At 36.9% G+C, this 288,358-nt stretch overlaps 12 protein-coding genes, 1 long non-coding RNA gene, 1 other non-coding gene and 1 pseudogene across 29 annotated transcripts in view; 8 read left to right on the forward strand and 7 right to left on the reverse strand.

Annotated features, from left to right (window-relative positions):
* The window catches only part of pinx1 (PIN2 (TERF1) interacting telomerase inhibitor 1), a 21,062-nt gene extending 6,079 nt beyond the window's left edge, over window positions 1-14,983 (forward strand). The window contains exons 6-7 of the mRNA XM_043220498.1: window positions 961-1,046; window positions 14,148-14,983. Coding sequence (XP_043076433.1) covers window positions 961-1,046; window positions 14,148-14,810 — 749 coding nt within the window. The 3' untranslated portion in view covers window positions 14,811-14,983. The remainder of the gene's footprint in view (window positions 1-960; window positions 1,047-14,147) is intronic.
* A 5,210-nt stretch (window positions 14,984-20,193) lies between these two features.
* On the forward strand, window positions 20,194-23,757 carry sox7 (SRY-box transcription factor 7). Its single transcript, XM_043220297.1, has 2 exons — window positions 20,194-20,710; window positions 21,923-23,757. The coding sequence occupies exons 1-2, from the start codon at window positions 20,479-20,481 to the stop codon at window positions 22,882-22,884; spliced, it is 1,194 nt and encodes a 397-aa protein (XP_043076232.1). The 5' UTR covers window positions 20,194-20,478; the 3' UTR covers window positions 22,885-23,757.
* A 14,573-nt stretch (window positions 23,758-38,330) lies between these two features.
* Window positions 38,331-55,801, forward strand: rp1l1b (rp1 like 1b). The gene is made up of 3 exons (XM_043220521.1): window positions 38,331-38,828; window positions 43,298-43,475; window positions 44,087-55,801. The coding sequence occupies exons 1-3, from the start codon at window positions 38,331-38,333 to the stop codon at window positions 54,790-54,792; spliced, it is 11,382 nt and encodes a 3,793-aa protein (XP_043076456.1). The 3' UTR covers window positions 54,793-55,801.
* Window positions 55,802-63,610: 7,809 nt separating this feature from the next.
* On the forward strand, window positions 63,611-71,042 carry blk (BLK proto-oncogene, Src family tyrosine kinase). Its single transcript, XM_043220599.1, has 15 exons — window positions 63,611-63,830; window positions 64,133-64,169; window positions 64,366-64,463; window positions 64,575-64,662; window positions 64,918-64,954; window positions 65,186-65,279; window positions 65,564-65,662; window positions 65,872-65,975; window positions 66,817-66,966; window positions 67,347-67,499; window positions 68,519-68,698; window positions 68,779-68,855; window positions 69,487-69,637; window positions 69,949-70,080; window positions 70,182-71,042. Exons 4-15 carry the CDS (start codon window positions 64,576-64,578, stop codon window positions 70,382-70,384), a joined length of 1,467 nt encoding a protein of 488 aa, XP_043076534.1. The 5' UTR covers window positions 63,611-63,830; window positions 64,133-64,169; window positions 64,366-64,463; window position 64,575; the 3' UTR covers window positions 70,385-71,042.
* A 3,318-nt stretch (window positions 71,043-74,360) lies between these two features.
* Window positions 74,361-104,220, forward strand: fndc4a (fibronectin type III domain containing 4a). 3 transcript variants are annotated; one of them, XM_043218699.1, is made up of 6 exons: window positions 74,361-74,606; window positions 90,400-90,515; window positions 92,840-93,044; window positions 97,768-97,857; window positions 100,341-100,474; window positions 102,859-104,220. In XM_043218699.1, the coding sequence occupies exons 1-6, from the start codon at window positions 74,603-74,605 to the stop codon at window positions 102,898-102,900; spliced, it is 591 nt and encodes a 196-aa protein (XP_043074634.1). In that variant the 5' UTR covers window positions 74,361-74,602; the 3' UTR covers window positions 102,901-104,220. The 3 variants fall into 3 exon arrangements, with proteins under 3 accessions (XP_043074634.1, XP_043074632.1, XP_043074635.1); XM_043218697.1 differs by lacking the exon at window positions 74,361-74,606 and adding an exon at window positions 80,044-80,572; XM_043218700.1 differs by lacking the exon at window positions 74,361-74,606 and adding an exon at window positions 90,145-90,166.
* Window positions 104,221-104,505: 285 nt separating this feature from the next.
* si:dkey-71h2.2 (low density lipoprotein receptor adapter protein 1-B) lies at window positions 104,506-136,095 on the reverse strand. Of its 4 annotated transcripts, none has more exons than XM_043219946.1 (10): window positions 135,693-136,095; window positions 119,334-119,476; window positions 118,041-118,153; window positions 112,132-112,246; window positions 111,816-111,888; window positions 111,571-111,651; window positions 111,357-111,475; window positions 109,984-110,018; window positions 107,420-107,448; window positions 104,506-106,398 (listed from the first exon to the last, which is right to left on the reverse strand). In XM_043219946.1, exons 1-10 carry the CDS (start codon window positions 135,775-135,777, stop codon window positions 106,352-106,354), a joined length of 840 nt encoding a protein of 279 aa, XP_043075881.1. In that variant the 5' UTR covers window positions 135,778-136,095; the 3' UTR covers window positions 104,506-106,351. The 4 variants fall into 4 exon arrangements, with proteins under 4 accessions (XP_043075881.1, XP_043075883.1, XP_043075880.1 ...); XM_043219948.1 differs by having other exon boundaries at window positions 107,411-107,448; window positions 135,693-136,093; XM_043219945.1 differs by lacking the exon at window positions 107,420-107,448 and having other exon boundaries at window positions 135,693-136,092.
* A 1,103-nt stretch (window positions 136,096-137,198) lies between these two features.
* Window positions 137,199-153,587, reverse strand: si:ch211-278j3.3 (E3 ubiquitin-protein ligase RNF19B). 4 transcript variants are annotated; one of them, XM_043220173.1, is made up of 10 exons: window positions 153,235-153,587; window positions 149,779-150,171; window positions 148,360-148,820; window positions 146,026-146,228; window positions 145,793-145,940; window positions 142,782-142,944; window positions 142,221-142,335; window positions 140,690-140,821; window positions 139,523-139,766; window positions 137,199-138,827 (listed from the first exon to the last, which is right to left on the reverse strand). In XM_043220173.1, the coding sequence occupies exons 2-10, from the start codon at window positions 149,935-149,937 to the stop codon at window positions 138,629-138,631; spliced, it is 1,824 nt and encodes a 607-aa protein (XP_043076108.1). In that variant the 5' UTR covers window positions 149,938-150,171; window positions 153,235-153,587; the 3' UTR covers window positions 137,199-138,628. The 4 variants fall into 4 exon arrangements, with proteins under 4 accessions (XP_043076108.1, XP_043076106.1, XP_043076107.1 ...); XM_043220171.1 differs by having other exon boundaries at window positions 139,523-139,787; window positions 153,235-153,585; XM_043220172.1 differs by lacking the exon at window positions 153,235-153,587 and adding an exon at window positions 152,777-152,795 and having other exon boundaries at window positions 139,523-139,787.
* Window positions 153,588-154,204: 617 nt separating this feature from the next.
* On the forward strand, window positions 154,205-160,834 carry znf513a (zinc finger protein 513a). 3 transcript variants are annotated; one of them, XM_043219455.1, is made up of 5 exons: window positions 154,205-154,832; window positions 155,120-155,233; window positions 156,921-157,055; window positions 158,234-158,929; window positions 159,016-160,834. In XM_043219455.1, the coding sequence occupies exons 2-5, from the start codon at window positions 155,194-155,196 to the stop codon at window positions 159,792-159,794; spliced, it is 1,650 nt and encodes a 549-aa protein (XP_043075390.1). In that variant the 5' UTR covers window positions 154,205-154,832; window positions 155,120-155,193; the 3' UTR covers window positions 159,795-160,834. The 3 variants fall into 3 exon arrangements, with proteins under 3 accessions (XP_043075390.1, XP_043075391.1, XP_043075392.1); XM_043219456.1 differs by lacking the exon at window positions 154,205-154,832 and having other exon boundaries at window positions 154,839-155,233; XM_043219457.1 differs by lacking the exons at window positions 154,205-154,832; window positions 155,120-155,233; window positions 156,921-157,055 and adding an exon at window positions 157,141-157,964.
* A 513-nt stretch (window positions 160,835-161,347) lies between these two features.
* On the reverse strand, window positions 161,348-188,242 carry snx17 (sorting nexin 17). Of its 4 annotated transcripts, none has more exons than XM_043219462.1 (15): window positions 186,497-188,242; window positions 182,956-183,030; window positions 180,645-180,762; window positions 178,727-178,791; window positions 177,567-177,677; window positions 176,056-176,146; window positions 172,894-172,981; window positions 168,953-169,022; window positions 168,021-168,113; window positions 167,657-167,860; window positions 165,682-165,807; window positions 165,062-165,139; window positions 163,647-163,721; window positions 163,522-163,563; window positions 161,348-163,354 (listed from the first exon to the last, which is right to left on the reverse strand). In XM_043219462.1, the coding sequence occupies exons 1-15, from the start codon at window positions 186,554-186,556 to the stop codon at window positions 163,235-163,237; spliced, it is 1,416 nt and encodes a 471-aa protein (XP_043075397.1). In that variant the 5' UTR covers window positions 186,557-188,242; the 3' UTR covers window positions 161,348-163,234. The 4 variants fall into 4 exon arrangements, with proteins under 4 accessions (XP_043075397.1, XP_043075396.1, XP_043075395.1 ...); XM_043219461.1 differs by having other exon boundaries at window positions 163,647-163,724; XM_043219460.1 differs by having other exon boundaries at window positions 165,682-165,810; window positions 186,497-188,239.
* A 95-nt stretch (window positions 188,243-188,337) lies between these two features.
* Window positions 188,338-190,814, forward strand: atraid (all-trans retinoic acid-induced differentiation factor). Its single transcript, XM_043219463.1, has 7 exons — window positions 188,338-188,468; window positions 188,622-188,749; window positions 188,837-188,905; window positions 189,004-189,075; window positions 189,458-189,579; window positions 189,672-189,772; window positions 189,857-190,814. The coding sequence occupies exons 1-7, from the start codon at window positions 188,376-188,378 to the stop codon at window positions 189,959-189,961; spliced, it is 690 nt and encodes a 229-aa protein (XP_043075398.1). The 5' UTR covers window positions 188,338-188,375; the 3' UTR covers window positions 189,962-190,814.
* Window positions 190,815-190,822: 8 nt separating this feature from the next.
* Window positions 190,823-197,675, reverse strand: eif2b4 (eukaryotic translation initiation factor 2B, subunit 4 delta). 2 transcript variants are annotated; one of them, XM_043219453.1, is made up of 14 exons: window positions 197,561-197,675; window positions 197,047-197,084; window positions 196,606-196,789; window positions 195,774-195,971; window positions 195,156-195,238; window positions 194,982-195,023; window positions 194,446-194,537; window positions 193,735-193,849; window positions 193,560-193,636; window positions 193,343-193,445; window positions 193,138-193,265; window positions 192,880-193,057; window positions 191,650-191,830; window positions 190,823-191,565 (listed from the first exon to the last, which is right to left on the reverse strand). In XM_043219453.1, exons 1-14 carry the CDS (start codon window positions 197,607-197,609, stop codon window positions 191,366-191,368), a joined length of 1,668 nt encoding a protein of 555 aa, XP_043075388.1. In that variant the 5' UTR covers window positions 197,610-197,675; the 3' UTR covers window positions 190,823-191,365. The 2 variants fall into 2 exon arrangements, with proteins under 2 accessions (XP_043075388.1, XP_043075389.1); XM_043219454.1 differs by lacking the exon at window positions 194,982-195,023.
* Window positions 197,676-197,921: 246 nt separating this feature from the next.
* trnal-cag lies at window positions 197,922-198,004 on the reverse strand. Its single transcript has one exon. It is a non-coding gene; the product is annotated as a tRNA-Leu (tRNA).
* A 2,301-nt stretch (window positions 198,005-200,305) lies between these two features.
* On the reverse strand, window positions 200,306-202,734 carry LOC122325152. 2 transcript variants are annotated; one of them, XR_006247259.1, is made up of 4 exons: window positions 202,608-202,710; window positions 202,211-202,306; window positions 201,945-202,093; window positions 200,306-201,254 (listed from the first exon to the last, which is right to left on the reverse strand). It is a non-coding gene; the product is annotated as an uncharacterized LOC122325152 (long non-coding RNA). The 2 variants fall into 2 exon arrangements; XR_006247258.1 differs by having other exon boundaries at window positions 202,211-202,734.
* Window positions 202,735-207,581: 4,847 nt separating this feature from the next.
* LOC122324400 (nucleoside diphosphate kinase 6) lies at window positions 207,582-212,805 on the forward strand. Its single transcript, XM_043218774.1, has 6 exons — window positions 207,582-207,683; window positions 207,836-208,024; window positions 209,330-209,429; window positions 209,860-209,899; window positions 211,426-211,586; window positions 212,425-212,805. Exons 2-6 carry the CDS (start codon window positions 207,911-207,913, stop codon window positions 212,571-212,573), a joined length of 564 nt encoding a protein of 187 aa, XP_043074709.1. The 5' UTR covers window positions 207,582-207,683; window positions 207,836-207,910; the 3' UTR covers window positions 212,574-212,805.
* A 1,188-nt stretch (window positions 212,806-213,993) lies between these two features.
* Window positions 213,994-217,020, reverse strand: LOC122324479 (annotated as a pseudogene).
* Window positions 217,021-288,358: the final 71,338 nt, after the last annotated feature.

Consider the following 288,358-nt stretch of genomic DNA (forward strand, 5'->3'; position numbering starts at 1 on the left):
TTGCAGCATGAGTTATTGGTACAAAGAACACTCATGTTGCCAGAAGATCAAGGCAGATTTGATTTATCATGACCCTTTTAAAATTTAGTCTGATTTAGCAAAAAGCTGTCATTGGACTTTTTAATCCTCTGAAGGTTTCCGAAGCCATTTGTAGTTACACCCAAAACTACCCCTTTGTTAGTTGATAGATCTCTTTTTCCAAAAGTAAAAAGGTCATTTTTGGGCTCCACTTGTTGTCCACTGCGATCAGTGGAAAGCGTGTTCGGCCTGGCCTTTTGTTTAGGCTGCTTACAGGATACCTTGGTTACTTGAAGGCAAGGTCTCCCCTTTGAAAGCCATGCTGAAAAAGACCCTAGAGCAATAAATAAGCGAGTGTTATCAGGAGCTGCTTGGAGGAAGAGGATGCAGCTGTACGAACAGGACTCGCGGCTGAGACGGGCGCCCAGGCACTCCTGGAGCCTTTGAGCTGCTGGAAAACGGGAGGTGTGAGGTGGAGCCGTCCCTGCACCGTTTGTTTTTCCTCAGCCGTTTCATCCCCTGCGACCACGCAACGTGCCCTCTTTTACCTCTAAACCTTTCCTCTCGGCTGGAGTTCAAAACCGTCCAGTGACCCTTATCCATTTAAATCAATAGTTTACACAGTTGAACGCCACTAGAAAAATATCCATTTGTCAACAGGTTGCGACCGGAAACGTTTCCTTTTCATCTCTCCAGATGTTTGTGTGATGCATAATAAACACGGTTCTCTTTTTAAATGAAAGAGGAACTGTCAGTAACGTTTAAATCTGTATTTGGTGGGGCACGTTAGTTTGACACGTTTGGCAGAAGCGTCTGCAGCTTGAATAGAACCCTGCAGGCCTTATTGAAGCAGAACTCAAAATGTTTACACAAATGTCCTATTGTGTGGAATAATGTCAAAGATCTATAAAAAGTCTCCTTGTTTTTAACCTTTTCTCACAGGAAAGGACCTGTCCAGTCGCAGCGAAACAGACCTAGCTTGTATTTTTGGGAAGCGATCGAAACGACAGACAAGAGACCAAGATGAGGTAAGCAGTGAAAGTTGACAACACTTTTTTTTTTTTATTCTCCTCCATTTGCTACAGTAAAATTTCCAGGTTCAAGTAAATGTAATAATGTTGATTTACCAAAAATATCTAGCTACGAAAATTGCAAAAAAATCTAACCTAGTATGAATTTTTTTTTTTTTACAAAAATAATGATAATTCCAAAGGCAATGTGTAAACATTTCAGACAAAAAATTGAGTGAATACTTTTAACAGTTGTTCTTGTTGGCAAAAGTTTGCAATTTTTTTTTTTTAATAGGAATCCACACAGTCCACTGAGTTTTTTTTTTTTTTTTCATGACTGCAAAATAATATTTCCCCTTGCAGATTTTGCAATTTTCACAGATTTACCACACAAACCAACAGTATTAAACCTTCCTAGTTTGAAAGTGACTTCTATGTAATTTCTAAAAATATGAACAAGTTTCTATACATTTTTAGTGTTAATCATAACCAAGACTCAAATTCGCTATTTAAAGGGTTTCACCCAAAAATAAAACTTTAATTAATAAAATGTTAATTACTCGCCCTCATTTTGTTCCAAACCTGTAAGACATTTGTTGATCTTCTGGACACACATCGAGTTATTATTTTATTTTTTTTATGAAATTTGAAAGCTTTCTGAACCTGCATAGGCCCTTTTATAAAAACTGAAACATGAACACGGGTCTTATGGCTTTGAAACACAAGGGTTCCTTTTTGACTGAACAGACTCTTGCACTCAAATGTTTAAGATCCGAATGAGCCTTTTTGTCTGTGTTGAGCTGAAATTTAAAGCACTACATTAATCAGGAGTATAATGTTGAGATATAGCAAATCTATTGCAGAAGATTGCATGTCACCTTACGGTCCAGCCCACCTGTAAGCACCGCTGACCTCTGCTTTCACGTGACCCGCTCGCAGCAAGTTTCAGGCTGATAATGAGCCGTGTCATAGCGTGCGGTCTGACTCCACACACGAGTCACTGTAGGCAGGGATCCCGATTAAATCCCCTTAACGGATTTGCACCCTCTCTCTCCTCTTTCACCCCTGGTCCTGTCAGCCACCTCTGTGGTCAAATCAGGTAGTGTACTTCTGATGATGTGCTAGTGGGCACGATCAAACCATTTCCCCATCATCTCCCAGGTACAGGAGGCTGTGATAAAAGTAAAAAACAGAATTACTGATGATCCCTTCAAACCCTAGAAACTTGGTTTGGAGAAGTTGGTTTGAAGGGATTATTTAGTGGAGTTTTTGGCTTACACGGCTAGTTTGGATTCAGTTTGATGGTGGGCGGCTCTGCCAGCCCATGTTGCGTCTGTATTTCCTTTGTAATTCTACCTTGAATTCGGCATTGTAATTTATTTCTAAATCTATTATTTTGTGAGCAGACCCATCTTTTGCTTAGTTTTTTTTGTTTGTTGAAATGTAAATGCAATACTGCAGTTTTGGGGTTTTGTTTTTAGCGAGATTTGAATTTCCATAAGGAAACACCAGCGCTTGCGAGGCAGCAGAAGAATAGTTTTAGGTAAGCTTAGGTTTTAAGCTTTGGCTCGTAAATGAAATGCCGCATCAGAGCTGCTTTGCTGTTGTCATGACACTCGGCGTGTGCCTCGTTTTTTGGCTGCTGTGCAAAGATGGTGTTGTTATGTTGTTTCTCATACAGCAGGAAAATGGCTGCTTATTTTGGTGTTTTCCTAAATCGAGTGCATGAATACGTCTTTAATTTGCTAAATAAATATAAAAAAAAAATAGATGTTATGCAAAATAGATATTAAAGGAAGTTCAAATCAATTAATTCTTCAGTTTATAAAACGGGTAATTGCCCACATTGATGTTTGTTTGGTTTTTAGTGATCTAGTTGCTAAGTGCCATTGTATATGGAGTTACTCAACGATGAGCTGAGCATTTGTTGCAACATCCTTATGGGATTTATAAACTAATAGATGAAATACTGAACTAATCATATCTGCATTTTAGTTCCTTCAGTAATATATTGTTTATAGGAAAAAATCTTAAGCAAAAAGAATCCTCAAACATAAAATGTCAATGCATTGATAATAAAAAATGTTTCTCGAGCACCAAATCGGCATAATGGTATGATTTCTGAAAGACTGTGACACTGAAGACTCGAGAATTGATGCTGAAAATTCACCTGAGCGATACTGGAATATTTCTAAAATATTTTATTTGTTATTGTTAGTTGTTTCAAGTTTTATTGCCTTAGTGAGCAGCATAGACCTCTTTCAAAAGCGTAATGTTTTTCAAATGTAATAAAGTATAAACTTTTTTTACAAGTTATTGAACTGAATTTATATTTGGGATATTATGGCTAATTTAAGCGTTGCTTATTGTCCACCCTATTTTCTAGACATCCACATCAGCCTTTTAAAACCTATATTAATTAACACTGTATATATGTTTCAACAGTTGCAGTATGTGTATGTGCATATCAAGTTTGCCCAGTTACATTTTTTCCTTAACATTGACGGTGCTTTGTGACATGGCAGTTCCAAGTACCTTTAATGTTTAGTCTCCTCTTTACCGAGAAAGCAACACAATAGCAGCGGCTCATGCTTCGCTTGAATTTGGAAGTGCCGGCAGTATGCTATATTTTTATTTTTTTTTTCCCCTTCAGCTAATCGTTTTGTTGCAGTTTGTTATTGTCTTGCTCTGGAGGGACTTCATTGACCGGATTGAAAACCAATCTGAACAGGCTCACAATGGTATCCCAGGAGGCCGTGTGGCGAAGGGCTGGTGGCGAGCCCTTAAACGAGGGGCAGTTAGGCCTGCATAGGAAGCCAATGAGGGGGCGTTGTTTGTGTGCATTGTGTGCTTGTGCGGCGATATGGCCAGTGGAAGATTTTCGCCTCGGAGCATGCTGTAGATGCATCCTGGGTTCACCACGGGGCAATGTGAAGAGCTGATGCTTTAGTCTCAGCGAGGAGGGCGATTATATACTTGTTCCTTAGAGGTTTTTGTAACAGTCTTGTGTCATCAATGTCACTTTGGGGTTTTTAATGCATCGCACAGTTAGTGTTCATGCAAAGTGGCGTTCTCGCTGCTTGCTGTGTCTTGGCCGCCCTCACTCCCACCTCTTGCACCAGGGGTTTTCCTCCTTTCCCTCAGAGCTTCCTGCCAGTCCCTTATCTCTTGTCACAGTGTTCTCTGACACACACATGCATGCAGATGGGAGGCCGTTCCAAGTCTCCGCTGATCTCATTACCTTGATTTAAGAAGCTGTTATGGAGAGCTGTTTACCTTTTACTACCGTGGTAGTATTTTTTATTTATTTTTTTTAATTCAAGTTGCAAATTGATTTTTGTTTGCTGTGGACCTGATTTGAATTAATAAGCATTTCTTAATTTGTTTCATAACTCCTGATGATGGAAAAGTCACATCTCTGAGGAAGTTCAACAAAAGTGGAAAGTGACTAAATTGCTTCTCCATCTTTGTCTCAAAATACATTTTCCGCCTTTTTACTTGCATAAACAATAAATAAAATACTGTGATGGACAATAGATGAACACGGTGGTTGTCAACCAGTTTGATTTAAGGCCCTCTACTCACAAAGACCAGACATTTCTGGTGCATCTGTTATAATAAAGCTGCTTATTATTATTATTATTATTATTATTATTATTAATTTACAAGTAGGAATAGGAAAATAATGAAATAAGAATTTTAAATTATTTCAATATAAATTCTAGTTCCATTGTTCTTTATGCTTACTGGTCGCAATTAATTGCATCCAAAATAAGTTTTTGTTTTCATAACGGGTAGACACATACACACATATATAATTTGACAATATTTAAATATTTGAAACAGAAGATTACTTTGTGATTAATGACAATTATTCGTTTGACAGGACTACGCTTTTTTTTTTTTTTTTTTCTTCTCTCAATTTCACAGCAGAAAAATATTGTAGAACTTCACTTATCTGGGAAAAATTATATATATATATATATATATATATATATATATATATATATATATATATATATATATATATATATATATATATATATATATATATATAATTATTTTTTTATTTTTTTTTTTTCCTTCTTCACTTTTTCATTCCATTAAAATTCCCTCATGTCCAGTTTTTTTTTTTTTTTTTTTTTTTTTGGAAGACTGTTGGAATCCTAGTTCATAAATAAAAATGACAGTTGAGAAAACAAATTAAGATTATAATACACCTATATACACCTTAATTTTCAAAAAAGCATATTTTCAAACTTATATTCTCATATTTAGAGTAGTTGTAGCCCATTCCTGCAGCAGGAAGTTTGCTGAGGCCCTCTAGTGGGCCCCGGCCCTCTGGTTGAGAACCACTGCTAACCAGCATGTTTGAGAGACTGCATTGACCGCTGTCTGGAGGCCGTGCTGCCATTCATCACTGCCTTCTGCTCTGAGCGATGTGGGAAAATCTCAAAGGCAGGGAGAGTGATGCTTAAGACCTGCGCTTTTGGCATTATAGGTTTTTTTTTGTTTTTTTTGTGCTTTTCTCACAACTGTCTGCTTTACTCGATCGCAATATTAATAATTTTTTTTTTCGTATTTTTAGCTTTCAGTATTTATTCCTGATGTGTCTCTTATTATTGTGTTCCCTCCCCATCTCTTTCTGTCTCGTTGGCTCGTTCTCTTCTCGGGGGCCTTAGTTAGGCTGTAGGCTAGTGTGTACGGAGTCATGAGGAGTGGGTGTGATTTATCTCCCTCGGCCCCTCTGTAGCCCCCTCCACTTCGGCAGGCCCAAAGGAAAGAGCCGAGTTTGCTTGAACGTGGCTCGGTTTGCGAGGCCCCAGCATTAGCTGAAATAAACCCTCCTGCTGCTGGTGAAAAATGTCTTGTGATTGGCTAATTAATCAGTCAAAAGGGGAGCGTCGCGGCCTGTGACTTGAGGGACCCGAGCAGGCGACCGCTGAGGGCCCGCTGATAAATGGACTCCCTCCTGCTTCATACATCAGTGAAACTTAGTCATTTTTTACCACTGCTCTTTGCGTCAATGGTGGATCGCTAAGGCCTACACTTATATATTTCGCGTGAAACTCCATCTGTGTGTGTGGAATGCATTTCAGACGATCGTCTGATTTAGTCTGTGCTTTAAATTGCTCAAAAAATATTGTCTATTCAGCATAATCTTCACATCAAAGTTTTAGTTTCGATTTGTGTTGTCCCAGATTTTTAAAGCTGCAAACAGTAGAGTTTGAAAACCGCATTGATAAATTTGATATTTGTTTTTATTATAATATAGGCAAGTTTTGTATAATTTTGTATGCATATATATTTTGCTTATGCATATTTTGTACCTTTTGCAATTTATTTTGGCTAAAAGACATCCATTGCTACCTGTTGCTGGAATTCTCTTGCGTAAACAATATATATTACAACATACACAACTATTCAAGTATGGAGTCAGTAAGATAAAAATATATCAATGTATAAATAAATATAAAGATGAAGAAGAAGAGAATTTTTTTTTTTTTTTGTCTAAAGACACCGTAATGACATTTGAGGTTTATGCAACATCCAAATGTATTATAGCAAAAGCAATCAGCTGTTAGTAACATTTTAATAATAAGAAAAACATTTTTATTGTTTTTACCGTATTTTTAATTCCATGCATAAGACTTGCAATATCTTTGTATTGTACTTAAATATTTTAATTATAGAAATTATTTAACTTTTTTTTTTTTTTTTGGCAGAAATTGAATTACTAATAGTAATATTATTTCAAATGTAAACATTTTGTAAGGAACTTTTTCAGCAGAGAAAAAGTATTGAGAAACACTTCAATAAATATGTACTTACAGTTTATATACACGCGTATGTGTGTATACCAAAATTTTAGGATGATTATTACAAATTGGGTTTTCTTTTATTGTACTGAGACGGTTTGTGTCTGGGGTTGTCTCCATGGTTCCAGTCAGGCGGTCAGGCAGCTCCTCTCACTGTGATTTCAGGGGTTGGCGTGACCCCCTGTGGCCTCTCCCACTCCCACGCCAGCTCCAGCACAAAGCCTCAGACCGGAGGGTGGTACCTGTAGCTGTTCTGAATCAGCCCACGCCCGTCCTCATGAAGGATCGGTGGTCAGTTGACTCGCCCGTTCCCCTGATGCCCTGCCGCCTCACCAAATGAGGAGAAGGGGCTGCACCATTTGGCAGATGAAGCGGTGAAGGGGCGAGAGGCAGCGATGTCATTGGCCGCATGGGAGTCGGCTGGTGGGCGGAGCTGAATACTGAAATGCTGCTGAGGATGCAAAAGTTGAGCTCCAGATATGCCAGCAGGCTGATGTGGAGCTTAATCCACATTATACACATTACACACATTTAGGGAGGAATGTCTCTTATTTTATTGATTTAGATTTTTTTTATTATTAGTTTTTTAATTATCAAAATAAGGTTTTATATACTTATTACCATTACTACAAAAAATGTATTCTAATTCTATTTTAATTTTCTAATATAATTTTTTTTTTGACTAATTATAAAGCTGAATTTTCAGCATCATTACCCCAGTCTTCAAAGTCACATGATCCCTCCGTCTTATCACGAATGTAGAAAAATGCCTAATATAAAGGAAACTGGCTTTTTATTTTCTTTTTTTAATAGTATTCTTTGCATGCGAGGTTAATATGAACAGCACTTACTTAAAATTAAAGTTTTTTTTTGTCACTTTTGACCAGTTTAATGCATAATGTTGGACCCTGGCTTAGTGTTTAACATTGAGTTTTGGTGCTTTTGTGTTTGGTGCCAGTTCAAATCGGGCTTGCAACATCTTTAGGTTAAATTTTTCTATCTTTTTCATTGCCTGTACTTTTTTTTTTTTTTTTTTTTTTTTTTTTTTTTTTTTTTTTTTTTTTTTTACCCACATAACTGTATTATTATGTCTAGAGGACTAGTGCTCATTTAGGAGCAGACAGCAGTGCTCACGGGCACGTTGTAACCATGTGCTCCGGCATGTTTAACTTCTCAACTAATGCAGTAACCGACGCCTGTGCGCCAGTGTTCAAAGGCATGTTTGTTTTCGAGCGGGAGAGCCCTAATATGTTCTCAGATAACATCTAATTGCCTCAAACAAAAGCGCGGCCTCCCTTACGCTGTTGACAGGGCTACAGAATAATGAAGAAACGGACCAAAATGACTGCTTGCTACATACCCTCCGGCAACTGGCTTTACGCCCATGCCAACCCACTGACACGTACAAATTAGTGTGAAAATAAAAACGGCATTAACTAAAAAGGGTAACTGAAATGGCCAACTTCTGCAGTCATTGTTGGCCCAGACAGGGCTGCCCTGGCATGATGATTACAGTAGGAACAGAGGAAGCTAACCGCCTGACGCTCCTGAGAGCCACCACCGCTGCTGTTTTCGTGGGCCTCGGCTTGCATTTAATCACCGCCAGTTTAATCTAATAAATCACCGCAGGGCAGAGAATAAATGGTGTGTCCTCCATCTTGGGGCTGACACATCAGCTCCTTGGAGGGCACGGAAAGGCAAGCACTTTACAATGTAAAGCAAGCAGAGTTTAGTGATGATGCCCTATGCAGCGCATTGTCGCCATTTGTTACTCATGATAAGTAATGAAGTCTGGGGTTGGTGGAGAGGTCTGCATCACGCCGGCTTACTGTTTGCATTAGGTGTAGGTCTTTGTTATTCAAATACCTCTTCATCACTTGCACCTTCATTTGACCTGTTTTTATTCATTCTTTTTTGCATTTACTTTCATCGTTTTAATTATTAATATCGATCATCAAATAATTTAATTATTGCCTTAATAACGACAACAACCAGCAGTACTACTACTAATAATATCAATAACCACAACAGTAATAATACAAACATGCACTAAAGATTTGTTTTGGGATTGCATGTTAAATTAGGAAAAAAAAAAGTTTTAATTTTTTCAAATAGTGCAGTTTATATTAGTATTCTTATGCCAATTTTACAAACAATTTCATTGCTATTATTTGTTTTAAATTAGTTTCGTCTTCTTCATAATAATAATTAGTACAAATAATAATAGTAATGGTGGTGGTAGTAGTAATACTACCACTATTACTACTACAGTACAATTTAAATAGTACAACTTAAATTGTTATTGTTTTTTTGGTTTTTTTTACCATCTTTATTATTATTATTACTTCTAAATTGAAATGTTTTACAATTTTAACATACACAATGCCTACAAAATGTATTTTGGTGTATGTTATTATAATTATTAATAATATTCAAGGTTGTGCTTGTTTTCCATATCTGTATAACTTTTGATCCGCCGATATGAAGCTGTTTTTTGCAAGGTTCGAATGCATGCATTTTTGTTTGATTGCATGTGTTTTGTCTGAAGTTTTGAGTTCATGATTTACATATTGCGCTAAAGACCATTTTGTTTAACGTACATTTAAAGAACCTGAGAAACATGAATCAAAGCTTGTAATTGGACTGTTTGCTTTGTTCTACTTCGTTAAATTACATTCACGTAATGTATTATATCATGATACATGTTAAAGTGCTCATTAAGGCATGCAAAGCACTGTATTGCGTGGGTGCCACCTGTTTTGCTGTCCACCCACGTGAATGGTATGAAGGATGGTGCGGCGGGTCCTTTCTCCTCATCAGGGAGGGACAGCTGGGTAATCTGGGTCCCGATCCATAAGCCCAGGCCACCGCCAAATTTATAATAGTGGCAGGACAATGAGAACACACTCGCACAATCAGCCAACTTCCCAATATCGTCTCAATATTATCCATCGGCCTGTGAGCGTAATGGGCCGGGATCTATTTTGTTTAGAATATAGTTTAACCTAGAACCCTCAAAGGAGTAAATTATCTTCAAATACCTCCAGCTTTGAAAATTGGAGGATAAGAAGAGAAAAACACTGAGTTGATGTCTTAAAGAAATTTTTTTTTTTAAGATTGAGTGATCATTTAACTCCAGCTTTTACCGTGTCCTTATCTGAAGTTGATGCACCACCAAGATCTAAATGGATCCCGACTAAGTAAAATAACCAAAAAAACTAAACAAAAAACAATCAGCTAAGTTTAAAATCTTCTAAAAAAGAAATTTTGAACTTACCTGTACCTTGCTTGTTCTGCATGCCCAATTCTTTTTTTTTTTTACTGCGTCTATACATTTATTTTTGACGGTTTAACACCCTCAGCTGGGATTATTGTAAAAGTATTGCGAAATATCGGTTCTTGAAATAATCATGACTTTATATATAGCACAGTGTTATTGTACCATATTGCAGTCTTTAATCCCTGGACACTAGAAGTTCTCATTGCTGACGCAGCATTTGCAGTGCTAAACTAGCGTAGTCAGAGCGCCGTGTCTCTATGCGGGAAGGAATATTACTTTTGTGTTATAAATTAGGGACTCTCTGACATAGCACAGAGTGGGACAAATTAGTTGCAGTTTTCAGCAGCAAATTCAAGAGTGTTGTCACGATTTGGGTTTTTTTTTTTTTGGTTCATGAACACATTTCGACAACTACTACTTCTCCCCCCCCACCGTCCCTGGCTGCTTTGGACTGTCTGCTGCAATGTGTTGGCGTCAGCTGCGATGTCTTGTTCTTCGGTTTCCTCAACGCTGCCTTTTGAATGTCCCGACACCCCCCTCCAAGTCCAGCCCCGCTGCCGCGCCGCCCCCACCCCTCCAGCCGCCCATGCCTGGGGAGAGCGGAGCAGGAAAGAGCCCATAGCTCCTGCTGCAAGGGCCTTATCTGAGCACTGCACACAGTTCAGGGAACGCATCCTCTTCCTGGGGCCTCCCATCTGCCAGGAGCAGAGAAAGAACGAGGGGAATGTGGAGGTAGAAGAAGCCAGAGAGCGTCTGAGAACATTCGGGGGCCGTTTTTGTTGTGTTTACACCCTCATTAGGACGTCCAAGCACAGTCATGAAACCTGGACTTGCGTTATCTCCGTGTCAGCCTTCCTGCTCGCTTGTTTGTTTGTGTGCGTGTGCACGTATGTGCTTGCATGTGTGTGGTATAACCCAATCTGTGCTCAGCACTGTTGAGGGAATGCTACCAGCAGCACTTCTCTCGGCACATTAGAGAGATAAGCCTAATGGAGGTCCCCAGGCGGTGAGACGTTGCACCACACACACACACACACTTAGACACACACACTATCACCACCTCTCCGATGAAGAGGATTTCCCCACTCGCTCCATCTCTCTTCCTCTTCTCCTCGTTCTTTCTCTCCGGAGAGTAATTTCACAGTGTGCTCCAAAATGCCCCCCAGTCGTTTCTCTAAGTCCCTGCTACACGCTGTCAGCTGCATCTCCTCCGAAGACCTCTTTCGGTCCCCCTCCAAACCCGAAATATAGATTTTCTTTTATTTGGAGGGAAAAGTGAGACTTCTGTTTTAATGAGCCTACATCTGCAGTTCTCCACTATCCCTCTGGGCGACGTACAACTTATTAGGGACCTGTGGCAGCAACTTGTAGTAACCATGACCATCTAGAACGGTACTTCCTGGTCTACCACCAACTTTCGTGTGCTTGTCTTGAAATGGGAGTTTTAGATTAAAATATCCACTGGTCCTGGATTGGGAACCGCTGATCTAGAACATTGGATTTCAGAGATCATGTTCCTGCCATTTACTCGCGTCATTCCATTTAATTTTTCTGCTGAACACAAAAAGTGTTTTAAAGAATGTTTGTGACCAAATCATTTCGGGTGCCATTGACTTTCCTAAGTGTTTTTTGTCTCAATACTGTCATAATCAATAGGACGTGAAACCACTTAGTTTCACAAAAGGAAAGTGTTAGAACAACATGATAGTGTAGTGATCCTCAAGATCCATTTTCCTGCAGAGTTTAGCTTTAACCCTAATCGAACACACCTGAGCATGCTAATCAGTGTCTTCAGGATCATTAGAAAATCACAGGTAGGTGAGTGTTATCAGGGTTGGAGCTAAACTCTGCAGTGCATTGGACCTCCAGGGTAAGATTTGAGGAACGCTGTGATAGAGGAAATAATGATTGTTTTTTGTTGTTTTTTATTACATTTGTGACTATGGTCCAAAAAAAGACAATGCGGGTATAGCTGACCTAGTAACCTATACATATAAGAAGTGGGCAGTGACTTTTGCTGCGGTGCCCAGGGACCAATTGGGTAAAGGTGGGAAAAAAAGCGCTGTACATTCACTCCCCACACCTGCAGCTCCTGACACTATCGGTACTGTCTATTATAATATACAGTGTACCACAATATGACAATAGTGCTAATACTACTACTAATAATATTGTTTGTATGTGTTTAGTATATATTTATTTTTATATATTTATGCTCTTCAGTATTGCAAGCAGTCAAATGTAGTTTGTTGTTTCTTGGCTTACAAAAGCTTTGCGATCTGTATTGTTGTTGTTTTTTTTTTTTTTTTTTAAATTCCAGTCCCTCCATACATCTTTTGAAAAATGCCGTTTTCACTGGCGTCTCTGGCGTAATGTAGAGCACCGGCATGGTTTAACGCCGGCTACAGAGCGGGTATTCTTCACTGCAAATCATTATGCATTGAGGAGGCCATTAGCAAAATGAAGACGAATGGGAGAGAGAGTCACTGTGATGAAGTATTGGAGGACGACAGTTTAATCTAAAGTGTTCCTCTGTGGTCTTTCAACATAGTCAGTGTCGTGCTATGCTTTGGCCTGTTATGATTAAGCTGTATGTTATGCTAGAAAGTTTGTTCTTTCTCTTAAAGCTTATAATCACTGTCTTAGTTTGGCCAACTCAAGTGCTGACTCTCACTCATCAGGCAAGTTTTTCAGGAATCAGTTGTTTAATCCAGTCATTTATACAGTGACTTGTAGAGGACGCCCCCTTTTGAAACCGTTTCCTCTTTATATATACATGGTGATGGGGAATATTATACAACACGGCGTAAAGATATATTAGGACATTAACAGAATCAGATTCTTGACAGATTGAGAACAATAAATGTTTTCTCTTCAGACTTTTTTATTATTTAAACTAAGGGTGTTTTGTAAATGTCTTTTAGCAGATAGTTCAGATGAAGTTCAGTGACGTCAGTAGATACTTGGGACAAGTCTGAGCTTGACTGGAAGCTGATTGACAGCAGTTTAAGTATTTAATGACACGCATACATAAAGGTGTGTGCATAAAGGTACTTTAAATGAATTGAGGGGTTGTCCTGCTCATAACAGACCGGGTTCAGTTTCACTGCTGGATGGGATTATATTACCAGTTTGTTTCACTTTCATGTTACGTTTTTGTCTAGTCTTGAACATTAATAATAATATGAAAAAAAAAAAAAAAAAAAAAAAAAAAAAATATATATATATATATATATATATATATATATATATATATATATATATATATATATATATATATATATATATATAAATATACAATAATGTAATTATATACTAATATTGTGTTATAAAGTTTTTTTTTTTTTATATTATATGGTGCTGTTACACTGATGTGTTTATGATGTGTTAAATACATGTATTATACAATAATAGTAATACCAATAATATTGGCAGTAATTAACTTGTTGTAGTATTATTATTATTATTATTATTATTATTATTCTAAATGAATGATCAGCATTATTGTATTGTACATTTTTAGACTTTATTATATATTTAACCCTTTATTATTATTTACTTTATTATTATTATTATTATTATTATTAATAATAATAATAATATTATTATTATTATTTCATTGTAGATTTGGTAGCTGTTATACTGTACAGTTTTGAATTTTACTTATTTATTTTGTATCTTAGTATATAAATAAAAAATATATACTGCAATAACAATTTCTTTTAGATTGTTTTATTAATGTAATGTGTTATTAATGTAAACCTGTCCATCTTTATCATCATCCTAATCATTATCTAATAAACCAATAAATTAATTTATTTTTAATTTTATAGCACACTGTATTTTTTCATTTTTATTTTTTGCATTTGTTATGGTTATTGTTATACTGTATACCATTTGTTTTATTATATTTTAGTAAATTACTAATATTAGGTTGTATAATTAAGCTGTCCATCCTCATCATCAAATAATTTTGTTGAATTTTTCATGTCATAACTTTGTATTGCTTCTTTCATTTAGGGAAGCAGTGGGACTGATTCTCAGGAAGATGGAGAAGACACAGTTACTGAACCCAGTCCAGAGCCACAGTCAATCACAGTGAACAGCACACTGACCATGCAAGAGTACTTCTCCCAGCGGATGGCCCAGATCAAGAAGACTCAGGCAGCACGAAACCTAACCGTATCTTCTTCTGAGGTCAGCAGCAATACACCACCTCCACTGCCTACATCTGCCTCCATGGAGGAGTCCCCGAACACCAGCGATATGGAACAGTCCAAAAAGAAGAAGAAAAAGAAAAAGAACCGGGAGACTGATAGAGATGAGGTAGAGGAAGATCCACTGATCACGGTAAGAGGAGAGATTGGTGAAGAGCCAAATCACTCACAGAAAAAGAAGAAAAAAAACAAGAGTAAACGAGAGGAGCGGGCTGAGGATGGGACTGAAGTGTGCAGCACCCCTACAGTAACGGAGGGTGCCACTGAAGAAGACGCTCCTACCACAGGAAAGAGGAAGAAGGACAATAAAAAAGCTCTAGATATTCATTCAGATGAGCCTGAAACTATAGAAAATGAGAATATGGGCTCTACAGTTTCAGATAAAAAGAAAAAGAAGAAAAGGAGAGAAGAGGAAGAAGTGACTGATGAATCGGTGTCCAAAAAGAACAAGAAAAAGAAAAAATAGTTTTTTTACAATTGACTGCTCTTGACCTTGACGTTTTGATACCAATGTGATTTTTATTAGTGAAAACACCAAAATGAATGCCAGCCAAACCTATGAATTTAAAGCTATAATTGGCTTGTATCTCCATTTTTAAACTGGAGAAAAAAAGGAAAATAAAAATCATCTAATCTGTATGTGTGGTTGATGTTTTTCTTTGTATAGGACTGATGGTAATTCTAATCCAAATTCCAATTTGTCAAAGCAATAGTCCACCAACTATGAACATTAGCTACAGATATTAAACATTACATCAATTGTTCATAATCCATAATAAAGCGTCCTCCATTAAAACAAAGTTCACCCCATGTTGTCCTCTCATATTTTCTCCTGATTTGACTTTCTCATTGGAGAAGTTAATAGAGGGCACCGTGTATTTTGGCAAGAAATACAGTGTTCTGAATTATGCAGGTTGAAATTTTGGTCATATTAAAATAAAATTTGACCAATCCCAAACCAATTCAAATGACTACTATTGATTTTGTATTTAATCATATATATATATATATATATATATATATATATATATATATGAGTGATAAAATTGTCCAGGAAGGCTGAAAGTCAAACACTCCTTATATTCAGGTGTTTCGAATTATGAATGTTTTCTTTTTCCAGATAAAATGAGCCAAGAAAGAGATTGAACTCAGACTAAAGGTTAAAAACGATTAAAGGCCCATGAGAAGGATGCAATACTAATGCAATAAAAGAATGAGCAAATTTAAGGAATGACCATTGAGTCAGCAGCGTCAGAAAAAAACGTGGAGAAGGAAACGATTTTTAAAAAAACATCCTAAGGATGGATTTGTTACAAACACAAAGCCTTTGATTTAATTGATGAGCTGGGCTTCTGTTGTGAAATATCTTGATGTTTCTATCAGCTGTTTGGACTCTCATTCTGACGGCACCCATTCACTGCAGAGGAACCATTACTGAGCAAGAGACGTACTGCTACGTTTCTAGAAATATTTTTCGATTACCGACCCCAAAAGAAAACTTGCTATTTGACTTTTTAGTTTAACAGTACCGAGCGTTATTTTTTTAAATTATTTTTAAACGTGCGCTCTTTTAAAATCGTGTTAATTGCAATAACTGGAAATGACTAACAATATTCAAAACAAAGGTCTCAGTTCATTATTTTGCCATATCCGTGTAAACCTTTTCCAGTCACGGTCATGTGCAAAACACAAGAGTACTGTGTTTAAAATAACTCTTATTGTGTCTGGCGGTATTGTGAAATTCGTGACAGTCACCAAAGGCTCCTTTACACTAAAAAAAAATATTCACAAACGTAACTTATGCAATGCTGACAAACCGGCTCTGTGAATTTTGTTTGCACGAATTGTGTAAAGGTGTCTGCCCGTTCTCTCCCATTGTTCACTTTAAAACGTATACGACAAGAGATGACAGATTTAAGAAGTGAAGAGATATCCGTTTGCGTTGCGGTTCGTAATTAGTTTATAGAGTAAAAAAAAACCCTACTTTGTGTTTGGTATTTGATTCGCATCTGCCGTTTGCCCAGATTTGTCTTAGTCTTCTCAAAAAGAAGTTGACCGGCCCAACGTGTCAGCAGTGTTTACTCTCAGTATGATTTATGCAAATAGACGGTTTTGGGACATGGATCTACGGGCCTTAAATTTAATCTCACCTATTGTGCGCGTATCCTTAATGATGACGCTAAACAAACACATTTCGCTTTTTTAAAGCGGGTGATTAATAGTACACCGCTCGGCATGACCCCGCTTTTCTTTGTCACACCGATGTGTGGCTTTGAGGTCTTTTCATAATGATAATGTCGACCATTGAGGCCGAGCTTATCCGGTGTATGTTAAGTATACATGACTAAAGTCTTGAGCTTCTGCGGAGTAACTGGCAGCAAATACGATGCTTTTGTTTAAAACCCTAATGACCTTGTCGCACGGTCAATATTGATCCCCTTCGAAATCAGCAATACCAAAGGATGTCCTGTTTTGCCAGATTAATCAAATCCGATGAAACCGACGTTCTCGCGCGCTTTGTGCGACTCTGCCGTGAGTTTATCACCGAGTGACATTTTCAAAAATGCGGCGTTCTGAGAGGAGAGCGGAAAGCCCAACATTATCGTCTTGTTTGGAGTCTGAGTGGGCGTGTGGAGCAAAAAGAGGGAAAGGGAAACGGACAGCTTATGTTACTCGGAACAATAATTGTAGAATCTGCCGCACGGCAACGGCTTAGTTTGTTTATGTGTCATGACTGCCGCTATAAATGGCATCTGCTTCTGAGGTAAATCTGAAAGCATCGTCAAACCCGTTTGTGGTGATGAAATAATGGAGCTACATCCTACCTATTCCCACGGTCCATGTCCAGAATCCCTTTTGAGGTGCTTGTCAAAAGGGGAGGGATGAGATGAAGTCGTTTCTAAGAGAAGAGAAAATCGAAAGGCAGATTATTTTGTCAAAGCCTTGAATGTAGGTAGAGGGGGAGTGAGGGAGATGCGAGATGTGTCACCTTTTTATGAGATTTAAAATATATTAAAATAGCTTACAAAGTGGTCCAGTGACACAACTTGCCCCACACCGTCAGAAATACACCTGATATTTCAAATGTGAGGTCACCTGCCGATTTATGAATTCAGCTAACATTTTTTTTAACAGGCTACTATTTTATTCTGTCTTGTACGAATTAAGTGTATTGTTTTTCTTGTATTTAATATGGAACAAAAACAATGTAAAAAAGCAACTCCTTTCTGAAATGGTCATTAGATCATAGAGTGTTAACATACAACACGGCTCAGTTATATTCATAGGTTTTCTGCATTTCTGTTATGTTATGTGTGATGTCGTCCATATTACCGTGTTACAGATAATATTGTTGAAATTGTTGATTTCAATTTATTGTTAAGAGCCATGGTTGAGAATACTTCAGTTAACTGAGTCCACTGTATTTACTGTAAACTGACAGCAGAAAATGTCCTCATTAAGGTCAAAATGTATTCATATTTTAAGTAATGTCTACATTATTGAGAAATTTATCAGGAAATAGTTCTTACCCCAAAGTATCTGACACACTTTACCCCATGACTATTTAAGAGAATGCTTCATTTAATGATTCATAAAATCATCATTCATTACATTATTAATAAACGTTCTATTAACATAATTTAAAAAAAGAAAGAGGCAGAAAATCCAGCTTCCCCATCGCAGGAGTGAATAAAAAATTCTAATATATTTAAATAGAAAACAGTTATTTTAAATTCTAAAAATATATCGCAATATTACTCAATGTACGAAACTCATATACCAAAAATTACAAATGTAAAACATCTAAAAAAAATACATGTGTATTATTAATGCATATAAGTTTGCTTTGATATAAAATAAGCTACTTTTGACTTGTACGTCCTAACCAGGTAGGTGAGCATCATGGGCCCTTTATAAATGTTTGGTCATGTAACAAAAATAAAGCATTTCTCCTTACAGCTAAAACATCTCGGTAGGTGTTTGCTTCGACACAGATCAACTCAACACGCAGCAGTCTGCAATTCCCCCAACGTTAATCACACGAAACGGGAAATCATGCCTCAAAATGCAGAAGCAGAAAGATGATTATCTAATGAACGGCACAAATGAGTAAACACAGTTTACACGTCCAGTCTGTCGCACCCAAACACGGGCAGGTAGGACGAGGAGAGCAGGAAGTGTCGTTTTCTGTCGTAATGTTTTTGCAATCTGGGGTATCGAGCTCCTCCTTCCTGTTCCTTCAGTGAACGAATCCTTCATTTTAATGGTGTTCGTCCTCTGCTTGTTCACTGCACCGGAACAAACCATTCCTTTGAACTCAGGAAGAAATTCAAAGGTCAGTCATAAAATGATGCTTTTTTTTTCCCCCCTCTGTTTTGAGCTTTCATGAACCACAGATTGAGCTGTCAACAGGAACTCCAGTATCTGGTCATTAGGAGTTACGTACAGAACGGCAGCACTCGTGTAAGGGAGGATCTGAACTGTCAACACGTGAATCATTGTGCAGAACGACCGGTTTGGATGAGTAAGTGACGTAGAACCTGTATGGGGAAAGTTCAGTGTTATGTCTGATGGAAGTTAAATAACAGTTTCCTCAAGCCAAAATGAATAGCGTGAACCTCGTCACGATTTCTGCTGAAAGTTGGACATATATTGACGGCCATATCAAAACAGGTTTGAATATCTAAAAATATCCTTCAGCATTTCGACACCTTAAAGTCTTTTGTACAGCTGGTTGCATAATTTTATGAAGAATCTTATTGTTATTCAGGTAAAAATGGAAGCTGGTGTTGGTTCCCTTGTACTATAGTGCTGAAAGCTTTCATTTACTCTAGTTTTGTCAAGTGCTTAGGTAAAAACATTCTTTACAGAATATCTTTATTTTTTTTTTTAAACAAGACTAAATTTATTGCACATGTTTGCCAACCCCAACATGAATTAATTGTTAATTATTCTAATTTCACATGCGTATGCCAACTAACCCCACTCAGCCTGGCATCATCATTCATTACAGGCTTCCAAATTTTAAATCAAAATTCATAAAATGGATAATCCCGGACCTGGCTTCTGATTGCTATTTTTAATGCATGTTGCGCCTGTAATAACACCCTTTAACCAACGACACAATATAACACGGCATCTGGTGAATTAGTGGTTAAATAAGAAAATGTTTCTTGTATTTTTTAAAAGCTTCCTTTATGTTCACGGCAACTTCGGCTGAGGGATTGGTTTTCGTTTTGACATTCAAAAACTGAGAAGTTGACTTCATAATGAGAAGTTTTAATCATTTAATACATAGTAAAATCATTGTCGATAAAGAATGCACGCGAGAAACAAACATTCCAAATAGAACAAAATTGGATTTTCTCAGTTTGATTCTGAAGAACCTTTTCTCGTTCTCTAGTTCTTTAGAAAACCTGATGATGCTTTGAAGAATCCAGAAACCAAAACTCTGATCTTATGAACTTGTAATGTGACTCCAAGACCTTTTATAATCTACAAAGAATCCTGTAACCGACTCGAGAACTGCTAAACTTGAGATGCAGAGAGGAACAAATGAAGAACCAGCAGATACATCAACCGAAGTCTTGTGAAACCTTTTTTTTATAATAAAAAATCTTCCATCAATTGCATATGTAATAATAGTCCTCTAGCAAACGTCTACTAGACTGACTGAAAAGGCTCGAGCGCATCCATCACTATCGTCAAAATAACGTGTCATGAAAACAAACCCAACCAGCAGCTAATGACGTGATTTAGTAGTAAAGCTGTTGAAATATTTTTGTCACCTCAGTTTTTTTTTTTTTTCTGTCGTTGGTCTCAGGTTGCAGTCAAGGAGGAGCTGAGATCCTCCCGTGGGCCTGTGCTGGAAGCTGCTCCTCACATATAAAGCGCTTCCCAATGCCGGAGGAAACAGTGAATCACAGCTTCAGAGGGGGAGTCGAGCACCATCCACTCATCTCTCTCACAGTGCTCTTCAACCACCAGCTGCTCGGTCAAAGTCGGCTCCGATCGCGCGCTCACTTTAAACCGCTTTAAATTCAGAAACAGAAGAAAAAAAAAGCTCTCGCTCGCACTCGCGCCCGAGAGGCAAAGTTTGAGGAAGAGGGGAAGCTGAAGTTTTGAGAGCGCACATGGCTGCTCTGATAAGCGCGTATTCGTCCTGGCCGGAGAGCTTCGAGTGTTCTGCGGGAAACGCGGACGTACCTGACGGACACACCTCCCACAGAGCTCCCGCGGACAAGGTGTCGGAGCCGCGCATCAGGAGACCCATGAACGCCTTCATGGTGTGGGCCAAAGATGAGCGCAAGAGGCTCGCAGTACAGAACCCCGACCTCCACAACGCCGAGCTAAGCAAGATGCTGGGTAAGACTTTATCACTACACTAATAACCATTATTATTAACAGATAATATTTCTTAGGCTGTTATTATTATTATTATTATTATTATTATTATTATTATTATTATTATTATTATTATTATTATTACAGTAGGCTGAGTGATTCCTATTAATGGAACTAATTGGCAAGTTTTGTGAAACTTAATTTTTTTTGTATACTACACAGTTGTATTGTTTTCTGCGTTGATTGGAGAAAGTTTAATGTTAAAACATTTCTAAACAAATTGTAGACAACATTTAAAAAAATGTTTTACTTGAGAACACAGAGATCGTGTTAGAACCTGAACTGAAAATAAACTGGAACTGAACTAGGAATAAATGAAATTTGATACATCTTTAAATTGAATCTATTTGTATTTAGATCAAGAGCGCACTTTTATCATTTCACACGTTTGGGAGACTTTTTAAAAAAAAATCACAAATATTATACAAATATAGAATATAAATATAAAAACAATTTATACATTTAAACTATTTAAAAACGATAATAAGAAATAAACAACAGAAACCATTTCAAATGTATTCATTTTAAAACAGTCTGATCTTTGTGTTTGTATAAGAAATAACTGATAGAAATCCGTACAACTTCATGGGATAATGAATTAATAAGAAGTTTTGAAAATGATAAATTGTATATGTATAATTTTTTTTAAAATCAGTTTTAGTTGCTATACATAATTTTAATTGTGATAAACCTGTTTTAACAGTTTCTGGCATTTATAAGAAATTCTGTATTTCTCTGCTGCTCTAATTTTTAAAGGTTCCTTCAAATGGTTTTAAAAGCTCAAAATTATAAACTCAGTGCAAATACTGCCATTATAAAACAACATTATAAAATTAATGCCAAGTTACAAATAATGAAAACCGTTTAAAACTATCTTCAGCCCTATCGTTTATAACTGCCGTTATAGGCAGCTGTACTAGTTGTTGATTATTTATCTGTATTATTTCTGCTACAACTTTCCCCAAAATGCTTATGCAAACATCATTTAATTCTGCACAATATATAAGCAAACAAACTAATAAACCAGTTAATTTATTTATTAACTTATTTTTGTGTCGGTGCTAATATGATTGTAAAGGGAACAGTTACTAACTGGACAATCTCCAAAATTCCAAATAGATCTTTAAAAAATGCAGCATTAGGTCTCACGTTCCTGTTTTTTCTCTTCAACAGGAAAGTCTTGGAAAGCTTTAACTCCGCCGCAGAAGAGACCATACGTGGAGGAAGCGGAGCGGCTGAGGGTGCAGCACATGCAGGACTACCCCAATTACAAATACCGTCCCCGTAGGAAGAAGCAGCTGAAGCGCATCTGTAAACGCGTGGACCCCGGCTTCCTCCTGACCACCCTCGGCCCCGACCAGAACTCCCTCCCGGACCCCCGAGGCTGCTGTCACCCCCTCGATAAAGACGACGAGAGCGGCGTGAGTGGCAGCGGTGGCTTCGGTTCTCCCAGCGCAGCTCTCCCCGGCGTCAGGGTCTTCAGAGATCCGGCCAGTTCCAACAGCAGCTTCGATACGTACCCGTACGGCTTGCCCACGCCCCCCGAGATGTCTCCTCTGGACGCCGTGGATCACGAACACCAGTCCTACTACTCTTCCTCCAGCTCAGTGTCCACCAGCTCCTGCTCATCCTCCGCCTCTTGCCCAGACGACAGGCGTCCCACCCCGGTGCACATGAGCAGTCCACCCCCCTACCATCCCGATTACTCCCAGCAGGTACCTTTGCACTGTGGGAGCTCACATTTGGGCCACATCCCGATGTCCCACCAGGGAAGTGGGGCGACCCTTATCGCAGCTCCTCCGCTGTCCTATTACAGCCCTTCGTTCCCGCAGGTTCAGATCCATCATGGGCACCAGGGGCACCTGGGACAGCTTTCTCCCCCTCCAGAGCAGGGGCACCTGGAAGGTCTGGACCAGCTGAGCCAGGCTGAATTGCTGGGTGAGGTAGACCGAGATGAGTTCGACCAGTACCTAAATTCCACTAGTTATCACCCCGAACAGGGCGGGATGACGGTCACGGGACACATCCAGGTAACGCCGGCTTCCGTTTGCTCCAGCAGCGCTACGGAAACCAGTCTCATCTCCGTATTGGCCGATGCCACGGCAGCCTATTACAACAACTACAGCATTTCATAAACACCAAAACAGAGACAACTGACACAGACAGAGACTGTGGGCTCGACAAGGGTCAGCAATATGACTGGCAGGTGAAAGGAAGGCCGTGGAGGGAGCGGAAAAGAGAAGCTACAGGAAGTCAAAGGACACCTCAGGGATGCATAGATAAAAAAAAATCTTTGTTTCCAAAAGAAGAACGGAAGTAAAAGAAAAAAAATGGACAAACATAGAAAATGCTCTCATATCTTGCCACAGAAGCATGTACATATGCTATAAAGCTTATTTATATATCGAATTGCTTTGCATTAAAGCTTATTGTATTGCTTTTTTTCAGTCCAGATATATTCATTTGATTTTTTTTTTTTCAAACCTCAATTGTTTTACCTCAAGAATTATTTAAGCGAGGCTGGTCTTTTCCTTCATAGGACATAATTTTGAAGGATATCCTGCCCTTTCTTTGTCCCTTTACATTCATTCATTTCAAAAATGTATATGTATACTCAGTTAAAAGAATAATAATAATGAATACTATTGTATGCCAGTTTAGGTTTTCCATATTAATTTAATTCAAATACAATTTTGAGTTCATGCGTTTAGTATTTTCTTTTTTGATATCCACACAGATGTCAAGCGGAAGAATGTAGCTCAGTATTGATGTTTGTTGAACACCGTTCTGTTTGGCCGATTTCAACGATGAGGACTTTCATAAGATTTCATGATAAATTGCGTTGTTAATGCCCGTATAAGTACAGAGCAGTGATTCCGTCTGTAGGTCTGGACTTGAGAAAAAAAAAAATGTTGCAGATGCTGTTCATTTTGTGATATATTAAAAGTGAATGTTCTGAGGTCCCATCTGAATTAGATGCCGCTAAATAAAAACACAAAAGAAACTGAGGTGAAAAGACTCTTGATTTTGTAATGATTGAATGATTTTTTTTTTTTTGCTCATTGTTAGTAGTATGTATATACACTTCTTTACTGGAAGTTATGGGTTAATTTTCAGTTTCATTATGACAACCATTCAGCCCTTTTTTTTGGTAAAAATTTTTTTTATTCAAACATAAATAGCTTTATGGAAGTACAACATTTAGCTCTTTTCAAATTTTTCACAATATTATTTTTTATCATTAGTGACCACATAAACTATAAATGTTCCAGAGTTATTTCTAGATTTCTAGTTATTTACTAGATTGATTTTTTTCAATATTTTTCCCCCCGCATTTATTTTAGTACTGAATGCTACCGTTTGAGGTCCCTTCAAGAAGCTGACCTCTACATTTTTTTGTTGTTGTGCGTGGCGGGCCGTCACTATAACCATAGCCCTGGAAACCGGCGGTATCCACCCTACATTCCCAGTTTGCTATCAGCAACACCCATTATGCACTCAGTTTCACTCCTCCGCGGATCAGAGGATTAGTGTAAAACAGGCTCTGCTGTTTTTCTCCCCGCCTCCATCTCCACGGGCCTTTTGTTTCCCCTCATCTTATTCTGGGTGCGTGTCTTAAGCGGAGCGCTGGAACTCCCCTCCTACCCTACCTTCGCCCCCCTCTGCTGCCTGTCCTATCTTGCTGATGCAGACTTTCATAATCTCTGCGAAATAAATAAATACACCTCGTCCCGTCAACTGTTTTACACGTTCATCGTTTTTTATTTTTTTTCCCTCTCTCTCTCCCTCTCTTTTCAAATTCCTCCTCTTTTTTGATAAAAGGAATCTGAAGTGGGGGAAAGAGGGAGGCAGTGGCGGGCGTTTGACAAATCCTGGAGTCTGGCTTGGTCTTCCTGCGTTTTTTGGGAACGGTTGAGTCGTGTTTCTTGTAAAGAGGATGTGGCGGAGAAGCAGTGTTTCCTGCCTGATAAGAGTAAAGCCTCTCTCCGTCAGGATGTTTGGGCCCCGGCCGGTCCCCGCATTAAAAGAGCCCATGGCGAGGGAAAGGGAACCTGCTGTTCATTTTAGCAGGGAGGAAACATGGCTCTCGTTGATTAATATCTCACACCGTGGTTTTTTTAGGGCTTCGATTTGACCCTCCTCTGGTTTGGCCACACACCGGGCTCAGCACAGATTTTCTTAATCTGTCTCTGTCACCGGCTCCAAAGACAAGTGCTGGTAGCTTGTGGTTATGATGTGAGTTGAGGCCATGTATTCGCTTTTATGAAACGTTTCAGTCAAGGGACATTCATCATGTGACTCTAATTTCTTTTCACAAGTGAGTTTGTTATTAGCAGCCTGTGAGTGAATGCTTAAGGTTTGGGAGAGAGGGGGTGATTGGGGCCGCCAGCCCCAGGCCAAGGCTTGAATTGCGGTTTATGACCCAGACACCTCTAGGTACAGAGTAAGTGGACCCAATATAACCTATTCCCCTGGCCTTAAGGAAGGGCACTGTGTCATAGTAAAACACAAAACTCAACATCAGTATGTTTACATACGTTTAAAATTTTTGATATCATTTAGACTTCAACAATACATTTATGTGGTCTACAAATTGGCTTTGTTGCATGCTGGACAGAGGTGGTGTTCCTATTTTAATCAATCAAATATTTAGTTACAGATTGTATGTATAATTGCGTAAGCAGACTAAAATAAATATTTATATAAAAGATTATATTACAAAATCTATTAACAATGCAGTGACGATAAATATTAGGTTGATATCACAGTTTCAAATACGATTATTTACATAAACAAGCAGGATATGATCATACAGGGACATGGAGATTAATCATGTTCATCATAATTCGCCCAAAAACAAGTCTGGACTCGCCTTTCCACCATTACAAAGAGAGAATCGTTTAGAGTGAATCGAGTCATTAGAACGAACCGATTCATTCGAAATCCAAACAAGGAAAAGGATCGGACCGTGCGCGTGAGACGGTTTGATCAATCTCTCAGCTAAACATCTATATAGCATAGCGTTTAGTAGCTCCTTGCTGTATATTTAAAAATATTATCCACAGTCTTAATTATATTTCACATTAATCTCATAAAAATACGACGGAAAATTTGAATTAGTCTGTTTATTTACTCGCTCAGTTTAACAGCGACTCGTTGGATGAAGTAAAGTTAACAGCTTGATCGTTACTGGATATATTTCAAAGTATTATCAGGTATTTTAATTATATTTCACTGGATACGTTAACCTCAATAAAATAAGACCTAAAAGAGACTTTAGATGGAAGTGCTTATATTTAATTTCAGCTAAAACAGTATCAGTTATGAAAACGGATTATTTACTGGGCATATTTCGAAATTTTGTCACTCGACACATTACCTGAATTAAACGTAAGATATAAGTTTATATACCGTGACTATGACTAAGCTTTCTTTAGGGTTTTCACCGTACTTTTCATAAACATAGCCATTGTACAGCCCATTGTAGTCACTGTGGAGACTGCTGACTTTCAGGAAACCAGGGCAAACAATCAACTCATCTGCTACGATCCTTTCCTGTGTGAAACTTGAATAATTCTCCATGCAACATACTAAGAATACACCGCACTCGGTGTCACCCACAGAATGGCCTCTATTTCCATGTTCCTTAAATAGGCCAGAGTGTTGGCCAGCTCAATACAGTGCCTGAGAATTACATTAATGTGCAGAATGTGAATTGTTTTATGTGCAAGGTCATGCATTCATGATTTCAATTTGAATATGCAAGCAGCCAAGCTGACTATATTAAGTTAAGTTTGTGGACTACACTATCATGCTGTACTTTTCACACCTTCTTACTGCATCACTTCATGTTTGAATTTTCCATCCGTCTCACAGCAACCCTATAAGACATTTATGCTTCAAATGTATCGTAAGTTAAAAGATTTCCACTTTTTAATAGGCATGTTTTTTTCTCTCTCTGATTGCTCCTGGGATCGGCTGCAGTCTCAGGTCAGCTTTGTGGAACTTGGATGTCAGGTAGTCTCAACTGTTTCCTGTTTCCCCAGCAGTGACGTCACATCGACGGGCAAATATGCAAGAGAGTGCTTCAGCACGCGCCATCTTCCTCGCAGCGGGTATCTGATGGTGTGACACTGCGTGTGTACGACCTTGCTGAGCACATCTGGGTAAAGTATTAAGTGTCCTGAGGGAGAGGAGGTCGTGCATAATGACGCCCCGATCGGAGACATACTGGCTCGAGCTCCGATCGTAAGCCCGACTGGGTGTGGAAAAAAGCCACATGATAACGTCAGCCTAAACGTGCTAAAATGAGTTAGACAGCACATACTGTATACAGTAAAATTGCAAGGGTTTTCAAGATTAAGCAATAAAGTGCCACGATTTTTACGTTGTAAATTAATGCAGGCAGGTGCAAAGTCGTTTCGATGAAAAGAAATTACACAATGCATTATTCGATCAAAGTCACCATTGCGGCTTTTTGTATTTTTTTTGTTTTGAGAATGTAAAAAAAAAAAAAAAAAAAAAAAAAAGCAACTGCATTATTTATTTATGCCAGGATAGTATTCATACAGTCACCGAGACAGATTTTAGCACATGCTGCTATTATCACCATTTCCTGCATCTGTTTACTATGAAGTCACACTTTACAGTTAAACTAAGTTAAATTAAAGATATGCAAATTTAAATTAAATTAAATTAAATTAAAGATATGGAAATTACAATTATTTTTTAGTTATATAGTTTTTTTGTAATAATAATAATAATCCTTGTAAGCACGCCTTAAAGTAAAAAAAGAACATCTGAGATAAATTTCAAACTAACAGTAGAAGTAGTTGGAATTATGAGAAATAAATTGACGTTGTAAAATATGAAATCGTAATAATACGATCTGATATTGAGATTTGAGAATAAAATTTTAACTCTGGAATATAAAATTAAAATTGTCCCAATTGTTGCGATTACATAGAGAAATATTAAAATCAGTTATGAAAAAAAATACATATTGTGAAAAATTAAGTCACAAACATGACAATTAAAGTTGCAACTGGGATATAAAAATTGTGAATTATTAAATCACAGTAAAGAGATTGCAACTGAGAGTTGAGAATTAAGACTGCAGTTGTGAAATATAGTCACAAAATGAAATATTAAGTCACTGTTGTGAGATATGAAATCACACTGAAATATGGCACAGTTATGAGATACACATTCAAATTTTGAAATATGAGAAATAAAGTAGCAATCATGATTTACATTTTAAGTTGTGACATATAAAGTTACATTTGTGAGATATAAAGTTGCATTTATAAAGCTGTAATTGAGATATAGTCAAAATTTAATGAATACATTTTATATAACTTTACTAAATAATAACTGAATGACAGTAACTTTTTTGCAGATAACCTAGCTAATTCAAATCATCAACGTGCTGTCCCATGCGAGTCAGCTGTAAAGTTAAAGGGGAACAATGACGGTGACCTTGTTCATTTACAGAACTAATGTCTCATATTAGTCTACCTAATCACTATGGTATGTCACAGCTTCCAAACCAAACAGGAGTCTGTGTCTGTCAATATGGTCACTGCACATACCAGCATGTGGATGGAGAAGAATAATAACCTGCTTACTATTCATATTTGGCATCCATTACTGGTGGCTGGGGATTATAGGTCTAGCTGTTCTCCTGCATTCCTGCTCATTGTGGTAGAACAACAGACTCGGCAAGCAGATGTGGTGCAGGCGTGGTGCAAGGCCAGCTAAAGAATGGACCAGACCCGGCCCAGGGCCCTGTGCCATGTGGTGGAGCCAGCGCATGGGTACAGATGGGAACCCCTGGAAAACTTGAGGGATGCTGCAAGCAGCCAACGGCCACCCACCTGTACCTGCGTGTGAATACGCCAGCCGTGTTGAGTCCAGCACCTGTTTACTGCAGATACTGAAAGGTGCCATTAACTGAGAAAATGAGGCTGGAGTTCCACTGCCAACCACGGGAGAGGGAATACAGCTTCCTCATTTTCCTTCTCAGAGGTAAGCGATTCCAATATCAACATTTTACGCCTTGTCTCCTCCCGCTCAGCATTGTCAGGATACTTTCGCCATGCATACTAATTGTGTAATGCTAAATTTAATGTTTTAAATATATGAAACAGGTCGACAAATAAAAAAGAAAATCTCAAATCATAAAATTGTTTAAAAAGGCTGCTTTTTTATTTTTTATTTTAAATCAAATATGTTTTTGATGGAAACTTAATTTGCTCACAAAGACTGCGCTTATCAAAATACATTGATATTATTTTTTTTCCTGGGATTTTCTAATGAATATAAAGTAAAAAAAAACAAGCATGTATGTTTTCACTTCCAGAATAAAAAAAATTACTCATTCACCATTTCATTAAAGATGATCATGTTGCAAAGAAATTAGGATTTTTGAGAAAAACATTCCAGGTCTTTCTCCATATAGTGGACTTCAACAATGGCCAACGGGTTGAAGGTCCAAATTGCAGTTTCAGTGCAGCTTCAAAGAGCTCTACACGATCCCAGTCGCGGATCTTATCTTATCTCGGATGACATGGGGCTGAGTAAATTATCAGGACATTTGTATTCTGGAAGTGAACTAATGCTTTAACCTTTGAAGTGCTTTTCCACAGCTTTTTTTTTTTCTCAGAATAAAGAATATTTTTATAACTTAAAAGTCAAGGCATGGGTTTGTCAGTGCATTTTTAACCCATAAAGCATTCTGACAAAACACAAAGCTATAAGAATAGTTTCAGCAATTTATGGGACATCTGTGTCAGGTTCTTTCTTACTTCTGACCCACAACTCCCATACGGAGCTGACATGTATTGTAGGTGTAATCAGTGTCCTGGAGTCAGACTCGATGAAGCCTTTGCTGATACAGATCATCAAACCGTGGACATCCTACCAGGGTCAGTGTGAGTAGGCTGCAAACTCTACAGGCTTGTTTTTGTAAAGCACAGGAGCTCCCAGGAGTGTCATAACTCTTAACCCCAATGTGGAGGAGGATGTTCCTATTGTGCTTCCTAATTGCAATGTGGATCTTTCATTTAGTCTGTGTAAAAAGTCACGTCATTTCCTGTCCTGCTGCTGGAAAGAGTTTTTGGTGACGGCCCAACACTCTGGAATTTTTTGTTCCAGTGATCTATGACTTATATGAACTGCGAAAACGCATTAAGCCGTTGTTTTAATCATTTTATGAATCAGAAAATCCAAAAGAGGACCACTTTCAGATGTGCTAAACGATCAAGGTTCTCTGAGAATGAAAATGTCAGCATTACCTTCTGTTGGTAAATATTTATCAGGTTCGACAGCTCAAGAATGTTTTTATTTTTGTGACCCAACGTAGGCCCCAAAGATCTTCATCTTCATCTCATTCAGCATCTTGTTTGAAGTCATTAACTGTTGTGTCCGTGTTTACTCAACATTTCCTGAAAGCACAGTAATGATTACGGTGAGAGACGTTTTAATCTGTTTTGTCCTGTTACGTCTGGACTGGACTTTATACCTGCTTTGTAGACAAATCACACGAGTAAGAAAGCATAAGTGCTCGACGTCATTATTCAAGCATTTTGCCTGTGAAAACAGCAAAAGCTTGTAGCACCTCTGAACTCTTGCTCTTTGCCGGAGTAACAACAGTAATACCGAAAATCATTGCGTTTATCCTCAAATATGTTATTCTGACAAAAGAGAATTTCCGATGCCTTGATCCCATGTGTTTACAATGTGACAACGGGGGGAGGATCAGTAGCGGCTGACCTTGGCCACTGCACAAAGTAATATCATTTCCCCTCATGTGCGCAAACATTTTAGAGCGATGTTGTTTATGAGTTCGCAAGGCATCTTTTCCTGGTGGATAGTCAGATCTGTTTCCTTAAGACTTCACTTCAAATAAAAATCATGGAAATGAGTCATAGCGCCACTGACAGTTTGTCGTGACACATCTTGACAGGTGCATAACAGGATGTACACTATAGTGTCCGTGGATCATCATACAGTAGCCTATGAGCACGGACGATATTGAGGTATATAGGTATCCTAATCAAACCGTAAACAGTTATTTTGAGGCTAATTGCGATTTATTAATAGAATATTGCTTATTGTTAATTGACATTCGCTAGTAATAAATTAAGTTAACATATACAACTTGAAATAAACAATTTTTTTTTATCAAATCCAAGAGTAAAGGTAGTAAGGACATTGTTAAAATAGTCCATTTGACATCAGTGTTTCAACCATAATTACATGAAGCTATAACCCTGAAAAATTTCCTCTCTTCTGGGTCAGACTATGACACGCATTCAGGAGAAACATGACTTGTGCGTATGACTAAACAAAACGCAGCTCATCCAGCTCTGCCTTGAATGTGTCGAAGACTTAACATAAACATAAATTGCTCAATACACTTGATATTTTTCCTTTTTTTGTGCAAAAAAAGGATTCTTGTTACTTCGTGAGATTAAGGTCGATGTCGCATGGACTGTTTATTCGGTGTCCTGTCTTTTTAGGCCTAATGTGTCAGTTGTGTTGTAGGTCTTATAGGTTTGGCATTACATGAGGGCGAGTAATTAACGACAGGGTTACAGGGTAACAACTATCAGATTAATGTATTGTAGATTAATAAATGTTATTGAATTGAACCCTGATATATAAAAGTCAGAATTGCAAATCTGAAAGAAAAAGAAGATAAAAAGAAAAAAAGATGTGAGATAAAAAAAAAAAACAATTGCAGGACTTACTATACAAACGTCAGAATTGCAAAATGAATACTCGGAATTCAGAAGAAAAAAAGGATTACAAGATGTAAACTCAGAAATATGTGATGAGTGAAAAAATTGTCAGTCACTTTCTTTCTTTTTTTCCTTTTTTTGCAGTAGGACATCTTGGAAAATGGGAGCTGAGCTGACAGACAACATTACTATAATACATCATTAACCGGTGAGAAAACTATAGTAGAGTAAGGATCAGGTTGTTTCTTGCCATTTTTTTCTCTGTCTGCATGGTGTATTTGATCGTGCTGATGACGTATCATGTCTGTGCGACCCGGGTGCACAGAGATATGCAAATACATATGTTGACTTCTAGCCGGTGTAAAGAGTCCAAAGAGTCATGTGGCATATTAATACATGTACTTGGTAAAGATATGCTTCTAAGCAGGTAGGTGTGAATGCAACCTTGCATATGTGTCAGAATTAATTCAGCTGCTTATTTATGCAAGAGCGGTTGATTATGGAAAAATAGTGAAATTAGCATTTGATAAAGTGTCTCATGTTCACACAGCCCTCTTTTGAGATGCTCACATTCCTCTTTGCCATACACCTATTTTTTTCCCCTCTCGTTTTTTTTGTATAAACTAACCTACGGTAAAACACCATCTATTATTGCATCAGATCTTTTCTTCCATATTGTGACGTACTTCCGAGTGTAACGGTTAGTTTTTAACATGCAGATGTGGGTTGAGATGTGGGCTTGCAGCGGGGTTTGAGTGGATTAATTGTTTTCAGAAGTTCGAGGAAGAAGTCTGTCATTTAATTGGAATATCTAGTTAATGACATTTTGTTTAAAAATGACAAGGTAAAAACCAAAAGTAAAAAGAAATACAGACATACGCCAGTTGTTCAGACAAGATCAATAATGCAATCATGCATTTAAAAACAGATTCTCCATAGCCTGAACGATGAAATGAAAATTGCCTTTGCTTGCATTATTGTATGTTTCCGCAACAAAACATTTTGAAGCATGCGCCAGATAGACGCTTTCCAGATATTCTTTTCAATGAAATATCAATAAAGGATGAATAGAGATATTCAAAAAAACATAATAAACGTAGTTATTTGTGACTTGTATGCTCTACACTTACTGAAGCCATATGATAACAACCCGTGTTTCCTTTAAGAGTTTAATCTTTCAAGAATAACGTTTTACTTAATGTTGTATAAATGTAGCCTTAAAGACTAAATAGTCAAACATAGCCACAGCTTGTATCACAGCAGGTTCTGCAGTAATTAGGCCTGACACGCAGGAAGCAGCAGCTAAGCCGAGATGTCAGAGCTCACGTGTGGCCTAGAGTAAAAGGAGTCCTCCTAAGAGTGATGATCATTTATTATAACCTTTAGGTTCGGTTACTGCATCCTACCTTCATATATACCTGCTTAGAAGATCGTCTTTTCTAACAAACTTTTTATTTAGTAGAATTAGAGTTATAAGAGTTGTTTATCTTAGTTGCTATCTTTTATGTCCAGAAATCTGTTATGTTCTCTTGGAAATGTTTCAGCGATTTGGATTTTGGCTCCACGTCTTTAAGGAGGTTTTTTTAACTCAGGAAAGACCCAGAGGGTGGAGGCCGGGGTGTGAACTCTACAGGGGTCTTACGGCACATGACTCAGGAGAAAAACAATCTCATGTCCCCACTCACCCATCCGCTCAGCCAAGCCTCTTATGACACACAGACAGATGGCAAGACCGCAAGTTCAGCCTTAGTGCATTCGTAGAAAGACGCTCTCTCCGATGAATAAGCATCTCTACCCTTGCAATTTCCAGAAAATATGGTGTAACCGGGGCTGGGATATCTTCACAAGCTGCAGTTTCTGATAAGAATGACATTAGCAGTTGACTAGCCTTGAGTAGTTAGCTTTTTGTTTGTAGCCATTATTCAGCAACAAGCTGTTTCCTACCACCGATTCCCAGAAGCCTTAACAGCCTGTGTTCAGGATATATCTAAATATACAAGCAAACATTAAAGTATTTTCTCTTAAGAGAAAAGTTGAGTCACAAAAATGACTTGATTTAGCAATCAAAAGAGCAGATTTGTGTGCCAGTGGGCTTGACTCAGAACTGTGCAAAACGCTTGTGATTTTAAGTTGGCCTACTGGGTTCTTGGCTTTAAGCAGATGATCAATTGAATTTGTCATTGCCAGCAGAGCCTTGATGAAAATAATGCTGGTTCGGATCAGAACTGTGGCCTTAGGACAGCAATGTGATATGCATTGTTCTAATTACTGCTGAATAAGAGCCATTAATCCATTTCCATCTGGGCCACCCATCAAGTTAACTGGATCATCCCAGATACCCTCCTGAGCTCTATTAAGGTGCTGTAGATGTCTGACTGACTGACAGGGACGGAAATTTTGGTTTAGTAACCAAAATTATTGCTTCTCATTCCATCCACATTCTAAAGATTTTGACCATTGAAAAATTTGAGGTTAGTAAGGTATTTTTTTAAAGGAATTTTTAGTTTTATACGACAAGTATGTTAAACTGCTAAAAGTAAAGACCGTTAGAATTTTACAAAAAATATCTACTTCAAATAAATGCTGTTCTATGAAGTCTGTTTACCAAAGAATCCAGAAAAAATGTATCGCAGTTCCCACAAAGCTATTAAGCAGCATAACATTTCAACAATGCCAAAAATAAATGTTTGTTAAGAACCAAATCAGCACATTAGAATTATTTCTGAAGGATAATGTGACGCTGAAAACTGATAATGATGCAGAAAAATCAGCTTTGCTATCACAAGAGTAAATTACATTTAAAATATATTGAAAAATAAAGCAGAAAAACAGTATATAGTATATATACTATAGTATATTTCTAAACATATTATTATGTTTACTGTATTTTTGATCAAATAAATGAAACCTTGTTAAGCTTAAAAACATAAAAAAATTGTACAGACCATAGAATTTTGGCCAATAAGTTATTGGCCAATATTAGAGAGTTTTTAATTAATCAAAATTGAATATTACATTGTTCATGCTCATGTCCTTTATTTTTTAAATTTAGAATACTTTTGCATAATTTAATATTCAACTTAAAGTTAATCTTCACTAAAACTCCAATAATCTAGTAACTCTGTTAAATGTAATCTTCAGCACATCACAAAATGAATATCTGTTTTTTTGTACTGTACATTCTAATATATTGTAGCATTAAAAACAATTGATTTTATCGGTTATAAGTTTGATATAAATTTGATTAACATTCAAATACGTTAACTACATTGTGTCTTCTGAACTGTTTGATTAGGTAGGACTCCGGCATTCAGCTGAATGTTTGTTCATGACATACTCAGGCTGCTTAAGCTTTATTTATTTGTTCTATGGAGCCTGCATAAATGTAACCATGTGCTATCCACTGTCGATGTCCTCGAGGGTCTTACACTGACAATGTGCTAAGTTTGTCTGCTCTTTTATGCAATGGCCAAGTTCTAGTCATGTGTCCAAAGCCTCAGCAGATTCTGATGCAGTCTCAGAGTGATTAAGAAGGCTTTTCGTTCTATCCTTAGCTTCCCAAGGACCGATTAGAAGGTAGGCCCCCAGTAGGACAAGTGCTTTTCAGCTGGCAGTTCACAGCAGCTTCTGCTCCTTCTCAACTCTCGTTGTGTGGAAACTCAGAAGATGCTCTTGGTTTTCTCAACACTGAGATCATGGTTCTTATCTTGGTAAGTATTTTGCAACGGACAGTTTCAACCATCAAGGCTGTTTTCAGAGTCATTACCTTGACCTTGGCTAAACCTCATTGCTGCAGTAAAAGTAACAATTCCTTGCAGTTTTTGTCCTTCAGCTGGTGTTTTTGATGGTCTCGGTGTTCAGTAGATCTGAATTATGTGATTACAAGAATATCAACACAGGTGCATGCAATAATACTGGAGTATAATGAGAAACACCACTGCAGTTATCTGGGATGCATTAAAAGTATTGTGCCAGTCAGAGCTGAAGACTTCTCCCTGCATTTACAGTGTTCTGTGGATATCCATGATGTTTGAAACGTCCTTAGCTCAGGTTTGTTTAACATCTTTTTCATATGCTGTTTTGAGCTTACAGATCCTCTGTATCACAAGAATTTACTTGTTTTGGGTAACATAATTGACATCATATGATTTATATTATTTGTTTACATTCTGTTTTCTTCAAATGTTCTCATCAAAAGCAGATATTGGAACAGGCCTCTGGGTAATTTATCAGAACATCTTTTTTTTTTTTCTTCCTGGTTCCACATTTTGCAATCTGAATGACATCAGTAACACTGAATTACATCAGTAATACTTCAAATGTAACTTAATAAAGTAATATTTAGCTCTTTTTATGATATTACGATCATAAAGTTCACCATTTTGCTCTTTATATAATTTGCACGCATAGTCTCTTATGCTTACCAAGGTTGCATTCATCAGAATACTGTTAAATAGTATTCCCAAATGTAATTTATTCCTGTAAAGGCAAAGCTGTATTTTCATCTGCCGTTATTGCAGTTTTCAGTGTAACATGATCCTGCAGAAATCATACTAATATGCAGACTGCTCAAGAAACTTCTCATTATCAATGTTGAAAACAGTTGCACTATTTAATATTTTTACGGAAACTGATGTTTTTGTCAGGTTTCTTTAATGAATAGAAAGTTCAAAAGAAGAGCATTTGTTGTCTTTTGAACATTTGCTGTCATTTTTGATCAATTTTAATGCATCCTTGCTGAATAAAAGTGCTGATTTCTTGACATTAATTGTACTGACAACAAATGGATTACACAGTAGTGTATATTAGGCATTATTATGTGCTTTGCAGGACTTAAAGAGTCTGATTTGGTCCTGTTATGCAATAAACCCTCTAAGGCTATATCATTTCCTTGTTTTTGTTCTGATAGCTCGAGTGGAAAAAGGAGCTGAACTGAGTTTTTTTTTTTTTTTTTTTTTTGTTTTGTTGTCTTTTTCTGGGTCTTTTTTCAGTTTGTTTATATATATATATATCAGAGTATCAAAACATATATTGATGGTTTTGTGGTAGATTTAATTAATTTAATCATTTTTTCACCCAAAAGTTTTTAACCTGTATAAATGTCTTTGTTCTGCTGAAGTTTGTAACCAGGCTGTTTTGGGTCACCATTGACTTCCATAGTAGGAAAAAATACTATGGAAGTCAATGGTGACACAAAACAACCTGGTTACAAACTTTCTTCAAAATACCTCCCTTTGTGTTCAGCAGAACAAAGACATTTATACAGGTTTGGAACTACTCGAGGATGAGTAAATAATGACGCCATTTTCATTTTTTGGTGAGCTAGTCCTTTAAATCAAGTCTTTCTGTTTCTTCATAACTTTGCTTTCTTAAATCACATGACTTGGTAATATCGACTTCTCACATTTGTACGTGAATTAAAAATAACAATAGGCTTCCACTGCAGCTTCATCCTGTCACATGTTGCTTCCACTTTCTCCCTGCACTTGTAGATAAGCTCTTTAGTCTAATTCAGGCGAAGTCTGCTCTTTTTATCCCTGCTTAGTCTCTGATATCTGTCCATCATTTCTGTGTCTTGAGCTCAGTAATGCTCCCTCAGCTGTATCGTGTGCCAGGCACAAATGTGCTCTCATGGTGTGCCAGTGGGATTCCTGCAGATGTACCTGTTTAGGGTCACGTGTTAAATCTGGATTTTTTTCTGTTTTAGCTTCGGTTTGACATCAACTTTACAAATACTTTCAGTTTTAATAGTTGCAACAGGCATAAAGCAGTTTGACACTCTGTCTATTTCAATTTTAAGGGTACCGTGACTTATGTAAAGAAGCTTGAATGTGAAACGGAAGTGATTGAGAAAAGACCTTAATTAGATTCTGGTAAGGAAGGTTAAAGAAAAGTGGGCTCAGGTATTCAAATTTAAATAAAAAAGTATCAATTACTAATCCAAAAACTCTTAATTTCATGAGTCCACAAATGTTTCAGTCACTTAGCAGGGAATTTTAAATCCTGTTAAGAACAAGATCGAGTTAAAAGCATTCAGTCTGTTTTTAAGCTTTTGAGTTTATCCTTTTGTTTAAGCTTATTAGTTATGCCCAAGTTTATCAGGATCTTTTACACATCAATTACTAATCATAAATGGTCTTTATGTTTATGTTTTGTATAATATAAATGAGAACGTATGCAACATGCACTCATTTACAAGAGTGCGTAGAAAGGTAAGCAAAAAATGGGGTCCAAATCACACATCTGTAGTAAAAATGTTCGAATTTTTTAAAAACATTTTCATTTTTGTAAATATTTTTTTCCACATTGTTTTAGATATTTTATTATATACTTTTATTATAAAAATGAGAGTAATGCAGCTGAATGAATCAACACAAATTGCAAAATTCCCAAACAGCACCAGTGGAAGTGAGAACATCTGAAATATGGATAGTTATTAATTAAATCAACTGGACGTAGTGCATAATCTTAAATATTTCTTATTCACTTTACATCATAACATTTTTGTTTACATTTGCTTTTTTTTTGTTCCAGGTTTAAATTACATTTTAAATTCCAGCCCACCTTCTTCCATTGCAGTTGCATTTCTGTCCTATTTGTATAATTGTTAATGTTACCAGGGCATGACAACCTAATGGGCTTAACACAGAATTAATTGTTGGTGATATTAACCTAGGCATGTGTTTTATGCCTTTGTCTTTTACAGAGCAGAAGGAGAGGAGGAATGAGTGTGATCTGCTAGGCCAGAGAGTATAACCCTCCTGTGTTCCCTTTTTGGTCCCTTTAGAATGTGATTAAATGATCATCTGACATCTAGGCCTTTGGATGAAGTTAAAATGGCCTCCCACAAGCAAAGCTTTCAATGCTTTGACACCATCACTGATGACCCATCTCCCAAGCCCCCTTTCCCCCATGGACACTGCTCCTCAGCGTCCTTCAGGGGCCCATCCGGCTCGACTAGACTGGAGCCGCCTGAAGATCATGGATGCTATCTCTGTGCCGATCACCAGCAGGCCAAGGCGATGGCTTCAGAGGCCTCAGGAGCTTACTCGAACCCATGGTATCATTTCCCGACACATCCGCACTCTCAGCAGTACGCAGTCCGGAGGCCCGCTCGACCTGAGGAAGCTCCTGGGCAGGTTGAAGATCCCCACCATCACCACCATCACAGGCACTCCAGGAAGATTGTGCTCGTGAAGAACAGCGACCCCTCTGTCCGGAGGACCATCGTGCTTCATCGCAGGAGCCTGCGCAGCCTGGCGCTCTTCATGGATGAGGTTTCTGAACTCATGCAATGTCTCATCAGGAAGCTCTACACACTGGAAGGCTTCAAGGTGAGTATCTAAGATTATATTTCATTATTCAGCAATGGTGCATTAAATTGAACAAATGTGTCACTGTCTTTTAATGATTTCTTTTTTTATATAATATTACGCAGTGTAACTTTAAAATATTACGCAGTGTAATATATTTAGTTAAGTAGGTTATTTGTTCCTGTGGTGATAAACTGAATTCCCAGCATCACTATACTCTAGTATGATCCTTTAGAAATCATTCTAATATGCCGATTTGGTTCTCAAGAAACATTTTCTGATTATTATCAGCGTTGAAAACCGCTTCAATCCTTTCCGGGATTTTTGGATGAATAAAGTTTTTAAAAAGTACAGCATTTATTGGAAACAGAAAGGTTTATTGATAAGACATTGATAATAATCAGAACTGTTTCCTGAGCAGCAAATCAGAATATTAGAATGATTTCTGAAGGATCATGTGACACATAAGACTGGAGTAATGATGCTACAAATGTAAGGAATAAATTTAAATAAAATAATATAATATAATAAAATAAAACTTTTCATCTTAGAGGTTTAATACACAATGTTGTGTGTTTGTGTATTTATGTTTATGTGTGTTTAATTATTATTTTATTAGCACAATTACTTCAGAGAAAATTAAATGTTTGCTTTGGCAGAAATGTACAAAGCTTCAGAAGGTATGAATTGAATCCCTTTCTCTCTTAAATAATTTTATCTCTCAAGTTGAATTGTTCAATACAGATTGTGGATTTACGGGAAGTGAAATATTACTGAATTAAACAATCACTGTCAGCTAATTTTTTTCATGCGCACAATTTACCTTTAAACTTTCTGAACTTAAGGCTTGGTTATGCAATAATTTAAAGATTAATTTAATTTAAAGAATTTGGTATTCAGTTCCTATTCCAGATCTGCATATTGTTTTTTAGCTCACTTCAAATTTGTCATTGTCAACTTAAGTCTAAATGGCGCACAACCCCAGAAATTGCGGTCTAGTTCTGGTCAGGTCAGTGGTGTTCTGCAGATCATTTGATCAATCAAGACATTTGATTCGAACAAGGGTTGCACACAAAAAAGATACATTAAAACTTAAATGTCTCAGATTGTCAATAAAGTACGTGTAGCTATTTAAATGTATATTAAATTGACCCAAATTATCTAAGATAATGCTGCTGCTGGTTTACAGAAGCAGCAAATGTTGTAAGGACACAGAGGCCTCTAGTGGCTGAAATCGGAGGTTTTGATACAAATATTCAACAGGCTCTGGAGAAGTTAGGCTAGCAAATCTGTTGTTCCTTCACAGCTCTCACTTTAGTTAAAAACACATGTTTACAGGAAGCTAGGTATTTGTAAGTGACGCCACATCTGATCGCTGGAAAGTCCCAAAGCTGTGGGACCACTAAACTCTTCAATTTGATTTTTTTGTACATTAGTTATTTCAGTCAAGCAAACAAAGTGACAGTTGCAACAGATTGAGTCGTTTGATTTATGAAGCGCTCATAATGCTGAGAACAAGATAAGTTGAGCAGATCAGTCAGCGTAAAGTTCATTTTAGTTACTATCACTCCCACTAGCGCTTAAGGGCAAATGCCACAGACCACGGAAGAGGAAAAAATAAAGAATTACAGTCTGCAGGTGGTTAGGGCAGATAAGGGGTGGACAGGGTGGCCCGGGCAGTGTAAGAAATAGCCCCTCTGGGACAGAGCTATGGCAACCCTGATAAAAGGTGAGAGGCAAGGAGTTTATTCATCCGCGAGGGGCAACCAGAGGCAGTTCCACAAAATCAAGACACGTCTCAAAGTGTTTGCACGCAACGGGTATGACACAGCGTGCCACTGTGCTAATGGTGGCATCCCGCCGCACGCAGAGAAAATGCTGTCCCTTTAAAAGGGGAACACTTCTTGGCTTGGAGTCCACAGAATGTCTGGAGTCGATCCAGGCATTTCCTGTCCATCAGAGCTGGACTCGCTAGTCATTGCTGACTCTGGTCAGCGCTGCTGGTCCTCCGTGGGTCTGGAGCAGGCACATCCTATTAGCACTGCCACAGGCATGTACTTCCCATAGAAAACATGCTGTAAAGTGGCACACACCCCTCCACAGGGGCCTGACTGATACATGGATAACATTACGAATGGCACCGAGACAATGCCAGAAATAGTTCGACCAGCACCAGAGTAAAGGTTTATTTGTCACCGGCTGAAAGTTGAACATGTAAGAGAACAGGAACAAAATCCAGCTTGACCCTTGTGTGTCTTAGAAGATATAAAGTTTTGTGCTTCACTTCAAATTTTAGTATGCAGTTCGTTTTTAGAGCTCTAGACTGCAAATAAATTGTTGCAGAATGTTTAACAGTTTAATGTCAAAAACAGTTTGGAAAAAGCAATTGTGAAGCAATTATTTTTAATCAAGTTACTCAAAGAATAAATAAATAAAAATAATTCAAATAAATAAACATAATTCAAATAAAATAAAAAATAATCACAAAAACGTGGCTTGAATCACTGACTGACTTGAGTGTGACCGATTCCCCCCTGAATACTGAATTATCAATTATCATATAATTTGGGATTATAAATGAGCAAACAGGCATTATTATATTATGTATAAGGAATACATATTATTTTATAAAATACTAAACAATTCTAATATTTTGTAAACTATTATTTTGATTAGGCCCAAATATATATTAGATTGTCAAACCATATGATACAGTACACAGACATACATATACATATTTATCTAAATAGACAGTAATATTCATACTAAAAATAGTGACATTTATTTATGCCACAAATACATTTAGCATTAAATATGAACAACCATCTCATTCAAGTGATTTAGATATAAATTGTCCTTCTGTATACAGGCTGTTTGTAACATGATTTATCATAACCGAATTACTATTAATTATTATTTAGTTTTGTACTATTTTGTGCGTGCACCTTTTAAGATTTCATTCTTTTGATTGTAGCTTTCTCATCTTTGAAAGACTCTTTTTAAACGTCTTTGAATTAATCTTTCCTGCTGTTCTTGTTAGATATGATCAGGATATTCCTTTACTGGTATTGTTGCACAGCAGTGATGCACCAGCATCCAGAGAATAACTATTAATCTTGCTCAAATCAGAGCTATTTTGAACCAGCAGAAGCAGGTCAATGCCATGAAAACATACAGTTTGAGATGCTCGCATCCTCTACAGTTCCAATTAATTATCTTCAAAGCCGCTGGAAAATGTAAAAGTTTTGAAAATATAAAAATGCAGGGCATGCAGATTTAATATAAGGTTAGTATTGTGTGAAAGAGTGATATGTGATGTTGATGCGTGCTCTTTTACTCCTTATTGATTAAATTTGTGAGTTTAGAACCTGATTCATCATTAGATGTTTGTTACTGCAATTGTTTATTTTTTCTGGACATGCAAAAAGCCTTAATGCCTTAAAAAGTACAGTTATTTCTTCATTAACCTAATGAAAAATGTATTTGAAATGCATTTATTTCATACTAAGTATACTACAAATACATTTACATATTTATTTACTTGATTAAAATAACATACAACTATACTTTTAGTATACTAAGCTGGTATACTTAAAGTCTGTCGAATTGGAACCACAATTTTTTGCTTTCATTTGCAGAAGTACAAGACACAAGTACATTTGATTGTGCTAAAGTGAAACTACTGCAATTATAATTAAGGTACACTTTAAAGAGTATATAATATAATATATAATATTATATATATAATATATATATAATGTAATTCAAAGATCATACAGTCCTCATCAATAGTAACATTAAAACAAATATTTTAGACTTTACATGGCTTGTGCATTCCTGCAAAAGTATTACTCCAAATTATTGTTGTATCAGTATATCAATCAATATCAATAAGTCCCAAGTGATATGTCAGTAAATATGTTAAATAGATTTGAACTATACTTAGTTTGAAATAAATGTATTTTAAATATATTACTTTTTTTGCTAGGGTAAAACCTTAATAATTTTAGCACAAAACTGACCTCAAATGATCTCTGATACTATTTATTTTGCTAAATGATGTTAATTTGTTTTGTAGATGTAATCACAATAGTTTTTTAATTAGGGACGAAGGCTTTTTTAACTTGACCTGTGACCTATTTGTTTGTACATTGCTTGTTTATGCTGACCCATGGGTACTGACTCATGCGCCGAAAACACCCCACATAATGGATCACACACATTTTCAGATCACTGTTTTCATGATTAAAAATTAGTGTGGGAAAATGTATACACCAGATGGGTTGACTTCCCATGGCCGTTAACCTTTAATTGGTATGGCTTCAATCCATCATAACACATTTCCTCATCAGAACTTGGCAGTTATAATAATCCCTGCTGATTTAATTTCAGCCAGATATTGCTGATCCCAATCAATTTGATTCTGTCATCTTGTAATCAACCAGCAGCACAGTCTATGTAATGTAGCGAATGATTTGAATGTTTTTCAGATTGACAGTGTGCAAAGTCTGCTGCAGTGCCCAAGCATTTTAGTTTGTGTGGGACGGGAGCCTTTCCACCCACTTCTGTTGGCCAGCTTCAGGAAGAACTCTTACGACAAACTTCCAAGGCTAAACACAAAACAACGCTCTAGTGTCTGCAGTGATGAAAAGGGGGCCAAGAAAAATGGTAGGTCACTTCAAAAAATTGAAAAAATCTTACTTTACAGTACAAAATTAACTAAACATCATCAAAACAACATAAATTGGATTGAAGCTGAATTTGTAAACAGAAGAGAATATATTTTCAGTTGTATTTATTTTTTCTAACCTTTTTGGTAAAGTTCAATTTAATTGAATTGAATTCAGTTTATTTGACTAAATCCGTTGAAAGATTATGCTTAGAACAACACTGCAAAAATGGCTAATCTTATTTAGGATTTTTGTCTTGTTTCTAGAATATCAAAAAATTCATAGAATGTAAAAATTCTTAAATCAGAACACTTCTACTAGATAAGCAAAATGATTTAAGATATTTAGTTTTTCCCTCCTGGAAACAAGACTAAATATCTTAAGTCATTTTGCTTATCTAGTAAAAGTATGTAGTAAAAAAGCAAAAAAATGTTTACCAATGGAATAAGAAAAATAAACTTAAGAAATTTATTATAAGACTTGTGTTTTAAAGCCTACACAGGATGTTTTTATTTGTGTTTTAAATAGAAAACAAAAAAATCTATAAAATTATATTATGTTTTGTATATTTATTGTACATTTCTTTTTCTTTTCTTTACTTTCTTGTAGTCAACTTTGGACTCGAAACTAAGAGAAACGTCGTCCATCCGGGTTGTGATTCAAGCAACAGATCAGCAAGACTATCAATCTCATCTGAAAAGCTGTTTCCCACTGGACTTAACCCATTACCACCAGGGCACAGAGGTGATTGTCCTCATCCAGGAGAAAATACGATGGATGATGACATTGAAAAGCGAGTTCTGGTCAACAAGGATGGAAGCCTGTCAATGGAAATGAAAGTGCGCTTCCGACTTTTACACAACGAGACACTGCACTGGTCCACAGAAGTGAAGAAGGCAAAGAGCTCTTTCAATGAATCCCATATTGTATCCGATGATGCTTGTTCTCTCTCACATGGCAGTGCAGAGAGCTGCTCAGAAGCTGATTCTCTCTCTGCTGGTGAAGCAGATGAGACATACAGCACCAAACGTTACCAGAGACACTTTGAGGAGCCACATTGCCAGCACTGCTGCGCTCACTGTCAGGAATATGATATCTGGAAGAATCCTGTACCTCCTAATCAAGGATCTGTAAGACGCATCAGATCCTCAAGCTCAAGTGCATCCTCGCGGAGAATAGTCTGCAAAAAGGCATCTACTGACAGCATGCACACAATGTCCAGTGAGGAGTACACCGAGCATGTAGTGGAAAAGGCAACTTGCATTCAACGGACTTTCGGGCAGCAGGGCGACTCCACAGTTGAACAATGTACCATCAACCATTGCCACAGTCGAAGTGAAGTTCGCTCAATGTCCCCTAAAACAAAGAGCACAGAAGACAAGCCTGAAAACACCCATGTATCTGAAAATGATGAAAACAGACCTGATGTCATATCCTCTAATCTCCCCAAAGATCAATTAAGTGTTCAGATTACTCAGCCAGTGGAAGAAGAGGAGAGGCCTGTGTCTGTTGTAAGTTCTTCTTCTCAAATTTTAGCATCGTTGAAGGAGGATCAAGATGATGAAGATGTTGGCCAACAGGAAGATGAGGGGGGGAAAGATGCAGAACCAAACCCATGTTCTGGTACTCCCTGTAAATCTCCTGCACATTTGTCACCAAGGCCACCAAGCAAAGCTTCATCTTTAGGACGGTCTAAAAGATCCAGAAAGTTGGTCAGTCTGGAAGTAGATGATGAAGAGGTCATGTCTGAAGCATCTGCTTCTCCCAAAACGTCTTCTGCACCCAAAAATTCAAAAGTCACAAAATACTTAGCATCTCCAGGAGATTCTGAATCAGATAATCAACCAGAAGATATTGAACACACAACTGATGTGCAAGATGGGGAACAAGAAGAAAGGGCACTAAGTGCACTGTCAGCCAAGTCAAAAACTTCTGTGAAGTCACTGTCTGAGTTGTCAGCCTCTTGTGAGAATGAAAATATTGCTGAATGTGCTGAAGAAAAGAGTGAAATAATAGAGGAGCGATCCTCGAGTGCTATCTCTGGAAAATCTAATAAATCCAATGTTTCAGAGGTGCTTGAAAAGGATGGAAGACCACCCAGTGCCATGTCTCAGAAATCTGACAAATCAAGAAAAACTGACATCTCAGACAATGTGTCTGAGGAACAAATCTCTGAAGTAAGAACATCAAGTGCTATGTCTGTTAAGTCAAATATATCTGTAAGGTCAAAAGTATCAGATATTGGCTTTGTTGAGGCTTTACAAGACAATGTATTAGAAGAAATAATTGATGAAAAAGCTTTAAGTGTTAAATCTGGAACATCAAACAAGTCTGGAATCAAAGAGGTAACAAATGATGATCAAACAGTGGAGAGGGCTCCCAGCTCCATTTCAATAAAATCAAATATTTCAGCAAGATCTAAAATGTCAATTGAGCTGACCGAGCTTGAAGATCAAGACCGGGCCCCCAGCAGCATTTCTGTTAAATCAAATGTCTCACATAACTCAAAGTCTGACATTTCAGAAGCAGCATCTTTCCAAGGGGATGTATCTTTAAATTCATTGAAATTAAACACACCTGAAGCTGAAGCAGCTCCTCAAACAGAGCTACCAGGGGAGAGATCACCAAGCTCTGTGTCTTTAAAATCAAATATCTCTGAAAGATCTAGAACATCCAAAAATGTTGAGGTAGACCAAGATGAAGCACAGAAAAAAGATAATGTTCAGGAAAGAGCATCAAGTGCTATTTCGGTAAAGTCTACTACATCTGCGAGATCAAGGAAATCCGAAACAACACCAAAACCAGGAGAAGAGATTAAGGAACGAGCTCCTAGTGTTATGTCAGTCAAATCAAATGCTTCCTTAAAATCGAATAAGTCCAAGATAAAGGAGGAGGAAATGGAAAACAGAGCCTCTAGTGCTTTGTCTGTTAAATCTGAAGGTTCCACATTGTCAAAAAAATCAACTCAGTCAGACATAGTGCAAATGGAGAAAAGACCATCAAGTGCAATATCAGCTAAATCAAACGTTTCTGTAATATCTACAGGGTCGAACATGTCAGAGATGGCAAGTGCAGCAGCATTGCACACCTTTGAAACATCAAATGAATGCAGCACAGCACCAAAAGGAACCTGTAAAGACACAGAGAAGTCAGCAGACAAAGAGAAAAGAGCACCAAGTGCATTGTCAACAAAATCCAATAACTCGGCTAAATCCGCTAAATCCAAAATATCTGAAATGGCCAATGATATTGTACCTGGAGATAGAGATGATTTAAGATCTGCAAGTGCAATGTCCTCTAAATCAAATGTATCTGTAAAATCCGCAGTCTCCGAATTGGCGACAGAAGAGCCTTTAGAAGCACAGGACCAAACAGAAGAACGGGCTCAAAGTGCATTATCAGTACAATCCAATCAGTCAGGAGTGACTGTAAGCAAGGGTGTTGATGTTGCAGAAGAACGAGCACTGAGTGCCATGTCTTCTAAATCCAATGCTTCTGAAAGATCAAAGAAATCCAGTAATTTGAAAGTGCCAACTGCTTTGCCTCAAGCAGCAGAATACCAAACAGAGGAACGAGCTCAGAGCGCACTGTCAGCTAGATCAAGTGTTTCAACAAGATCCAATAAGTCCAAAATTTCAGATGTTTTAGCTGATGAGCTTGTTGATGTCAAAGACCAAGAAGAAGAGAGAGCTTCAAGTGCTTTGTCTGCAAAATCCGGCATTTCCACAAAGTCAAAGAAGTCAAATGCTTCTGCAACAGAAATCAAACCTTCTGACACAGAAAAAGGTGACAGAGTACCAAGTGTGATGTCAGGAAGATCTGATATTTCTACTAAAACCAGTATCTCTGCAAAATCCAAAGCATCAAAAGTTTCAGAAGTACCACCAGTAGAGCATGATAATGAAGCAAATGAAGTAAAAGCACCAAGCATTACTAAATCCAGTATTTCAGTAAGATCAAATAAATCAAAGCATTCGGAAATTGCTGCTGAAGAAGAGGCTCAGAACATAGAGAGACCTCCAAGTGCAATTTCAGTAATAACTGATGCCACACATGATGAAAATGAAATCACAAATGATGGTGAGATCCAAGAAAGGGCTCCAAGTGCTGCATCTGCAAAATCACGTTCCTCTGTAAGATCCAGAACATCAAAGGTCTCTGAAATAATCATAGATGAACCAGAAAAACAAAAAGTAGATAGGGTAGCAAGTTCTAGGTCATTGAAATCTGATGCATCTGGAAGATCCGGGCCAGATGACCCTGTCAATGAAGAAAAGGGAGCAAGAACAGAAAGTGCTTTGTCCACAAATTCTGTAAGATCAAAGAAGTCAGGAAATTCTGAGATAATCAGAAATGTGGAGCAGAGAGCATCAAGTACAGCATCAGTTACATCTAAAACATCTGCAAGATCTAAAAGGTCAAATATTTCAGTTGTTGCATCTAAAGAAATTGTAAACACAGATGTCCGAGCATCAAGTGCAATGTCTGCAAAATCTTGGGCATCTGAGAAATCAAAATGTTCAGAAATAGCTACTGAGAAGAATGAAGAAGCAAATAAAGTGGTAGACAGAACAACCAGCCCTTTGTCTGTGAAGTCAAATTCATCCATAACATCTGATGCCACTGTTAAATCAAGTGCTGTGCCTACTAAATCAAATGCTTCTGCAAAATCCCTCCTCTCAGAAGCTGAAGAGATTGACAGAAGATCAACAAGTGTGGCCTCTAATGCATCTGAGGAAACTAAAATGTCTAAAGCAGACACAAACACAAAAGTAAACTGTTCACCAAGCAAACTGTCAGTTAAATCAAATGTATCTACAAGATCCAAGAAGTCTAAAGTTTCTGAAGGTGAGGACCATACACTCACAAACACTGAAGATACAGAATTAAACCAAGATGAGAGTCTGTTGTCCGATCACTCAAAAGTATCTCAAACAGACAACTCAAATGAATGTATTTGTGGTGCATTAAACAAACCATCAAGTCCAGTGGCTTCTTCGGAAAAAGACTTTGACCATGAAGAGGTACCTGCAAGCCCTCTGTCTAAAAAGTCAACAAAGTCCAAGGTCAGTTCAGTTGGTTCTGTCTCTGAACGAGTTTTAACACCCACAAGCACATCAGTTTCTATTGGGATTGTTGAAGACCATGAAGCTGATGATGTTGAGGAAATCGATGGAGGTGCGGTTTCAATTAATTCAAGAATATCTGTTTCATCAAAGACTGGAATATGTGGTGAATCTGACCAGTGTTTGTCAGAATCAACCGTACAAATCACAAATGAAGCAATACAGACACCAGAGGAAAGACCTAAAAGTTTAACTTCAGCCAAATCAAATGTCTCTGTCAAATCAAAGTCCAAAAGCTCTCACTGTGGCTCTACATGTCCTACAGACACAATTCAGGACAGAGATGATGTAGCAAGCAATGAATCCTCGAAAAAAAAGTATTTAATGACATCTGAAAACCAAACATCAGCTAGCAGTTCAGTAAGGCAGAGCTCCCAAGAGATTCGCCCATCTAGCAAAGCTTCTGATGTATCAGTACACACTGAACTAGCAGGTCAAGAGAAAGCTGAAAGTCTAGATGTTACCCATAAATCTCAAAGTGTCTGTTCAAAATGCAGGTCTACAGAACAGAAAGGAAAAATTTCACCTGCTTCAAGTGCCTCAGCAATCTCAAACTCTAAAAAATCCAAAACTAAAGAAGGAAATACTGCAGAAATGACAGACAGACCAAAGAGTAACATGTCCAGTTCATCATCTCATTTGAAAGTAAATGGTCAAAAGAATGACAAAGCTACAGTTAATGAAAAAAGCAATACATTAAACACTGAGTCGACACAGAAAGTTGAAGACAATGCGCCCAAGTGTCATTCAACAACTTCTGTTACCTCAGGTAACCTTCTAAGCCCCAGCCGACTAAAATCTCCTAAAAAATCCAAAAAACCTGTTATTCTACTTGGCAGGTCTAATGATAGCATATTATCGCAGACTGTTCCTGATCCAGAACCAAAAGAAGAATATACTGACCATTTGAATGCAACAGCAGAAAAACCTCAGTCTTGTAGATCAGATACAAATGTCAGTGAAATTAAAAGTGAAAAAAGTAGCAAATGTAGGAAAAGAATCGGAAGTGGCTCTTCTTGCCACAAGATGGATGATGACATGTCTGAGCTGAGTCCTTCTTGCTTGCCAAATGCTTCTCCAACTGAGGTGGTGAATGAATGGCTGAGGAAAATCCCATCAGACACTACCTTGTGTGATTTGGGGGATGAATTCCATGACAATTATGATTCGATAGAGCCACTATCACATGTGCCATCAGGAGATGATAATGAGCAAGGAAGTTTGCAGCCAAGTGAGGGTACCAAGACTGAAAGACATAATGAAATGGAAGATGCTCATGTGTTGAATACAGAAGGGGCTACTGACAAAAAATCTACTGAAGATGCTGAGCACGATCCCTCTCAGAGAGGAGATGAACCAAAGATGTTTGATTCTTCAGTTTTGGTCATGAAAGTGTTGTTAAGCCCCAAACTTGACCGATGCAATAGCCTGCCAGAGGTATCTCCTGTATATGGACGTAAGCTCAGTGCATCAGCGCAAGGTCTTCTGGATTGTTTGGCAAATCTTCAGTTGTTAGACTTTGGTCCTAGTGATGAAGATGGGAAAAAAGAAAAATACCAGGAGCTCATGAGCATGCTCAAGTCTCTTTGGCTTTGTGACCCAAAAGACAGTAAGAACACCTCTGGGGAAAGAAACAAGCATTTGGATGAGGAATTCAAAGCCAGATCATCCTCAGGGGTAGATGTTAACAGTGGCTCAACAGGTTCAGGGAAAAGTAGTGTCAATGATGGCACCCAAGCCCAAATCAACACCGAATGTGAAGTCCTGGAAACCCTGACAAAGGTACAGGAAGTTGATGAAACAGTTGAACGGGAAGTTTTAGAAACGCCAGGATCAAAACAAGATTCAGCCACTCCAGATATAGCAAATCACGCTCAGTTAACCCCAGAGACAACAGACACAGTTGAAGAGAAGCTAAAAGATGATGTTCCAGGCTCTGAAGAGACGATCAGGAGTAATGATAGTCCAAGGGAACTTATTGAAACACCTCTTTCCTCAAACAAGAGTTCTGGGAATAATCCCAAAAAAGAGGAAACTGAATCAGACCGTCAAGAGGACACAAGTTCAGGCAGTGCTCCAAAACAACAAAGAGGTCAATTATCAAAAAGGCTTTCTCAAGACCCAGATCCTGTATGGGTTCTGAATTTATTGAACAAATTAGAAAAGCAATTCATGACACATTACGTTAATGCAATGGCTGAGTTCAAAGTCCGTTGGAATCTGGATGACAATGAGCAACTTGATGCCATGATATGCGAATTGCAAGATGAAGTCCGCAGACGGATACAATCGAGTATAGACAGGGAGCTAAGGAAAATCCAAGGCAGAGCTGGCAGACCAAGACCACCAAAAGACACAATGTCACGTGAATCTACCATTCAAACTGAGCAAAGGCGAAGACGTCTGAAAGGGATGCGCAATCAGTCAATTGATCCGCAGCCTGCTAAAAGTGATGATGATTATACAATGACAGGGACCGATTTTAGCGATCAACGTAGCGATGATGAATATTGTCCTTGTGATGCATGCTTAAAAAAGAAAATGGCGTCCAAGCATGTGTTACCTGTGGAAATGCTGAACTCAGCCCCTGTGATGATGGACTTTGATTTAAGACGGATTCTCCAGATGAAGAAATCCTCTCCAAACAATGACAAAATTGAGGAGACTGCTAATGAACAAGCAAGTGAGATGGAAGGAGAAAATGCAGGGCTTGAGGCTGTCAAAGAGGAGGATGAGAAAGAAGGGGCAAATAAAGAAATCCTTTCTTCCAGTGCTCAAATTGAAGATGAAAAACAAGAATGTGAGGAGGGTGAAGAGGAAGACAGTGCCCCTAGTTCTTATGTAGATGATAGCTCTGAGAAGCAATTAAATACACCCAGACATTTAAAGAAAGATGTGGATGAAATTGCGGAGAAGTCTGTTAACACAATGACTCTGCAACAAGATGAAGAACAAGAAGAGACTGAGTCTGATATAATGGCTGTCAAAGAAAGTTCAAGCAGTTGTAAAATAAATGAATTAGATGAAGACGTGGCAAATGATGACATTAGTGAATTTGATGACATAATGCAAACTGAAGCAGCAAAGGAGGAAGCATCTGAAGAAAAGCAGGACAAGACAGCTGATGATGAAACTGCTGAAGATGGGCAAAAGGCAAGAACAGAATCTGTTGAAGACGACGAGAACCCTGTTGAAGCAGCAGCTACTGAAGACACTGACATGGCTGGTTGTGACACTGCCGACGAAGGTGAGACAGCTGACGGTGAGACAGAAGAAGATGGACAATTGGTTGAAGCTAAAACTTCACAAGATGGTGAGACAGCAGAAGAGGGAGATGAAACTGGAGAACAATGTGAGAAAGGTAATGACGAGACTACAGAAGTGGATGAGGCAGCTCAAAGTGAAACTGCAGAAGAGGGACAAACTGCTGAAGATGAAACTGGAGAAGAAGGTGAGACAGTTAATGATGAGACTACAGAAGTGGATGAGGCAGCTCAAAGTGAAACTGCAGAAGAGGGACAAACTGCTGAAGATGAAACTGGAGAAGAAGGTGAGACAGTTAATGATGAGACTACAGAAGTGGATGAGGCAGCTCAAAGTGAAACTGCAGAAGAGGGACAAACTGCTGAAGATGAAACTGGAGAAGAAGGTGAGACAGTTAATGATGAGACTACAGAAGTGGAGGAGGCAGCTCAAAGTGAAACTGCAGAAGAGGGACAAACTGCTGAAGATGAAACTGGAGAAGAAGGTGAGAGAGTTAATGATGAGACTACAGAAGTGGAGGAGGCAGCTCAAAGTGAAACTGCAGAAGAGGGACAAACTGCTGAAGATGAAACTGGAGAAGAAGGTGAGAGAGTTAATGATGAGACTACAGAAGTGGAGGAGGCAGCTCAAAGTGAATCTTGCGAAGAGGAACAAACAGCTGAAGAGGAAACTGGAGAAGAAGGTGAGACAGTTAATAATGAGACTGCAGAAGAGCATGAGACAGCTAAAAGTGAAACTGCTGAAGATGAAACTGGGGAAGAAGGTGAGACTGTTAAAGAAGACATTGCAGAAGAGCATGAGATGGCAGAATGTGAAACTGCAGAAGATGGACAAACTGCCAAAGATGAAACCGGAGGCGAAGAGACAGTTAATGAAGACACTTCAGTAGTGGAGGAGACGGCTCAAAGTGATACTTCAGAAGAGGGACAAACAGCTGAAGATGAAAATGGAGAAGCACATGCAACAGTTAATGAAGATAGTCCAGAAGAACATGACACAGCTGAAAATCAAATAGCAGAAGATGGACAAACTGCTGAATGTGAAATTGAAGAAGAAGGTGAGACAGGTAATGAAGACACTGCAGAAGAGCTTGAGACAGCTGAAAGTGAAACTGCAGAAGATGGACAAACTGAAGATGAAACTGGAGAAGAAGTTGAGACAATAAACAACAACAGTACAGAAGAGCATGAGACAGCTGGAAATGGAGAAACTGATGAAGATAAAACTGCAGAAGATGGACAAACTGCTGAAGCAGAAACTGCTGGAGAGGATGATATAAGTGGAGATGAAACTGCAGAGGAGGTTGACGCATCAGCTAAAAATGAATCTATAGAAGAAGGAGAAACTGCTGATGCTGAAACTAAGAGCAATACAGGTGATGATGAAACTGCAGAAAAGAGTGAGACAGCTGATAACACCGTAGAAGAGCATGAGACAGCTGAGAGTGAATCTGTAGAAGATGTGCAAGCTGAAAGTGCAAGAGAGAGAGATTCAGATGAGGAAGATACCTCAAAAGAAAGTGAGACAGCAGTGGATGAAATGGCAGAAAATGGCAAAAATGCTGAAGCAAAAGGTGAGACCGATGGTGATGAACCAGCAGAAGATGAGCAGAATGCTGAAGCTGATGCAGATGAGGAAGATACAGCTAATAATGAAGCTGTAGATGATGAGCAAACTGCTGAAGAGAGTGAGACAGCTGAAGATGAAACAGAAGCAGAGAGAGATGCTGCGGAAGGGACATCAGTTGAAGTAAGAGGAACTGATGTACAAAGAGCAGATGAAGATGAAGACAACACAGATGATGCAGAAACTGCAGGAGGTGTGTCAACTGAGGAAAAAGAGACTTCTGAAGCCGAAACAGCAGATAAAAGGACCACTGAAGCTGAAACTGAGTCATCTGAGGAAAAAGCTACTGTTGAAGATAGCAATATGACTGAAGACGAGAATGCTGTGGTAGAGCTGACAAAGCAAAATCATGAGACAACTGGAGAAGAGACAGACAAGAGTCAGTCAAACGATGAGGAAGACAAGGAAACTGTCAGCTGTGAAGCAGCAGAGGAAGATGTTCTTTCCAATACTGAGGAGGTAATTGAAGATGAAACACCCCTTAAGAACAATGGGGATATTGTTCTACATAGTGTTGATGATAAAGGTGAAGAAAGTGGTAAAGAAGATGAGGATGTGGAGGTAATGGTAAACAAAGTTGGTTATGTGGCCAACACTGGTGAATCAGCTGAAGCTGGCGATGAAGCTGAGGATGATACAGAGCCAGATGTGGAGACAGATGAAGGGGAGCATAAGAGGAACACTCTGCCTTTACAGCCTCTGTTACAGCCAAAACCAAAAGATGACCAAACAAATGGGCCAACCTCATTTAATGTTTTGGTAAAGCACAACTCAGAGCTCGAAGATGGTGCAGATGCTGATGTAGAAGACTCAGAAACAGAAGAGCCCAACCAAGACATAGATTTGAGTTCTGAGTCAGAGAGCAAGCCAAAGAGGAAAACTGCACATAAAACTTTCAAGATGCTCATTCACACTCTGAATTTCCTCAAACTCTCAGCCGCTGGACTACCAAAGAGAATGGAAGAGGATAATGAACATGAGGTTGAAGATGAAGAAACTCCAGAGGACGGCAGTTATGATGCAGAAGAGAGTTCCTGTGTGGAGAAAGAAGAGGTGGAAGAGAATGGAAAGGAGAAGGGCAAACTCTCAGACATTACAGAGGACACAGCAGAAGGTGAGGAGGACCAGACAAATGAGACTAGTGATGATTCAGAGGATCATGTATGGGAATCGTCTGAAAAATCCTTGCAAAAGCAGATAACAAAGTCATCCATAGAATCTCAGCCAGGTTCCTTTGAGGAAGTTCATGAGGAACAGGCAAAAAATCTTAAAGGTTTAAATCATCTGAAAGCAAACTAGTATTTCTTCAACATGAAAGAAAAGAACCAAAAATGCTTTTTAGCATTCAAAAATGGTTCCTGACAGGGTATTATTTCTCTATTATCCCTAGACTTTATAATAATCATCATACATTTTTAATAGTCATTTGGGTTCCTTATTTTATTTTACCAAAGAGTAACATATAATGCACTTTACTTATTATTCACTTATGATTCTATATATATGCAAAAGCACAGCATTACTGCTCAGATACTGTAAAAAGGGAACTGCTTAAACTTGAACAGCACATAAACCTCTTCTAACTTGATGGAAAATTGTTTAGAATTGTGGTATATTTTCAAACAACATATTTAATTGCAGTTACTTATATAATTAACTCAATTGTAAGCCTTAGCAATTGGAGGGACTGTTGACGATAATAATGTATCATAGTTATTGTATCATACTGTATATGTGTGTGCTGCTATGCAAATGGTCCACAGTGTAAATGAAAAGTCACACATCATAGTGATATGTAATGGAAATCAGGGAGCATAAACTGTTTGTGAGTGCACGAGAATGAATGTATATTGAATATATTTGAGCACATTGTAGCAATATGAACTAGTTATCTAATTTACTTGTAGGCTACTTGTGGGAGAGCATACCTTTAGAACATTTTTAAAAACATTGTTATCCCTGCAAAAACACATAAGAGATGTCCATTGCATCTGACTTGGTCAGAATATGTACATTAATGCTTATTTTTAAAGTGCACTGAATGCAGTTGCATAGGCATGATATCACCAGTAACCACCAATATACAGCATATTGTGTATTATAAGAATTGAGGTGCACACATGAATCCATGCCTTAGATGTTTTGCCACATAAAAGACTGTACATCTAATGGACTATATTGGACTAAAACGCTAATATGAAGTGATGCAGATGCAAATGTGGTTCCTTCATTGCAGTTTCTTTTCTGCTGGTCAAACGCTTAATGGTTAACTTAAATACTATCAATTCCTTGTTACTTGAATGTACTAATTTCCTGCCTGAAATAAAAAATATATATATGTATGTATATTCAAGCTTAAATGGTATTTATTCATTGTTAGTTGTCAACAAAAAGGTTGAGTACTAAAAAAAGAACATTTTCCAGTTTTAAAAGAAGGCTCAAATCTCTAGGATGTACTGTACATGTCTAGATATAGAATCCTTCCAGAGGGACGTTGCATAATTGAATTATGGGGTCACTGTTATTTAAGATTGTCACTAGCAAGCATTAGCACTACAATAATACCTCCCTGTAAATACTTTTGGCCTGAGCCGGTGGTGAAATAGACTTTCATTACTCTCTCAATGGTACTCTAAGCTCTCTATTTTCACATTTCTTACAATGAAATGCATATTTTATGACAGACACCTGACACTCTTTTATTCTTCACCAAATCAAGCCGTCCAGCCGTTCCATTACGAAAGTCCTGTTGCTTCGGTCACTGTGCCTTTCGGAAGTTTTGAATAAGAGGGAAATTATTTCAAGGGAGCTGACTTTGTCTCTGAACCTTCGATAGATCATACCATGACATTCGTGACACAATAAAAAATACCCCCTGAAAATATTGAAGGTGAAAATCAGCAAACTATTAATAACCTGACCCACCTCATCCATCAACCACCTAGTTAAGAGTCAATTCCCAGCCAGTGAGACATCTGAAACAACCTGCATTTTGTTTTTGCTCTCTAACTTTGCTGTTTTTAACAGGCCGGTCGGTTTACTGAACAAGGGCAGAGCCCGAGGATCACACGACAAGTCCAATTACTCAAGTAAACGCCCCCCGAAACGCCGTCACTTGTCCAATCCGATACTCTGATATAGATATTTGTTGACTAAATGGTATGTATATTCAGGGACTTTTAATTACTGTCTCTTTCTGACAGGTAAGTGTGTGGCTGGTTATTTGAAACTGTCCTAAGAGACTTCATTCCCTGCCTTTGCTCGCTGGAGTCATAGGTATATACAGCCCCATTGGACAAGTCTGATGGATGGTCCTCTCTTGTTGAGTTTCCATCCTCTGCTTCCGGAGGGAACGTGACATAAATAATTGGTGTCACTCCCATCGACCGAGTGCCACACTCGAAGGCGGGGCTGAAGCCGCTGACAAAACACAGCTGTCTAATCTCACAAGTTCTCACCATATCCTAGAGTGCCTTCCATCTCCTCACAGAGAGAGTGAGACGATGAGATTTGCATTTTAGCATCATGTGAAATGGACTGGAGGAAAAACGTAAATGGCATGCAGGCAATACAGAAGCTAGGTTATTGCTTTATCGTTTAACCTTATTTGTAATAAAGATTTGATAACTTTATGCTCAACTGTTGCGACAGAAGCTGCTCAATAGCTTTTAGTCTTATAAAGGTCAAGGACAGAACGTTTACTAAATTAATGTTGGGGAAAATACTAAAAAGTGCAGTACATGCAATTAAAATAGGCCTTTCTCTCTCTATAGATACGTGTGTGTATGTGTGTTTGTGTGTGTGAAATTTTATTGAAACATGTTTCCACAGTCCTGTTGTCAAACCAACTAATAAAACAGTCTAATTAAAAGAAAATTTTCCATTTTCTAGAAATAATATCTTAAATTAATGTATTAATAATATTCTACATTAAACTAGAAATTATTATAAAAAGGGCCTCTAAAAACTCTCATGATGATCATATTTATAATACTCTAAAAATACTTAATAATTCAATCTATGGCAAGACAAGGTGGGTTCAGGCTGTTAATTCAAGGTGTAAAACGTTTTATATTTTGCTGAAAATAAACATTTTCAAAACCATATGAAATCAACACAAAGAAGCACAAAATTTTAAGTTGGCTCAACTATTTATTTGTTTATTTTTTAAGTGTACTTTTACTTTAACTTAAACTTCAATCAGTAGTTTAAGCTATATATGGAGAATATAACTATTTAATACATCATAATCAAAGTGAAGAATGTGATGACAAATGAAGAAGAACAGTTATATTGAGATTAATTTTTTTTTTTTTTAAGATCCACTACACATTCAGCCGCCTGCTGCGTGTGACAGATCAGATCATTAGACGCTTTTTGGCTGTTGTTGGCATCAAGAGGCTTTGAGGCTTGAACTTGAGCCCATGTCCATGGTTGCCCAAACATGGCTGTAAATGTGGATAAATAAGACGACTTGCTGGAGGAAGCACCTGCTCCCTGACGGGGGTTATTTCCACCCTCAACGCTGGGATATACAGACATCTATTCCGGAGGATAATGCGGGGGGTTTTTCCCTGTTTTTCCCTGTTTACCTCTGAGTGTTATGCCTGCAGCCAGCTGCAAAGACCCGCTTAGAGCGACTCCACACTCCCAGGATTCCAGATGTTCCAGGAAAAACAAGTGTGCCAGCCTGTCGGTCAGGAGAAGAGTCATTTTAAGCTGTGTGCCAGGACGTCCTGCCTCACACTACACAGGTGGATGTCAAGTTACAAGTGTAACAGAGCACACTTTTTAGTACTTTATTGAACCCCAGTCAAGAAGAGCAGCAATTATTCACAAGAAATAAAATTAAAAACAATTATATAGTGGATTTAGAATATTTTTCAATATATATCAATCAATTTATCTATGTATCTATAATATTTTAGATATTTTATACTGTATATATTTACTAATAATTTAATTTAAAGTTTTATATATATATATATATATAATATGACACACACATAGATGCACACATGCTAACACACTTTTCAAAATCAATATTTTCTTCAAAAAAGGGACTACTATTTTTCTCTATAATACTGAAATACTGAACCTTGCAGGACAAAATATAGTGATACAGCTAAAATAAATAATATTTAAAAAAAATTGCCAATACGACGAATTAAAATATCAAAACACTACGATCAAAAAGATCAGTTTATGTACATATAATGTGTCTAATGTGTGTGTGTATGTATTTGTTTTATTTGGTAAGTGGTTTTAAAAAAAAACCCAGCTGCGGTTTTATTTGAATGCACACTGACAAAAAACATGACTTTTCAGAATAAAATAATATTTCTATTTTGAAAAATGTTACAATAGGGAGCACTAAAAACATGCGAAGTATCTTTCCTGTTAATTTCAGGTATATCAGCAGTAATTCTTGAGAACACAAACAGGACACAAGTAGCATGCGAATGCGCCAATCATTGATCATTGTATCAATCCTGGCATGTCTTTTTACAGTAGGATATGGCTCCAGTGCCAAGGACATGTCTTTTCAGACCACCAACTCCTGACAAAAACTGATTCCACAGAGGAAGTGCCATGTATAAAGCAGTCCTGGAAGCCAGGGCTAAACAACAGGCCCTTGAGAGCATTGTTTGGTTTACTGCTATTGTGGCCAATGTGTCCATGGTCTCATTTAATAAAGGACGAATAAATGAGTGAGTCCCTGTCCGGCTCGATGTGTGAGAGGGGCAGAGGAGTTTTCCCACACGGTGAGAGGAAGAGAGAAAATGTTCTCACAGTAGGCTGCTCTCCCCCCTTCCATTGAGGAAGCACCCTACAAGGCTGTGAATAGGGGCTTCTCTCTCTCTTTTGTCCTCAGGTGCTGCTTGATTGGCAAAGTTAGAACTGGGTGCACGCAAACACTATGAGAGAGCAGACTCTTTCATCCGTGTAGGCCTGCAGTACCTGCTGCTCGGTGCGCAAGCTTTCACAGTCTAGATGCACAGTTGCTAGCCGTACTGACTTTGATATGTATAGAAGAACAGTTTTTGGTTCCCCAAAGAATCCTTCAGTGAAAAGTTCTTAAAAAGAACCATGTTTTTCTCACCTCAACCTTCATTTGTAAGACTATATTTATTTTTGATAAACTGGTCTTCCAGTGTGTTATTTTCGTATTAATTTCAAAAATATATACTTATTTTAGTGCTGACGAAGTGGTTATATTTATAGTAATAGCCAAAAATACGTTGCACGGGTCAGTATTATTGAATGTTCTTTTATTCCATCGTTAGGATATTAAGTAAAGATCATAATAAAACGTAATTTTTAATTATTAAAATGCATTGCTAAAGACTTTATTTGGACAATCTTAAAATTGGTTTTCTCAATATTTTTTTGATATTTTTTTTTCTCAAAATTTTCAAATAGTCATATTTCAAATATTGTCCTATTTAAACCATACATCAATGGCATGCCAGATCACATACTGTATAGTCGACAGATAGATAGATAGATAGATAGATAGATAGATAGATAGATAGATAGATAGATAGATAGATAGATAAACATATAGATAGATATTAGATATGAAGATGACTCATTAGTGACTATTTCTGTAGGCCGCCATTCACCATATTAATAGTCAACTAGATATCATTGACCATAGTAATCACAGAATTTTTGAAAGATGCTAAATATCACGTTATTATAGTCGCTTCAACCCGCGGACATGAAAAGCATTCGGGGAGACAGTGTTAAAGTACCTCATTTTTCGAATGGGTCATCTGTAAACGTCTATGGTTAATCCACCCCAAAATGAAAATCGCACCACAGGGATAAGATACGTTTTCTAAGTCAACTTACGCTTTTGAATTTTGATTCGAACGAAAACGGCTGACTCAGAGCGTACGCATTTTGCGTCCAGAGGATACGCTCCAATAAGTTACGCTATTCTCGTTCTTCGTGGAGTATTCTGCCGACGTATTTTTCTCACCCTTGAACTGTTTGCCAGTCAATAGGATAATCACAAGCCTCCCGGTTTTCATCCAAAATATCTCTTCCAAGGCGAACAAAGGTTTGGAACGACCTAAGTAAGTGAATGGATAAAGACAAAAAATATATATTTTGGGATGGAAACCCTTTAAAGTTTTATCCATAAAAAAGTTTTAACCCCAAAAGTAGTTGAGTATTGTCAGATTGTATGTCAGTTTGTAATGCGATGCTTACTTCTTTATTTAAACAGTTGACGATAAATCATTTTTATAAATAATAAATACACTAAGAAATACTCAGCAGGGTGTTTAAGTATGACAGCTGGTCCCTGTTCGGTATGAATGTATGTTCTCACACAATAAACACAATAAGAAGGTGCAGGAGGATTTTTGCAGGGTTAGCATATTGTCATGAATATGGGCAGGGCATGGAGGTTCTCTCGAGCCACAATCTCTCTCTCTCTCTCTCTCTCTCTGCTCCTTGGTTTCCACTGTTATTCAGGTTATACTGCTGGACAGGATGCAGTGTCTGGGGACCTGGGTTGTGGGGACGCAGTATCCGCAATCTCTGGGAAAACCAGAGTGGGAAAAAGATGAATGTGTTGCCAGGACACCCTCAACAAACTCCCATCACACACCTGCACCGCATGTCAGAGGGGCCCCGTACTCTACATCACATGCACAGGTGGTCCGCAGAAAAAAGCCGGCCTGACAGTGACGCTCTTACTCTCCATTTATGTGCAACCAAAAAGTGATTCTGACAGGAAAACAGGAACCCACAGGAAACAACTTTGAAGTGATTTAAAGTGAACGGTACTTCCTTGATACTGTTTATGCAGTTCTCGTATTAATATGATAAATGTCTTCCTGATTATATGGGAAAAACAGCGTTTGCTTATGATAAAATGGTTAATCAACAAGCTATTGTTTGATGTTTATAATAGTTCATTTCCTTTGTTTCTCTGAATTCTTCAAATGATCCAGCGGAATGATGTCATCTTCAGTCTCATATAGACTTTGTCATGAAACAAGGAGTTTCTCGCCAGGTAAAATCAAAAGAATCAAGCCGAATCGTAATTAGGAGAATGTGTAAGGTTAGATGAAAAAGATCGTAGGAGTAATGACATTTTACATTTTACATTAAATGAAAGAGAAAACAATGAATGTTAAACCATAGCCTTTCTGCTTAAAATAAATAAATAAACAGAATCACGTGAATTGAATTTTGGGGTAAAATGTATTTAAGTAGCACTTATATATTTGAGGAGCAGATAATATTAATTTAATATTAAGCCTATAAAAATTATTATTTAAATATTAATTTTATATATATATATATATATATATATATATATATATATATATATATATATATATATATATATATATATATATATATATAATCACATTGAATTATTTAGAATAATTAAAATATATTTTCACATATAACGGAGGTCTCATTCTTACAGCGTAACAGCAGTGAACTTTAAGCAATATGTGCTTTTAGGCATTAAATCGCCTGAAAAATAAGCTTTGGTGCTCTCAAGTGGACGTTCTGAAATGGGCACAATTTTGCATCGGTAAACATATTCTGCTTTTCAGTAGAGGTGCAATAAAGTAAAGAGATTAACAGTCAGACTCTGATTCGGTGAATAATGCTCTTATTAGGCCTTCTACAGAAGCTACCACGAAATACATTTCAATACTGTTTTCCCCACGCAAATCAGTGAGCTGCTTTTATTTTTAATTTCAGAATTTTATTTTACTCTAGCTTGACAATCTCACAAAAAAAAAAATATGCATGCATGTCTTATGTACAGTAGCAATAAGCAGTGTAAACTGAACAGCTAATGTAATTGTATTGTATTTTGAACATGTACAAAACCCTTTAATGCATGCAAAGCATCATCTTAGAGATTGTACTGCTTAAGCAAAACACCTGAGCTACTTGAGCCTTTTCCAGATGCCTCACTTCAAAATCAGCATCATGATACATACTGCTTCATTATTATGTTTCACATATGATAGATTTGTATAGATTATAACATTACATACATAACATACAGTCATCCATCTTATTTCCATCATGACAGTTGCTGTATCACGCAGCACAATGCCACAGATGTCACACGTTTAGAGGAAGCGTGCAGCTGGCATATTGACTGCAGGGATGTCCACCAGAGCTGTTGCCAGTGAACCGAATGTTCGTTTCTCTACCGCAAGCCGTCTCCAGAGAATTAGACCACGTGTAACCACACCATCCCAGGACATCCACATCCAGCCCATTCATCTTCACGGATGAATCCTGGTTTTCACTGTACAGGGCAGACGGCAGACAGCGTGTATGGCGTCTTGTGGGTGAGCGGTTTGTGAGTGGCCCGTGGTGGCGGTGCGGTTATGTCATGGTCAGCCGTAGAATTAGGCCTTTAGTGTGCTTGGAAAAAGTCAGGGGCGAAAACACAAGTGCTGCGCTTATAATGTTGTTCAGTGTATTTACGGCAGTACATTGAACGCGCTCTTTATCGAATATTCTAGTGATTTAATAAATGTGACCCGCACAATGTTGGCTGTTTTTGCATAAGACAGCTCAGATGTGCTCAAATCTGAACTCTAAAATCTAAAATTTACTGCCGAGTAAATGAACATGCAGAAGGTAGAGATCAGATTAACTGAAGTTTAACTGAAGAAAACCACAGTGCCTATAAAGAGAAACGTCTGTACGGGCTAGTCAACAACATCCTGTGTCAAAGCTGCTGCTGCTGCTGTGAGCTAACCATACGTCGGTTTTTACAAAAGTCGCTCATCTCATATTCTCATTCGACATGGAAAGATTTTGAGAGTTTTGCTCTATGTATGTTTCCAGGAGAAATGCCCGCAAAACTGCTCGATTTCCCAAATTCACTGCAACAGGTTTTGTTTCTTAAAGCCTGTTTTAAATAATTGGAATTGTTATTTCTGTATTTCTAAGAAATTATCGGCCTTCCCTGTTGGCAGACAGCATAAAGTAAAAATAACATTCAAACCGTAACTGAGAATGAGGATGTTAAAATATGTTGTGTATGGTTTCCAGGTCTGACATCACATGCTCATCATATGCGTGCTTTACTCGAAGGCATTTGCTACAGTTTGTGAATTAAGCACTGACGGAGGAAAGAGAGGGAGGGGTATGCTAAATAAACATATCTATTTATCTCTTTCAGCTAATGCAGTCTCTCAGGGCATGTGCCGGGCCTCACATGCAGACTGAGTGTGTGTGTGTCTGTATGTGTGTAAGAGAAGAAGTACTTCAGAAACCGAGAACCCGAATTTGGATTATTAAACATATTTAAATGTACCGAGGACACACAAAATGTAAGTACAAACTTATAGATGTATTTTACTTTAAATTTCGGCTTCGCTGTAATAAAGATGTTGCTTTGATTTTATTAATTAATTTTTTTTTTTGTTGAGCTTTTCGTATTTTGCTCTTTTAATGCTTTCAGGAAGTAGCCTATCTTTAATTAAATGTGTAATTATGCTTGTTCAGCCTGAAGGGAAATTATTATTTTAAAAAGTAGTTTGAAATCGTTTAAAAATAGTTCGTTTAGTTCAGTTTGCCAAGCTGTTAAAAGGATAAACACCTAAAAATCTGAAATTTTTATCTTCTGCACTAGTTAATATTTTCATCCAATGGAATCTGTTTTCATAAAGGTAAGCGATTTTTTTATTTATTTTATTAATTCATTTATTTATTTTAATATGTATGTTTCATTTGTGTTTGTGAATGTCTAACTATATTAATGGAAACATGACTGATCATGTTTTTTATAGACTAAGTGTGAACCACCGAGCTGTGGTATGATCCTGAGCATGTTTTAGCTTAATAATGTTTTCTTCTTTTATTCAGCACCCAGTATGAGGCTTTTCTGGACCTTTCTGGATTTCCTCTGGACTATTACTGATCTCCGAGAACAGAACTGGGGAGACTGACAGTGGTGAATATAGGTGCGATTACAGGAAATAGATACATCTGACTTCAAATATAAAAATAATAATAATATAAAATATGAGTATATGAACACTGATTAAGAAGATGATTCAATTTCATTTTTTAAGGATGGGTTGTGCTTGTAGTGACCAGAAACATCACAAAGACTCCAAAGGGCATGAAAGTTATAATTCATCAAACTCTAACAAATTTCATGTAAGTATTGCTGATTTTAGTATTTTTTTTATTTATATATTTTTTTTAAGACCAGCTCGATTTTGTTGAGAAAATAGTTTTTACTTTGTTTCGCTTTCGCTCAGCTACACAGTCACAAACAAGACTATTTTCATTTTAGCGCCATTCATTTTTTAAATATTACTACAATTTATATCACTGCAAATGTATACATTTTCTAATACATGTAAGTGTTTCAAAAATCATTAACATGAACATGAAATGTTTTATTTACAGTTGGCAAGAGATCCCAGGAAGCAGAACAACAATCTAGGTATTACGTCTTAGTTTTTGCCATGCTGGTTTTCAATTGAACAAAGCGTTTTTTTGTTCCAAAATCAGAATACATTATGAATAATACCATCCCTGGGTGCATATATTGTGTTCTTATTAAAAATAAGAAAATAAAGAGGCCATATGTGATGGCATATTAACGTTCGCATGTTATGCCCCAGAAGGAAATGCTAATCACATATTTGAATTGAATATTTTAATTTTCTTTCAGATGAAGATATTGTTGTTGCTCAATATGACTTCCAGCCTGCTAGTGAGAGGGATCTTCAGTTTAAAAAAGGCGACAGACTCAAGATTATTAAAGAGTGAGTAAACAATATACTTTTAAACCGATACTTTTTTTGCTAGTACGGCTATAAAAATACAGCATTTTATATTAAGGAAGGATCCCCACATTTAAATGTTTACAATTAATCAAAAGAAAAAAAATTGCTAATAACTTTTACTTAATATATCAATCCATTTTGCCGTTTTGCTAATCTTATTCCGTCTATACATTTATGTATTGTTTAAATTCGCTACGTGTTAATGTCAGCTGAAATAATCACACGCAAGCGACAGCGATGAACTTGTCCCATGTTTTTCTCAGGACTGGTGAATGGTGGTTGGCGAAGTCCTTGGTCACTGGTTATGAGGGATATATCCCGTCTACCTATGTGGCAAGAGCACACACACTGGAGGTGGAGAGGTACAGTAGTAACAAATATTACCTATATATGTTTCAGCAGTAGTGCAAACAGTAGGCTGTTGTTAGTTGTTCTGAATATTTCAGCCCAAGGCACTCTTGCTCTTAATAACGTCGACATTCTTGAGACGTCGCTCATAGCTAACTGTTATATACTTGTTAAACTTAATCTGTAAAGAGCGACATTATAAAGGCTCTGTTTTGTGTTCCAGATGGTTTTTCAAGGACATGAGTCGCAGAGACACAGAGCGTCTTCTGCTGGCACCAGGAAACAAACTTGGGGCATTTCTTGTGAGAGAAAGTGAAACAACCAAAGGTCAGATGCCAGTAAATTTTATTCCCTGTATTTTCACGATTCGTTGCAATCGTTGCATAAGCAGTTCACTACTTTTGTGACTCATGAGCACAAAAGTGCACAACACGGCTCTGGTTGCCAAAATGTGTTACTTTTATTTCTTTTTGAGCAAACCATTTGCTGATCAAGTGTGCATATAAACATTTTTCAGAGATTACAGAGTCTCATTCGCTGCTCTTTTTTAAGTTCAAATCATGTAGAAAGAGCAAATAAATGTCAACAAGGCACTGAGATCTGTGCTTTGATTTTAGTTTGAGATATTAATAGCCTTTTTTATCGTTTTATTTATCAACTTGTAGAGTGATGGAAAATGCAGAAACTAGTCTTCACTGGAACTTTTTCAGTAACTGAGGTTTCTTAGCGTACAATTTGACCAAATGCGTAAAGCATTAAAAGATGTTAAATAAGTTTTAATATTACCTATTCATTTATTAATTTAAAATATTAATTTAAAGGAATTTTTTTTTATTGTTTTAAGTTGCATTGCATTTTAGAAGGAAACTATACTTGATGCATGAAGTCATGTTCCTTCTCAAGTTAAAGTACCTTAGATGTTTGTGTTTGAAATGCTCTGTTAAATCCCTAACCGACGAGCGAGAAATCCTGAACATACAAAATGGTTCAGAGATTCTAAGAGCTGTCTTGAAAGGCATTGAATGCTTTCCTGATTATTATATTTTCTTTTTACAGAGGCTAGTACTGGTTTTTCATTTTGCTAGGGCACATATTTCAGTGATACCAGTCAGATGACATTTAATGCTCGTTACTTCAAAAACTTTTAACTGTTTCTGATCCCCTGCAGGTGCTTTCTCTCTGTCTATAAGAGACTCCAACCCAGAGCAAGGTGATGTAGTCAAGCATTATAAGATCCGAGCCCTTGATAACGGTGGTTACTACATCTCTCCCAACACGACCTTTTCTTCTCTTCAAGAACTAGTAAAGTATTACTCCAGTAAGTACTGGGAGCTGACTGACTGTTGCTATATTAGGGACCATTTCTGTTTTTTTCCACTGTATGCTTTCTGTGGTCGTAGCTGTTAGAACATGACAAACAGTTGCTTTTACCACCGGATAAATAGGTCGTCTTCAGTCTCAGTTCGTATTCTGCACCCTCGCCCCATTTTGGTTTTGTAGTGTCTTTTTATAGAACTATCTACGGAGTAGCAAAAAACCTTTCTCTACGTTTTGGTTTGAGCACAATTAGTGCTTTGCTCCAGACTGAATCAAAACCAGTAAAATGGTTTTGATTAGTCTTGTTTAATTCGAAATTTCTCTTGAGTTTGGGATATTTTCTCCTTTGAACGTTCTTGCTGTTCTTTCTTGTACATAAAGGGACGGCGGATGGTTTATGCCAGAGGCTTGGGAGTCCATGCAAAACTGATGCCCCTCAGAGGCCCTGGGCTCAAGATGAGTGGGAGATTCCCAGAGAGACTCTGAAAATGGTGAAAAAACTTGGTGCCGGCCAATTTGGGGAAGTGTGGATGGGTAAGAAGCAGAAGAAAGTTCAGTTGCATAATGTTGCCTTTGGGTATCAATTCTTGTTCTTTTTCTGTCACAATGTTTGGTTGACACATATTTTTGCTATTTCAGTTTATTAGAGAGTAATCTTCATTTTATGTAATATGTAGTCAGGTTCATTATCTTGATTTTAAAGCTACAAAACCTACAGTAGGAGTCAATTATATATGTTTATAAACACTAATAAAATTGAATTGCATTGAAAGATTTAATTTTTTGAGGTCAGAATGCTATAGTGAGACCATAAAATCTCTGAGTTTAATTTCTTTTCATTGTTGCACTGTTGCCTTGAGGTATAATACATAAAATTATTCAAAATCGAACTGAAACATTTTAATCAGACACTAAAAATAATCAGAGCAGTAATTAAAATAATTGTGTCTTTGTAGTTCTCTGACTTCCGAGTAAATTTCCTGGTACACTGGCCCTAAAGTGGTGTGGTCAAAGGTGTTTGTCAGTGTTTTGTGTGGTTTTGTTTGATATTGTCATATTTTAGCCACATGAATGATCATTTAATTGTGCCCCAAAGGGTTTTTTTTGAGTTACGTGCTCTTGCCGATCTTTACAACTTTTACATTTACTTGAGAAGCAGAATGGCATAATATTTGTTTTAATACCATCATTATTTGTTGGCTTTCTTCTTACAAAAAAGTATTATAGTTTTATTTTTATCCATTTTGTGCCCATTTTTTTATGATTTTATTTGTTTTATATAACCATCTTTAGTAAAGTATATGCTTAAAGCAAAAAACGGACAGCAAATATATCATGTTTTAAAATATGTTTACATATTTTCACCCTAACCTAGACAATTAAAAAAAAAAACTTGATCTCAATAACAGATTCTAGGCCCTTTCTTAAGAAACTAACCATTTATATGTGTCCTAAAAATAATTTATAAAATTGAGCTGCAAAAGATCAATTACGTTTTCTTCTTCAAGAGTTTATTTGATAAAGCTGCATGTGCCTGTGGCTCTTGTTTGTAGGATACTACAAAAACTCCCAGAAAGTCGCCATCAAGACTTTGAAGGAAGGCACCATGGAGCCAGAGGCTTTCTTACAGGAGGCTAATCTGATGAAGCAGCTCCAGCACGAGAGACTGGTCAAACTGCACGCTGTAGTCACCAAAGAACCCATATATATCATCACAGAATACATGGCTCACGGTTGGTGTTACCACAACAATATTAGAGTCCTAGTCTGTAATAACTGCCTTAACTATACACTTGTTTTTTTTCTATTCAAGGAAGCTTGTTAGACTTTCTGAAGACGGATGATGGCCATAAATTAATACTTCCCAAGCTGATTGATATGTCTGCTCAAGTAGGTTTTTTTAGGATTTCACTTCATTGTCTTACTTTAGAAGCAATTAATTATTCCTCAAGATTTGAATCTTCATGAAGCGGGACGCCTTTAAAAACACTTCATAGAAACCTGCACGTTAATTAGAGTTGATTCACACACCCCCTGCAGATCAGTTTCAACTTCTGTAACTATTTTTAGGATTGTTTTGCACCACACATGGACATGTAGAGGAAATGGTCTTTGGTCTTGTAAGCTCATGGTCTGAACATTTTTAGATCTGTACACTTGTAGCAACCACTTGTAGCAACCACCACAGATTTAGATTAATATCTTCAGGCAGGATATTGCGTTATTTTTTCCATCGATCGGAAGCCCCTAACACGTATGACTGCGATCTTGCTGTCTGTCAAACTTCCTGTTAGAGCCCACTATGTTGCTGCTAACTTTTTTTTTTTCAGTTCATCATGCAAACATAAATATTTTTGTGTTTGTTTGTTTTATGCCGTATCAACTTACAAGACAAGAACAGGGTAGAAACAGCCCTGTACTTGCCCTTAAATAATATCAGTGACAACCAAAAAAAACAAAATAATTACCATGTGTTTCACATAAAGCCTATACTATATTCAGTTTAATTTCTCTCTAACAGATCGCAGAGGGAATGGCTTTCATAGAAAGGAGAAACTACATTCACAGAGACCTGCGCGCCGCCAATATTCTGGTCTCTGAGTCCCTGCACTGTAAAATAGCAGACTTTGGCCTTGCCAGGATCATTGAATCTGAATACACGGCACAAGAAGGTGAGTACACTCATTTATTCCCACAGTGCAGTGTTTTTTCCACCAGTCAGTGCTGACATTTGATTTATAATTAATCTGACATATCTGACCTTTTAAGATTGGGTACGACCTACTGATATTCAAAAACGGCTTCTTTGCTGAAATTTCCAAGTTGTCTGTTTTTACCACATAAAGGCAGATTTTTCTTTACTTTAGGCTATATTTACAGTTTTTTTGGTATATTAATATACTTTTGCTAAAATGCTCATTTTCCATGCTTGCACACCACCTTCCTAAAAAACCCCATTTATCGCATCTTTTTTACTGATCAGGCGCAAAGTTCCCTATTAAGTGGACGGCCCCTGAGGCCATCAACTTCGGTACTTTCACCATCAAGTCAGATGTGTGGTCCTTCGGAGTTCTTTTGACGGAGATCGTCACATACGGCAGAGTACCGTATCCAGGTAATGGGTTTTTCTCTCTTGGGTTTCGTTTCCCATTCAGAGCAGCGTAGCATACGGGTAGATGTTGAAACGACCTGGCTGGACTTTCTTCACGTTTTCAGGCATGACGAATCCAGAGGTGATCCGTAACCTTGACAAGAACTACAGGATGCCGTGTCCGGATGGATGTCCAGAGGAGCTTTATGACGTCATGCTGAAGTGCTGGAAGGATAGGCCAGAGGACAGGCCCACCTTTGACCACCTACAGGACACACTCAATGACTTTTTCATTGCTACTGAGGGCCAGTACGAGATGCAACCATAACTTCAATGCAGAACCAATAGATGAAAACTGAGGGGATGAACAAAAACACAAGGAATGATAGGATGGACTGAACTCCGAACCAAAAATTTGGATTACGGGGAATATACTAAAGCAACAATTATGTATATACGTTTTTTTTTTTACATTTACTGTATGCAAGTAGTTTTTTCTTAGGTTTGTTTTATCTTGTGGGCTTCGTAAGGTATTTCTGAATTCTTTAAAGGTAAGTGTGCACTTTTTTAGATAAGTTATTTTCTTCTATTATTGCTGTACGTACGCCGACAACCGTGTAACGTTTGTTTGATTCCCTTGAAAGACTATGGCTTTGTGCTGCTGCCACACGCTCTGTTTGTTTGAGCATTTGACCAGCCCAGTACAACGTTATTGGCCTAAAAAAATGGTATGAGATAGCAGTTATCCCACCAATTGGAAGACCAGGGGAGCGTTTTACCAATCATTATTTATGCACTTAAATTAGTTATTTTTTCATAGAAATTTCGCACCTCTCTGCTAAAGCTTTTGGAAAACGCAGAGCTATACTCTCAGAGTGTGTGACACACATAGGTTTTTAACAGCAAGGAAACAAGATCCTCTTGTATCTTATTCAGATACTGAAATCAGACCATGCACAGATATTAAACATTATTTCTGCACATTACCTATGACTCATTTGAACTTGAATGACTTGAAGGTGTTTTAAATGAACTGATTGCATGATCAGTGAAGTTTCATGCAGGAAACCGTCAAATGAACATTCATTAGCTAGACTTCCTCCTGAGATAACAGACTGTGAATGTTCCGTTCATCGGGAATAGATTAAAGCGTTAGATAACGCAGTGAATAAAGAGTACACTTTTTTTTTTACGTTTTTGAAAAACCTTTCAATGCGTAGCAAGGCTGCATTTATTTAATCAAATATACAGTCAAAGCTAACATTGTAAAGCTGTATTACAATTTCAGATAACTATTTTAATATATTTTAAAATAAAATTTTCGTAAAATTACGGCCGAACCACTGATGTCACATGGAATATTTTACTGATGAACGATCTCCCAGATTTGACCAAAAATATCTTAATTTGTGTTCAGAAGATGAACAATGGTCTTCCGGGTTTAGAACAACACAAGGTTGAGTAATTAATTTACAAAAAAAATGTTTTTGTGTAAACTAACACTTTAAGTTAAGATTAAGTTTAAAATGTTAAAAAGCAAGAGGGCCTTAAAACATTAATTTCTTTTTAGCATTTTTTATCATTATGGGACCATTATTTTTTACATTCCTTTTTCTATGCAGCAAATGTTTTAAAACAAGTAGCTAAACTTTTTCAGAAAAAAAAAATCCATGAATGAAGCACGAATCATGTTCTTTTGGTAATGTTTTGAGAAAATCTGAAAACTATATGTGTGCAGAAAAATCTTAATATTGAGAAAATCGCCTTTAAAGTTGTTCAAATGAAGTTTTTAGCAATATCTTTATGGAACGTGGTCTTTATGTAATAACCTAATGATTTTTGGCATAATAGAAAACATTTTTTTAGCCATACAAAGTATTTTTGGCTGTTGTTACAAATATAGCCCAGCGACTTGACTGGTTTTGTGGTCCAGGGTTGCATTTGAGAACCTTGTCACGACCAACACTGCCAATGTTCTGAGTACATTTCCTCTTTTTTCGAAGTCACACGATTCTCCGGAACTTATTTTAATATGCTGATTTGGTGCTTAAGTGCCATTTCTTATTACCCAAAGAATTGTTCCGCTAAAAACTTTTGATTTTTTATATATATATATATATATATATATATATATATATATATATATATATATATATATATATATATATATATCTTTAATGAATAGAAAGTTCAAAAGAACAGTATTTATTTTAAAAACTTATTTTACTTTATTTTACTGTAATATTTGATCAATTTACTGCTTGCTGAGAAAAAAATGTTACGGCCCCCAAACATTTGAGCAGTATTGTATAGCACCAGTATTAATGCACAATGTACCAATCCTCAGGGCAAAAGTACATTTTTGCTATTTTTCTGTTTCATTTCTAAATTGACATTTTAAATAGCGCCCTTTAAATTTAAAATGCTTTGAGGGACGTCTCTCCAATTTCTAATTCTGGTGGCTCAGACGAATATGAGAAGCGCTCAGCATTCACGCAGCTCCACTCCCTGCCTTAAATTCACCCCTGGGGCTTTATATGTTTGTAGATAAACCGAGTGAGAACGCAACCAACACCCAAGAGCTGCTCCTGTGGTTTCCTGCTTGCCAGTCCGCAGCTGAAACAGGAAGCAGTGAGTCAGCATTCCTCTCAAGATAAGCACTCGATGGCTCGGAATTCCAAACATGCTTCTGAAGTTTTTTTCTCAGCATTCATGCAAAATCAAAGGTGTCCATTTAAGCAAAATATTTGTGGGAAGTGCATGCTGAAACCAAGTTTTGTTAATGATGCGGGAGGTGCTCACGAAAGCGTGCTTGGTATCTGTTCATATATCAAGCGATGTTCGTTTGATGGAATTATGATATTTATCAGAGGCTGATAAATTAACTGGCTCATCGGTGACGTTAGTGGCTTTGTTGACTGTGGAAATGAATCATTACACAGAGTGCATTTTACTGTCATACCCCTTAATAGGGTCATTATCTAGCTTTTTAATGCTATATTAGATGAATGCGTCATTAGATTTGTAAAACGCATGTGACTGTATTTTTTATTTTTTTTGTAAGACAAATAAGGAAGGTTAGACTCGTAGTCAGCAAGCTCTCTGTGTTGGCCAGCTCTCTTAGCTGTGTGATTTACGTATAGAAGACCAATTATTCTAATGCATCATCACAAATTGCTTATCTGCAAAAACCTCAACCCATTATAAAGATTACAGAAGAAGGTTTTCTCTGGGGGAAAAATACAATTTAAACATCAAGGCTGGCCGTGTTCCATCAGGTTGCAAAATCTCTTTATGGTTCCATTTACTCAACATCATCTCTTGGCAGAGCAAAACTGTCTTTTGGTAAAGTAAGTCCCTGCAAATGTGCGTGTGAGGCAAAAGGTGTCCTTTTTTGAAATCCATTCGGTCAGTGTGTCATCCACAATTCTTGACACTTCGAGCAAATAGCAGTTACAAGTTATTATTTGCAACACAGTTTCGGAGTGTGCTGGATCAAGTAAGATAATAATAATAATAATAATAATAATAATAATAATAATAATAATAATAATAATAATAATAATAAAAGGAACATTGACCAATAAAAGCTCTGACAACTTTTAAAAATAGGCCTTTGAGACTGACATCTGCTGATTTTAGTTGTCTAGTTTCAAATTTTCAATAGATTTCTGTTAGCTTTGAGGTGTTTTTAAAGTGTGAATCAGTAAGAAAAGGCTGAACATTTTAGTGGCTAAAGTTTGATGTGATGTATTCTGTTGGCGCACATACTTCATTTCCTCTTTCAGTCTTTCTCAGTCATTTCCACCAGGGGGTGGTCCAAGCACAGGATTCAGCAACGAACATCTGTAGACTCTGATAATGTGCCAGATCACATTATTTGACACAATAAATTATATCCCCAGTCAAACACCGCACTTTTCTTTAGAAACTGATGAATCATCTGCCAGACAGTGCGCCTCAATATCTTTTAATTAGATGCCGACCCGCACACTGTCTGAGGTTAATCATGACAAAACTAACTAGTCAGCTTTTCAATACGCTCTTTCGCTCAGACATCATCCATCTATATCAATATCTATATAACATATTCTGGTGATGTTCCCACCTATCATGTGTTCTTAAAGAAATCGCCTTTAACCTCATGATTGTATCCCAATCAAGTTAAAGGGATAAATGTGCATTCTGTCGCTATTTATTCACCCTCATGTCGTTCCAAAGTCGTATGATATTTTTTCTTCTACAGAACAACGCTTTGAGACGAAGGAACCGCTTTATAAATCGCCACACGATAGATTTGTGAAGAACAAAGCAGTCTGTCTCGTGAGACAATCATCGAGAAAAAAAAAAAAAAATCCAAAATCATGGCGGGTTCTCGGCGGTCAAGATTTCAACGTTTGTTTATCACAGAAATGTAGCGTTTGAAGACTTATATCCAATCATGAACCTGATGTACGGACTATTTTATGCTTTTTAAAGCTTAAAAGCCCCGGCTGTCGTTAATTATATCTGCACTGAAAACATCAAGCGTCACTTCTCAAATACAATGGGTGAGTAAACCAGTTTTCACTTTTACAGCCCTTATTCGCAGTAAAAAGTTTAGTACCAATTTGTATAACCGCAGTTATACCATGGTTAGTAGCCTGGTAGCCAGTGTTTTTTGTTTGGTTATTTTTTCCCGCTATCTTTGCTGGCGCTCTGTCTGTGGACTTGAGTGAACATTTTCCCTCTCATTTTTCTCCACAATCGTCTGCCTGTCCCGAGAAAGATCACTTGAGGGCTTCTGACCTCCCTGCAGTCATTCTTCCTTTCAGACAGAAATGCTCTTGTGTCATATCTCTATATAGCATTGTCTAAATTACTAACTTGCAGTCGAGTCAAAACCATTGAGAACAACAAAACAAAGATTCTGACTGACACGTTTCACAGTCCGAATGGGAGCTGCAGCAAACGGAGTCTCAGCCAAAATGGGCTTGTAAAACTAATTGCTGTTATTGTTTTCACATAGCAGAAGATGATAAAAGCGTAGAGAGACGACAAAAGGGTCTCTGTCAGACGCATTTGTTGTAACCTCTGTTCTTGGGTTGACTTTGCTGCGCTTCGTTTCATTTACTCACCCCAGATGGAAGACCAAAATATTCTCCTCACAATCACTTCATCCCTCCCTTCTATGCTCACCATCAGTGGAAAGAGAGTGATATGAATACAAAACAGTAAGGAAATAAAGAGGAACAAAGTCTGATTCATTGTCCCAGTCTAAAGATGGATCCAGGAGGGTATTTTCTTCTTATTTACAAACTAAACTCATCTCTTTGTTTAATGACTAAAGTGCCTTGCAAAATGACTTATTTTAATAGTAATTGTTTACTAAACTAGAGAGATACAGTTTGATGACAAACTTAGCCAAAACCTTGCCTGATAGCTTACAATATATATATTTAAAAGCTTGAAGTTTAAAAGTTACTCAGAGAAGGCCTAGTACACAAGATATTTTAAGAATGGATATTGAGAAATGTCGCCAGTGTTAAAAACATTTTTAGCGTGTTTTAGCAACATTGCTAACCTGTTTTAGAATTATGCTAGCATGTTTAAACAGCTAGCATGTTTTCGTGAATTGTCCACCTACACAAGCCTCATTAGACCTTTAAAAACCCCTTAAAAAGTCCCCTACTGGTTTGCTGGGAGCTGCTGGCATTCTCTTTTTTAAGCATGTTACTAGCATGTTGCTAGCATATTTCATGTTAGCATGTTTTAACATGTTGTTAGCATTTGTTTTTTTTTTTTGCATGTTTGAACAGATTTTAGTGCTCCACATTTACTAAAACAGGGGAAACGCCTATACCAGAATAATGATTAGAACTGGTATACAATTTATCCTATATATATATATATATATATATATATATATATATATATATATATATATATATATATATATATATATATATATATATATATAAATGAAAAAGTTATTTAAAAAGTAATTAATTTCCATTAAAATTAGAGACATTTTAATATACAGAGCAACAATACAGGTCCCTGGAGTGTAAACTATTGCAGAGTCAGGCCAGTGGATGTGGATAATTAATATCAATCTATAGGAGAAAGATCCTTGGCATAAATATTAATGTTTCTGTGACCTAGAATACTGTCTTTTCTGATGATGAAATTGACCATAGTCTCTCTCTCCCTCTCAAAGAAACAATTAGAAGGCTCTGGAGAGCTTGTTGCAGCAAAAATCAATAGCTGTACGTGCTTATTCTCTCTTTTTTTTTTTAAACAAACAAATAGATAAGACTGTTGTGAAGCTTTTCTTTCATGGTTTACTTCCTCAGCTATTTCATTCACTATTCCATTGATTTTGCAAACTATTTCATTTTGACTGAATCCACTTGGAAATAACATTTCTTTAACCACACAAAAGAGCTCTATGTACATCCTACAACTTTAAACGGTTCAGACTGTAATGCACTTTAAATTGCTAGTATAATTTAAAATGATGAGGCAGTCACTGCTTTTGATAAATTGTCAAAGATTAATTGTTTGTTGTATTGCGAAATACAATCTTGAAAAAGCAAATTGTTTATTCACTTCTTTTGTTCTACAAACCGCTTTTGATTTCTGACAACATACAGCCACTGTCCTGCTCCTATTATTTGCTCTCATCAATGTAACAGTCTTTGGTCGTTATTCACATTTTAATTTGTGTAAGTAATATGCAATTTGGAAAGAGACTTGTAAATTCTTCTTGGAGGAATATATCCATGTCTTAGCCAACTTTTTTCATCCCTCTCTGCATTTACTAATTCATTTTTATTTTAATGTAATTTCAGAGGAAATGTGCTGTTTCAAGTTTTATTGTCTTCACATTTGAGAAAATCAGAAAAAAGAAAACTAGTGAATTCATTTAAGTTTCTCTGTTTCTGATTATTCTTACCTCCATTATTATTTTAATCACTTAGCTCAATCATCTAAGTTATTCTATACACTTTCCTTAAAGCATGTTTCTAAGAGCCTGTGGGATATGAATATATGGGGGAAAACCACATACAGTTTGAAATGTATCCCCTGCTGTGCTTTTGAAAGGAGACAAATTACTTAACCATGCCCTGATTGCAGCCTTTTTTCTGCTCCACAGGCGTCTAAAAGAAAATAAAGAACCTCATTCCATTTAAAGTCCCCCTGAAATCAAAATCAGTTTTTTAAGCGTTAGTATCAATATGTTAGTCTTAAGGTTATCTATAAGCCAGTGTACTCTAAAACATACAAAGTTTGCGTTTAGAAGAAATAAGTGTTCAAAACTTCGGCTAAAAAGGATCAACAGTTTTTTGACGTCACCTTGTACTTCAGCTTGTCATCAAATCTTCTCACCAATCAAATGCTCTCTAGAATCTGAAGTGCCCGCACTTATAATAACACTATAATTAGATGCTGAAGCCGTGGCTGAGATTGGTGGTGAATGTAGGCAATAGGGACTGATTCAGACAGTGTAAATATGCTTTCAATGGGGGCAAAAGAGGTCTGGTTTCACATTGTGTCACTCAAACCGCAGCAGCACTCTGACCACTTTGTCTCCGGTCCAGAGACGCAAAGATGTAGGTTCGTAATAGCGAGCCAGTAAGTGGGAGCCAGGCCTGTGGCTGTTCTATATATACAAGCAACAGTGTCTTGAATTTGATGCAAGCTGCAACCGGGAGCCATTGCAAGGAGATATAAAGAGATGTAACATGGGCTCTTTTGGGCTCATTGAAGACCAGTTAACTGGTCACCAAAGATTACACCAAGATTTCCAACCGCAGTTGATGGGGTAATTGTCTCTTCCATGACGAGATCATCCAGCAGTTACCGTTGGATCACGTGGTTGAAAATAGAGGTAGAGCTGTGTGTCATCAGCATAGCAGTGATAGGAGAAACCATGCACCTGTATGAAGGGACCCAGGGATGTAGTGTTTGTGGAGAAGAGGAAGGGTCCAAGAACCGATCCCTGAGGAACCCCAGTGACCACTTGATGTGTTTTGGATACCTCTCTCTTTGAATATAGGATTCAAAGGTTAGTGTCCAGTTTGTTGTTCTGATGTGAAAGGAACAGTGATACCTGGCTGAAAACAACTCGTTCAAATGTTTACGCTATGAATTTAAAGAGAGAGAGACAGGTCTGTAGTTCTCTTTAAGAGAAGTAGGGGTTACTAGCTTGCTGTGGGAGGGATTGCTTCAAAAGGGTGAGATGGGATAGGATCCAGAGGACATGTTGTTCGATGGCTGGAGAGAAGTTTGGATACTTCTGCCTCATTGAGGGGACAGAAGGAAAAGAGGGGTGTATCAGTAGTGGATGTGGATGGTTGGAGACCCTGTGTGTGCATCCAACAACCACAAACAAAACACCATTGGCTGTTTAAAAAAAGATGCAGGCTGACTTTAAAAGAACAGCATTTTATCATTCTAAAATTTACTCTGAAAAAGCAATATAATCTCAAAGTCTTCTTTGCAAGTCTCAGTCTCGCAAAATAAGCTTTAAGCCATAATGCGTGGGTGTGCGTTACAATACATTTAGTTGCAACAATAGCTAAATAGCGCCACCTTGTGATCCAACTGCAAAAGCAATGATTAGCCATGCACGTCTACATTTGAAAATCATATTTTGTGGTCTAAGCATCTGTCACCTGAACATGTAAAACATGTTTGGGCCTGTCCTGAATTGTGTATGACTTGGGCAGAGGCTGAGCAAAATAGTAGATGTCACATGACTGAGTTATGCCTCAGCATTTATGGAGAACGTGTTGAGAGTGATGGTTCTGTCTGTTGCCAGGAGGCGAGCTCTTGATAAAGGAGAGGCAAAGACAGAGCGATGAGGAATTAACTCTTAAATGCCCATAACAAAATAAATTATTTGTTGAAAGCAATTATATGTTTATTTATTTGAACTAAACAAGGGTAAGTACACATAGCCGACAGTTACAGTTGCTTTTCATGTAAATGTCCGTATAATGTACTAAAATATATTTGTAGCCTATTCAGTAAATCACATTAAAACTTCAAATGATTCTTTCAAGCAATTTTATTATTCTACAATATTCCTAGACATCACTGATCCCTTAAGGAGGTAATGTACCTGAAAATGCATATTTAGAAGCTGATGCGCTGCACTGACCTTTAAAACCCTTCCCAGTGAGAGAGAAGACTGAAAATCATTGCAGAGCAACCCTGTGACACTCTCTAAAGTTTAATTACGTCAGAAGGTCGCTGTGCGATTCAAATACTATAGTTTCAGCCTTCAAGCTTTTAGCAAAGGCTTTTGTGAAGGCCAAAGTCCTCTAAATTAGCATTTTGCAGGTGGTCAGTGAAGTGTATACTAAGCAATTTTCATAACGATATGACCTAGTATGCCTACTCTGTTAATAAGAGGAATATTTCTGCATTGATTTTTCACAGGTGCTTTTCAGTAATTGCATTGTGTTGTATTTTAGGGTTAAAAGATTGTAAACTTTGTCAAATTCATTTGTACGTTTTCTACAAATTGATTTGTAGAATGATTTATTTTTCTTAAGGTTCAGTCTCTTAACAAGCAAAAAACTTCTGTTGTCCATTACTTTCGCAGCGACATAAGGTTTAAGTTAACTTGAAACCAAGCAGTTGTCTTTTGGCGAATTCTGGAAACCAAAAATTGGGGAAAATGCCATCATGCTACATGCTCCTTTTAAAATTTATTTCATAAATGTGAGCTCACCTTTAACGAGTGGCGGTATTTCTCCACTAAAAAGTACGTGAGAAACACCCTAGTCTTCTTGTGAAGGCTTACTTTTCCAAAACAGACACCAAAACAAAACACGTTTGAAAATAATGATCTTTGGCTGTCTGAAATCACTTTCAATAAGGTAAAACGAAATTACCCAAAATCCGTCAATGCTTCGTTTCTAAAAGGCTTTGCGATGAACGGTCTCGGTCACTGAGCGATGTGGCAAAGCCGAAATGTCCACACTGTCGGGATGCGCGCTCATTTATAAATAAATAACTGTGCTGTGTCTCTGGCTCGGAGCTGACCGTGGTGCTGATCGCCGCGCGCTCGCTCAACATCAACACTGACGTGCTCGAGCGTCGCTACCTGAACACCTCCGACGCTCAACTTGACGCTCCCTCGCAACCTTCAGTTTCGGAGGAGATCCTAAAATAAACCGAGCATGAATCTGAAGTGAGACGGAAGCGTTTTGGAAGTCGAGGGAAAGTCAGTAGCCTATTAAACCTGATGCTCACATGGACGTTCCGGCACGTGTTTTAGTAGGATTTGCGAATATGATGCCCATCGTGAGATTTTTACCGTACTTTATTTGAGATGTGCGTTATTTGAATGAATTCGCATTCATAATGTTGCTGTAAACATAGCCGTTTAGAAGCAAAAGAAGATCACTACATCTCATTGGATTCTTGGACATCTGAAGTGGAGATATGGCTCGCGTTCTTGTCCTTGTTAACTCAGTCGGACTGTTGCTCTTCGGTAGTGAAATGTTTCTGGTGGGAGCAAGTAAGTTTATTTGTCTAATAATCGGTGTCATGTCTTGTATTGGATGGATGCACGCGAGCTTCTGTAAATGAGATGAACCGAACCTTTGCGGGGTTTTTGCTTGGACGCTCTGTTTTGGGGGTCTTTGTGCGTCTGTTAGCAAAATCATGTCATGCAATAGGTTAAATCTGTATTTTTAAATTCTGAACGACACGTATTTAACCTCCATGTTGAATAGAGCAAAGACACGTGTTAAATGCATTAAATGGTTAGTAGAGAACGGCTAAGAACTGACTTTTCATCATTGGTTTTTCAATTTTTGACATTCAGTTGAACACTGAAACCAATTCAAATGAATTCTCATGGTATTTTTAGCAAGCGGTTGTTCTTTTAACTCTAATTTTTATAGTGCTTATGCAGTATATTACAAATTTATATCGCAATATATTAGTTTGATTTATAAAATATGAATAATAAAACTATCATCAAAAAAATGTATGATATATAATACTGGTCAGGTTGCAGTTGTTTTCTACAACATATTGCATTGGATAGAAGATTACATAAAGTTCATTGTGTATAACAAAAAATGTAAGAGCAAGTAATAACCATTCACATTCATGTACTTTTATTTAAAAAAAAAAAAACATTTATCCAAAGCGTATTATGTTGCATTCATGGTGTACATCCTGCAAATCGAACCCATGACTTTGCTGTTGCTAGCACCATGCTTTACCTTTTTAAAATTTCTACTAAACAGATTTACTAAACAGATTTTTCTTGTATTCCTCTATTTTTGGGGGAATTAGTGAATTTTCAAGCATGGCACGAAGGTATGGAAGCATGTCAGAAAAATGCTTTCCTGCATTGTTCTGATCCTTTCCCTTTTTTCCTGATTGAGTCATCTGGGATTTTGTGGTAGCTTTGATAAGGCAGCAGTTGGCACTTCTGTTCTCACAAGCACAGCGTTTCCGTCTGAAATATGAACACTTCCAATGCTGAAAGTTCCTTCTCAGAAACCAGGACATCTCTCCTTTTGCAAAATAGATTACACCTGTCAGAGGCAACATAACGGAGAAGCCCCATATTCATTCTCGATGGCTGTATATTAAAAGTAATCATCTTTAAATTCATCTTTTCCCAGCCTTGCATTAACATAAGTGCAGCGTTGACACAAATGTATTCACATTGTAGAAAGCCATGTCTGGAACATGCATGACACAACAGACACTTGATTCAATTTAAACTGAGGGATATGTGAGAAATTCTGATCATGCATTTTAAATTCCGTCCTAGTTTATGATCCCGAGCAGCTTCTTCGCAGAGATTTAGGACTGGAGAATAATTTAAATTCATCTTGGTATCTTTTCCTTGACAACAGACACCTGAAACGAGCTAGTTAGTGTCATGCAGAGCACAGCACTGCTCATAATACTACAGCAAAATCGCTCTTGATTAAAGGAATAGGTTACCGAAGAAGGAAAATCTGCTGAAAATTTGCTTATCGTCACGCCATCCAATATGTAGTTGCGTTTCATCATCAGCACAGATTTTGAGGAGATTTAGCCTTATATCATTTGCTCACCAGTGGATCATTTGCAGTGTATGCGAATAAAACATTGCAATAATCCACAGTCTATCATTTAACATTTTGTGAAGTTAAAAGCTATGTAATATACAAAACCATCAAGCCCTTTTTTTTTTCAAATGAGGCCTGAGGCCTCTATCTACAATAATAACCAGATGAAAAACCTTTCTCATCTGAGCCTGAGGAGGAATATGCACAGATCAAGGACCATTTACAAGCAAAAACTTTATCTTTACCATCTCTTAGTGGGTTTTATGTGAGACGCCGACAGGGCATGGATGTTATTATGGATTAAGGACTCATATTTTGGCCACGATAGACGTCTTAATGATCAATTTGTTTCTTATAAACACACAGATTTACACTTCACGAGATATTAATTAATGAACTGGAGTCATGTGCGTTCCTTGTGGGTTATTGTGATGGTTTTATTAGCTGTTTGGACTCTCATTCTGACAGCTGCAGACGATCTACAGGTATTACTGAGCAAGTGATGAAATGCTACATTTATCCAAACCTGTTCAGATTCAGACAGAGAAATAAAGTAGGCTATATTTATACATTTATAGCAAATGTAAATTTTTGGGCAAACTGTTCTTTTAGATCAAGACTTACTTTAATGTTAATAGTAACGAATTTCATGGAATGGCATCTGAAAGTCATTAGTACCAGATAAGATGCGCTATCATTTAGATGGAAAGCCTTCCTAGCAGAGTAGAGGAAATCTTCAGCCTGCACATATGTGTGCGGCGTTTGTGTTCAAATGCATTTGGCCATGTAGTGTATATCTGGAGGATTTGTGCTGAAATTGGCTGCCTGTTAAAAATGGTCAGACTTCTAAAACCTCATCTGGCCTGTAGAGAGGTGACAAGAGAATTGCATCGCCAGGCCGGACCTGGTGGACCGTGCTCACCAATTACATTGACCTTAAACTGCCACACCGTCCAATTCCACCTCTGGTGGACCCGGGGAGGGGAAGTGTTCACGGATCACCGCTAGACCCTGCACAAACCAATAAAATGAGTTTACATAGCTAGGAACGTCATTGACAGTGGGAAATGAGGTCGCACTTGTGCACAGGTGATATAGTGGAGCAGCAATGCATGACTGTGTCATCTCATTAGTATTATAAGGTATTTATCTGTAGAGTTAAGAAACCGCATGTACATTTTCATACATTTAAACAGACACTGAACGTGTAATTATTATCAAAATGATAGCATTTAAATGTTTGATCCTTTGGGGTTTATAGAACATATTATGAAATTAAACAATTTTTCTTATTGTATCTATTGCAAATGAGGTTATTTAAACATTTGAATGGTATTTTGATTGCATATTTGATTGGTATTTGATATGCAAGGTTAATGCATGAGCATGTTAATACACTGCAAAACCACATACTAATAATATGCATACTAATATGCTGTGTGGAGAATGACTGTTAATGACATTTAGATTGGAACAAAGAAAAGCAAAAATGTCTTTTACAAAGGGTTTCAACTTTTCCACACAAAAGAAGGATTCAGTCTCCACATGTCAGTTTGTTTGTGCGTGCAACTCTATTATGAGTCTTTGAAAAGTGCTCTGCCTTGAAATATAAGGACATAAAATTGTAATTATAAAGGAACATCAAGTGCGGGATACTAGTTTCAGAACTAATAAAAACAAGGCAATACTTCACAAGGGCAAGAATTAATTACAAATTATGCACTGTCAGAAAGATGTGAAAAACAAATTTGTGCTACTTTAACTCATGTGTTTTCAGCAGTAGTGATAGTGTTTTCAGTTATTCAGTAAGTTGTTAAACCTGTTTGTGGTAACATGTGACCATCTTTATGAGTTATTAATTCAGAAGATTCATTCAACAGCACTGATTTATTCCAAACGTTTGAGTGAGTCATTTAATCATTCACTCAACCACTGAATCATTAAAAGAATGTCACCTAAAAATGAAAACATCATACACATTTCCAGGTTTACACCATTTAATCCAACTGAATAGTGCTCAATGTAGACCATTAATAACAATTGTTAACAATATTGTAATACACCTACATCTCATGTGAGCTATGTTGTTGGCCAGGTTGTGTGGATTACTCTGAAGCTGCTTAAATATGTATTTTTTGGGATTGTCAAGAATAGGCCACTATTCATTTATGTTAGATGGGAAAAAGTTCTGAAGTTTTCCTCTAAATCTTACATTTTAAGAAAGAACTACTTATTGATTGGGATAATATACCACTATACACTTGGGGTTAGGTAAGCTAGAAGGACATATAGATGTATGTATGTGTGTATATATATATATATATATATATATATATATATATATACATACACTCAAACACACTCATGTTTGTTTGGTGAAAAGTGGGGGACATTCCATAGGCATAATGGTTTTTGTATTTTTGTGTTATTGCCCTTCATCAACCATACACCTAACCCTACCCCTTACAGGAAACTTTATGCTATATCAAATTTTTAATACACTCCATTCTTTGCAGTTTTGATAAGTGGGGACACAGGTAATGTCCTGAAAAGTCACCTTCTCTTTGTAATACCTATGTCGTATGAATGTCATAATACAAATTTATGTCCTCATTTGTCACGCACACACACACAATTGCGTTACTCTTTGTTGTAAAATATTCTATTCTTGAGTTCTCCATCTTGTCCTTAGAAAACCCATTGACTGTTCAAGGGCAGTGTGGGGTGTTCTGGTGTTACAGTGACACCTCGCTCCGTCGGGAAAGTGCAGTGTTCCCCTGAGGCCGGGACGATCTCCCTCTGTGGCTTTGTGTTGATAGAACACCCTGCAGCTCTATCTGTAAGTGCATTGTCTATCCTGAGAGGATCAGACAGATTTCACGAAATCTATCATGAAGCACTAACCTCTTACCAGAATCCATTGCATGCCCGGAGGTCATTAGAGCATGAGATAACATAGTGATGGACAGAGATGGTGCGGGGAGAGAGATGCCACGTTTAGGCTGTGAAGACAAATGACTTGTGTTGCGGTCTCTTTATTGCATCGCCCAAACAGACCTGCATGTAACAAGAGGATTCATTTAAATCCTCAATTTGGAAAAGAAAGCAGTTGTTCGAGCAATCAATATGCACATTTGCAATTTAAACTGAGGTTGGGAGGACTTGCATTACTTAACATTTGAAGAAAACATTTTAGTCTAAAAGTGTATTTTTAGCTAGCAGGATCAAAGCCATGCAAAATTCTGACTCGGAGCACACATGTTTATTCTGCTTTCATACTCGTGAATTGTGAGTTGAGATTGCATGTTGAAGGTTTCTTTGAAGGAGATTTTGGTCTGCTCCCAGATCATGAGGAACAGTTGAAATGCTGCTATGTGCCTATTTCCTGTGAATTACTCTGACAGGATGTCTGCGTGTCTCATGTGGCCTCTTGCTTTTTAACTGTATGCTCAGTGTTTTACCCAGGGTGACCTGCGCTCTTCTTTCTGTTATGTAACAGATTTGAGTGCATCTGACTTACGCTTGAGTGGCTGAGACATGGCTGAGATAACGATAGACAGTCTTATTTTACATAAAATGTATACTTGCTTTTTGTGAGTTTTACGATTTATTACAGCTATGAGCATCGCTTCTTGTCAGATGCTAATGGAAGCAAAGCTTGCATCAGTATATTCATCCACATTTGCAGTGCACATTTGCGAGATACTCCAACATCTGACGTGATGTAGTTCAGCAGCTAGATTTCACTAAATATATAGGTAACGGATTGATGCATTACGTATTGTCTTATATTTCATGTTACATGTAAATGACAGAGTTCACTGAAAAATTAAAATTTAATTGTTATTTTCCATTTATTATTCCATATTGTTTACTTTCCACTTAATTTTTCTGCTTTGGACACACAAAATGAAGTAATATGTGATAAGTTAGATTTAAGACATACCATATAAAATATTATTAAAAATAATACACGTTCTATATGAAGTTTAGCAGTAAAAATGCATGTTAGACTGAAACAAGATGAGGTCTGTGAATTATGTCTCCTTTATTTTTAAGCTATATGTTCACAGACAGTAAGATAATACATCGCAAATTCTGACGGTACCACCATAACTCACATCTTCCTTTATCTAAACAATTATTTTCCACATCACTTAAGAGCCTATGCCTGTCCATGTATCGCAGTCTGAAGCTACCTTCAGACACGTGTAACCTCTATTACTTCAAGGACAATGAGCTCTCGCTGGGGAAGAATGAGGTAAATGTCATGGCTAAAATGACAAAAACCTGATGAATTGTTTCATAAGAGCCTTCTATTCCTGTTCAGCGGAGAACGTTCATTATATTATTAAGTAAAAAAATTGGCAATTCATTATGTGTCATTAGTCCTTTCTGGACACTGGCATCAAACTGTGCTGTTAGCAGAATGTATTCTATGGTCACTGGGATTTTGTGTTTTCACACTGAAACATTTGTTCAGCGTACAAATATTAGCTGTTTTCTGTGACAAATTATCAGTTGTAATGATGAGACATAATTTATCAGACTCTGAGGTACAAATACATTTGTTGATGTTGCTAAACATGACCCTGGCAGATGTTCTCCCATGATATCAGTTTACGAAAATCTTTCATTTTTCACTTCAGTGAGCATCTGCTGGACAGATGGAGAGAAACTGGCTTGGCATTTAGTGTGTGACAACATATTATAACAGTTTTCTCTCACACAAATGGACAAAGCTATTAGCTTTTATATTACCTAACAAATTTGACAAAAAATGTTTGAAAGCTAAAAATATTAATGGAAATTCATTCCAACAACAAATATACAGTAAGTGAGTATGACTTCATTAATTAATAATTATCAACAGATTGTAGTAAACACTGCTATCTCTAGGTTTATTTGCAATTGTTTTCAATGTAACTGCTAAAAAGTTTGTGTGTGTGTGTGTGTGTATATATATATATATATATATATATATATATATATGTATATATATATATATATATATATATATATATATATATATATATATATATATATATATATATATATATATATATATACATATGTATGTATGTATATATATATATATATATATATATATATATATATATATGTGTATATATGTATGTATATATGCATATTGTATCAACACTAATCCTTCCCATCGCGTAGCATGTACACATCATTTGCACAAGTCATTTTTTACATATCAATATAATACGTTTTTTTTTATTTGGCACACTATTGATTCGCACTTTCATGAGATCGTGTTGTTTTTTCTCTTTCCCATGTTGTCTACAGCCGAAAGTGTATTTCCCCTGTCTGTTTGCCTCTAGCTTGTGGCCTTTTGCACACGTAGTATTGTATAAATATCTTATGAAACATATAACGGCCAGCATAGATGTAGAGCTCATAATAACCTCTTGCGCACAGAATTACACAAAAACAACGATGTAGCTGCAAATCTGGGAGCTCATTAAAATGGAAGGTTTGATGCATGTGACCCCGCATACGCTTTGATGTCACAGTCAGCCTTCACCGAGGTGGCTCTCTCCTTCCTCAAAATGATTATCGTTGGTGCAGAGCTGGAGTCAGACCTCTCTCCATCCAATTTACACAGCCATTGCTGAGGGCGAGGAAGAGCGGCATAATCAGCCGTGACCCCTATTGTGTATGATCATAGCTGCATGGAGATGAGTGCTGCCATACTAGTGACCTCCCAGGGCGTCAACACAGGGCATTGATTACCAGATACTGAGCATGATTCTCCCGTGTAGTGATGCATTATGGGTTTTGTTGCTGATGATTAGCGTTGGAGTATACTAGACAAATGACAAATGCAGATTCAAGCTCCACTGCTGGCCTTACTGCATGCTATATGCCAGTGCTCAAGAGGGATTTATTTAAGTGGAGATCTATCCATCTATTTAAATTATCTAATTTATCAGAGATGACAAATGAGAAACTCTATAGCAGGTGTCAAAAGTAGGACTTTTGCCTGGCGTCGCCTGAACATATCTGTGCATGTGGTTTTCAGAAAATAATACATTTTCAAGTTATTTTAATTAATGAATACATTTTTTATTTAATTGAGTTCAAATTTACATTCAACGATCCAGAGCAATAGAGCACACAATACAGCATATGTGGATCCGTTCTGTGACTGGCACAGATTTGAAGAAAATTACCGTTGTTTGCTCATTTATTTTACAGTCAGTTACATACATATCTCAGGGTTTTATTATGAAAGCCTTATGTTACATGTTTGGCTGAAATTATTTATTATGAAACAACCATGTTTGCTCTTTTTAAATCATAACGTTCTTAATACTGTGTATTGCCCCCCTTTAACGTCAATGACAGCTTGAAGTCTTTTGTGGGAGTTGTGGATAAGGCGCTTTATCTTCTCAGATGGTAAGGCTGCCCAGTCTTCTTGCAGTGGCTCAATGATATTGAGGACAGGAGACTTAGATGAATTCTGCTGAAAGACAATGACGGGTCAACTTGGCCTTGTGTTTTGGATCATTGTCATGTTGGAAAGTCCAAGTATGTCCCATGCTCAGTTCATGCTCAATTCTTTTGCTTTGAATTAAAGAACATTAAAGGTTCTTTACTTCTAAATTCAAAAGCATCAACTCACGTATTTCACGTAACAAACCATAATCCACGACAACAAAAAGGGGGAGAAACTGAATGATGAAGACAGGGAAACTAATGAGCAAACAAGTTGATTTATAAACAGGCGATAATGATGAACAGAATTAACTAAATGAGAACAAGAAAAATGAATAGGAAACAGGAGAATAAAGCAAAATACTGCGGATCCAGAAACTAAAATAATAAAAATGAGTATCTCAACAAATTACAATGTTGTAGAAACGTTCATTTATGTCAGTAATCTCAAATTGTGAAATTTGTGTACTAAATAAATTCAGTGCACACAGTCTAAAGTAGTAGTAATTATTCTGTTAATGTTGTGGTCCTTTGGTAAAGATGTGTCATACAGAACCAGAACTTGCACATCGTGCAACAAGCAACAACTTATTTCAAAACAGCTGTTATGTAACTCAGCTAAGAGACTGTATTTGTTATTGTTGATGTTATTGCATGGGTTCGGGTACAGGAACAAAAAAAACACCCCTTCCCCTTTTTGCAATCGCCCACACAAACACATAAAGTCCATTAGAGCACTTCTCAGAGGAGATGCTAGAAAATGCTCTCTCAGTTCAGTCTAGTTCACCACCTTTCTATTTTCTCCAAAGCGACAGAGGCATGTGCTGGAGTATTGAATCTGCCACTGTTCTTCTCTGCTTTTTGTGAGACTAATTAGCTCGTCTATTTCTTCCTAAATCATGATCGAGCACCCTACAGCTGAGCTGAATAAAAAAAAAAGGACCCACATAAAAGCCTCATATAGAACACAGTGTGCTCAATTCAGTCAATTTCAGAAAGCAGTTTTAATAAAACATAGTCATGAGCGGATCACTTCTGCTTTACAGTATATATTTTATTTCAGTTCCTTTTTGTTTTTGGATTCTTTGATTAAATCCTTAGTGATTTCTTCCGATGTCAGTCTGATTTTGGTTCAGTCGCCTCTGAACGCTGACTTTAATCACAAAAGAAGCGGTGAACTGGTAATATAGCAAACAACATAATGGACCCAAACAACTTTCAAGATACCAATTTAAACATGTCACCCAGAGGGGAATGTACTAGCATTAAGGAAAAAAAGAAATATAGCTTTGCATAAAACATCTGAGGGTGTTGTAGTGGGTTTGCTTTTAGAGAGAGCTGCAGCTCCTCAGAGAGCGAGACGGTGAGAAGAGATCAAGCCACGGAGTAAATGTTTTACATCCCAAATCTGATTGGTCAGATTGGAAAGCTTTCTTGGCAAGCGACTCAGACAGTTTATAAAAGGACAGCAAATGAAAACTGAGCACAGCAACATATCTTAAACCTGTGGATGTGTATTGTTGCGTTTTCATGGGACAGTAATAGCTTGTCCATGACGACATTGTTGTGAAACAGTAAGTTATTGCTTTAGTAGTTTTCTTGAATTGCATTGGCTGTACTAGTTTCTGCACTAAAATAGAGTGGAAGTATAATAAAATACCAGTGTAGTTATGCCACTAAATAATTTCTATCGCTATTGCCCTCTAATTAATAACATAGATTAAGTGGGCCTGACAAGTTCTGAATTATATATAAATTATCAGGGTTCATTGATTCAAAGTTAATAGCATTAATTTTGTATTTTCAGACCGTCCTCCTGCTCCAGTTAATGTGTCAGTCATGCACCTGAGAGCTGATTCAGCAACTGTGTCCTGGGAGGTGCCTGAGGGTGACATCATTATCGGCTTTTCCATCTCCCAACAGGTAAATCACTTTTCTAGGAAATACATTTCAAAATATTACACTAAATATAAACTGTCAGTTCTAATATTTCTGAGCTTATGTGCACAGACAGCTTGTGTTCTTTATATAAACAAGTAGAAGAGACATTTACACACTGTGTTTTGGATTATATCCAAACAATTTCGGTCTGACTTTAGCTCTGGCGTATTTAGGTATTCCAATTTTACAAATGCTTTTAGCCTGGAAATCACTTTTAAATCACTTAATTTGCACGTTTTCTTATTTATTTTCAAAATTAAAACATCTATTTCTTAAAAATATACAAAAAATCTTTACTAGACAAATAGCAGTATTTCATTGTCTAACATATTTTGTAGTGCTCTTCTAAAAATGAAGAAAATAATTAGTAAAAAAGGTAATTTGTTTTTTTTTTTTGTAAATGAAATCATACCAGTTTTAGCATATCTGGAACACTACTGACCAATCAGAAGCCACACCAGAACTTCTAAACCTTTATAAAAGTTTTGATTAAAATGCATACTAATAATTCATGCATTCAAGACTTTATACATAACTTATTCAAAGAAAAGTGAGGTAGATGTGAGTTTGGTCATATTAAGATGTAGAATTGATTACTGTCACATCCTCACAGCAAAATGTTAACATTGTGGTTTACTGAAATCAGAAGCTATTTCTTGTCTAAGTGACTGACACATTTCGCATTCAAACAATTACAGATATATCTGTCAATCATGTTATGCAATTTGTTGTCTGCATGTCTGTGATGGCTGCGCAGGCGATGCTCACAGATTAATGCATTATTCATTTAGCCAAAGACTTCTATCAGACTCCCCCACACCTAGAGGCAGTTTCAGAGCTCAAGGGCAGAGGAAAGTGCTTTGGATCTATTTGCAGACTTTAAAGACCAACCAAGGCAGAGCTAAATGCAACATTAAGTTAGAGGGCAGAATTATAGCTGAAATGAAAGGCTGTCGTGTTCGGCTCTCAGGGCTTCAAAAAGATCCTTTAGGCGCCCTAACTTGTGATTTATACTTATTAGGTGACCTCACGGAAAGCGCTTACTGTTACTGTACAGCTTGAGCCATTTGAAATGTCAGCAAATACCAGGTGACGTTTCATAGTTTGCAAATTCTACAGAAACCTCAAAAAGCAGGAAATTAGTTTGGGGCAAAATGTTTAGTTTGTCAAAATGGTTTGTTAATAGCGAGTATTAGACCTTAAAAAAAAGTGACCATTTCTTTGAAGAAAGTTGAAATATGGTTGTATTATAATGTTATACTAAAACTAAAATTAAAACAATAGAAAAAGGGTCATGGTCAAAAACATGAGTGTAGGGGGGTTAAAACAGGACAGATGTTTTTGATGTGTAAATTTGATAGCATTATAATTGGACCTCAGAGAGCAGTACAAAATAATAAAAAACAAACAAACAAAGGCACCTTCCTTTAAGATAACCTGTAAACACACACACACACACACACACACACATACACACTCACACACATACACACATACACATACACACTCACACACACACACATACACACTCTCACACACACACACACACGCACTCACATACACACACTCTCACACACACACACACACACACACACACACACACACACACACACACACACATACACACACTCTCACACACACACACACACACACATACACACACTCTCACACACACACACACATACATACTCACACACACACACTCTCACACACACACACATACACACTCACACACATACACACACACACACACACACACACACACACACACACACACACACACACACACACACACACACACACACACACGTATCTGAAGCATGCAGAATAATGAAAGTGGGGCTTTATTTATTTATTTATTTATTTAATTTTGGTATTGCTCCTTTTAACAATTACATGACTGTGGCACCCTTAACTGTAAATTGAAATTGAATTAATTGTGCTGCCCTGTTGTATGTTTAAAGTGCTTGTTTAAAGTCCCTGTTAGTGTAATGATCTGGTCTCCCAGTAGTATTGTTAACAAAGGTAGGTTGCTTGAAGCATCTTGGAGACATTGCCAGAGTTTGTTGTTCTTTATATTATTCCGGAAAGACTGGATGATGATCAGATCAGAAATCTGAAATCTCACTGAATTATTGCAATTAATGGCAAAATATTAGGAAACGTAAACTTATATTTTCTAATAACAAACCACAGCAAAATACAGAAATAACTGACCTAAAGCTATTTTTATCTGGTGAATATAGAAGTGTTCTTATAAATTGTATATATTCTGTTCAATATCAATGGTGGTTCAACTCTTTCAGAGAATGGACGGCAAAATGCAGAGGTTTATCAGGGAGGTGAACACCACCAGCAGGTCCTGTGTGCTGTGGGACCTGGAGGAGGAGACGGATTACATTATACAAGTGCAGTCCATCGGCCTTTACGGAGAGAGCCAGGCCAGTAAACGTGTCCACTTCAGAACCCTAAAGAAAACAGACCGCTTCCCCTCAAACAGTTCAAACCAAGGTAACAGCCCACCCCTGCTCTCATACGACAGTGCTATATCGTTCTTCCCACCGTTGGTGCAGGCCGGCACAGCTTGACATTTTAGTGTGTTAAAAATGTGAAACGTCAAACAGCGCACTGACTGTTTACATTCTCGGAGGATTCCGCCATTGTGTTCAACAGTTCCCTTTCCTACAACCCAATTAATTATTGATGAACGCTTCACGCATGAATGCAGGTAGACCTTGTTACTGCCTCTCATTTTCAGCTCCAATTTCTAATCAGCTCGCTGCCTCTCAGGGGGGTGTGCTGTGCGGAACAAGCGGGTGGTCCCTAATAGCAGGCCAATTGAGTGGATTATTAACAGCCATTTCAATGTTGTGTTGATACGAGATGTTTCTGAGAGATTTTCTCTCCTGCATGAAATCTAGCACTGAAAACCAGATAAATGAAGACGCTTTTGACACGAGAGTAGCTATTTTTGCCAGCCATGTTGAGATGAACAAAACATCCAGTCTTATGCACACCGACGCGGATGAAGTGCTTGAAATTAATCATCGGAGCATTCAAGGGTGCACGTAATTCGGAAACAAGCTCGATATGTCATTAATGCTCTCCTGCCTTGAACTGAGATAACATATTCAGCGCATTAAGAATGTATCATCAAATTTGTTTTGAAGACATCACGTTTAACTCTTCCTGATACAGGAAGTGTAATTTAGGTTCACTGAAATCAAATGATTCTGTAGAGCTTCAGTTTAAATGGGCTACATTTGGAAATATGTCTAAAGCTCCTTTATGATTGAATAAGTGTAAAAAAAAAACTTCCATACAACTTCATTTATGAAAGTGTGAATTTAGCTTCATTTTGCCTTTGAGCTGTGTGTAAGGCCGCAGTCTAAATTCATCCAAGCGAGGAGAAAAGGCCTGTCATTAAGACAGAAGCAGCCTAGGTAGAGCTTACACGTACAAGGAGTGATAAACAACATACTCTTAACTGATTCTAAGCTCATTTTTAAAAAGAAGAGATTTTATTGTCCAATGTTAATAAATTTCTTATCTTTTTTTTCATAGTGGCTAAAATTCAAGAACTTGTAAAACATCTCTCATTCTCTTTATTTTTTAGTCCTTGGCCATTATAGGTTTTCCGCATGCATTTATTTGATCTTTTTTAGTGGAATGAAATGTTACTCTTCATGCTTGTCACTGTACTGTTCAACTCTATTCTTCTGTGACATTTTTCCTTTTTAAAAATAACGTTTTGAAAAAACAATTGTTTGATCTTTCTGATTATATTTGGTTATTCCATGTGTTCACAGTTTAAAAATCGGTCATAAAAACACCCATACTGACCACTGATCTGAATATTAAAAGTTCAGCATCTTCAACATAAATAATTACATTCATTTTCTCAAAGTGAAGGTTAAAGTTTCTGCCAGAGAAAGAATTTAACAGTGCATCCTTCAAGTCTTAGACATTTGCATGATTGTGACCCAGTGATTTACTGCATGTTCAGAGGAGTCCCAATTAGTGTAGTCTCTCTCAATGCATCAGGGTTCCTATAATAATGAGTCTCATCATGATGCAAAATAAGTTAAATTCCAATTCTCCCTCCTCTATCCTGCGGTGCATAGATTTGAAATTGGAAGAGACTTAGACTTAGCAGGGAGTATTTGCCATCTGCTTACGAACAGGGAACACGATCCAATGCAGAGCTCTGTTTTTCAACTCTCAATGTCAACTTGTCATAATCGCTTGAGGAATCTGACCAGTATCCAAACAAATCCAAAAAGGAAAGAAGTCATCTTCGTAAAGACAACAGAGAGAGATAGGAAAAGTGTGCCAAGTCATTGAGTAATGTGTCTTGTTTTGTGACTCTAGACAGTTTCACTCGCATCTCGGAGGTATTTTTGGCCAATGCTTCTCATGTGCTGTCAGACTGCGCTGAAGATGATTCCCATTGGACTCAATTACTGTGATACTTCAAAGAACTGCGTCTGTAGAAGCTGAGTCAATATCAAAGACCAGGCCCTGCAGGTCTAACAAACAAACCTGTGCATCCTGATGAGGAAAGACCTATCATATTTATGACTAGAAAGACAATAAACTACTTGCAGCAAGCACAATGCTGTCTTTGTGACGATGCATACTGATCCACTTAAAGGGATAGTTCACCTAAAAATTACCCATGCAAAAGAAGATGCTTTGAAAAACGTCTATGTACGTTTTGTTCATGCAGTCGAAGTTAGTGGAGTCTTTCACTGTATGGAAAAAAGATTTTCTTTTTTAATCCACAGAAGAAATAAAGTGATATAGACAAGAAAAAATATGTTATTAATTACTCACCCTCATGTTGTTTTACACCTGTAAGACATCATCTTTGGAACACAAATTAAGATATTTTTTGATTAAATAAAAGAGCTTTCTGACCCTGTTGATGACAGAATTACATTTTTTTTGGTGAATTATCCCTTTAAGTTGTTCCAAATTTCTATAAGTGTCTTCCTTCTGTTGAGCACAAAAGAAGATATTTTGAAAGTTGTTGGTAATGAACAGTTGACGGCAGCTGCCAGCTTCTGTATTTAGTTTTTTTAAGGCAGTGGCTTCCAAATTGTTTCAAAATATATACTTAAAACACAAAATATATGATGTTCAACAGAAGAAAGAATCTCATACAGGTTGAGAGCAACTTGAGGGTTGGTAAAAGGTGATAGAACTTCCATTTTTGGGTTAACAATCTCTTTAAACAAGGTTCCAAAAGAAATAACCCAAATAACCTTTCACTGGACAGTTCTTAGAACAACTATTTTTATCTTAATAAAGAACAATTTGAAGACTCATTTTCCACTATAAAAGTACATTTTGTGCTAAGGAAAAGTTCCACGGATGTTAAAGGTTCTTCATTTAACCATCAATGTCAATAGGAGTGTAGGTTTGGAACAACATGCGTCGGTAAATGATGGCAAAATATGTGCGTCTGCAGTGATTCTCTTGGTGCTCTTCATAAGAATGTCACAGTACATGTGCAGCAGTGTCTTTGAACTGATTTCAGGCTTGTGGAACTAACGAGCAGATGTCTTGCTTTGGATCCTTACACCAAAGAAAACGCGAGAAAGCATTATGTTGTCTGGCATATAGCAGCTCTTTTTTAAAGTGCTCTAAACAGCTTCCCTGTTGGGCTTTTGGAACCTTACCAGTTAAATAAACAGCACTGCGTCCCACATGAGGCTCTTATCTCTGTTGAGAGATGTGGCAAGGGTAGGTTGAACCTTCTCGTGGAGCACAGGCAGCGTTCATTTTTCACACATGAGTGAAAAACCTCCACACTTATCGTCATAAATATTCATGGTGCTGATGAGAGGAACGTTTCGCTTGTCTTCTATCCTGAGTGTTCAGCGGCGGAGAATGTGAACGGGAGCAAGGGTTCATCTCGGTACTGTGAGACCACTAGTGGAAGTCACGACAATGCATGTGATATCCAGTAATTGGCTGGGTGTAATATCACCCTTCCCAACATTTCTTTTTCAATTTATGACAGCAGGTGTCTCGGTGGCATTGCTGCTTTAATGGAGAGATGAACAGCAATTGGGAAGAGTGGTGCTCTGGACCAACTCCACACAGGTTAAAAGATATTTGGAGGAAATGGGCCTGAATTCAATCCCTTTAACACTGGATTAATAATGAAGACAGATGGCTGGGTGGATCAGGCAGTGGTTGAATGGTGGTGCTGATTGGGATGCTGGGAAACTGACCACCTTCGGGACACATCCTTAGGGCTTAACAAAAGTAAAATTAATCACATAAGTGTCTGGCAGCATTCTACATTTTTTTTCCTTTTCATTTTTACACTCAGTAACTTTTGGCTCTTTAGTTGAAGCGAAAAATTGCAGAGGAACATTGTTTTGGTCATTGCATGAAGTCCATATTTATGGTTATGATGTAAACATGCTTGGACAATAAACAGAATAAAGTTTCCAGTGCAATCCATCCTGAAGTATAAATATTTATGAAATACTTTTTATAGTAGTCGAAGGTAATGCAATAACACAGTTTGGCAGATGCATGTATTCGCTCAATATTTACATATTGTTAATTGCAACAGCAACAACAAAAAATACAGTGTACCTTTAAAAAAGTTATAGTCACTTTTAAGGTATCTATTTTAAGTGTAGTATTTTAATGTTTAAAAATGTCTGCTATCCCGGTCTATAGTTAATGTTCCTGAAAAATGTGTTTATGAACATTTTGTTCTTTTTTTTGATTAAATGTTAATGGGTCTGGTAATTTTTCACATACACACACACACACACACACACACACACACACACACCATGAGTATGTTATAATTATTCTTATTTGATTTTGCATGTATTTATGTATATTTATTTATTTAAATATCCATAAAAAATGTAGAGGGTCATTCAAAATTAACAGTAAGAACATTTAATATGTTATGAAAGATTACTGTTTAAAATAAATGCTATTCTTTTATTAAATGCTCTTTTTTTAATTAAAGCATCCTGAACCAAAACGCTTCCAGAAAAAACTCCAAACTTTTAAACAGTAGTGCATGGAAAATTTATCATCACAATGTCTGATTCATGACCGCAAGAATGAAAATTGTGCACTTTTCAATTCTCACTTTTAATTTGAGAGCTGGCTCAGTAATGACTGTATCAGCTACAAATGAATGTTCAGTTTTGAGTACAATCAATCACAGACGACCCTCTGTCTCCTCTAACAGATGACCCGACTGTCCAAGGCCTGGATAAAGCTCGACACCTGCAGACAGGAGAGATGATCATCATTGTGGTGGTGCTTCTTATGTGGGCAGGTGAGACACTGATGTCAGTTTAAAGGAAATGTGTCGACTCTATTAATAACGTCCAAGTCCCGGAATTCTGTTCCGACTGTTTGTGCCTACTGAGAAAAATCACGCTTGCAAACATTACCTCATGAATTATTAACCTCCGAGAGAGATGAAAAGCAAATGAGTTTGAAAAAGAGAGAGCGTATCATAATTTGCCTCGGATCTTCTAATGGTTATTCATTTTTCACCTGAATTATTTCAGTGGTGCTTAAAATTCCGCTATACATGCCAGCTCTAAAAGCCTCGAAAAAACATAATATGCATTAAACTGATAAAATATGAAATGTACTGGCTGAATATTGAGAAGGGCATGGGAAAGTGAAGCACTTCTCTGCTTACGTAAGGCACTGAGCCAGTCTGCCTCACTGTCACAAAATAATTCATGCGCTCAATTGCAACTGCCACTCCAGCAAACAAGGAATGTCTTCGCACCGCTGGGCTTTGACTACTGAAAGGAATTCTGTCTGCCCCTCTCAATCCAAAGGATGCTGAACGTGTCCAACATAAAGAGCAGGGGCAGCCCCACTCGCTAATTTAAAAGTGATGCTGTCACCATACATTTACACACAGAAATGCTAAATAAACTATTTAAAAGAACCAGTTCCAACCAATATTGCATCAAGTAGGGGTGTAACGGCATGCAACAGTGTACTGAACAATTACAGCACTTGTATAACTTATAGGTGCTGTATGTAGGATTTTGACTCTACTAAACCATAAAAATATAATATTATTTAGTATATAGTTAATATACTTGCTCATCTGAAAAACAATGCTACAGTCTGTTATACACTTGTGCGATCTGGCCCAGAATGTCGGCCTCTATTTTGGTTTGTGAATCCCGCCCACTGTCAGTTTCCTCAATCGTGTTTCGGAATCCCGGGTTGCCAGTTGGTGGAAAACACAGCGTATTTAATTTCAGTCATGGTAGCTGGCAAACAGAAGAGGGTCTGGGCGGGACTCTGGCAACCTGCGTGTGCGTCAAGTCCGAGTAGGAGGGGCCTGGTAAAAAAAAAACCCAACATCTCCGATATTTTGAATTTGGACTGCAATACCTAGTTCAACCACTCGTGTTAATAAAACAGGTACAGTATACATACAGCACCTTTAAAGATATAGTTCACCCAAAAATGAATATTTGATCTTTATCTGCTTACTCTCAGGGCATTTGAGATGTAGGTGACTTTGTTTCTTCAGTAAAACGCAAACAAAGGTTTACACAAAGCAAACGATTTGTGCAAAAAACTGAACAGTATTTATATAATTTCTTTTTCCTCTAATACACCACTATGTTGACTCATTCACAACATATAAATACTGTTCAGTTTCATGCACAAACCAATCGTTTTGAGTCTTAGGACATCAGTGTATTGTCATGAGCCGCAGGGTTTAATTTGGATTTGTCTGTGGATGTTTTTTTGTTTTTTTTTCTCTCAGAGATTGTGTGTCCATTGACTTGCATTATATGACTGACAACGGTTTGAGTAAAACACCTTTGTTTGTATTCTAATGAAAAAACAGTGTTGAAAAACAACATTGAATGCCCTGGGTGTTAGCAGATAAAGATCATTTTTTCATTAGAACACAAACAAAGATTTTTTTGTCAAACCATTATCAGTCATATAATGCATACAATACATCTCGGATGCCCTGGGGGTAAATGGATAAAGATCAAAGTTTAATTTTTGTATGAGCTATCCCTTTAAAGGTGCTGTATGTAAGTTTTTGAGCATACTAAAGCATACAAATACCACAATATTTTTGCAGATATTTAAGAAACATTCTAAGTTAAAACAATTATCTAAAAAACAATTATTCTCCTTTGAGAAACTTTCTATTTTCTATTCTATTTTCCAGATTGTTCATTAAAACTCTGTTTAATAAAAAGAAGCTGTTTTATGTCTAGTTTTTTTCCCCGCTCTTCTGAAACCATACCAAATTAAGCCGTCAGAACTGAGTGTCAAGTTGGTGTACGATTACACCAATAATATTTAAAATGTTAGTCATTTGTGTTAATCTGTGAGTCAAATGTTAGTGTCTCTTATGCTTACCAAAGCTGCATTTATTTCATAAAAATTTTGTTAAAATGGTACATTTTAGTTGAGGATTCTTTGATGAACAGAAAGTTTAAAGGAACAACATTTATTCGAAACAGGCTTTGTTTTTTCCACTAAAGATGATATTTGAATAATTAAAGTTATTGAATGCATTCAGAATCAAGCTATCCAGTCACAAAACTTTAATGGCATTAGTGATTCATTTATAATTTTTCATTGATGGTTTTAAGAATATGGGCCCATGTACAGTAAGAGGCTGAGGCACAGTTGTTTATTCAGTAGCTGTCCTAGGGTTGAATGCTTCAGCGACTCTACTCTATCAGTCTGTCTCTCCAGAGGTTTGTAGAGTTACAACAACTCCATGTCACCGTGTCTTCTCTGTTTCTGCAGCCGTAATCGCCTTGTTTTGCCGGCAGTATGACATAATAAAGGACAACGATTCCAGCAACAGCAAAGAGAAGGTAAAACCATCGTCAGAGAGAAGCACACCAGAGCATCACAGCGGAGGTCTGCTACGGAGCAAGGTGGGACATCTGTGAACTTTTTTCTCAACATCAAACCATTAAGAACTCACTCTCTTCACTTGGGCACAAAAGGAAAAAGATTAGCAGAATTCCTTAAAATCCTCTCTTTTTCTTAGTCCATCTCACTATAAAGTCTTCTAAAGCAATGTGCTAATTTTGTGAGGAATAGTCTTAATTCAATAGAAATCTTGCCTTGCCAGTACCACGGTCACCTTTCACATTCGCATTGTGTGAAATAGAGAAGCTTTTTTAGCACCAGTACATTTTTGAAAGACATGGGGTGAATAAACGTAGTTTTTGAATGAACTTTTGAATGAATCATATTTTATCATTGAGGGCAAAAAAGATTTTTGATCATTGTGAAAGAAAGCACCCTTAAAAACTGCAGTGTTAGATGTAAAATAAGCTGTTACTGATATTAACTTTCAACTACATCAGACCAGATATCTCTGGTTTTGTAATTTACAGTGCAAAACAGATATGTATTTAGACTCCCCCTTTCCCACAATTCTCCCTAATCCTCAGATTGGGTTGAAATTGAGAAATCTATTTCCCTGTAAATTCAGACACGATACTTTCCATTAGCTCCTAATGAAAAGCGCAGCGTAAGCATTTAAAGCTATGGGACAGGGAAAAACAACCCAATCACTTTTAACACCTGCAGAAAGACTAAGACGGAAAGGAGAAAAGCATTTCGACTGCTATCCATCTCACTTTTCACAAAGACTGTCTGTCCCAGGAACTGCCGATTGATAAAACCTCTGATTGATAAAACCTTTTTGTTATTTGTCGGATGAAACCTGCCAGCAGTGAAGGATGAGACCGAACACTATAATGTCAGTCTGTCAACACTAGGCCAGTCCTCGTGTGAAAGGCTTCAGGGTCTCTCTCTCTGTTGTATTTCTTTTGAGACATCATAAATTAAGCCTTTGGAGCTTTGTATTTGAGCCGACGCTACATTTCACCGTTTGCCGTGTTTTTGGCTCTGATCGGTTTGCAAGAGAAAGTGTGTCAGTGTCCCAGAATCATTATTTTTGCTTATAAATAGTCTGACTGGGCTTCGATACAGATTTTCCAATTCATAAGCGCTTGAATTGATTTAAAGCTTACATCATTACACCGATTACTGTCAGACTTTCAAAGTCCTTCATCAATCGATTTAAGATTTTTAAAACCACCACAAAATCAGATTTTAGCACTTCTTTGCATCCAAAATAAACGTTTTTGTTTACATAATATATGTGTGTGTACTGTGTATTTTTATTATGTATATATAGTTATACACACATGCAAGAAAAATGTTATATTTGTACATTAAATATGCATACATGTAATATAAATTATATAAATGCCCACATAATAAGTATACACAGTACACGCATGTAAACTGAAACATATTTTTGATGTGATTAATCACAATTAATTGTTGAACAGCACTAAAATTATGTTATTATTTTGTCTTAAGGACTATATGCGAACGTTTATGTAAAACAGGTTATTCGGGACAGTGCTAAATAAAACATAACATGTAATTTTAATGATGCTCTTGTTCTGAAAAAAATACTAACATCTTGCATGTCCTGCAAGAGGTATGTAAATTTATGAACAACTGTAAATTATTAAAACATTTTTAAGGGCTCAGGTTATGAAGCGCTATACAAATACATTTGCATGTAGCCAGACCGATTTTGGGATTTAAAGAAAATCAAAATGGTTCAGATAAAGATAAAGCGGTTAATCCGAAAATCAATATTTTTTACCCAACCCAATGGAACAGCACCTAATTAATACTAATTATAACTAAAACAAAGGCCATCATAATATTTACTACTTTCTGTAGCATCCCTGAAGATGCAGGGTGGAGATTAAAGCGGAAAATATTATGCATGGCACTTAATTTTAGAATTGGAGACTTTTTAGCATAATAAGTTCTGTGGATCAAACACCAGAGCTACTGACCTACTTCTAAAATAAAATCTCAGGAAAACCACCATGTGCCTTTGATCCTTCCCATACTCCTGTAGCTCTTCGCTTGCCGCTTTCTCGGTGCAAGAAAAACCAGAGCGATAAAACAAGGGCAGATGCTTCCCGTTGCCACCATCACTCCTTATAAAACCATGCCTTTTAGACGCATGATAAAATCAATATCAGACCGTGTGATGATGTCATCTTTTGCGCCAAGACCCTAATGGCCTTGATTTCGACTTACTGCACTGCTACGGAGCAAAAAATGATGTGCATTCATTCGTCTCCGTGCGCGTTACATCTTAGTGCTCGCAGCCATATATACAGTAATCCCAAGCTGCAAAGACATCCAGCGGCGTTTCATCCATCCGTGTCCCAAACCATAGGAGGAGAATCACTCTTCTGTTTTTTCTTCGCAGTTCCACCAGTCTGTGCCATCGATCAACATCATCGAGGTGTGATGGGAGCATCTTAGATGTCAGTCTTGCCCTCCGCCGCAGTATCAGGATGACAGTATGTCAACCCTTTCATCACCACACGGTCAGAAACCCATCAGCTACACCACTGTATCGGCCCACACTTATACACATATTAAAGCAATCTACTGGGACTGTAAATAACGTTCGTTGCGTATATGACTGGATGTCTGTATTTTACAATGGATGGAGAATTCCCAAAACTCTTACCGCAATATATCAGACTCAAACTGGGATTTTTTTTTTCTTCTCTTGTATAGAAAAGGAAGGAAAGTGTATTTTTGTAATGGTACCGAAGTATGACAGGGTTTCTACTCTTTGTGTTTTGTTCGCGCATGCAGCTCTCGCGGTCTGATGGGACGTGTACAGAAGCAGGTCTAAAGGAGCAGTTCACCCAAAAATGAATCTGAGGCCTTTTAAAATGTAGACGAGGTTGTTGTTCCATCAGAACAGATTTGGAGAAATTTAGCATTGCATCACTTGCTCGCCAATGGGTCCTCTGCAGTGAATGGGTGCCGTCAGGATGAGAGCCTGCATGAACGGCTGTTAAAAACATTACGATAAACCGAAAGTAATGCACATCTTGTAACCTGCAGGTTTCTAATACATTTATTAAGACGTGCTACTCCAGTGAAAAAGGCATCTTGTCTGATTCAGGAGAGAAATATACACTGATCAAGCATCATTTACTAATGAAACCAGTTTAAAAAACACTATTTGATCCATTGGTGAGCAAGTGATATAATGCTACATTTCTCCGAAACTGTTCCGACAAAGAAACGCACTCATCTGTATCTTGGATGGCCTGAGCTTCCGTCCGTTTTCATCGAATTGTAATTTTCTGGGTGAACGGTTTCTTTAAGTTTGTGCTCTTATTTTCATTAGTCTGTAAATGTGGTGGAATTACATCTGTTCTGCTTATTAGAGAGAACAGACTGATGCCAAATCTCTCTGCTTGCAAGTAGTTTCGCCCTCTTCACCTTCCTTAACAGTTTTTATCTATCCTAACTATGGCTAGTAATATTTATTTGCCTAATTATGCAGTTTTGTTTCACTGTTATAATCTTAAAACGCGAATGTGCTGTAAATACTAATCGCACCGTGTGTGTGTAAAAAAAGAAAAGAAAAGGATATCCTGACTCAATCTGAATTGTCGTTTTAAAAATATAAAGACAGCAAAAACATAATAAAAAGTGCATGCATAGTTCTTCATCGATGCTCTCGGTTCATGGCTCTCATTTGAAATTGTTGATTTCCTCTTTTAGTTCTCTTTATCCGTTTTAATAAAGATAATGAATGACTTGATGTAGGTTTGTTTTTGTCTTGCTGTCTTATTGCCATTACAGCATACTTGGTGTACGAGAGAAGCACAAAAGCCCAAACCTAATGCTCGTTTCAACACAGATGTGCTAATGAAGTGGGAAGTCATTTAATGGTGCATTCAAGCACCAAAGAAAGTACGTTAAGAGTCATTAACATCGTCAAGACATCAGAGAATTAATCGAAGACACTCATATCTACATTGTCTCAATATAAATGTATCCTAACGGACAATTTTGTTAACTGCTGAAATCACAAGATATAAAACTATTGTGTTTTTGAACAAATATTTTATTATACATTATTTAATATCAACCGGTTATGTATATATGAAAATGACCTCTTGAGCTCATTTATGATTTCACAATGGTTTAAATAATAAAGATTAGTATATGTACAAAGCCAAACAGAGATTGCATAGATTTTTATAAAGCACCAAATTGTACTATTAAACGAAAACAAATTAAAACGCATTATAAAATCACACACACAATTCTTGTATCATTTCAGATAATAAAAATAATAATTTTACTACAGCTGTTAAAGACACTGAAAGTTGTCCGAATCCTTCCACAGAAAACAATTTCTTTTTTGTGAAATGCATGAACAGTCAAATCAGGACAAACATGAATAATTAACCCATTGACAGATTTAATATGATTTATTAAAATAACCAGAACACCACTTACTGAACTAAGACCTTCAGCTACAGCAGACAGTTATTACAGCATAGATTCTATCAAATTAAACAAAACCTACTCCACGTCCAGCAGGAAAGAAAATGGTTAAATATGTTTGATCTGATTTAAAAATGCACAAAAGCGTAAAACGCTGACGGAGCCCCTGAGGCTCAAAGACTGAGCGTTTAATGATTTAAAAACGATGAGAGATTTCTGAGCGTGCATTTTAATATAACGTAAAAAGGGTCGAATGGCCGTGACGCTAGCTGCTAGAGAACGATTGGACTCATGGACAAAAGGTTATTTTTATTTCAGAGTCTAATATTTTTTAGTCCCTACAAAAGCAAAGAAATGGCAGAACCTTTAGAAAAAAGCGAGATATAAACTGTTGTGCCTTTTCTGCTCAATATTTATTTGACAGAATATGTTTATTTTGATCCAAATCATGAATGTATTGAAATCGTTTAAAAAGAAAAAGAAAGTTAAAAAATCCAGTTCTGTAAATAGTTGCATATATTTAAATCATTAAGTTTCACTGACAACAACAACAATAATAATAATAATAATAATAATAATAATAATAATAATAAATCCAACACTTGTGGCTGGAAGCCAGTGTGAAAGGATTTGACGCGAGACTATTTTGGATCCTAAAGAGAAAAAGAAACTCAGAAGTGTTTGAGGCTTTTGTGAAGTATTTCAAAAATCCATGATCACAGAAAAAAAAATATTCTGTAATGATTGCTTAAGCAAACGTCACCCTGACCCACGATACGTATCTGAAATTGAATATCGGTCCTGAATAACTCTACGTCCTTCTATTTGTAAACGTTCACTATAGCTCCCTAACGCTCTAGCACTAGGTTGTTTACCCAGAGAGCTTTGCAGTGGAAAGTTCAGTCTGGGCTGTTTTTTGTGGAATGTACATTTGGTCTCCCTTTCAAGTACATGTTTGCAGTTACTGTATATTTAAATAATATAACCCAAGTATCTACAATATAGCACCATTGTGTGTTGAAAAAATGTACACTTTTTACAGATATATGTAGCAGACCTACTTCCACAAACGCTTGAATACAATATAACAACATGCAGTTTCACACATGTTGTTTTGTCAAGTACTTACCCTGAACTTGCGGTATTATAATGTAAGTACATTGGCGTTCAAGAGTTCTACAGTTGAATCATGCACGTCTATGCTGCTGTTTTGCGGTGCTGTTGCTGTTTTAAGTGGCAGTTGTGTGAATGAGTCCATCGCTGAGGCGTTCGGTGCACGTTGTGTGCGGTGCTGGGGTGTGCTGTGTGTACAGGACACTTTCTGATAGGCTGGTGACAGTGATCTGTGTGTGTGTGTGTGTGTGTGTGTGCGTGTGCGTGCGCGCGCGTTCAGTCTGAGTCTTCACTGCTGAAGGACAGGAGATCTTCTTCCGCTGGACTCACAGCTGCATCCTCAGACACGGTTCTGCTGCGGGATGTTGCCAGTCTGACAGAGAGGAAGAGGAAGAGGAACGTCTCCTTTGTTATTTTTACGTTTCACTCCTAAAGCTTTTAGTTTGTGGGTTCAGTTGGAAATTTTTAAATACAGTTACACTGAAAGATGTGAAAGGTGCACATGCACAAAAAACGAACAAAAGAAAACTTTAGGGAAGACAAGCAGGGTTCCCATAGTCTAAAAACATGGAATGCATTTGCATGTATTTATTATTTATTTGTTTTAGTACATTTTTAAAGGAAGTGAAGTGAAGTTTTAAGGAAGTGTCTTATGAATGTTTTAGTCGTATAATGAAAAATACAGTAAAAGCAGTAATATTGTGAAAAAAACAATTATAAAAAAATTCAAATTAATTTGTGCGGGCAACATATACATAATATATGTGTGTATAGTGTATATTCATTATGTATATATAAATATACACACATGCAAAAGTGTAATTTTATGTATGAAATATATTTATATATAATATAAATCATTTAAATATAATTATAATTCAATATTTTCTAAAGAGATCCTGTATGTGTGTGTCTTCAAATGTACATAATAAATATGCACAGTACACACACACATATAAACAAAAACGTTTATTTTTGATGCGATTAATTATTGCTTAGCATTAGTTTTAATACATAATTTATTCCTGTAATAACAAAGAAGAAACATTATTATTAATCCTGAAATTAATGCTTTTTTTATACATTTTCAGAATTCTTTTTGAAACGTTTTAAATATCTTTAATAGCCCTTCGACCCCAGACTTTTCAACAGTACTCTAGATACATCGAACAAGAAATTTCTGAGCAAATTGTTGGCAATCGTTCCGACTGGTGCAGAAAGTGAACAGAATCATTTATTAGCGAATCAGTCTGAATCGAAACACTTTTACGAATCATTTTCCGGTAATCGAAATGACAGTTGACCGGGGGAACCCCGTTGTGTGAAGCAGTGAGAATGAAGGACACTACTGTAAGTGTGAAGCTAGTCTGAAGTGGTTCTCTCACCTCACTTACCTGCGTCCATCTCCTCCACCTCCATATTGCTGCGTGGCAGGTGAGAGAGAGCATGACACACGCTGACAGTAAGCTACGGTTAAACAATCACATCCTTCCCAGCATCCCACTGTTCAAGCCTTTGTCAGCAAGTGAAGATCTAGATCTATTATTATGGTTTTTTACTGTGTTTTTTCTTTATGTTCAGTGAAAGGAAAGAGCTGACTATTAGGATTGGCCTCATCTGATTCACTTAGAGGATCATGGTCCTTTGGCCCATTACATTACGTATAATAATGGATTTCATTGGCAGGATGACAGTGCTGTTTCTGAGCCGCTGTATGAAAGGAATGAAGTCACAGTAATGCATTGGCATCACAACCCGTTACAACTTTATGGCGGCAGAGAATGTGGTAAACAATCATACAAGGACTTGATTCAGGTTAAAAATACACTGATCCCTGTGCAACTGTACATAAGAGTGCTTGTAACTCAGTAAGCAATCGGTTCCTAAACATTAAGCAATGAAACGTTTGTGATTTTATTGCTTGGTGCCCCATTAAACATGTCCATACAAACAGACAGCGAGATGAACTCAAAAATCGAACAGAAAAACAAAACTGTAATTAAATTAAAACAAATAATACTTGAATATTATTTAAATATTACTATTAATTCTAATTAATTAAACGTTTATTTATTTTATTTTAGTTATGAAATTCATCCAGTCAAAGAAAAAATATATACTTACATTAATATGTATTATTAATAAATATATATATATATATATATATATATTTTAATCTAAAATGACAGGTTATAATATATTATAATTCATCTTTATATTATATTTTACAATAAATTAAAATGTTAATGTTATTATTATTTATTATAAAATGTGTTTTAAATAAAATTAATCCAATTACAGAGTAGATTGTTCAATTAATTGTTCAAATAATATGTTTATACATTATAAACATAATTCATTATCAATAAAAAATGTTAAAAAGTATTATAAAATATGTATTTTAATCAAATATTAAAGAATTAATTGATAAATTAATCATTGTAAAACTCATGCAATGACAGAACAGATTCTATTTGTTTTTGTCTTTTTTTCCACTTTAATTTGTTAATCTGGGTAATAAGAACATATTTATGATTGTGGTAATTTTTGCTTTTATCAAACAGCTTGAACTATTCACAGAAAAGCTTGAATTGAGTCATTATGAACCCTTTACATGCCATCTGCTGCTGTCCTTGAATTCTAGCTCAACGTGAATAACTCCAACCTATCATTGCACTCATTTCCAGGGCTCTGTTTGAATTGATATTAATAACTGTGTATGGAGAGACACTCAGAATAAAATGATTCTCCACGTCCATTAATCTGAACCACAGCCACTGCAGTTAATGTGTTTCAACGCTCCTACTGTGCGCCGAATCTCGCTCCATCTCCACTTTATGAGACATAATGTCACACCTGAGGGAGCACGAACACATTAGCTGATTATATGAGGCAAATATTTTACAAATAGTTCCACATCGGCATACAGATGGCCTCAAAACTAACACAGACACACACGAATGATATGCTAGAACAACCCACATTTTGATTTCTTGGTGTCTTTAAGGAAACAAATCAGCCCTTTCGCTCTTGCTAATCAACAAAGAATTTTAGTGCATCTCGAGGGATGTCATCTCTTTTTAAACGCTGTATTCAGACATTTTCTGAGCCGCATTGCAGATAAAATGCTCTTATACGCACTCGCAAAAAAATTCCATTCAAACGTTTGTGGTCAATACTAAAAAAGAAAACTCTATAAAAAAATGTAATTGATCAGAAGTGACATTTAAAATTATAAAACAATATTTTATTTCAAGTAAATGCTTTTATTTCAAAAGAGTTTTTTTTTTCAAAAAATCCAAAAATGTTTTAGCCAGAGTTTTAAATGCTGATTCTTGAGCAGAAAATTAGCAATGATGCTGAAAATTCAGCTTTAAATGACATTTTGTCATTTTAACTTGCAATAATGTTTCAAAATTACTATTATCATTTAAACTGCATTTCTGATCAAATAAAGCCTTGAGAATAAAATACATTTTTCAAAAAATTACAGACTCCAAACTGTTGAACACACACACACACACACACACACACACACACACACACACACACACACACATATATATATATATATATATATATATATATATACATACATACACACACACACACACACACACACACACACATATATATATATATATATATATATATATATATATATATATATATATATACATACATACATACATACACACACACACACACACACACACACACACATATATATATATATATATATATATATATATACATACATACACACACACACACACACACACACACACACATATATATATATATATATATATATATATATATATATTATACACGATTGTACTTTCAATGGCAAGCAGTCATCAAAAAGCACTACTTCTCCCAGAAAAGTCCTGTAGTATCAGTCTCTGATTTCTTAGACAGGTTGACTGTGTGTGAACAGAAGGGGACACTAACTTACCTTGAAAATGCATCATCAAGGCCATCTTCTGCATCCTGAAATTAAGAGAAAAACAAACACCGATCACATCCATACAACACACACAGATTCAGAGAGTATCTGTTAGCACCAGCAAGCTGTAAAAACTTCATCGACAGTATCTTCTGTGACAGTCATTATCTGCCAGCAGCAGACTGAAGGTCCTAATTGGGTTTCAGAACCTGCCTGAGCAGTGAATGGAATCCAATCACAGCTGAAAAGTAATTAACAAAGGCACAGTTGAGCACGGTGTGCAGAAAGAGCTTGACAGATCCAATCTTTCATAAAACAGACCCTGGAAACTGAGCTGGAATGAGACAATCTCCACCTAGTGGTCATGTGTTTTAATCAAAAATGTTGTATTTAAGCAGAGAATGCCACTTAGTGGTGACCATGCATTATATCAACAGGACAGGATCTGCTGACTGACAGTATAAAGGCAATTAGCCAATGGCAATGCAGTAATTACTGTCTTGGCATGCTCTTCGGTTTCAAAACAACTGACCCTCTTTTTGGAGCTGATACTCTAGTCTTTCAGCAGATTAATGAAGATTCAAATCATCAGGTAGGTCAAAAGATGAACTAGTGCCATTCAGAAAGACTGCTTTGCCTTTCAGCCATGTTTTATCGAATAATACAGAAATTACAGAAACTTTTGCCTGGTGTTCTGCTCTAAATTATGTTCACTAGATCTATTTTTGGACATTATTATTTCTATTCCGTTAACACATTTAAGTGATCAATATTAAAGACACAAGTAAGACTAAATATTTATGTTAAAAAAATGTTTTGAATGTATCATAATTACTTCTGAAGAGATCATGGAAAACTAAGTTACAGATGCTAAATATATATATGTGTGTAGTAGTACATAGATATATATATATATATATATATATATATATATATATATATATATATATATATATATATATATTGTAATGTGTATATCTTAGTAGCATCTTAGTAACTTACAAATGTAGGTATAAATATGTATACTGTATATATACATACATATATATATATATATATATATATACATACATTTTATTTATTCATCTTTGTTATTTTAAGACTCAATTCGTCATTAACAAACTATTAACTATTAACTTTTGCCAATTTGCTGTTATTAATAGTTAGTAAGATGGTGGTTAAGTTTAAATGTTGGGTAGGCTTAGGGATGTAGAATATGATCATGCAGAATAAGTGCTTTATAAATAACAAAATAAACATCAAATATGTTAATAATAGTCAAGCTAACAGGCAGCTAGTGAATAGTGAGAATTGTACTCTATACTAAAGGGTTGCCAAAAACGGCAGCGTGTGATAAAAGTGTATAAAGGATGACACCGTACCCAGGAGTCGTGTTTGATTGGTCGTCTTCTAGCTTTGCTGCGTGGAGATGGTGAAAGGAAGGAAGGGAAGAAGGGCTCCCTAAGTTTGTGCTCCATCAGAGCCTGAGTCTTCTCCTCCTCTGACACAAGCAAAGAATACAAATGAAGAGTATTCCCACGAACTTAAGACAGAAATCCTGCAAACCTTTGCCTCCAAACCAGTAGCTAAATGTACCTGAAACAACGTTTGCATCAGATTCAGGCTGAGATTCAGGGTCTGAACAGGTGTAGCATGTGCGGGTTTTCTTACTTTTGTCTGCAAATGAAGACACAGGAATACTATCTTGTGTTACTTGATATATATATATATATATATATATATATATATATATATATATATATATGTGTGTGTGTGTGTGTATGTGTGTGTGTGTGTGTGTGTGTGTGTGTGTGTGCTTGACAAAAAGGCAAACACCTCACCTTCCTGTGCGACCTCCCACAGATCCAGAGCTACTTTGAACGCTTGTGCAACTGTCAGAGTCACAGCCTGAGCCTGTGGAGGACACGTGATCAGAGAGAGTCATGCTCTTGTCCACTAGATGACGCTACATACCAAACACAGATACAGAAGAAGAGAAGAGACTGGCTTTCACCAGTCAGTTTGTACAAAACGTGCAGCGAGAGAATAGCTGATGGTTAAGCAGGCCTCACATCAAGGCGGTGAAGATAGCTATCACAATGGAAAGATTTGATCAAAGTTCAAACGTTTTCAAGATGAGGGTCTGAAGACACTTACTATTTTCTTTTTTTGGCACAGGAAGGCATGGCACTCCAGAGTTTCGTTGAACTGGCTTTGGGAGACGTAGGCAAAGACCTTATCCTGAGTTTTGTCTGTTGTGCAGTAAGATATTCTGCAGAAGCAAGAAATACAAGCTTTTCACGGTTTACATTTCCGGGAATACTGACAGGGTCTTGGTTATGATTAAATATTTATCTTTCAGTAATATCAATGAAAGTCAAAAATCGCCAGCCTTATGTTACAGGAAAACTGCAACCTAAACAAGCAGCTTGGAGTTCAGTGACAGCTTCTTCTAGAAGAATGACAAAAGCTTAATTTGGGTTTTTATTGTTTCCCTGGACTGCTGTAATACACTGTCAATCTATACATTCTAGTTTTATTCTACTGCATTCACTTTTTGTAAAGAGAGATAGAAATCAACAATGCTGTGTAGATAGAGATTTTACAGCCTATCAGATATAACATCAGACACACTTATAAAATATGAACCATCCGAAATGAATCAGAAGTTGAATATCATTTTAGGAAAAGGATAGAAAAGCCCAAAAGGGCCTGTGTGAAATAATGAGATACATTAGACAAAGATTGGGGGGAGACAGAGCTCTGATCTCGCTTCATCTACAGTTGTTAGTGCACTGCTTCTGATGCTCGACCTAAATAGAAATGCCCAAGACTCTCTATTCCCTTTCTCCCTCCCCTTTCTGTCTCTGAACACGGGGGGGTGTGGTGAATTATCATTTATTCCAGTCTGTGGTGCATTGCACACTTTCATTATTGAAGAGTGAAAAGCTGAGAGGGAAGGAAACAGTAAATGGCCTGAATGTAGACAGTTTGTAGCTCAATTCAAACAGAAAGAAAGAAGGGAAAAAGCCCTCAGTATACTGACAAGAACTTTTCAATCTTTGCTTTCGTGAAAATCAAAGTTCCCGAACTTCACAAAATTCCACAAAAAGTAATGTATGGCGAAGCACTTATTTATCTTTGCCATACATGTTCCAGTCCTTGAATTTGATTGGCTGCACGGCATTACAAGTGTGCTGATACACGTCCAACAACAGTTTACTTTCACTCCACTCCACACGTGAATGTGTTTGTAAGTTCTGCGGGTGAAACATTTTTATTAACTCTTTCTGCAAGTTACATTGGTTACCTTTACAGGTGCATCTCAATAAATTAGAATGCTGTGGAAAAGTAATTCAACTGTTTTAAATCAATTCAATGCAGACAGACGGAAGTACTTAAACTCTTTGGTTCTTTTAATTGTAATGCTTTAGGCTTACATTTAACAAAAACCCATTCAGATTAGAATATGGGGACAAGCCAATCAGCTAATCAACTAAAAACACCTGCAAAGATTTCCTGAGCCTTCAAAATAGTCTTTATCATGGGAAGACTGCTGATCTTACAGTTGTCCAGAAGACAATCACTGACACCCTTCACAAGGAGGGTAAGTCACAAACATTTATTGCCAAAGGAGCTGGCTGTTCACAGTGCTGTATCCAAGCAGAAAGTTGAGTGGAAGGAAAAAATATGGAAGAAAAAGATACACAACCAACTGAGAGAACTGCAGTCTTATGAGGATTGTCAAGCAAAATCGACTCAAGAATTTGTTGTCGTATTCCTCTTCTTAAGAAACTCCGAGGTGTCTTACCTGGGCTAAGGAGAAGAACTGGACTGTCGCCCAGTGGTCCAAAGTCCTCTTTTCAGATGAGAGCAAGTTTTGTATTTCATTTAGAAACCAAAAGAAAGGGTGGAGAAGCTCACAGTCGAAGTTCAGTGTTAAGTTTTCACAGTCTGTTTGAGGTGCAATGTCATCTACTCGTGTTGGTCCATTTTGTTCTCTGAAAACCAACGTCAATGTACCCATTTACCAAGAAATTTTGGAGCATTTCATGCTTCCTTCTGCGGAACAGCTTTTTTAAGATGCTGATTTAATTTTCCAGCAGGATTTGGCACCTGACAAAAGCACCAAAAGTTGGTTAAATGACTAGGTGTTGGTGAGCTTAACTGGCCAGCAAACTCATCAGAAAAATGAGAAAGAGACCAGGAGACCAAAAAAATGCAGATGAGCTAAATGGCCACGGTCAAAGAAATCTCAGCAGAGCCACAAACTGATCACCTCTGTGCCACGCCGAATTGAGGCAGTAATTAAAGCAAAAGGAGCCCCTACCAAGTATTAAGTACATGTACAGTAAATGAACATACTTACCAGAAGGCCAACAATTCACTAAATTTACTTTTTTATTGGTCTTATAAAGTATTCCAGTCTGAGATTAGTGCGATTTGTTAAATATGTGCCAAAATCATCACAATTAAAAGAACCAAAGGCTTAAACTACTTCAGTCTGTCTGCATTGAATTTATTTAATACAAGTGTTTCACAGTTTCAGTTGAATTGCTGAAATAAATGAACTTTTCCATGACATTCAAATTTATTGAGATGCACCTGTACTAACAAAACAAGTGGCAAATGCCGAGATAGAGTAAAGTAGCAATGCACATCAAAAGAAGAGAGCGAGGCCGTGGCATGAAAGCTGTCTGCTTTTGGAGATTGGGCAAGGGGGCGACACGCTTGTTAAATTTTAACAAATGTAAATAGTGTCTAAGGTCACACACAATGCACAGAGAAAAAATAGAGGTAAGTAGCTCAAGGGTAACAAACAAGTCCTAGTGGCACGGACTACTTACTGTAAGACCTTATAGATTTTCCAAATGCAAACAAAGAAATGCAAAGTAATCATTACGTTGCATCTGTTTAATTTTCATTGAATTTAATATTTTATATATTTGTAATTCTAACAACATATATGTATTCATTTCTTTTAAAATAAAATGTAATATTATATTTATATACATATATATAAAACAATACATTGAAGTAAGTTAATCATTAAATAAATAACATGAAATCAGACTTGAGTACATGGGGAAAAAAAAGCTCTTGCTTATTTTAGCTTTGGCAGTGTTTGCATTGGCAGGGTCAGTGATGCCGTACTGGCTCCGCTCTCTTTCCGCACACATAACAGAGGAATATGACATTCCCAGAAATGGGAAAAACGCCAAAGTGGGGTTTAATCTTTTCATGAACCCCCTTTCAGTTAATGCGGGACCATGGTGAATCTCATTACACAAATCACTGTGCAAGATTCGCGGCTTAGGAAAATGATGTCTTGCACACAAATATAGATGTTTTCTTTTCAAGACAAGCTGGCAGTAGCGAAACCGATGTGTGTATTTAGATAAAAAGCCTAAATTGCAGTGAGCATTGACAGAACTGAAACAAAAGCCACCAAAAAAGACCCAGAAAGCCCTTCAAAACTTCTGATGTAATAAAGCTGACATGTCCTACTGAGCCTAGACAAACAACATCATCTCATATTTTTCACTAAAAATAGAACGGCTGTGTTTTTTTTTCTTCATCTTCATTATTTGTATATGCGGCTGTGGAGAGGGGGATGGGAGTCAAAGGAGTGAATAAAGATGAGGAAAAGTATTCATATCATCAGCGCTAATGTGTTTCCTTCTTTTCAAACCCCCACCACTTCATTCAGAATGCTCTCGTTTCCCTTGCTGTCAGTGAAAAGGCACAAAATACCCATGATTCTGTTCTTCGCCCTCCAAATGGCTGTCCAAACCCCTCCTCAGGGTCTGAGTTGAAATAGCATTTATTATAGCATTCCGACTGAACTCTGATTTCATGGTCCCCTGGTACTTGTGTTTATTCTCTAGCCTCCTTTGAACGTCAAACTGAGGCTGTGTGATCAAAGTCTACACTGATTACATTCTGCCATATAAGACGCTTCGCTCCAGGGTGTGTTCTTTTATCCTGAGGTGTGCTTTACCTGGATCAGGCCATTGCTACACTGTAAAAAAAAACAAAAAAACAAGCCGAAGCTCAGTGCTGTGGAGAGCGGTTTGTCCTGCTACGTGAGCTCTAAGCATTTCTCTGTCTTACACAGGAATCCATATGCCATCACACTCAAGAGCCAGAACCCCACAGAGCATCTCTGAAGGGTGCAGGCAGGACGGTCCCAAAGATGGAGGACATCCAGGTGCAAGGACAGAGTGTTTTGTTACAGACCTGATGCTCTGCTGGCATACATAGCAGAGTCATGGAAACATTTGAATTGGTATATTTGTCTTTATTACCACTGAAAAATACCTCAATATCTATAAATCTATATATAAGACTAAGAGAATATACACTATCTTAAACAAAATTATATTTCTTATATAATATGTAATAATATATATATATATATATATATATATATATATATATATATATATATATATATGTAATTGTCACGTCTTTGGACTTTGTTATTGTTTTGTCATGAGCCATGTGTTCCGTGTGACCTAATTTAGTTTATTGTCTTCAGCTGTGTGTGATTAATTTAGTGTTCTACCTGGTGTATTTAAGTCCTGTGATTTCAGTTCCGTTTGTCCGATCTCGTCTTTATTTGCGTGTGATTTTGTCCTATCTGCCTGCCTGCCTGCTTGTATTTAAATTGTTTGTTTCATCATCTGAGTAGATTAAATCTCTTTATTTTCGTTTATACTCGTTGTGTGCTCTCCTGCTTATCACACACGCGTGACAGTAATATATATAATATATATATATTAAATATGTATATATTACAAATAAGAAATATATTATATATATGATATCATATATATATATATATATACATATATAAAGATTTAATTAACAAAAACAGATATCTTAATTTTTAACAGTTCATGAAAAATCATATTTTTTCATTGTGCATTCCAGTTAATCTCAGTCAGCTGTTTTTGCAAATAAATTATAAATATATGTGTGTGTGTGTGTGTGTGTAACAAATAATTATAGAAAAAAACATAAAATCATATTTAAAAAAAATTGAATTAAATAAGGATAATAATCTTTAAACTAAGAATATACAGTTTTAAATTAAGGTTCTCTTACTCCTCTGTAAAACAGTTAGTTTATAATATATACATTAGAAAAAAATCAACAAACAGTGTTTTTTTAACAAAGAACTAAATAAGAAATAATGAAAAATTCTAAAAATGGTTTATTCTGGGAGAGTAGGAAGGCTGTGGAATAAGTTGTTAGGGTGGAGGATTAAAGAGATGGGTGATTCCTGTGCCTGTGTCTCTGGTGTAGCTGATAAGGGGGATCAGGATGGGGGTTTCTCTCATGCCCGCTGAATATACACCTCCCTCTAACAGACGGCTATAATACAAGCAAGACACACCACAATCCCAAATTCATGCATGTGGCATCAGCTCAAATATTAATGATTCACCGGTTAGTGATCTCAGTGCAGACTTCATGTTGATCTACAGACCTTGACCGGCTAAAAATCTTTAAACAATTGATCTGGACGGAGTGAAGTAGTGAGGCGTATTCCAATAATTGACTCAATGGCTTTTAAAATTCTGACAACATAACAAAAAAAAAACAACAGCAACACAATTGTATGTACTTCGTGTGGTTTAAATGATCTGGGTTTCTTCAAGACTAAAATATTATATTAAAAATATTACGCGATAAACAATTGTAAAGGTTAGATCAAGTGTATTTTTTAAAATAAATTCATATTTTTATTCATCAAGAATACATTAAATTGATCAAAAGAGACAGTTTTCTAACGTTCTATTCATTATCATCACGATTTCGACATTGTTCATAATAAGAAATCTTTCTTGTGCAAATCAGCATGTTAAAAACGTATTTCTAAAGGATCAAAGTCGTTTTCAAATATAATAAAATAAAAAACAAATACGTTATATTGCACATTATGATTCGTACTGTATTTTGATTGAATCTATTTATTTTCCATTACCACCGCACTGTGATTTTTAAATGATTTCACAAAAAATCCTTCATGATTTCAGTGTTTTGGTGTGTTTTTTTACCTGTAAATGGAAACGTCCTCAATGAGGTCGTTGGCCTCGGTGTCTGAGATGACGATTCCTTTGGGGGAGACGGTGAGGGTCACTTTTCGAAACTTCTTTGCACTGGCCCGAGCCTGCATGAGATGGCAAGCAAAAACAACAAGCGTGAACTTTGAACAAACATCTCTGTCATTGTCAGCTTTAAAATGCCACTCATAACTCACTGACCATAAACAATAACCTCAAAAGGTCAGCAAAATCCGTGTGGGCTATTAACACGAACTCCACAGGTACAAGAGCTGAAAAGAGATTACGCTTTATATAGAGAATTCAACTTCTGCCTTGTTACTATGATCCTGGCCTGTGAACACTGGTACAGCAATGCAGTGTGCTGGCAGGAAGAAAAGAGGCCAACATGGATGAGGACGAGGGGAAATTACGGTTGAAATGCGGAAGAGGAGAGAGAGGGGACTCGTCAAGGACAAAGGAAATCAGGCAAAGCATATCTGGAGGGTCTTTCTCTTCCCAGGAGACGGTAAACACTGATTTAAAACACAATGAAACTCATCTCAGTGATTCACAGTCTGACAGTTGGGAGAGAAATCTCTGATTTGATTGTGCAGCTAACAGAAAGCAAAACTCTTTTTCATCTGCTTTCTGAGAAATAAGGAATCATATGGCTTATTTAAGCCTGTAGAGCCTAAAATGTAAAAGTTAAAAAATATATATATTGTTTTGAAACTTAAAATAAAATGTAAAAATAAAAATGCATATATAATATATATATATATATATATATATATATATATATATATATATATATATATATATATATATATATATATAATAGATGCAGCATCATATGTATTCATACTTGAAAAGAAAAAAGAAAACTAAAATGAAGTAATAAGCAAGTATTACATTTTAATTCCTAGAGAAGTTCTGTTATCATAAACTAGTGATTATAAAAGCTTTTGGTTTCTGTTTTGTTCTGTTAATCTTTTCATGTCCCCAGTACAAAATAATAATCAAAATAATATATTTAATATTATTTTATAAAATATAAATGCATTTAATATTAAGAATGATATTTTACTACTACTACTACTACTAATAAGTATTATTATTAATTTTATTGCATTTAATTAATAATTTGATCAAATAAAAATATTAATTATATATAAAAATAAAAAAGTGACAACATCATTACAATTTGTCAGAGGCACATGATTTTGTGCCAACTTGGATCACGATCATGCCTTACTATTCTCAATTTCCCAAGTCCTTTGACCCATTTTTACTGAGCTGACTGACCGTGGCTACAATCCTCCTGATAGCAGCTGCTGCCATGTCTTCTCCTTTAGGCTGGCCAACCAGAGTCATGCCCAGATACTTCACGTTGAACACCATCCCTTCCAAGAGTGTCTCCTTGGTGTCCGTCCAGTTCTCTGGGAGTTCTAAAACACAAAATAAACATTCTCGGCATTCAAGTCATTTAAAAGAACTGCTTCAAAAATCGAAAACCCTGTCATTATTTACTCAATCTATTTACCTTCAAGCTGTTTCAAAGCTTCACTACTTTATATACACGTGGAGACACCAAATGACACCCCGACTCTCTCGCTAATGCTCTGTCTCTAATATTCCGTCAAGCATCTTATTTTGTGTTCCACTAAAGAAAGGAAATGGTTTACAAACTAAATGTTCAAGGCTTTGAAAACCAAAGGCTCGAAATGTAAATGTGTATTTATTGATTAACACTGCAGGATATCACAGGGAAGATGCGAGGCAGGCAGCGGTTATGAATGAATTACATTATTGTTGCAAGCAAAAAGTCCAGTGTTTGTTCAGATAAAAAAACGCCCATTCAACATAGATGACAGGTTTCACACCTTTCCATTAGGAGAAGCGGGGCTCATTCCCATGTAAGGAGAAATTCAAAAACTGTGCCACACAGTGAGCTTTAAATAGCTTTCTGGTCCCATTTGGGTCTAATACAAAGCCCTGTAGGAGTGCAGAGCCGGATCGAAAGATATGCAGAATGAACCCGACTAGACATCTACTGCCCTGCTAGTGCAATTCAGAGGGAAGAAATCTATATAAAGCAAGCACTGCCGAGTGCTGGACCTTAACCCACTGTTATATCAGTGTGAATTATTGATTGTTATGCTTTTAAAATGACAAAGATCCTTTATTATTATTTAATATACTACATTTCTTATGGAAGAAACACCATCAGAATTGAATGACGAAACCATTTAAAAGAGAGCCCTCTCGATAATTTATATATATCCTGAAAGACAAGCCAAAGTCTGGCTATTTCAAACATCACTAAACTCCATATAAAGTTCTTCTTGTGATGTCCAATAGAATACAGAATAAGACATTTTTTCTTATTTTGTATTCTATTGGACATCACAAGAAGAACTTTAAATAGAGTTAAGTGATTTTAGAGTTTAGATTTTAGAAAAAAATTTATAATAATGCTAATTATAATATTTAAATTGAAGAAAAGGACAATAATATAGAAGAAAAAGGACAACATGAAAAGAATATTTAAAAACTTCCAACTGCTCAACAGAAAACAAAATAAAACATATACACACACACACACACACACACACATATATATATATATATATATATATATATATATATATATATATACACAGGCAACATAAAAAGAAACATGATGTGTGAAAATGTGATGATGTGAAAAAATGTTATATACAAAATTTCATATGGAAAGAAAAACACACAAAAAAATCATCATGACATCAATTTTTGTTCTTCAGACATCCATAAACCCTCTACAAAGCTTATTGTGACCTCCAGTAGTGCAATCAAAAACAAAATAATAAGAGATATAACATTTTACATGAATAATAATGTGCATTAACAATATAATGAAGACAAACTGTAGAATAATGTTTTACTCCACTTCGCGTACAAGAAAAATGATCATAACTGCATGCAGAATTCTTCTTGTGACATCCAATAACTAAAAAAAAATGCTTTGAAGAATATATTACATGAACACGAAAGTGTAACAACAATGACAGTAATAATAATAACAATAACAACGTCAGAAATGCAGGAAGACAGCAAATAGCGCTCCCTTGATATCCATCGCAACAAGTGAGCTATTTTAAGCAAGCACTTATGCTGTGTGCCACTTTTCTACACACACAGTAATTGATTGCGTCTATGTCCCGTTGCCTAAAAAAGCAGCTATGGAGGACAGAAGCTCATCTAATCTGACAGTCCCGTGTCCTTCTCCGACAGCTCCGCACACAGCCATCTGGCCTTCCCAGCAGCACCAGCTGTTTGAGGCCAGGAAGACAATACCTCCATCACAGCTTTCTCAACAGCAAGTGAATTATTAACCTACAGAGACACAAAATCCATCTCTGCACTCAACAAGCAGGAAAACTAACCCTCAACGCTCACTCAGCACTGCAGCCATCTCTAAACGACATGTTATAGCCCATTTAGGGTGGGCCACGGGGTATGGAAACATAACCGAAGTAGCCAAAAAGCTCCGAGGGTGACTTGCTGGCATGTATAATCTCCTTGAGCTGTTGCAGCACATTTGTCGTGCTGAAATCCTAAACTGGGAGAGTGCTGACACACACAAAACCTGGGCCACAATAAAGCTGCAACTACAACTTGAGGGATGCGCCATACGTTCAGCAGCCTGCTAAATGAATAATTGATCAGATTCGTGTTGGTGCTCCAGGCCTTCGCTCAGATTAGATTGAAGTAGGACATGTTTATGTCCATAAAACTTTTTGACAATAAAGTGAAGCAAATAAAGCAAAAAAAGCCCTGATGGTAATTGGATTTTACAGGTTTGGCCCATGGCAGGATGATAGGTGGGGGGAAAACACAGCCAGTATTGTTTATTTGGTGTGAGATGGCATTTTTAACAGCGTAATTTGACGTCTGGGTTGGTGCATGTGTGCCTGTGTGATAGAGTGATCCGATTTGTGCAAACGCAAAATGCGATTACCACAAACGGCAGAGACGTGCCGTAACCGCATTTGTGTCTGCGCTACACAAAAGATGCATGGCATTTCTCCAGAACTGATCTTGTAGCACGTAAAGGTCTCTGTGATGCAATGCTTATGCTTTTGAAGTTTAAAATGAAAAGAAATCTTGTTAAATATGTTGTTTAGCATATTATTATTTTATCAGAGGCATCGGTTGGGCTTAAATCTAGAATCTAGGCTCTGTAATTATTTTCCAATTTGTATTTTATAAAGAAAAAATTTCAAAATGCCTTTCTATGGGATTAAGCGGGTGTTTGCTGTTTACACTTCAGAAGACATGAAATGAAGTGCGTTCGTAATAAAACACCCCTCACCTAGCAAGGCCAATTCCATGAAAGCTTGTACAAAGGCTCCGTTCGGGCAGTGTTACAAATGTGATGGAACTTGTCGTGTACAATGCGAAAAAAAAGAGAGTTTCCGTATCTGTCTATTTTCACTATGCTGCACACACTGAATGAACCTCACAGTGCATTGCTTACGGATCGATAGAAATGTATTAGTTACACCAGTATAAATGCAATTAAGCATGCCTAAGCATGGCTTTTTAGCTGTAGGGGCAAAGCAAGAAAAAAGTCTAAAAGCAGCAAGAAAGACAGCATTCGTGAAGTTAGAAAAACAATTGTTCGTGACCAGCAGGACTGTAATAATAATGCAAAAGAAAAGACAGAAAGATGGCTGTTTCTTTCAACGGTAAGTTTTTGTAATAGTAAAAATGTTTGTGATAGCCTATTTCCTTTTACGTAAGAAAAACGCTTAATTTGGTTTACAACTACCAGGAAGTTTTGGGAATCGGTGAAGACATCACTGATATCAGAGTTGATTCCAGTGAGAGTGGACTCCCCGTCCCCAGCTGATAGCGGTAAGAGGAAGATTTATTCACCCCCCGAGCCGTGTGTCTCATTACGGAAACACACACTTTATTTAACGTCTTCCGAGCTGTTCACAGCAAACACCCGCTTAGCCACATAAAAAGGCTCGGAGGGGTCTGGACAATTTTTAATATAACTCCAAATAGATTCGTCTGAAGAAAGAAAGTCACATACACCTAGGATTCTTCAAAGGTGAGTTTTTAAAACACAGGCTAATATACATTTTTGTGTGAACATATTTTTCACCAGAACAATTTCATTGACGGGGATCAACTTGTGTGAACTACCCCTTTAACCTTTAACTTTTGTTTTTCTTCAGACCTAAGAGTGTGTTTTCGCTGAACTGAATGGCTGCCTTAAACCGTTACACTGAAGAAAAGCAAGTGAGATGTCCAGTCACAGACCTGGTTATATATGATAAGGATACTGCATACTTAATGGTCTCATTTACACTCAAAAGTTACATGAATGCTCAAGCATGCTGAATCCCAGTGAATATAATGACTGCATTTACATGATGAGATGATTAATTAAAACATGAGCTCACACATGGACACACGGGCAGGACAGTTGCCCATAGCAACGAGTAAATCAAATGCCTAGATTCCTGGAATGCTTCTGCGCTGCCGTTTTAATGGATCACGTACATGTTAAATATAAAATAGCTCAGACTTGAATGGTTCGAGCCATCAAAGAAAAATAAACTGTTTTACTTTGTGCTGACAGCAGCTGAATAAAAGGCCTCTGATCTCTGCTCTGTCATTTAGTGTCTAAATAATGAGTGTTGGGAAGAATCTAGGACATTACCTTGACAGAATATAGGACATGATACGGCGGAGAGGGAGAGAAGAGGGGTTTGGGAATAGAACGGATTCCATCAGCCCAGAAGTGGAACTAAAAACTAAAGGCGCTGCAAAAAATATTGAAGAAGCGTAGTTACATGTGCATTGCTGCGTAGGAATAACAGGAAGATGTCAATATTTAATTTAGTGTTCTGTTTGAGCTGTGTTGATCATGCCATATATTCATCAAATGGCTCTGCTCAGGACAACCAGGCTAGTGTCAGACCAAGCGGCGTTGCCTAGCAACAAAAGTCACTGGGCATAAGACAGTCCTCCAATGGGCGATGTTATTAAACATCAGCAATCAGAATAGCACACACTAAACTCCGGGAAATAATTATAATTATTAAATTAGGTATGTAACAATGTTATAATGAATATTGCATTTTTAAAAACAATAATACAGCAGATATAGAAAATAAATCGAACGCATTTATTACAAGATTATCTAGAGGCATAATAATGCCTCTAAAAATAAATTAAAAATAAAAATACAAATATAAAGTACTTTTTGTGATACACAAGTGAATGAAAAAAAGTTATAACTGATATAAAGTTTAAAAAATATATAAATATATATATATATACACACACATTTTATTCTTTAAACTGATATTTAAAACTATAGAATTATGAGAAAATAATGCTCATTGATCTCTGCTCAGTTTGTTTCACTCCAAAGTGTTCTGAGTCTCAGAGGCTTGTAGTTACGAGTGTTATCACTCATATTCATGACAGCTGAATGGAATTAATGAACAGAGCGCAAAGTCTGTCTTACAGTATGACTGAAAGAAGAAAGACAACATCTCCTGCCTCAAGGCATCAAGAGGAATTTTCTTCCAAATCTGAATGAATTAATGACTCTCTTCTCGACTTGCCAACCAATGGGAACTAACACACACAGGCTGCCTTATCAGCTTACAACATACATTTACAATTACATTTCACATAAATAAATGAAATTTATGCATGATTGGAAATTATTGCATTACTGGAAATGACACATACAATTCTTTGCACATCACACATCAAGTAAACAACCTTTCAAAAAAGTGTCCAAGCTTCAGTAGAGATCTGCAAGAACGATAATTTCTTGCCACAAAACATGTCATTCTTCCTCCTCAAAATTATACTAAATGTTCACAACAAAGCATAAACGTTTATTATACAAACGTTTTTAACCTCAAATCCTCATACATAAAAATGTGGATTATTTGCTTTTTTTGATCTCAAATGAATCCAAATGCAATGCAAAATGTTTCTTTCTCGAAATCACAGAAGCTTTGAGTTTTATCAGCAGCACAACAGGGGCTCAGACTTTGTGCTCTCAGGTTGTGTTTACACTGAACAGCATGCACATTAGCATTCGGTTTTAAGAAAACGTAAACATGTTTTTTTTTTAGGTCACAAAAGGACTTTCTATTCATTTGTATCTGAAGCCAGACACACTGGATGCATGAAAAAAAAGCATGAGGTTTTTTGTGCTCACTATTTATCTGAGAAAATAAAAGTTTGAAACTATATGAGTTATGGGTGCTCCCTCAGCACTTTTTGAGGTTTTTGTCCTGATAGTAAGCGGGCAACACCATTGGCTATAGGTCATCTACATGCAAAGGTCATGTTTAAAACCATTCATCAAGGTCTGTTTTTCAGCAGGTTGTTTTCCCTGATAAGACAGGGCAGGCGAAACTAGGCTCTTTTACAAAATACATGAGTTTGTAAGTAGGAACACATATAGTTACAAGACAAATTATGCGGGAAACGCATGTAGAATCCTTACATTGGCTAAACCATATGAGATGTGTAAATCATAGTAGAAAATGTACTCACTCTCAGATTTGAGTTAGATTTTTCATGAGAACAGATTTGTATAAATTGAGCATTAGCATCACTTGCTCACCAATGGATCCTCTGCAGTGAATGGGTGCCGTCAGAAAGAGATTCCAAAGAGCTGATAAAAACATCACAATAATCCAAACTCCAGTCAATCAATTATCTCTCAACCATAGAAATCATAATCCATAACATTTCCTCCAGTGAGAAAGTCCAACCCATGTTCTCCTTTCCTATTTGTTTAAAACTGTTTTGGACTTTTATTATTTTATTAATTATCTGTGCATATTTCTCTTTTCTGATTCAGATAAGACAACCTTTTCATTCGAGAAAGCAATAACAAACTAATTTCTTTATAGTGTATTTATTTCAAACACACCGCTTTTCACTTCAAGAGATGTTAATTGATGGACTGGAGTGGTGTGAATTACTTGTGAATTACTGTGACGTTTTTATCAGCTGTTTGGACTCTCATTCTGACGGCACCCATTCACTGCAGAATTGCTAAAGGGTGAAAAAGTTACATAAAGACCTACAGTTTTAAAAATATAGATAAATTCAGAGTCAGAGTGATTTTTTTAAATTCAAATAGCTGATCAAAAGTAGAGAATTATGAGAAAATAACGCTCATTGATCTCTGCTCAGTTTGTTTCACTCCAAAGTGTTCTGAGTCTCAGAGGCTTGTAGTTACGAGTGTTATCACTCATATTCATGACAGCTGAATGGAATTAATGAACAGAGCGCAAAGTCTGTCTTACAGTATGACTGAAAGAAGAAAGACAACATCTCCGGCCTCAAGGCGTCAAGAGGAATTTTCTTCCAAATCTGAATGAATTAATGACTCTCTTCTCGACTTGCCAACCAATGGGAACTAACACACACAGGCTGCCTTATCAGCTTACAACATACATTTATTTGCAATTACATTTTTAACATTTTTTAGATAACACTGACTTTCTTGATAAAGTTAGCTATTTTACATATAAATAATTGATGGTTTACAAAATTACTGCATGACTGGAAATGACACATACGTTTTCTTTGCACATCACACATCAAGTAAACAATCTTTTAAAGTAATTCATAGTATCCATATTATTAACTGAACAATACAAGATGGGTAAACTGGAGTTAAAGGTTCACTCAAAATGCACTCTAAATTATTTTCTCATAAGTCTCTAGTTTAAAAAAAACACATTTTCATATTTCCTTTATGTAAGTAACTTCTTAACCCTAAATCAATTGTGCAGTGAATGGGTGCCGCCAGAATGAGATTCCAAACAACTTCTAAAAACGTTACAGTAATCCACAAGTAATTCTCACCACTCCAGTCAATCAATTAGCATCTTGTGAAGTGAAAAAAATGCATGTTTGAACTAAACAAATACATTATTAAATGCATTATAAGTCTTTTTTTATTATTTCAATTGTTTCAGTATAAGCCTTATATCCATAACATTGCATTCTCAAATTCTCAAAGGTCTAATTTGAATCAGATTATCAGAAATATTCACAGACCATTTACAAATGAAAAAAGTCCAAAATAGGAAAGGAGAACATGGGTTGGACTTTCTCACTGGAGGAAATGTTATGGATTATGGATTTCTATGGTTGAGAGTTAATTGATTGACTGGAGTTTGGATTATTGTGATGTTTTTATCAGCTCTTTGGAATCTCTTTCTGACGGCACCCATTCACTGCAGAGGATCCATTGGTGAGCAAGTGATGCTAATGCTCAATTTATACAAATCTGTTCTGATGAAAAAACAAACTACATCTACAGTATTCTTTTGAATATTTATATTGCAAGCTGGTAACTACTGTATATATTGTACTTTCAAATATGCCTTTATCCAATGGATTAGATAACACTTTAATCTCATTGTCCGGTGAACGTTTAGACACACCATCAACAGAGGTTCCTCCTATAGGAGCTCAGTAATAGAATAAAACTGTATGGGCTGAAAACGATGATGTCTAATTATGAGAAGCAGGCTCGTGTGTATCACAGGGCCTCAGCTGGTGTGTATGTTGTAAGTGGTGTCCCATGGGGGATTGGCACTAATGCAGCTCCTCCATGTGCCGCTGATCGGTGGGTTTCGCTTGGTTCTGAACACCCTGCCTGCACTCAGTAATGGCTGAGGTTAAAGGTCAAAGCACTAAAGACACTGCCAAACGATAGATGCAGTACAGCTGCAAGCTCTGCATGATGAAATGAACACTTCTTCAGCATGCCTTCTGATAGACAAAGGAGATTTAGTCATATCTAAGCTCTACACTGTATTTGTGATCAGAATTTATAACCTAAACAGCAGACTTTTCCGTCAGATTGTTGTCATATTTGGTTTGGGCTTTGAGGGACCCGATGACTACTGTAATACTTCGAAAGATATGCTTAATATTGAAAGTTCATTCTTCATTTTTCTTAATTTTTAACATTTTTTTACATTTGTCATCTGTAAAAAAAAAATTAAAAAGCATTTACATTTAAAGTTGCATTATATTTGGGGTCAAAGAAAACATGAATAAATGCAAAAACATGATGCTCTTATTCTCTGGCAGGTGTTACACTGCTTTATTCATTATTTATTTTCTTTATTCAGCTTTATGATTTTTCATTATGTTTGCTTAATTATTTTATTTTATTTTATTTGAAGTATTACAGTGCTTCAGCCAGAATCATTGACCCTATACATTACAATATAATATATAAAGATCATTTTTGTGCAATTAAAGTGAAATAACTGAACATATGTATATACATTATATATTTAATATTTTAAGGTTTACTACTGCTGAATAATTTTTCTGAAAACCGATATTTTTCAGGATTCAGTGAAAAAAGAACATTTATTATTATTAATGTTATTACATTTTTATATCATAGGAGTCTCTGAAAACCCAAAGCAGAAGTAGAAATAATAGAATTTGCGCCTCATAAAAATAGTTTTGTACAGGGACCAAATGTCATCAGTTATTAATAGAATATACATATGGAACTTTTAATGAAACGTAAAAGTTTAACTGGTAAAAGTGAAAGTCGTAGCAGGCAGCTCATCAGTCTGATCAGCTCTAGTTTCAGGTGTTAAGTCTGAGTGAGCGAAGCCGCTTGAATCCCACTGAGCCCGACAGCACTGATAAAACACACCAAGTGACAGACAGACGGAGCGAGACTATCAGTGACGAGGTTCACTAGGGGTAAAGGACTAAAATAGAATAAAAGACCGCTTTTTAACAAGGGAATATTTTATAGGAAACCGCAAGCACCTAAAATCAACAGAGGAAAAGAGAGCTGTCAGATGAGCAGGAAGGACAGAAAGAGAAACAGACGCAGAGAATGAGAAACAGGAAGAGAGACAGAACGAGTGTCAAATTCCTCCCTGATGCATGTCCAGGTTGTCAAACAGGAAGGAAGGTTTGGATGTCACGGATGGCTCTGTGGGAGGATGTGACGGCTCATTCTCATGCATCCAGTGTGTGCGTTACTCTACACCACGGGAGAGTTGTTATGCACCTTTCTCAAGAGAGAAACAGTAATATTGCAAAGAAAAGTGTTTGCAAATATAATTTAGGAATAAGAATATACTGTTGTCAACACATTCCGAGACTAAACTATGGAACATAGTTTTATAAGAGCAATCTCAATGCTTGTATATTACTATAGGATCAGTGTAATCTAATGCAGGTGTAAAATGCTGTTTAGTTTTGGTGAGCATGAGAAGAACAAAGAAAATCAATATTTGGGAGGACTGTATCATTGACCGCTCTCTCAGTCTGTCCGAGATAAAGCAGGTTCAGATTAATGAAAAATCCTATGCAACTTCAAAGAATGCCTAGAAAGAGACACTTTCTATTGTTTATGAATTTACAGCAAAGGTGTGTGTGTTGTTTGTGGGGAAACTCAGATAAATATCTGTGCAAATGCATGCGTTTATTAATTACACACTGTAAAACAAGCACTACGTTACCCTTAACTTCCCTAATGATGTTTTTTACCTGAGAATAAAACACTATTTATTATCCAGTACTTAATTCTGATTGGTCAATGCAACACTGATTTGTATGAAACAAGAGAAAGCTAGTTACTGGATAATATGTACACTGATATACATTGTTGCCACGGACGATTGTGAATGTTGCCCTGTATGTCCTAATGAACCAATCACAATCAAATATTCAACGAGCCACATACAGTAATGTAGATTTACTTCACTATCTGTCTATATGGCAAAATATTGGTGTTACTTTCTAAAAATAGTTGAACACTTCATATCTAAGTATATTCACTAACTAGTTCACAGAGAAGTCATTTAGATTACAGATTAATAATTTATAGATGAATACTATAGCATTTTTGCCATGTTAGACTTAGTAATTCTACTCATGGCAATATTTAATGTGTATTTGTATGTGTATTTAATTTGTACATTGCCAACGTATCACAGTCATTAATGGCATTAATGACAACGTCATTACATCTGTCGTAAACGGTAACACGAACTCAAAGTTTTATTGTATAAATACGGCCCCGATTCCTTGTTTGGTTTTTGAGGATTGCGTTTTGAGTGCGGCCATACACACATTGTGCATCCGTTTCTCTCTCCAAAATCCTTTTCTCCTCTTTTATTCATAACCTGCAGGGAACAAACCACAGGGAGTCTCTATGCTCACAGACACTAAGGAAAAATAATGACAAAGACAGAAGGGCCGAGACACAGATAGGGAGAGAGAGATCTATTCTGAGGTCTGAAGGGATTTTGATCCTATTTGTTAGTGATTTGAGAAATACATAACAAACAAATCAAAAGAAAGGGGGAAAACAGAGAGATTGGTTCATTTAGTTAAAAAAAAGAAGGCACGGGAAGCTAAATTTTTCTTTGCTGACAGATGTGAGAGCTGGCAGTTCAAACCGAATGCATTTATATTTGATCCAGGGAAAAAAAAAACTGTCTAAAGAAACTGTCAAAATGTAATATTCACTTTAAAACACATCAAAACAGCACAGTTCACGGCACTTCAAAAACCGACATCCAGATATTCACATCCACGGCATGTTTGGCTGAACTTATTGCACTGGATTGAAGAAGTTACGAATATTGAAAATGGGTTTTGAATTCCTGAAAGTGAATTCAGTTAGCAATGGCGCACATCAGCGATGGATGCATTCACAACACTGCAAACCGCCGTAATGTTCTGCGAATCTTTTGTTTCAGAATAATAACATGAGCTTCGATGTTATTTCAGTAAACAAGGCTTTGTTATGCCATGACTGTTTCAAAACGCTTTGAAGTTTCAGTGGTTTGGAGGTATATTAAGGGATGTATAAACCAGTATCTATATCGTGTCTATAGTTATACCAAAAACACATAATACCACTTTTAAAGCACGCAGGTAGGATTATACAGGTAGACACGATTTTTCACTATTGTCTCTATCGCAGTTCATGTGACGTTCCCGTGCTATGTGGAAATCGAAAACAACCTTTAAAACAAGTGATTTTAAGTCACTGAAGCACAATCAGCAGCAACACAGAAGTAATTTTACTAAATGTGCGTGCTGTCTGAAAACAGAGCTAAGTGCAAATAAGCTATTTACCCTAGCTCCGCCCACCAAGCTGTGATTGGGCTAGTCAGCGTAACAAAAGTCGGTTGCTGTCAGCTCCAGAGGCTTTTATTTTTACTGCTTTATAGACCTCCAACGGTTAAATACACACACTTGTAAGTGTCAAGCACCCAAGAGTCTTTGCAAGTACCCTCACAAGCATAGCAATTTGGGACTTAAGTGAAAACAAAACAGTAACCGGGCAGCTCTTAAAGTGACAGTAGACTAATATTCCGGCTGTATGCCATTCATGTTAATCAAACTAACAAAAGATAGAAATAACTAACTAGCTCTTGACTATAATAGATCACATTTGTAACTATAATAATTTAATTTATGTTAGTGTTTGTGATACTGACACTAGTGAAATTGATATTGTATTAAAAATGTTGGCAAAAAAATTGCTTTTGAGTCATATGAGTACTGTTCTTAGTCATACCACCAACCCTTACATGCAGGTAAAAGGAAATTTCCTGATTTCTAATTTCTGCGTGCAATGCCACATCAACAGCATGAAAAGCATTCATATATAGCTCCTCTCAATGCATTAAAGAAGCCTCTGTTTATTTAAATAGATTTCAGATAATTAAATCAGATTGCATTATTTTATTTTAATTAGGTAAATTGAGCAAGCGGCTAATTTTTGTTAATTGAAAAGTATGAACATCTGTTAGTTTATTCAGGTCCTGATTCACGGGCTAGGTTGATTTTGTCACCTAGGGCATGAGGTCTAATGTCTTTTTTAAGAAGCTCCAACCTTTATTGTTGAACCTGCGCAGCCTGTGCTGAGACACGACTAAAGGCAGACAGGCTGTTGAACACGGCTGTCACAGCGTCTGAGGGTGATCACAATAACAATGTTTGGGAGTCACAGAGGCCAGAAGTAATAAAGGAGTGTGTCTATTTCTCTCTCTCTTTCTCTACGTGCCTTCCAGGTCAGAACTGAGTCCTAATTAAGGGAGAGGAAAGATAGTCTCAGTCTTCATAAGCTGGCCATTGCTGGACACACTCTGAAATGAACCCTTTTAAAAACTAATAGGGTCTTTTCACACAGCACTGCACACCCTTGATTCAGAAAAATGGTTGCGTGTGTGCGTTTTCACCCAATTTGTATGAACGCCGATGCTTATTGTGTGGAAAAATACTACAAAGACTTCTTTATCACAAGAACTCCCATCTGAAAAATCTAACAGCCACCTCAAGCGCAGTCAGAAAGCACACAGAATAGCCTCTTTATAGCACATGAAACAATGAATTCACAGAGAAAAACAACAGCTTATAAGCTAACCTTGAACATAATAGATACTGTTGATCCGCAGCTACCAGAAGGAATTAATGAAACATGAACTTGGTCTTATTCCAAGCGTTTAGCAAAACAAAATCAGTATGGCTGAAATATCAAAAATAAATGTCAGCTAGAAATGAACATAAAAAATATGATATATGACACTTGCTTCTAATTTGTATGATTAATGATTAAACAAGCATAGGCTGAATAATAAAAAAAGTATAGGGAATGTTAACGAAATAGAAAAGAATCCTTCACTTTCTAGCAACTTGACACAAGAAACCATAAATCAAAAATAATGAGAACAGTAAATGTCCAAGAATACAAATTCTGCTTTTTCACAGAAAACATCCTTAAAACGAGCTCAAATGCACACTTCGTTCATTTAATGCTGTAAAGAAAAATTTCCTTCACTCTATGTGTATATGTACACTACTGACCTTTTGACCGATTTCGGAAAAATCACGTGACACAGAAGACCAGAGTAATAACGCTGAAAATTCAGCTTTGCAATCACAGGAATAAATGACAATTTAAAATAAAAACCCTTTTATTTGTATTTTACGGCACAAGTGACTCTTGAGCATGTGTATGCATATGTACAGCAGTGTGTGTCAGAATGTGCTGTCCACGCTGTTTGTGTGTCGCTCTGTGTGCACGGTCACCTTATCCACTTCAGATAATTGAAAATGACACATAGAGACCAGTTCCCTGATGTCAGTGTAACTTCCCTGTCCTTCACACTGCGCTTGGTCACAACATGATAAATTCGACATCCTTCCTGTAACTGGTTTATCCAAAGCCTGAACGTCTGCTCTGCTTACACGGACATAACTTTACCGCTCAGAGGATTTGACATACTGATTTACGATCGAACAGCCACGTATTAACAGCAAGTTTTGTTCATTTCTTTATGTCTGCATTAGATATGAAGAGAAGTTACTGCTCAGACCTGCTTCCACCCGGGGGTTATTACACTGGCAATTGCAAAAGCTTGCAGTGTAATAACCGGGAAGGGCGTCCAACACGTGCAGCAACTAATGTGACCTTTGGAACTGTCAATGTTGTTTAATGACACAACGAGAATCGATGGCGACTTCTCTTTTTGTACATGACATTACACACACCAAGTCTCTGAAGAAAAAAAAAATGACAGCACATATAGGAGCCCAAACACGATATTTCATCTTGAACTTTCTCTTCTGGAAACATAAAACATGAAATTTCACTTTTAATGAGCGCCAGTGAAAACTCTGACCTTCATCAAGTCAAACGCGCACTTGAGAGACAACACCAGCCTCCCATGAATATTCATCAGGCCAGCACAAAAAGACTTCATTATTCACATGTTTGTATGCCGTACTAGAATCTGCTCCCCTTTGAGTTAAAAATAGATAATTAATTTCGCCGTTTTGTTGTTTTGTATGGAAGTGCAAAAGAAAACATTTTTTCTGCTTTGAAACACTGAATCATTCGAAAAATGTTAAAATGCGAAACGTTATAACAGTCGAAATTTTTTTCTATTTTAGACATGTTTGCATTTTCTATTAAAATGTCATTTATTTCTGGTGACAAAGCTGAATTTTCAGCATCGATGCTCTAGTCTTCAGTGTCACGTGATCCTTCAGAAATGGTTCTGATACGCTGATTTGCTGAGCTGCTGAAGACTGTTTTGTGGAAACCATGATACCTGATTTTGAAGGAATGTTTGATGAATTCAAAGGAACAACATTGATTTAATGTTTCGTAACATTATGAATGAAGAGCTGAGATGCAAAAGGCTCTAAGCTTTTTTTTTTGTCTTCTAAAATGTCAATTTTTCTAATGTTAATGAAAAGCTCCTATTCACTGCAAACCCTCAACCTAAACGAAGGAATCAAACGATAAATGCTTTTGCATCTGAACTCTTCAAATGTCATTAGCGTTTCATTCCAAAATGTCTTTTTTATGTGTCCAGCAGATGAAAACAAATGCATATACAAGGTGAGTAAAAGACAATCAAAGTTATACTTTTTTACAATTCCTTTAAAAAATTGCAACTGAAATGATTTGAATGATCTTCAAAATAGTTTTCTATATAATATTCGTAAGTTATTTTTTGTCAAGTTCTCAACAATTAACCCTTGTGAGCTCGCTCCTACTCACTCTGTCTCAGAAATACAAAGCACTGCTAGCAAAAGACAGACAGCAATTACAGATCAAACCATTAAAATTTAATCTGGAGGGAGCATGTCTAAATTCCCAAGACACAACTGTTGATTTGAATAATTCATTATGCTGATTTTCTTGGTTTTTAGTAAATACACACACTCTCAGCAACAAGAGAGGGTCTGATTTCCTCCAGCTGTACGCCTGGCACTCAGTTCAAGTGGAAATAGGGATGTTTTGTCCCCAGAGTGCCTCGTGAACTTCACATCTCACGCGTCAGAGTGACAGCGCGTCGAGCCTCAGGCTCCTGCCTGTCACCCCTGATGTGACACGGCCTGTCTCATAAAACCACTGCCCTCTTTTCCGTACAAGAGCACTCGATTCTTCCTCCTGACGGAACAAAAGCTGACAGGACCGGCCAACCGATTCAGTCGTTAAAGCATAAATGGATGGAGTGTGATTTGGAGTCGGTGAAAGTGTGAAAGTTGGAGCTGTGATTTTCTTCGCGCGGCGTGGCCAGCTGTCTCTCCGAGCCTGACCAAGTTTCGACACGTTTCATAAAGCCAGTCAACCTTGAACCGTTCAGTGATAACATCTAGGAGATCTAATTGGAATTTCTCACGCACGGGGGAAAAAAGTGAGAGAAATAAAACACATTTAACCTATAGGGTTAGTATAGGGTCAGTATTAAGCAAGGATCCTGTATTATGCACACGAATGAATTGGAATGAACTAATTAAATGTACAGATGAATATCTCAAAAACAAAAGAAAAACAAAACAGAGAACAACAAAAGCTAACTAATCTATCTATCTATCTGTCTATCTATCTATCTATCTATCTATCTATCTATCTATCTATCTATCTATCTATCTATCTATCTATCTATCTATCTATCTGTCTGTCTGCTGTAACTGTGAAAGGACAAATGAAAGGTGTTGAGGTAGTTTGAAGAAGGCAGTGTTATCACAGCACGGCATGAACAGCAGCACTGATGCAGCTGTATTCAACGTAAACAGAGATAAACGCAGGTTACTCACTTTCGTGCTTGGACGTTCCCCATGTGTGCCGCGGAACTCCAGGACTTTTGATTATTGCTCTTCCGGCGGATTTTAACGCATCCATGCTGGAAGGCGTCTGCAGAGCAGGTGCAGAGCTCTTCCTTGGTCCTCGCTGAGGGGATGAGGAAAGTAGAGTAGCGCGCAGCGAGCAGTGGAGCGAGCGGACACGAGCAGCCTATAGACGCCGGCTCGCAGTCCGGGATCTGTACAGTAACGTTAACCCTTCACTGGCCGACCGACGGAGATCCACGAGCTGCTCCCTTCACTCACACACACACACACACACACACACACACACACACACACACACACACATGGCGTTTCGTGACTGATCCAATGAGAAAAACAGTCATGCGAAACTTGGAGCGACCTGCGTGTGGCCAACGGAAACAAAGGCTGTAACAGCGTGAACTGTGTGATCGGTTTGAAGCGTTATGTAGCCTAGTTGTGTTATCTATTGATTTGAATAAAACAACTCTTTTTAAATTGTTGTGCGACAAGCCCGTTAGCAATTTCCTCTCATTAACATTGTCCATAAACCCTAATAAAAACACCTGACCATTAAAAGCATGTTTTTTTTTTAGATGTGAACTTTCTTTTAAAAATCACTTTTCTGTTTTATTACTTTATGTATTGTTAGGTCTGTTTGGATGACATGACATGAAATAGTTATATTTATGATTATGTTGAGCAGTACACAATTTGCTTCAAATTACTATATATATATACATGCACATTTTATATGATTTATAACACTGGAGAGTTGAAACTAAAAACTATATATATATATATATATATATATATATATATATATATATATATATATACACACACACACACACACACACACACACACACACACACACATATACATATATATATATATATATATATATATATATATATATATATATATATATATATATATATATATTTTAACATCATTATTAAATTAATTTTGTTTGATGTCCATTGTTAAGTACAAATGACTTCACAAATGACAAAGTACAAATGACTTCACAATAAAACAACTTGAAAATAGCTTATATTTTAATCTATACAACTATCTTATTTTTCATTTTAAAAATATTTTATACTTTTTTCAAATTTATAGTGTTACTGTTCTGAACTAATTTCCAAATGACAATAAATGTCATTTTCATCAACAAATAAAGCATCTTCATAACATGCTCCTAAATCATATTCATGGTCTGGTTTAGTTAGTTAAGGTGCTCTGAAATTCTGGGTTATATTAAATACATACAAAAGCCTTTTTGAGTTAAACGTATAACTCTGAACTGCTTTGGACTCCAGATTCAGCAGAATGTGTTTTTAGAGCTCTATCGCCCTCTGTCTGAGTCTTATAGAAACGCTGACAAAAAGGTTTGAATACAAACGAAGGAAAAAAGTAACATAACATCCTACCAAAAATTTTTTTATGAAAAATATTGAACAAATGAGAATGAAACGTAGCAATTCTCCCAGTCTCCATTCAATACAAATCTTTTTTATTGACATACTGTTCCATTCATTGTTTCCAATCTGCAGTGCAGCTATGAAGTTTCAGCTTTGGAAACTCCTGGAGGTCTTTTGCACTTTTATACAGGGCTGTCTGATGCTCATTTTTTAAAATAATAACAGGGGGTAAAAGTTCGTATTAGAGGCCTGATCTAGCATTCTGAGTTCCTCCATTGATACTAAATGTCAAAAATACCAGTAGTCTATACTAAACTGTTGGCTCTGTGGTAGCAATACAAGGCATTACTTAGTAAGCGGAAGTCAGTGTAGATGTTTGAAATAAGGTGCTCTCTTTAGTTAATGGGCTTTTAACCTCTTATGTACTCAAAACAAAACCTTTACCGAAGAAATGAAAATCTACAAGTGAACAGAGGGAAACAGATGATCATAATCAGGACATAATGTGACCCTGGACCACAAGACAAGTCAAAAGGGTTGATTTGTTGAAATTGAGAAAGGTGAATTTAATAAGCTTTCCATTGATGTATGGTTTGTTAGGATAGGACGATATTTGTCTGAGATCTGGAATCTGGTGCAAAAATACCTAAACATTGAGAAAATGTCCTTTAAAGTTTTTTTTGCAATGCATATCACTAATCAAAAACTACGTTTTGATATATTCATGGTAGGAAATGTACAAATCTTGTCTTCATGGAACACGATCTTCACTTAATATCCTAATGATTTTTAGCATTAAAGAAAAATCTATAATTTCCACCCATAAGCTGTGTTGTTGACTATCCCTACAAATGGTTATGTGGTCCAGGGTCACACATTAAAAGCAGCATAATGCTGAAGACTAATTCTAGACCAAAATCCCACAGATTTTACTTGAAAATGCGACCGTTATGTAAAATAATATTGCATAATTCAAATGAATGAATACCACGAGGGAAAAGCCCATAAGCCAAGTTAGCATTAGCCTGCAGTACAAGTACCGCATTTCACCACGTTGCTAGTCGCACGACATGTCAGGCTAGCAACTGTGGCAGAATTAACCATGCTATTAATCCGTAGTTTAATGCTTTTTCCTTTTTTACCGACGAATAAGCCCGGGGACACGAACCATACGGTCATCAGATAAAAGGGTACAGCTAAAAGAAAAGCTAATTGAATAAATTAAACAGACCAGCATCCAAATAGGCAATGTTTCCTATAGAACACAGTATAAAATTGATTAGCACTCCTCAAACTCGTTGACAAACATGCGCTTGGTCATCTGAGTTTATACGATCGTCTTTAATCCCCTCCGTGGCATTTTGGCAGCAGCCCTGGCCTCTCATCCTCATCCCTCCCTCTCTTTTTTCTTTCACGCTCTCTGTGTTTGCAGGCAGAGGCTGGAAGCACCCGCCGGGAGTGTAGGTGGGCTGTGGAAGCAGTGGTTCGCCAGGATTTGCTCAGACGCTGTCTATCTCGGGAACTGGCACGGGGTCGGCGCTCCCTGTCTGTTGAGAGGCACACAGAGGTTCACGGGACTGGCTGAGCGATTCTGCCGACAGGCTCTTGCTGGACAGAACGCTGCTGAGACTCGGCTTCCGGCCGTCCCGTGGCTGGGCCTCGATCTCCACACGGACCTCAATATTAGTGCCTTCCCTGCTGTATAAACGACAGCAACAAACGCTTTAGAAAAAAATATGTAGGAAAAATAAATTATGTTACTGAGAGTGTGATTTATGTTAACCTATCTGGTCATTTAAAAATGAAAGATGCAATTCTCACAACTTTAATACACGTATTTACATAATGAGCTATATTAAAAACATTTCTGAGGAGATATAAATGTCAGGGCCTTTTTGATATCATTCTGAAATTAGAAATTATAAATAAAATAACTGAAGATTTGTAAAAACAAAACTTTAGTAGTTCATCATAATTTATATTATTATTATTATTATTATTATTATTATTATTATTTTATAGGAAAATACACTAAACTTCTTAATGTGAGATGTGGCTAACTAATTTTAAGAATATCTTTTCTGTAGTTTAACCACCCTAATATCATTATGAAATTAGAAACCATGAAAAAAAATAATTTCATAATTTCATAAAAAAGCATAATTTCTTATTATTTAATAGAAAAAAAAACACTGAAAAAGAAAAGGTTTGGGGTTAGCATTTTTTTAAAGCATTTTTTATGACAAACATACTGTAAGAGACTTATCTGATAATATTACATGCAATATAAAAAATCGTACCCCAAACTTTTGAATAGTAGTGCATATTTTTAACAGAACTGCTTTAATACTTATCAATAATTAAAGAAATAAAAGGTCCTGAAATTTGCTGACCTCAGGGCAAATGTTTGCGTGCTGCTGAAGGCACACTCCTCAACTACATCCACATCGTCTGACCGAACGACCTGCTCAGTGTGGTCGACCTGTCCGTCATTAGGAGGTTCAGCTGAGCCCTTTGCTCCAGATTGGACCACACTGGTGCTGGGAAGCGGCATCACTTCCTCCACATTCACGCTCACTTCCTGTACACTTCCGTCGGATAGAGCTGAGTTGGGCTGGCCGGTCCAGTGATCACTGACTACATGAGAAAATAGAAGATCTTCAAGAGAAGTTTAAATGTCATCAGATCAGGCCAAACCGTGAGCTTAATATTACAAAACTAATCTTTCTGCAATACAGTTACCGTGTTTTAAACACACACTCATACATAGCGATTAGCATGTTATAATAAAGTAGGATCATTTTCTAGCAAACAATGAATGTACAGTATAGTGTTGGGTAACCAGCGTTAAAACAGAACTAACCTAAAGCTACTCTTTAAAACTAGCAAGCTACACATGCTACTAACATGTAGCTGACTAAAGAGAATTGGTTAATGGCAGTTAAACTACAGCAAAAATATTCTTAAAAGTAGTTAGCTAAACTTAAAAACTCCCAGTAAAATTAGCTAACTATAGCACATTTGTTTAAGGTGGCTTTTAAAAAAAAAGATACGCTTATATTATCAAACAATGTAAAGAACTTCTTAATAGGAGGTGTAGCGAACAGATTTGCTGCAGTTTAACCACGCCAAACAGCTTCTTTGTAGTTTTTTGGTAGCTTTTAGTGTAGCTAACTACTTGTAAGAGCATCTTAGTTAGCCACCTTAAACAGGTCTATTGTAGTTAGCAACTTTTTTACAAGGAGTTTTAGTAAACTACTTCTAAGAACATCTTTGTAGTTTACTGTAATTTACTGTAATTAGCTACTTATTACCAAGAAGTATAGCTAAGCTATTAAAAGAAGTTAAACTAGCAAAGCAACTCAGCTACTGTACTAGATATACTTCACCCATGTACAGAGGGAAATATCTTTTGATGTTTTCTAATATATGTACTATATTATCTCTATATTACTATACAGCCATATTTTTGGCTAGATAAATAGCCTCTAATTCCGATAGTGTAGTTAAAAACCGTAAATGTATAGACATATAGCCATATTTTAGGGAGCTGAACTTACAGTTGGCCAGATCTTCCAGCTGTATGTTGCGCACATCAGGAGGTTCAGTTTGTGGCCTGCACCAGCCATTACGACACAACGACATGGGCACGACCCCGTAGACGTACGTCAACATAAGAGGCACCCCAACCCCTTCAAACACAAAAGATTTACTAAATTAGAATTACTTACGAAGGCACTGAAAGATTTCATTACAACAGTGTACAAGATTACACAACGAAATACTCAGATCACAGACATATTTAGCTCACAAGTCTGATTTTCAGATGAATTGTGTTGAAAAAGCAAAAAGGGCAAGAATGCACATAATAGGAACATAAATACACAGAGGCATAATGCAAGTAGCAAAGGCAAGGACAACACACAATGAGAGAGACAAAAGGCCATGATCCTCCTGGTTCTGGATAAGAACAGAGTGGCATTGTTGATTGGGACATTGAAGGGGACAAGGCCCCTCTGTGGCTCTCCTGAGGAGAGGTCAGAGTTGCAGAACAGACAGGGCTATTCAGAGGGGAGAATGAGAGGGAACACGGGCTTTGGGTTTGAGTAGTGAATGTGCTGCGCTCAGGACTTCACGTTATGCCATGGAGATCGCTCTGACATTTTAGTTGCAGCCGGCTGCTGTAATCTTCCCTTCCCCGCTCCAGCTCTCGCAGGAATGCCAAAGCAGAAGATAGATGAGTCATCAGAGACGAGCGGGGCAGTTGCCGCGTGTATGTGCGAGCATGAATGAAACAGCTGCATGCACATATGTAAGCTTAAATGCGTGCAATATGGACGTTAAAGGATTAGTTCCGCCCTCACAACAATATTGGTCGTTTACCCTCAAGCCGTGTGCTTTTGTGGAACGTAAGAACTCTTTAATAATGGGTCAGTTGCTAAATTTCCACACAGGATGTTTAAGCTTTGTAACAGATGCAAATGCGATATGGAATACATATCATAAATGTGGTCTTTCAAAGTCATATGATAGCCTTGTTTGATTAACCAACTTAAGCGCATGCTGTTATTCACCTGAATCCTGATGAAAGATCCGGCCCCAAAGAATTTCTTTACATTTCCAGTGAAAAACGTCTCTATTTCAGCCTGTTTAGGTGACCTTTCAGGCTTCACAGAAAACGTCATACAGGTTTGAAATGAAATGATGGTAAGTAAAAGATTTTTAGGTGAACTATCCCTATAAGTGTGTTTGTTTTAAGTTCCACCTTTTCTCATTCAATTTCTCAACTGAAAGGCAAATTAGCTTTATTTGTCTGAACTCATGCCAGAACAATCAATATGCTTAATTCAGCTTCTTTAAATTGATGTGACCCAAATTAAGTGCTCCTTAACTAAATATCCCTGTTCTCCACATTCATATTCAATAGTGTAAAAAAAGACAAAAGACTTTAGGGACAGTAGTGAATATTAAACAGAAAGCTTTGGGCATTTGCATAGAGGTATGTATAGAAGTAATAAGTACTAACCACAAGTGATTTACATGTTCACCATGTTATATGCAACCAGCAAGGTGGATGGAGGATTTTCTTACCCACAGTAATGGCTGCTATGACTGGAGACACAAAAACAGACATCATGACCCCACTGGCCACTGTCAGATAATGTTTACTTCCTGAGATATTGTTTTTCTTACAGCGACCATGAACCTGGCAAGCAAACAGATACAAACTTATAGTTTGTACAAGCATATAAGCATAAAATATAAATTGCAAATTATATTTTTATTTTGGAAAATGATGTCTTTTAAAAAGCAATGCTCATGGATAAATCGATTATAATAAACACTGTGTAAAACATACATTTGATGTTTGTATTTAGGTTCCTGAAGAGCATCATAAAGTCATGTCACAGTGAAACTCTCTACTTTCTTTGCAAACATTTTCTATATTCACATTTGCCGGCTGTTTGAAGGAGACAGGTCTGGTGGATTTACATAAATTTACATATATGCGTTCGGCGGCACTTTTCTTATAACGAGCATGCAGCCAAGGGCACGACCTTGTCTTATTATCATCCCAGGGCTATTTAACGGTCACTGGATCCATTTCATCACAGGGAGGACATAATAATGCAGAAAACTTTAGGTCTTTACCTTGCGGCCCATATAAATCGGGATGCCCACAATGATGACTGGTATCGCAATGCCCGCTATAAGTGAGATCACCACCGGAGCCCCGAGCAGCATGCCAACCTGCCACAAAACCTTGCGGGTCTGCGACCATGGCTTTTTTCCCCAGAACGTGCAGCCTGAGGGACTGTGAGGAAGATAAATGAAAGACTCACATAGCTGTGGCATGTAAATGACATGAGGTTAAAGATTAGACAAGGAGTATCAGCCAATAAAAGCCCGACACACCCACGCCGTCTCATTGAATCAATATTTTATGATCTCATCCTCGATTAGCCTCATGCACCGCCTGAGTGAATTACAATCCTCTACGGTCAATGTCACTTCCTGTTCTGTTCTGTGAGCTAAAGTACTACAGGCTACTAGCTTAAATGGATAGTTCACACAAAAGTGAAAATTCTGTCATTAATAACTCACCCTCATGTCATTTCAAACTTGTAGGTCCTTCATTCAACCCAAATTTGGAAATTTAGACAGTAAGGACATAACTTCGCTCACAAAAGCTATTCTTGTAGGTTTAGAAAATTACGGTACGACCTGATGTCACATGAACTTTTTTAACAAAGTCCTTACTAAATTTCTGGGCCTTGAAGGTGGTAGTTGCATTACTGGGTATGCAAGGTCGAAAAGCTCTTGATTTATAAGAATGATCATTATTTGTATACCAAAGATGAACAACATGTGGGTCAGTAATTAATGACAGAATTTCATTTTTGGGTGTACTACCCCTTTAAAAGCCAATCTGAAGTAAATATTTGAACACTTTGTTACTGATGAATGCTGATTATCAGCTTAAAAAAAAAAAATTGCTAATTAATCACTAAAATTTAGCAAGTGGCAACAATATTTTTTTACTGACGTATATACTAAACACGTCAATGCTTCAAATGACGCCTTTTTGTTGAAAAAACAGACTTTAAATCAAATAAATGTGATATCGCATGACAGAATTAGACATGTGTTGTCTTGTCTTAAAGGGATAGTTCACCCAGAAATAACAGTTAAAATATCACTGTCCTGTCATTCCAAACAAGTATATATTTTCTCTTTTTTGGATTCTATAGAGAAAGAAACAGGGGCACACAGGTTTGGAATGACATGAGGTTGAGTAAAGGATGACATGAGTTATTTATGTATTTTGTCATTTCATAAAAATCTATCTCCGCCCGACTGGAGCCCAGCAGAATGGGGTGTTCATTAAATTAAGAACCCTGCTTCTGGCAAATCGTGGGGGTTGGGTTGCATGGAAAGGGAAATATGAACAGAGATTTGTAGTGATTAATTGACGAAAGTCTGTGTTGGCCGGCATCCAAGAACGGAAAAACCTATCAGAAATCAGCTTTAGTGCAGCGATAGCTTACTGAAACGGGTAGCAAAGTCGCTATTTTAAAGATCAGAAATGGCTCGGCTTCCGCAAGACTTGTGTTTATTAAAAGTAATTAAGCAAATCTGATAATCTGTAACGTTCATGAAGTCGGCAACACAAGCAACTTGGCACAAACTCAGTATTGTAGGGCCAGAAAAACATATCTTGCATTCTTGTGCTGCAGAATTACCCCTGTTTAGCTTGGACTGAATGTGTCCAAGAGTAACTTAATAACAGATCACAGACTGCTGGGGATGAATGTGGGCTATGTGCTTGCAGGCAAATGTCCTATATTTGGCAGTGAAAGCTCTGCACGCTGGATAAATATTCTGTAAATGTTAATTAGAGATTGCACAATTGCCTACAGTTAACTTCATCAATTAATAAATGCAGGCAGATTTAAAAGCAATGAGAGTTTCACTCTACAATTCTGGTTAATATGACTTCCAAAGGTAGAACAGTTTTTTGATCAGTCTGCCTGGACATAAAGTATTTAGAAGGTACAGATTTGATACGGTGTGCATTTTTCAATGTTATACGGATCAAATCTCTGAAGAGGTTTGAGTCAGCAAGTAAACTAGATATATATGAACAAAACTGCATTGTCCCTTATTTTCAGGTTTATGTCTGTACTCATTTTTGTGGAACAGAAAAGTTATGAATACGTAAATTAATTCACAACTGTCTATTTTTTATTATTTGTAGTGTTTTCCACACTATTATCGAACTATTAACTTTAGTGTCATATAATCCTTCAGAAAGTTGCTCAAGAAACATTTTTGATTATTATCAATGGTAAAAACAGTTGCGCTGCTTCATATTTTAATGGAAATCATGATACTTCTATTTTAATTATTCTTTGATAAATGCAAATCCAAAAGTAGATTTAAAAGAACAGTATTAATTAGAAATTTTCAAACTTTTGAACTGTAGTCCATTTCAAATAAACCCACCTTTAAAGTGCCCCTATTACAGGTTATGAAACGTTCATATATTGGTTTTGGGAGTCCCCAACAAGTTGACATGCATTTTAATCGTCTTATAATGTGCATTTATTTTCACCTTACTTGCTCAAGAACTCACAAATTATTTGGTCAACAATTCGCAAGCATTTTTCCAAACCCCTCCTTTGTGTGCCTCTAATCTGCAGTGACTGTACTCATTTTCACTTCACCATGACCGTAATGCCTGATGAAGCAGAAGTTGTAAATGCACCAAATGCTCCAAAATGGGCACCTAGTGTCAAAGAATGAATTTGCATTTTCATTCAGACCAACCTGAAAAATGGGTGGGCAATATGCTAATATAGTCAACATGAAACGTTGGGTATTCGTTTTAAAAACGACTTGAATCAATGATTCTCCGAGAGACAATAACTTTATACACGGTGCACTTTCAGCTTTAAAAATTTTCATTCACTTTCATTTTAAAAATCCATAGAATATGTGTAAAAACCAAACTGACATTACATGTCTCGTCCTAAATAAGCATTTTTACACAAAATAAACTACAATGCAGACCAGAACTTATCCATTAGTCAAAGATCTGGCTACGTGCGACTTTTCTTACTGTAACTTGATGACCGTGTGTATTGTGTGTGTGTGTGTACCTGAGGTAGTGCACATCAGTGATCTCCTGCATGCACAGCCAACAGAACTGACAAGCGCACACTGTACAGTTCATTCTGTTGCAGCTGCCATCATTAGTCTTCATGATGTAGGCACCGCAACGTGGACAGGGCTTGATCTCCTCTGCATCTTCAAGATTAAAAGCAGAACAAAACATCTTAGCCAGTGGACGGCCAACAGATATTGGGTTAGTCCCTCAATGTTTGAGCTGTACCACCAGGCTCCTCGTTGAAGACGTAGAGCGTGGAAACATCATTGGCTCCTGACGTGTGGCGAGCGCGCTGACGCCTGGCTTGGTCACATGTCTGGTCCGGGTGCCACAGCTGCCGGCAGTGGTAGCAGAACTCGGTTTCACAGCCTTCCCGACCACAGCTCAGTTTGGGGCATTCGGCACAGCCGTAAGCTATCACTGCGTAGCTAATGAATGATAGAAATAAAACGAGGAGATTAATTAATTAGTATTTTTGTATATATATGGCAGCGGCTATTTTCCCTAAGTGTAAATAGCGCTAGAGGCTAGAGGACACAGCAGTATTACTTAAGTGCAAAAAGCATTTACTGATATTTATACTACTTATTGCAAGTGGAAATTATCTGCATCTCAGAACATTATAAAACAGAATGCAACTTAATAGGTGTAAATGTTTATTTTAATTTGAATTATTAAATAGACACCCTTATTGGGACAATAAAGCCCTCCCTACACCTACCCTAATCCTACCCAATACTATACAATCCCATGTTAGTGGGCGGAGTTAGTCTAAATAGCCATTGCCAACAGGACAAGCTATTTGAACTATATATATAACTATAGAACGATATATATTGTATATTTAAACAGTATACATATATATGTGTGTGTGTGTGTGTGTGTGTGTGTGTATTAGTAATATGCATTTCTAAGAAAATAATTTGGATAACTTTAAAGCCAATCTTCTTAATATTTAGATCTTTTTTCCAGATTCCAGATTTCCAAATAGTTGTATCTCGGCAAAATATTGTCCTATCCTTTATATTATATACATAATTATCCATTATATATAAATATACATAGTACACACACATATAATATGTAAACACAAAATGTTATGTTGCATGTGATTAATTTTCAATTAAATGACTTGATGGCACTAATTTAAAAAAATTAAGAAACGAAAGCTCAGAAGGGGGAACCTCTGGGTTTATTATATTAGATGTGCTCTATGTATGTGTGCTTATAATTGTGTAAATGAGAATACTGAACTATACAAAATACATATTGTCTCCATCCACAATATATATTTTTACATTTTTGTATTGTGACACAGCACTTTGTGACACCCATATTATTCAAAAATAGCTACCGCTATCATTGTTGTTATTTTGCACTACAGACTGAGTAGTAAAGAGAAAGGAAGCTTTTGGGTCCATGTGGAGAGACTGCGGGTGATACATAATACAATCTTGTTGACAAGAAATGGCAAACAGCCACGGGTTCCCATCACTAACCTGATCTGGTTACCATTAAGAAACCTAATGCGAGCCTAGAGGACTATACATAATGCACCACACAAGGGTGCGTGCTTCAGTGTGCGTGACGGGATTCTAGCAAAAACATGCTCCACATGGCGTTTAGTTGGTTTGACACTAGTTCAGATGGCTAATCAGCAGGACTACCTGCTGGTTTGGGTGAAGATTACCTAGTAGACAGTTTTTCTCGAGCTGATTAAAGCTGATAGACCACCTTGGCTAAACCAGTGGAGAAACTGTAGTCTGAGAAACTACCTTCCAAACAAAATTTTTATCACTCGAATAAAAAAAGTTTAATTTCAATTGTTTCTTGCAAGAAATTCCACTGAGTATTATTATGTGGTACCTCTATGTCAGCAAAAACATTTACCTAGCAAAAATATACAATATTTTTAAGTTAAAAAGTTTTTTATGGTTTTTATGTACCTGCTGTGTATGTATATATATATATATATATATATATATATATATATATATATATATATATATATATATATATATATATATACATTTATTTTTTTTTTTGTTATTATCTGACCCTCACATAAAAAAACAAACATTGTTAAACGTAATCTTTGGTAAATATTAAAATCTATTTTTATGCCATATATTAAAATCTTATGATGCTTAAATTCACTTTATATTTAAAACAACTGATATTTAATTTTTGTGTTTTTGATTATAAAAAATTTCTAAATTATATTTTTATCATTTAAATGACATAGTATATAATTTTAGTTTTAGAATGATTTATAAATAGAATATAGAATCATTTAGAAATATTTTTTTATATTTTTAATTTTTTTTTTCTTTATTTTAATTTTTAAACTGCAGATTTACCAAAAATGTTACATGAAATTAAGATGTTTTTGCACAGTAATTTAAAATGAGATTAATATGAGATTTCATTTAATATTACTCATTTATTGGTGTGGGTGTAAATCAACTGGTATAAAAATATCCCTCTATAATGGCACCAATGGTACAATGGTGGCTGTTCTTTATCATCATGTACATCCTGTCATATTTCTGTTCTAACCTGCAATCTGGCGCCGGGCACCAGCGCGTGTCTGGGTCAGCAGCCAAAAAGCGGCGCAGCTGAAACTCTTCGAAGCGCTCCAGCAGTGCGCCGTCATCCAGGATGGCACGGACATCGGGAAGAGCCAGAGCTTCGGGGCACTGCGGGCAGGCGATGCCCACGCGGCTCTCTGAGATCTCGATGCGTAGGTATTGGCGCAAACAGTCGGTGCAGGCACGATGCTGGCAGGAGGACAGGCGAGGGAAGTGTCCGCGCGGTTGACTCAGGAGGCAGAGCGGGCACTCGACCAGGTGCTCCAGCAGCTGCTCCTGACTGGAGGAGGACAAGGACAGTACTCCCATTGAGCCACTGCTCCCACACTCCGCTCCTCCCTCATCTTCTCCCACTCCACCTCCGTCACCTTTCCCAGGATCTCCTGCATCCTTGCCGCCCTCTAATCCAACATCACCGTGAGCCCGCTCCTGGGAGGAGAGACAAAATGACCAAGGGCAGTAATAAACATTATGACTTTTTCTCAGTCTAATAAAGATAAGCCACACTGTAAAAATGACTGTAATTTTAATGGTAAAAATCTGCTAATTGGTTAACGGCAAGTTGCTTTCCTATAGACGAGGAAAAACTGTAATAAACCTAATGAGGCATTTCATGTGCTGCAGTTTTTGAAAGTCAAAAAGAACAAGCCCTGTTTTAATTAAAAACTGTAAATTTATGGATTTGCCTGTTATGTACAGTAGGGTTTTATGATACATCTTATGTTAAAATTACGCTTGTTATTTTAGTAACAAGGTGGTGTTTTGTATTTTTATGTGAATGACTGTGCACTGTACATATATTATATATTTACCTCAATTTCTAAAAATGTACCTTCATGACTGGTTTTGTGGTCCAGGGTCACATATCAGTTAATAAAACACTCACTGGAAGTCTAAATTAAATCTGTAAAACCTAAAATGTTAATACCATATTTTTTTTACAGTGTAGCTTAATGACAATTGCGCGTTTTATCAAATAATAAAATAATAGTCTACTCACTCTGCTTCTTGGCAAAAGGACAAAGGCAGTCCCAGTAAAACAAATTAGATAAAATGGTTTGGGGGAAGGGATATGAACGTCATGGATATAATTTTTCCAGTCATTTTGAACACTTTGATACCCCACTGGAAGTAGTCCATATGGTGGCACCAACGTCCAGTGTGAGACTTATGCTCATTGCGTGGAAAAGAGCAGCTCGCACATTTCGATAAATATTTCCTTAGGTGTTTCATGATGAAAAAACCATGCAAGATTGACAGACGAAGACAGTTTAAAGTGAAAAGAAGTGAGACGGTAACACCTGGTGAAAGGAAACATTACAGCAGCTGCAGAAATAAAAGTGAACCATATGTACGGGTTACTGAATACATGTATTTGTCGTCTTACTTGTTCCACATGCTCATGCTCATTGGGCGTGAGAGTGATGGCCACTTCCTCCTTGTTCAAAGTCCCGGTGGGCTTCTCAATCCTGGGGTCGGATTTGGGCTTTCGGCTGAAGAAGCTGAGAAAACTGAGGGACTGTGACTGCTGCTTCGGTCTCTTCATTGTACAGAGCTGGACAGTCCAGCCAAAACAGCATGAGCGGATCGGGCCCCTTTTGTTTGTGTGTCTCTGTTAGTTGCTTACGGTCTGACGCTGAACATCGGCAAAGAGGCCATTGTGAGAAAGTACGAAAACTGTCCACAACAGAGTTCCCTGATCAAGGTCATCCTTGTTTTCTTCTCACATGAAATGTTTTCTTTTCCTTCGGTTATCCAAAAGCGCCGCAAATGTTCATCCCTGAAAAGAAAAACATGCACAGAATTATGAGACGTGAAAGTAAGATTGTTGCAGAAAACACCTCCTAGTGCACATCCATTTAAAACTTTTTAAGATGTTTTTCAATTACACTTCTTTTGCTCGGCAAGGCTGCATTTGTTTGATCAAAAAGTAAAAACAGCGTAATGTTATTGAAACGTAAAATAACTATTTTCTTTTTTAATATGTTTTAATATATTTATTTGTGCTGTCAAATGATAAATCTCGATTAGTCATATCCAAAATTAATGTTTTTGTTTGCATAACATATGTATGCGTGCTGTGTATATTTATTATGCATATATAAATACACATACATGCATGCATATATTTAAGAAAAATATGTTTTATTTGTGTATTAAATATGTTTTTACATAATATAAAGTATATAAATATTTTTATGTAAAAATTTTTCTAAATATATACTTTGTGTTTTTATATATACATAATAAATGTACACAGCACACACACATATATTATGTAAACAAAAACTTATTTTTTGGTCATGATTAATAATTTGACACCACTAATATATATATATATATATATATATATATATATATATATATATATATATATATATATATATATATATATATATATACACACACATACATACATACAAGAAGTCACATTAAAAAAGGTATTTAAAAATATCATCAATTATTCATTCTACATTTGCATTTTACAAAGGTGTGTTTATGTCAATTTATCTATTAATTAAATTCTGAATTAATTAACAGATCAGGACAAAAGTGAGCATCGACCCTGCAAACAATTTATAATATAATCAACCTTATAAACTATTTCCATCTTGTCTCTCGCGCCAGGTGTGCCTGACTGATAAGATACTAACAGATGTTTCCAAAGACCTTGATTATTTTCTGGCTTGTATTCCACCCACACACTAAAACACCTGCATACTGCACACTTTGACTGAGAGGGAGTCATTGTGAGCTGGGGAGTAACGTAACTCGTGGAACGAAGAAGTCTCTGCTTCATCTCGATACATGATCGTGTGAAATTAATCTCCCGACCGGACCACACACTATTACACTCATATCAACAGTCAACGTGTAATGGAGAAGATGTCAGACAGACGATATATAGTCCAGACTGACTTCTTGTCCCTATGGAAGGGTTTAGAGGCTCCAGTGTGGGGGGGATGGGGTTTTACTTTCAATTCTTACTGCTGCTCTCTTACAAAAGACACGCTCTCGTGGAGAACCGGACGCGAAGATGGACGGACAAGCACCTGGCAGACACCGAATCAGCAAACATCATTACGGAGGAACATCGTGTTCGAGCATTTAAAAATGTAACAGACATATCTGGTCTCATCCGGCCGGCGCTATCGTTTTTAACTAACGCTAAAACTACATTGAAAACTAGTAGCACAAAACAAAAAGACTAACATTTAAGCTAAAGTGAAAACCGACAATCTAAATGTGAAATCCCTCGTCTTCATCTAAAAGTAGCAGAATCGAACACAAAATAAACTAAAAGCAATACTGCATTTGACAAGTTGTTGAGTTCTTTTGCTTTCTGAGCATACAAACCGCTAAATGATTCGACGATGAGCACTGCAAAGGGAAAATGCTCACATTAAATCTGAATGAACTGCAGATTCAGTTCTGTGATACTGCCTATTAAGCCGTACTTTACGTGTTATTGTCATTAGGGTCGTACGAGTAAATCAGTGGCTTATTCTTCTTGTGCCCGTGGGTCTTAATAGCAAAGCATCTAGATTTCTTATGCTAAACCGTGCTAAAAAAACAATGTCAGGGAAAATCGCTTCTAGAGGAATACTGATTAAAAAAAACTCCCTGGGCCGAAAAAGCCCGAGATCGTCTAAAGATCAATATTTAGATCTCGGATAAACAGCATCAGCCCCCCCTCGGGCAGCATTACGTAATTAAAGTGAGGGTCTGTGTCTTGTCTTTGACTGCCCCATTACTCAACAGAACAGAAACCAATAAAGAGGAAAGACGTATAATATCAAGGTCATTCAACGCGCTGACAGGCAGGGTTTTAAAATGCACCAGACCAAGCGTTAAGCGTGAAGAAACGGTTACACCGTCGTAATGGAGGCCGTAGGAGCTTGATTTTAATGCGTTACGTGATCCATTAAACCTGATACAGAATACATTTGGACGTTCCGCTTTAAAATAACTTGTTATAGCCAGGCAGCACGGCTCATGTCATTATTACATAACATAATACGCCTCTTGCACGTATGGAAAAGAAGTACTTTTAGCATGCATACTGCAGCAGGCCTATACCATGTGGGCCTCAGTGATGAGACAAAGCTCAAACGTGTTTTATAGCTTCTCTGGCCATAGAGCAAAATCCTGTGGCTGAGATCTTTGGATTGGCTTCGATGTGTTTTCTTTCCCTCCGTTCCCTGGACTATTCCTGGACATGCACTCAACAGTTTTCTTTTTAAAACCGCAAAAGTTGGGCAACAACTTGGCAAACCATAAACATCAAAGACCGATGCAGCGCTATCACAGCTCCGTTTACAATTACAACAGGCGCTTCTGAAGAGGGAGGGGATCCCATTAATACCCTGACTAATAACTCTCACCAGGCAGGCATCGTGGCAGTACCCTTTAGGATGTTATACGAGGACACACCTCCGCATTTGGGCCACGAGCGCATCACTGATCCGACATTTACACCAACTGTTACTTTAATGACACAGTCCGGACCCTTATTTTACATGCATTTGCTTAGCCCACAGAATCGCATGCACTTCCCACGACCTCTCGATCACGCCGAAATACGTCCGTTTAGCGCCGCTTTGAATCCCGTTCACTAAAATCCGCTGCCTCAGAGCAGAATCTGTGATAATTATTCAGTAGGTCTGACCAGGGCATCTCAGCACCGCAGGGAGTGGCAAGGTTATTACGCACCGCCGTTCACGCCTGTCAAATCACACACTTTTATGCTTAAACGCGGCGTGTAGTAGACAAACGCAGGGAGAGAAAAACATCATCTGGCTAAAAGATAACGCGCAATAATTTAACGAAATCGGTCTCTTACCTCCGCTCAGTGCGTTATCAGCTCAGCACCAGCGCTCGGCTCCTCCCACCGAGCGGCTGAGGACTCGCGAGCTCTCTCGGCTCCTCCCACTGCTGTAAAACGTCGCCCGTTTGCTCGTCTTTCGGCGTTTTTCTGGTCCGAGACTCGCCGCGTGACGTTGGCGAGGAGATCCCCTGAACCTCGAGGTTCCCTCCTCTGCTGCCGGAGAGCCTCTCCGTCCATGTGCTGCAATCACTTACACGAAACACATTTCAGGAACGAAACGGTACCTGACAACGACCTCTGCCTCGGAAAACGACAACAAGCAGCTTTTGCGTCGTTTATGCATCTTTTTTTTATTACCCATTTATAACATAGAACGTTTCCGCTTTTGTCAATTGTATAATAAATAAAAAAGGAAACATAAAAAATATTAAAATGAAATGGTGTATATATATATATATATATATATATATATATATATATATATATATATATATATATATATATAATTGAAAATATATAAATAAATAAAAACCATGCCACTAGACTTGTTATTTGTTATAACACTTTTGTTGACTTTGATTTTGATTGCTTGTCCACATGTGAAGTCGCTTTGGATAAAAGCATCTGCTAAATGACTAATTGTATACCTCTTTATTTTCTTACCATTTACTTGTTCATTGGAATATGTTTGTATACACACACACACACACACACACACACACACACACACACACACACACACACACACACACACACACATATATATATATATATATATATATATATATATATATATATATATATATATGTAAGTATTTGTTTTATATAATATATATAATATATATAATATATCTTCTCTCTCTCTCTCTCTCTCTCTCTCTCTCTCTCTCTCTCTCTCTCTATATATATATATATATATATATATATATATATATATATATATATATATATCATATCTAGCCCAGTATCATATAGGCTATGGTAAGCATCAGATATATTATATATTAAAAGAAAATACTCTAAATATAGAATAGTAGGAGATGTTATCTCTGTGTAGTAAATATGCACATAAATATAAACATAACACTAATATGGCTGCATTACATACATTGGTCCGTGGTACAACATACTTTTGCTACAGCAAGAATAGTATAGAAAGAATATGTAACAACATTGATGGTTGTTGTAAAATAAATATATAGTATAATGCAATGCAGTATAATTTAATATAATACAACGATGCTGTCATAATAATTTAATATAGTAGGCTATGTAACAGTTAGTCATAGTTATTGCGCGCGCGGAAATAAATCAGAAGGCTTTAATTTTTTTTAGTCGCGTTATCCGACAACATTCCTTAAAAAGAGAAATGTAAAAATAGCGCAGATACTTCCCCGGAAACGCGTAGCGGGGAAAACGGATATACGCAACGTAGCGGAAGAAAATGTATACAATGGCAATTTGGAAATCAATTAAGTTCTGAAAAAAGAGCATTAATTGCCTTTCTTTGTGGTGGCTGTGTTTCGGCATGGCGGACTGAGAGCGGGAGCGCGCCGTCAGACGCCGCTGTTTCGTCCGGGACTCTTCTTTAACGCGTCGGGCAGAAAGAGCAGGTATATTTATGACATCTGCTGAGCTTGACAATATAGCTGGAGTTGAGTGTTTTTAGATTTGAGGGGCGCACGTCGACCGAATAAACACGCGCGCGCGGGGCGGAAAGAGTCCCTTCGGCTCGCGGCCACGCGTTTCGTCGCGCTACGAGTTTAACGCACCTTTTATTCGCCGTACGTGACGCGAGTCGCCTTTATCTTGTATGCCGCTGCGAGATTAGCATGTTAGCTCCCGGATGCTTGTGTTTACGTGCGTGCCAGTAACGTGTGCCGTGTCGCTGCTTTTGAAGGATACTTCGGAGAATGAGTTGATCGTTTTCGAGGGAATCCAGAGGAGGTTGCGGATAAAAAGGCTGACTGGAAGATGCCAAGAAGAAAACAACAGAATCCACAACCAGTCAAGTGTAAGAAGCTTTTCTTCTGATATTATTAGCTAGGACTATTCGAAACGCGTTCATTCCTCTCGTCTGGTTCTGCTTTGTATTTACTAAGTCAGAGAAAATAATCATATAAAGTCGTCGCGTGGCCTTTTAATCGTAAAATAAACTTGGGACATGCCTGTCCGAAATCACAGAGTGTTAGCTGTCTTTTAGCAGACTCTTTTTTTTCACAGTAATAACAGAGACTGGTTGGTTATAGTAATATAATCAGTTAATAATATAATTATAAACGGTCTATCTGTTTATCTCTCTATAAATAACTTATAGGAAATAACTTATATAGAAACATAAAGGCACTGCCATCTGTTTTGACTCTGAATTGTGATTTCAGGTGTCTGCTAGATCTTCTGATGATTGTGTGATGTGCATCCAGTGTCGTTTATGTTAAAATGTATAACGCGAATAAGAAAAGTAGGAGTTGTTTTGTGTGATTATGAAGAAGAGCTGCATTTAGCTACATGGTGCAGTTCAGTAAGTCATTTTAGGTTCTTCAGTCTTGCCTGGTAAATTAATGAAGAATTGCAGCAAACTTAGCCTGCTTCGAAAGTATTGGTTGTTTCGTTGTTTTTTTTTCTTATAAAGTTGTGATTGTTTTCAGTGTTGTCCAGCAGATGGCAGTAAAATTACAGTAAAGCCAGAACCCTTTACTGGCCAAGTCGATGCTGCATGATTGGCTGTTTCTTTAACTTATTTTTCATTTTTTTGTTACATGGAAATCACATTAAAACTGTCTTTGGAAAAAACGACATTGCCTTCTCTGTTTATTTTTACTGTTTCTATCCAGATATTAACATACCTATTTTTTTTTTTTAAATAGTAAAATATGAAAATCCATCATTAAAAGGTTAAAGGTTGTTTTCATTGTGACTACCCAATTTGCCGGTAGTAAAAAGGTTTAGTAAAATAAACCTCTGTCCGGTCAAGCTGTCATTATGCAAATCGTCGTGTGAAAACTTGATTTAGTTTAAATCATATTTTATTCAGAAATCGTTTCTAAAAGGATCCCCTTTAAGATGCATAAATTGTGACTTGGTTGAAATGACATGGAAAAAAAACCTAATATTATTATTATATTATATCAATGTAATATAGCAACTTTATTATTCTACCTGGTCAAAAGTGCTTAAAGTTGAAGAAACGCATGTTTGTTTGTGAGTAATGTGTATATTGATTAGGCCATTTATTTATCTTTTTGTTTGTACAAGAATGAAAGATTCAGTATGTCAGTACAGTACAATCATCTCATCTGGGTTTAGTACATATTTATACATATTTTATTATGATTAAATTATTATTTTTATTATAATTATTATTATTAATATTATTATTTTTTTGCTTTTGGCTATTTGTCATTCAACCAATGTCTTTTATATTTACAGAAGTTGGTGAATAAAATAATTATTAATAAAAAATAATCAAGACAAAAAAAAAATTTCATCCTAGCATGTATCCTGCATTTCCACAGGTTCTGCTTAAGGCACAGCTGAAATAAACACAAAAAATAATTTACAAAATACAATAAAAAACATACAGACGACATTACGAGATAAATGACACACAGAGGCGGCGTCTACTTTGAGTCAGGTTGCATGAGCTTATAAAGTTGTTTTTGCTATTGCTGCTGTATTTGACCATGACCCTTTGCTTTCAGTGGATTCTGAAGATGGTTTAGGCACTGTACGTCCAGCAAGCCTTACCTTTGAGAGCGACTTTCTCCTGGGACAAGAACTCGAGTTTTCAGATCCTGACAATGACAACAAGATCATAGGCCTTGACAAATTCTCAGGTGGGTTACATGAGTTTCTAAGCCTAACATCGGTAGGGAATGTTGAAGGGTTCAGACCGGTGTCAAAAAAAAATTGGAAATACTGAATAAATGTAGATTTTTAATTCAAAGTCAAAACAAATTATGTAGAAATTTCGTATTTTTATAAAATGATTTTTTCTCAATTACTTGAAAATATCTTTTACACGATAGCCACTGCTAAATCTCGAGGACTTGAAACATGCTTTAGTTTGCTGGCATTTGCTAGGAGACATATGGGCTCAATATGGGACATTAACTGCAAAGACTGACTTGTAATATTAGTGCTATTGTGCAAACGCGCTGCGTTTTGTCTGTCAGCAAGCAGTGTGATCTTTCATGGACAGATGGAAGAAGTGAGCCTACCGTTCTGGAATATTTCTCTGGTTTTGGCATTCTGACAGAACATACAATTTCAAAATGGTAAATCTGGAAAAAATACACTGTGCCACCACTATTATATAAGGGTCATCAAGTCAGTCATCACCATCAAGGACACATTATAATAAGGCATTTAGTCATCATCATCATCATCATCATCATCTCCTCTCAGGGTCTTTATCATAGTTGTCATCATCATCATCACCATCATCATCATCATCATCATCATCTTCTCCCCCTCATCATCATCATCAGCAGGACCATTATAGTCATCATCATTATCATTAGGCTGGGTAATCATCCACCTGGGGTTTCTGAAACGGGCGATATAAAGGCCCGCTCAGACTTCAGACTCACACATTTCTCCAAATTGCATGTGCATGAGGAGCTTGCGGAAGAGAAGCGACGTTTCACGGAAAGACAGTGAGCAGAAACACTGTAGCCTTGAGTTTTGTTGGAGCACCAGCTTTTATTTCTTGCATTACTTAACGTTTGTCCACTGGCTTAGTGGTAAGTATAAACGCCAAATATTTTTCCTATAACTTCAGCTGTTGATGTTTCGTGCAAAATTGTCACTTAAGACTGTAGATGCATGTGATTCTGCGTAATGGTTTAGCTTTTTTTGTGTGTCGTAAATAATTTCTAAAAGTATGATACTAATTTTACCGTCAGCTTATACTGAAATAGTCTTTGAATGCTTGCACACTATCTGAGATTGTAGAAAAAATATCTATTCAGCTGCATAATGTAATGCGGTTTCCTGCTGTGGTCCTGTACAGCTGACATCAGTCTGCCTGGCTTCCCCCTGGGAGACGAGGAGAGCTCCCCCTTCAGCCGCCTCAGTATGGAGAGTGACGCCGACGACCTGCGTGCGACCGAAAGCGAGCGTGAAGAGAGGGTTTCTGAGTCTGCCTTTCCCTCTTACCTCTCTTGCAGGGGCTGTGGTCAGCTCCTGGAAGACCCCCTGGGACCCGGCATGGACTTGGTGGGGCCCTTCTGCATGCGCTGCTGCAAAGGGAATGCGGATGGCGTTGTGGACAGGAAGCTCTGCTCAGGCTTAGGCTTAGAAGCGGAGTCTAGAGGGGGAGGGAATGAGGGCGCTGGTGGCGAGGATGGTTCCCTGAAGCTCCACTCATGCACGCTCTGTGGTTTCACCTCGCGCTACACTAACCACGTTAAGAGGCACATGAAGACGCACAATGGCGAAAAGCCATACGGGTGTCCGCTCTGCTCCTACGCATCTGCACAACTAGTGAACCTGCAAAGGCACTTGCGCATACACACAGGAGAAAAGCCCTATAAGTGCCACCACTGCACATTTGCGTGCAGTTCCTTAGGGAACCTGAAGAGGCACCAGCGTATGCATGCAGCTGTAAGCCCAGGTCAGAGTGCCCCTCAGCCAATAAGCGGCAACGGTTTAAACCACACTACAGCGGGTCAGAAGGAAAAGGAAGCGTCTCCTGCCTCCACCGAAGGTATGTAAATAAGGTTCTGCTTTGCTCCAAATGTTGCCCCGTGCATCCATCAGCCTGAAATTTTTTTTAAATTCAAAATCATTCAGTTCCAGGTGCTGTGCGGTCTGCCCCGCGACCCCACATGGGAAGGGATGCGAACTACTTGCACGCCCTTGATGGCCTCAGGCTTGCGCAGCAGTCATCAACAGGGGTGTTGCAGTCAGGACAGGCTGCGTCTGAACCTGCCCCCTTGCCCCCAATGTTCTTTCCCTTCACTTGTCGGCTGTGCGGCATGGCCCTGGATGACGAAGATGGATCCTCGGCCCAGATTTGCGCAAAGTGCACCCTGGAAATGCTCACTAAGGACACACCCGGATGCCCCGCTGAGCGAGGGGACAAGGTCTACACCTGTGCTGCCTGCCCCTTCCTCACCCACTACCCCAACCACCTGGCCCGCCACATGAAGACCCACAGTGGAGAGAAGCCATACAAGTGCCCGCAGTGCGACTACGCCTCTGCTCACTTCGACAACCTCAAGCGCCACCATCGAGTACACACTGGCGAGAAACCCTACAAGTGCCACTTGTGTGACTACGCCTGCGGCAACCTAGCTAATCTCAAGAGGCACCAGCGGGTGCATTCGGGCGCCAAACCCTTTCAGTGCGCCATCTGCAACTACAGCTGCAACCAGAGTATGAACCTGAAGCGGCACATGCTGCGCCACACAGGCGAGAAGCCCCATAAGTGCCAAGAGTGTGGCTACACCACTGGCCACTGGGACAACTACAAACGGCATCAGAAGAAGCACAGCCTCACTACAGATGGCTGGGTTAAAGTGCAGATGCCTGGAAATGAGGAAGAGGTGGAGGACGAGGAAGAGGTGTAGCCTCTTATTGCAAGACAGTTGTCCATATGAGATTTTACTGTCACTGCATAAGCATTGTTGGTTCCTCTTCTTTTTCTTTGTGCCCTCATTTGTTTTGAAAAAAGTCATTATTTTAGACATTCTTTGGAATGGTCCACAAGCTGCTACATGAAGTCATGCACAAATTAAAAGACAGTTACCTGAATGTCCTAATGCAGGGGTTGTCCAGTCCCACTCTTGGAGGGCCAACCTTCTTTGCAGACTCTAAATACACTAAACACACCTGAAACGGCTAATCAAGGTCCTTGGGATTACTTGAAATGTCCTGCCAGGTTTGGCACTAAACTCTGCAGGAAGGTGGTCCTCCAGGAGCAGGTTTGGACACTCCTGATTAATGCCTTTGAACAAGACAGTTTGTGTTACACAAAGCTCTCTAAGAGCATTCTGAGCCTGATTGGGGTTCATTTATCAGTGCCAAACTCTGCACCACTGCCATAGGAAGTCCTTCTTTAAGCCTTGAGCCGAATTGCATGCACTTAAGTTTACCTTGGTTGGCTCTTTTGAGGTTTTACGTGATTGATCATTTGTCCATCAAAGATATTCTCAACTCTACTGGTGAAAATGTCTTTACAAATAAGCATTATGTTGTGATCTTCAATCATCTTGTTTTTGCTCTCAATAATTCTGAGGGGTTGTGTTGCCTTTTTTTCTTGTGCGTATCTTTTTAACTGTGAAAAATGCCATTTGTCTGAGTTTACTTGAAGCAAAATGGTGCATAGTGGGTATTCGTGTCATGCTATACATAGAGCTTTTATTTTTTTATGTGATTTTATTTTTTATCTCTAAAGGAATGTTTGGCATGTATTTGCCACCCATGGCATTGTTAGCTATACTGAAGGACGACAGAAACCGGAAACCCTAATATGCAGTTAAACCTTCAGGTTGCCAAAAAAGACTGAACATTGATGGAATCTTGTAGGTGTGCATTGCTTGAGTGTTTTCTTGTTATTATGCAGTGGTTTCATTAATGCCTTAAATAAAAGAGTTTGTGTTGAAACTTCCTCCATCGCAATTCATTTGCCATCTTTTAGTCAGACAACTGCTCAGAAATAAAGTTACTAATAGATCAGCGGGATATGATAAGATGCCGAGACAGGCTGTGTGTAATCCTCACACTTCCATAATGAGAGCTGTAATCCTCTGCTGCGAACAGCTCTGGTAAACATGCTAATGAAGACAGAGCCCCGGGCAGCACTGGAGCACTAACAACTCTTGCAGTGATCTTCATGCTGTTAGATTGTGAGAATCAATTTTAGGTTGTTTTTATGAAGGTCTACAGCCTGTTTTGAGGCAAAAACTTGCATTAAACTGAAATTTGGCAATCTGTGATCGCTAATGGTTCAAATTGTAGAAGACATTTTATGCCGATGGTGTTTTTTTTAACCAGGACCTTTAGTGAGTTTTGCACAGTAGCTAAGCACAGGAGTCATCGAGTCTACAGGCAATCCCATATAAGATAATGACAATCATGCTTGCGTTATTAAACCAAGGAACAGAAAACAACACGGAGGAACGTCATTTGGCACCTAAATTTATTGAAACCCAGAAGGCTCTAACTTCTCCATTCTTGAATTTAAAATGAAGTGAGAATTTGAAAAATAAATCATACTGACTTATGAGCGATGTACACGGTTTAGGAGTATAGATGTTTATCCTTTTCATCCTAGATGCTGCTGCTGATGATGCTGGTGAACACTCTGAACATGGCAATCACAAATTACAGTCATCAGCTCAAAAATAATCAGCCACACAGCAGACATGAGCATTTTACGCATTCTGCACATGGGAGGAGATATATATATATATATATATATCTCTATCTGGGATGAAGAATATGGGAATTTCATTCAATAGGACTATGACTGCAGTCAAAAAACCAGCATAAATGTAAAATACAGCCATTTCCCAAGCACCATGTGATCACAGTCCTCTGAGATGATTGCCACAATGTATTTAGTAAAATACAGAATGGATTATATGTATATAATAAAAACAAAAACTGGAATGATATTCTTCAAAATGAAATACATAAAGTGTACTAAGACAATCACTGAAGCTTAGATGTGAAATTTGTAAACACTCTTTCAACAATTTTCTACAATTTTGTAAACACTGATAAATGTTAGTTTCTATATTTTTTTTTTACACAGCCTGGATTATATTTGATCAACTGTACTTGTTTGTAACATACTAAGATAATACAGATATTAGTAAATATTCTGAATTTTTTTTTTTTAAATTGCATGTACATTTATAAAAGTGACATTACCATGATTTTTGTGCAAAATGCTTTAGTGAAGTATAATTTTGGCATTTATGAATAACCTATTTTAAAATATTGGTTCAAGGAAAAAAAAAAACAAACCAAAAAAAAAAAAAAAAAAAAACACACAGACCTACAAACCTCTTGCGAATGTTCCAGGATGTTTTCCCACCGTTTTACTATCTCAATAAATACCCAAGCCATCTATCTTAACACTGTGCAAAAAAAAAAAAAAAAAAAAAAAAAAAAAAAAAAAAAAGACATAAGTTCAGCTAGTGCAAGCGGGCCCGCCGAACACACCAAAACAAAGCGAGATTTCAGGACACAGCTTAGGCCAGAAAGAGAAGATTTTTAGCAAACGTGCCTGGCGCTACATTTAATTTGAAATTTGAGAAGTTAAACTGTAAGGCGTCTGAATCAGCATAAGGCAGAGAGAAAGCAGGCCACAATAAAGATGTGTGTTTTCAACCAGGATATGCAATACGAATATGCAGTAGGCGTCCAGAAAAAAAAACAACAACAAAAAACCCCAGAAAGCTGCAGAGATCTACCACGCCATGGGTCGTATTGATGCTACCACGCAATAGTTTGAACAACATTGGCACACTGAACGATACGAAGCACGTCTCTATTAAATAATATTCTCAACTGATTTTAAAAGGAACATATCAACAGTTTGCTGGTATGGATTTTACCCTAGTAGGCAACTACTGTCAAGAGCAGTTGAATTTTGTGTCTGCCAGATGATGATATGAGAGGAAAAGCACAGTTTTGTGTCTCTAGTAAGGAAGTACGATTCAATAAAGCCTGAAACTTTCATCACAGCCTCTCTTGAATGTAGCGACATGCCCTGAGGTGCCTATGTAACCCTGTATTAACTTAAAAGTTAACGTTGTCTCTAATTATGCCTCATATTTGAAATTATCCCATTTCTGTTACTTTTTACTGAGCGAGCACGGAATCTGAGGCCTCTCATAAAAGTACTTCATTGGCTATTTTTGAGACCCTTGATTTTTTTTTTTTTTTTCAAAAGTGGATTACAATACTGCAGAACTGGGCATCTAATAAACTACACTCATCACAGAGAAAGCGCTAAATGAATCCGTCTCCTTTAGTCCAGTCTTTGAGGATGACTCCATCACAGGTCATCGTCCCCTATTCCTTCAAAGGCGTAGTTTCCATGGAAATCATTGCCACTGATGTCACTGGCTGAGTTGGAAGAACTAAGTCCTCTCAGGGAGACAGAAGACAGCTTGGTCTGTGGAAATAAAAACTACAGTTAAACACGTGAAAATAAAAGCCAACTCAAATGAATAAATACTATAATGGTGTGTAAATAATACACACAGTACAAATTTAAACAGTATGAAGGATATTTCCAAATGCAAGTTAATTAATCAAATGGATCAAATATTGACAACTTACAGAGAGTTTGACTACTTGTTCACGGCTGGGATCAGGGGAGTCCTGAAAAACAGTCATGAATATCACATATTAACTACATATCAAAACTAGAGGTGTCCTGCATTAGCAAAAACCTCGGTGCCCACCAGTAATGGAGGAGACTTCACAGCTTGCTGACTGTCAGAGCGCTGGAACGAGCCGTTCACTCGCTTCTTCTGCATCTGCTGGAAACACAAATCACACAAACATAGAGGAAAAGACGGAAAATACCCTTTAAATTGACCACATTTATTTTCAGAAAACATTCCTGAACTTTCTTTCACTTGGGAACTTTAAAGAATTAGTTCACTTCAAGTTGATTTACTCGCACCCATGTGATCCAAGATGTCTTCAGTCTCAAAGAAATTAAGGATTTTGAGGAAAACGTTCCAGGATTTTTCTCCATACAGTGGCCTTCAGTGGTGGCCAACTTCATCTGTGTACTTCGGCTCAAAAAGGAAGAGTAGGGCTAAAAACTCCTCATTTTCTCCTCCAATCTTTTACATTTTTTCATATGGGGCGTTTGACTTTGCATTTTCACTTTGTAAACACGGGTTGGTACTTCCACCTATGCCATGCATGACTTTTTCAACATGACTACGTAAGGTGTGATGTTTGGCTGGTGCAAAATGAGCTTTTGTGGTTTAAAAGTATATCAATTTTTATTGTTTAAAAAAAAAAAAAAAAAAAGGTGATGATTTCTCGACTGGGATCATGTAGAGCCTTTTGAAGTCTTTTTGGCCAGCCTTGAAGTCCACTATATGAAGAAAAAATCCTGAAATATTTTTCCCCTCATAAACCTTAATTTCTTGAAGACAAAAAGATACGAACATCGTGGATGAAAAGGAGATGAGTAAATGATTAAGAAATTATTAAGTAAAAAATGGGTTTGAAAATACTTTGTTGATTTAAAGTGAACTCAGTTTTGTACAACTAGATTTGCAGATGATTTAACCAACATGTAAAACCAGATTATCCTGAGAACCAGATTAGAGTTCTTCATTTATATCTCAAGTGGCAAAAACCAACTGAAGTCAGGAACACACTACATGATTTTTAAAACACTGGGCATCATACACTTACTGACCGAGGATCATACAAGTTATTCTGATGAAAACAAACTCACTCAGAAACGAGTGCCTTGTTGCTAGGAGACAAATGTGTTCTAAAATCAGCTGAAAATATCAAATATGTTTGATAACCTCCGACTGGATAGAATCAAAGTCTGAAGCTTAAAAAAAAATACATTACTGGATTTTCTGTGGAATCTATCAGCTTTAATCTGCACACTGGCTCTGACTTCCCTTTTCTGACTTTTCCTTAACTTGTTCAGACTGTAAAACTGCAGCAAAATCATGCAAAAAAAAAAAAATCACGTAGTGTATTCCAGGCTTAAGACTCAAGCTCTTGAACGAATCAAACACAGATACATCCACAGACTGATGGTCTACAGAAAGATATTTCAGAAACCCCACAGATATTTGGCAGGTCTTTATGAGAAGACGAACATAGACCTATTGACCTTTTTAATGCTTCCGCCAGATTTCTTCACCATCAGCTCATCTACCATAGACTGCAGACAGATACTCATCATGATAGCCTGGGGAAAACAATCAAAACTCCACTGATTCTCAAACAGACTAAACATTTATTGAATACTGAATATTTAATTAAGACTCACTATTCACTATTTTTACCTTTACACAAATAATTTGCTAACATTTAAAATTCCTAACCGGAAATCTCAAAATTAGTGCTGTCAAATGATTAAATTGCAATTAATCGCATCCAAGATAAAAAATTGTTTACATAATATGTATGTGTGCCATGTATATTTATTCTGCATAATAAATACACACAGCACACATTCTTATTTTATAAATGTAAACAAAAACTTATTTTGGCAATAAATCAATTTACAGCACCTATATATTTACATTCTTATATTTTATATTAAATTCTATTAATATATATAAACAATTATATACCTATCCTAAAACATTATATAATAAATAATATATATAAAATGTTTTTTCATAAATATATACACATGCATGCATTTCCATATACATAATAGTACACACTATTTATCTAGACAGAATAGTACTGAATTTCAGTATCATCGGCTGATTCTGCGCTGACCTGTGGACTGGTAATGGTGACCCACTGCAGACGGTCTTTGCTCATCAAGTACTCGAAGGCCAGCTCTAGTTTCACGTCACATTTACTGGAACTGCTTGGGTTCGCGGTACCATTCGCCACAGGCACCTGCTGTGGAATCAGGCCGGGTCATCACAAATACGATCATCATAATCATTGTTATTCGTGTCGAGGCAATTACAGAGGTCTTTTCTAAACTCCTCTACATGGCAATTACCATCAAAGCTCAATTAGTTATCATTAGCTCTGCTCTAAATGCCAACGTCCTCATAATTACATGGCATCATCAGCACAACAACAAAAAAAGCGTCTCATTAGAATTGTCTCAGATGACACAAAGCAGACAACTTCTTCACACAGACGCAGGAAACTCAGTCAGGCCCATTAGAGATGCACGGCGACGCAGTCCCAGCATCCTCGGCGTCGGGTCCTGGTCTCGGTGGATGGCCGTTCTGAGCTCATTAGCAACACAACTCTGCTGTTCCAGGGCAAAGACTAAGCCAAGACCTCCGCAGAGTGGAGCAAAAACAACTTCCAATACGCAGCGAAATGTTTGTATTGGATAAACTGAAAATACTTTTAGATACAGAGTGAACATTTAGATTGTATTCATTTTGTTACCTAATTCTGGTATACCAAAATGGATGCAGAACACCATGAAGGCATACATTTAGTATATTCCAATAAAAACATTAATAGATAGATGGGTGAGTGTCTGACGGCTGATAATTATAAGCAAAGAGACGAACAACACAGTCTCTTTTCCTTGCTGAAAGAGGCTTTTTTGGTCATCCCCGTTTCAACTTCCCCTTTCCGAAATAGACCAACCAGACATGCCTGAAGATGCAGTCACTGAAGGAATTTAGAGAAAAGAAGTGTCTGGAGACGGAAAGGGAAGTTTTCTTAAAAAGTAGTGCATAACATAAATAAATAAAATAAGGCTTTATTATAATAAACACTGAATCCAGTTTTCATACTGTGCATTATTATACTTAAAGGAACAGCTCACCCAAATTCTGTCATCATTTACTCACCCTCGAGAAGCTACAAATTGGTATGAATTTCTTTGTTCTGCTGAACGTAAAGGAAGATCATTTGAAGAAAGTTCGTAATCAGGCTGTTTTGGTTACTGAGTAAATGACGACAGAATTTGGGTGAACCATTCCTTATATAATAATGCACGGTACTTTAAAATTACTTGCAGCGTTTAAAACATTTACTTTTTATTTGCAGCATTTTAATTATTTATACAAAATGGAGTTTCAGATTTATATATTTTTACTTCAGAAAATACAATTTAGAAAACATTTATGCTTTTATTTCACACCATTTGTGGTTTTCACTTCATTTAATTTTTATTTTGCATATTTATTTAAAACCACATAGCTTTTTTTGCAGTTGTTTACATTCTTACAGCATTATTAGTATTTTTTATACAAATAAATATTTAGCATATTTGCCTTTATTTCCTAATATTTAACAAAACAAAAGATGTTTACAGAGATTCAGCTATTCCAGGCTAAAATAAAGCTGTCATTAAGTTATTTAAAAAGGTTTAATTTGATGTGTAATCTTTATGTCAAAGATAAAAGTAGTGTGGTTCTTTCTTTAAAAATTTGTCCTCATTTGAGTTAACCATTCACATACTTTTGAAATGAACTCAGGAACTGCTAAATAAACGTTTTTTTTGGTATGATTATGCTAAATGCATGGCTGCAATTGCCACGGTTCAGCAAAAATTAAGTAATATCAAAAGGAATCCATCTGATCAGGAGTTTCGCATATGGTGAAAAGTTCCCTATGCTGATTTTGCTAATGTTGGTCAAAAAAATATGCAATGTTAACCAACATAAGCAGTCGGCTTGCCTCATACATCAACAATGAACCTTTTTGAATGCACAATGATGCTTGCATTACTGTAAAAGACTTTTTTTTTTTTTTAATAAATCAAACTTACAGATGAGGTGACCCTCCAGCATCTCATGCGCGTGACTTTGAAGCTGCCCTCTTTCATCTGATCACTGGGCAATTTGACGTGAAAGTTGAGTTCGTTGTTGCCGGCACCGACTATAACATGACAGCCCTTCTCAGGAAAGTCCGTGATGCAGGGATCAAACTTGATATAGCCGTAGTACTTGAGAGTCTGAGCCAATCTGATGAACTGCAGGACAAAATATAGTTAGACACAAATTACTGGAGGCTTTAACATAATACATTCACGTCTGAGAATGGACTTCAGCTTTTATAGAAGTAGTCAATTTCTTTCCAGCTCACAGACGCTAGGGGGATCAAATAACGTGTGTGGCGGAGCTCAGCCGTACCTCCTTCTTTGAGCCTTTTTCCTGCAGGGATTTCAGCTGTCTGTGCTGCTCTTTGTTCACGAGGATCCATCCCCGCTCTATGTCAGACACCGTCTGAGTGGAAGAAAGAGGAAAAGAATCTGTTTCTCTCACTCTGAGCTTGATTTGTGCAGTTTTTCCATAATGAATCCCCCATTAGGTTTAATGCAGTTGCATTTTGTTTTTGTTTTTCAGTTTTTAATTATTTTTTCATTGTTGATTTTCTAAAATAATGCTAGAAAACTCATTAAATGGAGCACCATTTTTACTGTTTTACTTCAAGTTTTATTAGTAAAGTGCTTTTAAATTAATCTTACGGCTGCAGACGTTAACACTCAACAAATAAAGTTTAAACTAGCATTATTTTAAAATGTTTAATCGAGCATACATTTCTTATTTTCCATTTTATTTCAGTCTAGTCTTCAGGCAACCCAGTTGTGTTATTTATTTGTTGTATTAGTTAAGTGAGAGGAATAGTTCAACCGAAACCGTGTCGTTCCATAACCATAAGGCCTTTATTCATCGTGGACTATTTTAACAAGGTCTTTACCACCTTTCTGGGTCAGTTGTCTTGTTGTCTATGGAGGATCAGAAATTTGTGTTACGAAGATGAACGAAGGTCTTACAGATTTGCAATGACACGAGGGTGAGTTATTAATGACAGAACTTTCATTTTTGGGTGAACTATTGCTTTAATAAAAGAGTTGTCATCATCTATAAAAACTAAATGAAACAAAGACAACTGTAAAAAAAAAAAAAAAAAAAAGAGAGACTATTTTGGATGATTCCGACAAAGTCTAAATAAATGTACACATTTTATGAAACGTTTTCTTTGACAATCAGAAGCCACATAATTTGCCAGACAAATTGTTACAACTTGTGCGATGTATCTTTTAAACTAGTAGACTAGTTACCTGAGCATATAACAAGTTAAGTCCCACGCGGTCATCCATGACATCGCAGTCGTACGCTGTGTCCCAGTAGCTAAGAATAGGGCAGGAGACAATGATAAGTTATGTAACAGAAATGCTTTGATCACATCTTTTTTCGGATTGAACAATTTAAAAACCATCAAGCACTAAAGTGTCTAAAAAGCACGTGCACTGCACTTCATCATGCTATTTCTATACACTCGCCTAGGGATCCAACTAGACAGCAGCTTTTCAATAATAGCAAGAATTTTATTCAAATCTTACACTTAGAGAACAGAATGGTTCTGTCCTGTAATGAAGCGTCTGTCTATAGCTAGACAGCAATACTTGTGTAAAAGTTACTGAACAAATGCTACTGCAGTGTATGTCTCCATTTGCCCTAGAAGCAAAAGGACAATCTGGCAAATTATCAATCTCCAGCTCAATGGCCATTCTGACCGTCGTCCATATGTCAGAAACTATTCTCGTCACGCCGTGGGCAGAACGAGGTCTGTTAAATAAGTTTTAGCAGAGTTCCTAAGAGCACAATGATGTAATCTTGCATAATAATGGATATTGTTCACATAGCAGCCAAAACTGGATATCCGTGAAATCTCATCTGAATGCCTTTAGCCACTGATGTTGGCACATTTTTAAGTTATTCAAGTAAACATGACAGGCAAGTGGGCAGAAAAAGCATGGGAGCATGTTACGAAGGCTGCATTTATTTGCTCAAAAATACAGTAAAATTGGTAATATCGAGAAAATAACTTTTGTATTTAATCCTTCAGAAATCATTCTAATATGCTCTTTTGCTGCTCAAGAAATGCTTATTGTCATCAATACTGAAAACAGTTATACTGAATATTTTTGTGGAAACCCAAGATTTTTTTCAACCTTTTTTTGTTGGATTTCTAATTTTCATGAAAAGAAATTTTGAAACAAAAGCATTTGAAAAAAAATTAAATAAAATTGTAACGTTAAAAATGTCTTCAGTGTCACTTCCATGTAGAAGCCCATTTCTGCCAATGAACTGGCAGGAAAAAACCTTTTTAAAAAGCAATTTCCTCAGACTCAGAATTGTTAGGTATGAACTGAAAAAAAAACCCCAACTCAAACACAAGAAATTAGGGAGATTTAAACGGACAATTCTGGTCAATTAAGTCACTATATAAAAATAGTCTATTACAAGTCTTTATTACACAATTTGGAGAGAAAAAAAAATCTCCAAACTCACAAGATATAAAAAAGTATATAAAAAAATTAAAATAAACTTGCTATTATTTTTTTTCTTAATTCATTAACAAAAATCCAAACTTAATCGTCCAAATAATTTATTGCATCTATTACTTTCTTTACTGACACCAAACTGGTGTTTTGAACAGTAGCTGTGTTTTCATTTATCTTCATTACAAATATTCCTGTGCTTTTCTACTCTTTCCTGCCTGTCAGCAGCCAATCAGAGCAGCCAGATCTATATTCCATTCCTGATGCAGTGAACAGGTGGGATCTGGCTGAAGGCTGTCTGTAGTCTCCTGTAAAGTAGGTCAAGAGGCCTGCAGTCCCTCTGAAGGGACTGAAAAGAAAAACACGCCAGCATCTTGTGCACCTTTTCCAAGAGTATTAGATAAAGAGGTGTGAGATTTAGCTTACCAAGGATATATAAGTGGTAAAAGTGGAAATATTTTTAGCAAAATAATCTCTGCTAAGCTCTGCTAACGTGCTAAAAAAAAAGGGAAATTTATGTTCACGTAACACCGTCACACCTGCTTCCAATGCACATGGCGAAACACATGCTTTTTCAATGCCCTTGCTGGAGATTTTACATAAATAATCTCCCCCGATTCTCGCTAATTATTTCATTACATAAACCGCACACTCCAAAGGGCATCTGATGAATACTGCAGTTAATACACCGCTAGGAACATCAACATTTATATGCTGTACGCGTATGCCAGCACTTTCCAGCGAATAAATAGTTTGTATTGCTTTAACCACTTCAGAGATTCTGGAAAGCACAGCACTTCAGAGACGGTTTGAGTCATAAAAGAGATGTCTAAATCCAACTGTCTTCACATCCAAAAAGTCTAAAGTGCAAATATGAAAGCTACTGCTGAAGCACATGATCAGACCACTGTGGTAATGTTCATATCCACGTCTACAACAGGAAGTCACAAACTGCCTTTCTGGTCTTTTAAACAGTGAAGACTGAGCTTTGTGGGGCACCTCTTCCTAAAGAAAATATACATGTGTTTAATAGCCCTTTGAGAGCTGTTTGTTAAAACATTTCAACATTAAATTTATACTTTGGGAAGCACTCCTGAAGTTTCCTAGAAACAACTTTAAACTGAAAAACTGGAAGGTTTAAAGTCTATTCAAGGGATAGTTTTACAAAACAAATTATAATTCTATACCATTTAAAGTCTACATGCAATCAGAATTGATTCTATTTATTTTATTATCTCACATTGCTAGTTTTGATGTGAACAATTAATCCATGCAAGATAGTCCACTGAAAAAATTGTTTTGGTAATCTTTTATCCAAATGTCCAGTTTGACAGCTCGGGCAGAATATCCTTAAACTCACTCCAACCTTAGTTTGCTATCAAAGAGAAACAGAGACGAGGAGCAAAAAAATAAAACCCCACTCTCTACTCAATACTCAATACTCTTTTCCAGCTGGAAGTGTGTCACTTCACTGAAATTTCCATTTCACGCAGACTTTAAGGCCCTTTCACTACCAAAAATAATAAAAAAAAAATGTAAAAAAAAATTATAATAGCGATTTTAACATTCTGACTAGAGGTGAGTGATATGACCAAAACCGTATATAATGATGATTTAAGTCATTTTATTTCACTTCACGGTTTAAATGAAATTATTTCTTCTTATTAAAGTTTTAGTGAAAAGCAATTCAATATGTTCTCTCTTCTGTTGTTTGATTAGACTGCTGTCACTTTAAGAGCTGCGAGGATCCAGTATACGGTTATATGTGTGTTTTTAATTTCTCAGCTGAATTCTTTCACTTAATACCTAAATTGCTATTTACAAGGATACTTGCAAAGATGGACATTTTTGACATGTATTTAACGGTTTAAGCAGTAAAATTAACTATTTAATATTCTTCATAAGTTTCATTGCTGATTACACTTCAATGGCTTAAAATCTTTTTTTTAAAAACGCAATGCACAGCAACGCCATGTGAGTGTGTAACCGTGATAAAGACGATATTCCAAAATCTCTACCGATATATCACCCACCCCCTTGATCCTGACCAATGAATGCAGTACACTGTTCTATGTATTTTAAGCATGCGCTGCAATTATGTCATCTGCTGCTTAAATAAATAAATTAATTAAGTTTTTTAGAGCAGTGTGAATTTTGATTGTCTACTCTCTGATTTACTCTCTCTCCCCCAACATCTGGCAATTATCTCCCATATAATAAAAGTAATAACTGAAGCTATCAAACACAAATATGACAAAAAAGAAGCACCACAGAAGTAACAAAAACGTGGTCTATATGGGATATATTCCAGCTAATCTGATAACTCTGTGTGAACAAAAGACCAAAAAGCATTCAAAACGTATTCCGTGAAAATATTGATATTTGATTCAGTTCATAAAACGGATCAGAATGGTTGATTCATGAATAACAGCGTTTCTGTTTTGCTCTCTTCTTAACAGTACAGCTATCATACGGTGTCCGTAGACTTTAAAGTATACTTTCATGTTGCTTTTGCATCATTTTGAGGCCAAGGATTCCCACGTTGCCCAAAATATATTTTATGTGCCACAGAAAGAATATACACATGCAGGTTTAAAATGACAATACGTTGACAGAATTTGAATTTTGGTTTTAGATTTAGAAATACACGTGGCCTTATTGTACATTTTGCAGTAAGACCGAATGCTCAAGCATCACTTCCAAAATAAGTTTTGTACCTTTTACGGAGGACGATACGGTAGTCAGGGCTATGCAGGCTGGTGATGGACACGTAGGGCAGCTCAAATTCCTGCAGTTTTCTCACGTCTGGGGCACCGTGGGATGTCGGAGAGGTTTGGACGAGGGAATGAGAGACCAGATGAAATGTATGAGTGCCTTCAGACTCAAGGACATTTGGAGAGTAATAACAATGACAACAAACAAAGTGAGATGGGGGAGAATCCATCTGGCTAAAGCCATAGAGGGCACAATAACATGTTTATCACTTTGTGCAAGAGAGAGAGAAGGAAGAACAGAGGGAGGGAAGGAGGGAGGGAGGGAGAGAATAAATGCTGCAGCTGTTAGAAAAGACGTTTTTCTCTAGAGTTGGGAAAGAGGGAGAGATGGAAGCCAGGGACTGAACTGAAATGGGCACTGAGCTTTTAGAAACATTAAAAACAGGAGTGTGAAAAGAAGAAGAGACAACAGTTAGATTTATAGCATAGTGCATGCCGTCACAACTTGTCAATCTACTCTTTGGCTTACCCTTTCAGAGGTCTGACATTAGACAGCATGTTAAGACAAGAATGGTGTTATGTGATAGGAATGTCTTTACAAATACATATGTACTAAAACATTATCACCACGTTTCTAATTGGCATGGTTGTTGCTTATAGTTGTCACTGTAAAGATCTCAAGTGTTGTAAATGATAAAAAAGGATTGTGTTTTATTATAAAATATTACTATTTTTGATGGTAAGAGTAAGAATTATTAGTGTTTATTTCTAAATATTATTATCAATTTTCAATATGACCAATATACATTTAATATATGATCATACATTACAATATTCTAAATAGTGCAACGATAATAATAATTAAGTAGGATTTATCTGTTTTTAGCACCGACATGTTTTTGGCACACAGTTCTTGATTCTGGCTCCAATGGCCCTCAATCGAAAGTAAGGATTTGTTTGCACGCATTTATTTTTCTCACTTTTTTTTGTCCAATGAGCATTTCTGCCAAGATCGGGCAGGATGCCGGATTCGTTTTTGTGGAGGATTTTTCTGGGGACTGTTTTTCATCAAATCTGACAGGATGAAGCCTGTTTCAGGTGAGGATCTTGCAACTGAGTGGGAGGCACATAGCATGTCATTCCTCAGGGATGCGTGATGATTCCGTGCTAAAAGTAGTCAAACAATGACAGCTCATATATATAAAAAAAAAAGAAAAAAAGGAGACATGGAAAGTTCCACAAACAAAACAGCGACATAACATCCAGACAAGGAGAGCGACTGCCAGACATCTGCATAAAATCAGTGTAGAGATGCCCTTCAGTTTCAAGAACTGGACCAAGTCTGTGAAGTCTAAAAAAAAAATAATAATAATAATTCCACTTCCAATAACTCTACTGCTCTCCTAGGGATTCAGCCTTTGAAAGATGTTCAATTCCATAACACGATGACGGCAGAATTGGAAACAGAACAATCAAGGACAAAATGGCCTATTCTTTACAAATTGATTTGCTCTTTGTCCTAAACTAATGACACATATTGCAGGGAAAAACTCTGGAGTGAGGAAATTCATTTATTTTGTCCCTGAGGGGTGTTCATAAAACAAAACAAAAAACCCTGTGCTCTCCTGGTCATTTGAAAAGATGCTTAAAGGCAAAATTTCATTAAATATGATCTTGAGCAAACAACTCCTCGCAGTGAGTGTATAAACGGTTTAATTTCAGATGGAGCAAGTAATATTTCTCTGCACAAGGCATCTCAGGCCATACGCAATCAATCAATACAGTGACAACCAATTTGAATACTCCCGCTGTTGCATTTACTCCTGCCAACAACGTCTCAAACATTGTTTATAACAGACTAAGGAGAAAAGCACATTTATTTCTACTGAATCATTCTTTCATGTTGCTTTTCAACCTCTGGGCAACTAAAATGCAGCAGTTTTTCATCTCAGAGGCCATAATGCCTCATTTTACTACAAAGTTCATACAGGTATTATGTTTTATGCATACAAAAACATTATTGATAACATGTTACATGGTTGATATATATATTGCTATGCTCTTTCTGGGTAGTGTTTTACTGGCCCAAGTCAAAATGGCCAACCCTCCAAAGTAACTGGTCCCTTTATATGGATCAGGCTACTATGGGCACTACAGGCTACTTTGTTTGTGTATGTTATTATTGGCAAGGCAAAAATCAATAAATTCTAGGTTACAATAGGGTTTCCCCAAATGTGGTTTTCCATTAGGTTTCTAGCATTTTACAATATTTGTAACAAGTGGATTTTTTGTGTTAACTATACAGACTTTGTGAAAATCTTGAGGTTTTAATATTTGGTAAAAAACTGAATTTAAGAAATAAATATTAGTGTTGCAAATAAGAGACTATGTAAAATAAATTTAAAGTTATCAAATACTTTTATCTTTTTGTACAGTACAAGGTTATTACAGTTAACAAAGTAAAATATCCTAAAAACATTTTATTTAATAATTATTTTTAGCTATAGCAGTGTATCAATGATACTAAAATAACACTGGTACAGTACAACTATATAACAATTATTCATTTTTATAATTAGAGGTAACAACAAATGATATACAGCAATTGTATTAATAATAATAATAGTGGGCTCTTAAAATGTGGCGTATCAAAATAAAACAAAATATGTTTTTTTATCTGTGTGTCATCTCAGGGGGTAAATATTTAATGTATGAGGGGTTTTGCTGCATAATTTGAGGTATTAACCATATCTAGAGTTACGGGTTACAGACCAGAAGTTTAATACTTATGGTTTGGGTTTAGTTCAATCCCTAAGCCGGTATGAGCAATAATAATAACGGTGTTTGTCTAACATGCATTACAGGTCTACAGCAGAGCTGTGTGTGCCGTGCCAACAACAGCTTGACCGAAGTTTCATCTATTTGACCTCAGTTTACTTTTGTGGTGAGTGGGCGGTCATCTCAACAGAACACAGACTTCTCTTTTGAGCTGCCAGGACTGCTTTTTATATTCAGTGCAGAGGAAGTATGTTGACTTTTAGATACCATTTACTAATAGCCAAACCACTTTCCAGCAGGTCACATCTGATGCCAGCACATCTTACAATTTCTGCCAAATATTAAAAAAAAAAAAGAAAGAAAAAAAAGGTCAAATGTTATACTCACACGTGCAGCCCCCATCCCCCCTCTCCTGAACCAGGAAGAGGCTAAAATATCCCACCAACTCATCAGGAAGGTCGAGCTTTGAAGCCACAGCCTGACAAAAACAAAAACAAAAAATCATTAATCTACCTTGTTACCCAACAGGAGATGACAGTAAACCAATTTTGCATTCGCATATCCAAAGAACACGAGTCAGATCAATGTTATTTCATTCTTTAAAAACAACTGTTTTGTGCCCAGACTTTCAAAGCGTTTCGGATGCTTTTCTTTCCACTCAAGTGTTTTAGGTGTTAATCATTACATTCAAGCAGATCCCATGATGGGGTTACAGTTCACTACATTTATGTCCGTTTTATGTTTAACACTTGACTTTCTTACTTTCATCAGGTGTTACAGGGTGCTTTGGGCCATCAGTGTGCTTGAACAGCACAGCAGAAAGCAGTGCGTGCTGCATATGGGTGCATGGTGCATTTTAATGAGAGCTTGGATCGGCCATGACACGTGGGAAAGCTATGATCCACAAAGAGCTCCTTAAAACCCCAGTTTGCTGATTAAAGAGTAAAGAATCAGTGAAGAAACACATGATCTGCTTTCTATTTTTAACACAGGCTAAGAACAACACATATTGGAGGTATTCATTGAATTAAAAATAACTTAATGATTAATCCAAATGTTAGACTCGTAGTTAATGTTCTTTATTGCGTTCTAAATGTCTTGTGCATACATCTGATCAAAATATAGTAAAAAAGAATCAGTAATTTTCTGAAATATCGTCGGTCTTCTATTTGAATATATTAAATGTAATTTATACCTGCGATGACAAAACGTTAGCGTCATATAATCCTTCAGAAATCATTTCAGTATGCAGTATTTGATACTCAAAAAACAAACAAACAAAAAACAGTGCAAACAGGACTACTTGTGTGTGTGTGTGTGTATATATATATATATATATATATATATATATATATATATATATATATATATATATATATATATATATATATATATATTAATCTGTATTCATTTATAAATTCAAAATTTATAAATAAAAAAACATTTTGATAAAATATCTACCTTACCTGTTAAATTAAAAACTATCCTAAAACAAAAAAAATAAACAAAAAGAGTTTTGAATTGTGTGTGTATGTATGTATATCTCCATCCATCCAAACTAAGTTGTCCTTACAAAGAAATTTTGGCTAGAAATCACTCATCACTTCATATTTTGAAAAACATTATCGGATTTGTGAGTATCATAAGACTATACCTATTACTGATCAATAAGCAAATGTATTTAACAGTGTTACCTTTCAAGTACATATGTTTTTTGTGTGCCTGGCCATGAGCCTATGAATGTATTTATTGTTAAAAGACATGAATAAACCAGACTAATGAATAATTTTAGCTCACATTATTACAGTGAACGGTGCGAGTCGAAACGGCAAAGGCAATGAAAACAGGCCAGGAGGAGAACATGAAGCAGATGTGTGGTTATAAAACAACCTTCTCACCTCCAGAACATCCTCAGTCTGGTCCGATGTGAGGATGTTGACTTTAACCTTCTGGCCATTGGACAGGTATATTTCTAGCTGCACCTCCTCAGTGGGAATCTGCTGGGTCTCCTGAAGCACAGCCAAATAACGATGAGCTTTAAAAAAAAGGGTTTAAGGAAACACCTTCGTGCTGCACTCCAATTCAACTTCTGATGCTTCCTGTCAGATTCAGCTGACCTCGGAACATTTTGATGAACATGCAGTATGGATAACATTAAAAATCACACCCTTTCACACACTTCAAGAACAGAACAGAAAAAAAAAAAAAAAACAAAACCAAAAAGTCAGGGCAGTTTCATTTCCTGTGTATTCCAGCTTTCACGTCAGAGGGTGCGAATAAACAATTTTTTGAGTTTAGTGTATTGATAGAGCAAGATATATGCTTACAGAAGAGAAGCGGTTTTGTAGTGAATGTCAAAGCACCGCACTGCTGACATTTTTAATGAACAAGAAGTATCGTCACTGTTCTGTCACTACCCTATCTCTTGCTTTTTGCAAATTCATCTTTTTCCACCCCTCTTCCTGCATGATTCATCTCCCGCTGAGGCAGAGGGTCTCAGAGCAGCAGCTGATCTTTACAGAGATTGGAAAATGAAAACGCGAGGCCAAGTCTAATCTCCTATTCTGTTCCCGCAGACTGCTCTCTGATGGGCAGCAGGGGGGATGGACGGGATCTGACTGCAAAATTGCCAATATCTATGTGGGGTGGGAGTGAACTTCCTGAAGAATGAATGCAATCTATGTGATTCGGGCAAGAAATGTAGTACAGGATGGTGGAAGAATGTAAGGAAGTGAGAGAGGCACGTGGACTGGGTCTTCAATTCTGTACACACGAGCAACTTAATGAGGAAACGAGATAAATCAGACCAGCCGATGTTTAACCCTTTAATTGGATGACTAGGAAATGCGCGGCGTTTGGGATTCTTGTTTTTTTTGTTTTTAAATCACAGGTTCTGGAAACTTACAATACAATTTCTCATTTAGGTTTACACTATTTCAAACAGAACCAATTAATATACTACATTTGCAATTATGGTAATAAATTACGAAATAATATGCATAATTGAACACTTTTTTACTAAATAAAATTAGAATAGATTAGAATAGAAAAATTCTACCTGTTGAGCTTTCCTCAAAAAGCTGTTGAACATCTCACTGGATCCCAGAATGGGGTCCTGACGAACTGCAAGGGAGAAAATAAAGTCTTTATTATAGATATTAAAACCTGTAACTTGCCATACTGAATTAATCTATGCTTAATGCTAAGGAAATGAATGCCTTAAATCATCAAAGATGCATTCATTCGATAAAAAGTGACAGTAAAGACATTGTTACAAAACGTTGTTTTTGAACATTTTTTTTTTTTAAAGCATAAAAAAGTATTACAATATTAAGCAGCAGAAATGTTTTCAACGTTGATAAATGGATCAGAATCAATTCCGAAGGACTATGTGGCACTGAAGACTAATGATGCTTAAATTCACAAAAACAAAATTTACAGTTACATTTCGAAATATTACCAGTGCGATAAAAGAAATGTAGTACTGCTTAGCATAAAATGCTTTTAAAAACATTACAGAATCTTACAGACCCCAACTGTAATATCTCACCATCAAACATTACCAATAAAAATAACGGTCCGTCATTTGGACTTTAACATTGAGCGGTGAGCAAGTTCATCAACAGAAACCTCCCAAAGTATTAGTTTTAACAAACTGAACAGGTTAACGCTACTTGACAGCAAAGGCCAATGCACATGGCATTGTTTTTAAACAGACAATATTTGATGTGGTTAATCTATGACAGTCCTTTTAAACATTCAAAGTACAAATTTCCCTTGGGAGCGTTTCTAGAATGATTGTCTGAATGTTCTTTTCTATTCAATTAAGAACGTAGCGCAACTTTCTTTTATTCTTGTGTCTCAACTGAACCACAATGTTTTAGAAAGTGCTTGTCAAAATCATGCAAATGCAAACTAATCTGACTATACAATGCAGCCTTTCTTTGAAAATACCACCAATGCCTCCCTGACTAATAATAACTTCAGTTTTACAAAAATTCTGGCGGCGAACGGACCAACATAAACTATAATGCTTATTTTTACTTCCCATACAGCACACAAGCAAACAACCACAAGACATTTGCACAAACTAACGAAATATTCGCTCTGAACAGCTTGTGTGTTTGTGTCGGTTAATTTTCCATAACCATGTTTCTCAATGATGTAACTGAGGGGAGCCCCGGCCAAGAGCAGCTCCAGACTGTGAGCAAATAAGCTCAACAAGGCTTAGCTTGTTCGATGGAAAGTGCCAGTGCTGGAATGGATTAGAGCAAACGGCTCTTGGTGCTGCCAGCCTTTTGTGTGGAGAAAACCTCACTCATAACCTGTTAAACTACATGCATGGCAAAATCCTCAGCGTTGTACCACACTGGTGGCCCTCTTTTGTACAGTGTGTTTGTGTCTGGCGCTTTCCTGCTTAACATTAACAAGCTCTGTAGAAATTATAAGACCATATGATTTTTATTTTAAGGAAGTTGAATAAAAGTATGCATTAAATTAGCCAAAAGTGAGTTTTATAGCGTTGCAAAACTCAAATAAACGCTGCTCTTTTAAATGTTATCTTCATTAAAGAACCCTTACATTACAGTTACATTACCCTTATATTACAGTTCCAATATTAAGCAGTAAAATGCTTTTCAACATGGATGATAATAAAAATTGTTTGCAAAATGAGCATATTAGAATTATTTCTGAAGGATCATGTGACACCAAAGACTGCAGAAATGACGCAGGAAATTCAGCTTTGCCATCACAGGAATAAATACATTTGAAAAAAATAATAAAATGTGTTAAGCAGTAGTAATATTTCACAGTATTAATTGTTTTCACTATATTTTAGAGCAAATAAATGCAGCCTTGGTGAAAGTGACTTTTTTCAAAACTTTCAAACTTTTGTGTTTCTGTTTGTATATCTGTAAAAGTCAAGTTTCAAAACTTCTATGTGAACGTTTGAGATAAAAGACGGCGCTCCTCACCAGCTTGCATGTATTTCTCTAGCTGTTCTCTCCTCTGATCAACTTCAGCCGGCGTAAGGGTGAAGATCTTCTTTGGTGGGAAAGCCGGCACCACATTATTTCCATATTCTTTTTTTATCTGAAAGGACACAAGGAGAGAAGTTCATTTTAAATTGATGAGGTCAAACCCTGAAAACAGTGTGTTTGGTTATTCTGAGAGGACTAAATTAAACTGACCACTGCCTGCCCTTGGCCGCTGTGCACTGTCGTACACGCTGACTGCGGGTCTCTCAGGCACCAAGCTAATAAATCTGTTTACACTTCACAGCATCTACTAAAATTATGCCTGCTGTTGCTCCATCTGTGTTATTGGGACTTTATTCAACGGCACAATAAGAAAATGATACAGAAACATATTCAGCAGTGTTGATTAAAACTGAAAACTGCTAAAAATGGTTTCGATAATTGAAATAGAGCTGCAATAAGAAAAAATATAAATATTTAGGGGAAAATTCTGCATTGTTGAATAATTTGAATAAATATAGAGAATAATACAGTTAAGTTAGTTAAAGCACTAAAATTAAGATAACTAAAATAAAAAACATAAAGCTAAATAGAAATATTGAAACGAATTAAAATGAAAAAAGTAAAAACCTACAAATATAAATAAATACTAATATATATTTCTGTAAAAGATGCACTGATCATCGGTCTACCGATTCCAAGGTGACCCATTTTGACGTCACATCCACGTATAAACAAACAATTACTATGAAGGTTTTTCCCTTTTTTTTTGTTATAGGCTATGTGTAGGGCCTATATAAACAACAGGGCTCAGTCCATTTTTAAAGAGGCAAGTGAGAGAGAATTTACCCAACTGGACAAGAAGCCTGATAAAATAACAAAAAAGACTTGGCCACCAGCACTTTTTTTGCATAAGAATAATTCTACACACTTAGTGTAACTGATCATGTATTTATGTCACGTCAGATAGGTCTCACATGGCCCGAGTTAGACACTGATTTGACACCACGATTTCAATTGAATGCTAACAACTTGAATGTTTCTCATCCTAAATGAATGAATAATAATAAAATTAGTGGGGGGAATCATTTGCAGATAATTGTTATTTCAACCTCTTTCCAGTGGCAGAGCACATTAAAGTTATCTTTTTTTTGTTGCAAACATAAACCTGGACATCGAAAATGGCCCAAAAAAATGTAATTGCAATCATGCATCTCTAATAACATACATATACATATACATAAATATATATAAAACGACATGTAATTTTATAATGATAATATCATAATAATCATAATACTAATACAGAATATTAAATATGATATTTTTACAAAAGGATAGCTAATAAAGTTGTGATCATCTAAAGGCAGATTTTGGTGGTTAACCGCAAGCCTCACACCATGACAGCCTCTACGGATTGCATCATATGACCGCGTACGATCCGTCTAGGCCCTCAACGCCCTGTTACCTAGCAACAGTGACGGTGAAACAACATAACATGCTGTTAACGGTGAGATCACCGTTTTCCTCATGAATGAGAGAGAACTTCAGCGTCTGTGAAATTGTTAGGTGTTAGAACGGTAATAAGCAGATTCATTTATCACAACAATGAGTCACTTTCAGTGGGAGACCACTCAAAATATTTCCAACTATTGTGACCTATTCAGTATCGGTGAATAAGGTCACAGCTACACTTTTCATTTACAGTTTGTGCTTCACAGGCAGATCTACTGATTTTAAATGTGCCCGCCCCCTCCTTCACACAAGTACTATCTGAAGTAAATAATGTTTCCCGGGTAACTGCAGAGCATCCAAAGCAGAGCACAATACAACAGAAGTTGATATTAATAACCGTAGCATCCAATTCAGAAAGTGATTCATTTAAATCCACAATCTATTATAAGCATAGTATAAACATACTGTAATCAAACAGTCTTCAAAGCTAGTCAAACTCAAGTCAACATTAAATTACAGAGCAGTTGTTTTCATTTTAGTTATTTCAAACGTTTAATGCTGTGCCCATTCGTTTGATATTTAAGCCTAAACTTTAAATATTTTTTCCATGTCACCACAAATAACATGAAAATATATTTCAAATAAAAACACCCCAATATCTAGCTTAATATCTGTTCTTTTGCTCTAATTATGTTTCGCTTCCTCAGTTTCAGTGAAGCACTTCCATTTTAGAACATTTCACATCTAGCCAGTGATTTGTAAACAGTGTTTAAATATTAATCTGCAATAAACAGTTTTTCCATGCGGCAAGCCTTAAAGCGTTTTAAAAATATGAGTATTTTTGTGTGGTCACCTGTTCGTGGAGGCCCAGGAGTTGGCTGTAACGTACTCGACAATGCAGAACACCGTTCACATGGATATTGTAAGCCTGCAGAAGGAAAAACATTTATACGTTATAAAAATAAAAACTGGAAAAGTTAATTAATAACCAGACACTGAAATCTTTCTTTTCCTTCAACACAAAAATGGGAACATGCTAATCGTTCGTGAAACACATTTTGAAACTGCAAACAAAGACCTTTTTTTTTTAAGCCATACCACAAAAAAACAAGACGTTGCTAAAGTAGTTATCCCTTACTGAGGCCATTCAGTTCACCAGTTTCTTTTTCTCCTCAGCTTTCCAGCTGTTGCTGATATTGCGTCCATGCCAACAAATACAACCAGGAAGGCACAATAATCACATTTCGATATGCATGGATTCCTGCCACCATTTTTTTTTTTTTCAAAGGAAAGTAAGCTCACTGTTGTGGTGTTTGGGGACACATTTTTGCGCTATTTTCCGACTTCCTGGTTTGTTGTTGTTTTGACTAGTTCATGTCGCACATCTTTAGGTGTTGAGAAGTAAAGTGAGATGCTGGACTGTTGATTAAACTGCAGAAAACAGGCAATCCTTAAACAAATCAAAATGTGTCTAGGGGCCTCCGATTTCAAAACGGAGAAACCAAAAATGAAGGTTGCTTTTTCAGAAACACGGGGAAAACATTTCTTAAGGCATTCTTGTGGGTCGTGCGGTGTTTAAAATCGAGTAATTCGCATAAAATACCGAGCAGTTCTGACCCAAAATGTTTTTCTTTGTTTGACTTCGTTTCAAGAGGCTGTTGTGTAATGTTCTCCATCTTGCTGTAGATAAAACAGGGATGGTTTCATCAGACCTCACAGAGTTCGCATGCATTCAACGCTCAATGAAAGGCTTCTGCAGATATGTACAGCAGGCGATGACCCAATTATCGACAGCACGGCACGTAACTGCCTCTACACCACTGAAACATATGAGTCATCAAAGATACCAAAGCTAGAACAAGTCTACCGACAGAGGTAGGATGAAGCTGCCATGTTTTGACTTGTTGTGAAACACGAAAAAGGAAGAATGAGTATGCGAGTCTGCAGGAAATGCAACAATTCTCTGCCCTCGTCTTTGAACAGGAAGTCATTTAAATCGCAGCCCACTCTGTTTTGTGGCTTTTTGGCAAAATATGCTTATTTGGTTAAATAAACGGCTCTGAAGCATATATACGCGAATCCCTGTCAAATATAGCTCAAGGCAAATTTAGAATAAGATGAATATAGAGTAAAACAATATTGCGCTTTGGTCTGGAGAGAACCACCCACACTTGAGAGTGAATGCAGACAGGAACAAAGCACTTCTCACCGTCTCAGGTCTTTAAAGCAGTTTTATTGTTTTGAATGTCTCCTCTGCTAACAAATGTGGCAGTTATTTGATTAAAAATACAGTACAAATTGCAATTATGAAATAATATTAGAATTTAAAATAACTTAACTAAATTGTTAGCATCATTACTCCAGTCTTCAGTTGTGCTTTTTATGGACATTTGATTCCTTGAACAGAAATTGCTAAAGAACAGCCTTTTTTTTATATTTATTCAATACATATTATATTTATATTTTATATGAACATTATAAATGCCGTTATTGTTACTAACTGATCGTTTTAATGCATGCTTTATGAATTAAAGAACTAGTTCATTTTTTTCTAACTTTTGAATGTTGAGATATCATGGTTCCCTCATAATCCACTAATTTCAACATTAATAATAATAATAATAAAAATGTTATTAATTAGCAAATCAGCATACTACAATTTCTGAAGGATCATGTGACACTGAAGACTGGAGAAATGCTGGTGAGAATTCACCATTACATCCCAAAAATAAATTGCATTGTAAAATATAGGCATATTTTACACAGAAAATAGTTATTTAAATAATATTTCACAATTTTTGCTGTATATTTGGATCAAGTAAGTGTCTCGTGGAAGAGAAGAGACAAGCAGAACCAAAAAACCTTACCAATCCTCCTCTTGACCAGAAACTGGACGAAATCATTTATGCAAAATCTGTTTAAATTATGCCAAAACAAATATCATGAGCAAAAGTTATAAACATATAAATGCAGTATAAAGTCAGCGTGATTCATACATCTGACCAATGCACATCTCAGTGGCCTTGAAAGACTTATCTATAAAGAACGCCACTGATGATCTGCGACGAAGAAACTCTCTCTGAATCACAGTCACAGACGGACACGAACAACGTTTGCAGTCAATCTGTTAGGAATGATTCACAGCATCTTCAGGTCAGCGCATTAAAACGCGTGGGGGTCTCCTGGAGGTGTTTTAATGAAGAGCGCTGAGAGCATCCGTGCGCACAGTTGAGCTCATAAATAACCCCAGCCCTTATTCAAATCACTCGGTGGCAAAGGAGAGTCAACCCCACAGGCTGCACATCTGCACCACATCTGCAGACACCTACGAGAGACGATTCAGACGAAATACGCATTGTAAACAATCCACGGTTCAGCGCAACACAGATGTATCCTCAGGTGCCAAAGCGAAGCTGTCGATTGCCGATGGACCCCAGTCGCCGTTTCGTAGACAAATGAAGTGTCATGTCTTCATGGCGAGCCAGCTATGTTTCCAGTTAGGCTAGATAACTGCTGTGCTGAAAGAAATTGCAATCTTGCGCTGCATATGGCTGCGGGAGAGATGCCAGAAAAACTGAGACACTGTGAATCCAATTCACACAACAACAACAACTCTAGAAGATGCTAGCTGAACGTCCAATCGTTCGTGCTGCCTTATAAGAAGCTGCAAAGGAATGCGTATTAAATCTCGCAGTTAAATCAAATTAAAAATTAAAATCAATAAAATACACTGAAATGCAAGATGTAAGATAAAACTACAAATTACGTACATATTTTTTAAAAATACACTTCAGCTATACTCTTACAATGTATGAATACGAATATCTATTACATGTGCATATTTATTAGTTGGGTTTTATTTTTTTTTAAATCCATTCACTACAAAGATTCATTCAACTTTTTTTTAACCGAATTGTTATTCTCATCCTGCAAGAATGCACTGAGCGTAATGAATCATTGAATCACTCACTCGACCGATTATTTCAAGATTGAAACGAGTACTTTTATCCTTCAAAAAAAAAAACAGCATTTCTACTAATCTAGTGAGACTCCAGAAAGAGTGTTAAAAGCGTTTTCCCCTCATATGGAAACACAACCCACCTATCTCCGTTTTGTTAATTGTTAGGGTTGTAAAAGCAAACCAACGAAAGCAGCCTAAGTGAACTAACAAATTACGTTTTTTAATGCATTCATAAATCTTCCGCCTCTCTCCCGTTTCTCGGTGTGAACGAGACTCGTGAGGATCTGGATGAACCTACACGTTCCCTCAAATTCCGTCAGTCAGAGAAAAGATTCGTTCGCCGCAAAGATTCGTTCACATGGACGATTCAAAGCGCCGCTATCGCACGGCGTCTCCAAAAGCAAGACGCTTATTTGACCTCCGCCAGACTTACCACATAAGTCGAGCCGTTTTCGTCGGAGCGGACCTCCGTCTCGGGGATGGAGAAGTGCATCTTCCGCGGTAGAATCAGACGTCTCTGACCGAGTTAAAAAGCGAGAGTGTTCACGGAAAGCCCTCGGTGTCGGTCTGCTGTCATGCAGGAACCAGGCTGAATGACGGCGAGCCGCACTCGCTCCGATTCCCCGCGCGGTCCCGTCCGGTCCGGTCCGGTCCAGAGCCGAATTACGCCAGAAAAGTTCCTCTCCCGCGACGCGGATTATTTCAGAAACTTTCTCAATGTTCAGGGCTGAACTTTTCCAATAGACATCTAAGCAGCAGCCATGTTGCGACTGGAGGTAGTTCCACGTTCATTGTCGACGGCGTGTCGCAAAATCCGTCCCCTCGCTTCCCCGCGCGACGCGAAACGGCGTGGGAGTCGAGTCTGCGAAACACGCGAGCGTCGTCGCCAGGCCCACGGTCCAATTAACTTTCAGATTAGTCCACGGAAAGGTGCTCCGCGGCTGTCCGCAGCCCCCGTTTCCACCTACGTTGGTACGCACGGACGAGTGTGGAGAGCGAAACCAAGAGACTGTTTTGTCGCAGCATGCATCTCCAAATAGCGATGTTGTGCTCCAACTTGTTAGGGAGAACACGCGTCGGTCTGCGTTGAAGCGAAACCTTCGATCGCCGTGGATGGAGCAGCTCCGCTGTAATGTATTCAATATGTATCTGCGCTCTCCCGAAGCGTTGCAACAGTCTGGATCAAACCATTGTTCTGGAGCGGGGGGAGGGATTGCGTAAAAGTGTTCAGTTTGGCACGAGCGGGTCGCGAGCGTAGTTTTTTAGTAAACAAGCTCTCCGTAACGTTACGAACGCGCACGAGTAAGGGTTTAAACTTAAGTTTAACATTTGAGTGGGCTTTAAGGTGGCTGTGTGATACAAACAAAACAGACGGTGAAACTGCGTATTTAAATATTAGCTAAATCATTTGTCAGAGACAGCTGATTAAATCATCTTTGTGATGTGAGGTATTTGACGCCCCCTGTCTTTTTTCGCTCAAAAAAAAAAAAAAAAAAATGAAAGGAGGCGCTTAACTTTTGTATCGAAAGTTTACTCAAGGTGGTCAAACATAATTATATTTTCTATTTTTATGCGTGTTATGTCTAATATAATCTTTCTGCAACTCATAGCAATAAACATTGGACAAAAAATATAAAATTATTAATTAAAAAGCACCAAAATGGGCAATAAGATTGCCTAAATTAACTGAACAGGGCACCATAGTTTTTTTTGTCGTTGTTTTTAGGATTATTATGGATAAACTTAAAAGTCTCATATCTGAAAGATGTTTATTTGTTCGTTTATTTATTACAGTACCTTTGGTTTAATTAAATTTCTTTATATATTTAAATTCAATTTAATTGACTTTTTAAACATTTATTTTATTTTACAATTTTATTTCTATGCGTCACCCCTGAGTTGGAGCAGTCCAAAATCCACATTTAAGGGGGGGATCAATACATTTTTGTAGCCAAACTACTTGTTGTTATACGAGGTTAATTTTATGTTTGATATGTTATTCAAACATTAACTTATTTAAACAACAGGGGCTGTACGCCGTTAAATGAAAAAAGTCATCCGTATTTGTGGAATGTGTCTTATTTTAAATTTCCAGACTGAATATAAACGGCAATAGTATGGTCGAGAATGATCTATAACAGTCCAATACCTTGAATTTTGTAAAAGCAGCCTGTGATTTTTTTCAGTGTTTTGTCTCTATTGAAATTTCAGTGAGAATTGCAAAATATTTGCGCCGCCTTGTTGTCACGAACGGAGTCGCGGCAATTGGACGTCACATGATCTGTGAGTCACATGATTTTGTTTAGGCGAAAATGCCAGCCAGCGTTACCGCATCTATTTATGTATGTACTGTTTTTATTGTTTTTTTCGGTGCATATGTCGACAGCCAGGATACTGACGCGAAGGTGAGGCAATTCGCAAAATGACTGTAATGAAACAATACTTGCATGCTGCAGTAGATAAGTTACATTTGTGCCATTTCTCATCACGGTCGTAAAGTAAAACGCTGAATGTTTGACATAGAATGTTTGTAAAGCTTTCACCTTTGTTTCCGATAGTTATGTCAAATGTGTGAAGGGACTGTACAGCAAGACAGTCCTGTCTGGGATTTCTGCCTAACGAAAGGCAGCATTAAGGGTCGCTGCTGTTTTGGGAATAACACCAGCGATGTAGACAGCATTATAGGGTAGGTGAACTTTCTATTCTTTTACAATTGTTTTCATTATTATGACATTTATATTTCTATGCATAAATCTGCTCTGTGCTGTTTTAGGTTGGACTTGGCGAACTGCTCTATTAGTCATGTAGAGCACTTGTACAATTCATCCACAGCCTTCATAATGTACGTACCGGAGCAGGTTTATCGTGTATCTGTGTAAAAATCTGTCATTTTTATTTATTAATAAATCTAATAAATGTTGTCATTCTGTCTTTTCACAGAGACCTCTCCAACAACCCGATCTCCAATCTGAGCGATTTCATATTTCTGGGTTTCAGCCATCTTACCCAACTGTAAGTTACGCGTGATACTTTATACCATGCTTATAACAATCTGGAGATCAGGGGGTCCGTGGAAAAAGTTTAGAGAAAATACATAATCAGAATTAGTAAATGTATTTAAAAAACAAAAAACAAACATGCATTAAAACAAATAAAACATTTTTACATTTAAATACAAAACACATCTAACAGCATGCGCAGTGGAAATAATGTAACTATAATAAAGCAAAATATTTTGTGTATTTGTGATTGTTTCACAGAATAATTTGGGTATTGTGATGATATTGATTTACCCAACGGATGTATCCGTTGCATTTAAAACATTGAAAATAGCTCTCTTCTCTCTCTCTTCTTCTTCTCTCTCTCTCACTCTCTCTCTCACTTCTTTACCTAGTTTGCTTCCCTCAAAACTGGAGTGTCCAGGGGGCAATGCATCATGGGAGAAGGTTGAAGTGAAAAACAATGCCAAAATCTGCAAAGGACAGAAAAATCTTTGCAATCAGACTGTGCAGATGCGTGAGTAATGATTAAACTGGGATCTTAGTTTACTAAAGGGAAAAATATTCACGTATTTCAATGCATTTCTCGATTCTGATTTGCCTCCTCAGCCTGGGATTGCCCTGAAAACTCATTCTGCAGCCCATACGGGCCAGGTTTCTTTGAGTGTAGCTGTCTGCATGATTTCCATGGATACAAGTGCATGAGACAGGTGAGAAATTTGTCAGATCATCCCAAACAGGTTGGCCATTACTCTTTCATCACGCACACGTTCATCGTTCTTTAATAATTGCAGGGCGAGTTTCCTATAGTTAAGGTGCTTGGGATACTAACCGGAACCACAGTTGTGCTTTCAACATTACTCTGGTTCACACAAAGACGAAAGGTCAAGAACACTTGAGTTTTAAAGAAAACTGACCGTTGGGCTGACAGTGGAGCCACAAAAGCTCAAGTTTACTGAAAGTGGTGCGGGAGACACCGAAGAGCTTCATACACTGGACGGTATGAACCATCTGCAGAACATTTGAGTTTCTTGTTTTTTAAACTTGCCTTTTTATTTTTAAATGCACACGTTTGTACACAGTTTGCGAAATGTTGTTTTACTTTCCTTTCACCCTCAAGGTCCTTAAATGTTTTATTTATACATTTTTTAAAATCTTTCATGAACGCTGACACGTTTTTACAGCCTTGACGAGGCTGGTCTGCGAAGGAAAAGCTGCCGAAGTCACTGTGTTTGGAGGGCAGCCGCATTTCTGACTGATGTTTAGACTCTAAACGTGTCTAAGTGAAGCTGTATTTTAAAACTGATTAAGTAAAAATATTTTGTGTGCTTTAAGACAAAAATGTAAAGATGTTTACTTTGTTTTTTTAAGTGTTTATAGGACAATAGTGTTTTAAAAAGACAACTGATTTTAGAGATGAGGAAGTGGACGTCTTAGGTCTGTTGTTATTTGTGAATATTGTAGAGCGTTGCTGTCACATCCTGCTGTTTGCAGGTGTCAAATGTTATATCCTAACCGATGATCCTTAAACCTCTGTAACTGTATGCTTCTCTCTTTTTGGCAGCGTGAGAGTGAAGAATCTGTTTTATCTGAGATATGCAGACAGACACTAATAGTAGAAAACTGACATACGTAAATAACATTACGCAGGTTTTTGTCAGTGATACAGTGTTGTGGTAATGAATTCAGCATGTACCTTGGCAGCCTGCTACTTAAAATAAAGATTTGTCACAATATCACAAAGAATCAGCCGACAGCAGTTTTTTTTTTTTTTAACTAAACAATTTATTTTTTCTGTAGCGTTTCCAAGGTTTTGGTAATACAAACAAAACCTCTTATGCAACACATTCAGCTTTTGCATGATCTTACACACATTTGCACCGTGTTCTTTTCCCTTTTTTTTTTCCACATCTATGAAAGGACTTCAGCAACAGTAACTACCCAAAAAAGGACAATAGATGTTTCTTGCATTTATGTCCATGCACTGACCACTGCGGTGGGCCAAAACGTTAGCATTTACAGACACTTTCTTGAATTTGGTGGATCTGACGCAAAAACAAAGCTACCTTGAATGTTATCTTGTGTACAACAAGTGCTAATTCTCTTTAGGTGGACTTTTTTAGAAACTGGAATTGAACCAGTGATACAGTTTGAAATTAAATGGATCCCACTAGTGAGGACATAAACTAGCTTTATTTGAAAAGCTTGATCCATTTCATAGACATGTTTATGGGGTGCCAGAAACTTGTGTGCACAAAATCTTATGTGCAGATGCAAGAGGGAAGCAGAACCTGGTTGGCTCTTCACTGATCTACGTTCTTGACTCGCAGTACCACAGGCACGGAGGTGCAGGGGATCATGCCCAAGTCAGTGATGACAAGATCCACAAAGTCTGGTGGGGTCACGTCATATACCAGGTTCAGAAGCCCCAGTGATTTAACAGTCTGCCAGTTCTCTAGGTGGGTCTTCCCATTTCTGGTCACTATCAGGTCATCGGGGTCATCTGTAAAAAAATATATATATATTTTTTAGTGCATATACCTGTATATTTCACTCAGAAAAAACCCCCCAAACATGACAGAGTTACCTAATTCGTTGGATACAAAAGAGTCAGTCTGCACTCGTTCACAGAACTTGTAGGTCTCACAGCAGACCAGCACTGGTACGTTGTAGGCCTTTGCTACCAGGGCAATTTGGGAAGTTCCCACACGTGACATCACGTATCCATTAGCAAGGAGTGCATGGGCACCAAGAAATACCTTGGATACCTGGAAATAAGAGCGCAGAGTCCAGCTTCTGATTGGGCTTTCAGACAACAATCTGATTTAAATGACAACATAAAAGGCAGGATAACTTTAGTGCAATCACACTACCGTTCACGTTTTGTTAATACATTTATTGAGCATTTGTGCATTAGATTGATCAAAAATGGCAGCAAAGACGCTATTTTAGATTTCTATTTTTGAAAATACTGTTCTTTTGAATGATTCATCCTAAAAGACAAAAATGAAGGAACATGTGACACTGTGAAGTAATTCAACTTTGCCATCACATGAATGAATTATTAAATTATTTTAAATTCTACTATTACTCTGTTATTGTCGTTTTACCGTATGTTTGATAAAAGGCTTTTTCAAAAACATTGAACATACAAACATTTTGAACAAAAGTGCATGCTATTTTTAACAATTTAAACAAATCAAAACTTTGCAGTGCCATATAATCATTTGAAATAACACTAATTACCATCTAGTATGTCCGTAATAAAAGTACAGTTGTATAAAGTGCACATGCTGTTCTCAACTTTTAGGCCCAGTTTCATAAACAGAGCTTTAGTCTAGGCCAGGATTAGGCCATAGTTCAATTAGAACATTTAAGTAATTTTTTATAAACATGCTATACAAAAATGCGGTACTGGTGTGCATGTTAAGACAAAACAAAGGTGCTGACGTTTTTTAAGATCAGTCAGTGCAAGTTTCTTTCAGTTGAAACGGTCCAGATTTACATTTAGTCTAGGACTAGGCTTAAGCCTTGTCTGTGAAACCAGGGGTTTGAGTTCTTAAAGACAGTGTTTCAAACTGATAAACCCAAGCAGTTATAATAGTTCTATTAACACCATCAGTTGCTACTGTGTATTGTTAAGAACTAAAGTACCGAACCATAATTAAGCTGTATTTTTAGCCTCTGCCAATGTCACACACACACACATAATCAATCTTTTGAAGGCTCACGCACTTTAGTAAGAAATCACCTTACCTCGCAATGAGCTAAAAATAAAAAGTGCTTGCAAAAAGCTTTAGTGAAAAGAATGACTCACTTCAGGCAGAATGTAGGACAAGGCAGATATGAGCACATAAGTACATCGGATGCCTTTCTTCACCAGACGCCTCAGCGCCTCTCTGCCCTCCAGTCTGGGCCGACTGTCCACAACTATGACTCTGAACTTCCTCTGCTTTTCGAAAGCTTCGCACAGAATGTGGTTGACAAGCGAAGAGCTGGGAAAAGACGCCTGTTAAACCCTTCTGAACGAATCCAGACTATCACAGAATCCCGTAAATGAACTGAAAAATCTTACCAGCCATAAACAAGAATGACGTCTCCGTTACTTATCTTCTCGATAGCATACTTAGAGATGGCTTCAGAAGCCAAAATGATCTTCTCATTTATGTAACTATCGATGCATTCCTGCAGTTTCCCTTTGGCCTGTTGAGAAAACAGAAAGTAACAGAAAGAGTACTCTATGTTAAGGTCAATTAATAGTCACTCAGTGACTGTTTTACCTCTTCTTCTTTGCATTGACTCGGTATATTTGAGATTTCCTTCTTGATGTATTTGATGGCATTGCCCATGCTGGCTGAAAGGGGTCGGCACTGGCTGAGAAAACTGCAGGCATAATAAGAATTTGTTAAACATCCGTTTCCGTGTAAAATCAGAGATCAAATAAGATATATAGAGGTGAGCTCGTGCTTTATCAAGGTTACAAAGAAGAAGGTTTACCTGATATAGGGTGACAGCTTGTTCACAAGGTCCCTTGACAACTCCTCATTCGGAGGTGTGCTGTAGTCTTGAATAACCTATTAAAAAATATTTTTCATAGATGCTATAAATGAATATGCAAATATAAATGCTAACTTAAAATTAAGAACCACTGAGCTATTTTATTATGCATTACCTGTTTAAAGGCATGGAGTAGGGCCACAGATCGAGCATTGGATCCTGCTATAATGCCCTGAGAGTACTGCAGGCCCAACCGAACAATGGATGGGTGAATAACTGTGGCAGGGATGCTATAATAAAAGCATATTAAATTAGCCAAGCAACCGAATCATATAGGGTTTTGTTTTCCACTAAGGATTGCATATACTGTAGTTTAATTTTCATGATAATTTCCCAACTTTTTTTTTTTTAAACAAAGAAGCTGATGCATTCAAGTGATCGCAATACTTTTATATTGCAGCAAAAGATTTTTATATCAAATAAAAGCAAATAAAATAATTGTGAAAAGAATCCTGAAAAAAATGTGTAATGATTTTCATAAAAACCAGCACAACTGTATTCAATATTGATGATAGTAAGAAGAAGCATTAAATCAGCGTATTATAATGATTTATGAAGAAAGATGCGACGCCGAAGACTGGAGTTATGATTGTTGAAAAAGCTGTCATAACACAGGAATTACATTTGAACGTTTATTCAAAAGCAGTTATTTTAAATTGTAATAACATTTCACAATATCGCTTTCCTTAATGGATTTATGATTAAATAAATGCGGCCTGGATGAGCACAAGAGACATCTTCTATTAACATCTGACCAGATTCGCCCTTATATAAGCCCATCAAGACAAAATTATAACTAAAGTAGAATATAGATCGTTTATAATACCTGATCTGCTGGGTGGGAGGGTGTTTCCGGCTATATTGGTGTAGATGTGAGAACAGGCTGACCTTGTATCCATAATCGGACCTTAAAGGAACCTAAGAGAGCAGAAAGAAGAGCAGCACTGGACGTGAGTATCTCGTTTGCTCAAGGTCAAATGCTCTGGAGGTCACATCCTCCCTCCTCAGGTCAAGAGCTGAGGCTGCAGCAGAACACTGTGCATGAAGACATACGTGAACAATGCTCACAAATGAAGAAGGCCTCCACAGTAGACTTTGAAAGCTTTAAACTAGTCAACTAAAGCTACATCTAATTACATCCACGACTAAAATAAATCACACTCAAAAGTTCACCCACATAGGACATCTAGCTCATCACATGAACACAATGCAATGATAATAATCACAACGACATCACCTCCAGCAGACATTAAAGCCAAGAAGAATCAATAACTTTCACCAAGAATAAAAAAAAAAAAAAAAAACACATTACACAGAGAGGAAATTCAACAATACACTGCACACAAAAGTGTGGAGCCAGACCTTGACTCCAGTTACATTTAAACCGCATTCCTGCCCTGACTTCTGTAAGACATGGGAAGGACCCGGGTTAAAAGAAAACGCTGCGAAAAAGGATCTCAGAAAACACCTGGATGAATCCATCTTCTGTCGATGGGCAATAATCAGACGATTAGAACAGACAGATGTTTGTCTCACCTGCTGCCTCTCAAGCTTTTTGGCCAACTTCTTCAAAGCAGCAGGGTCGTCCACCTGAACGTGCTCCGGCAACCTTTTCACTACTAACAGGCAAGAAATAACAAGAAATTAAAATGAGGTTTGGTCGTTTTTTTTAAAAAAAAAGGAATATACTGAAATGCTTGGCCAAAGACTGGGCCAGAGGCACAACATCCCATGCATTTAGTCTTTTTTTGCACCATTGCGTAAATTAAACAGCCAAACAGATTTTTAAAACACTGTTACAAAACAACAACTTAACCTTAAAATTATTACATGTGTAAAAAGTATCATTGGTCATTTTTGAGACCCCCCGCTTGAATCGTGTATTTTTTTTTTTACTGTAGTATAAACTGCAGCCTTGCTGAGCAAAAGAGTTTTTTTTTTAAAACACCCAGTCTGAAGACTACGAGCGGGTGTTAGGACACATGCATTAAGGAGATGTCGGAATTATTATTGTCTTGCTTTTTTATTTTATTTTACAACACTAACATTACTGAACACTAAAGGACCTCTTGCACGGCTTTTATTTTGGAGGAACCCGCGTGTGTGCCGCCGTGTAAACGACTCAGGAATAACCTTTCAGAAGCAGAGAAGTACCTGGCTGAAGCTCACTGGGGGTAGCTTTAGGCTTGCTGGAGGCGGACTGCTGCCCCCCTTCTTTCTTGCCCTGTTTCGACGCTCGCTCCGAGTCTTGCCGTGCCCGGCGCTCTGCTCTCATCTCCGCTTTGCTCTTGGCTGGCTTCTCTGCAGCCGCAGACGATTCAGACGCGGACGCGTTCACAGGGGCAGGAGCCACTGGTGACATACAAGGGTCCAAATGTTAAAATGCACACACACAAAAAAACCGGACATTAACGGTTTTGTGTTTACACTTGGCAGGTTTGATTAGATTCAAATGAACTCTGGTGAGGTTCAACAAACAACCGAAACCTCGTCATGGCTTCAGAGCTTCATCTGTGTGTATGATGGAGGATTTCCTGACCCAATTTCACTTTTTATAACCTCTCTTGTAAGCTATCGGATGGTAAAAATACACACATTTATCCCAGCAAACAGGATCATTTGGTCCCATCAGGTTGACGCTTTTGTTTTGTATTTTTAAGTGAACCAGGAACTAAATACATGCCCTTTTGATTTAACAAACCACAAGTGGAAACAAATCCTAAAAGCATTTTACACCGTAATCATGCATGTTATTACATATAGCAGTAAAAAAATATTTGTTGTTGTTAATTTCTATCCTACGAAAAACAACAGACAAGTCTATTAATAAGACTATTAATAATATCAATTCAGTCTAGATCAGAAAAAATTAATTAGAGCCTCAAAAATAAATAATGTTTGCACAGTTAATACTATATTAAATATATTAAATTGAATTTTAATCAATGTAAAAAAATGTAAACAGCAGCAAAGCAGGCTGAAGTACCTTTATGTGCTGGGCTGTGTGTGGCAGGTTTTGATAAAGCTGGTACTGATGCTTTCTCCTTCTCCTTCTCTTTCTCCTTCTCCTTCTCCGAAGGACCCTTGTCATCCTTTTTATTCTTTTTATGCTGCTTCTTCTCTTTTCTAAGACGCTGCTTTTCTTCTTTGGTCAGTTCCTTGCCCTCATTCTAAAGAGAAGAAGAGGGGACTCAGTTCTCATGGTTTTAAACAGCCCAGGGTCTCCGTAAGCGAACGGACTGCCTCTTAAAACCTAGCCAGACACCTCGTGATGCGCAAAAAGCCGTCCACATCGCTAGGTTTTGAGAAACAGCCATTGTTTGGTCAATTGAAAAAAAAAAAAAAATCACATTTTTGTGCAATGAAATGCAATCGATTGAATAACGAACGTCGTTAAATTACATAGAAATAAAAAGACTTGACCTACCTTCGCCCGCACAATATCTTGCAACTTTACATCTTCCCCTATGACACAGGGAAACAGGGAAAACATTAAAACAGCTCTTCATTTGCATAAACACCAGCGATAGGAGACAGTAAGTGACCGAGAAGCCAGCACAAGTTTGAATGAGTAATGCCTATGATGACAGAAATCCTCTTTGCAGCGTTATTTCATCATGCCGCCTCACTCGATCTTGACCAAACTGGAAAAAAACGTCGCGGAGAGATCCAGCTCGTGTCGCACACACGTCCGGTTACACGCGCAAACGACGGAGACCGCCGCGGCCGTGTCTGTGCAGCTCGGCTTCGGTGCGTTTCAAACGACAAAAACGGCATGATGTAATTTCCACTATGCATATGTCAAGTCAGCTGTGTCACGGCGGAGTGACGGTCACACGGCCGCACGAGCTCTCCCTCAGCGGCCGAACGCCACCGCCCGCTCACGCGCTTAATTCAGCAACAGCACGCGCTAAACAAAAGTTCCGCTCCGCGTATTTTACCTGTAGCGTGGTTGATGCTGTCAACCTGTCTCCCGTCCGAGTCCGCCATGTTTCATTTCTTCGTGACTTCGCGCTGGTAAACTGACGCGGAAAAAGCGGTCGGGATGAATTACGCCGCCCTCTAGCGATTGAACGGAGCGAGACGCCTTTCCTTTATTTTTCGCATCGTCCGTGAAAGTATTATTTACGCACCATTGAAAACGGTACGAGCTGCAAGAAAATAGTAAAACAGCGAGTACGGTACTTGTTAACGTAGTTTTAGATGGAGTTTATTAAATAGACGGAAAACGGTCGCTTTCAACAGCAACATGTTCTCCTCGTGAAGAAAAGAGAAAAAAACGAATAAGAGAGAAAAGGTTGTTGTCAGAAGTGGGATTCGAACCCACGCCTCCAGAGGAGACTGCGACCTGAACGCAGCGCCTTAGACCGCTCGGCCATCCTGACACGCTGAGCGCCACCACGTGATCCTCTTAAATACTAAATACGTAAATAATCATAACGTTTTTAGTCCCGTTTTATGCGTTAACATGATTGTGATTAAAGGATACAAATGAGAGTGCTTTATTAAACTGACGTTAACTATTTAAGTCAGCGATAACTTGTAAAGATGTGATCAACAACTTGTCTAAGAATGAGTTGAAACAAGCGCTATTTAATAAAAGACAGTATTTCAACGTTTAAAACGCTGAAAACATCTAACCGCGACGATCACCGGTTTAACAGTTTAACCAACTGCGAAACATGTTCGCTAGGTTCTCTGTTAACGTTCCTACATGTTCATTTATGCACATTTTACCTGTTAGCATAGTTGACACTGTCAAGCCGTCTCCCATCCGGGTCTGCTATATTTCATTTCCCTCGAGTTTTATGAAAGGGATTTGGGAGCACTTCGCTCGGCTGTGTCCTTATCTCAGCTGCCTTTCACTCGAAATAATGCAGCATTTAAGTTACTACTAATTGAAGACGTCTTCGTTTGTTTCGAAGCCCCCAAGAGCCCTCTGCTGGTCAAAGAACTGTACATATAATGCAAAAAAGTGCAAAAAAGCAACATGCTGTAACAGATAAATGTTAAAGATAATGGTCTGAAATTATGGTCTGATTAGTTTTTACAAAGTTAGACTCCATTCTAACAATATGTTAATGTTTTATTTGCATACTGATGTGATGGGTATATTCTGGTAAAATACATCATGCTTGTTTCCTTGTTTCAGTTAGTTTTGGGGGACCTGGGTGGCAAGAGCCAATCTTTTTTTTTTCTGAGCTACATTTCGCTTCATGGCTTTACAAACGGCATAAAGTTGCGGGGTGTATTTTTTATGTTTACTAAACCCAATAAAATTATATTACAACTTTATACATTATATTATTATTTTTTATAATGGTTGTTGTTATGGATATTTATAATTTGTTTACCAGATTATATCTTTGGTTCAGCTAAATATTTAAAATTCTTATTTTTGCATAATAAATATATGCAAATTCAACTAAACACATAAAGATCACGTTGATTAAGCATCTTGATACTTTATTTACACATTTTTGGTGAAAATACTTAAAACAACTGAATACATAGCACACACATTAGGCTTTATACATTTTAGGACAGTTACTGTAACTCCAAAATCAACACTTACGTGACTTACGTGAAAAATAAATACAATTATTAAAAACATGTCAAGTTAATACAGGATGTGGTTTTGTAAACATACACATTTTTGCCTTCTTGAATATAGGTGTACCTGCTACACTAAAACTGTGTTTGGACTGCTTTCGCTTAGAAACAATGTTTGGATGCTCATTCCGACGGCACCCATTGACTGCAAAGGATCCATTGGCGAACAAGTGATGTAATGCTACATTTCTCCAGATCTGTTCTGATGAAGATAATGAATGCTTTTAGTTTAAGGACGGTTATTGAAACAGAGACAAACAGAGTCTGCCTGCTTCTGCTGTACCGTCTCCAAAGAAGCAGATCATTCCAGGCTCTGGGTATCATCCATAAACAGTTGAAGAAACAGTGAACTTCATCTTCTCATACAACCTCAGAAGCTCTGTCAGTCTCGTCTCTTCTCTGTTTGTTAGACACGCAGCAGCGTCAGAGAGCCCTGAGAGCACTTGTCCGGTAAAAACACTGCTTTCAATGCACTGGTTTTAATGTTTGATGGGGATATACATGTTTTTTACACTTTTTACGTATTTTTATTACCTTACCCCAAACCAATATCCTATATACAAAAAATATATTTGTTTGATTTATTAAAAATCACTTTGATATCAATATGATGTCAAATACTGATGTAATGCTGTAACATCTTTCTAAATCCAGTTTGGATGGCGATTTCTTCCCGTGGTAATATGTGAAAACAGAAAGCTAATCCCACACTAAAACTGGTTTAATACGTTCAATTTAAATGTTTTTGAGGTCAGCTTGATTTGAACATTTGATCTGGGTCTGATATCAATTTGACTCAATGTCACTGTGAAGCTTGTTTCCCCATGGGGACATAAAAAAAGTCCTCACAAGGTCAAAATTCACTGCTATTACTGTCCTTGTGAGGGCAATACCAGGGCCACTCAAACACATTAACTAACATGAAAATGTCTCCTACATTAAGCCACTTAAGGTCAGGTTCAAAAGCAAAGCTTAGAAAGCTGAGACATGGTACATAGTGTACAGGTACAGACAGACTATTACAGTGCATTCATGTTTGGTTTATTTCATCAGTACAATCATTGAGTGCTAAGGCTGGTAATGGACAACTTAAACCTGAAACTCAAACACTTCTCATAAACAGGGTACAAATGAAAACTATTTTGTTCTTTCAACAGTCAGTAAATGAAGCAACTTAATTTTTATAGTATGTTTATCATTAACTGAAACAAAAATGTAATACAAAATAGAATTAGATAAACTGTGTGTGCATTTTTTTAATGAAAAATGAGGACAAATGTGTATAATGACATGGGTATAACATATGTATGAATGTGATTTTTCAGGACTTTACCCCATGTCCCCACTTTTCAAAACGCTTATAATGCGTATTAAAAATCTGAAATAGCAGAAAGTTTCCTGTAAGGGGTAGGGTTAGGTGTAGGGATATAACACAGTTTGTACAGTATAAAAACAATTACACCCATGGAACTTTTCATAAAAATAATTGTGTGTGGCCTTTTATTTCATACATTTCATAGGATCTGCACAGTTACAGTTTCATGAAAATATACTTTTAAGATTTGAAGTACACGTTCAACGCAATTCAAAAATCAATACAACAATCAGTGCAATTACGCACTTATTAAGCTTCCTTTTCACAAGTGAAAGGCAACGAATGAAGAGCTCGGGGACCGAAAGATTAATATAGAAAGAATAATTAATTAATATCAGAATTAAGAAGGAGAAAATTAATCCAACATGAAAAAGGAAAAAACTTTATTGAATTTTAGAAGAAACAAAAACCATAATGAAAAAAATAGGGTTAGTACATTTTAAAAAAGCAGACTGAATGATTGTCTTATAATCTGTGCTCTATGTTGGCTGTATTCACGACGCAGTAGCTGGTTGAAGGGGACCAAACCTCGCAGAAACACCTGACTTGGTTCCATTTGACCAGCCACAGCAAGGCGTGCTGCTTCAGACAGAGAGAACGGCAGGAGCTTATGTTCACGAGTTTGGCAAATCACTCTCGCTGCTTACCTGTTGAGAAGACAAAGGACATTTAAAAATAAAACGAAATCAGCTTGGGAGCCCCATTTACAAAGAGTTTCTTCAGTAAAATATCCCAGTAGTTCCTGTGCCATTCAATGGTTGTGCATTACCACTTAAGTTTAGCATTATCGATTAATGCCTTTTTGTTTAATGTGCTGATGGTCAGGAAAAGAACGAGCGTCTTTTTTAATAAAACCCGTAAGGTGTGTGGCTCTCAGACAGCTGTACTCTGTCCATCTGCCCTGGATCTTCAGTAGCTACGGGTCAGTGAGAGATGATCAGGGAGGCCCCAAACGTGTGTCTATGTCCAGCCAGCTGACTACAGAAACAGCTTTACCTGATCCAAATCTTTTTGGATCATAGAATACAAATTTTTTTTTCACATTTTTGGTTTAGTTTAGGTTGAATGAATCATTATATGTCCACCATGATGTGTTTCTTTGCATGCTCCGGTCGTGAGGTGATGGATTCCCCCTGAAACCACACACTTCCTTACATTCCATAACTCGAATATTCATATGGGCATATAAGGAAGCATGTCATCACAAAGGGCAAATTTTGGTTTCCTCCCAGAACAAAGTTTTCAGCGAAATGCACACAGAAGAGATACATTTTTTACACTTGCATGTTGAATGAGTAATATTACAGCTCAAGTGCGACAAAAAAAACTAAATTTACCTGTATGTCGTTATCTCTTCCTTTTTCATCATCATTTTTGTTTTGACAAGTGTCCACAGACAAGGAACATGGAGGTTAGCCAGCCAAGCAGGAGAGGACTAGCACTCGAACACCTTCTCACATATAAACAGACCCGAAGCGTTCTCATTCTGCCACATGGAAAGCTTAAAATTCACAAACTGCCCCCTTTTTACTTCTGACTGATATACAGTAGATCAAAGACAAGCTATGACACCTCAGGTGAAACGCCAGTAACACGCTCATACCTCCACTTCCTTTAACAGCGCCATTTCCGATGGCAGAGGTGTAAAATCTTCCATTTGCTCCCCTCGTAAAACAGAGATGTCACCCAGCATCTCCGTCTGAATCAAAATGAAGCTATATATAACGTATACAGCGCTACAGTATGTAATTGAAAACATTCAAAGAAGCAATTTTAGTTCTGACGAATTGCAACTCGCTTATCCCAGACATGAAATGGGCTATCTGAAATAATTCGCAGACTTTTAATCTCAACTGCCTTGCCAATTAAAGGACGAGAAAAGACTTTAAAGCAGTCTCAGATGTTGTAATTAGCATCACGTACTAGCCTACTCTAGTTCCGAAAAAAAACACAGCCTAAAGCCAACTCAGTCTAGCAACGAATCGAAGCTCTCCCCACACCTTTGCGTTCCCATCTTTCCTCTTCTGCTGAGTGCTAAGTGTATCGTCCTCTCTGCTTGACTGGTGGATTCTGCCCAGGCATGGCCACATGCTCCCGGCCTTTTCAAGCGCTCGGCCTCCCTTATACTCCCCCCTCTGCCCCTGCGGTCCTCCACCTGTTGGTGTCCTTTAGAAGCCAGGGCCTCTCCTATGCCTGCTGTCCAACCCAATCAGGGCCGTGACAGGGGAGAGCGAGCCTGTGAAATCACACCTCTCAGCTGTTCACACTCGCCTCCAGACACCCTACACCCACTGCTCCCCTTTTTACACCGAATTTCAATGGCTCCTTTAGGGAGAGAGAAGAGAAACCAGGAAACAACTGCGAGCGAGTGACTTCTGTACGGTGGTGGTTAGTAGTCACAGGCAGCTGAAACAAGCTAGTGTTACTACTGTTAAATAGTTAAATAGGGATTTGGTAAGGTAGTGGGCTTTAGGCTCAAGGCTGTAAAGATTTGGGATTAAGATGCTTCACTTTACTTTGATAAATGGCAAGCACAGTTTTTCTGAGTATCATTAGTAGTGTTTAAATGACAACAACATTTATTTGAACAAAAATGAATTTGAACATTTATTTTGTGGGATTTTTCATGACACTGGGCCACTGGGCCAAAAAAGTAAAAAATCTCCTAAAACAAGAAGACATTTTCGTTTTAGGACAACTTAGAAAACGTTTTGATCGACTGCAAATGTTTACTAGTATGTATGCATATATATGGCAACAAATGTTTTTGAACATTTTTATGTAGTATTTTTCATAACAGTGAGGTCTAACTAAAAGCATATATATAGTGCTGTCAAACGATTAATCAGGATTAATTACAAATTAAAAGAATTTTGTTTGCATAATATATGTATGTTCTGTGTTTATTTATTATGTATATATAAACACACACACAGACTATATATTTTGAGAATTAGATTTATATTCATATAATTTATATTGCATACAAATACATTTAATATATAAACATATTTTTGAAATACATGGTATATACAGTATACAGTATATATATATATATATATATATATATATATATATATATATATATATATATATATATATATATATATATATATATATAAAGATCATTACGTTTACAAATATTTTTTTATTTTCAAAGTAATTTATTCCTGTGATGATAAATATCACATGACATATTCAGAAGTCCTTCTAATGTTGATTTGCTATGTGTTAAAAACAGTTGATCTGCTTTTTTGGAAACAGTGAGGCATATTTTTAAGATTCCTTGATGAATGGAAAGTTCAGAATAACAGCATATACAGATAAAGATATAGAATGTTATGTAATATATTTAATATAGAATTTTCAACTAAATTATTTGTATTGTAAAATCAAATAACAATCCAGGTAACAATTCAGTCTTATAACAGACATGTAAACGCATCCTAAAATATACAAACAACTAAACGTTATTACACAAACAGTTGTCCATTACATAATTTTCATTGTGGATTGTTAAAAATCAGTGATACTCATTTCCTTACACAAATCTTTGAACTGTCCGTATTTGCAAAAAGCTTGATAACCACATGATTCAATACCGAGCCACCCACAGAATGAACCCGACCTAGTTCTGTGGAGGAAATGGGAGAGGTCTCAGTACATTTTCCCCTGCAACAAGCATGCCAGTACCCCTGAAGTCAGCACCTGTGATCTAAAAGAAGCCCAGGCAACAGGAGACCCAGGGCCAGAGATGGGGCTTACTCTGAAACCCAACACTCCGCACCCTTTTAACAGCATTAAACCACCACAAATAGCCAGCAGCATTGCTCTCCTCAGGAATAGTACCATGCGTGCTCAACAATTACTGTTTCCTGTGGCTGCACATGACAGTAACAAATTAGACATCTCCATCTACATCATTACAGAGGATTACAACATATGCCATCAGTAACAACCACAGGTCGCTATACACCTGTCAGTAAAGATATCTTCGCTTCTAAAGCTAAGAATACGCCCTAATTTCTCATGATCCTAAATAGTTAACTGTTTAAATGGGCATCAGGTTTAAACCAGAATCCACTGAATATGAAAACATAAAGCCACCATGATCAGTTGTCATTTTCAGTAGCTAATCCCATGGAAGCTGTGAAACAATTGCAAGGGTGTGTCTTTAATGCTCTACGGAAACAATACGGAGCAAGTGTTCACTGGGGTCAGTGGCAAAATAGAGAACGAGGGAGAGAGAGAACGCTCAGTGTTTGAGGAGAACGTAAGCTCCAAATCTGACCGCTCTGTTTATTTTTAACACAGGCAGTCAAGATGGGCCCCACGGTGCTAATAACTTTGTTCCTCTCTGTCACTAGCATTTGGCCAGCAGCATCCCAATTTATTCTAAGAGGTCATATAGCTCTCTCTTTTTCCGGAGGCTGGCATATAATTTTCAGGCTGTGCAATTTAAACAGCTGATTCCCAGGATACAGACGAACAGCACAGGACATAGCTAGCTATCATTTTTATTTGCATTTCTACGCTATAAAACAGACACGACGATACTGTGGTCGTCGTGTTGAATGGAGCTTTAACCATAGATTTCTTAGGGCTCTAGATAGTCCCAGTTTGTATTAGGTGTTTTATTAACTAATTGTTGCAATACTGTTTTCATGTTGCATTGTAAAACACTTTTGCTGTTATTTAGGTGAAATTACAGGACTGGTGGTATGGTTAGGTTTAAGAGTGGGTTAAGGAGTATAAAACGTGTAATTACAGATGTAATTAGATGCAGATTTATTTTAAATGTACGTGCAATTTGAAAACATATATGTAAAGAAGAAATGCACTGCATCAAAAGATTAATCTAAATCTAGTAATAAAGTACACTTAATATGCAAACAGAAACATGGTTCTAGAAAGACCAAGGTCTGTACTCAAACAATAAAGTATGGCACTAACAACAGCAAGGACATTCTGTCAATTTCCAGGGGAGACGAGAACTGATAAAACAACAACAACAAAAACATGTAATAACTTGAATGCAATGTGCAAATAATTAAATGCAATGTGGGTGTTCTGTTTTGCAGATTGTCATAACCCATAAATGACATGGTTTCTTAAAACAATGGAATACTATCTGTTTAATCTAGAAAAGTAATTTAATGTTTACATAATTTACAAATATAATGTTTAAAAGAGACACAGGGATATCTTAGACTAAAAGGGAAAATATAAATGCAGTTTCATTCAAAGGATGAATTTGTATACTTAAAAAGATGGTTCATCCGAACATCACAATCATATTAACATTTACTCACCCTAATGTTGACCCAATCGGCATGACTTTCTTTCTTCTGCGGAACATAAAAGAAGACATTATGAAAATGTCTTTGTTTATTTCTCCCCCGCATACATATCGAAAGTCACAATGACTTTCATTATATGGAACACTTCAAGTATTCATCAAAATATCTTCTTTCACTGAATGTCTTGTAACGAAAAAGAAAGTAATTCACATTTTTAGAGTTGTGTGAATGTGTGTGTGTGTACTTGTATTCACTAGTATGTTACGGGGACCAAATGTCCCCACAAGGATAGTAATACTAGGCAGTTTTGACCTTTTGGAACATTTTTAGATCCCCATGAGGAAACAAACTTCAAACTGAAAGAAAATCAAAAAATTCAGAAAGTCGCCTATGAGAGGTGTGTTTATGTAAATGCTATAAAAACCATTACACCATGATATAAATACCTGTGTGTGTGTGTGTGTGTGTGTGTGTGTGTGAATGATACACATGATTCCTTGTGTAACGTGAAAGTCACCAACATGCATTTAAAAGTGGAGCTGATTAAGGCACACTATAATTCTTCAGCTTTAAAAGTGCTGTCCTTCCTTAGGACAGTTGCTCCCACTGAGGTTGACACAGCTGTCTGTGAGAGCCTGGTGCTGCTCTGTGAAGGATGGGAATAGAAAAGGTCAAAGGACACTTGCATTTCAGTAGATGTCAAAACAGGTGCTAGCAAATTGAGGTAAACAGCTTATTCCCTTCCCCGCAAAGATGCTCAAAATGAAGATAAATCACTTTGTATGATGTATTTCTGGTGGTAATTCATAACAGAGAAGCATTTCTGTGATTTTCTGTGAAGTGTAACTATATTTTTCCAGTCACAAGTAGTCTACAGCTTTAGTAAATGAAGGCTAGATATTACTGAACAGCAGACCAAATGGTCATACAGCAGGAAATGCACCTCTGACCCCGTCCCGTCACTCCTTAAAAGACCCACATGAAACAGGCAGGGTGTCAAAACGGGATATGCGTTAGTTCAACTGGTGTCAGCAATCTCACTGAAAAGTGGGGGGTTCCCAATGAATGAAGGTGAGCGTTGGTGGTCAGGGTAAAGTTGGGGTAACCAGGTCAAAACTGACATAATCACACCGACTGACAAATGAACAAAGGATTGCAGGTGTGTGAAAGTCGAGGATTCAACATTCAGGACAATTTCCTGCAACAATAAAAAGTAATATACTGCGATTTTGGTGTAGTCACGTCAGTGTTAAAAAAAAATTCAGATGGTCTGTATTTTTGTTACTGCATCGATATTCTGGGATTGAAGCAATTGTCATATGTTTGATGTCAGATCCTTTTACATTAAAACCCACCTCACAAAAGTAAACATGAATTATATTAAAAAAAATCCCCATTTTTATTTAAAGTTTTCCATAGTATTGCTACAAAACTGGTTGTTTTATACACGATATATTTGATCAAACATAATAGCTTATATTATATATCACTAGAATAAGAAAAGCGCGTTTAAACAAGCATCAGATATTATTATTATTATTTTATTCGAGGTTCAGTTTGTTTGATTAAAAACGATTGCGGCTAGGTGTCAATCTGTACAATTTCTGACAGCAATGCAACTGAATATCAGCCAGGGTTAGCTGAAATAGCAGGATTTTGATGAGAGTATGCGCTCCGTAACTTCCTTGTTTACTAGCGGCCAATATGGCGGCGCCCACAAAACCGACAGCGCGGGACACGCTCAGCGTAGAAATCAAGCTGTATTCTTCATGAGAAGTCAGTTTTAAATCAAACGTAAACGCCAGCTAAACTATCGAAAGTTTCTCTCTCTCGGTCGATCGCCTGCGCTGTATTGATTTATTTATCTTATCGCGCTGACGAGCTCAACTGCAGCTGTGAAATATTCACGAGAATTCATATTTGTTTAGGTCTGCCGGTTAAATACGCTTAAACACCGATCAGATGGAGCCGGAGCCAATTCACGGGAAAGCATAAGACAATTGATGCTTTTCGGGTCGTTAGCAGGCTGCGCCCCAGACATGAGGTGTGTGAAGGCGCTGCAGCTCACCCTTGCGGTGGTCAAACCAGATGCTGTGGCCCATCCGCTCATTCTGGAGGTGAGATCTCACTAGCCTCCACCTGTATACACGTATAAACAACAAAAAACCTCAACGGACTATGTGTGCCATGCGTCAAGTGGATACCTAGCGTTTGAGTCCCTCTTGACGACAGTCTTGGGAACTATGAGATTTTGATAAAGCCAAGTTACTACATAAACGTGTGTATCTTTTTTTGTTGTATTAGTTTATGCATGGAACACAGATTCTTAAAATGGGGTAGGTCTCCCAAATGAAAACGCAAAACAGATTTTTTGAAAGAATGGTCCGTTTAAATGCGACCGTTGGTTGCTATTGCTGTGGACAAAGAAAGAGACATTTCTTAAAATATCTTCTTTTATGTTCCGTAGTATAAAAGATTAGAGAATTTAGATTTTAATTCATAACTGTTGAAAGAATGAATTCAAATGAAATATTATAAGAAGTAATAATCTGTATACATTAAATATTGATATGTTTGTTTGTTGTGTGTTTTAAATCGACAAGTTTCAGGGCTCCTTCAAGTAAAGATGTTAGGTAAAAGGGGTTTGGCTGACAAAAACAGTTAGGGATGCCTGGCTTTCGCAGTCAAGGTTTAAGCCTAGTCCTAAACTAAAATGTAAATCTGAGCTGTTTCAACTAAGAGACTGATCTTAAAATATTGCACACTAGTAATTTAATTTTTGTGCATTCATAAAATTGCTTAAATGTTCTAATTAAACTTTAATAGAACTTTTTTGATCTAATCCTGGCTTGCTCTAAGCCCAGTCTGTGAAACCGGCCCATAGTTACTTACCTCGCTATAAAACCTATGTCTAGCCCCAGTCTACCCCCATACCCCCAGGTTAGCCTTTTGTTGAAGAAAGGTGTCTTGCAATTCAAAAATACGGAGGCTTAAAGCTACATAATAATTTGTCTTTATGATTAAAATGAACCAGTGTCTTGCCTGATTTAATTTCCGCTGCCTGTCGCCTCAAAGAGATAAAGGTGGCCTTTAATTAGCAATAATTTCCTCAAGCAGCGCGGTCTGAAAACTGATGCCCGTGCTGTTTTCTTTTCCACCACCAGATTTTAAATGTAATGTTTGTGTTTGAGTGGGATGTACTTTCGTTGCTCGGTCTGTAACCTTGTTCTTTTGGAGACTAAAGCTCTTAATTAACTCTTTGTCGTCTTGTTGCTGAAGGCAAACATGCAATGAAAAGACCTACAGCAAAACTGTAAGAGGGCTCCATCAGCGTAGAAACACATTTTTACCGACAATAAGTTTTGAGAGATGCTGATGGACATAGGAAACATTTGCATATATAATGTTTCTTTTTATTTCAGGCTCTTCATCAGAAGATTCTCCAAAACTTCCTTATAGTCAGAAAGAAGGATCTGATGTGGAGGACAGAAGAGTCAGAAAGGTTTTACGCTGAGCATGCAGGTAAGAAAGAGTCTTTCTTCCTATAACATCCGCTGCATGAATGAAAGAGGCCTGTGTTTGTAACAGATTGAATGGTTAAGTACATGTGTGGGTGGGTGTCAGTGTGATGCATGATTTTAAACAGGGTGAGTCATAGTAAAGGCTTCACACAACCTGGAGTTATAATGTTGACACAGCATGTGGAGAGAGAACACGTTACTCACTCTCAGCTTATCATATCCTGCGTCCAAAGAAAAGCAGCTGCCTCGCATTATATGTCTGTATTATATATGCAAAAACCTTTCAGACCACATTAACAGATTGAGGCAAAATCTGCAGCGTAAACTACATCACGCTTGTTGCCTTATTTCTGGCGGACAAACTGATCAAAAGTTAAATCAAACGATAAAACGGCAACGGTCGTCATCCTTGACTGTTTTTGTTTTTACAGGACGTTTTTTCTATCAAAGACTGGTTGAATTCATGTCAAGGTAAATGTTTATCGTCATTTCTCCGCAAATCATAAAAAGTGTTAAAAATATTGCTTTTGTAAAGAAATAAAATAAAATAAAAATTGTATATGTTTGTTCTGCGAAGGAGCAAGTAACAGGTTTATATACACATATATATTTTTATATACAGAATTGTGATATACAGAATGTGTGTGTTTTCGGTTTCATTTTAATTTTAGTAATTTTGTATTATTTGTTTATTATTATATAGTTTATTAATTTGATCACATTTCATCAGATTTCTATATATTTAATCCATGAATTAACTAGGTTATTTCAACCAAAAAAAAAAAAATATATATATATAAATTATATAATTATATATAATTATATATATATATATATATATATATATATATATATATATATATATATATTTTTTTTTTTTTTTTTTCTCAGGTAACAAAATGTTTTTAAGTTTAAGTTACAGTATATTCTTTCATGATTTGATTGGTTCAGATCTTTGGTTGTCATAGTTTTGTGTGCATTTTGCATGAATTGATTCTGTTCTATCCCGTTTCATCTGTTAAAGTTGCCCTTTCATTCAGACGTTGAAAATGTGTGTACATATGAGGAACTACTGCTGTAGAAATTCTTGCAATAACTGTGCGTTATTTTACTAGACATGCATTCATGAAGTCAGTGGTTAACCACGGTTGACTCTTAAAAACAATTTTTCCTCAAATTACCCTCTGAGCTGTTTATCCTCCAGCTTCACAGACGCTATTCATCAAAGGACCTAAATCGCTATTTAGCTTTTTGTTATACATTAATATTAATATACACTAGCATTCAAAACTTTAGGGTCAGAGTCGGGGGTAAAATCTTAAGACGCTGAAGAGTAATGGGCTGCTGAAAGTTCAGCTTTACCATCCCAAAAATAATTTACATTTTAAAATGATGAAAAGAGAAAATGGTTGTTTCAAACTGTACTGTACCGTATTTATTATTAAATGCAGTCTCGGTGAGCAAAAAAAAAAAACATTAATAAATGTTACTGACCCAAAACATTTAAAGTGGTAGTGTGTTTTAAATGAATGTGAAACTACAGATGCCGCACCACTCCACTTCCTCTCGAAAGGAATAATTAATGCAGATATATGATCTTTCATCTGTGGAGAGAGGGACATCAATGCTGGTTGTTAATGTAGTGGTTGATCCAGTTTAGACAGTGAGGCCGACGTTACCATGGCACCCTGTCCTCAGAACATGTCTTTGTCTGTGAAAGATAAAACATTAGCGCAGCGCTCAAACTGACCTGCGTCTTTTAGTCTACGTCAGAGTCATTTCGAAATAAGCAGCTGATTATCCCTATGCTTTTAGTCCCATTTGTGTTCCAGCAGTGCCGCTAAGCCAGCACTGCTCATCTTTTGTGGCTAGGCTTGTTTGTACTATTGTCGTCATAAAAGAACAAAAAGTCATATTTCTCTTTATCCATCTAAGCGAGCACGAGGTTGTCACAGCGCCTTGCGTAATCCTGCTGTTTGCTTATATTCCCACAACAGTGGCCCAATGAGAGCATACGTCCTAGCCAGGGAAGATGCTATCACTCACTGGAGGGGGATGATGGGTCCCACAAAAGTGTTTAGAGCTCGCTTCACTGCCCCGGACTCCCTGCGTGGCCAGTATGGGCTGACAGACACCAGAAACACTACTCATGGTTCAGGTGGAGTAACGCTTTTCACAGCTCAGCAGTTAAAGAAATTGTTCACCTTAAAGTGAAAGTCAGCAAAAATATACTGTTCCTCAGGCCATTCACTTTAGAGATCCATTTGTTTCTTCATCGCAACAGATCGAGCATTCGCTTTATTTGCAGTGGATCCTCTGCAGTATATGGGTGCCGTCACAGAGTCCAAACAGCTGATAAAAACGCCACAGCAATCCACTGTGGCTCAAGTCCATCAGTTAAAAATATTGTGAAGAAGATGCCTTTTGAAATTAGAACTCAAAATGCAATTTCTCTAACCATAATAATGCTTCCTCCAGTATAGAAGCAGTGGTTTAAAAGAGTTCTTAACGATGGATTTGTTTCTTACAGATATGCAGCTTTTCACATCTTGAGATGTTAGTTAATGTACTTGTGTTGATTTACTTGTGGATTATTGTTATGTTTTTATCAGCTGTTTGGACTTCTGTTGTGACGGCACCCATTCACTGTAGAGGAACCGTTAGTGAGCAAGTGATGTAATGCTACCTTTCGATGAAGAAACAAACTAATCTAAATCTATTAGGATGAGTGCGTTTAAGCAAATTTTCATATTCGAGTCAACTTTTTCTTTAACTAGCTAAATTGACTAGATCAACTGAATATCAACATTTCATTTGATCAGTTAATAAGCTCTAGTTATCTGATGTAATGCGATTTAATGTTTTTAAACTCTAAATAAATCCTAGACCATAACACTAGCACGTTTGATAGGCTGACTAGACTATTGTAAATGGAAAAAAAACCCCAAAAAACATTCCTCTAAAGTTTCAGCCTTTTCTTGTATTCTATCTTTCAGATTCTGTGCAATCTGCCAAGAGAGAGATTGCATTTTTCTTTCCAGAATTCAACGCAGATGAGTGGATGTTAAGAGAAGAGCCACGTTTTAGATTGGGTCTTACTGAATATAATGAGGAGAGACAAATTCATACGCTCCAAGACATGTAATGGTCATGATGGTGGTCGGCTGGTGCTTTTACAGTGCTACAGTAAATGTGAACGTTCACCAGATGTTTCAGCAGTTGACATTTTCTCTGCATTACCATGTTACTTTTTTGTGACCACAATATATTTCTACCACAGCTCTGCCAACACCGTTATATTAATTTGTATGTATTTATTTGTATGTATAAATTAATGTTTGTATTGGATGTCAATAAACTCTGTAACTCTAAATACAGTTCTTTTTAAGTTTACACTGTATATCTGTTCTAAAATACTGACGTGAAATACTAATACGAAAAAAAAAAATAAATAAATTAAAAAAAAATATATATATATATATATATATATATATATGAGACAGAATTCCTTTCCATTTAGGAAAATTTGTATATTACGTCTTGTTATGATTGTTCAATGTACATTTGACACTTTTAAGATTCCTTAAAACGATGGGGATTCATCTGAAATTAATTCATAATTATATAATAATAAATATTTAAATTTTTCTGGCAACCTCATTATTATTTAGATTAACTTTTCAGTTTAACGTTTCAGTAATTTAACAGTTTATTCGTTAGGGACTAGAAATGAACAATACATTTTTAAGTGGATGTCAGTTTATTGTTATTCATTGTTAGTTCACTGCATTATAATGCATTACCACAAAATATTTTTTATCTTTTATTAATATGATGCATATTTGTCAGTCATACATAAATGAAACCAGAATGGGATTTATGTAATGCTACGTAAAATAATTATTTAACCAAATTTGTTTTAAATGTGCAATAACCAGGTTTCTAAATATTCATCATCACTCAATTAAATTTATTAATCACATATGGTTTAACTCACTGAATCTTGCTTGTTCTTCAGCTAGCCATATTTAAACCATGTTCATGCTTTTTAACTATCAATCTATTTAATGCAGATTTTAAGGAGAAAAAAAAGATTCAAATTCTAATAAACTATAAAAAGTATGTTATTTAAAAATTCATGATAAAAGAAAAAACCCAGCCACATATTAGTATACGTAGAAATTAGCAACCTATGTTAATAAGTATGTTTATTTGTTTTTTTATAATACCTAACAAATTAATGTTCATATACAGAGCCTTACTGTAAAGAATTAATTCAGATAGTCAAGCAAGAGCAAGACAAGGATAACTGTTGTGCTTCCAATAGATATTTAATAACTCAACAATACACATCATTCAGAAAAACAGTGATATATCAAACAATGCTGAAATAACAAAACAGAGCTGCTTTATATTCTGGCACGCTACCTTTTTCAGTAGTGCTAGCTTGCTACAGAAACTGTAATAAGGTTGTGAACGTATGTTTGCGCTTGTACCCCAAAAAGCCGAAGGCAACAATAGTGTGGTAGTAAGAGCCCTGATTTTTAAAATCCAAAAAAGCGGTACATCGACTTCAAGCCACCTTTTTTCCGAGACAAACGTTTTGTTGGTATGTTTTTAAACTATTCAAGTCTGATTTTTTACACTTTTCACAAAATCAATCAGCCGGTCGTTAGTCGCCCCAACTGATGATTCGTTCCTGATCTATCCTTTGCTTTCAGTGTATGTACAGTAGATGCCTTTACTGAGATCTTTTAGCTGGCATCAAACAAACAAGACGTTCCAGAGAATAGATGTACAGAAAAATAGACGTTATTAAATTGGTGTAACTGAATGATGAAAGTAACAATTAACTGACCCTAGGAACCCGTTATCCACAGCACTGATGAACTTCTTCATTCAGGTCATCCCTGCTTTATACGTCTTTGGTCCATGACGCCTTCACCAAAGCTTTCAAGAAATCCAAGATACAGTCTTGATGAGGTCTTGGGTGAACACCTCATTGAGGCACTGAGTCAACCGCCGCGTCCATTAAACCATCCACGGGTTTCATCACCTCATAGGTGGTTTGTGAAGTTTCCTTGATCTTCCCGCTCTTGTCCACCTGCCGGATGCTTTGAGTCACAGTGATGGTCACTTGCTTGGTGGACATCCGGTTGTCCTGCCATTTGGTCTAATGGAGATAACACGGAAAGGTTTTGAGCCCTTTTATTACAGTTTACACTTTTGATTAGAAGGATTTTTGGAAGTCTATCACATTTGTCATATGAACAAACAAAAGGGGAGCATCATTATTATTAACAAAAACTAAAACCATAGGAAATTTGGTTACTTGAAATAAAATGTACACTAACTTACATTTTTGGAGGAAAAAATAAAAAAGCTAGTCTTCAAGGCATGTTCTCACGGTTTAATTTGTATTAAAATAAGGCTGAAATAAAAAATGCATAAAAACTGTCTGTTTTTCATGACCAACATCAACATACTTTTCAGTTTAAAAGTGTATATTACAGCCCACTTTAAGATTAAAGCCAGATAAAAACCACTGTGTTGAATTAAAATACTTACTATTTCCTCAGTTCGTAACACGCTTCTCCTCTGCACTGTGGTACCAGAAGAAGCAAGCACTTCCTGTTCTTGAGAAGAGAGGATTGCAGGGTGCTGCCGCTTTTCATGTCATTCAGACCCACCTCAGACATGGCAGAACACACTTTCAGATATGCCTGAGCCGGAGAAGGCAGACCATCATCGAAGAGATCTGTGGTCGGAAAAACAAATATGGAAGTTATTCGTTCAACAAAATCACTGCATCGGCGACCATCAAGCTATCTCTTTAGTAGATAGTATTCTACTATTTTTTAGTAGACAGTCCAAAGACGTGACAACCTAACCTAATGTTTGATCACTTTTGTTATACTTTTTACAATTCTGTTGTGTTTTACAATTATTGTTTAATGTAAAAAACCTTCACCTGTTCTTCTGTGCTGAAAATATAAGACAACTAGAGCTTTGTCACGAGGTGATTGTGAAGCTTAATTTTAATTTTAATTACTGATTTTGGCGTTCAGCTTTTTCTGTAAGGGGTGTTAATAACTGGAACAATTTTCCAATTAATATAAGACAGTTTTCCATTTTGGCACATTTTAAGCTACATTTGGGAAAATTATTAAATATGTGGAGGATTATACTTTATGTATATAGACTATCTAAATGATTATCTATATAATAAAGTACTTTATTATACTTTATGTATGTTTTGTAAAAAAAAAAAAAAAAAGCTTGCTGGCAGAGGCTATTTGTACTAACTCTGCCTACCAATGTGTGATTGTGATAATAGTCAACATAACAAAAGACAGTTGATTGTTGTTAGCTCCAGTGATGCAGATAATAAAATGTGTCACACATTTAACACGATCGGCCTGGGTTCAAATCTGCTTTTGCCAAACTGTTTTTTTTGTTGTTTTTTTTTCGAATTTCAGATCAATTCAGAAAAGCATTTATTTACAATAAAAATGAAGGAAATAATAATTGGACTAATAAAAGTAATCTTTAGGGTATCATGTACGGTTAGGGTAAGTGTAGGTAGGCCTTTATTTTGCCCCAATAAGGTGGCATCTATTTAAAAGTTATTATTGTATATATTTTAATGTACTAAAAGGTGCAGAAAATTGCCACTATTTGCAATAATAGTATAAATAGCTAAAAATCCTGCAATTTTAACAGTTTGAATAGAATCTATGGCTGTTTGCACTGTGTAAATAGCACCTAGCGCTAAAAAAATATACAGTTTCACTTAGTGTAAACAGCATCTAATTGCCAAAGATAACCATTGACAAAAAACCCTCATTGTCGTAGTAGTCATTGTCGGTTTTAATGTTATCCATTTATTCTGATGTGATCATTTACCCATAGCTGCCCTAAGTGTCACAATTCTGCCCAAAAGTGGTGAGCAGAGCTTACGGTGTTCATCCTTGCTCATATTGTTGTACTGAAGTACTAAAGGGACTTAACCATCACCATGGCAACAACAGGCCTACTTCAATGAATTGCTCACCAACGGCAGACTCGCAACACTTTCCCTGTCCTTCTGGCAAGGAAATATCATTTCAAGAGTTTGACAGGTTAAACTGGAGTGACTGCGGTGAAACGATACGTTCGCTAATTAAATACGAATTTCAAAAGCTTTTAAAAATGAGAAAAGAAGGGCCGCGGAATGTGATTTGGGCTCCGTCCTCACCGAGGTTGGCTGTCTTCTCTGACGGGAAGCCCGCCTCTGAAGAGTTTTCGGAGGGGATGCTCTGGATGGAGGACAGGGGGATGTCTGTGTCTGTGCTGGTCAGCCAGGTGGACTCCGTCTCTTTGGTCCAGCTCTCCATATATCTCGGCTCCAACACATCTGTCCTGGAGCCTCCACAGCCCATGATGTCAAGAACAAATCCACACCTACACAACCTTGGGTTTTAGGTCCATTACAATACCTCTCGAACAGCAAATGGTAGATGGTAGCAAGCAAGGTAGATGTTTGTTATATGGTGCTCGCTGAGTGATGGCATTTATTTAGTATGAACATCCACAACAGCCTCATTTTGATGTAAAATCAAGTCTTCCACTTCCAATCGTTCAGGAAGATCTGGGACTGATTCTGTGGAAGAGAAATAACAGGCTATAACCCCAGGCTTATGTCTGATTTAAAATGGTCATTTAATGTTAAAGTATTGAAGGAATTAAGACTGAACATTTCATAAATGCAGGTATAATAAGCTCTTAAAATCGCGCATTACACGCCACGCAACCTTAACGAGAGCGATGTATTCAAGATGAATCGACCCGATTCCGATTCCTCTCGAGGAGCCAGTACTCGTAACATGTAAACAAAGACAACTTTGACATTTCCTCCGGTCCAAACACTAATAAAAAACATGAATTGTGTTCAAAATCGATTTTCATTCAAATCCAACCACGTGCATTGCACAATTTCGCCTGTCGTGCAATCATTAGGCGATTGGTAAATTATTATACGAGCGCTTCGTTGTGTCGTAGGTTATTTACTGTGGTGTCGCGGCACGCTGATCTCTCTCTCTCTCACACACACACACACACACACACACACACACACACACACACACACACAGAGAGAGAGAGAGAGAGAGAGAGAGAGAGAGGATATAATAATGTGTAGAAGCATGCATTACGCTATTATGCAGTATGCAAAAACGTACTCAGCCTGTCAAAGGTGCCGGGAGCCTGCCTGTGCTCTTTCCCCCGCACGAGGATTTTTCGACATTACCTGAAGTCGACAGAGGAATCAGTGTCAGGACGGGTTTCTTCGGATTTATTACTCCTTTCAGATTTACAAGATTTACAGAGAAACCCTACCGCGACGAAAAAACCAAACACTGAGTGATGACACTCCCCCATCTCTCTCTCTCTCTCTCTCTCTCTCTCTCTCTCTCTCTCTCTCTCTCTCGATGTGAAGGATGCTGACCCTCCCATCTCTTGTCCCCGAGAGAGGAACAGCGACGCGAGGCACAGAGGGACTGGATCTTTTCGGTAGCACTTAAAACCCCACTCCTGGTGAAGTGTCACAGCATCGGTTGTGTGTTTGTTTACTACACACAAAATAACAGAGCTGTTCAGTTAGCACTTCTATAATCAATAACAAATTGCATGTTTTTGAGCCATGTGTTTCCTCGTGAAGACAGAGGCGTTTTGAAGGGGTTTTGTAAACATCTATTTGCCGTTACATGCTGTTCAGTCCATACGAACTGATGACATTTAAATCAAGGCGCTTTTTAGATAATGACTGCCTCCTAATGCTATTCCGATGAATAACTGGTATGACTCTAATGTGCAACAGTCCAGATTTCAGCTATTCATATTTACAGCATGTAAAGATAAGTAGACTACATGTTTGCACTAATGCATGCTCAATCTCTATTGCTTTTACCTAATTAATGTGATATGATTATCATAATATATTATATTATATCATGTATTATATATGTGTGTGTATATATATATATATATATATATATAATGTATATATATATATATATATATATATATATATATATATATATAATGTATATATATATATATATATATATATATATATATATATATATATATATATATATATATATATATATATATATATATAAACTAATATTAGGAATATGTGGTAATCCCTGTTAATAGGTTATTTTTTTAATGTTTTAGTTTTTTATTTAATTTTTTAATTTTGTGTGTGTATCTACTCTTATACTCATAGTTTTTTTCTTCAGTAGTCAAAGAGTAAATTATTGAAGTCTGTTATTCACTATAAAAATGGTTTAAAAATTATTAAAAAACCCTGTCTTATTTTACCTCATTTACGTTTACCTCAATCCCAATAGCAGTAGTTACACAATTTTTGTGTGAACTAGATGATTACTGTATCTCTGTTTATCCCAAACCCATTCACCATATCCCTGATGCTTGAAATTGCCAAAATGCACCGCATTTGTGTGTTAATGAAACCAGTGCAACTAATGAAAACCATGTATGTGTGAAAACTCTGCGTATATAAAAACAATTCATAAAAACATAGATTGCATGTCCCTTTATACGACCCTGATGTTCTATTAAAATGATTGTGCAAATCGGAAAACCAAAGGATAAAAGTTAGCTGCAGTGTTATAGTCATCAAACATCTGTCTGACAGTATATTACGTGCATATCTCAGCTGTTTTATGAGAATGTTCCTCAGTGCTGGAAGAAACAAATGACCGAATATGCTTGAACACTGAAATAGACATCATAACAGTGAATATTAAAGGCCAATAGGAAAATGTGGTAAACCTTTATTAATCACCGTAACTCGCAACACTAAAGAAGGATGTCATAAAGTGCTGATGGGAAGCAATTTAACTGGGTTTTAAAATCAGCACTCCGCCAGTAAAACACTAAGTGATGCATGGCCCTTAAACCACAGAGTCCTGTGGTGTAGTGATATTCCGCTTTTTTGCCAGATGGGGGCAGTGCAGGCACTGTTTTCAGAGGATCGGTTTATTGGCCTGGTTTTCTAGCTTTGAACAAAAATATACATTACAAACATACGCAAGCCTACGTTATTCTAATTTGTTGCTTAATAGTACATAAGTGTTAAAAGAGACACCGACCAACTGCATTGACTGCTCTTCCGGGCATCTATTTAAAAGAGTAATATTGAAATCCTAATGCATAATATTTCATTTGAATATATTTGAAAATGTATTCTGTTTCTATCGCCTTATCACTGAACTGCTGACACATTAGAATAATAACAAGTATCTATGCAAGACTTAATAGGTAGTATTAACTTAGTGAGCACTTAACTTAGAGAAGCAAGATTAACTAAGCAGTATGTAGTAGCAAATTGATGACAAAGGTAGTTCCTTATTAAAATATATTTTTCTCCTAACTTTTTTTAAAATCATATTTACAGTTGTCCTGCTTAATATTTATCCATAAATGGTGACACGTTTTTTTTCTGGACTCGTCGCTGAATACACTTTACTGCTAATTTAATGTTTCCTTGCTAAAGAAAACGTATTGATCGATTGATTTATTGATTGCTCCAAACCTTTTAACCTTTAGCTTCTATAACGACCATGAATAAGATTTGCTACTCACTAGTAGCGGTTGGTATGAAAAGGGAGAAACGCCGTCAGTCTAGTTTTTGACTGGACAAAAGTCTGTGTAGTTCGGGATGTTATATTATATCCGTCAGAGTTTAGAAGTGCTCCAGCGAGAGCTCAAAGCAACACACACTCGGACTACAAGCCACAAAACTCTCGTTTTGGTGTGATCGTGGTCTTTAATAGCATAAAAGCGTTACTCAAGCTCGTATCTGCTACTCACAGACATCCTCTATTGTATTTTATTTCTGTCTTGTTTTATGCCTGTTGTTATCCCTCCAAATACAGCCCCTTCTCGTCAAAGCGCATTCGTTGTGCTCAGCGCAGCGGTGCAGTTGACTTTGAAATGAATAAAGGAAACTTTTAGCTAAATGAAAGAGAAAACCATGCCAATTGCATTTCGAAGCTCTCTCTCTTTCCCATCTGGCCAGAATTGTTGCTTTTCTCACTTTATATGCGGTGAGAGCACACTGGATTTTGCTTTGTCAAGGTGACGGGATCCTGTTTTCTGTGTCAGCTAGGATTCCCATCAAGACTACTGTCTCCTGGCAGAATATACTCCACTCTTGTGATCCCACAATTTTTCGCTCAGGCGAGCCAAGTCCGGTCCACGCGACGCTGGGAGCTAAATCCACCTCATCAATCACAGCCAGGCCTGATGCAGTCAGCACACACATATAGTGTATATGAAGAGAGACCAAACTAAAGAATCTCACGGCCCTAAGACAGGGCTAAAAATAATCCTTGGGGACGTATGCTATATCGGTACCATTGGTTGTCAGCTAGTTTCGGTAGATGTTTTTACATTTAGATTACCTTCACCATCATCTAACAGATCTGATATAAATGACGTAGATGCGTTTGTTTCTTCGTCAGAATAAAATCGGATGTGAATGGGTGCCGTCAAAACAATAATAAATAAATGAATGTCTTGTATGCTCTCTTCATTTATTTCTTGCAGGTCAACTTTTAAAATCACTAATAATTGATTTTAGTTTTTAGTGTTTTAGTTTCAAACTGCATAGTTTTAAAGCTCTCCCATTTTTTGGTTATTAGACTAATTATATTAGTCAGAATATTATTGTGCCCCTACTGGGTTATTATGAAATGTTCATTTTTTGGGAGACAGGTTGACATGCATCAAAAAGGTAAAAAACACTGATATAATTAGCATTTATTTGACCTCCCATGCGTTTGGTTTAAGAATTAATTTTTCCGAATCCATAAAAGGAGCGCTTTAAAATCAGTATCTCCCCAGAATTATTACAAAAGACGACAGAACGCAGACAAAAAAAGTGTGAACTGTTTATCCTACCTTAAAAGAGAATAAGGGACTTGTTTTTCGGTGTTTATTTGGCCACTGCTTTACAAACGAATAGCTGTTCACTGTAGCTTTCAGCACATGTAAATCAGCTCTGAAGCGTCAGTCTGCTTTGGTTATATCCCAGTCAGAACAGAGTCTTTAACCGAGGAGGAAGAATCAATGGAATTCATTAAACCTTGATGGCCTCTTGTTGATGGACCTTTCGTCTGTTTCCTTTTACTACAGTAAATGAAATGAGGACAGCTTATTTAAAAATGCTGACCCTGCGCTGACTAAGGAACTGAGCAGAATAAAAGGACTTGGCATAAACAGTAATGTTTAACTTAAAGAGCTCAAGCATATTAGCATAATAAGAGCTTACGTGTTGATAGATGGAAGCAGCCTGTGGATGTCAACTAGCCAGCTGGCCCTTTCTGATATTTTGGGAATGTTCCGATTTATTTTTTTTTCTCGACTGACATAACGTTTTTTGGCTTTTGCGTTCACCGCTTTGTGCCGCTTCATTTCGCAGCAGACAATAGACAGTGAATGGTTCAGACTCAGGAATATTCCTTTATCAATAGCTTGTTAGGCAACGCTGAAAGGAAAGCCTGCATTCATTTAGCTCAATTCTTTAGCATTTCTGAGAAAACAAAACTTTAATGAACAAAAAGCCAGGCAAAGCTTTTCATTACGCAGGCGATGCACGGCAGTTTACTGAAGAAATGTGCTGCAGATTTGGATTTTGACAATATTAGCGACAGTTTCCACTACAAGAAGCACATAATGCTCAGCTTTACTTACAAAAGAGTCAGCAACAATAGTTTAGTTATGACTCTTACTTTCATTAAGCAAGAAATAAATAGACTAAATGAAATTCTTTATATATTATGAAGTAAATAATAACTTAAATTATGACCTTAGTTTCCTCTTATATGCAATATATACAAACGACATGAGTTATATGCTTTATTAAAATATATAGTATTTATGTCAGAGTAACATAAAATGAAAATATTCTTCCATTTAACATTACAGCTGTGGAATATATATATATATATATATATATATATATATATATATATATATATATATATATACTGTATATATATATATATATATATATATATATATATTTAAAAAGCTGTACTTGCATATAACATCTGAAATACATCTGATCATATAACATATGAAATAAATAAATAACAATGAAATAAAAGGCCATTTAAGTGTACTTAAAGAAAGTGCACTATTATGACTAATTAAACAATATTTCAATAATCTTTTGTGATGATTTAAAGAAGTGCACTAGAGTGTCGACTAACACCTAAAGTACCTGATTATAATATGCAGTGTTTATTTTATTCTGCATTTAAAGTTAATATATTTCACTTCATAATTACAAATGTTTAATTACAAATATATTCAAACACATGGCATACGAGCTTCAATAGAAACATTACAATATTTTAGTGTATCATAAATGCTTGCCAGTACATTCGGCAGTATGCTTTAATCATATTTCAAACACAGTAGTAGTAATTATGAGTCATGTTGAGTCATTCAAAAAGTTTAACTAATTGAATTTAATATATATCTAGGTTACACTTTCTTTTAAGGTTCCCTTGCTATTACAGCATAATTATACATTTAACTGAGTAATATTAATGAACTGCATGTACTTACTATATGATTAGAGATTAAATATATATATATATATATATATATATATATATATATATATATATATATATATATATATATATATATATATATATATATATATATATATAATGCTGATCTGCACTTCTTTATCATATGGAGAGGCTGTATATGTAATAATAAAAGTCCAACATAGTCAATAGTATGCTTTGTTTAATAGAGGTAAGTGTATGGCTATATACTGGCAGATGTGACCTGGAATCAGCAGTGACAAATGTGTTTAGATGAAAATATGATAAGAGGAGTAAGGTGTCTCTTTTGCATGATAAACTATCCTAAAATAATTGACAGTAAGAGCCGATATAGAGAGTCATATCAATCTTTCTAAAGCTTGTCAGCCGCATCGAGCGCATCACATTACCTGTATTGAATGAGTAGTGCGTATGAATTAAAAAGAGTAAAATGCATGTCTAAAAGCAGCCTGCTGCCGGGCATTCACATCACGCTGGATATAAATGAAGAAGAGAAGCAGCTTAACACATGGACAGCAGAGCATCCTGACTGACATTTCCATTCATCATTTTCTTCAGTCTTTTTCAGAAACCTTCCGCATTTTCTTCTACGACGGGATCCTGTTCATCCAGATGTTGCGCTTGAATTCAGGCAAGCAGGTTTTGGGAATAAGTTGTACAAACTGTACAAAACTGCAGGTGTTGCTGTCATTTTAATTACAGGGTCATGGAAAAAGTCGGAGTCCCGAGAGCTAAAGTGAAATTAATACATGTTCATTATTTCAATTTTGTCATTATGTTTCAGTTTTTTTCACGCTATAATTATGTGTATCCTCTGGTGATAAATATTAATGAAACTATGCAAAACGGTGGGAAAAAACATTGTATTGTCTCGGGTGCTAAAACAGCACTATTAGTATGATCTAATAAATCTGATATTTAATTGCTAGAAAAGATTTTATACTTTTGCAAACTTTATTCTGTCATGATTTGCTCATAATCATAGTTATTTATTGTGTTGAATGTAAAAAAAAAAGCAAAAACCAACAGTTTTTTTTTCATACAGTGAAAATCAACGGGGTCCAAAGTCAAGCTTGAAAAAGGACATTAAGAATCGCGGCGAGTTAATCCATTCAACTAAAAAAAAAGACAATAAAAAAAAAAACAAAATCAAAGGTACACTGAAATGTTTTTTTTTTTCTTCTCACTTTTCTCACAAAGCAGATTGATTAAGCATACACAGTACAGTGTTTCACATCACTTACGGTGACATGTAATAACATCAGTTATTATTGGTTTCTCACATGTCACCAGTGATGTTTAGTTACTTTATTGATTTGATTCATTTATGTCATTTGGAAACACTTAGACTTTTGAGACTTTTGACTTTTTCCAGATGAATTCCCACTCTTGGAATTCCTTCAAAACGAAGTATTCGCAGCAAATGAGAAGGTATTGTTTGTCTCGCTGAGCTCTTCAGGTGTTTTGCCAACACGGTGACTGTGTTCTGTGGCTATTTTGCTGATAAATGCTTGACAAAACTCGAACAGACAGGCAAGCTGACGACAGCGGCACTCTAGTTAACTAACCTCCTCTTCCACAACAGCTTCTTGTTTTGGCCTTGCTTTGGTTGCAGACCTTCGAAAACGGTGTATGTTGTTGCATTTGCATACATGGCTGACTTTTTGGCGTAACAGGAAAAACTGCGAATAGGGACAGATAGAGCAAGTAATTGAGAATGAAAGGAGGGAGAAAGAGCGCAATGATCCAGTAAAGAAGGGTATGTCTGTTCTTGATGAGTTGGCCGTGGACGACGGGTGAATGACCCTTGCTGAACTTGATATGCAGAGTCATCAGTGAGATCTGACAGACAGAGATGATTAATGCTCGTGAGGACAGTAGTGAAACTCCTCTTCTATTTGCCCTTTATCATCTCGGCCTGAGAGTTTAGTATAGTTTAGTAGAAGTCGGAGCTGATTTATGTGACTGGAGAAGTTGGAACCTGCAGTTCTCTGCTCCTATAGATATAGGGAGAGAATTACATCTGGAGCCTATAGCTTGTTGGTGACAGAATTGCCTGGAAAAACCTCCTAAAACGCTATTTCCATGCTAACACTGGTTCATTTATCTGCTCATACTGGCCAACTTTTTTTTTTTTTCTTATTGAACGCAATTTAAACGTTCACTATAAAAGATTCATTTCCGCATATTTAGATGGATTGTGCAAATTACGATGAATGAATGAATTAAAGAAAAACAAAAACAAAAAATATTATAAATATAATAAAATTAAATTAAAAAACTGCTAGCATTTTTGCATCCAAAATACATACACAAATATAATATTATATCTGAAATAATGCATAATTTTAACACTACAGATTTGGAAATTGGAATTCTGTTCAAACTGTATTTTTCTCGACACATCACTTTTCATATTTCATTTTAAACAATCTGTTTTTACTGTTGTCTCTTTAGGTTCAAATATTGTTTGATGTGTCAGAAATGAAGCAACAAGTACAGTTTTTATTGCATTAATGTTTTTTTATATATATATTTACTCATATTTTTGTAATTGAAAGTCTGGGTCTGGGCCATAGGCAAAAAAAAATGTAATTTTTACATAAGACATATTAGAATTTTTTTTTTTTTTTACAAATTCAAATTTGTTAATCTGTTAGTCATAACAAAATTAATACATGAGACACAAAAATTCCAAAAGGTGTAGAAACATCCATGTGTTTTTAACCTCCACTGCTGAACAGACTTGGAGAGAAATAAAACAGGAAGCACTTTCTGTACATGAAATACGCTGGCAGGGCTATATTGTGCTGTTGCATGTTTGACTGCACATTCTCAAAAGTACATTACACTTTCGTGACACTTCAGGACCTCAAGCCCACATGCAGAAAACTCAGACACAGGTTTGCACATTTATGAACATTTTGTCGACCACTTTGTGGCACATTTATTTAGTTGTTTATCATTGTTATCATTGTTAGTCATGTACTCTGTTGGATTACTACATTACTCATTTAAGTCTGAAAATGATTCTAATCATAAAATACCAATACTGTACAGACTGTCGAATACTGGAGATGGCAGGACACCGTGCACGAAAATCAATACAATACAATATATCAGGTTTCTTTATCATTTTGCCTTTGTCTATTTTCAGGAAAAGTGATGGTGTACTTATGTCAGTAGCTCACTCCAACATCCTGCGTGAAGAACTGGACGTGCGAGAGCTCACAAACCATAAACAAGCTCGATTTCCAGGAAACGACAGTCTCGGAGTCAGCTAATGACGACGAGGTATAAAACAGAGAGCAGCAGTCCATTTCTATTGCCTGCAGTGCAGTGCTGCCGTATAATACACAGCCTGTGAGTAACTCACTGAGCCATTGATGATTGGACACCCTCCATTTCAACAGAGTCACTGCCATTGTGAAGCATTATATAAAACAATCAATCTTTTAGGTTTCTCTTACAACACGAAAAGGTGAAATGTGCCTTCTGTATTCACTCCTGATTCATCATAAGCAAGGACAAAATCGTAGCTTTTTTTAATACTAGTTAGAATTATTTCTGATTTCATTCAGCTGACATTGTGCATGACTTTGCGAAGAACTTCCCGAAACTGTATTTATTTTTTTACCCCACTGTAACATAGCCGAAGCTTTGCAGGTCTTGTGGGAATTTCTGCTCCTGGAGGAGATTTTGTTGAGACTTGCAACAGCAGGTTTGGACAAGACGCTTTTTAGTTCTCGAGGGGGAATGAACTGCATGAAGCAGGAACATTTGGGATTGGGATTAGGGAGATTTCACGTTGAAAGATGTCAGATCTGATTAGAGAAAGGAACAGAAAGGGTCATTTGTGTAGGACACATTTTTGAAGGAAGAAAAAGGATTTTATTTCAGGTTTATGTCCAGATGGAAAAGCTGTTTTGGAAAATGATGTAAAGATGAAGAGTGCTTATTTAGTGCACATCAATGCATAATTTTACAGCCATTTACCAAATAAATTGTTATAAATTAACTTATAAAAAAGAAAACTTGCTGTGTGGTAAAAAATGCATTTTCCTGGCACAACAGGAAACATAACAAAATAAAGGTGCTTCACAAAGCCATAGAATAACATTTTTGTGTGTGTAAAGGGTTCCATAAAGAACCTCTAACATCTGGAGAACCTTTCTGTTTCACAAAGTGTTCTTTCTGGTGAAAGAAGGTTCTTCAGATTATAAAAAGGAAAGAAAAAGATGGCTCTATAGAGAACATTTGACTGAATGGTGTGTTGTGGAAACAAAAAATGGTTCTTCTACGGCATTGCTGTGAAGAACCTTTTTAACACCTTTATTTTTAGAATGTATTTGACTGCAGAAGGCCGTGACCGATCAAGTTAACCAAAATAGTCTAAAAAGACATGCGATAATAAATCATAATTCATAAATCACACAACCCTCAAGAAAATGTGTATAGAACCATCTCTATGAATTAACACAGAACATAATTGTATCTAAATGAAGCTACCACTTTTTCAAATTTATGCCACTTGGTGGCAATAGTAACACACATCGTAGACAGCAAGCGAACTGTGTTTGACCCATCAGTTTAATCAGTTGCTGATCATACTGCATAATACATTAATATACCATCGTGCGATTTCATTATTTTAAAATAAAATGTCTTCTTACTTCAGTGATGATACGCAGTTGAAAGGATTTGCTGTCTAGATCAGGTAGGGTTCAGTGACTGTATACAGTCTCACCGTATACAGTTTTCTGATCTGATCTGAACAAAAATGATTTTAAACATTTATTTTAAAGTTCAATTCTCACCATTAGCAAACCAAGACTTTATTGTTGCTTAGGTTTTGGGTAGGATTAGCGATGTAGAATTTGGTCATGGAGAAATATGCTAATAAACAGCCAATATGTTAATAATAAGCATGCTAATAAGCAACTAGTTAACAGTGAGAATTGGTCCATATACTAAAGTGTTACCCATTTTTGAATAAAAAAAGTTTTATTACTATTAGTTTATTACGTAAAATAAGGAAAAATATTCCACATTACCTAAAAAAGAAATAAAAAAACCCTGCGACATTAATCATGAGACTTATGCAGTAACTCAACATTATCTGGATCACGTGGATCATCAGGTTTTACAAAAACATTCATACAGTCTGCATTAAAAAAGCAAACCGAATGCTAAGACATTCTCGAGCTCATATTAATTTTTTAATGTACATTCAGAGTATTCAAATGATTATAGTGGTACAGTTTAACATATTAAAAATGTCTGTTTCACTTGTGGTTTCAGACTTTTGGACATGTTAAGTACAAATGCATAAATTGTTAAGTTAATCTCTAGTTATAGATTTTCATAAATTTAATCAACATCAGATTTACAGTCACAAGTAAACCCAGTTTAATGCATCATTAATACGAATCAGACTTCTGACATTTCTCTCCCACTTACTCTCATTAGCATAAAAATGTGTCATTATTTGCGGGAAATATCCAATAATCTTTTCTAATACAACTAATGGGATGACTGTAGCTTATTTGTCGAGCTCAGCGAGACGCAATGTTTCATATGAGGTTGCTCGGTAGGCTTCCAGTCACGGTGTGCTGCTTAATAAACAACAACCACAAGTGATTAAGGTTCAATAAAGATGTAATATTAATGTCGTGGATATTATGCAGTCATGGCTTCAGAAACCATCCTGCAGGACCGTGGCCTTGATTACAGCAAGATCACCTGTACAAATGACCTTCATTTATGCAAGGTAGAGTGAAAGAGCATCTCTGCACACTCATAGGCCCGCTGTGATTAAAGTAATCAGTTTTCTAAATGTTAGTTACATAAAAACAAAAATGAAAAAAGGCTCCCATTAGCATACAGCACTGTATGCTGAAGAATTTAAGAGTGCTCTTGAGAACGGATTTGTCTTCTCGTTCACTGCTCCTTTGAAAATAATGTGCAATGGTCCCCTAATGATTGCCGGCATCAAAATTTGTTCAATGGACAAAGAAAAAGAGAGGCACGAAAGGAGAAATGCAAATAAGGTAGTACATAAGGCTAGCGGTGTATGACAGCGAGTATACCATGTGTCATATTTAAGTCCATTTTCAAGCAGGGATAGTAAATATGCACATACGTGTGGGCTATTTACACTTTGAATATATATAGCATATTTGCAAATATGATCGCTGTGACTGAAATGTGATTTTCAGAGGACAAGTTCATGCGAAACAAATTTATACTTTGTTTGCAAACGCTCGCGGCAAATGTACTGTGGCAACTAAAAGTAAACATAAATCTAATTTGGCGTTTAAATGGGCTGAATATTTAGATAGAGATGGTAATGAATGAAACACAAAAAGTAATCTTATTATAAATGAAGACCAACTCTGACCACAAAGTCTACGGTCATTCCTTCAGTGTTAATAAGCACAAGGGTTTAAGCTGATCCCGCTCCCATCCCATTGGCTGTAGAGAATGAAGTGGTCTAAAAAGTCACGTGGTCTACAGACCAGTGAGGTGAAAGTGTTATGAAATTCAGAAACCTTGAGAGTCGACACTCAGAAAACAAAGACAGAGCCACCTCTGGCTCATCTGGTGGACCGGTCTTTAAAAGACAGTCTTCTGAACTCCAGCTGACCATCGACAGCAGCCTACAGAGCTGTTCTGGCACAGGACCGGCCTCAGGCAATGCAAACCCACCTCCATCCTCGCAGCAAAACACACTGCGGATGAGCTGAGATTTCACTAAATAACCAATAAAGGTATCGTCGTCATTTACTTGTTTTATCCAACTTGTATGGCAAAAAGAAGAGTATTTTAATAGACTTCTTGAGGTGCTGCATTCCATGTAATGAAAAGAATTTCAAGTCTTCTGTAACCTTGCTATAGCCTCGCGTGAAGAACAGACCAAAAAGCAGGCTCATGAAAAAACATGCCTGTGGCGGTGTTTCTGCAAAATGATTTTGCAGTGCTTCTTGCACATTTCACAACACTTCCAAAGTGAAACGTCCAGTGAGTGGAACTAAAACCACGTCCGGTTTTTTAACATACAAATTTGATAGGTTGATTTTTGTGCCTTATGCAGCAGAAATGCCCAGTGAGCTGAATGCAACGATTTACTCAACTCACAATGTCATGCGATTCCTAATGCTTTCATTCTTTTCCCATCAAAATGAGATTTAAGACAAATTATAACAGAACTCTGTACATTTCTTTAATATATGTCTGTTGTATGTAGCCTAGTTTTGCAAAATGTAGACCGAGGCATGTTTTCCAATGAGTTCAGCTCATTCAGTCATAAGCGAAACTGAAGCATCAGTGTACATGCATAAATGTGGCAAAAATGTTCATACTGATTTATGTGTTTTTAAAGGCAGATTCTAAATGAACATTAGAGCCTCTAAATAACGTGCTACAGCACTACCCTTGAACTCAATACTGCTTTCATGAGTGAAACGTAAGTGGGCCAAAAATAAATCATCCAAGTTATCCAGCTACACCATAGAGCCATTATATGTTAAACAATAGTGTATTTTTTATAATTAATGAGGTTACTATGTGTGTAACCAATAGTTTGTGTGCAAGCTTTTCACTTTATGCGTGTCTTCATATGAAACTCTGTTAAATAAAAGGGCGAGTTTTAATTCCTCAGTTAATTAAGTTGAAACCCTTAACTACACAAAGCAGCTCATTATCACTGTAACACATTTAAAATTTCAGTAATAAAAATGGCTGGCCACTTGCATATATATGAGTTAATGATAATTACATAATAATGCTAATTAACCAATTTTCATTCCTCAAGATTAAAAATGCTGCGCTGGCCATTCATGTACAGTATATACACTACGACCAAAAATTTGACCTTCAATCATTTGATGTCAGTTTTCTTTTGAAGAAGAAATTAATACTTCTCTTCAGCATAGCTAATTACATTGATAAAAAAAAAAAAACGAGTAAGCAATTTGTCTATATAAAGATTTCAATTTAAAATAAATGATGTTTTTTAACTTTCTCATTAGTTAAGAATCCTGAAAAAAAACATGTTTTCCACAAAGCAACTCAACTTGATTCAACAAGACATGTTTCTTTAACCTACCCAAGCTCATGAAAGTGCATATAAAAAAACTAAACAAAAAAAGAAAGTATACATGCTGCTCAATGGGTATAATGAAGGTTGTGCGTTAGTTGTGTATCATATGAAAACTCTGTATTATATGCATGCCAAACACATGCGTGTCATATAAAAACTCAATTTTGTTTTTATTTGGCATACTGCACATTTTCATGAGAATGGGCTCAACAGTTCAATTGTAAGAATATTACACAATATTATGAGGAAAGCAGCACAATTATGACAAAAATCACAATTGTCGATTATTCCTTTAAAATTGCAATTGGGATTATTAATTACGATCATCACAATTTACAATGAATGATGTTTATACCACTGCTTGAAGCGTAAGCTTTTTAGATGAAAATACACGATTCGAACAATCATGTATATGTGGCATCTGTAATTATAAATGCAATTAGAAATTGGCTTAATTGTGCAGTCCTAGTTAAAATGCATTGATCTGATTGTAAAAACTGAAGGCAAGCAACATAAGAGTAGACCTCCAAAACGCATCTCGGGGCTTTAAACTGATAAATCTGGCTGGCTGCAGCATCACACAACCTTTTTCAGTTGATTCACATTGCACTTGGTGTTTATAGTCCAGTGAGGAAATCCGTCCAAACCACTATCCGTTATCAGGCAGTGGAATGCTTCCATCTTAATGGCTTTAGATTAATGGTGCTCGCGGGTTTGCCAGTGGACAGGGAGCTGCACTCTCAGATCTAGTGCCTTAACAGCAGCGATCCGGAGTGGACATAAATCATGTGAGACTGACAACAAAGTAAGTATATTTCCATTTCTAAACAAAAATGGTGTGGAAACAACTCCAGCGACCACTTTTCTGTGGTTCACAATCTCAGGCCGTTCCATCGTTTGCTTGGGCAGAAAAATGCTCTAGATGAAAAACCCTTTTTTCTACGCATCTTATACAGAGAGGCCATTTGAATACTCGCAAAGACAATAACCTTGCGTGAAATGAGCCTGTGTTATTGCTGATACACTTGCCAGATATTAGTAGTCTCGTCACAATTTGCTCTCCAGCGCAAGACATTAACATTTGAGCAGTCTCTCTTTCAGGTTCTCGCTTGAAATTACTTTTGAAGTTATAAATTATGCCCCAAGTTAATTGAATGAGTGTTTCAGACACGCTAATAGCAAATGTCTGCAATCTACATATTCCGAGTGAAAAAAAAGGCTGTTATTAATTTACAGTATGTGCTGTAACTAGCTGTTTCCATCATCTGGCTCTCTAAATTATTTGTCCATGCAAGTTTTATCTCACTATAACATTCACAGCGACTTTCATAATTCACAAATATTAAAATGAAATAATTTTGAAACGTAAAAATGTTTTTGTTGATTTGATTTGTTACTGACTGCAGTGACCAGTGTGCGGTTAAAATAATGGATTCACTGATAATGAGCCTCTGGAAACAATAATATAATAAAAACACAGCCGTGCGTCATGGGTCTGCGTAATGCTGCTCCTGATGTTGAAGTAAGGGTTATCAAATCAATGCTCACTAAGGCTCAGCAAGTGTAATTATAGCTCAGAATGAGGTGCGCTGCTGCAATGAGTCATGCTGAGAAATCTAGTATACCCTAAATCCAGACTTAATTTGTTTTTAAAAAATCTAGTTACAAAAAATCATTGTGGCACTAGTCAGAAATGATCTAATAGGACGGTAATAAACTGAAGGGCTCACGTCTCCTGAGTCAACATATAGTTTTAATGGCTGGAGCTTAATAAAATCTACTGTGAAGTGAAATCATAGTTCACGCACGGATGGTTGTAAAATGGCTGCAATGATGTCCTGGGATGCAAAGGTATAAACAAAAACGCAAAAAGAAAGAGGGCTTTTAACCCTGGGTTACTGACATTTTAAAACACAAGCAAAGGTCATAAAATAGAGCGCTATAAAAGGATCGGTTAGCACCTGGGTCATGGTGCCAAACATGTGGAACTGGTATCTTACAGCAAGCTGTTTAACAACAGAAAAAATTGTTAAATGCACCTTTGCTTTGCTTATTAAATATTCCTGGATGTGAAATGTGAAAGTTTCTGCGAGTGTATGCTTTTGCTGTCTGCTAAAAAGAGGAAAATTGTGTTTTTAGGCAGGTAGACTGTCACGTTCGCGCTTTTGCGAGACTAAGCACACGAGATTTAAAATGAACTTAAATGGATTTAATCCCAAAACGGCAAAATAAAGATACAAAGGCAGGCAGAACAAAAACCACGTAGGGACATTGACGATCGGACAAACGGAACTGGAAACACAGGACTTAAATACACCAGGTTAAATGACTAAATTAACTACACACAGCTGAAGACAATGATATAATTAACATGGAGGGAAGGCAGGGCACAGGAGCACATGGCACGAGACAAAAACCATAAACAAAGAGTCCAGAGATGTGACATAGACAGACTGGAACCACACATATACATAGACAAGACCGGACGATTTACCATAAAACAAACAGGAACTTATATAGCACAAAGAAATGACTAAATTAACTAGACACACCTGAACACAATCAGACAATTAACAGAGGTCAGAAAGTAGGGCACACAGAGCACATGGGACATGAAAAACAACAACAAACAGTCTTTACATGTGACAAATAGCAACAAATAGCAACAATGTTGAAATGCTAAATGATAAGCCACAGTTAAAATTGTGTACTTTAGATGTAAAATGTTAGACAACACTTAAAAATGACTATACCTATTTAAATCTTATTATTACAAAGTGCTTACAATGGTGTTCTACAGTACTCATGAAAAATCTGATGGGGATTTTGCATGACCCTGGATGGCTGGAAAAATAATAAATTCATTAATTAGATAAAAACTATGTTATTTGATCCATTTGTACATACAAGCAATAATTTAAAGCATATACAGCATGTGCATTCCAGGAAGTGTATGTCAAAGTTGCTGACCTCATAAATATGAAAATAAGAATGTTAACCAGGAGTTTACTAATGTAATAAGATGTGAGGTAAACTATACATCTCAAAATATTCATAACTCTGCTGACCCAGAGATTAAACAAAGGCTTTTCCCCTAACCATTAATCACCTTACAGCAAGCTCATTTTTTGCTTCTCCAGAAGGTCAGTGTGAAAACCAGGCATCCACAAGAAAAAGCTTACTGTCTTAAATTAAATGCTTTTAACTTCAAGACAATCAATTCCTTTTCGCTGGACCTATGCAATTAATTAATAACTATAGCACAGTAGACAAAGCGGCAGAGACCCAGTTAATGGCCACTCCAAAAAATACAAGCTAAAATAAAAGGCAAAATATTAAGCTTGTAGGCCCTGGCTTTAATTTTGCAGGCAGCTGACTCTTGTAGCTTTCCTCTGGAGAGATGTGTGACCTCTGCAGCATCTTGCAGGCTGTTCGTTGATGGTGGCTGTGGATCGCTGTGCTGAGGCGTGGGAGTATAATTCATCTTAACATATACTTTCAGAGGTTAATCAGGTTGAGTTAGACCGTGTCTGATAAATGATGCAACACTCTACCTATTTTAACAGTCCTGGGGATCAATGCAATCGATATAGAGAGTAATGCGGGAGGATAGTTCGGACGGGTGCCTTTGAGCATGTCCCCTGTGATAACATATGCATTGAACCTCTATTCAAGAGGGAAACCAAATAAGCCACATTGAGCTGTGTGATGTGCAGTGATTCAAACATATAATCATTTTCTAATCCAAACAGGAGAAATGATCTCTGAATCAAAGCTATATTTAATTTCTGTATGTAACAGGGAAAAGAGATTAATATGAACTGGGCCGAAATGTTGATCATGCTTTAAGATAATTTCATTAGGTTCATTATTAAGATGCATTAGGCTCATCGGTATGGAATACCGTTTCCATCACTGAACTTGAAAAAACAAAAAAACGGTAAGTCAGAATTTTATCTTTGACTTTTTTTTTGCAATTACATGTTTGTCATACAATTCTTGTACGACAATGACTACAAAATGACTTGCAATTGCGAGATATAAATTTAGCAAAAAGTCAGAATTGCTTTTAGTTCATATCTTGCAATTTTGTCTTTATAAGTCACTATTGTAAGTTTATATCACAGCACTTTGAGGGAAAAAAAAAGTCAGAATCGTAAGTTTATATCATGCAATTCAAAGAGAACTGTGAGTTTACATCTTTCCATTTTGACTTTATTTCTCAGGTGTGAGTTTATGCCACAGTTTTGAGATTAAAAGTCAGAACTGACAGTTTATATAATGCAATTCTGAGAAAAAAGTCAGAATTGTGGGTTATGTATTACTCAATAAAAAAAAAAGTAAAAAATTGGAGCCTATGTCTTGCAATTTTCAGAATAAATTTAAGAATTGCAGGTTTATATCTTACAATTTTGACTTTATAATTCCCAGTTGCAAGTTAATATCACAATTCTGAGAAAAAAAAGTCAGTTTTGTGACTGTAAAATGAATAGCATTTTATGTCTGTTTGGCATGTTCTCATGTGTTCTCAGTAAAAACACTGCATAGATGAACTCAGTATGAATAACATTTGTGTGGTCTTTTGGGAGAGGACTCAGTGGAAGGACCAAAGGGTTTACATATACAACAAGACAATTAAAAAAAGGCATATGATATCATACGGCTAGACTTTGCATGAGTTGGTTTCCTATAAACAGTTTGAAATGAGCATGCAAACAGCCCAAAGCGAGGTTAGTCCTTCCATGTCCTTCCTCTCCTCTCTCCTTCAGACAGCTGCTACAGGCTCTGCGATTGGCAACAGCTGGTGAATAGGGCCATGACCACCTTCATCACGGAAACAGCCATGCATAACCCCTGATCCAGAAGCTGGCTGGGTGCCTGACAAAGTCATGCCACACAGATCTATCTGATTCTATAGGCATTTATTTATACCCTGACAACACTGGGCTGCTGAGGTGAGTTGCATTGGGACTGAAACTATAAAAAATTGCAGCATTGATCTCTATGGTACTCCATCCATCCAAACTATATGCAAACTATAAACTATATGAAAAGATCAATGTTGAAGTGCTGTGTGCAAATGTATCGTTATTGAGTGATGCTGCAAAAGTGACACAACTTAGTCTATTCGCCCCTGAGATTTGTAAATATGGACACTGAAAGCATGTAAAGAGATAGCAGAGCAAAGCCCTATTCAAAAGAGCTAATCTGGCAAAAGCGATGGAAGTGCATTACTGAAAGCCCATTCTGTGGATAAAAGCATCTGTTTTATAAATAATGTAAATGGAAACATTTAAATTTATATCAGGGTTTGAACATACAAAGATGAGGGGAAGAATTTCTGTGAGTAAACCTACTTCTCAAACAAAGGTATTTTATTGATTTTTTTTTCAATACATAGCCCATTGTGTATGAATACACATTGTGAGAGTCATTCAGAGATATAATTTAAAGACTGATTTATAAGAGATGCTTATAGTCAGACAACATATCCAGCTTGTTCTTTGTTTAAATGTATCTTTGCTTGGAGTAACGCAAGAAACAGTATCACTGTAAGAGCAGAGAAACACATAAAGGGCATTCCATTTTTAGTTGATGCTTTATAGTGGCATAATCCCCATTGAGGAGAAGAGGTCTCCAATTCAAAGAGGAGCCACTAAATGCTTCGATATCAGAGCTCTGACCCTCAAAAAGGGTTAAAACCAGCCGAAATAACAGCTAATTCCTCAATGTCCACAGCAGACTATTTTAAAGCTAATCCAAACTCCTCAGATTCCACTAGTGCTCTTGATGAAAAGCTGGTGGACCATTATTCTCCACTTTATCTGCTGGGCACGAGCTGTTTCAGATTCTGCCCTTGAGATATATGGGAAGTGTGACAGGACCAGATTCCAAACACTGAGCCTCAGAAATATGTACTGTGCCAGTAATAGGATTCCAGGCTCATTCAGACATTAATAATGGAAAAAACTGTGGCCTCAAAATGCATGCAAAATTTTTGAAAATGCATGAATAACAATATATACATTTTGTTTTCTTCAAATGCATGAATAACAATATAAAGAAATGTTTATTTCATCATCTACTTGAGGAACCTCTGAAGTTTCATATTCACCTTCAAGAATTTTTATGCATGGACATATTTAAATAGATTTCATCCTTCATTCATCCATATCCACTTCACATGGACGCTAAACATTTTGCTACATTGAATTTACAGTGCATATCAATTTATGTGCAGTTTCTTCCACAGCCATCTGGGAAAAACTCTGTATTTATGAGGACGGGATTGGCAGTCTTTAATTTGTTCGCGGTGGCTTCCCTGACCTTTGACAAATCGACCACATTCAATCGCATGGACAGGATATTTTGAGATGAGATATCTGAATCAACATGACCAATATCGTTATTAATTTTTCCAATGAAGACGGGCTTTAAATAATTTTATTAAATCTATGGTTTGTGACTTCCTTAATTGTCATCAGGTAAATTCAGCCCATGCCCAAGCTTATTGGAAAATATATGGCAGCATTTCTGCAAAATGAAACAATTTTAAAGTGACATGTAAAGAGCCGAAAATGGTAAATGTTTGTTTTCTTCCTGTCTCTCAAAAGAGATAAACATGTATGTTTTATTATTTTAGCTGCAGTGGTTATCACAGCAGTTTGGAAATGTTGCATCAGTGGTGCTTAAAATGTACATTTTACTTTATTTTTTAAATGGGAATATAATTTGAAGTACAATTTTTAGCACCACCTATCTGTACACTAAAGCCTACCCTAATCCTAACCGATAGCATTAACAAAGCAAACATGAGATACAAGTGCATTTGCTAGAACAATCATGGCATTTTAGCTTTCTTATACAAGTCTTTGAGCTCTTTTTTCAAGGTTTATGATTATGGAAGTCAGTTTCCAGTTTGATAAAAAAATTTTAAGTAATTGTGTTACACTGTGAGATTGTAATTTGTGCAACATGAAATAGCAAGTACAATATTTAAAGTCACAACCATATTTGAAACTCACTCTGGCAGAGGTTTTCAGTTTACAGTAGCTATGAAAAGGTAGAAAACAGATCTAAAAAAAAACAAACTACTAGACAGACAAAAAAATCTGACATGAAAGGTATACACCATGGTAACCCAGTAGAGCACAACAAAATGAAACCTTCACAGCAAAATTAGCCAAAACACAATGGAAACAAACCACAACACAACAGAAACAATCTACAATGCAACGGAAACACATAGCAACACACCAATAACAAGCCACAACACAACAGAAACAAGTCACATTACAACGTAAACAAATAACCACAATATAATGAAAACAAGTAACAAACACAATGGAAACAAATAGCAATACAACGGAAACAAATAGTGACACAACAGAAACAAGACACTACACAACAGAAACATGTCAACGGAAACAAGCCACAATGGAATCGAACCAAATAGCAACACAATGGAAACAAGTCACAATGCTATAAAAACAAGTAACAGTACAATAGAAACAAAATAACAACACAACGGAAACAAGTTACAACACAACAGAAACAAGTCACAAATTAACAGAAACAAGTCACAATGCAGCAGAAACAATCCAGAGCACAATGGAAACAAGTCACAATAATACAACTGAAACAAGTTACAACCCAACTGAAAAAATAGCAACACAACAGAAACAAGTCACAATACAATGGAAACAAAACACAATGGAACGGAAACAAGTAGTAACACAATGAAAACATGTCAGAACAAAATGGAAACAAATAGAAACACAACAGAAACAAGTCACTTTACAATGGAAACAAGCCACAACATAATGGAAACAAGTCACAAAGCAATTCAAACAAGTCACAACACAACGGAAACAAGTCACAAAGCAATTCAAACAAGTCACAACACAATGGAAACAAGTCACAACACAACGGAAACAAGTCACAACACAACAGAAACAAATAGCACCACAAAAGAAACAAGCCACAATGCAATTGAAACAAGCCACAATGCAGCGACAACAAGTCACAACACAATGGAAAGAAGTCACAATACAATGGAAACAAATAGCAACACAACAGTAACAAATTAGCTCAATGGAAATAAGCCACAACACAGGGAAATTAGCACAACACAGTGATTATGTTGTGGCAACTTCATTGTAGTTTGGAGATTTTTGTTGCGTATTACTGGGTCACCTTAACATGCATATGTGAGTGTGTATGCGCTAATTAAAGTGTGTTGTTGTAATAAAGAACAGGTAATAGAAAATCTTATGGCCTCCTAGCACCGAATACACAAATAATGACCCTTTTATATTTAATAACCAAAGCTAAATTGTTCATTCCATGCAGTGGCTGTGTTGCTGCTAAACTAATGTCTGGGTGGGGGCTTCTTGTCATGTATTTGTATGATATATGTGTATATGTGTGAATGCAGACATATCAGCTCTATTCAGGCCCTCTTTAACAATAGATAAATGAGTTGCAAACCTGCCTGTGCCGTACTGTGTTCATTTTTCTTCTTTTGACATATTTTTTAATTTTTTTTTCCTTGCCTGGCATAATAAATTGCTCAAGCTGATGTCTAATGAGGTGTAAGATAGGCCTCATAGGCTACAGTATGTACTGAAGAGTAGAGTTCCAGCTCTGATACGGGCGGCTGCACTTTCACATCGGCCTCAGTGGAGAACCTTGTTAATGTGCACTTACAAAGGGCATGTCCCCACTATTCACAGAGTTTTATTTAATTCATCCTCCAGCTCTGACTGACTATGATTCAAAATGAACATTGACTATTACTCTCTAGGAGCCTTTTGAAAGACTTCAGCCATGGACAAGTGTGCTCTACTGAAAAAATGACAGTCATGGAAGACACTAACACAAATCTAAGTCAAATTTACTTTTTTCACACGAGCAAGTCCAACAGTCCAGATTCCATGTTATATTACATTAAAGGAATGAAAACTGTACTATCAAATCAGAATCCATGTATTTATTTGTTGTCGTCCATTACATGTCATATTAGGAAATATTGCTTAGAACGGTTTGGCAGGTAAGCTGCTGTCATTATGCCACAATGTACGTAAGCCAAGGATAAATATTCAAAGTCATGCCTACATAATTATTGCAATAGCTAACATATATGCCAGGAAATTTCTTTCTGGGAATCTAATTTGAAACTGCATCTTTCCAAGCTAAAATCTACTCACTTTTTTAAGTAGTGAAGGCTAAAAATCAAAAGGAACTAAATACACTGAAATTATATATATATTTTAAGAATATTAAAACAAATATTAATAAAACAAATGTAATGAATTTACCACTTTAGTGAAAAACAACAATGAATAACAAGTATATTGAACTCATTTATAGAAATCTGAATAACATTTCCTCGTAATAAAATAATATGCAGTTAAAACATGATGTGCATGAACTTCTATGCAGAGAATAATCAAGACCTGGTTAAGGCGATCAAAACAGTTCTGAGGTTAACTGATCTACCTTTGTATGTAGGTCTGGAAGTTAGGAAAACTATGAAGCTGTATTATGTTTAAAATCAAAGAGATTTTTGCCTTTTTTGTTGATGAATTTGCAGGCACATTTTTAGATTTGAGGAGTAAAAATTTAGATTAATTATATTATTATTATTATTATTATTATTATTATTATTATTAGATAAGATTAGACCTTTGGGCTAAAACATATTATTAAAAAATTCCATGAAATAGACGTACAAATTCCAACACTTTTTTTTTACTATTAATTAAAACCTACAGGCTAAATGTTCTTAAAGGGACATCTTCCTCTATCTTGCTCCATACCTCAAACCAACCAACTCTAGACAAGACAAAATTGCGTTGATTGATAGCTCCAGAGCACAAAATTGTCCTGATTTAGGCCCATGAGGCCCAAGGTGACCAGCATGGACACAGAATTGTCACCCAAGTGTCAGATTTACAAGCCCTCCATCACGACAGCTCCTGTCACCTCATTTAGCTGGACCGGGCCAGGACCTCCAGAGCTGGGCGCTGGAGTTGCCACAGCAATAATTCACGGGTAATTAAACAGTCCCACCAAAGCCCCTCACAGCCCATTACTCATGTAGCGGTTGACAGTGCGGGGCCTGCAGCACACTGACCCAGCCGCTGGCAGTAGGGTCGGCCGCGGGCCACCGTGTGTCATGTCAGTCTCCTCTGTGTAAATCCACTAGTTAGGCACAACCATCGACTTCCTGTCAGCCAAGACAAATTTGCCAACACCTCCTCTGATCATCGATCCGGCGTGGGCCTAGCACTTTCGATCCTGAAGAGTTGTTAAGATTTTTAAAAATTCGATGTTAAAGAATCAGTTACAAAGAAATCCAATAAATCTATGAACAGAAAGTTAGACATTTAACACAAACGGGCAATGGATCAAGAATAACTTTTTTTTTTGCGTAATATTAAATATATGTTTAATTTTAGTTTTTAGTTAATTTTTTTTTTTGTTGTATTTTAATTTATTGCATTGGGGTTTTTTTTTTGGTTTGTTTTTTTATGGAGATAAATTAATATCTAGCTCTATTGTATTTTTAATTGATTTGAAACCTCATTCACTGTAACTGCATGGAAGGAGCAACCAGCATTTTTTCCACATATACCCTTTTGTGTTTTACAGACAAAAGTCAGTTATACAGCTTTGGAGCATCACAAGTTGAGTGAATGATAACAATGAACTTTTTTTCTTTAGGATTCTGTCCCAATGATTGAGTTAATGACACCTTTGAAACATCAGATAGCAGAGTTCTTGCTGGATGAATTGCTAGGTGAAGGATATAATTATATCAAATGAATATATCAAAAAAGGATTATTCCTAAATGCAGAATGAAGTTATGAAATATATGCTTAATATAAGGTGGTAAATGTTCTTGTTTTGAAATCTAGAAACGCCAAAGGCACAGCTATTTTGGGTAATATGCTATCTTTTGTGGTAAAGTCAAGGCAATGTCATCAGTCATGCAATCTCTCTGTGTTTGAGGCTTTAATAAAAAAATCGCATTCAGAGTTAGAGACAGAACAAAGCGACAGAACGGCTGAATGCTGACTCTAAATGCATTACAAAACAAGACAAAATGCCGTTTCTGGAGAGCTCTATAAACCCAATCAATCTGGAGTCAGCACCAAAACTGTCAAACCCTCCTTAACTTATTCCTGTACTTTCTCCCTGAATTATTAGAATCATAAAGAGCCAAAACACACTCCAGCCAAATAAACAGGGAGTGCATAATGACCAGTGATTGAAATTTGACTGAACGAAAGCGTTGAGTAAGCTTCTTCCATGTAAGACAGCAAACACGCAACTGAACATATAAACAGTTTGCAGTGATAAAAGCGTATGTTGCTGTCTTAAAAATGATTCTGCTGAACGATTCCCACCAGATGGCAATTACCGCCCCATCTCCAGCTCTCTGCTTCTGAAGTAAATGATGCTTGTTAAAGGAGCATCTGGCCCATCACAGTTGTGTACCACCAGTCACTGAGAAACTACCATTCAAAACAATACCGCAACAGAATTTATCCAAAATAATAAAAAAAACTAAACAAAAGCTGGCACCACTGTTTGAACTGACTCAGATTTAATGAAACTAACAAACTTATGAGTCTAAACAAACAGTGTAATTAAAGAATGAATGAATTCATATAAATTTATTTAATAAAACAAGATCTATTACTGTATTAAAAATATTAAAAGTAATAAAACAATATGTTATTGTAACAATTATGAGAATTTTTAGCGCTGCTAAAAAGAAATTTATTTGCATTTTATTTTACAGTTTTATTGACAACATTACATACACACCAGTAATTTTTTTTTTCAAAGGCAAGTAAGAAATTTAAGGCATTTTAACATCAAAAATCAGTTAAATGGTCAATTAATTCATGGCCTAATCCTGGCTTATTCTTAGCCCTGTCTGTGAAGCTAGGACGCAATGACAAGAAATAAAATTGCCACAATGATATATAGTTACAAAAATGAGAATCAAAGTTGCAATTGTGATATATAAAGTCAGAATTATAATAAATAAAACTACTATAGCGATATATAAAGGCACAGTTATGATGAATAAAATTGCTATAGTAATATAAAGCCACAATTAGGAAAAATAAAATTGCAATAGTTATTATACATAACTATTGCAATTTTATTTTTCCTAATTGTGGCTTTATATTACGCTTTATATTGTGCCAGTCACAATTAATGAAAAACTGCAATACTGATAAACAGGCACAATTCTGAAAACCAAAGTTGCAATTATTTAGTCCTAATTATGCTAAATAAAATTGCAATAGTGATGTACAAAGTCACAATTACAAGAAACATTTAATCATTTTTACAACTCACAAATATATTGGCACTATGAGTATTTTAAAATGAATATTAAAACAAGTAAAGCTGTAAGCCATTTGTGCAATTTGCTATTGTGCATTTGGGCATATTTTCTTGATTTTAATGCCAAATGAAAAGGGAAGAGGAGAGGGGGAGATGGGAGGGAGAGCGAGATGAAAGAAATTAGATGACTTTGAGCGTAACAGATGTCAGAGTGTCATCATTGTAGAGGGGGTGTGTGAGGAGCTGCCACTCCGCGCACATCACCTGGCATTTAACACATCAGCCGGCCCTAACAGAGTGTGACAAGCCCAGTGCCTCGTGGATATCAGTCTCTCCACACACTCCTACTGAAACTGACACGCCAGACAAATGATCTGAGAGAGACACCAAACACAATCTCTCTTCTAACGCCATCATTTCTGAGGGTTAAAGGCTCGCCAGAAGAACAAGAAAGGTTATCGGAAGATGAAAAAGCGAGCTTATGAAAGAAAATTCCCATTCGTGATTGTTTACATTTACACACGTTGTTAAATTCTCGTGAAATATGGCACGCGTTCATCTTATCGTCAGAGAACGTCAAAGGCCTGTTTTCTTTTTGAATGCTTTGAGATATCATTGTATTGAGGTCTTTGATATACAAAGGTCGCTTAAAAAGGCCGCTCACGTGTGAAAGTTAGTAGCGCTGTAGAAAATTAAGATAGGATTTACTTGCATGCTCGAGTACGCTTGATAAATGAAAACAAGAATTAGTCAACCAGCTGTTATAAAAAGTGTGATTGCATTACATATCAATGTGGCAATATTAACTTTTCATCACAGCGAGCGGAACAGCATTAGTCCGCAAGGAATTCCCAAGAAAATAAAGCTCACTCACATAATATTGCAGCATTATAAAGATGCATCTACTGTCCCTGCAATCAGAAGCTTTAGGCAAACAATCAGTAATCCATGCAACCACAGACCTGGAAAACAAGGTGAAAAAAAAATGGCCCTTTTCTCATATTAGTCATGGAACCTAAAAGTGATGCTGAAATATTTATCCATTTGAAATGGAATGTGACGGCAGCATGAGGACTAATGCTGCTCTTCCGGAAATGACAGATTTGTGCCAATGACAATGGAAAGTTATCTAAATAATTCACTTCTCTGTGCTCAGTGGGTGTGTTGTTAACTAATTAAACTGCATTACTTTAAAGCACTGACAATGTTAAAGTAATTTGGTCATTTCATGTTTTTAGTGTTATTTTAGTATCACTGAGATCATATTTTTTATTGTGGTAAGTTTGGTCAAAAAAGTAATTTTATTATTAAGTATTTTATTTAGTCATTTATTTATTTAGTCATTTATTTATTTTTTGTGAAATGTACTTTTACTTAAGTAACACCGGAGTGCTTCCATGGTAAATGCATTGTTTACTTCATATAAAGTGCCCTTTCAGTCCCACTTTATATTAGGTGCCTTTAACTACTGTGCACTTATATTTAAATTAACCATTTGATATAATGCACTTATTGTGTACATTTTTGTTTTTACATTGTACTTATATTTGAAAAATACCTGCATGTAAATACATATATAATAAATTTCTGTAATTACATTAATAAGCACACTGTTGACCCATCCCTTACACATTTACCCACTGTTAAACCTACCCATACTACCAAACCTGTCCTTAACTTTATCCCACCTCAGTAACAGCAAATGAGTTTTACAATATACTATGAACACAATAAGTACATTGTACTTCCTTTTGGTGTATACAGTACATAGTAGTTAATATTACCTCATACAAAGTGGGACACACAAGTGTTGTTACCAATGTCCTGTTACACAAGTGTACTTTCACATATCATTCAGTGGGTTCATACATGCGTGCAATTACACAAACATTAAAGCTGCAGATACTATGTACCAATGTGTACTTAAACTGTAGTTACATACTATGTACACACCAATGTGAATGTACAGGTATTAGGGACACTTAATACAAAGTTGTTTATGTATTTTATTTTAAGCAACAAAATTTTTTTGCATTGTTTTAATTTGTAATATTCCAAACAGATTTTTAAAAGAGAACCATTTGTGTATGACAACAAAAATTATATATATATATATATATATATATATATATATATATATATATATATATATATATATATATATATATTTCTTATGACTTGTTTTGGCAGCACAGCAGGATAGGATTCACGCTTTGAATTGAAACACATTCATATATGTTCAGCAAAGAACTGTTATATTGAGAAGAGAACTTTTAGACAGAATTCATATATTTTCTCTTATTTGGTGCAATATTACATTTTTAGCTTTTCCTTATATTGCAGTACAAACAAGTTGGAACACAAATGGTGAGAAAAAAAGAGAATAGTAATAGTGTGTGTGTGTGTGTGTGTGTGTGTGTGTGTGAGGGTTGTTTGTGTGAGATTAAGAGAGCGAGACAGAGCAAATTTGCAGAAGGGCGTGAGTGGAGGTAAGGAAAAGGCAATCCCAGGTGACACCTGGTTTTGCCATCCATCACAATCCAAAAGCCAGACAGGAAACCAGCGAACCATCCTCATCTGTCATCCAATCACAGGCTCTGCCTTTTCTCCATCACCAATCTCATTTGTTCCTCTCAACAATTCATTCCATGCACGCTCGCTGCACTCAGTGAGATGACACCGGTTGTCACCTTGAATATGTTTATTTATTCCTGTTTTCCTCAGCTCAGGCAATGATGACTCAAATTAAACCTCAGCATTCTAACCAGGCATGTGAAAATTGAACTGGATGTTGTTTGTGTAGAAGAAAGCACCTTTTATCGTTTGTTTGTTTTTTTGTTTCAAATTTGATTAAGAGTAAAATGAGACTGCTTCTTAGTCCATTTTTTTTGCGGCTTTAGAGTGAATTCAGATCCTTAAAAATGCAAAAATAAGAAACAAGTATTAACTGAATTATTTGTTGACCAAAAATGTAACCTAAAATATGCTTTATGTGGAAACTAAAACTTGACTTTATTTAAGTTAAAAGCAATATTTACCATGAAACATAAACCTAAATGCATTGTTTTGCACCAGCAAGAATAAATGCATAGCGGATTAAAATAGCTCCTTTAGGTAAACATCGCGGGTTAGATGTTCTTGCAGTCTCAAAGTGAAAGAGTTTAATTACTGTAGCTTTACTGTTACTTTTACTATATCTAATTTAAAGTAACAGGAAATTCAGACATGACCTTATCTGCAGTTGTAGCTTGTGATGCAGGAGTGTCCACTTGAATGCAATGCATCAGAAATGAGGCTTTGAACAAAACAAGGTCTTCCATCAATGTCAAGTATTTCATGTTTAACATAAATTTCACAGACGGCCTGGAGAGTACGACATATGGGCCTGGATTATGATTGATTTACTATCTTTCACTAGTTATTTTCAAAAGAGGTAGTTTGAGAAGAAGGTAGTTTTCATAACGCTGTAAAAAAGTGGCTGGGATTTTAACTGAAAATGCATAAAAAATGGTGAAAATGCTACAGTAAAAACCTGTTTTTTTGGTTAAATGGTTAACGGTAAATTCCTGTAAAATTTACAGGGAAAAAAAAGTAAATTGACGTTCCCGGAATTCCCTGCATTGCATTTGAATTTAATGTTTAATGTTTTTTCCTTAAAATCACTATGTTTCTTCTTAGTTTTTCTTATCATTTATGTTTATCAGGGTTGTATATCTATTTTTGATACGTCTATTACATCTCTGTTTATTGCATATTTCAGTTTAATGAGTCTCACAATGATGATGTTTAGTATTTGTATGAATGACACTGAGCACCTTATATATGTTATTAATTAAAAGCTGCTTGTGATGGGCTTTGGCTCATCATGTGACTTTCTCAGCACTACCTGCTTTTGCTGGTTATCAGTGTGTTTCAGGTACAAAACAGATTTCAGTACTTTAATAGGTTGGTATATAAACATGAATGAAATTACAGTATTTACTGTACATTTAAGCTAAAAGCAACCGTATTTTTAACGGTACAATTTCGGCATCCACAGCTGACAGTTTTTCACTGTACATTTTACAGAATTTAATTTTACAGTGCACAGTTCATGCCAGTAAATGTGTCAGTTAAGACAAAGAAAAATCAATGTCATTAGATACTCTTCCAATAAAAAAGATCAGAAATGGATCCAGATACGTCAAGACTTCATTTAGAGATGCTGACTAAGCTCCGCGCAGGCCAAAAAGAATTTCATTTTTTGGATAATAACAGCTAAATGCAGCCATAGACTAATGTAAAATAATTTAGCTCTCATATTTCGCAGGGTTTGCTGACTAATTAACACAGGAGCAAAGCACGGTGAACTTTGAAAATTAGGGTGGTGGAGAATCAATGCAAGTTTTGATGAGTCCCCATGAAAAAGTGACTTCCTGCTGTCTTTGGCTTTCTTTGTATAACGACTGATTCCAAGCGAATGTGCCAGAGGCAATCTCATAATGGCAGAGATCTGTAATGGGATAATTTTAAGGTGCAATTTCTTTGACCTATGAAAATATGAATCAATTTTGGAAGAAGAGGTGCTTTAGCTGTGAAAGCATTCTGCATCTCGCCTGACTTCACGGAAGCGTGATCTGTCTTGAACACATTAACTGCATGGCGCGGAACGAGCACAGCTGAGCGGGTGATTTCGAGTTATAGTGCGTTTCAAACGGCACAAATAATGACTACAAAGGGGACAGAAGGGAGAACAATCACGGAAGCCTTTGGAGAGAGCAGGATGTAGCCGTTTGGAAGACAATCATTTGGAATGACAATAATTTCCTCATTATATTTACCATGACATGTTCTGCAATAGGGAATGGATATAAAGTGCTAAAAGCAATCATTCATTTGAAGATGTCAGAAGCTCAGTACAAACATATGAGTAAATTGTATCAGAATAAACTACGTGCTGATGATATATTTCCTGAAAAAAAAAACAGACAAAGCGATGAGCTGATTTTATTCAATAGCATGTAAATCATATTCAAAGGTTTTCTATTAATATCAGTGGCAGGTAGTCACTTGCGGTTCCACCTAATCATATTTCACACATAATCACTGCTTTGTGGACGGCAGCTGCTGATAAGATTGTTTGTGACGAATGCACAACTTTCACAATAGATGTGCTTTGCTTCGCTTTGCCAGCGTCAAATCTTTGTCATTATGTAGAAAGTAAATGCAGGTATTTCTCATGTCATGTCCCAATCTTGACAGAGAGGGGAGCATATCTCTATGGATTGGATATTACGCTGTTGTCACCATAATATCCTTCACATCGCAAATAAATCAGCAAAATCACTCGTTTCATTTCATCATGAACTACATATTTGTTCTCAAGTGTAAACAGATATAACGTCAAGGGATGAAATCCACCCTGTTTCATAATTTATTATTCAGGCTAGCTGAATATATATCAAAACTGCACACTTCAAGTGTCTCTTATCCCCCTCAGTATAATGAGTTTAGACCAGGTGGTGAAAACACCTCTTTGCTGTTGTGTATTACCAGAATATGCTATTACAGGTTTAAAATGCTAGTTCTTAGAAACAATCTTTGTAGTTGTTCTATGTTATATTCATACATACATATGGAACCTACTATTTAAAGGACTGGGTCAGTAAGATTTTTAAAATGTCTCTCACTAAATGCAAACAAAGGCTGCATTTATATGCTCAATATACAATAAACACTAATATTGCAAAATTTGACTGTTAGATGAATAGTAATATTGTAAGGCAAAGATACATTTTCAGCAGTTATTATTCCCGTCTTGAGTGTCACATGATACATTTTAAGGATTCTTTGATGAATAGAAAGTGTATAATTTATTTGATATAATGGACACATCTGAAAACCTACTGATCGGCAGTATACAGTATATTAAAAAATATGATCACATTTTTAAGAGATTAGACCACATGGCACTTTACAACCTGAAGTAATATCCTTGCCTTGTCATAAAACTGCAAATACTGCCATATTTGGGAGACTTTCTGACCTTCATGCACAAGCATTAATGTCTGCTGCATGGGGCCCTAAATTATATAATTTCATATTTTCTGCTTTTTCTGCATGTTGGTCTGCACCAAGTGAAGTTGAAATTTACTGTGGGAAAACATGCTAAGAGTCATAAAAGAGTTGTACAGTATTTAAGGCGCTGTATGTCTGAATAGCATATTTCACATATTAAAAAATGCACAGTCACTGATCCAAATGCACCACAACTGTATTCTTAATCCATAATCTTTCTTCTGTTTAACTTGTATTTGAAGTACATGTTGAAAATAAAAGCCACATCCTTCCTCTGATTGTATTAGACAGATCTAAAGAAGCTGCTTCTTAGGTTAATAAGTTCTTTGCCTTTGGCAAGGTTACAGCAGCCCGGCTCCTATTCAATTAGATCTGGTGTGAATCCAGTGAAAAGCCAGTTGAGAATATGGATGGAACTATAAAGCAATGCAGTGACGGTTGCCAACATCCCTCAGGCCTGTTTACAAGGCCATCCGGGTCTTTGACTGTTAGTGATGCCACAATGACTGAAAAGACAGCTTAAAACAGAATGAGGAAATGGAAAACAGCACAACTCAATTACCAGCAGACGTTCAGAAGACACAAAGTTTAAATGCTTTTCAACTTGACAATACTTTTCTGGACAATGATCTGTGTCATACATCCCTCTGGATGCCAAAGAGTGGGTGTGTATGTGCATGCAGTATAAAATCTGTCCCAGAACAGATGTCGTCTTTCTTCTTATCATTGATTATTGCCTAGCAGAAACACTAATCAAGTTCATCGTTGTGCTAATTACCCACTGTCACAAATGACTTTCACTTGATAAAAAGGTCACCGGAGTTCTGCTAGAGCTAGCCACACATTTCTTAATGGATAATCGATTTTTTCCGCATCGTCTTAATCAAGCGCTTATTATTTTATTAACGTATAATGCCAATGGAAAAGGTTCGGCTGGATAAAAGATCTTAATTTAATAATACAGATTCAATTTAGATAACCAGTATAGGTGTTTTATTTCTATAGACGCCATCTTACATTAAACAAAGTTTCTTGCAAGACACCTTACTACAATTATTATTGCTAAGACTACCATAAAACCCTCTTTTAGGACTACTGTATTTTTGTTGAATCAGTGTTAATATAATATGCATAATATTAATATAATATTCAATTTTGTTAAATGACACTTGTCAATCTTTCGAATTTCAAATAGTTTTGTCACAGCCTATTTTATCATCCCCAGATCACATCAGAGACCGTGATTAATATTCAACTGGTTAATTTTAGATTTACATTATTTCAATCTGAGATACAATCACTGTTAATTCTATGAGTAACTGTCAGTTCCATTTAGTTGACTCTATAATTAACCGATAATTCTATAATGAACAGTTGCTCAAGTATAATACATGAACCAGAAAAAATAATAAATGTCATATTGCAACACAGTCTCGTGGAAAATCACAAATATTTTATGCTCTGGTGAATTGAACTGCATTCGCAACCAATTGCTTTGCTTTCAACCAATAGAAAATGTGCTTATGCCCAAAAATGAATACAAAATTGCCATCTCAATAGTTTTCCCATCAAATTCTGCCTTGGCCTGACAAGGCTGAAGAGCTCCGAGTTAATCTCCACCACATCCAAAGCTTTTTATAGCACAAGATTCATAACTGTGTGATAGCTGTGACGATTCTCAATCGAAAACCGTGAACAAAAGGAAAAAAGCTTCGCAGAATACCTTTTTCCTTCTATAGTGTGACAACAGCAACTAAGAAACCCACCATGAACTATTTCACCAAATAAAATGATAGTGTGTACGCAAACAAACAATATCTTACAAAACGGTTAATCGGGAAAGTACTTTAAGTAGCGAGGCGAAAAGAACATGTCAAACAGTGTAAGGATTACTGTCTCTGAATGAACCTACATGAACTCCATTTCCTCCTGTCATCTGCGTATCTGACAGCTCACATTTCACCTTTGCCAAAGTGTCCTCAGCGGGGAAATGTTTCGAGCACCCTTCACTGCATAGTGTGGATTCAATCCACGCCACCATCTGTCTCGTTGACTGCTGCGATGTGCCCCGAGATGAAACGCATGCTAATCAATACTGCTGCGTCCCGCATCTACTTAAAAATCTCAATTACCTCTAATTGTAATCACAGCAGTTTCGATGTCAGGACCCTGTCAAAACAGAGGACGCACGAGCCGCCTCGAGTCCAGGCAGCTGACAGGAAACGGTTTCCACTGGGGTGCTTCTAAGCATGTGCCCTGCCAGAAAAATAAATAAATATGCTATGCAAAGAAACCGACAGACATAGGTTTTAAGTTGTTAAAAAACACATATTGCAGACCGCTCCTGTTTACTTTTATACAGAAGACGTTGCAGGGAAATTGACACTTATAACCATAAATCAGGAACCTGAAAGCTGTGCCATGCGGCCTCGACCTGACAAACAGCCCTTGAGCTCATCTTATTTTCTTTTACCTTAAATCAAAGGATTTATGAGATGATTTACGACCACTCAATCTCACCTTTACTTCTTTAGCGGGTGATTTCTTTCTCCTCTGCCAGCCAATTTCACCAAAAGTCTTACTGACAGCCATATGTAATAAATAGCTTGAGCTGAGTGGAGAGGCGGCTACGGTCATTTTCTAAATATAAATCCAAGACACGCTTTTTAATGTCGATAATATAGACTAAAGTGTCAGTTAGGATTCTGCAGCATGCTTGTCTCCAGTCACACTTTATACTCGGATCTCCTGAGGAATGACTGTTTCATTAATTTAAGTAAATAAAACTTGGATGGAAACCAAACAGTCAAACCAAGTTAAATCTTAATAATAATAATAATAATAATAATACCGCACATTCGGATTTCAAGACCAGCAGAACGAAATGCGTATGTGATATTTAACAACAGTTTGATATAAAAAGCTTGATATTGAAATAAATAACATATCTGTTTAACAAAAAAAAAAAAAAACACACAGGAACTTCTCTGAAAAGCAACACAGTAATGATTCGTTGCTGAATGAATCGGTTGAATAAATGATTTTTTTGACTCATAAATATAGTCACTGTTGCCACCTACTGGTCACATGATATAACCTACAAAAAGCACTGCTATTAAAGGTTTAGTTCACACGAACACGAAAATTCTTCAATTAATGTCGTTCTAGACTTTAAGACTTTCGTTCATCTTCAGATGACAAATTAAGAGCTCTCTGACTTTCTGTAGACAGCGAGTCATGATCAACGCACGGAAATGTAAAGTACGTCACATGGATGTTGAAATTAAGGATATTACCATACATTGATCAAGTCATCAGTGTGAATGTCGCTAGACCAATCAAATTCGAGGATGAGTGTTTGTATTTTATATTAAAATAAGTATGATAAATGTAAGAAAGTTATTTGCGATGGTCACGTGACCAACCAAGAAAGCCTTCTTCAAATCTCTTATAATATGTTAAAAGTGGTCTACCCTGAACCCAGATTTCATGGCATGTAAAGGACTATGGATGTGCAGAGCACAAAGCGGTTAACGAATACCGGGATCCATGGGGAAACAATGACTTGTGCTCATATTGAAAGTACATTTATCCTCAACCCAAAGTATAAGCATCCTCTGCATCATTCATTATAAACACATATGACTGCATGTCGCCAGTAATTTCACTACACTGGAATAAACACTTTCTGAACAGTGTGGTGAATAAAATAATTGCAAAGTTATGATTGATTGTAGAGTAAGCCATGGCTGCAAATATGAGATATGAAACTAATATGAAGGACAATGGCAGGCGCAAGGTTATCTTATTCATAATTAAATTTAATCTGTTTTCCTTTTATTATTATTTTCATTCCGTCAACATTGCACAAGCAGCTAACTAATAAGAAATATGCATTTCTCCATTTTCTTTGCTTGAGGCACAGATTTGGTGTCACGTTAAATGCTCTCACCAGCACAGACCCTTTTTATATTCTATTATTTATATTCACTCTCCATTTCTGTAATATAATGCCTTTTTTTTCTCTGCTTGTTTAGCATTGAATAAATAAACCACATGGCACGCGTGGCATTAGCCTGCATCGCTTTCAGAGCAGCTTGAACGCGGTTATTAAGCATGCTTATCAATATCAGTCACTGGTCATTCTCTAGAAGTTGCATTCCGGTCATATATCAACTTCATTTCTCCATTTGTGAATTATATTGGCCTGGGGGTCTGCATTGCATATGCACATTTTATCTGAGCAGCAATAAAGCCTACCGGAGAGTTTCTAACCTGAGGTGTGTGGGTGATGCCTTCGTATTGACGTTTGTGTAAAATAGACACTATAAATGATGCATTGCAATGCTAATGAAATTGGTTTTGCAGTCATGGTTAGCTTTGTATCTCACAGCAACGTGTCTCTAATCCTTTGTTCAATACATACAGGAATGTTTTTCAGCATATCTCACTTACCTATCAATACTGATACGAAACAAGGCACACGAGCCGAAGCTGTTTGATAATGGTCTCAAATACTAAAATAGCTGCTGGACAAAAGGCCGCTTTTTATCTTGTCAGCAATCATCTCCTTTCTTGTCTCGTTCTTTTTGGGAGCGAATTAAATGTGTTATAGAAAAATCCTACATCCAGGTCCCATCCACGTGTCTACGTTACTTTACATGGTATGGTGATACAATAAAGCACACTAACAATACAGTATTTTTTCACTCAGTGAATGCATATTTTAAGTCGTCCATCGTCACTAGTCAATCCAGTCGTAATTGCCCAATAACATGGCCGCTAATCGTATAGTTACTTTTAAGTGTGATTAGGCTAGAGAGTGTGAAAAAGTGTGTCAATGGAAGAGGCACACTTGATGGAAAATCCATTGCTCAGACAAGGTAATGAGGTGCCGAGGATGATGAAGGCAGAGGGTACACAGTGAAGATAGCCAAAGACCTGGAATACTGCCCTGAGCACAGGCTCATGTCCCCTTTGATCTTTCTCCTTGATCATGGCACTTTGTAAAACCCGCAAAAGCCAAAATGACCAGACATGACCAGTGTAATACCCTAACATTACACCATACAGACAACTAGGACAGGACGCTTTGATCTCTTGAGATCTACGCAATCAGTAACACAAGTTTTACTTTGTGGAAGCAAAAAGGGAGTGTCATTTCTGACATTATTATTCTCTCGATACATGCAAACATGCATTAAAAAGAAACTAAATCGTCGAGATCCCCAGAGACCCGTTTTTGTATGCCGCATGGAGTTTCATTGTACTTGTGACTTTTTATAATGAGAGATTCGACTTCAAAAGCATAGCACACATAAAATGCCTAGTATAAGCCGGGTGGCATTTTAATTTCATTATTCAAATTAATTCATGTCCAGAGGTTAAGATTTAATTTTAGAAGAATCTCAGAGTACTGAGCAAAGTCTAATGGCTTAAAAAGACAGTGTGCGAAGATTTACATCAATAAATATTCAAAAACATAAAATAAAAGGATATAAAATGAAGAACTTTTAACATACCTTTTTTCAATTAAAAGGTTCTTTTTGTTGAATGAAAAAAAAGTTTTCAAGGGATGTTTCTCCTATTTGCATATATCGAAATAACTATAAACTATTGTTTCATTTATCCTTCAAACTCTATGAGAATAGAAAGTCCACATCACAGCTATAATGATAATGACACAAAGGAACAGCATTGTTGGAATACATTTTTTTTTCTGCTAATATGATAAAACCATAAGCACAAGCATTAAAGTGGCAGACGACAAAACTATGCTTTTAATAAACAAAACTATATTTTATTATTTTTTGAAGCTATTGTTCTTTTGTAAAAGGAACTCACCATTACCTAGCAATTAACCTTGGCTCACAAAGAAAGAACTACTAAAAACCAGCAATCTTCATGATCAAACCTGCAGTTTACCATCAACCTGATTGCGATGAATAGACATTTGTTTCCTATTGACTCCTGCTGTCCATATTTGTCATCGCCCACTGAGCTCTTGAGTGAATTGCGTCGCACCACAAGCCTGTCAGCAATCAAAGCGCCTCAAATCCTGACAACATGATTCCTCGCACCCCTGTGTCCCTTTAACACAGGGACAATTCTTCACTCTGTCACCCAGCCCAATCACCTAAATCTGGACTTAATTAGATCCTAATAGAGCCATTTCTCACATTACGGTGGAAAGCTTTCCCTAGGTAGAGCCTGATTAAGCAGACAGAATAGTCATTGTTTTTAGAGGAAAGCCTATAAAAGCTAACTGCTTTAATGCAGCGTAGTCGATGTTACGAAATAAATATCTTCAACCCCGTTGGAAAAATTACAACATTAGTGTGTGTATATTATAAGTGTATACTGTACATGTGAGTGAATTAAGAAACGATCGAATCCCCAGAGCATGCAAACACACAAAATCTGCAATAAAAAAATAATGCTTAAAACAATGACTTTTGCCCTTAATCTGCATGGTTTTGAGCTCCTTTTAATCTCATTTACAACAGATTTATGCTTTTTTTGACACATTCATTAGATTTTGATGATGATTTTGACCCAGATTCTGACACAAACAGAGATAGAGTACTCTATAAAACCTTATCTGTACTGATGCTCAAAAGATGAACAGTTAAAATTACTGAAAACGCAGAAACTGTCCTTAAAATGGAGGGACCAGAAAGCATTGAGTATTATGGCTCTCGCTGTTGGAAGAGGAGAGAATTACTTTAATAGCAGTTGTAAAAGTCATGTCACATGCAATCAGGGAGTTGGCGGGTCAATATAAATCATCCTGGATTCCTAATGAATTTTCCCACGCAGGGACAGTAAAACGTCTTGATTCTATCACTTACTGTGATGAGGATGGATTAAAGGCATGCTCGGATGTGTGAAATCAATGGCACCTTAACAGCATGTAGCATGAAGCAATCAGCAAGTTTGCAACGCAAATGACAAAACATCTGCTGTTCATCTGTAAGCTGCCTGTCCGCGCGTCTTCACATTGTGTGTGCTGTCTGCTATAGTGTCAATAAACCTATTTCTAAATTAAATTCAATTTCATGGTCTTAATTAATATGATTAATATGATCAAATAGTGCAGTTCACAAGGTCACTGACCCAGAATTCAACTACCTGGCAATCAATGAAGCAGCATGTTAACTAATAGTCATTATGTACGCTGTAAAAAACGGTTACATTTAAGGAACAATTTTTACCTGAATTAAATCGTAAACCGTCATAATCCATTTTTAAAGCAGCAGTCTGTAACTTTTGGGTGCTCAGAATTGCGTGCTTGTTGTGTAGCCAGAACTACTTCTCTCTGTTTAACACAAATCACGCAGGTACCAGGCAACTCCACAACGGGCCCTAAATAGTGTGAATATAGACACTTATTATAGGTGCACAGTAGTGATTCAGGACAAGCCAAATTATATACATTTTGTAAATTTTTTATACAAAACTGCAGCTTTGAAAAAATCTAAATTCTTCATACCAAACGTACATAGTGTTATGATGCTTAAAACACTATAAACATCTGAAATATGAAAATATGCATTATATATTTAAATTTTGCCCATCTATTTAGTTGTCAATGTCAATCAATACAACTTATTTGACCAGCAATTTAACATAGTTAACAGTTTGGAACATTTTCCAAAAATGAAAAATATGTTATTAATTGCTCTAAGATGACTTTATTTCATCTTCACAACAATTGGGACATTTTGAATGAAATCCAAGAGCTATCTAATCCTCTACGGACTGCGATGTGAAAGAAATATTCAAGGTAGTAAGGACATTGTTAAAAGTCCATTTGACATCAGTGGTTCAACTGGAGGCCTAGAAACGACATGAGGGTGATAATTAATTACAGAATGTTCATTTTTGGGTGAACTATCACTTTCAGTGTTAGCACATCATTTGTAATTATCACAAACAAGAGGCCATGTTTGCCTTTTTGCATAAGCGATATCTCTCTGTCAGGGCTGGATGCCAAACGGCAGTGGTCTAACGCTCATGAGCATCAGCCTGCCTACCCCATTAATCTTAGACTCCATTGTCTGGCAATAAAAAGGTGTGTCTGAACATAAAAGATCCCTTCTATCCATCAGTCTTAGAGCCACTCAATAAACGGCCACAGATTTAAACAATGTACGGCCCCGTGCTAAAGCCTTGTTTGTAGTCTGTCTCTCCAATTGGCAAGCCCAGATAACAATCTAAAGCTTTTTAAACCTGTGGGCTCTGTGAGGTTACCACAGCGCACAATAAGATGGTGACAAATTTCAAACTTATCCTCTGTGACATATGTGTCTGATGTTAAGAGTGGTTTCAGGCGAAAATGGAACAAACAATCTGTCGATCCTATATATGAGGATATACAAAGAAAATCAATATGAAACTAAATGAGATCTACTGCATTATATAGCACTTTTAAGGCAGCAATGTTACAGATTGGCTGACTTTGGTGAGGATTGATTGTATTGACGTTCTAATAAACAATGAGTGACTGAACCCGGCTGTGTCAATCAAACTACGGTCATCCATCACCAACCAACAACAGAATAAAACACATTTTAGACAATGTCATAAACGCAGCAACTAAAAAGCATCCTGCACAGAATAGGATTTTGATAGTGGTAGTTTTTAGCGCACATGCTTGAGACGGCTGCCTCTGCCAGTGTCCCGTATAAATGGAGGAACGGCAATCAGCCTAATGTACTCGAGTGTGTCCAGCACGCAAAGCCTTCTCACCGAAGCATTAGCTCAGCAATCTCCCAAAGTGAAACACCCCTCATTAACATGAACGACCAGAATCTATCATCATCGAGAGATTGTTCTTTACAGACATTTCTAGAAAAATGGGTTACTGTAGGTTGAGTTCTCCTTCAGTCTAACTGTATGATTGATCTGTCTACTGTCCTAAAAGAAGGTTCACTTCGTTTGTACCCTTACACAAAGATAATACATACATTATTTTTTAAATGTAACATATTGTTGAAAATAATGCATAAACACAATAAAAAAAAAAATAGTGAATAATTCATCAGGAATTGACACTTTTCATATATTGAAAAATATGTGACAATAATAATATTTACATTACATAGTATAATATATGTTTATGGTAATAAACATTAAACGTAATATAATTCATATTTGTACATATGCACTATGTATATAGTATAGTTATAAATATCAGATGTATAGTTATCAATATACCATGTTGACATGTCTTTAACATCCAATTGTAATAAATAAAAATCCTAATATTTTTCCAGTAAACATATACTGCTTATACTGCTACTGTCACACATATTTTTATATATGAAATGTGTTCATGAATATGTGTTTATATGTTTTAAATTAATTATTTCAATTTGTAAAAACATGTAAAAAATGTAGTGCAGATGGTGTCTTCATTTATATGTTTTATGCATCAATATGATCTATGAGTATTACAGTATAATGAAAAAATATAAGCACTATTTTCTATTTATGGAAATGTATTATTGTATCAAATGATGTATTATGTCTGTATACGTGTAAATCTATTATATCACATTATGTTATCTAGTATATAAGTAATTTTTCATTTAGTAAATGGCATAATTTATGTAAAATATCTAAAAGCTAGTGTATCTGCATGTGTATCTTGTGTTTTCAATGTTCTGACGTCAGATGCAAAGCGGAAGCTATCTTGATTTCCATTCTGTGTGAGGAAAATAGCTTGAATTAAGAAATATCACACCAAGCTCTCTAGTGCAAAGAAATGTTGAGGAGGTTAAAATGTTCTCGGTTGATCCTTCCAGTTGAATTAAATGTGATTTGGCAATAGTTGCTGTGGACTGTGAGCAGATCGCTGCCATCTGCTAATTTTGCGTCCCAGCATAGTAATGTGAGCTGCTTCAATAGACAAGGCTGTTCGCAACTGAACCCACAATACCTTCAATTTAAAAGGCACGTTCTGATGATGGCTGAGCAGACCACACATCCCCAAGGTGAACAAGGACACTGTCTGGACATTTACTCCATCGACCTGCGCAGACAAAATGCTATACACCGAAAGTAGAGGACAAGGGTGCGTGCTTTGACCGCACTGTAAAATATACTCTGGAGGTGAAGTGGACTTCCATATGCTTTGTGAGCCAGAATGTATTACAGCCCAACTCAGATTCCTGTTGCTCAACTCTGATTCTGGGAATCCTTGTGACTCTCCTCTTCCGTTTTATGATACAGAGTTGATCTGCTGAGAGGAAAGCGTGAAGATGTTCTGTTCTGCTGAGCAGCTGCTCCTCTGTGCTTATGAAATCAATATTCGGAACAGTTGCCATGGCACTTTAAAACAATTAATATCACAAATCTAGTGAGTCGGATCCCAAGCAGACAGACTGTTCTCTGTGTGAGTGTGTTTTACATGGCATACATATACATAATATAGTTGTTGTCAAAAGGCTGAACCACATCCAAAATAATATACGATTTGCATAATATATGTATATAATAATATAAAATATGTGTGTATACTGCATATATATAGTTATGTATATATAAATACACGCAGTATATCATCTGAACAATTTTAATAAAAATCTATATACACGCTTATATATTCTTATATTTTATATATAAATACATTTACTATATAAATATTTATTGCATTTACTATATTTACATATACTATATTAGTGCTGTCAAATGATTAATTGTGATTAATTGTTTAACAGCTCTAAATAAATAATAAATAATATAATATAATATAATATAATATAAATATAATATAATATAATATAATATAATAAAGTATTCCACAAATGCTAAAATTTAATGTAAACATTTGGAGGAAGAGCTCTAGGACAAAACATACAAAAAATGACAAAAAGGGGGAAATAGAAGCCAAGACTTCAAACAGCTGATAAAAACATTACAGTAATCCACAAGTAATCCACACGACTCTAGTCCATCAATTAACATCTTGTGAAACTGTATGTTTGTAGAGAACAAATCCATCCTTAAGGCATTTTAACTTTTAAATCATTGCTTCTGGCCAAAATACCAGTCAATGACCCAGAAAGTGTTCACCCCTGTTCACCCTTTACATCAAAATCCACCAACATAAAATGATTAGTACCATTTAGACTGTTTTTTTTGTAAGAAATGGCCATTTAGCCATTTAATATTTTAGCCAGAAGCAATAGTTTAAATATGTTTTATTTATTAGATTTAGTTTATTAGAAACATGCATCTTTTACTTCATAAGACATGAATTGATGGACTGGAGTCATGTGGGTTACTTGTGGATTATTGCGATGTTTTTACCAACGGTTTAGGCTCCAATTCTGACAGCACCCATTCACTGCAGAAGATCCATTGGTACGCAAGTGATATAAAGCTACATTTCTTCAAAACTGTTATGCGATGAAGAAACTAATCTAAAGCAAACTTACTATAAATGAACGAGCGGCACATGAATCTACTGTCTCCCTCAGTCTTCGTTAGCTTGTAAAATTAGTCTTCAAGGTCTGCCCAAGTCTGGAGGAGCTGGTGGACCAGCTTGGCGGAGCTAACGGTGACCTGTCTCCACTCTTTTCACCTGTCCCAGTAGCACTTCAAGTATAGGAATTGTGTGTTCAAAGTTATGTAACAGCACTGAGAATTTGGATTTTGGATTGGATTTTTCTGTGTTACCTAGTTACAGTAGTGAAAAGAGAAAAAATATTATAGACCTGTAGTTAAGATGTCCAAAATGTTTGAAGAGACACGTGAGACATTCTTTACTAGGCTCTTGTGTTCAATGTGAGGAAGATATATATATATATAAATATTAGATGTTCTGCTATATAATCCGTTGACCGATACTGGATGTACCATAAACATGTTTCCAATCTCAGCAAAAGGTTTTACTGCTAGCCAAAGGCAACTAGTTGTCCTTGAGAAGAAGACTGACAGAAGCAAAGCAGTTTAGTGGTTTCTAGGAGTCTAAGAGAGGTATAGCCTGTCTTTTTTATGTTTCAAATGTTACACAGCATCTTTAACCTCCTGCACTGATTTAGGGAGGACATAAATCTCTGCCTAATAAGTTTTATTTCTATTGGCAGACTTCTTTTTCTGCCATATGCAGCTGTTTCATCATGTGAAAAGCATAAAGGGTGTCCTGTTCAGGGATATTCTGCCATATAGCGATCCAAAGATTTAGCTTTGAAGACTCCTTCCAACAGCACTTGGGGATTTTAAATGATTTTCTTGTCTTTTAAACATCTTTGATCCTTAACAGCGAGGGGGCCAAGGGTAAACGCAATTAATTGGTGTTTACAAAATGAGATGGGATTACCTAACTGTTTGCACAATCAAGCTCCCATTCAATTTTGCCCACAACACGCTTGTTTTCAATGGTACTGAATTTCAGGTTGAAGTGGTATCATGGGCCTCTTCAGTCTGGGAGTCTTAAGAGGAGAGTCACGTAAAAACAGATTGAAAAGAAAATAAATAAATAAAATTATTCTTAATGGATAGAGAGAAGCAGCCATGAAATCATGAACAGAAGCCAATCAGCCCATTCAATCTCTTGTGCTTTATGAGCCGTGCAGGATTTTAGCACTCTGTGCAATGAAGTGGGACACAATTAGCATGCCAGCAATTAGATATGAAGTTCTTACACTGCATTTAAGCAGCCAACTCGTTGCTTTAAGGGATATGGGGTGCTGGTTTGCAGCATAATTGCGCTCAATAGTGTATTACGTCAACGTATATGCTTGGTTTGGTCATATTTTCTGCTGCTTGTTAGCCGCCTCTAAGAAGCTGTGTGTTTGATTTAGGACCGTCAATTTAATGTGTTCATTTAATTAAATGGAAGGATTGCTGTGGACTGCAGGTTTATATTCAATGATATGGAAATAAAACAATTTGTTCATTGCGTTTGCTCCCTGCCGTCGTAATATAATGTTGTAGAATTACCTTAATTTGGGATTCATTTAAGCTAATTAATCAAAACTCTAATTATTATTGAATTTTAATAATTTTATGTAATAATTTCAATTAAAATGATTATTTTTGCGCTTTTAAACTCATAAATAAAACATTTGAATATTTATTTATTCATTCATTCACTTGTTAATTATTCTTACATTTGATTTCATTTTCCTATAAAGTAAAATTCAACTTCCACACAATTGAAAAAGTACAAACTTTGTTCTTCCAATTTAGAGAGTTTAATTACACCAGTTTAGTATACTGAAAGTACATATATAAATACATTCATACATTATTTATTTTTCACTAGGGTTGACAAAACCTTGAAACATTTGGATGATTAAACATATTTTAATCTAGAATTAAACAACTCTCTTTAATTTACTTCCACATTTTATTTTAATTGTCAGCCCTGCTTTAAATGCATTCATAACACTGAATCAATTTCAGTTCACAGATGCTTTTTTTGACTGCAGACAAGGACATTTGAATAGTGAACATGTGACTTTTAAAAACACAACCTGTCTCAGTTTCATAAGACAAATGTGAATCATATCTGACGAGGACTTTATTAGATCCTGTCTGGCTCATGTTCCACCCCCGACTCTCAGCATTAGAGGAGAGGATGCTGACTGGGACGCCTTTGACTTTGACAGCCGGGATGTGACACCCATATGTGTGTGTGGAACAATGCTGACCCACTGGATTTTTACACACCATAGCAGGCATATGTACTATTTTGAGGTGAGCTGTCTATTTATAATTGCGTCTTAAGAGACGTTTTCATCACCTGACGGCATCAGCTGCACGAGAGATTCACTGTAGGACCAAGAAATGGTTCACCCAACATTGAAAATTAGCTGAAAATGTACTTTTCCTCAGCCTTTTCAAGATATAGATGAGTTTGTTTCTTCATCTGAAAAGACATGGAGAATTTAGCGTTGCATCGCTAATAAATGCTCTGCAGTGAATGGGTGCCGTCTGAATGAGAGTCCAACCAGCTGATTAAAACACCACAATAATCCACGAGTAATACACACAACTCAGTGCAAAAAGTCATGTTTATAACAATCTAATCCATCAAGATGTTTTTAAGATGATTTCTCCTGTGCAGAAGACATCTTGTGTCAAGCAGGAGAGAAATATACACTGATCATGCATGCAAAAAAAAAAATATCTATGGACTTGTATGATGTGTAATGAAGAACTTACTGTGGATCCACTGACTTAACAAGTGATGTAAAGCTAAATTTCTCAGAATCTGTTGTGATGAAGAGACATCTACACTTTTAAATTCATTTAAATTCACTTCAGTATTTTTCTATTAGTGTATTATTTTACTACTATTATTTATTTTAGATTAATCGCATGTATTCAAGCCAATATGAGGCAAATATTTCTCATCACACAGTAAACATGGACTGTTTAAGAATCAGGTAGATGGAAATAATGGGCAGGAAATAAACATAAGTAACGGTTATAGATAGATTTGATCATACTGTTTCTAGATGGAGAAGATATGATGAGTCATACATGCTCAGAGCAGTCAGACCAGCAGCCAATTATAACTCTCTCCACTGGGCGCTTGACTGCTTAGTGGGCCAAATTATTATTTCTCAGACAGAGAACAGAGCTCCCAACTGAAATATATGTGGCTTTCAAATTAAATTTGGAGACTGACTAAATTGAATCCTTTTATCTACCAGGTTTTTTTTTTTTGGCCAATTCCAAACCTTCTGTTCTAAATGACTGACAAAATGATCTTTTTTTATTTCAGAAAGATCAGGAACTGATACACTTATGATCGAATTAGAATCACAAAGCTGCTCTGATGCACATCTGTTTGGCTAAATTCAGAGGTAATGACAATTATGTGACGTTATGCATCCTGCGGTGGATCTACAAATCAGAAAAACATCTGGTTTCTGCTGCTTGCACCCTCTGAGGAAAATGGTAAGTAAATTCAATATGAAACAGATTTACACAGAGTTTTAAAATTGAGTTTAGATAACAAGGGCAGAGGACTGGCTCCTAAATAAAAGAAACCATCACGATTCGATCTGATTCTGCGAGTCACGATCCAATTCCAATACGATTCTTGATCCACTTTTTCCCCAAATAATTCTTCTGCTGTGCAGATGCATCTTTGCAACTTTACGCCTTAACCAAACTGAGCTCCTTTTTGTTTATAGTTGGAATATCTGTGTGTGGGTAGTCTACTGCCATCTTAAAAGTAGATTAAAAGTGTTTCTGCAGCCGTTCATCACTAATGCTGAATCATCACAGAATTATCTCATTAACTTCACTGATTCAGTGTTTTAACACTCTGTAGTGTGCACATTATAAGTGTTCATGAGTATTTTTTTGCGTGGTTAAAGGGTTAAAGATGTAAGATGAAAAAAAAACCCAGCATGAAATGTGATTTAAAAGTAATTTATTGCAACAACCTGTAGAAAAACAGTTCATTGGTGGCAACTGTGCTGCCTGTAAATTCAATGAAAAACAGCAATTTACTAACAAATTTTTAAATGAAATATTGGTTAAGATCCACAGAGAAAACAGTTATGGAAAGGCGTGGACTGATAATGAGAGTGAATATTTAACTGAATTGTATTAATGTGTTTTGTTGGCCCTCATAGTGCTGAGAGTAGAGTCTGTGCTTCAGTCAATGCAGAGACACAAACACAGATGTTCTGCTGCTTTATTTAAAGACAGTATGTAAAAGTGTAATTTAAAAATGCTTGCTGTTTTGTACTAAGACATCTTTTTTCTCAGTGGACTCAAATGATATAAGTTCACATTATTAACATTGCATGAATACCAATCTAAACTCAAACTGCTTAAAGCAATTGGAGCAGAGTTCATTTCTATGGTAGTATAACAGTAAAATGCTGTCAAAATGAAGAGCTTTAAAATTAATGGTAAATTACTGTTATTTAACAGCACATTTTTTTACAGTGCTAGTTATGGGGGTTTCTTTATCACAAATTCTGTGTGCTATGAAGCCTGTCTTATATGCTGGGAAAAAACAAGCTCAGAATCGCTTCTCAAATATTCAAAATCTGTTCAGAATTTTTAAAGAGAGAATCACGATGCATTTTTTCTCCCATCCCTATGGAGTATGTCTGTATAAGAATAACAAGCAAATTCTGTCACATAAATGAAGTATATTTAATTCATAGGTAACACTTAAGAATCTTTAACACTTGTTAACAATTAAATATGACTTTTCCTCAATAAATTCTTAATGTGCTAATAATAGTAAGGTAGTTGTTAAGTTTAGGTGTTGGGTAGGATTAGAGCCATGTTAATAAGCAATTAGTAGGTGTAACCGAAATGAAATGAATGTAAAATAAAGAGTTACCAAATTTGTGTTTGTGTGTGTGTGTGTGTATAGAACATCATAGTAGTAACATCATAACTATGATAGACTACCATGGTGTTATATAGGTTCATAATAAAGAGAATAATAACTGCTAAGTACATCTGAGTACATATTTATTGTGATATTTTTGTGTTGTCATAAAAGATACTTACAAAGTATCATTTTGTACTTTTTTCCTTGTTTTTCTGTAAAAATACCTTTAAGCAGCATAATGTAGGTCAAAGAAACCCCCTACCAACACACACATACTCTATTTAAATTCTGTTTTTAAGCTTCACAGTAAATATATTCATGTTTAAGGATATGGTTTATGTAACTTGATCTCATGAGACCAGGTCACTTTTTTTATTCGATTTCACTTTTCAAAATATCACTACATTATTTTTATTTATTTGCTCTCCAGAGATGATTAGAGGTCCACACTTCACATCAGAAACGTATATTTTGTGTCCTTCCATGTTACACTCAGTGAACAAATACAGTTGAACTCAACCAGGTAAACATACAAAATACAACCTAAAGCAACTCTGTCAACACTTGGATAATAGTGTCTGCCAAACGTGATATGTTTAGCTGGTTTGATCAATGACTTTCGCCGCTCACTGAAGTTCGCCTGTGCTGTAAATGAAACCTTTAGCCAGTGTTATTGCTTCATTTCTGCAGATTTGTCTTCAAAACTTCTGGAAAAGTAATCCTCATCTTTCATCAGACCTACAAATGATTTGTTAAAGTTTTCAAACAGTTACAGTTTACCGTCAAGCTTTTAAGTGTGTGTTGGGTAATTTTTTTCCAGCGATTCATCTAACAGGCGCCCTGTTTTGACCTATGCTAACTGTGTCGAAAGAATGCCGCTACATAATATAGTTTCGCTTTGTTTAATTCTTTGTGCTGAGAACATTACTGCATTTAATGACATTCGTATGTATTTCTCTTATCCAAATCTAAAGCGACTTGGCAAGTTTACACAACGAATAAACAGTGTACTTCTCAAACTGCCAGAACAACTTTGCAATCAGAGTGATGACAAAATATAAAAACCATGAGGAGAAGAAGAACACGATTCAGTCCTCTTCCTATTTATCACAGGCCCAGTGAGGTCGTTTCATCGAAGGAAATCAGATATTTAATGGACTTTGTTATTTGTTTTTCTTTTTCTCTATAATGTATGTGCATGTCTGTTGTTATGTTTGGCAGTAAACACACAGTCACTTGGGTCTTTTTAAAAATAAGTTTTTATGATCTTATACTGAAACACAATATCACTTAAAAGCTTGCTATTTGTAGGTTTTTTGAATCTCTTTAAAAAAGTCTCCTTTGTTCACCAAGACTGCATTTATTTGATCAAAAAATATATAATACTGTGAAATAATTGTACAATTTAAATTTTAAAAAGCATTTTGAAATATAATTTCTTCCTGTGGTGAAAAGGCAGAATTACCAGCATCATAACTCAGTCCTCAGTGTCTCATAATCCTTCAAAAAGTCATTCTTGATATGCAGATTTTCTGCTAAAACACCTCATATTCAAAACACCTAATAAGAAGCACCTGCTATTATTGTGTCATTGTTAAAAAGATTTCTGCTATGCAATACTTTTTGTAGAAACCAGCAGTTTTTTCAGGATTCTTTAATGAATATAACATCAACGAGAAAGAGAGAGAGAGAGAGAGAGAGAGAGAGATGAGAGAGAGAGAGAGAGAGAGAGAGAGAGAGAGAGAGAGAGAGAGAGAGAGAGAGAGAGAGAAGAGAGAGAGAGGAGAGAGAAGAGAGAGAGAATCTGAAATTCCTTTGCAACATTTTGAAATTCTTTGCAACATTTCAAATCTTTGTGCAATAAAGATTTTAACTTCTTATTTCATATTTTACGCATAAATCAAAAAAGTAAAAAAGAAAGAAAAAAACATTAAAAAAGTCATGACAGACAGCTCTGAGTGAGTTCTAATGAGTGAAATCTAAGGCAGGAATATTATAATACTTCCACAAGACATACTGTTCTGTTTTGTCTGTTTTTCATAAAGAAGCTCTTTATATGTGTCCTGTGTCCGTGGAAGAATCAGATACAAGCTTGGGAAAATGCATGGTGAGTTTTCAGGAGCTTACATTACTGGAATCTGCATTATGTCAATTTGACTTTATATATAACGTGAAGACTAAACGTATAAGTGAAACTTAGTCAGTGGCGTGAGATTGTAAGATGAAATGCATTTAATATCAGGGTGGTATAACATCTGACTAACACCTGAATAAGTGTCAAATCAACGACACATTTATATTAATATCTTTTGACAGTTAATGATGTATAAAATTTAGGTTTGAAAAGCTCATGTGATGTTTTTTATAGCTGGTTTTCACCCCGCTATAAAAACATGTTTTGTACTTTTCAGAGCTTTTGGTTTGCTTGCTTTCCTTTTATTCATTCATATCTTGTCGCATCTTTTAAAATGAATAGCTGTGTGAAAATCTGGTATGGTCATGAAAGACCCTTTTCTGCAGAAACTCTCATACATTATCAGACATCAGGGCACAGATGTGAACTAGATTATTCCCCTCCCCTAATATTCTTCTCCTGCTCCCTCTCTCTCTCTCTCTCTCTCTCTCTCTCTCTCTCTCTCCCCTTCTCTCCCCTGACCACAAAAGAAAGAAATCATTGAGTTTCTCCCTTTTATAAACACTCCTCCCTTCCAGTAGTCTCCAAATAGGGACACAGACTTTCAGGTTCCCAAACTTTGTTGGAAGGAGTGAAAAGAAGTCTAAGGCAGGCTGATTATGTGTGCTCCACTTCTCTGCCTCTGAATGGCAAAAACAAAGAACAGCACTTTGAACATTTTGACTAGACACATGGCTTTACCTCTTGTGACATGGCAGAAGATTCTGGTGAGTTCTGGTTAAGTATTTTATTTATGTTTCTACTTTAAAAAACGAGACCTGTCTTGATTAATATGGCAGAGCTCTTTGTCTGCATTCACGGTCTAAGCTGGCCACTGATTGACTAATTAGTGATTGGTGTAAATATATGTCTGGTATTTTTTTTTAAATTGGTGGAACACCGCCTTACAGTTTAACATACACAACACTCAACCTTTAAATAATAACACTTCCTTTTTTTAGCTGCACGAAGTTCTCTTTAATGCAAAAGTAAAACCCAGAACTTGAAAAGACTCGTAGCCTATATGCGTAGTCAGTCCACGCTTTGCAGATGTGTTCTGGAAGGTTGAGTTCCAGCACAAGAGTGAACGCGACGATTTCCAGACACTTGGCATTATTACCCGAGGTTAATCATGACTCGGCATCAGATAGAGTCATCATAAAAAGATACTGCATTTCTGCCAGCTTTGAAAACTGGTTTGGCATGTATTTTTGAAATGACACAATGCTACTAAAAAGGTTTTGAAGGGAAACGTAAAGGTCAAAAGCGCTGTTTGAATAGGCTTTATGGTTCCAGTAATATCACTTGAGTGTCTAAAAGGTTTAATTGTTTTCTCCGTTGTAAAACATTACGAGCTCTGGACTGGCAGTACGAGCAGTTGTGCGGAATCAAAAGCGGCTTAACTAATCAAATCAAGACTTCTGTGCAGTCGTTCGTTTACAGTGTTGATCAGTAAATCTAAAAATAATGTTTGCATATGACGGCCTTTTGCTCTGCTTGGTTAGGGAGCAATATGCATCATTTCGAGACACGAAAAACAGTTTCGGTGTTTCTTTTTCTCATCTCAATACATTTGACACTTTCAGACTTAATTAAAAAATAAAAAAAACACCTTGCAAAAACATTACAGCGTTTAATGCAAAAATAAATAAATAAATAAATAAAAGAGATTCGTTCATTTTCTCAACGTGGCTTCAGGACTAAATGAGAAATAAATCACTGCTTTCATCATTGCATGCACAGCAGAGCAGAAGTTCATTACGGGCTGTGTCGGTCTGTTGAGTTACAGATATTATCCTTCCTCCATGAAGCACAAATGCCAATCAGCGAGCATGAACAACAAATTACTGCTACAGAGAGGCAAAGATGCTCTTGATGGTACTCCTTTAAATTGTTCTTTACTAAAAGAGCTTGATAGTGATTGATAGTGCATTGTTTTTGGAAATGTTTTAATTACTAACGGATTTGACAGGTATGTACGAATGCAACCCCACGGATCAAACGTTTAAAAAAAAATGACTGCAATAAACCAACAGGTTTGATATTCTGCACTAATGCGAAAACGTAAATACACGATTTCATGCTGCCCAGAACACGCACAGGAAGATTTGCTACCACAGAATCCAAAAGTGCTCACTCTGTGGAAAGAGCTGCCGTTCTTCCTCGAAGACAGATATCGCATTTCACACATTTCCAGATGTTGAGAGGAGCGTTGGGACTCCCAGAGTAAGACAGGACATTGAAAGAGATTGTTTGAGTTGTCAGTTCAGTCACATCTGGACCCATGAGAGATGAAGTGAAGACCTGACTGCGTCAAGAGAGCAAATGTAAAAACCATGGAACAAATCCGTTTCTATTTTTATTTATTGATTGTTGTGTTTATTTTATTACACAACATGAAAAACAAACGTATTTTGAATTCATAAAACCAATTAAAAACACTCATGATCGTTCCGAGATTAACCCAAGACGATGCTGGAGACTATGCAGAAGGACAGGAAAGAGTCTGAAGCCTATGTGATTGTATAATCTAAGATGGGCCATACACTTTTTCTTTGGAAGAGTGAAAAAAGAGAGAGGGTGGAGGGCACTCATCCTTGTACATGGAAGACTAAACAAACAGCCTCCCCTTCCAGAGAGGTCATGTGCTACACCTCAGGGCCTCTACATAAATGAATGTGCTCACTACACACACCAGCATGGAAGCCCCCCACATGCTCTGAAAACCCTGTAAAAGTCTACTGCTTCATTTAGCATTCACTGTACAGCTGGCAGACAGTAGAGTTTCTCAAAGACAGAAACCTCTTTCATCCTCTGACCTCTCATTGTCTTCCACGTCTTACTGTAAGTTTCAGCAAATTACTGGAAGATGTGTGTATTTTTCTCGATTATTTACTATTCAGTTTGGTATCTATGTAGAATCTATCATATTGTATTATATTATATTAATATTGAATATATCACTTTACACACTCCAGTTTGGTACTATTACTAATTTGATTACATGTGATAAGGCTTGTACATTGTTACAAAATTTTAACAAATATTTCTGTTCTTTAGGTTTTTTTTTTTACTCTGTATATAAAATAAATAAACAAATTCATAAATGCAATCTGTCACAGTTTCCACAAAACTTTAAGCAGCACAGATATTTTCTATGGAAGCTTGCTTTGCTATGGGATGGACAAAAATGTGTGTAACACTTTATTTCGATAGTTTACTACTAAACTGTAAGTAACTTTGCAACTATATGTCAACTAGCAGTAATCAGAGTATTAGTAGACTGTCTGCTTTAATTATTTTGATGGGTCCACAACATGCAGCATACAGACATGTCAACTTATTCTACTAAACCTACGCATTTAGTTGACATGTAGTTACAAAATAGTATACAGTTAGTAGAAGTGTCTAAAGTGGATTATCGAAATAAAGTGTAACCGAGTTGTGAGATATAAACTAACAATTGCAAGAACAAATAATTCAAACCGATCAGCTTTGTCATCACAGGAATAGATTCTATTCTATTCTAATTAAATACTTAAATATATTCAATACAAAAAGATATTTTAAATTGTAATAACTTTTACAATATTACAGTTTTTACTGTATTTTAATTAAATGCATCTGACCATGGTGAGCATGAGACTCTTTCTGGAAACATAAAAAACCCAGTATAATGGAATAGTTTCCATTGAGGAAAAGCATTGGTCTGTTTTCAAAGCAAAACATTATTTAAGCGTCTGTTTATTTCTTCACAGATGAGGTCAGAGCTTTGCAACAGTGGTGATTGTGAGGAAAAGCTTTGAGGGGCTCCCAAGAGGGACTCACATCTGTCATTGCTTGGCTTCATCATCCATCACTCCGTCGAGTCCCAGGTCATAGAGTTCCTCTCTCTTCTGGGTCATGATGAGGCTTCACTCCGCTCTGGTCACTTGGCTCTTCACGCCTGGTGATGCCAGTGTACTGCCAGAGCGGCGATGATGAGAGTGGGGATCAGGGGACGTCTCCGGGCCTGCGGTCACAGGAAACTCCTCCTCTTTGGTCTTCCATTCAGTCGGGGATGAGCCAGAGAGGACCGGGCCGGTTTTTCACACAGCCTGCCGGAGACAGAAGGCGGCGACTGTTATGTCAACTTCACACCAGTCAAGTCACGCTAAGGCGGGCATGCTTCTGTCAGAGAAGAAGTCACTTATCTGAAAGCCCTTCAACATGGCAACCAGGCAGTGATGGAGAACCTGGTCCAGTTTGTAGGAGCAGAGATGGGAGATCAGCGCTGCGAGGAGGTGATCCAAGAGAACGCCGTTGGAATCAGAGAGGATCACGTGGAGCTGTGAGAGCGTGGTGACAAAAGCGGCAGAAGAGCTGGAGAGTCAGCTGGAGGAGATGCTCAAGCCACTTTGGCTGGAATTCAGAAGTGAGTTGAGCTGAATCTTAATAAGGCAGTCGTATGCCCTTGTTTCCAGGCTAAACTCAAGGGCTTTAACAATTTGAGAAGCTAAGGCGACAAACCTGAAAAAATGGATAAAGTCTAATACATCTAATACATATTACAAATTTGTAAAATTTGCTATTTAGACATGAGAAATGGTGAAGGAACATCAGAGGTGAAAATGTAAAACATCATTACTCAGTCTTCAGTGTTACATGATCCTTCAGAATCCATTCTAATTTGCTGCTCAAGAAAATGTTGTGCTGCTTAATTTTTTTATTCTTTGGTGAATAGAAAATACAAAATAAAGGGAATTTATTCCCTTAACTGTCACTTTGATCAATTTAATTGCTGATTATTATATCCAAATATAGAGTTTATTTTTTATTTTAAATTGCCTGCTCACAAGTGTTTCAAGGCTGCATAAAGCAGCTCATTCAAGGTAAAACATATAAATGCATCAAATAATAAAATAAATAAATAATAATAATAAATAAAATAAATTACAACCAAATAAAATTCTCAGTTAAAGTGATCATAATCAAGAAATAGATGCTTATAAACACAGCGAAAAAACATTGTAGCTCACAGAGCCTCACAGAGACCACAATGACGCGACTTTGATTCTGGTTTTGGGTTTTCCATCACCAGCCTGGACAGTTGGAAGGAATGTGAATTTCAGCCCCTTTGAGGCCCCTGGTTCAAGAAAAAACCAAACTAAGGCCCTAAGGAGGCCCCTGTTCATTTCCTTCTTTCTCTCTCTCTCTCTCTCTCTCTCTCTCTCTGAGTATTTCTGATGTTGTGTCTACTTTATGTCTTTTTCTAAGAATAAAAAGAGGAGTCCCTTGCCTTTGAAGAAAATGCTGCGAGGCCAAGCGACAGACATCGCCACTGGCGACTTGAGAGCTCCTCACGAACCTGCATGTGGAGATGATCGAACAGCTGAGGAAAAACACGAGACAGCCGCAAGTTTAGTTAAATGACAGGAAAACAGATAAAAGTGTTATATGGCATGTCACATTACATATTTATCCACAAACAGTAAAAACAATGTTGTCACCTTCAACAGTCCATATGTGGACCAATTGACTGCATTTTATATTTTATGTTTTTAAAGGCACTTTTATGCAGAGAATAGACAGAAATGCAAACTATATTTTCTGTCTCGTTCGATGTTCATTTATGAGCCATAATGAAGACATAATGGCATTGTGTACAAGGCGAAATTAAAAAAAAAAAAATCTTGGCAGTGAGGTGACATCTTAAAAGAATATTCTCTTTCCAAGCACAGACAACCCCGCAGCTATGGTCTGGCTGTCTTGGCGCTAGGAAGCAGATGGTGAAAAGACTGTGTGAGGGTCTGGAAATCAGCAGCATGAACTCTTATGTGCTGAGAGAGAGAGAGAGAGAGCAAGATGGAAAAGAAAGAAAGGAAGTGATGTCACTAAGAAAAAAATTTAAACGTGACTAAAAGAGTCAGAAGAAAAAGAATCCAATGTCTTTGGGACTAAAGAATGTTATTTTGAAATATGTTGTGATTACTTAGTCTATGATTAAAATATACTGTAAGTATACTATTAAAATATAAGTGTATAACTCTGGTCAACTGTGGTCACTTTTGCTGCATCTATACTTTTGAAGGATTTCTGTGTGTGTGCTGGCAGCTCATACACAGCTTGTGTGAAAGAATCTACTTCAGGACATCAACTAAATACTATATAGTATTGATATATGATATCCAAAAAGTCAATATCAGGGCCTTCCTTTTTTAAGTACAATTAGAGAACTTTTCTTTTTTGAGTAATTCTCTGCTAGAAATTGCTTGTTGTGAGTGTGAACTCTGTAAATTGATTAAATATACCACCCAGTTGCCACAAACGACTGTAAATGTCGCTGAAAAGACATATAGGCTATTTATCGGGTCAAAAATATAGTACTCTGAACTGCAAACTACAGTAAGGATTTTTAGGCTGCTTGTATTATGTAAAAATAGCAACAATATAATTAACACGCATTCTTACTAGTGCCTTCATGATTACAGGTCTCGTGTGTTTAATCAGCACGAGCATTATTAATACTAGATGTCTCTAAACTCAGTAAAACTGCATTCACCTTCTTACGGAGTTCTATAGCTCCCCATCAGGATTTATTCATCTACTTCCTGACCTCTAGCGGAAATTAACTGCAGTAACAATTCAGTTACTTTTATGATACAGGTTTAGTCTTTTTGACAGGAATTGCCTCTCATAGTGAGTTCGCGAACGTTATAACTAAGCGTGAGCTAATTGTCTTGTTTTTATTAATTCAGTATAGTATTAGTATAATACTAATTTAGACTTGTTGCTCGTGTGCTTCTGGGCCCTTTGACTGCTCCAGGCTCGTGAGGCTCGATGATGGTCCCTCCTCCCTTTCCGTCTTACATGAAAGCGGATGGGAGGACGGAGAGAGATGCTCAGTCCGGAGTAAACCCTGGAAACAGCAGGAGCCAGGTCATGAGTGCATCTATACACCCTGTGACACAAATGGAGTTACTCCGGGACGTACATTCTTCTAAAACCCTCATTTTCGGATGCGTATGAAATGAATGACACTTCTGTGCACATGCAACTCGGAATCTGTGTTCTGATCTTTCGCTGAACAGGTGCGCAGAAAGCGCATTGCCGTGCTTTTTCGCAGAGAGAAAGAAACTTCGTTCGAGTTCATAAACACGGTGGATTTAAGCTGCTTTGCCTGAAACATTTTACGGAAAATTATTTTTGTTGCAACACTTTTTTTTTTTTTTTTGCCAACAGTGATAAATGTAATTTAAAACAAAAAAAAAACTTGACGAGAGCACCTAACCACGACTGGCAGAGGATGCAGAGCATGACAGAAAAAACACAGAAAGCACTGAATTGTACGGAAATGCAGATGAAAGCGTAGAAATGTACTAAGAAAGTAATTGTATGTATGATGGAGCGCTTTGAGAATCAGCGGTTCTTCCTGAGGATTTCTCTTCTCTGCATTATCTTATGTGAGTCAAGTAAGTTTCACTTCAGTTTTTTTGGTATATCTAGTTTCGTTCAAACTGACTATTAGCACATCTACTGACCACATTAATCTTACTATAGCAGCTGGTCAACAAACCAGCTCTGGTCCCCTAAACCAGAATCTCCTCTAGGAAGGAGCCTTAAAAAATAGGACAAAAGTTTATATTAGATTGTCTTTTGATTGTGCATTTGATATATCCTCAACGCGCATTGATCATTTCCTGATCGGTCTGGTTGGGTCGAAAATGTCAAAACATCCAGCTCAAACAATGGGGAGATTCAGCTTTATCCTAAACCAGCAGTCCACTACGAGCTGCTGGTTTAGGATGCAGATGCTTTCACCAACTGACAGTAGAGACGCGCAGGCATTAGGATGGCGCGCACGATTGCGCAGTAAAATGAAATGTATACTTCACGGCTAAGCTGCCGCTTAAATCAAGGCAGACGTATTGGTCTTGGCTCATCACTCCGCGTTTACGCTCGCACTCTCCACGAGCGTCTCTTCATTTATGCGCCCGCTCGCTGTCAGCAGCCGCCGGACTCTCTGATGAATGAATATCACTGCGGGCATCCGGCGAGCCTGCCGCTGGACGCGCTTTACCGCCGCTATTTGCATCGGATTTGCTCCAGAACATCCCGAGCCTGGAAAGTTTCAGAGTTTGAACGAGATACGCGAAGAAGAAGGTCGCCATCCGATTTCAGGTCCGAGGCTTTGAGACCTGCTGCGCCTCCCTCGCAGGCTGGAGAACGGACGCGCGCGCGCTTCAACGTTCCAAAGCCGAACTGAGAACGAGCCTAGAATTTGATGTTCTTTTACTTCTGAATACAAAACCATCATATCAGCAGGTTCTGTTAGAAGCCTAGTGCGTGCTGTAGAAAATCACTTAATTCATATTCATATGAACTAAAAATATAGAAGTCACAGGTAATACAAGTAAAAGTATTATTTTTTAGAATACAACTTTTATTATATAAAACAACGTGAAAAGTAAAATTGTGGTGCATTAGCTATATCCAGGGCTAGGCTATAAGTTCATTAGCGTTTACCACCCTAAATATATTTTTGCAGTGTGTGTTTTATCACCTTCATCATTTGTTTGCTTGATAAAGATAAAAATATTGTCAACGTGTTTACCTGTTTTGAAAACTATTAATTAATTAATTTATTTATTTTTTCAAATACTATTTATTTTCGATGAATTAACAGGCAGATAATACAATAATAGTTAATTCTTCATAAACTGCTTGCGATTCAGTTTGCGGAAGCTTAATTTGTTTATTTATACTTTATTCAAATGAAAATTTAAAATTAAACACATTCTTCTAATAAACAATATTAGCTGGCATAGTTAAAAGTTTTTTTAATTCCTTGCCATACTATATATATCAGTCGTTAGCAGTTTTTTTCTAAAAATACAATTCTGAATCAGAGGTTACAACTTGAATCAGACGTGCTCGTTCATAATATGCTTAAAAGAATAGTCGTGTTAGAGGTGAAAATATTTCTCCAAGGATGTGTCGAAAGTTGTAGCTTTGAGTCAAACTAATGTGGCATTGTCGTGGTGGTACCCTACCCGACAGTTAATGACATGTGAACACAGCCAGAGTGTGACCATTGTTAAGCATGATCGGTGGGAGTTTTCGTTTCACACAGCAAATGACTAGAGGGTAGCGCCATATTACGCTGCAGCATTCTCAAATCAGTCGACACAGAGTCATGTGTAAACATTGCTCAGGTTCTTGTGTTATCAGCCTTCAGCTTCAGATGACTGAGTGGGTTTGAGCTAGTGTTCAGTTACTATCTGCAGAGGTGTTACAGCAGAGACATAGAGATCTTCTCTTAGAAAAGAAGAGAATTGTCATCATTCAAAGCAGTTACTGGCTCGCGTATTATCAGTTTTCATTACATATCAGGTGCTTGAAGTAATGTCTACCAGAGCATTTTTATGTTCAAATAAAATTTCTAATAGAGAATATATTAGCAGTAAAAACATTTTTTTTTTTGCATGTGGTTGTTGTCTATTGTTACGATCATTGCATTTCGAACATGCTTGTTTATTAGCCTGAGAAAAATAGCATGCCAAAAGAAAAGATAGCATTGCCCGCTGAGGACGTTTCATGCAGCCAACTTCCAAATACCTGACATGCATGCAGTAGCGACATACACTGGTGGTGGGGTAGGCCATCAACAGCAGCACACTACAAAAATGGAGGCGATATCAACAAAAGCTATCATATGCATGCAATTTCTGTTATATTTATTTGTTTTTAAATAAAATTACTAAAGAGAGTTCGTACCATACCTTTGTCTTTATGGAATATATTATTATATATTTTTGGACTATCACACAATACCTCAGTGATCTTGCTCAAAAATAAACAGACATGGTATTTTGAATGACGCATGGTATTTGTTGTTGTTTGAGCCACTCACAAAGAGCAGTTACTCTTTTTGCACTTCAAATTTTGTCTTTCATGAAATCTCAGATAAGAAGCAACACTGCGTTAAAAGAGATCAATAGTTGAACGCACGCATTTATTACCTAACATAAAATAGTAGAAAGTTGAGATGGAATAAACGTTTTTTCTCGTGTGAGTTATAAATAGTTCTAAAATAATATATCTTATATAGCTCAGAAAGCAGTGCGACATTTTGTTCAGCAGCTCATTTCACAATGGAGTCAATGCTGACGTATCGTCGCGAAAAGCAATGCGTCGCGAGGCACGTGACGCTCAGATCAACAACAGTTAATCGGCATTAACTTAAATCCGTACAAGCAGGCCAACATCACAACGATGCTACTGGCCGTATCACTGACACGCAGCCGATATCAGAAACGCGGCGCTTTCGCTCACGCAGATATTGCTGAAGCTTTCTAATTGCATGGAACATTTCCTTGAGCAGTTCATTACTAGTCGACGGATGAGTAATTATATATGATTAAAGAAATGAATGGAAGTTAATCTTCGATAGCGCTTAATATTATATGTTTTAGTTATAACATGCACATTTCGGTTGCGAGTTTCCAGATAATTAATAGACTTGAAACCATTAGTCATTTAGATATTTAGTCTTTCAGTTTCAAATAGTCAATAATACTTTTTCATTAAAAGAATAAATTCATAAGAAATAAGCTACATAATAAAGAACCAAGTTCGCTTTACTACTTTATATTGTTATTTATAGCAACAATTGTGATTGTTTAATAGAGAACAATAATTTGTAATGCCTCCACTTTTATTGTTATCATCGTATGCCGTAATACAGACGTCAATACGCATTTTACGCACAGTGTTAAAAATCTTCAGTATAGTTGCCCAGTCATTTAACTCGCTCGTCCATCAAATAGCAAGAGCTCGATGGTGATCTTCTTGAAAGAGCTATCATTTGTCATGTCTGCAGCATTAACTGCTTGAATTTCAACATCTTCTTCATTCGTAGTCTTCTGTTGCGAAGATACCATTCATTGACGCCGAAGATGAATCCTTAAAAGTTGCTCGATGGATCACAACAAGTGGTCAAGCGCCCGCCAACACTGATAACAGTCATTAGTCAAGCTTGGTTTGTTCACGTTCAGCCGACGACGTGTAGTTACATTTTCTATTTCACTTGGTTTGCTGAGTTTCAGCTCAATTCGCTTCCCATTTTCAATAAACACAAAGACTTTCAGAAACTATCTAAATAAGCGATATTTCAGCCGCTCGCTGAAACATATTATTAGTCAATGCCAAATCGCTGTGCCGCCATCGTTTATAGTGTGGGAAGATCAGATCAGCAAGTTCAGAAAGTGTCAATAGCACAAATAATGGCAGTAATTATAAAAATCCCCTTAGAATCTTTGATGAATTAGGCGGCTACGGTCTTCAGGTGCCTGTTCATCAGAAGATTAAACATAGCAAAAAAGCAGATCTTCTCTGGAACCAAGAGCTTTCTGCCGAGCAAACCCAGCATCTCGACCATCAACACTGGTCGCTCCTACCTTCTTTTCTTCCTTCACAGACGAAGAACAGATGATGACAACAATGTCTGGTTAAATAGGTGCTAGCAGCAGGAAAGTTGAAAAATGTTAAGAATTCACGGCAGTGTCGTTAGTTAAAGTCGGCAGACTCGTTTTGTAGTGATTTAGTTTTACCTTCCCCGAACATTTGTACCTTCATCAGGAGTGAACGACTCAACCACGCTGAAACCTTCAGATTCTCGACAATGCACTTCATCAGGTGTTCCGTCGCATTGGCTCCGTCCCGGGATATGCCAGTACGCGGTTAATGGTTTCATTCGAGCTAAACAACACCGTTACCTTCACAAAGTCGCAGACAAACAAATAGCGTGAGACCGTTTAATGGTGAGTCGTTACGCACAAGCAGCACATTTATTCATACGGCACGTGGGCGCAATAAATACGGCCAATAGAGATGCATCGAAAGCGTACCGAGACGAACTTATGCCGATTACTGTTTGTGATCGCCACCACTGCTTGAATGAGCACACTGCGCCATCATCACGCAGATTTCAGTTCGCTGTCGTTTAAGAACACCCGCTTTTTTTTGAAACTTCCCGCAGTTAATAGTTGAGTTTACCGTTTTCGAACTCATTCGCCGATCTTCGACCTTTGGTGACAGTTATTTTAAAGAGTTAAGCTAGTTACTTTAGCTTCGAATTCAATTAGTAGATATACAGATAGTACTGCAGATGTCACACCGGGCAGCTGGCCCTGTCAACTCGCAGTTGATCAACGATCGCGGTCGCTTCACGCGACGTTGTTGTGTTACGTGGACACAGAAATGATATTTCTACGATTTCTTATTGTGGTTTAAAATACTAATGCAGTCAAATGCTGTCTTTACAGTGAGTCCTCTAAACACAGTAATTTAGGTGTTGTGGTGTTAAAAAGCTGGGTTAAAGAAACACGTGTACAGTATAGTTGAGTTCAGGCAGCATCTCAGTGACAGCAAATTCAATAGCCTTCGTTGTCTGTCACACGTAGTTGAAGAGAAATTAGAAATTACTGCTTTTGAATGAATTACTTGTAAGTATAAGTATATATATATGATACATATATATATATATATATATATATACATATATATATATATAGAAGAGCATAGAAAATATGCAGAGCTTTTTGTAATATTGACACTGGTGGTTTGTGACTGAAATTTCATGATGTCAAAGTTTAGTTATATTGCACCTGCTGTTTCAGATTGTATTGTTAGCAGGAAATAAAATTACCATATTTGAAAAGAGATTGTCAAATACTACTTCCGTTTTCATTATTATTTTTTGCTTACTGCTTATATTCAAATTGTGTATATTCATTTCCATGCTCTTCATGTAATATAATATCTAAACTATATTATATAATGCATAAAATAGTAGTGGTTAGGTTTCCACTGCACATCATAGTCCAAAAGCAAAACAGTGTTAATAGTCAGTGTGTGTGTGTTTGTGTATGTTATATTGTTTATCATAGTAAATATGATCAGTACACACATGATTATATAAAGAAAACTTTGTTGGCGTACTAACCATGATTTGATTACGTTCAGCACTAAAAATATAAAACATCATATACTCATCAGCCAGCAAAGCCAAGTTGAAATAGCGGTCACGAAAGTTTCTAATATCGCAATGTATGATGCAAATTACCACCGAAATGGCATTCGATCGTTGTTAAACTTGCGTAACGAGAGCTTGCGGTGACCACATACCTTCTTCCACACAAGGCGCTGCAGCTACCCGCCATCTGCTGCAGCTTTTCATGCAGCACGATGTCATTTCTTCTGAAAGAGAACCGCAAGAGAAATTTCAGCTCGCGACAAGATCTCCGAGGCCAAGATCGGTATCACGGTGACTTAAAGACACTGGGAGAGCGCAGCGTCATCGACACGCCGCAAGGCTTACAACAATGCCAGCGACGACTGCCGCCACGAGAGACATCACTCACTTCTCTCTTCATCATCCAATGGCTCGTCGCTTCTTCTGACACCATAAACTCCATCACACCGCACCACCAGGTCTTCTCAGCTCGACCGCGCTGGCCTTCATCTGCCGATTGCGTGAGAAGATCACGCCCGGTTCTCGCCACCGCTTCTTTCCTGCCACTCATCACCGAAATACCATTTCGCCGCGTGATCCGGCCATTGGCTTGTCACCTTCTCTCGGCGCATCTTGCTCGCCATCATCGCTCAGCCAACGCTCGCCGCCCAGCACCAGCATAAAGCCCGTTGCTCACTTTGATTTGATCCCGCGCGGTTGTTTATGCGAGACGCATCGACAACAAATGCAGGCAGAAACTCTCCGTAGCGTGCAGCCAGAATGACGTCGCCGGCGCTTGGGATCGGCAAACGCGACCTCGCACCTAATAGCTGGAAACCAGGAGGGGGCCGGCAGACGCTTCTGTTATGACTCAGAACCGGGAACGCTGTTCGCGATCCGCCACTTCCGCACCGCCTCGCGCTTCAGCGACCGCTTTACTTCCGTACTTCGTCTTTCCTCTAGACTGGAGTTGGGCTCGCTTCAGCAGCTTGGTGAAAGAGTTAATGTCACAGATTAACATGACGCCAGACAACCTGATTTCTCGTCTCAGTAAAATCTTCTGCAAGCTCTGGAGTGGGGTTCACTTGATAGCAGATCATTTTGAGAAAGCAGAAGATGCCGACTTTTAGCGCAAAGTTTATTTCAGATTCTCTACGAAAATAAATAGAAAATAATGACACTAGTGCTATTCTTAAAGTATAATTCTAAAAATAAATATTTGCATAGTTTTATGTACTTGTTGTGATATGTGCTAATATATTTTCAGCATTTGGTCCTTCATTAATGTTTCGCCAATATGCTGACTAATCAAGAAAAATATTATTATTATTGTTGAAAATCAAGTTTTGTGCAGGTTAATATTTTTTGATATAGAGCCAGAAATATAAATGTTTTGGTAACCTTTTAAATGTGCCTACTGGTTTTGGCATCCAGCTTATCGCAACTATTTCATTGCCAGTCAGTACACCTATTAAAAACATTAAATGATTCTCTTTAAATTAGTAACAAACGTTTTAAATTATATTGTTACCTTGATTTAAATATTTTGACCACTATATTTTATAATAGTAATTATAATTAATGGCTTTACGAGCGTAACCATAAACAGCTATAGTGCCAAAGCGCACACTAAAATGACGGTTTGTGTACTGCGTGGTAATATTCTCCTGATACTTAAAGGAGTTTTCGTCACGCGCAGTGTTGTCACGCCGGTATCCGTCATTTCACAGGCAAAAGAGACCGAAGTGATGCCGTTGCGGTAACAGACGTATCTTCCTGCATGATTTACAAAGTACAATCGGTTTTTTCTTCGCCGACCGGCATTTATCTCCAAAACACCTGTAAGTGTATATATCGTATGAACAATATGACTTAACGCTAGCTTCCACTGGAAGAACGCCTTCTAGCAGTGAACGTTACGCATGGGGTCAGACGCATGTTTGATTACATCCAAGTTCGGGGTCACCTCGGACATTTTCTTAGGTCAGCTTACCGAAAGTGAAAGTCACATATTAAAAGGAAGCTTGTTCATGCTTGTATTCGAATATAACCTCAATATTATTGTAAATTGTGCGTGCCAATCGGAAGGACTACGTTAATTTTAACTGATTACAATAAAATAAAAGCCTGGAGGTATTATTTCCTCATGTTTCGTTGTTTTCATACCTGTGCGCACACCGAAAGAGTTCAGACAAAGTGCTTTAAGTATGCAGTGTGTGTGTGTGAGCCCGTTCAACCTCCTGACAGCATACCATAGGGCTACAAGATATGAGCTGTAAGCATGTTTTCTCAAAAAAGTTAATTTGGGTACTGCTCATGCAGTTACAGTAATGGCTGCATGCACCATTTGCAAACATGATCAAGGTAATTTCATTTCTTTTTTCATACAGTGACATGCTCTTAAAAACTCACATAATAAAGAAGAAAATCATTACTGATAGACTGAGTGGGAATTTCACAGGAAATTGAATGATGATTAGAATACTACTTTGGAGGAAATGTTCCTTTACAAAGACACGGATAGGCAAGATATAACTGCTATTCACGCGTTCTAAACCAGCTGTTCGCAGTCACGTTTGTAGTGCACGCACTCTTATCAAAGAGCTAAAGAATAAAAAGAATATTTGTGCATGACGGAATTCTGCATTAAGCTTCTTGTCTACACATAAACACATATTAATAATATTAAAAGAGCGTTCAGATTAATGTTGTCGTGTATTGAGATTCGCAAGTTGATGTTATTAACATTTGTACAAGACTTTTCAAAGAAGATTTAGAATCGTGCAATTAAAAACAGCTAGCTATATGCTCATGGATGCTGTTGTTTATTAACTCAATTCATTCACCAAAACCAGGTAAAGTTATAACAAATTTTCTGAACATTATGGAGCCATTATATAAGAAAGGTTATAATTTGAGGTTCGTTGATCTTCACATTGCTCGCTTGATGAGGTTTTCAGTGACAAATGTTTTAAAGATCATAATAAAATCAACATTTGTTAAATCAGCTCTAGTTCCTCATGACACACATTTGGAATGTTCAAAATGATGTTTTTTTTACAGGACATTTTTTGCACGTATTTTATCATAAAAATACAATATTATTACTCCGCAACGGTTAAAAGCAACCGTAAGTTAATAATTTAGTCACCAGTTCTGATATAGGTGATCGCAAGATAATCCCGTTTTCTGAATACACCCTCCGCTTTGATCGCGTTCTAAATCTTGAATGTTTATCGAAAGCACTTTACATGATATACTGCAGCAGGCCGCCTGGCCTATTGGCTGCTCTACGTTCGTCACTGCGTTGGTTTTGTTCCCGTTACCGCATTTCAAATTTACAGCGGATGCACAGAGCGTTCTATACGAAGCCGTGAAAGCCGGCATGTCTCAAGATTTAGTTCGCCGGGTGAAAGTTTGGGTCATCAGGCGCTGAGCGCACGCCTGGTTCACAGCAGCCCAGCAGTGTTCTACGGCTGTGCGGGCTGCCGCCAGCATTCGTTTTCATACTCTTTCCTTCGTATAGTGATGGCAGCCTCGCCGCCAGACGCATTTTACCGATGAGTCAGTCAGGTTCCCGTTCACCAGATTTTCGATTCGAGAGAAACATTTATACTCTGTTATATCCGACCGAACGAGAAGATTAACATTTTCAGCAACACAGCTTGAATGCATTGATTTGCAATTAAGTATTTCATATTTTACAGTCGTACAGACACAGTATGATTGCAGAACTTTCAAATGTCAACATTACCTTCACTTACAGGGATCATGTAGGCTGGTAGTACTATTACTGTTGATCAGAGCTTAGAGTTCATTAAATTGTAGACAAAAATGTTAAAATGAGTTGCAGCGGAGGTATTAATGGAACATTGTTATAACGAAATCAGATTTAACAGCAAGTTTTCGGTTTTCGTCACTTCGTGATATGTAATCAGTAGATGTCAGTGTGTGCTGATGCACGTTGCCGCACTGGTCACTATCATTCATGACACTGGTAACACGTTCTTTCGAGCGCACCAGCTCAGCTGTGGCGCAGGTTGAAGACACATGACACGCTTATCAGCATAGAAGTCGCGTTTCTATTATGATTTTTGAAATGATTCTTTCATGCAGTGTAACACAGCTTAAACGGTCGGTAAATATTCTGCAAAAGTTTAAAGCAGCGAAAAGTGCACGCAGAAGTAAAATTTGGAAAGCGACTTCGAATTGTTGAAACGAAACGCTAAACAGTCTCATGCCATTTATCGTCGCAGACAATACGAAACAGGCCAGCATATCTGCTCAGCCTTTCTTCGTAAAGTCATTAAAATAAAGTCACGATCAGTAAGGTTGAAACAACGCCTACGAACAGCTTGGGAGCCGTTGAAACAAGGTAGTCGCATAGAAGAAGATTAATTGTTTGACCTGCATGGCAGTCAACTCCGTTGTTTGGGACTTCAAAACCAAAATATAAACCTTTTCATTGCCAGCACAGCACCCCAACATGTACTTACCCGCATAGGCCAGCGTAATAAGAACAAACTAAACTTGCTTCGGCACTGCAATTTAGGTGAAGTTTGAAGGAAGCCGATGGAGTTCAAGCCAATGACACACACAGAAAGTCAGTATAGCAGTGAAACACATTAATAGCAAATATTATCACGCAGTTAATTTGAACTTATTATGCAACTAATTATTTGTAGTTTCCATTATTCTGCCGTACCATGGTGGTTCAAACGATAATACAACATAAATAAAATCACATTTCCACAATAAAAATATATAAAATAAAAATACATAAAATATATCAATGAAAATGGCAGCAATGTTAACTACGATACCAACGCCACCAACGAGATGGCCAGTAGCGTTACTTCCGAAAATGTTATTACGAATGTAATGTATGTAAAAACAACAAAACTAAACAAACAAACTCGTGAATGCACGCTCCCGACCATTAAGTCTCGATGCAGAAAAACAAGTTGTAATGTGTATAACGATTAATAATAAAGGGAAAACTCATATCATACATAAGATACTGGTAAATAGGGTTCGTCGTTCAGTTCTTGTAAACCCAATCTCGTTCTTTCGCACTGTGCATCTTCTAGATGCTTCCTTTCGCCCAAGAGACGCTGAGCATCTTTCTCATTACCGGAATCGAACAGTCTTCCTGAGCTCTGATAATACACAAAGAGCATTAGATAAAGCTTCTCAATATAATATCAGTTATTAAAATCTCAAAAAATCGCCAATTATTTTCACTTTAAAATAAAAATAAATAATAGAAATTAAATGTTAAAAATAAATTATTAGTAAACCGCAATACAATAAATGTATAATAGGCCATCTTCAAGATGAGGATACGGTGCGGGGATGTGTTATGGCGAGATGCTAGTTGAAACCACAGGCGACTGCATCACATGGGCCGGTTGTTCGGTGAATCGTTATAAAAGTCTTCACAGCCGGCGAAAATAGCAGAACAAATCGGGTCGAATACAAAGACATACCCAAAACATGTCTAACGCATAACAAAATTGGAAGGGTTCAGTTCACGCAGTTTTCGAATTATCGAGTAGCATTTTAATTACCGGGAGAGGGAATGAATTTTTGCAGGTTAGCTTTATCGCAAATCAAAAGTCGAACGTTCTGAAAGGGTTTTAGCTTATATTTGCTTAGCATATAAACAGACCATAGTAATAGGCTATACAGTTACCATCAAAAAACAAAATTCGTGAAGTATAGTTACATTGCGTTTTCGTGCATTTTATGTCTTCAGTTTTATTGAATCCATTCGATACAAGTTGCATTACGTACACAAACAATGTTGCCTTAGTGCTGCTCGATATTTCGTTATTCATCATAAAAACTAAAAATGTAAAAGAATCAAACGCCAATCACTTCGTTAAAACAGAGTGTAGTGCTTAAACAAACATTTTGGACGGGATTTCCAGATATTAAAGACTGTTATGTTGTTATGAAAACTGAGTTTGCATGCTGTTTAGTAATGACTGCCACGGCCTACTCTGTGTTTTATTTTATAGTTAACATAATTCTTGGTTCAGCTCATTTATTTTCATTCCTACTCACCTCTGAATACTGGTAATTTTAAATATTTGTTATAGAGTGAGCGAAAGAGTTATAATGTTTATATTTACTAATATTTAATATATATATAGTATACTATATAAATGAATGTATGCTACTGGTTATCGTGTTAACTGGTGTTTCAGTAAGATATTATTTTCTTTCTCACAAGAATACTTCCTCTTTGCCAGAAGTCAAGAGTCGTGAATTTGTGGGGCATTAGTATAAGATATTATTCACAAATAATTATTGATAATGATATAGCAATTAAATATCAGTATTTCTATATAGAAACACTTATTGTTTTCAGTGTTCGATAGTTTAAATAAATGAAGGGCCTGAAGATGTGTTTCATTACTGTGCAACTTCCGAAAATGGTGCTGGTAGCTACCTCTGAAAGGCTGAGGTATGAGACGATCTGCTAGGGTCAAAAGAGGCAGAGTAAAATAAATAGTGTATGAAAAGCTGACAGTTACTGGTGTGGAGTTGTTATCTGTGACCGGTGTTACGGATTTGTCTCTTCTCCACTTCATTTGCGACACAGACAAATTACATATTATTAAAACATTGATTTTTAATCGTGATCATCAATGCAATGATAATAGGTCATATTATAGAAAGACGGCGACTGATAGCCAGAAATAAATTGCGGAAGCGTTTAAAAATGAGTCAGCAGTCGGTCATGAGAGAGTGTTGTAGCAGTGAGGCATTGCTTCAGTTTGGGCAATGTTGCCAGCCTGCTGGTTAACATATCCGAAAAGAAACCAGCCGTTGAACAGTTAAAGACTTCTCACTGTTAATTTCATTACACATTGCCGGGAGCCGTGCACAACATTTAGGTAAACAGAGCGGTGTTTAGGAACATCATATCATCCGCAAGGATAAGTAAACAAGCAGCAAGTTCACCCAAAATTAAAATCGTCACAGGAATACTCGTCGCTCGCATTTTCCTACAACGAAGATGTGTCATGCCATTTGAAATATTTTCATGATATTTCTTCATTGTAGTGGGGAAACATGGCGGCTTGAATGAATACGAGGCGACGATGTCGAGTTGTTTCCCGAAAAGGCGAAGCTGCGCCCTTGCTGGGATATCCTTCTCTTCCGTCGGTAAGCAGCACTTCATGCGAAGCCATCAATCAGAGTGCAAGTGAAAAGCTCGTTCACAGAACACGGCAGTTGAAATAAAT

Source organism: Puntigrus tetrazona, chromosome 20 (assembly GCF_018831695.1).
Source record: "Puntigrus tetrazona isolate hp1 chromosome 20, ASM1883169v1, whole genome shotgun sequence".
In the NCBI taxonomy this organism is placed as follows: Eukaryota; Metazoa; Chordata; class Actinopteri; order Cypriniformes; family Cyprinidae; genus Puntigrus; species Puntigrus tetrazona.

Excerpts from the sequence above, each read along its gene's own strand:
- sox7 (XM_043220297.1), top strand. The coding sequence starts at position 20,479 with ATGGCTGCTCTGATAAGCGCGTATTCGTCCTGGCCGGAGAGCTTCGAG. Across the intron at positions 20,711-21,922 it reads CGAGCTAAGCAAGATGCTGG|GAAAGTCTTGGAAAGCTTTA; the intron begins GTAAGACTTTAT and ends TCTCTTCAACAG.
- rp1l1b (XM_043220521.1), top strand. The coding sequence starts at position 38,331 with ATGGCCTCCCACAAGCAAAGCTTTCAATGCTTTGACACCATCACTGAT. Across the intron at positions 38,829-43,297 it reads ACACACTGGAAGGCTTCAAG|ATTGACAGTGTGCAAAGTCT; the intron begins GTGAGTATCTAA and ends AATGTTTTTCAG. Across the intron at positions 43,476-44,086 it reads AAAGGGGGCCAAGAAAAATG|TCAACTTTGGACTCGAAACT; the intron begins GTAGGTCACTTC and ends ACTTTCTTGTAG.
- blk (XM_043220599.1), top strand. The coding sequence starts at position 64,576 with ATGGGTTGTGCTTGTAGTGACCAGAAACATCACAAAGACTCCAAAGGG. Across the intron at positions 67,500-68,518 it reads ATTTGGGGAAGTGTGGATGG|GATACTACAAAAACTCCCAG; the intron begins GTAAGAAGCAGA and ends TCTTGTTTGTAG. Across the intron at positions 69,638-69,948 it reads TGAATACACGGCACAAGAAG|GCGCAAAGTTCCCTATTAAG; the intron begins GTGAGTACACTC and ends TTTACTGATCAG.
- fndc4a (XM_043218697.1), top strand. The coding sequence starts at position 80,497 with ATGGCTCGCGTTCTTGTCCTTGTTAACTCAGTCGGACTGTTGCTCTTC. Across the intron at positions 80,573-90,399 it reads AATGTTTCTGGTGGGAGCAA|ACCGTCCTCCTGCTCCAGTT; the intron begins GTAAGTTTATTT and ends TTGTATTTTCAG. Across the intron at positions 100,475-102,858 it reads GAGGTCTGCTACGGAGCAAG|TTCCACCAGTCTGTGCCATC; the intron begins GTGGGACATCTG and ends TTTTCTTCGCAG.
- si:dkey-71h2.2 (XM_043219945.1), bottom strand. The coding sequence starts at position 135,777 with ATGGATGCGTTAAAATCCGCCGGAAGAGCAATAATCAAAAGTCCTGGA. Across the intron at positions 110,019-111,356 it reads CAATCAAACACGACTCCTGG|GATGCAGAAGATGGCCTTGA; the intron begins GTACGGTGTCAT and ends TCTTAATTTCAG. Across the intron at positions 106,399-109,983 it reads CTTGATGATGCATTTTCAAG|ACTGGCAACATCCCGCAGCA; the intron begins GTAAGTTAGTGT and ends CCTCTCTGTCAG.
- si:ch211-278j3.3 (XM_043220171.1), bottom strand. The coding sequence starts at position 149,937 with ATGAAGAGACCGAAGCAGCAGTCACAGTCCCTCAGTTTTCTCAGCTTC. Across the intron at positions 146,229-148,359 it reads TGCCCGGCGCCAGATTGCAG|CTACGCAGTGATAGCTTACG; the intron begins GTTAGAACAGAA and ends ATCATTCATTAG. Across the intron at positions 142,336-142,781 it reads CGATTTATATGGGCCGCAAG|GTTCATGGTCGCTGTAAGAA; the intron begins GTAAAGACCTAA and ends TTTGCTTGCCAG.
- znf513a (XM_043219455.1), top strand. The coding sequence starts at position 155,194 with ATGCCAAGAAGAAAACAACAGAATCCACAACCAGTCAAGT. Across the intron at positions 155,234-156,920 it reads GAATCCACAACCAGTCAAGT|TGGATTCTGAAGATGGTTTA; the intron begins GTAAGAAGCTTT and ends CTTTGCTTTCAG. Across the intron at positions 157,056-158,233 it reads AGGCCTTGACAAATTCTCAG|CTGACATCAGTCTGCCTGGC; the intron begins GTGGGTTACATG and ends GGTCCTGTACAG.
- snx17 (XM_043219459.1), bottom strand. The coding sequence starts at position 186,556 with ATGCACTTCTCCATCCCCGAGACGGAGGTCCGCTCCGACGAAAACGGC. Across the intron at positions 177,678-178,726 it reads TTTTGAGGAAAGCTCAACAG|GAGACCCAGCAGATTCCCAC; the intron begins GTAGAATTTTTC and ends GCTGTGCTTCAG. Across the intron at positions 165,811-167,656 it reads GCTGGAGGGTCACCTCATCT|CAGGTGCCTGTGGCGAATGG; the intron begins GTAAGTTTGATT and ends CTGATTCCACAG.
- atraid (XM_043219463.1), top strand. The coding sequence starts at position 188,376 with ATGCCAGCCAGCGTTACCGCATCTATTTATGTATGTACTGTTTTTATT. Across the intron at positions 188,469-188,621 it reads GCCAGGATACTGACGCGAAG|TTATGTCAAATGTGTGAAGG; the intron begins GTGAGGCAATTC and ends TGTTTCCGATAG. Across the intron at positions 189,580-189,671 it reads CAATCAGACTGTGCAGATGC|CCTGGGATTGCCCTGAAAAC; the intron begins GTGAGTAATGAT and ends TTGCCTCCTCAG.
- eif2b4 (XM_043219453.1), bottom strand. The coding sequence starts at position 197,609 with ATGGCGGACTCGGACGGGAGACAGGTTGACAGCATCAACCACGCTACA. Across the intron at positions 196,790-197,046 it reads AAGATATTGTGCGGGCGAAG|AATGAGGGCAAGGAACTGAC; the intron begins GTAGGTCAAGTC and ends TCTTCTCTTTAG. Across the intron at positions 193,637-193,734 it reads TACTCCATGCCTTTAAACAG|GTTATTCAAGACTACAGCAC; the intron begins GTAATGCATAAT and ends ATTTTTTAATAG.
- LOC122324400 (XM_043218774.1), top strand. The coding sequence starts at position 207,911 with ATGCTTTTCGGGTCGTTAGCAGGCTGCGCCCCAGACATGAGGTGTGTG. Across the intron at positions 208,025-209,329 it reads CCCATCCGCTCATTCTGGAG|GCTCTTCATCAGAAGATTCT; the intron begins GTGAGATCTCAC and ends TTTTTATTTCAG. Across the intron at positions 211,587-212,424 it reads AAACACTACTCATGGTTCAG|ATTCTGTGCAATCTGCCAAG; the intron begins GTGGAGTAACGC and ends TCTATCTTTCAG.